A 288,358-nucleotide genomic window follows, 5' to 3' on the forward strand; every position below is an offset into this window, starting at 1 on the left:
TAAGACATGTTGGTAAGTTCATTCTTATTACAACTCTGCAGTGTGGCTATATATATTTTTAATTTGCAGATGAAGGAACTGAGACCTAGAGAAATCAATTAATTCTCTAAGAATACATACATGATCACAAATACGTAAGTAGCAGGGCCAGATGTAGCTTGGGATTCATACTTAGGTTTTCTTTGGCTTCAGACTGTGCCCTTCAAAGATAGTGCCAGGCCAGGCATAGTGGCTCACCCCTGTAATTCTAGCACTTTGGGAAGCCAAATTGGGAGGATTGCTTGAGGTCAGGAGTTTAAGATTAGCCTGGGCAACATAGCAAGACTCCATCTATTCTACAAAAAAATAGAAAAAGTAACTGGGCATGGTGGCCTCTGCCTGTAGTCCCAGCTACTCAGGAGGCTGAGGTGGGAGGATCACTTGAGCCTAGGAGTCTGAGGTTGTAGTGGAATATGATGATACCACTGAACTCTAGCCTGAGTAACAGAGCAAGACCTTGTCTCTAAATAAATAAATAAATGAAAGACAGTGCCAAATCTGACCTCGTCACTTCCTGTGTACTTACCTTCTATAGAATTATATTATCCATCCATTTGTATTTTTGTTCAACATTGTTATTTGGGGGCCTCAAAGTATGTTTCATGTGTATCTTCATAACTTTCCTAGATCTTAAGTTCCATTAAGAACAAACTCGTAAAAATGGGTAACTCCTTAAGTGCAGGAGGGCACTGGCAACCCGCTAGAAATAGAAAGAGGAACTTGTCTGTGGAGTAGGTGGGTAGGTGATGGGACGAAAGAGGGGAAATTTCTCTGTCATCGTTCAGCAAAGATATGCACTTACAGTAAATATTTTATAGATGATAATCATAAATCAGACATGTGACTATTCCTAGAAGCCCAAAATGATTGAGAAACAACCAAAGAGTGAGAAGGCTGAGTAACGTGTATCCTCATGTGATGAGGCCATGTTACATAAAATGAGTGCTTTCTCAAGAGGCAGACCATCACACACTAAAAAATCTCTTAGCAGCTGTAAGAGATTTTTGCTGATCAATATCTATCAAGATTGTAGGTTCAGTGGTCATAAAATGAACAAATTGTGGCCATGTGCATGTGTGTGTCTGTGTGTAGCTACCAATCCTACGACAGAGCGCCTCTTCTCCTTTTCCTGACAGTAAGCAACTCGGCTTCCTCCCTAAAGATAGCACTTCCTTTCTTGGGCTTAATATCCTGCTTTTCTTGCAGGTTGTCATATTCATTTTTTCCTATTTGAAGGCAGTCAAGAAATATACATCTTACAAAAAAGGCAAACAGTGCCACCTAGTGGCAAATGCCAAAATACAAAAGCTGTTAAATTCACGTTAGCCTCAGGAATAGAAGCGTTTTTATTTACTCTGTTGCAGATACCCAGCCAGGCTCTGTAGGTATTCAGTAACAATTGAGGAGTGTGTCTTACTCTCATCCTGGGAGAAGATTATGCAGCCATTTTATGGAGGTGAAGAAGGAAAGCTCACTTTCGGCAGAAAACTAATAAAGATAAGGGAATGATTAGGATACTAATCATTCATAATAATCACTGATAATAAAATGTCAGTAAAGGAAACTTTAAATTTTTTTCTTCTTTTCCAGAATGGAAATATCTATAATTGTTAACAGTGAATAATTTTAATGATACTAATTGAAATAAATAAATAAAAACTACATGAAGGCCAGGGGCAGTGGCTCACGCCTGTAATCCTAGCACTCTGGGAGGCCGAGATGGGCGGATTGCTGGAGGTCAGGAGTTCAAAACCAGCCTGAGCAAGAGCGAGACCCTATCTCTATTATAAATAGAAACAAATTAATTGGCCAACTAATATATATAGAAAAAATTAGCCAGGCATGGTGGCACATGCCTGTAGTCCCAGCTACTCAGGAGGCTGAGGCAGGAGGATTGCTTGAGCCCAGGAGTTTGAGGTTGCTGTGAGCTAGGCTGACGCCATGGCACTCACTCTAGCCTGGGCAACAAAGTGAGACTCTGTCTCAAAAAAAAAAACAAAAAAAAAACCTACATGAATAAAGTGTATAATGCCAATCATGTAAGTTTTCCTCCTACCAGCAGCCCCCAGAAATAACCACTGTTAACAGTTTGTTATACTGTATATCTTTCAACATTTTTCATATGTATGCTTACATATATATTTTTTAAATAAATGGGCTCAGACATACTTTGTCTTGTTGTAAATCAGCTTTTTGTTTTTAACTTAGAAGTTACCTAGTATTTCATCGAGTGGATAAAACAACTCATTTAACCAGTCTATTACTTGTAGTCATTCAGATGTTTCCAGTTTTTCACTATTATAGATAATAGATGCTGTGTTGGCAGTGACCAAGACCATCTTCAGGCTCCCTGATTTACTAGAAGGATTCTCAGAACTCAGAAGAACTGTTATACAAAGTTATGGTTCATTACCATGAAAGGACACTGATTACAATAAGCAAAGGGAAAAGGTACATGGGTGAAGTCCAAGAGAAAGCAGGTGCAAGCTTCCAGTTATGGCCTCCCAAAAGCGTTCACACAGAGATGTGCTTAATTCTCACAGCAATGATGTGTGGCAACACGTGTGAAGTATTGCCAAAAAGGAAGCTCACCCAAGCCTTGGTGTCCAGAGTTTTTATTGGAGGTCAGTTATAAGGACATGCATCACCTGCATGACTAACCTTAACTACTCATCTCTAGCCACCCAGCGGTAAAATTGATACAGTATGGCCCAGGGCCCCAGGCTTGCAAAAACAGGCCTTTACCATAAGTCACATTGTTAGCATAAACTATCTGGTCATACTGATACAGGTGGCTCAAGGAGCTGGTCAAGGGCCAGTCCTCCTGAGGACAGGCCTTTCTTTGGAGTGTGCAAAGCTTGAGCAACCACAGCCTGCAGAGTTAACCCTTTACTGCACAGAGCACTTTTATATTTACATCTGAACACTAACTAGGCCCTCAGCTGCCTGTTCCCAAGGGTCAGGTGGTACATATGTTCTCCACATAGAATATTCACATATCCTCCACTCTCTTCAAACTGGCTGTTCTTTTCAAACCCCTCAGCATATAAACCAGATTTTTCTTTCACCCAGAACACAGAAACCATCAGAGGAGAATGCCTTGAACTTCGCGTCTTCCAACCTCTGAGCCTCCCTGCATCCATGCCCGTTCTTTCCTCCTTTCCTCTGGTTACCATGGAAAAGGATAATCTTCCACCCAGGCTTGGATCATACTCCACACCCCTAATTCACTCAAGGACTACTTTTCTCCTGTATCTTTAAATTCTCTCTCTCTCTTCTGCTACTTCCCCAACCTTTAAAAAAAGCTTATCTTTTCCATAAAAAAAGAAAAGAAAAGAAAGAAACCTCTCCCTCTGTCAAATTTTCTTTTGGCTATAGTCTCCTTTTTTCTTCTTCTTCTTCTTCTTCTTCCTCTTCCTCTTCCTCTTCCTCTTCCTCTTCCTCTTCCTCTTCTTCTTCTTCTTCTTCTTCTTCTTCTTCTTCTTCTTCGACTAGTCCACACCCACGGCTTCCATTTTTCTGCTTCCCACTTCCTCCTTGTCCCCCCCCCCACCCCGTAAACTGGCTCCCTTTCCCCAACCCCACTTCCAACAACCTCACTGAAACTACTCTCACTGAGGATGCTAAGACTTTGCAATTGTTAAATACATTGGGAGCTTTCAGTCCTCACTTTACTTGACCTCTCTGGTATAACTCATCCTTGGCTTCTGAGATAACAGTATTTCTTGTAATCCCTGATTATCCCCTTTCCATTAAGATTAGAGGCCCCATGTGTTCCCTTAGTACCTTGCCCTTTCCTCTGTTATACACTAATTAAGCTATTACTTATCTTTTCCTACAGCTTTCCTCCAAGTTCCTTGAGAGCAAAGACTGTCTTACTCATTGTCATATCCTCAGCATCTACCGTTGTGCCAGGATTTTAAAGTAAGAAAGGTTGGGTTGATTCAACCAAGAGCTCAGAAGACTGTTAATGTGACTGAAACTGGAATTCTATAGTCTTTGAATAACAACTCCCCATTTCTCCCTACTGCAGCCCCTGGTAACCTACCATTCTACTTTTTGTTTCCATGATTTTGACTACTGTAGATATCTCAGATAAGTGGAATCATAGAATATTTGACCTTTTGTGACTGCCTTATTTCACACAGCAAAATGTCCTCAAAATTCCTCCATGTTGTAGAATGGAATAGGACTTCCCTCTTTTCCTAAGGCTAAATAATATTCCATGTATACCACATTTTTAAATCCATTAATCCATTGGTGGACATTTGGTTTGTTTCCACCTTTTGGCAATTGCGAATAATGCTGCAATGAACTTGCATGTGCAAATATCTCTTTTTTCTTTTCTTTCTTTCTTTCTTTCTTTCTTTCTTTCTTTCTTTCTTTCTTTCTTTCTTTCTTTCCTTTCTTTTCTTTCTTTCTTTTTTTTTTTTTGAGACAGTCTCACTCTGTTGCCTGGGCTAGAGTGGCATGGCATCAGCCTAGCTCACAGCAACCTCAAACTCCCAGGCTCAAGCGATCCTTCTGCCTCAGCCTCCCAAGTAATGTGGACTACAGGCATGCGCCACCATGTCTGGCTAATTTTTTCTATATATTTTTAGTTGTCCAATTAATTTGTTTCTATTTTTAGTAGAGATGGGGTCTCGCTCTTGCTCAGGCTGGTTTCAAACTCCTGACCTTGAGTGATCCGCCCGGCTTGGCCTCCCAGAGCAAATATCTCTTTTCAAGATCCCACTTTCAGTTCTTTTGGATATATACCTAGAAGTGGGATTGCTGGATCAGATGGTAATTCCATTTTTAGTTTTTTGAAGAACTTCCATACTATTTTTCATAGCAGCTGCAATATTGTACATTCCTACCAGCAATGCACAAGTGTTCCAATTTCTCTACATTCTCACCAACACTTATTATTTTCTATGCATTTCTTTTTATAGTAACCATCTTAATGGGTGTGAGATGATACCTCATTGTGGTTTTGATTTACATTTCTCTAATTATTAGTGATGTTGAGCATCTTTTCATATGCTTATTGGCCATTTATAAATTTTCTTTGGAAAAATGTCTGCTCAGGTCCTTTGCCCATTTAAAAAAATTAGTTTATTTGTTGTTCTTTGTTGAGTTGTAGGAGTTCTCTCTCTCTCGTCTGGATATTAACTCCTTATCAAATATATGCTTTCAAATTACTTTCTCCCATTCCATAGGTTGCCTTTCACTCTAATGTTTCCTTTCATGTATAGAAGTTTTAAATTTTGATGTAGTCCCATTCATCTATTTTTCCTTTTGTTGCCTGTGCTTTTGATATCATATCCAAGAAATCATTGCCAAATCCAATACCATGAAGCTGTATTTTCTTCTAGGAGTTTTGTATTTTTAGGTCTTTAATGAATTTTGAGTTATTTTTTGTATATGGTATAAGGTAAAGGTCCAACTTCATTCTTTTGTATGTGGATATCTAGTTTTCCCAGCACCATTTGTTGAGGAGACTGTTCTTTCCTCATTGTGTGGTCTTCGTACCCTTGCTGAAGACTATTTGACCATATATATGTGAGGGTTTGTTTTTGGGCTCTCTATTCTGTTCCATTGGTCTATGTAGCAGTCTTTATGCCAGTACTATAATTGCGACTTCTTGACCAATTACTGTTTTAGTATCTCTCTTGCCCACCCTCTCTATAGATAAGATTTACTGATACCCAATCATAGAATCACCCCCACTTCCTGGCAGCATCCAATCTAGAGCCAAGCACTGCTTCCTCAAACCCTTTTTCCAAAATCACTTAATAAAAGTCCAAATCCTATATTAGGATCTTCCTAATGACACAGGAAAGTGACTCCCAATTCTGGAATCACTTGAAGTCCAAATGGGTCCTTGGCTTTGTGCAAGAAAGAATTCAGGAGCAAGCTGACAGTATAAAACGAAAATGAGTTTTATTTATAAAGTATAGAAAATCCACTCCACAGACAGAGTAGCCCCCACAGACAGGTGGCCCCCAACCTTTTTGGCACCAGGGGCCGGTTTCGTGGAAGATGATTTTTCCACGGATGGAGGTGGGGGTAAGGAGGCAGAGCTCAGGCGGTGATGTGAGCTATGGGGAGTAGCTGTAAAGATGGATGAAACTCTCCTCACCCAACTGCTTGCCTCCTGCTTTGCACCCCCCTTCCTAAGTTTCATGGAAGACAATTTTTCCACAGATGGGGGGGGTGGGAGTGGGCAGGGGTGGAGTAGTGGAAGACAGGGCTCTGTGGCTTGGTTTCTAATAGGCCACAGACTGGTACTGGGGGTTGGGGACCACAGGAGTAAAGGCTAGTTCTTTCTGTGGAGGAGAACCCACCCCATGGTTCCTTTAGCCACTCTATTTAAGCAACAGGTTAATTATAGGCTAAACAACAGGGGGTATGTTCATGTTATTTCTTGGAAAGGGGCGGTAATTTCCTAGAATTAGGGTGATGTCCTCCTTCTGACTGAATATGATCAAACAGAAAGTGTCATGGCGTCAGGTACGTGATGGGAGTGGGAGATTTTCTTATAAACTTTTATAGTTATGAACTGTATAATGAAGCTGTAAGGTCAATAAGCGGTCAATTTCTCCACCATCTTGGTTCTAACCTGTTGGAACTTATCCTGTCTTTATCTACTTTTGATCAGGGTAGTTTGAAACTTTGTTTGGAGACTTCCTGACTCAGGCAAGGCCTGCAGCAATGCCTAAAGCAATGCTGGAAACAATGCCTAAAGCAATGCCAGAAGCAATCTCCAAAGTAGTGCCTGCCAGTTCCCTGTCTCCAACATTTTACTGTCAACCTATAGTTAAACATAGTTAAACAACCATGTTTAACTATAGGTGGGTTCCTCATGGTCTTTGGCTGGAGGGCATTAACATATGAAAACATGGGATTAATATCTTCAAAATATATAGACCAGTGTGAACTAACATAAAATTTTAAGGCTCACCGCCCGACTGCCTGACTAAAGGAACCTCCTCGTGGCAAAAGGAATATCCTAAAACTAAATTGCCTGCCAGAAGGAGGTCAGACATGCCTTATCATGCCTCCCTCCCTTCTTGGGGACATCCTGTGTAAACCATTAACAGGCCTAAGGGTATGCAAGACAAACCTGCAGGTCCTCAATTTGCACAACAAATGTATGCCTGAGGGCTTATCTCTGATAACAGCTCTCAGACAAAGCTTCATGCCTTTAACCAATTACAAACCAAAGAATCTTTTTTTTTTTTTTTTTTTGAGACAGAGTCTGACTTTGTTGCCCAGGCTAGAGTGAGTGCCATGGCATCAGCCTAGCTTACAACAACCTCCTGGGCTCAAGAGCTCCTATTGCCTCCGCCTCCTCAGTAGCTGGGACTCCAGGCATGCACCACCATGCTGGGCTAATTTTTTCTATATTTATTAGTTGGCCAATTAATTTCTTTCTATTTATAGTATAGACCCTCTCGCTCTTGCTCAGGCTGGTTTTGAACTCCTGACCTCGAGCAATCCACCCGCCTCTTCCTCCCAGAGTGCTAGGATTACAGGCGTGAGCCACCTTGCCCGGCCCAAAGAATCTTTAAACCCACCCATAACCTATAAACCCCTTCCCTCTTCGAAATGGCCCACCTTTTCCACCAAACCAATGTATGCCTCTCAAGTATTGATTTTTGATTTTACCTGTAACCCCTGTCTCCCTGAGATGTATAAAACCAAACTGTAACCCAGCCACAGCCAGTCCACTTGCTCAAGGCTTCTTGGGAGTGGCTCCTGGTCATAGTCCTCAAATTTGAATCAGACTAAATCTCTTTAAAATTATTTTACAGGGTTTGGCTTTTTTTCCCATTGACACCAGTAAACCTCAACAAGAAAAGGATTCATATCCCAATAAAAATTGGGCAAAACCAATAAGCAAAGAAATATAAATGGCTTTATGAGCACTGAAAAAATGTTTTACTTTGAATGGATGAAATGATGCTGTATCACTTGATGGGACCTTTATTTCAAATTCGAGTTCATTTGCTCCTGCTGCCCCTTTCCTGAAAGTCTCAATACTAAAAGTCTGAGAAACCCTGTATTTGGGGAAGTTTATCCTTTACCAGTAAGTTTGATGGGAGGGGGCGAAGAGAACGTGACTGGAAACGCCGCTGGGAATGGGACTTAGCTCTGCCGTCCCTAATAAGCCTGTACACCTGGTACCGCCGTGGTCCTCCCACGGAGGAGGCTTAGTAGCTGACTTGGGCGTGTCCCAGGGGAGGGAGGTTCTAGCCGCCGCCCTCTCGATGGTAGGGCTGGCCGCAGCCTAGTCTCTAGGCGCCGCCATGTTGGAGGCTCAGAACCCAAGTGGGGGCTGCGAGCGCCGGAGCCCGCGCGCTAGCGAGGTCGACTCCACCGTGCAGATGCTGCAAGTTATTCCGAGGCTGTACCTGGGTGGGGCGGCGGCCGTCGCGAAGCCAGACCAGCTGAGGGCGGCGGGCATCTCAGCGGTGCTGACGGTGGACTCGGAGGAGCCCAGCCCCAAGTTGGGGGCTGAGATCGAGGATCTATGGAGCCTCTTTGTGCCAGCGCTGGACAAACCCGAGACCGACCTGCTCAGCCATCTGGACCGCTGCGTGTCCTTCATCACACAGGCCCGCGACAACGACCGTGCGGTGTTGGTGCACTGGTGAGTGGTCGGATCAGTGGGGAGAAGTGCCTCGCCTCGCATTCGGTCTGCCCTCGTCACCCCTTTCATCCGAGGTCACCAGGGAAGTACGAGGCGGGCAGCCAAACCAGGAGAACCTCTTCCCATTCCCTCCTGCTGGAGGCGTGGGTCCGAGAGAGCGTAGGGGGTTGGAGGCGAGCCCTTGATGGCGCGTATGCTTTCATTCGTTCATATTTTGGTCGGTTTATTCTGCAGCAAGAGTTGTTTCTTGGGAGTGGGAAGGGGTGTCATCAGATAAATGACTAAATTCCGACACCCTAAGGAGTTTACAGCTCTCTGGGAGAAGCCAGACACTCACCCGATGATTGTAATACAGACTAGGATGCTAGGTGTTCACTAAGAGATTAACAAAGGTTTAAGGTTGTTTTGACTTAAGGGGAAGAGCATATTATTTTTAATGTTTTTGTTTGGCGTGAGGGTGTTGGTTGATGAAAGGGGAATTGGTTATAATCTAAAGGACACCTGGGCCATCCTTGCCTAGGGGAGAAATGGGGTAGGTTGCTGCCAAGACAAAAAGAAAATGTTGGTGGGTATTTGGGACTCCCTAAGTAGTCTTTGGTTGAATTAGAGGGTAATAACAATAATTTGAATTTATTGAGCACTTACTGGTGTGCCAACACTTGTTCTAAATTTTACACAAGAACAGAAGGTAGTGATAGAATCCAAAGACGTCTGAGACTAGATCTCCAGGTCCTTGAAAGCTAAGAGCAAAGGAGTTTGGATTAGTTCTGAAGTCCTTACAAAATTTTTAAAAACTACTGTAGGGCCGGCGGTGGCTCACGCCTGTAATCCTAGTACTCCTAGCACTCTGGGAGGCCGAGGTGGGCAGATTGCTCGAGGTCAGGAGTTCGAAACCAGCCTGAGCAAGAGCGAGACCGTCTCTACTATAAATAGAAAGAAATTAATTGGCCAACTAATATATATAGAAAAAATTAGCCAGGCATGGTGGCGCATGCCTGGAGTCCCAGCTACTTGGGAGGCTGAGGCAGAGGATTGCTTGAGTCCAGAAGTTTGAGGTTGTTGTGACCTAGGCTAATGCCATGGCACTCACTCTAGCCTGGGCAACAAGTGAGACTCTGCCTCAAAAAACAAAACAAAACAAAACAAAAACCTACTGTAATTGTTTTTTTTTTTTTTTTTGTTTTTTTTTTTTTTTTGAGACAGAGTCTTGCTTTGTTGTCCAGGCTAGAGTGAGTGCCGTGGCGTCAGCCTAGCTCACAGCAACCTCAAACTCCTGGGCTCAAGCAATCCTACTGCCTCAGCCTCCCGAGTAGCTGGGACTACAGGCATGTGCCACCATGCCCGGCTAATTTTATATATATATCAGTTGGCCAATTAATTTCTTTCTATTTATAGTAGAGACGGGGTCTTGCTCTTGCTCAGGCTGGTTTTTTTTTTTTTTTTTTTTTATTGTAAGAACATGTTCTGTAATAAAACGTCGAGAGTTCCCTGACCGGGAATCGAACCCGGGCCGAGGCGGTGAGATCACCGAATCCTAACCACTAGACCACCAGGGAGCGACTCTCAGGCTGGTTTTGAACTCCTGACCTTGAGCAATCCGCCCGCCTCAGCCTCCCGGAGAGCTAGGATTACAGGCGTGAGCCACCGCGCCCGGCTGTAATTGTTTTTGAATAGGTAATACATTCATAGGGTTCAAAATGCAAGAGGAACATGGAAATAAAGGAATCATTCTTTGTACATTGGTAGTATTTCAGAGGCAATGGGTTTATTTGAGTAGAAGTAGAAATGCAGTGAATCTGAATTTTACCATTAATAGGGGCTGGTTGGTTTTTTTTTTTTAATTGTTGATATTTGCCGTTTATCTTGAAGGTCTCTTTTTCAGTCATTCAGGACTTAGTCGAAGTGTTGCTGTTGTGACTGCTTTTTTGATGAAGACTGACCTCAGTACCTTTGAAGAAGCCTATGAATATCTCAAGACTATCAAACCAGAGGCTAAGTGAGTTCTTTGTTAAAGTAAAAATTCTGCTTTTGTGATGTGATTGTATTTAAAGAAAATTGAACTTTATATTTCTTTGTCATTACAGGATGAATGAGGGGTTTGAGTGGCAACTGAAATTATACCAGGCAATGGATACTGAAGTGGATACCTCTAGTGCAATTTATAAGCAATATCGTTTACAAAAGGTTACTGAGAAGTATCCAGGTAAGTAATAATTGATGGTGTTTACTGGGGTCTTTTTAGAAGACCCCAGTACTTTTTAGAAGTTCAGGGTCTCTAACACTGAACAGATTATCTCACTTCCAGCAATCTTGAAAAACTATTGTTTCCTTTTGAAACTGTAGTTTCCTTGGAAATAACTTATTCAAGGTCTAGTGGTTTGTAAATGGCAGGGCTGGGATTTGAACTCAGGTAATCTGTGCCAAGAATCCAAGGACTTAATCACTATGCTTGTTTCTGAAAGTTGGGCATTTGTCCCTGAGGCTATGAGCTTTTTTTTTTTTTTTTTTGAGATAGAGTCTCGCTTTGTTGTCCAGGCTAGAGTGAGTGCCATGGCGTCAGCCTAGCTCACAGCAACCTCACACTCCTGGGCTCTAGCGATCCTCCTGCCTCAGCCTCCCGAGTAGCTGGGACTACAGGCATGCGCCACCATGCCCGGCTAATTTTTTATATACATATCAGTTGGCCAATTAATTTCTTTCTATTTATAGTAGAGACAGGGTCTCGCTCTTGCTCAGGCTGGTTTTGAACTCCTGACCTTGAGCAATCCGCCCGCCTCAGCCTCCCAGAGAGCTAGGATTACAGGCGTGAGCCACCGCGCCCGGAGGCTATGAGATTTAAACAGGATGGTCCTGATTAATCCCATCTTGAGCCATCTCCTGTGGCACAAAGGACAAAGACCACTCTCCTGCCCCTTAGTGTAAGGAGATTTGGAAGAGAGAGATGTTTTTATCTGGCCATTTTCTCTGTTACATGCTCTTTTACATTATCCTAATTTCTCAACACTGGAATTTGATTTTTTTTTTTTTTTTTTTTTTTTTTTTTTAATTTCTAAGGGTAGCATTTGTTGCCTCAATTTGGCATTAACTAAGTTTTGACTGAAAGTGCAGAGTTGATTCTTTTTTTTTGAGACAGAGTCTCACTTTGTTGCCCAGGCTAGAGTGAGTGCCATGGCGTCAGCCTAGCTCACAGCAACCTCAAACTCCTGGGCTCAAGCCATCCTGCTGCCTCACCCTCCGGAGTAGCTGGGACTACAGGCACGCGCCACCATGCCCAGCTAATTTTTTCTATATATGTTAGTTGGCCAATTAATTTCTTTCTATTTATAGTAGAGACGGGGTCTCGCTCTTGCTCAGGCTGGTTTCGAACTCCTGACCTCGGGCGATCCGCCCGCCTCGGCCTCCCAGAGGGTTAGGATTACAGGCGAGAGCCACCACGCCCGGCCCAGAGTTGATTTTGACAAATAAATACATTTTAATTATCTTATACAGAATTGCAGAATTTACCACAAGAACTTTTTGCTGTTGACCCAACCACCATTTCACAAGGATTGACAGATCAGGTTCTCTACAGATGTAGAAAGTGCAGGTAAAATATTTTGTATCCTCTGGAGAATTTTATCTTGTCTTAGTAGCTGAAAAGTACTTAAATGTTTCATTTTCTTAAATCTCTGTGGGAAGGATTTAATTGAATTATATAGAAATTTCTAATTCAAATCTGTTTTTAAGAATAATAAATTCTTAAAGGTAAAAGTAATCAGATTGTAGGGGTTATTGCAAATGTTTGTTTGGGGGTTGCAGGCGATCCTTGTTTCGAAGATCTAGTGTTTTGGATCATAAAGTAGGAAATTGGATTTATGACTTTGTCCACAAGAGAAGGAAGCGGAATTCGGTGTATGAATTTTCATGTACCTCTTATTTCATTGAGCCTGTACAATGGATGGAATCCACTTTGTTGGGAGTGATGGATGGACAGGTGAGAACACATTTTATTTTCTATAATTTTATTTTATTATCTATATTTTATTACTTCTTGCATTTTAAACCATATCTTAACTAGTGTTTTAGTCCATTTATTAACTCCTTTTTTCTGAAGATTGTATCTTTCTAGTTTAGATAAGACTGTCAAAGTATTTTTAAAAAATTAGCTGATCCAACATAGTGAACTACTTTTGGTTGAGAGCCCTGGTCTAGGTTAATAAAGTCCTACTAAGTAAGGCTGTTGTTTATATTTTTTCAAATATAACACTAACATTTTAAAATTAATTAGCATATTTATTTAATAGAATTCGAATAATATTTAACAGAATTTGAACTTTGCAACAAGTAGGGTAAATCAAGGATTTAAAAATTAGAGTTAAAATTTCTTTCCTTTCTTTTTCTCTGTTAGCTTCATGTATCTCTCTCTTTTTTTCCTGAGCTTTTAATTTAGTATGTTTGCTATGAGATTCTTTTTCATTTTCTGTTAAAGAATGCACTCTTGCATAGTAGGACTATAGGCCTGTGCCACCACACTCAGCTAATTTTTCCATTTTTTCTGTAGAGCCTAGGTTTGTTGCCCAGGCTGTTCTCAAACTCCTGGGCTCAAGGGATACTCCCACCTAAGCCTCCCAAAGTGCTAGGATTATAGGTGTGAGCCACCAGGCCCAGCCTACTTCACATTCTTGACTGCATTATTTGTAACAGAGTTTTAAATTTTGATGAAATTCAGTTTACCTATTTTTCTCTTTTGTGGCTTGTGCTTTTGCTGCTTTTATGTAACCTGGAAAACATACCACATATACCCCAAGTTAAATACATTTTTTTGAAAGATGCTAAATCACATTTGTGCAATACTTCTTATATACATATTTGAATTTTTTATAGACTGTATACCTAGAAGAAGTGAAGTTTCTGGCTTGAAGAATGCATACGTTTTCAATAATAGTAATATTCTAACCTGACATTCAAAATGTCCATAATTTGCTTTTCACTAACTGAACACATGTACCCATTTCCTCATATCCTTAGCATGATAGATAGATACCATAGAGCTGGTAAAGTTTTGTCAGTCTGTAAATCTGTGGGTTGAAAAATGTTAATCCTAAAATGTTTAATTTGAATTTTCATGACTACTAGAGGACCAACATCTCTATGTATTTACCAGCTACTTATAGTTTATTTTTCTGTAAATTACTTTCACATCTTTAGCCCATTTTTCTATGGGTTCTGTCTTTTTCTTATTGATAGGTTGGAGCTCTTTATATATTCTAGATGTTCATGCTTTGTCTAATATATTGCAATTATTTTCTCTAGACTGTTGCTTATTTCAATTTTTCCATATATTTTGTCATATTAAAATATATTTATGTAATCAAATCTGTTCATTTTTTCACTTACGGTTTCTGAGTTTTATATCCAGACTTTCTGTAGCTCAAGATTAAAAATAAAAATCCCTACCTCATACTATGTACAAATTAAAGAGCTAACCATAAAAAATACTGCTATAACTATATTAGAAGAAAATATAATTGACTTATTAAGTATCTTTGGATTTATCTGTTTTACTGGAATATCTATTTGTTTTAAGTAGCCAGAAATCTGACTTATATGCTGTCAGTATCAGTCACAGAATATGAGAATCCTAACATGCTTTTCTGTCCTTTAGCCATGATGATTTTAGGTTGAAATCTTAAATTATAAACTGATTTAAAAGCCATTTGCATATGCCATATCCATTGAACCTTCCTTAATCTAATCTCAGACTTCACCTTTCTCCCCTTAACTGGAATTCATCTGTTCCTTCTCTAACTAAACTCCCTGAATAAAACATGCCTCTTATGTAATAATTATAGTGCACCATTCTATTACAGTAAATTTCCAATGTATTTTATCTCACTGATTAGATTATAAACTCCTCAAGGTGGGGGCCATGTCTTAGCTGTTTTCTGTATTCTGTATTGCCAAGGTAATTATTTGTTTTGTAGAAAAGTGAATGAAGTAACACATTTGCTTTATTTCAGCTTCTTTGTCCAAAATGCAGTGCCAAGTTGGGCTCCTTCAACTGGCATGGTGAAAAGTGCTCTTGTGGTAGATGGATAACGCCTGCTTTTCAAATACATAAGAGTAAAGTGGATGAAATGAAAATGCTGCCAGCTTTGGGGTCACAATCAGGAACAATATGAACTTGTGATATTTGATAGCCTGGGAAGAAACTTGCTGATATGTGCTACCCTTGCTTATTCATTCATGGCAGTTTTTAGGCCATCAACATTTCATATGAAAAGTGAGAAGATAAAATCATCTGATGTAACATGGATACTGCTTTCTTAGCTTATTATATGATATAAGTAGAATACTTTACATGGCAAACAAAGCCTTTTAATCATGTTCATTTTATTGGATATTAAAATCTGTTATAAACCTGATATGTTCTTTTTTATATATTTTTAAAAGTTCTGATGTTTGGAATGTTAGTTATGTGATCCTAAGGTCTGGATGGACAAAATTATTTATAAAAAGTATTTTTAGATACTATTATGTATTTATAATATTTATATAATCATAATATATTTTATATAATTATATAGTAATTATTATATATTATTATGTTTAGAAACTATTATGTTTAGATAGGTGTTCTTTTATTTCCAGGAATGTAAAGCAGATTTGTTTGGACATATTTTGGAATTTATTTCTTTTTTTTCTTTTTTTTTTTTTGTCACAGTCTCACTTTGTTGCCCAGGCTAGAGTGAGTGCCATGGCATCAGCCTAGCTCACAGCAACCTCAACCTCCTGGGCTCAAGCAATCTTTCTGCCTCAGCCTCCCGAGTAGCTGGGACTACAGGCATGCGCCACCATGCCCAGCTAGTTTTTGTGTATATATTTATTTTTTCTTTAGTTGGTCAATTAATTTCTATTTTTAGTAGAGGCGCGTTCTCACTCTTGCTCAGGCTGGTTTCAAACTCCTGACCTTGAGCAATCCTTCCGCCTCAGCCTCCTAAAGTGCTAGGATTACAAGCAAGAGCCACCACGCTCGGCGTATTTCATTTCTTTTCTTTTAAGGGGCATTAGTAAACCCATATATGTCTAGGTTTTTGTCTTGGAAATGTAAAGAAAAGGCCATTAGTAAAACACTGATTAAAATACAGTTTTCAGAGCCAGGCACTGTGACTCATGCCTGTCATCTCAGCTATGCTAGGGGGGAGGCTAAGGCAGGAGGATCACCTGAGGCCAGAAATTTGAGACCAGCTTTGGGCAACATAGCAAGACACCATCTCAAAAAAAAAAAAAAAAAAAATGTGGGTTTCACTATTATTGTTAAGGAATCCCAATTATCTACATTTTTAGAAAAGTTTGTTTAAGATGCCTGTTTAAGTTAGGTGTGTTTCTAATGAAGAAATCAAATGTGAAGTTCCTATATACCAGTTAATTTTTTAGCCCAATATGTCTGTTTATTGGAAAGGTTAATATGTCCAGATTAGCTTTTTAACCTGATGTCTAGAAACTAGAATTATTTATTATTAATAGTTATTATTGGACCTAATTAGGTATTTGAACATTTACAGGAAATCAAAATTAGCTAATAAAGTGATACAGTCCATGTCCTTAAAACATTTTGTATATTTACACATGTGTGTCTGTGTGTATAATAAACGCAAAAATGTGAGTAATTTCAAAATACAAAAGAAATGTGAATAATGATCCTCTGTAAAAAAGCCTAGCTTAATTTTTGACAATGTATGGGAGTGTTACGGATGATTTTTGAGAAAAATCTCAACATAGGACCCGGAACCTTTGGCAACTTCCATATAATTCCTTCATTTCTGTCTTGGCTTTCACAAAATCACTTTTTTGCTTCATGCTATTATCCTCTAGAAAGCTTTTTAAAAACCCTATGAAATTGCTCCTTTTGTAGTTTTACCTACAAAAGTAGGTAAAAGTAGTTGAATAGCTGTAGTATTATATGGCTCAAGTTTATGCCTTTCCATCATACACTGTAACAGCACAGAGAATTACATAGATTTTATTTGAATTTACAGTTGTCTGTAACTGGCTGAGACTGTCTCAGCCAGTATTTATTGAAAATGTATTATGTGCACAACTCTAGGCGATACAGTGAAGAAATCAGATAAAGCCCCTGCTTTCTTGCAATTTCTAGTTGGAAGAGATGGTACCTTTTTTGTAAGATAATTGGTATTTACCAGTGAGTAATTATGTGGGGAAACAACTTTTCCTTATGTAAATTTTGTGAAACATCCACTAAGCAACATTTTCAGATTTAAAGTCCTTCAATGCTTTATTTTTTGGGGGTAGATATAATAGAAAATCTTTGTTCTTTTTAAAAAAATAGATTTCCTTTTTTAAACATTTCATGTAGGAATAGCAATTTAGGACATTTGGATTTATACATTTGTTGAAAAAAGCAATACTAGCCTTACTTCAGTGGCAATGTGGGACAGTGAAAGCAGTACTAACATAAAGTATGCTCTAATCTGGCTCTGCTAATCATTATCTTTGTGAACGCGAGCAGGTCTTTTGAGAACTGTGGATCAGTTTTCTCCTTTACAAAGTGGGATTGATTAGAAAAGTGCTGCCCTCCCGACAGTCATTTTAAAGATCATTTACATTAGCCTTCATTCCTTCCTATATGAAATTGAGATCTGGGTTATTATGAAGATTTTTTGTGATCTGATGCAGGTAAAGAACTTAGTATGGTGCCTAGCTAGTATTCAACATTTTTCTATAAAACAGCTGCAATTTATTGAGCACATACCATATGCCAGTCACTATGCTAATCACTTAATGTGTATTATCTAATTAAAACTTTACAAAAACTCTGAGATAGATGCTATTCTCATTTTACAAGTGAAACTGAGGTTTGGAAAGATGAAGTCACTCCCTCAGAGTTACATTGCTAGCAGATGGTTAAGCCTAGATTAGAATTAAGACTGATTCCAAAACTCTGAGCTTTTAACATCTATATTCTAATTTTTGGGTTCACTGCTCAGGGTGATATATGCCTTAAAGATACAGTGAAAATGTTGATCAGATTGTAAAATTTAATAGTACTGATGAAATGCAATTTTAACTATATTGTACATTCACTAGTCAGCCTCCTCCCCATTTGCAGAGTTCTGACAAGAATACAAATTGAGGTCCACATGCTATTTGTCTTAACATTTAAAAGTTACAAGTCAAGCTTCCTAACTTAAACAAAATGTTTTATTCTCTTATCTTGACAAATAACAGCTTCGTAATGATTTGGAAGGCCATCTGATTTTATGAAATTCTGTGACAAAACATGGCAAGGCAGGGGAGAGGTGGCTCCTGACCTATAGGCTGCTTCCTTTTCCTACCCCTTGATTTGTTTTGTCTCATGAGAAGCCTGGTGTGTGTGTGTGTGTGTGTGTGTGTGTGTGTGTAGAGAGAGAGAGATTCCCTACTTAAATGTCTAAGCTCTGCCTTTTGTCTACACCCATCGTTTATACCATTGCCTCATTTCACCCTTAAAAGGTCAGAGGCTTGAGCAAGTCCTAGAACCAGAAGCAGGCTTGAATCCGTATGGGCTATTTGGGTGTTAGAATCATGACTGGAAGGGGGCATGTGTTCTAGTTGGGCATATCACCTTGGCCATCGTTTCTTTCTTTCTTTTTTTTTTTTTTTTTTGAGACAGTTTCACTCTGTTCCCAGGCTACAGTGCTGTAGTGTCAGCCTAGCTCACAGCAACCTCAAACTCCTGGGATCAAGGGATCCTACTGCCTCAGCCTCCCGAGTAGCTGGGACGACAGGCATGGGCCAGCATGCCTGGCTGATTTTTTCTATATATTTTTAGTTGTCCGATTAATTTCTTTCTATTAGTAGAGACGGGGTCTCACTCTTGCTCAGGCTGGTTTGGAACTCCTGACCTTGAGCAATCCACCAGCCTTGGCCTCCCAGAGTGCTAGGATTATAGGCGTGAGCCACCACGCCCGGCCAGCACCCTGGTTTCTTACCCTTGGGGAGAGAAGGTCAGAGTAAAGTCCTCTAGGGTTTAGATCCAGGATAGATGCTCCCCTTGCCTAAGTCAAAGAGTGGTATTGTCTCCACATGTGAAGTTCCCTCTCAAATTTTATTTCTATCCTGTGATCACATTTGGGGCCAAAAAAAATTATTTCTATTCCAGAGTTTAAGTTGAAAATGAATGAGGAATAGATTGAAGAAAAAGGATTCAATAACATTCAACACTTACGTTTTAAAAAAATAAAAGGCCGTGTTTGTTAGAGATACATATCGAAGTATTTACAGGTAAAATAATAGATGAGTGGGATTTGCTTTAAAATATTCCAGGAAAAAACAAAGCAAGCCTGTAATCCTAGCACTCTGGAAGGCTGAGGCTGGAGGATTGCTCGAGGTCAGGAGTTCCAAACCAGCCTGAGCAAGAGCGAGACCCCGTCTCTACTGTAAGTAGAAAGAAATTAATTGGCCAACTAATATATATAGAAAAAATTAGCTGGGCATGGTGGCACATGCCTGTCGTCCCAGCTACTTGGGAGGCTGAGGCAGTAGGATTGCTTGAGCCCAGGAGTTTGAGGTTGCTGTGAGCTAGGCTGCCGCCACAGCACTCACTCTAGCCTGGGCAACAAAGCGAGACTGTCTCATAAAAAGAAAAAAAAAAAAAAGAAAGAAAAAGGAAATATAGAAGTGTTTTTTGGGAAAAGGATAGATAAATGTCAAAGCTAGGTGCTAGGAACAAGGGGATTCATTATATTGTCTCTTGTGTTTGTTTGAAAGTTTCCATATTAAAAGTTTATTTATTTATTTATTTTGAGACAGAGTCTCACTTTGTTGCCCAGGCTAGATTGAGTGCCGTGGCATCAGCCTAGCTCACAGCAATCTCAAACTCCTGGGCTCAAGCAGTCCTCCTGCCTCAGCCTCCCGAGTAGCTGGGACTATAGGCATGCGCCGGTGATTTTTTTCTATATATATTAGTTGGCCAATTAATTTCTTTCTATTTATAGTAGAGATGGGGTCTTGCTCTTGCTCAGGCTGGTTTTGAACTCCTGACCTTGAGCAATCCGCCCGCCTTGGCCTCCCAGAGTGCTAGGATTACAGGTGTGAGCCACCCCGCCCGGCCTTAAAAGTTTATTTTTTAAAGATTGAAATGCTAAATAAATATACTTTAAGATGTTAGTGTTGGCATAAAATACATTTTTTAAGTGAAAAATCATAAAGAATTTGGAGATAAAATAAATTCAGCAGAGTTTTTTGATTTAAGATCAATAAGTGTTACCATACCCCACTGATAACTGATAGGGAAAAAAGGATACGAAAAACAAAATATAAAACTATGAAGATAGGGCGACTTCTGAGCCCTCCCTCTCTTGGGGTTCGAGAACCTCATCCAGGACTAAAAAATTATATGTATAAAAAAAACTATGAAGATGAAATAAAAAAGATAATCTTGACCTCAGGAAAGATTTCTACTTGTAAGATATAAATAGCAGAGATCATAAAAGATTGTTAAATTTCACTATATTGAAATTGAAATGTAGAGGAAAAAAAACCCCATAAACAGAGATAAGTATCAGCCTGGAAGAAGGTATTTACAACATATATACTGGGTAAATGAATACAGTGGGCTGTCTCAGGATGTATACATCATCAAGAGAAAGGAAACCCAACAGCAAATTTTATTATAGGTGAGAGTGTCAGCTGTTCACAGAAGGGGAAATAAGATTTCACAAATGGAAAGAAGGCACCACTTCTTTAATTGTCAGGGAAATGTAAATTGTAATCACACCTTTCACAGTTGTAAAACTTGTAAAAGTCTGATGATATCTAGCGTTGGTAAAAATGTGGAGCAAAAAACTAAACACTGCTAACGTTGATGTAAATTGGTATAATTTGGCAAGTGGTAATATTCCAACTCTATCCTACTTTATGACCCAGCATACATGTTGCATGTAGACATTCCTCATATATGCACAAGAAGACCCATGCAAGGATATATTTTATGTAACAGTAAACAATTGAAACAACCCAAATGTCTATCATTAGGGAAATGAAAAAAGAAATTGTGATATATGTATTCAAGAAAATACCATATAACTGTTGAAACATGGATAGATCCTCAAAAAGTAAATGTCAAATGAGAAAAGTGATTTGGAGAACATTAGAGTATGATAAGTTTATGTAAACCTAAAAATGACACTAAATATATCTCTAAACATTTAAACATGGTAAAAGTAAAAATAAAAATGGACTAGAATGATTCCCATAAAATTTGTTATGAAGTGGCCTATGCAAAAGGAGGGAATTGAAGCAGGAGAGAAAGAAGAGTTCAACATTATCTGAAATGTTTAATTTCTTACTAAAACAACCTGAGACAAAAATGGAAAATGTTAATATTTGTTAATTCTTGGTGATAGGAATACACTATTTGATAATTACCTGCACTTTTTGAATAAAAAATAAAATCTTTTGAAAATTAAAAAAAATGAAAATTGCTGCAGTTCAGTTGTGATTTTCTTCAGAGACTAAACTGGTATACAGAACAAAAGACTAACTGATTTTATTTTATCAATAGTTTTTATGTCAATTTTTGGATTTGCAGTTGGGTGAGAATAAATTTCTCCTTAAATGGAAACAATAGTTGTCTGGTAACAGAAGAAATCACATTTAATGTAAGGGGATTTCATGAATTTTTTATTGCCTTGGGTGGCAGAGAGATTTTGCATTATGCAATCTGTAGTAATATCCAGCCATGAGGAGTTTGGAGGGTTCCGGTAAGCATTTCTGTTTGTTTAGTAACCATGGGAAAGATTCCACTTGGTCCTAGAGGGATACGTGTTCTTATGGTAGTCACTGGTATATTCACTGGCCACTGAAATTTAAAAAGGATGAAAAAGAAATTCTATTAAGTAGTGTCCTTGAAACTTCTTAAAAAATCACACTCAGCCCATGTTTTCAGTGTGAGGTCGTGAAGTGTCTGAATTTCATTTAAATAAATCTGCATCTTAAGTTTTAGTAACAAAAAGATTGGGAATTTAGATTATTGTAGGTTTTAGGGTAGACTCGCTCGGACTTTTACTCAGTATTATGCTTTAAAAACTCGTCTTTGGGAGATAAGTTTGAGCATGGGGAGTTTATGTTTTATATTTGCTTTATTTAAAATTGTTTAAATAAAGGTAGGTTTCTAGAATTATGATTTATATAATTTATATCATACTGTGCCAGGAAAGCAGTTCTAGCGAATGCGGAAAAATAGTTGTGTTTTTATTTCATACACTTGTGTATATGAAGGATTTTTACACCGACAGAAGTATTCGTAGAAATTAAGCCAATTTACTCTATTAGTGTCTAATTTTGTTCTGAGATATCTAAACTGTGGTATTAAGAAGGATAATCAGGGAATAAGCCAGTATGTTCAGAAAAGAGTTTTACTTTTCATTTTCAGTATTATCGATAAATTTTGTTTAACCGAAGCGGTGTTTGTGTGTCTTTTCCCCTCATCCCCTTAAACAGCGGGACAGAAAGCGCTGGAAACTCCAAAAGGGAAATATTTACTCAGGGATCTATTTCAGTTAGCTCAGTCGCTGACGTTCTGTAGCTTGCATAGGTCCCTCGTGCAGTAGCAGTAGTTTGTCTTTATTCGGCCACCGTCTCGTCAGCGTTTCAAGGTGTTTTGTCCGCAAGCAGCCACCGTCCCTGGTATTATTCACCGAGTTCCAGGGCAGGGGAACTTGCGTTATGGGGGAGCCGGCTTGTATTGCCGGCACCATGGAGTCACCTTTTAGCCTTGGACTCTCTCACAAGCCGGATGAAGACTGGGGTGAGTGGGATTTGATAATGTATTGAGGTGGCTCGGCTTCGCGTCTAAGGGTTTCTTCCTACTTCCGCCCACTTTCGATGACAGGTGTGGACGAACGCTTCCTGGGGAATGAGGCTACTAGTCGCTCGCATCCGTCCTCCTGGAAGAGCCGCCGAACTGTTCGGCTTCTGTTCTGGCCTCAGCGAGAGGAAAATGTTGTCTAGTTGGAATTACTATCGTTTTTTGCCCCCCACTGTTCCCCTTGGTGATCTTTCAGTGGGGCGAAAAGTGGACGTCTTTAAGAGGCTTAGGGTAGGAGGGCTTTGACCACCAGAAAGGCTACAGGCTACCTTCTGAATGTGGGATATGGGCGGTGATCGCACTGGAGTGCCTTTAGGTGTGTGTGTTCGTTGTATATGAGAGAATGTGGATGTGTACAAAAAAATCCTCATCTCGCAGCTTCCACCTTAAACGGCTGATGTCCATTTTGGCAGAGAAGCAAAGAACCCAAGTACCTGACCTGCGGTCCATGATTACCTCGACCTTACTCTTACAAACATTTAATCCTGAGTGCTCTCCAGATGTAACTCTGAATTTTCCCGTTAAGGATATTTCGTTTGGTTGTTTTGGTGATCAGTAAGTGTGGAGTGGCATGTATTGGAATTGAGAGTGGAAAAGCTTTGTCATCTAAGTATTTAGAGGAAACTTTTATTTCCTCTTTGATTGCAGGATATAGTACTAACATTGTTCTTCAATTCAATGTATGAATTTGGGATTGTGTAGGTCCCCCAGTGGGTCCCCTAGTGAGCCTACACCATTCACCAGCTTTGAAATTTGGGGGGAAACCAGACTGATATTTACTTTTCTCTCTTGGACCAGCATTCTTAGTATTGTGAGTGGAATCTCAACTCCATTTATTGAATGAAGTACTCATTTAATTTTTAAAGGGCCGAAGTTCTCTAAAATTATATTCTATTGGAGATTTATTTCAATCCCTTAGGCAGGTTTTCTAAGAGTTGCTGGAAAGACTTTAGACTTTCCATTCGCAGTGTATTTTACCAAGCCAAATATATTAGTAACAGTTACCATTTATTTAGCACTTTGTATCAGGCATCCTGCTAAGCTCTTCACATGCATTATTTTATTTCATTCTCTCAACAGTCCAATATGTTACTGTTACTTTACAGACGAGGAAACTGAGGCTGAGAGAGAATTTGTATTCAGTCTTAGAGCTAGTAAGTGGCAGAAGTTGGATCAGAACCAGTTTTGTCTACTTGCAAAGCCTGTTCCCCCTAATCTCTGTTCTGTAATGTTTTCCTAAGTTATTTCTGTAGAATTGATTCTTCCTAAAATCCCTAGTTATGAACAAGTCTACTTCAGTGTATTGGGTAGTTATGATTTGTTTTCTCAACTAGTTAACTTTTTGTATTTTCATGATAGTTCTTAAACTATAACTGTGGAGCACTTCTTCATAGCATTATTATATTTTGTCTTCTGATGCCCAGGCTGCATTTTCCTGAATAATCTGATCATTTGATTCCTAGTCTTAATGTTCTTTAACAGAGCGTTCAGTTCTTTGCAGTCAGTTCACTGAATCACCTCTCTCAGGTATCCTGCCCTGTCAGTCACTTAAAGTGTTCATTTCCTATTGTTTTCCAGGTTTCCCTTTTCCAACTGTTAACAATCTTCTCTTAGTTGAACAACACTTTAATTTTGATTCCTTAGGTGTTCAGTAAATAGGATCAATTTTGTAGGCACTAGAGTGAAACACTACTTACCGTCTGCTAGTGTTTCTTTCTCTGGGAGTTGCTGTTGGGTGTTAAGGTACTTCACTGATTTACTTGGTTTTTTTTTGAGACAGAGTCTCACTTTGTGGCCCAGGCTAGAGTGAGTGCCATGGCGTCAGCCTAGCTCACAGCAACCTCAAACTCCTGGGCTCAAGCAATCCTACTGCCTCAGCCTCCTGAGTAGCTGGGACTACAGGCATGTGCCACCATGCCTGGCTAATTTTTTCTCTATATATTCTTTCTATTTATGGTAGAGACGGGGTCTCGCTCTTGCTCAGGCTGGTTTCGAACTCCTGACCTTGAGCACTCTGCCCACCTCAGCCTCCCAGAGTGCTAGGATTACAGGCATGAGCCATCGCGCCTGGCCGGTTTTTGGTTTTTAATATTAGAAGCTATCCAGTTAAATTTAAAAGATCAGATTATGTAATTAGTACTTATTGTGATTTAAACAACTTTTAATAATTTAAATACAGTAATCAGCTCAGAGAAGACTGAGGGATGTACTTTTCTTTTTCTTTTTAACTTGGGTAATGAAATTTAGAGTAGATGTCTGGAAACATTTTCTGTAAAGGTCCAGATAGTAAATATCTTAGGCTCTGTGATAACATGGTCTTTGTTATACCTACTCAAGTCTGCTCTTGAAGTACAAAAGCCACCATAAACAATATAAACAAGTAAGCATGGCTGTGTTCCAACAAAACTTTATGGACACTCAAATTTGAATTTCCCATAATTATTTTCAATACTTAATGGTCTTATTTTTTTTAGTTCAGTTTTAGATTTACACAGTGATTGAGCAAATAGTAAATAGAGAGTTCCATATACCAGCCACCTCCCCACCCCAGTTTCCCCTATTGGTAACACTTGCATTAGTGTGATACATTTGTTACAATCAATAAGCCAGTATTATTATACTGTTATTAACTAAAGTCCATAGCTTACATTAAGGCTCACTTTGTTGGGCATTTTGTGGGTTTTGACAAATGTATAATGACATGTATCCATCATTATAGTATCATACAGAATAGTTTTATTTTCCTAAAAATCCCCTATGTTCCACCTATTCATTCCTCCCTCCCACCTCCCAAGCCCCCAGGTAACTACTGATCTTTTCACTTTCTCTGTAGTTTTGCTTTTTCAGAATGTCATATATTTGGAATCATACATTTTATGGCCTTTTGAATTGGCTTCTTTCACTTAGCAATACACTTTTAAGGTCCCTCCATATCTTTTCATGTCTTGATAGCTCATTTCTTTTTAGCATTGAATAGTATTAAATTCTGTGGATGTTCCACATCCTCAGTGTATGAGTGGCTGCTATACATAGGCCAAACATAGGGGTCCATAAGAAAATACCATAGAGTTCAAGATCAGGATGCTAGCATGCTCAGATTCTGGTAAGTGCTCTCTTCCTGACTTGCGGTGTCTGCCTTCTTGCTGTGTCTTCTCATGGCATTGAGAGAGACAATCTTCTTATTAAGCCACAGATCTATTGGATTAGAGACCCACTCTTATGACCTCTTTTAACCTTAATTACCTCCTAAGGACCCTATCTCTGGATAGAGTCATATTGGGGGTCAGGACTTCAACATATGAATTTGAGGGGACACAATTTAGTACACAGCACAGTTTGCTTATCCATTTACCTAGTGAAAGATATCTTGGTTGCTTCCAAGTTTTGGCACTTATATATAAAGCTGCTATAGACATTTGGGTGCAGGTTTTTGTGTAGACATAAGTTTTCAGATCATTTGGATAAATATAAAGGAGCACAATTACTGGATTGTATGGTGAGATTATGTTTTATAAGAAACTGCCAGACTGTTTTCCAAAGTAGCTGTACTGTTTTGCACTCCCACCAGCAGTGAAGGAATATTCCTGTTGCTCCACATCTTTACTAGCTTTTGGTGTTGCCAGTACTTTGGATTTTAGCCATTCTAATAGGTGTATAGTGATAGCTTATTGTTGTTTTAATTTGTAATTCTCTGACGACATGATAATGTTGAGAATATTTTCATATACTTATTTGCCATTTGTATATTTTCCCCTTGTCTCTCCCTCGCTTTCTCTCTTTCCCTTTCTTGCTTGTGTTTGTGCAAAAGCTACCTTTTTTCCCTCCACATAAGATATATGTACCAAGACCAGAAGCTTTCATCTGTCACTGTGGTTTCTTTTATATCTTCATTCTCTTATGTGAAGGTTCTCGTCACCTTCTACCACTAAGCAAAACCTGGCACTCTCTAGGTGACACAACTTTCCCTAAAGCCCTGGTGAGTGGTGCCTATTTTTATTCCCAGAACCTTTTTACCACAGAGCCTCTGAAGGTGGAATAGGTGTTTTCCTTGTCTTTCACTGCTACTTCCAGATCATTCTCCCATTCTCCTCCCTAAAAATATCTAGATTTAAATCTCTCATTTTGTCACAATATGCCATCCTCCGTCTTTCCCTGTCTTAGTCATCTGCTGATTTTGGGTCACTCTCCCTCAATTTTTAAAATATTTTTAGCTACTAGCTTACTGTCACTTTCTCCAACACTACTTCCATCATGATTCTTGAATGATTTCAGTATCCTCAGAGAAGATCCTTCAGGAACTCTGACCTCTCATTTCTTGGACCTCTTCTCCACTAGTGATCTTGCCTTTCACTCTGTCTTGGCCATTTACTCCCCTGATCATAAGCCTAAGTCTTGTCATTACCAACAACACCTCACTTTGTAACATCTCATCTCCTGTCTTACCAGCTCACTCCTTTAGTATTCCACTTCCAGTAGTCCTTCAATCCTACTGAGATTTTGCCATTTTTCTACTGTTTCTCGTTCCCTTCATTTTGTCACTTCCCCCTTATCCAGTTTAAATACCATGGACAATCATGGTTACCATTCCCTTGCTTACACCCTTACTATCCCTGCCCATCTCTTGTAGGGCTCTCTTGGATAAATCACCACACTAGTTGAATCCAATTCTGTCCACTCTGGGCCTGCACTAGCTGAATGTGGCTGGAAAAAAAAATTCAATCATGCTGACTCATCTCACTTTAAGTATTGCCAAGGCAGTCATATTTCCCTGGTCCTTTCACTCTCCCATTCTGATGATTGTTTTATAGTTTCTTCTGTCTTCAAACCTCCAACATCTACTCTCCCATTTTTTGACTCAGAAGAGAACTTCTGCCTTCTCTCTTGTTGCCGAGAATGAATGGCCTCTTACTCATAGCTAGAGCCAGTCCTTCCATGTGTGCTTTAGATCCCTCCTTCTTTACTCAAAAATATTGCTCAACCTATTCTTCCTTCTGTTTCCTGCATTATCATTTTTCCCTCTCTACTAGATCATCGCTGTCAGTAAACAATCATGTAGTTACTTCTCTTAGAAGACTGTATCTATATCAAGATAATATTCTATCTAGAGTAAAAAAAAAAGAGAACAAGAAAAAACTCCCCAATCTCTCTTATGATGTTACTTCACCTCTCACTGCTACTGCACGTCTTTTCTTTATTTTACAGCAGAATTCTTTTTTTAAAAAGTCTGTGTTCACTGACTCTGCTTCCTCTTTGCTCGTCTCTTGAATCCACTCCACTGAAACTACTGTTTCCGAGGTCACCACTGATTTCCACATTGCTAAACCCAATAGACATTTCTCATCTTATTAAACTCATAAGGAGTAAATGAATAAATAAATGGGCAAGGTGGAGGTGAGGTGGGAAATTTTGCTGAACAAACTAAAAATAATAGCTGTTGTTGAGGGGAATCTAAATATTAATAGTGTGGAATTGATAAAAAAGATACAGGAGTAGGCAACAGTTTTAGAGATACTTTTGGGATAACTAGTGCTACTAGTTTCTTAATGGGTTCTTTCGGAGTATTCTATAAATATACAAGTATATTTTGATAATACCTTCATTTTTTTAATCACAGAAAAGTTGAGAGATTAGTACATCAATAATTCATATTTTCCTTAACTAGATTTACCAACTGTTAACATCCTGTCACACTCACTTTGTTTCTCAGTATTACCCATACTTCTCTCTTTTTTTACCATCTGAAAGTTGTCTGCAGATAATATGAAACTCCTAAACACTTCACCATGTGTTTCTTAAGAACAAGGAGATACTTATTTTTAAAAAGCATGAATTCATATTAATACCTGGATTTCAAAGCCAACATCACAGAGTTCTTTCTCACCTTGCATTATATTCTTGTATTTCTCTTCTCCCACTATGTGAATTTTGATTCCCAGTAACATCATTTGTTTTTATGGTCTCACTTTAGCTACTCTGTTGAAAATAGACTGAAAGGGGAGCAATGGCAGAAGCAGGGAGACTATTTAGAGTTTTCTGTAGCAATCCTCATGAGTTATAATGGTAGTAGTGGTGGTAATGAGAAGTGGTTGGATTATGGATGTACACACCCACCCCTACATGTACACACCCACCCCTACATATACACACATATAGTTTTTATCCCAGAAAAATTTAACAGGTTTATTTATCATTGTTATGAAGTTGAACTGCTGAAATTTGTTCACTGAAACATTTGACTTGCATTAATCCTTCACATCCCCACATTTATATTAAAAATTCACACACAAATGAAAATGGAAGTACCTGGAAAATGGAACCGCCAGTACCTGATTTCTGTCCCCTATTTTTCCACTTAAAATCATCTAGTTAGGTACCTTTTGACCCCATTGGGGAAAAAATATTTAATGTTCAGAACTACCAATAACAGGAAGAAGAGAATCTTTTTTTTGAGAATGAAATGTTTTCCCATCATAGTGGATTCTTAAGCATGTTCTCCACGTATGCGGTGTGCTTGCTGGCTGTCTTTTGGCATAATTGTTACATGTTTGGCATGGCTAGCACACAGATTGGTGTCTTCAAAAAGGCCAACCAGATAGGCCTCACTTGCCTCCTGCAAAGCACCAAGAGCTGTGCTCTGGAAGCGCAGATCTGAGCAGTTTCTCTCACCAGACACTGGAAAGGAAGTTTGCAAATCAGTTCAGTAGAAGTTCAGCGGACTTCTGATAACGTCTAATTTCATGGAGTGCCACTGTACCAGGCCTGTAGCGATGAGGTTTCTTCACCCCTCCAGTAGAGGGTGCATTCTTGCCAGCGGCTTTTGTAGCCAGTTGCTTCCTGGGTGCTTTACCACCGGTGGATTTGCCGGCAGTCTGCTTTGTAGGAGCCATGCTATAAAGACCTCCTTACTTACCCCCTTTCTCCTTTGGCTGGAGTCTCCTTACTTACCCCCTTTCTCCTTTGGCTGGAGTTTGGTGAGCAAGAGGCGGCACTGGTGGTTGAGGCATTGGTGTTTGAGAGTGACCCACACATATAGTTTCTATTTTGAAATAGTTTCAAACCTACAGAAAAGCTGTAAGACTAGTACAAAGGACTCTGGCATGTCCTTCACACAGACTCCTTAATTATTATATTTTACTGCATTTGCCCCATTTCTCTTTCTCTCTCTCTCTCTCTCTCTCTCTCTCACTCTCTCTCTCTCTCTCTCTCTTTCTTTCTTTCTTTCTTTCTTTAGAGAGACATGTGTTAACTCATCACCCTTAAATACCACAGTATATACTCTTACCCATCCTCCCCCAACAAGAGTACTTAGTACTTCCCTGTATTACTACCATAAACTCCTGCCAGTCAGGAAATAAACATTGATACAACACTACCATCCAATTCAAAGACACCATTCAAAGTTTTCCATCTGTCTTAGTAATGGCTCTTTCTCTTTTCTAGTCTAGGATCCTACCTGCAAACACACCTTGCTTTTACTTATAATGTCTCATCAGTGTCCTTCAATCTGGAACAGTTCCTTAGTCTTTTCCTATTTCTCATGTCCTTGACAGTCTTAAAGAATGTAAATCCTTTATTCTGTAAGATGATCCTATATCAGGGTCTGTCCACTGTTTCCTCATGACCAGACTCGGGCCATGCATCCAGGGCAGGGATGCCAGGGAAATGATGCTGTGCTCTTCCCCATGCATCACATTTTGGAGGCATACTATGTTGATCCATCTCAAGGTGATGTTCACCTTGATCACATGGTCAAGTTAATATCTTCCAAGTTTCTCCACTGTAAAGCCACTGTTTTCCCTTTTGTATTTTATTACTATTTTGGGGGAGATAATCTGATATGATACCAATGTCCTGTTCTTATTAAACCTCCAGTCACCAGCCCCTAGCCTCATTGATAACTCCTGCCTATATTAACTTTCACTGTCTGTACCTGTCATTCTGTCTACATTTATTAATTGACATTATACTGTAAGAAAGAGCCTTCTTTTTGTCTTTCTTTCTTTTTTTTTTTTTTTTAACAGACTTAATTTCACTTTATTTTTCTCATATAAAAATGCTATGTGGTAGCCACAGCTGGAGCCTGGGTCCTCTGCACAGAGACTCTGGTGTGGGTCTTGACAAGATGGTCGGTGAATTCCTGGTAGGGAGACTTGGTGAATACTGTCTCTTTCCAAAGGTCAGGAGTCAGATAGCTATAGGTCTTGGAGATGGCATCGAAGGTGGCCTTTGCGAAGTTGCCCAGGGTGGCAGTGCAGCCCCTGGCAGAAGTGTAGCAGTCATCGATACCAGCCATCATCAGCAGCTTCTTGGGCACAGGGGCTGAGACAATGCCAGTTCCTCTGGGGCAGGGATGAGACGCACCAGCACAGAGCCACAGCGGCCTGTCACCTTGCAAGGAACAGTGTGGGGCTTGCCGATCTTGTTCCCCCAGTAACCTCTCCGCACGGGGACTATGGAGAGCTTGGCCAGGATGATGGCCCCTCGGATGGCAGTGGCTACCTCCTTGGAGCACTTGACACCTAGACCAACGTGGCCATTGTAGTCCCCGATGGCAACAAACGCCTTGAACCTGGTCCGCTGGCCAGCGCGGGTCTGCTTTTGCACTGGCATGATCTTCAAAACCTCATCTTTGAGAGACGCTCCCAGGAAAAAATCAATGATCTCAGACTCCTTGATAGGCAAGGAGAACAGATAGATCTCCTCCAGGGATTTGATCTTCATGTCCTTAACCAGGCGGCCCAGCTTGGTCACGGGCATCCACTCCTTGTCCTCGGCCTTGCCTCCGCGAGCTCCGCGACCTCGGCCCCGGCCCCGACCACGGCCGCGACCACGGCCACGAATGCCGCTGCCGAAGCCTCCACGGAAGCCGCCGTGGCCTCCCATTCCAGGGCCCCCGGGGCCTCCGGGCCCTCCCGCTGCACCGGCGTCATCCGCCATTTGGTGTTTTCCCGGAGAAGAAGCTGTCTTTCTTTCATGATGGACTTCTTTCATGATTCATTTGATTCAGTGGGTTGTAATCTGATACTCTTATTTTATTTTGATGCTCAGAGTTTCCCAGATTTGACCACTGAGAGTCCATTCATATTGATACCTTTGTTCTTTTGATCTGTTCCTATCATTTGCTGAGAATTTCCTTCATTTTCTGGCAAGATTTTCCCAGCTTATTTTGCACTTTCCTGGCCTCAGCCCTGGAATCAATCATTTCTCTGATGAGCCCTGTTTAGTGGACTTCTGTTTAGTGAAGGTTGGTGTTATCCAAGATCTGGGCACCTAGCATTTTCATTGCTACAGGGATGTCATTGCTGATAGGACCTCTTAGCAGACAGAACTAGGAAGTATATGTATGTATATGTACACATCTGTACAAACATCTGTATAATACATAATATACAAACATCTATGACTGTTAATTTAGCTATATGTGTATGTGTATATATACACATATATTTATATTTTTAAAACGACTTCATTTACTAATACTTCTGATTCTAATCCAACATCTTAGGGTTCTTTTAGTTTTCTCCCTTTCTATGTTCTTAAATCCTTTCTCAGACAGTGAGAAATGTGACTCCAATTATTTTAGATATATTTAATTGTTTGCTAAATCAGTTAACATATTTGTTCAGTGTAATCACTCTCCTAATTACTTATGCTGCCTCTTCTACCTGCCACTCTGTTCCCCCTTCACATTTCATTGATGGCTAGGGCATGCCGCCACCTCTGCTTGGCAACACCCCCTCCTGCACCGTCCCATTTCTTTGGATATGAGACACATTGCTGTAGATGACTGTGTATAAAACCTCATCACCTTCATTGCTCTGCTTCCTTGAAAGCTGACATCTCCATGTTGGGAGGAAAAGAAGGGAAAGAGATGAGAATGTTAGGGACCGACCTTCCACAGCCCCACCGGACAGAAAAGCAGAGACATTGAGGATGCAATCACACAAGAGGAGGTTTATTTTCTGGCTAGCCAGGGTCCAAGCCCCAGAGCACCAACGCAGTGGCCACTTTTGCAGGCAAGGACCCCGACCTGAATTGCGGGGTGCCTTTTATCCCCCCCCCCAAAGGGCCCTAGCAACGCACAAACTAATCACGTGCTGGTCATGAGCTGACCTTTGAAGTGATTAATTTTCTTTGTATTCTGCGCGATCCCTGCGCATCCCACCTCCCGTTTGCCTTTCTTCACAACCCAAGAGATAACCGGAGGTATGAGTATAAACAGATGTGTGCTGTTTGCTAATTGCCTCACCCTACTTCACACGAAGGGGCGGGGGAACTCTTTTCTTGTTGTGCCACGGAGACGCCGCCGAGGCTCCATCAAGGCGCCCCCACAAGAAGAGAATGAAGAATGGGAGGAAAAGTAGGAAGCCAGATTACGGATATTTATTTTGAAGACATCTGACAGAATTTGCTGATATCGTGAATAAGAAGAGTGAGGAAGAGAAATAAACAATGATCCCAAGGTTTTTTTTGGTGTGAGCAACTGAGAAAATTGAAATGAGGACAAAGCAGTAGGAGGTTTGGTGGGGGGTGATCAGGAGCTCAGTTCTGGATGTGTTGAGATGCCTTTTAAACAACTGAGAGATGTCAGTACTCAGTATGTGCATGCATCTTGAAGTATGGGCTGAAGATATATATTTGGGAATCTTTGGCACATAGTTGCTATTTAAAGCCATGAACTCAGCTGAGCTTAGAAAGGGAGTAGAGGAGATAGGAAAGTTTATGCTGAGCCCAGGGACAATTTAATGTTAGGAGTTGAGGAGGAAATAGCAAGGTAGGGTCAACCAGTGAGGTGGGCGGAAAGCCAGGTAAGTGTGGTATTTTGGAAGTCAAGAAAATACTTCAATTAACATGAAGCAATCAACTGTGTTAAATGCTGTTGATAGGTCAAGTAAGATGAGGACTTAATATACCATTGAATTTAGCAATATGGAGGTCATTAGTGACATTAATAATTGTTGTATGTGTGGATAGGGGAGTTCAGTTGGAGCAGGTTCAAGAAAAAATGGGAGGAAAAAAATGAAAGAGCCAACATAGGGAACTCTTTCAGGGACTTTCAGCCTATATATAAGGTATCTAGCCACAGTTCATCTACTTACATGGTTTTTGGATCTCTAGCTGAGTTTAAGGTATCCTTTTCCGAGAGTCATCTGAGTAACCTTTCATTATTACTACATGTAAAGTTTTTTGCCCTGTACTACTTTGTCTTAAGGTTGTTGAAATGTTTCTGTCATTGACCAAGTTAAAGACTGGCAGTGTAGTTTCTAAACATGTGCAGTGAGGAAATAATCAGAGCAGTTTCAGTGATATGATAATAGATAGAGAGTACAAAGGAGGACCTAGATTTGGAAAACTCTTCAAGATGCTTGAAGTTTTGAAAGCGTTAGAGAAAATAGAAACTTTACAGATTTTACTGTAATCAGCCTTCATAGGCTTTGTCAGGTCTTTGACTTTGCTCTACAAAAAGTTTTCAGTCTAATTTATTAAAGAATGTTTTTCTGTGTCCATCTATTTCTTGGTTGGTAATGGCCTTCTTAGGAAGTTGGACTCTAGGTAGATTTGCTAAAATGAATTTGATGGTTTAGATGAGTGAGTCCTTTGTTGTCTAGACAGAAAATTGGTTGCACCCTTAACGGATGTATGGCATACATAGTACAAGTATACTGTCCATAGTGCTCTCCCATCATCATTGCTTATCAGCCACATTACTTTTTCATGCTGAGCTCAGATGTAGCATCAAATTCTTATTAGTAATGTTCTAGAAAGTCACTACCAATTAGTTCAACATGACATATGACATAAAACGTTTTTTGATCCCTGTGTAAGAATTCAGTTCAAAAGATAAAAATTATGTGGAAAACAACACAAAATAGCAATGAGCTTTGAATTGCTTGTCATTCATACTGCTAGAGTTTATTAATAATAGTAATGGCTAATAAGAAGCCCCAGTAGAGCTGTTATAGGTAGTCTTTTTGTCTTATCATTGAATTGACAGTTAATTTCTCTTCTTTCCTTTTGTCCAAAGATTCTACCCTGTTTGCTGAACTTGGTTATTTCACAGACACTGAGGAGCTGCAATTGGATGCAGCAAATGAAACTTATGTAAGTATTTACTAGAGGAGAAATATTGAAATGTGATATTTAATCTTTACCCTAATTATTGCAACAAAGTTTCAGGACAACAGGTTTAGGCTAGTAATTTAAATTCAAATAACTTTTAGCAGTAAGTATGATAGTTAGTAGCCATTTTGTAGTCAGTAAATGTAGGACAGTAGAAATTGCATTGGTCTTGGTGTGAGAAGACTTGTATTCTAAGCCCACCTTTGGCCCCAGGGGTGGGCGATTTTTTAAGAAAAGTCATTTAATTGCCTACTTTTTGGTTTTTACAGATACTTTGCTGAACAAGGGAAAGATATGATGTTAAGGGGTGTATATGAGTCATGGACCTAGTCAATTAGAACTTACCAACTTCTTTTTTATTTTTATTTATTTTGAGACAGAGTCTTGCTCTGTCACCCGTGCTAGAGCGCCTTGGTGTCATCCTAGCTCACAGTAACCTCAAACTCCTGGCACAGCCTTCTGAGTAGCTGATACTACAGGTGCATGCTACAACTGGCTAGTTTTTTCTATTTTTAGTAGAGACAGGGTCTTGCTTTTGCTCAGGCTGGTGTTGAACTCCTGACCTCAAGCAATCCTCCCACCTTGGACTCCCAGAGTGCTAGGATTTCAGGCATGCTCCACCACCATGTCCGGTCATTACTAACTTCCTTTCTAAACATTATGTATTCTAGTGTAGAAAGCTCTTAAAATAGGTATATTCTTACTTTTTGCCTTTAATTGGTTAGAGGTCTGTGTGAAAGTTATTATTATAACACTCAGTCCTCAGAAATATCTTAGATTTTCTTTTTTTTCTTTTCTTGATTAGTATATATGAAGCTGTTCGATCTTTGGACTGTTATTTTGCCTCATTCTTTAATGGATGAGGTGCTGTTTCACTTGTGAAGTAATTCAAGTGAGCAGAGTAGTTTGTCAATTAGAGTAATTTATCATTTAGATTTAATATTTATCACTTATTTTAAGCCCTTTTTTTTTTTTTTTTTTTTTTTGAGACAGAGTCTCGCTTTGTTGTCCAGGCTAGAGTGAGTGCCGTGGCGTCAGGCTAGCTCACAGCAACCTCAAACTCCTGGGCTCGAGCGATCCTTCTGCCTCAGCCTCCCGAGTAGCTGGGACTACAGGCATGTGCCACCATGCCCGGCTAATTTTTTATATACATATCAGTTGGCCAATTAATTTCTTTCTATTTATAGTAGAGACGGGGTCTCACTCTTGCTCAGGCTGGTTTTGAACTCCTGACCTTGAGCAATCCGGCCGCCTCGGCCTCCCAGAGAGCTAGGATTACAGGCGTGAGCCACCACGCCTGGCCTTATTTTAAGCCCTTTTTAACTAGAGCATAAAAATATGAAATGCTTCCTTAGGGAGTTTCAGGTCTTTCTCTAAAATGATTTAGCAGTTGTTTTACTATGAATCAATAGAAGAGAGTGATATCCATGATTTTTTTTTTAAATCAGTGCAGGCGATTTTAATGTTTTCATTTACTCTGTGAGATCCTTTAGAATGTAGCCTGTTGATTAAGCTGGCTTTTAATATTGACTCTTTGACTAAGCAACTGATATTCTTTCATAACCTCTAGTTCCTAAAATCGAGTTTGTTTTAAACTGTATCAAGAAACAGTGTGTTAAATTTGAAAGATTCAGGAGAATATGGTCCCCCTTAACTAACATTTTGTTATAATACTTTATGCAAGCCACTTAGTCTTTCATTTCCTTAGTTTTTCTAGTGTAACATGATCTCTGAGAGGCCTGGTGTCATCCTTCTACACTGAGGTAGAATTTTCCATGATAAATCATTGAAGAACCAGAGTATATAAGGATCAGTATGTTTTACTTTGCATAAAATGGGTCTGTTAGATTTCCAACCAGATTAAATTCTTATGCTGTAAAAGATATTTGGCTTTTTTGGCTGAAGATTGAGCCAGAAGCTCCCTGAAGTAGATCATGCCCATATTTATAAGCATTGCTAGAACTCAAGCAAGCAGCATTGGTAAATTTACTTAGAGTAAGAAAGTTTAAAGTGTTTTTTGGTTGCTGAAAGTACAGGCTGCTTAATTTTTCAATGTGTAGATTCAAATAAGAGAAAAAAGTGAAGGACATTGATTTTTTTAAAAAACAGCTCTTTCATGATTTAAGTGTTTTTTTTATGTGAACTTCCACACATTTTCTTTCTATACCTTGTAGTAGTATTTACTCAGTACGATAAGAAAACATCTTCCCTTCTCTACTTCTATTACATTCTAGATAAAAATAAACCACATAATAGTCATTTTGAAATGCTAATACTGTTCTAGAAATTATTAACAAATGGTTGTCAACACTTACTAGATAAATTTTTACTTTTTGCCAAAGCCTTTCCTTATTGTTGCTGTTTTAGCATTTGTGATACTAAGTTAACATTGACTGCCTTTTGACTTTGTTGTATTGTTTATGCATACTTTATTGCATTGTTTATGCAACTTCTGGTTCTTGTTTCTGTAATCCCAGACATTTAATTTAAAATTGTATTGTTTGATACTTTCTTGATCTTCAACTCACACGAGGGCTCTTAAATCATGTGATAGTTCTTTATTACCTAAATATTAATGAATAAATATTACATATTAATATATAACTAATATATTAATAGTATAAGGGGGTCATCCAGATGGTCCAGAATATGCTTATGTTTAAGTAAAAAAATTAAGAAGTTTTTAAGAGGTTTGTTGACTTTTGTTTGAGAAAGTTAGTTTTATCTTTTAGGATTAAAAAATATTATTTTTTGATAAAAATTTTAGAAATTTAAAAGGCACAGAACAGTAGAAAAAAGAAGAAAATTACCCTGTGAGAATTACTCTCTTTATAATTCCTGCATGTCTTTTGCATATATCTAAATTCTTTCTATTATACATAGAGATGATGTTGTGAATTGCCATTTGCTTTGATTTGTTTCCCTTAAAGGCAATGGGAAAGTTTATTTTTCGGGATTTTCTTTATGATAAAAGACACATTTTGTGACTTCTGTAATGGTCTCTTCTTCTGGAAAAGAATGAAGGCAACTGAATCTTTTAGATATTGAATTCATTATTACTTTCTTAGTTTTACTGCTGTACTTCAAATAACTGAATTATTTATCTCTACGCTATCCAAGATGTATTCTCAAATGAACCAATGGACTTAGAAAATTTTTTTTGCTAGGTTGGGTAATAGTACTTATGACAAATTGTGTCTGATAGTTTGATTTTAAGATGTATATATTTTTATTCTTTTAATATTGTTTTGCTGATTTGAAACCTATAGGAAAACAATTTTGATCATCTTGATTTCGATTTGGATTTGATGCCTTGGGAGTCAGACATTTGGGACATCAATAACCAATTCTGTACAGGTAATAATGTGATTCATTGGCAAAATCTTTACACAGATTCATTTTATTTTGTAGTCTGGTAATACTTAAAATTAGGTGAGGTTATTGGACTACATTGGTGGGTTAAAAGATTCTAGGACTATATATCCTTCTTCTGGTATGGCAGTGACACAATAAATTTCTTACCAAAAATGGATACAAATAATTTTATAGTTATGTTTCAGTAGTCTAATGAATGAATAAATAATTTCATATCAGAAATAGAAATATTGATTTTGAATTATGAGTAATATCTCTGTAAGAGATCAACTTATAGACAGGGCTTAGGGAATCCAAGGGAATAGGCTGGGGTTACCAGACCTGGGAACTTGGTGGAGGGTTCCTGTGCTTTTGATGCGCACATACTTCTGAGGAGGGGTACTGCCTGGCTGATGCTCATGTCCAGCACACCTGATGAGGTGGGGGATCGATAGACTGAAGGAATCTGGACCCTGGAGTGAAGTGTCACTGCTAGGGTAAAAATCATAGAGGAATGAAGAAAACCCCTTCTATCTTCCAGCATCCTTCTAGTATCTCCTACTGACAGGATCTAAAAATGAAACCAGCTGGGAATTCTATTAATAATTTGCATTATAGACTATAGAAGATGGACTTGGAGGTGAGAGATGATGGATAAATAACTAGTACATGCCCCTATCTAAATTCCTCCCTACCACTGCACTTATTTACCTTCCTTGATGCCTGTTTTCCTTCATTGACTATGGGATACACAAGGTCAGTGTTCTGGTTCCTATTGTATAACAGAGTATTCTAAATCTTTTTTTTTTTTTTTTTTTTTTTGAGGCAGAATCTCACTCTGTTGCCCTGGTTAGAGTGCTGTGGCATCAGCATAGCTCACAGCAACCTCAAACTCCTGGGCTCAAGCAATCCTTCTGCTTCAGCCTCCCGAGTAGCTGGGACTACAGGCATGCAACACCATGCCCAACTAATTTTTTCTATATATTTTTAGTTGGCCAATTAATTTCTTTCTATTTATAGTAGAGATGGGGTCTTGCTCTTGCTCAGGCTGGTTTCGAACTCCTGACTTTGAGTGATCCACCCGCCTCGGCCTCCCAGAGTGCTAGGATTACAGGTGTGAGCCACCATGCCTGACCCTATTCTAAATCTTAGTAGCTTAAAACAATAATTTTGTTAGATTCCTTTAATCTATGGGTCAGGAATTTGGACTGGATGGCTTGTCTCTGCTCCATGATGTCCAGACCTCAACTGGGGAGATTTGAAAGCTTGAGTAGCCTGACATTTGGGGGCTAGAATTATCTGGAAGTTTCATTGTTCACATGTCTGGTGCCTGGGCTGGGATGACTTGAAGACTAAGACTGCCACTGGAGTGCCTACCAGGGCCTCAAATCCTGGTGGTCTTAGGGTAGTCAGACTTGAAAGGCTCCAACTGGGAGTGTTCCAGCATACCAAGCAGAGGCTGCATGTCACCCTCAGAATTCACATAGCATTACTTCCATTCTCTGTTGACTGAAGGAGTTATAAGCCCACATAAATTCAAGAGAAAGGGAAATAGACTCTACTACTTGGTGGCGAAGTGAGAAGATCACATTATAGAAGAGCAGAAGGGATGGTAGATATTTTGTGGCCAACTTTGGAAAATAATTGGCCACCCCCACCCTGTTATATCTTTGACACCAAGGAAGACTGCCTGGACCATGATCACTCAATAACGTTTGTAGCATAAGTTCAAGGCCGGGCATGGTGGCTACACCTGTTATCCTAGCACTTTGGGAAGCAGAGGCAGGAGGATCTCTTGAGCTCAGGAGTTCAAGACCAGTCTGAGCAACATAGCAAGACCCTGTTTGTACAAAAAATAGAAACATTAGCTGGGCATGGTAGTGCACACCTGTAGTCCCAGCTTCTTGGGAGGCTGAGGCAGGAGGATTGTTTGAGCCTGGGAGTTTGAGATTGTAGTGAGCTATGATAGGCTACTGCACTTTAACCTGGGTGACAGAGTTAGACTCTGTCTCCAAAAAAAAAAAGTTCAAAAGATATGTATGTTTTTGTGAGTTTTAATTGTATTATTAAAAAATGCTTTCTAAAACAATTCTTTCCTGCTGCTTATTTTTTAAATTAATTTTGAAGAATCTGTAACTTTTTACATATGGTATAATATTCAAAGGGTTCAAAAGTATACATAGAAGAAAAATGTCTCTTTCTGCTCTTATTCCTCAGCTAACAACTTCTGCTCCCCAGAGACACTGTTACCAATTTCTTCTGTTTACCTTTCCAGAGAATTGTGCAGGTGCAAGTAGTTAGGTATACACACATGGAAACATACTAGATATACTGTTTTCTACATCTTGTATGTTCATTTAAGGTTATATTTTGCTGACCTTAGTTTCTATACCTGATTGAATTTTATGAGTAAGATTTTACCTTCTTTCTTGTTCATTTCATTCTGAGTTTATATTATCCAGGGGGGAAAACCTTTATTCAATGTTTTTCAGTTAAAGATATTAAGACAGAGCCTCAGCCACTTTCACCAGCCTCCTCAAGTTGTTCAGTCTCATCTCCTCGGTCAGTGGACTCGTATTCTTCAACTCAGCATGTTCCTGTAAGTAGCTAATCTTTTACAAAGATTTTGGTTATAATTCTATTTTGGAAATATGTATATGGGAGAAGCAGTTAACATTTATTTAGTGCTGCTATGAGCCTTATTATCTCATTACTGAGGAAAATTGATACTCAAGGAAGGGACTTGTAGTAGCTAGAAAGTTGTTAGTGTCTTTGGTTTTGCTTTCCTTCGCCAGTGTTCTTGCCTCCTTAATTTCATTGTTTCATTGCATTTTGTTTAATTGCGTTTTACCAGTATCCATTGTTATTTTGTTGTTGTTGTTAATTGGCTTACTGTCTTTTCTCTCTGCCTTTCTTCCTCCTCCTCATTAGAATATATATTCTTTGAGAACATGGAAGAATGTAAAATGGTCAGTTTTTTAACTCCTTAGCCATAGAACCTAGAATGGTCATTTTAGTTCAGGGATGTCTAGCACTACCTTTTGAATGGGCTGAGGTTTTTACAGAAGTCTGGTAGCTCCTTTAGAGCTCTTCTCCTGATCCAGACAAAAGCTCTGAGTCCAGGAAAAGGAAGTACCTGATTTAAGTACTTGGAATGGGGAGAATGAAAATATAAGAATAAAATTCAAACAATATTTTAGTATTTATATCTGCCATAAATTGAAGTATCTTTGTTCTGGCAGGGTCTACATTTAGTCAATTACTATATCCAGGTGATTCTAATCACCTAATGTCTCTAGGATTCATCTTTTCTGCCCCTGCCATTCCATCATCATCTCACCTGGATTAAGTCAATAGAATTTTAATTGGTTTTTCTGCTTCCCAACTCTGCAAAACCTTTCTTAGTAGAGGAATCTTCAAAGAGAAATCTTTCAAAATCACAAACTTGTCTGAGTCAGTCCTTTGGTTAAAACCTTTTAATAGCTCCCCATTCCCAGGATGCAACTTAAATTCCCAGAGTACTAGGCCCTCCATGGTCTGGCCCCTGCTTACTCTTCTAGTGTCATTTCTCACTATCCCCTCTTACCTTCACAGTCCCCTTAGCTTAAACCCTGTGAGAGTTCCTACGTGAGGGCATCTATGTACTCCACTCATTCAACAACCGTGTCAGGCACTGTTTCAAATGCTGGCAGTGAACAAGAGCAGTGAGATCCCTGCTCTTACAATTTTAGGTTTTTGCGCATCTTTCTTTTGCCTGGAATAGCCCCATTTTTTTTCTTGGAAAATTCCTCATTCTTTAAGTCCCAGTTCAAAAATTACTTCCTTCATGAAGCTTTTCTCTGATTGTTCCTATTGGAAAGTTCTCTGTGGTCTCACAATTTCTCCAAATCATTTAATTTAAAAATATTTATTTATTTATTTACTTATTTACTTACTTACTTATAGATAGGGTCTTGCTCTGTCGCCCAGGCTAGAGTGCAGTGACAGGATCATAGCTTACCTCAGTCTCAAACTCCAGGGCTCAAGTGATCCTGCTGCCTCAGCTTCCTGAGTAGTTGAGACTGGTACATACCACCACACCTACCTATTTTTTTCTTATTTTTTGTAAAGACAGGATCTCGCTATGTTGCCCAGGCTGCTTGTGAATTCTTGGTCTCAAGTGATCCTCCTGCCTTGGTCTCTCAAAGTGCTAGGATTACAAGGCACGAGGCACTGTGGCTGGCTAAAACTTTAATTTACTTTCAAAGTCAAAAGTATATAAAAAGGCCGGATCCGGTGGCTCATGCCTGTAATCTTAGCACTCTGGGAGGCCGAGGCGGGCGGATTGCTTGAGGTCAGGAGTTCGAAACCAGCCTGAGCAAGAGCGAGACCCCCGTCTCTACTATAAATAAAAAGGAATTAATTGGCCAACTAATATATAGAGAAAAAATTAGCCGGGCATGGTGGTGCATGCCTGTAGTCCCAGCTATTTGGGAGGCTGAGGCAGTAGAATTGCTTGAGCCCAGGAGTTTGAGGTTGCTGTGAGCTAGGCTCATGCCACGGCACTCACTTTAGCCTGGGCAACAAAGTGAGACTCTGTCTCAAAAAAAAAAAAAAAAAAAAAGTATATAAAAAGGTGTATTCAGAGAAACCTGGTTTCTGTCCTTGTCCTTCCCATCCTTTCTTGCACAAAAGGTACTGTTCTGCTAATTTTAGCATATATAATCTCCCTCATTCCTTTCTGTAGCTGTTTGGTGTTCCATTGTATGGCTATATGATATTTCATTCAATGATTTCCTTATTCAGGAACAACAATTTGTGTTATTTTCAGTCTTTTCCAGACTCAATAGTGCTGTAGTAATAACTTGGTATGTAAGTCACCTCATATTTTTGCCAGGATACCTTTGAGATATATTCCAAGAAATAGGATTGCTGACACCAGGGTAAATATATTGTAATTTTGCTAGATATTGCCCAGTTTCCCTCTATAGGTATAATATGATACAATTTTGCATTTTCAGCAGCAGTGTGTAAGAAAACCTGTTTTCCCATCATCACTCTATAATATGTTTTATTTTTTATTTCTTTTATTATAAGTATGGTGAATATCTATATCTGTTCATGTGTTTTATATGTTTATGGCCTACTTACATTTTTTAAATGAACTGTCAGTTAAAATTTTTTATTAATAATTGAATTGTGTTTGTCTTTTTCTCTTCATTTTTTTAAGCTGGGGTATTATATACTTGGGTTATTAGTCCTTAGTTTGTAAAATAAGCTGCAAATATTTCTTCCCCAATTTTTCATTTGTCTTTTAGCCTTATTTCTGGTGTATATTTTCCATATGTATACTTTTTTCTATAGCTAGGTTATTGATCTTTTCTTCTATTGCTTTTTTTTTGGTCACTCAGAGGAATGTTTTCACCACCAGAGGCTATAGAAGAATTCACTCATATTTGTTTTTCTTGTTTTCTTGCTTATATTAATTCTTTGTTTGGAACAATCTCAAATTTATAGATATGTTACAAGTACATTATAAAGAACTTATTTTTCCCTGAACCATTTGAGAGTAAGTTGCCAACCTAATATCCTATTATCCCCAAATACTTTAGTATCCACTTCCTTCAAGCAAGGATATTTCTTACATAGCTACGATACAAGCATCGAAATAAGGAAATAAACATTGATATCATTTAATCTTTAGCTACCACTTAGGTTGTGCCAGATGTCCCAGAGTGTCTTTTAGACCTACGGTCCCCAATCCCCAGTCCGTGTACCGGTTAGGGCATGTTAGGAACCAGGTCACAGAGCTCTGCTATATTTCCCCCACCCCAGGAAAAATTGTCTTCCATGAAAGTCAGGAAAGTGGAGGAGTACACTACAGGGGGTGAGTGGTGGGTGAGGAAGTGAAGTTTCATCTGTGTTTATAGCTGCTCCCCATCGCTTGCATCACCACCTGAGCTCTACCTATTACCCTCACTCCCCCCGTGGAAAAATTGTTTCCATGAAATTGGCCTTGGTGCCAAAAAGGTTGGGGACTGCTTCTTTAGACTATCAAAAGGATCCAGTTCAGAATCATGCATTGCATTTGATTGTCTTGTCTTTTTAATCTCCTTCAGTTTGAAAAAGTTCTTCATTTGTCCTTGACTTTCTTGACCTTGCCACATGTAGAGATTAGAGGGTAGTTATTTTGAAGAATATCCCTCACTTGGGTTTGTCTTATGTTTCCTTATGTTTAGATTTGGGTTTTTTTTTTTTTTTTTGAGACAGAGTTTTGCTTTGTTGCCCAGGCTAGAGTGAGTGCCGTGGCGTCAGCCTAGCTCACAGCAACCTCAAACTCCTGGGCTCAAGCAATCCTCCTGGCTCAGCCTCCCGAGTAGCTGGGACTACAGGCATGCGCCACCATGCCTGGCTAATTTTTTCTCTATATATTAGTTGGCCAATTAATTTCTTTCTATTTTATAGTAGAGACGGGGTCTCGCTCTTGCTCAGGCTGGTTTCGAACTCCTGACCTCGAGCAATCCGCCCACCTCGGCCTCCCAGAGAGCTAGGATTACAGGCGTGAGCCACCGCGTCCGGCCTAGATTTGGGTTTTATGTCCATGGCAGGAATGTCAGAGAAGTGCTATATCCATCTCATTTACGTGTTTTTTTTTTTTTTTTTTGGAGACTAAGTCTTGCTTTATGGCACAGGCTAGAGTGCCATGGCGTCAGCCTAGCTCACAGCAACTTCTAACTCCTGGGCTTAAGCGATCCTTCTGCCTCCACCTCCCTAGTAGCTGGGACTACAGGCATACGCCACCATGCCTGGTTCATTTTTTCTATATATTTTTAGTTGTACAGCTAATATTTTTACATTATAAAAATATAATTTCTTTGTATTCTCAATAGAGACAGGGTCTCACTCTTGCTTAGGCTGGTCTCAAACTCCTGACCTCGAACGATCCTGCTTCGGCCCCCCAGAGTGCTGGGATTACAGGCGTGAGCCACTGTGCCCGGCCCTCATTTTCTTTTGATGACACAATTTCAATCTGTCCTATTACTGATGATGTTCACTTTGATCATTTGATAGGTGGTGTGTGCCAGGCTATTCCACTGTGCAGTTGCTCTTTTTCCCTGTGCCGTAAATAAGTATTTTGTGAGGACATAACTATAAAACTATGTAAAAATATCCTGTTCCTTATCAAACTTGATATTTATTCACTTATTTGTTAATATCAGTATGGGTTCATTGTTTCTTACTTTATTCAACAGGTTATAAATTATTTATTCTGATGTTTATATTGTCCTGACTTTGGCCAGTGGGAGTCCCTTCTCACCACCTCTTATGTTTTTTTTAACATGTCTTTCTTGGGCTCTGGCATCCATACATAGGATATCCCCCATTTGGGTGGCCTCATCACGCTGCTCTGCCTCCTCATGCCAGCCTGCACCCTATGTGAATGCCCTCCTTCCCACCCTTGAACTCTGTCCACCGGGCTGCCTGTCTGTATGGATGGTTGTCTTTTTTAACCCCTCTGGTGGCTTAAGATCAAATTATTCAGGAAGGAATATTTTCTAAGTGACAATTAATACATATTTATCATAAGATTTGATTTTTAGTATTTAGATCTCTGGTCCACTTGAAATTATCCTGGTATATGATATGAGATACATATCCAATTTTATGTTTTTCCAACTGACTACCAAAAAGCATTATTGCAGTACCATTTATTAAAAAGTTCATCTTTTTTCACTGATTTCAATCGTGTACATGTATTTAAAATTTATATAAATGATATTATATTAGATCTCTTTCTATTATTTACTTTTAAAAATCAGCACAATGTTTTTAAGATCAATCTATTTCTCTACATCAAATCTGTTGTATCTAACTCTGTACAATATTTCAAATATTATATGATCGCTACATTTTACCTACACCACCATGAATATTGTAAAAAATGTTCCCTTGTGGTCCCATGTGAGAATTCCTTTGGGATGTATGTCCCAGAGTAGAATTGCTGAGTGGTAGCATGTACATATATTTAATTTGATAAGTGCTTCCATGTCACCTTCTAGAATTGCCATAGTGCTCTATAGGCCTTTCAGCAGTGCTTGAGGATTCCTGTAACTTGCTTCTTTGCTAGTACTTGGCAGTGTCTGGCTTTCTAATTTTTGCCTCATGGCATAACGTTTTTTTGTTGTCTGTTTTTGTTTTGTTTTAATTTGCATTTCTTTGGTTACTGATTGTTTGCAACATTTCTTTATATTCTTACTAGCATTTTGGACTATCTTTTTCTTTTATAAATTGTTTATTCCTGTTCTTTGTCAATATTTCTACTGAGTTGTTGTCTTTTTCTTGTTTATTTGCAGGACTTCCTTGCATATTTGTGATATTAAACTCCTGTTGTTGCCTTTATCTTTTCCCTTTCTGTTATCTGTCTGTTAACTTTGTAGTCTTTATAAATTCTTAATTTTGAATTACTCACACTTATCTCTTTTTCCTTTACTTTTATGGCTTATTTTTGAGGTTGTAAGAAGTCCTTCTTTGTGGCTTGCAGGCCACAAAGATATTCCCCCTGCCTTTTCTCCTGTTAGCTGTATGATTGACCTTTCACTTTCAGATTGGTTAATACCTTTAGAGTTTGGTTTAATAAGTGGTGTTAAGTAGGAATCTATTAGTAGTTTTAATTTTCCCTATATAAGTGAACTAATTTTTCCAATTATATTATCTTTTATAGTAATTCTATTAAAGAATATTGTATGTCTTTCTGTTTACTCAGATCTTCTTTTATGCCTCTCAATTAAGTTTTATAGTTTACTTCATGTAAGGCCTGTACATTTTTAGAAAATTCCCAGGTATTTCATAATTGTTATTGCTATTTTGAGTGAAATATTTATCTTTTATTATATTTTCTGAGTATTTATACAATATTTTCATAGTCAAATATTTTTTCATTTGATTCTTATGAGTGTTCCAAGTAGACAGGATATCACCTTGCAAAAAGGTGCCTCTTTCTCTTCTATTTTAATGTTTATTTCTTTAATTTCATTTTCTAGAAGAATTGCTAGAATTACAGAAAAAGCAGGTGTCTGTTTCTTATCCTGACTTTCATGGTAATGCATTTACTGTTTCACCATTAAGTATGATGTTGGCTGTGTAATTACCCATAGCTTTTTTTTTTTTTTTAAATGTTAAGAAAGTATCCTTCTCATTCATGTTTTCTGGGATTTTGTTCATGAATACTTGTCAAATTTTATAAAATACCTTTTAGGCATCTAAGGCCATGAAGATAATAGTTTTCTCCAGTGTTGTTGTCTTGTACTCTTTGGTTTCTTATAAATAGTCTACAAGGTTCAAGGTTCATATAGCTCAGGGTCTGGCTACATGCTGAGTTAAGGATGAATTAATGAAGCAATTCTCTCTCTCGCCAATGAGACTGAGAATGTACATTTCTCCCATATGTTCTGCAGGTCATTTCAATTTTTTCTTATGTTAAAAAGAAGTTTAAGTTTACCTTTGGCCACCATTTGTATTTCCTTTTCAGTGAAATGGCTGTTCTTGTCCTGTGCCCATTTCTGGCAAATATTTTCTCCCTATATATCTAGTTTTCATTGTTAAATATTTCAGTTATTATTTGTGCAAATCTGTTTCTTCTTCCTTTATGGCTTCTGGGTGACTTAAGAGGGCCTAATAAAATTCTGAGAGTAAATAAGTATTCTATTAAATTTTCTTTTAATAATCTTGTAGATTGTTTTGAAGATGATATGAAGTAGTGATTATGTATATTCCATTATCATGTATACTATCTTTTCTCTCTGAATTAAAATACTGCTTTTATCCTATGTTAAGTTTCTTTATTCTAATAAAATGAGACATATTCATTAAACATTAAATTACTTCTGGAAAATATTAATGTTATCTTTATATATCTGTTATTATCAATTCACCCATTAAAAATGAAAGAAAGTAGCCATGCTCCTTTCAGTGTTTGTCTTTCACAACATTTGGGACAAAGATAGTGTTAACAAATAGAAAAGGATAAAAATAGTTAGAATTATTTTGCTTTTGAGATTCTTTTAAGACTGAATCAAAGATTATGGGGAAAGGACATTGGAGTTTTAACTGTAGCCTTATAAAGATACTAAATGTTTGTATGTTTTTGAGGAAATTAATGCTAAAAAAAAAAAAAAATAAATAAATGTTTGTATGACCAGGAACCAAGAAATGTATAAAGTTTATGGGAAGAAATATAGAAGCAGATCAATGATTTATATTTTTAATGTAAGAGGATGCCATAGACTTACCCTGCATTTTGAATTATTGTGCCTTTGATATTGATGGATAGCGTTGATTTATCCATACTCATTTAGTACTTAATACATAGATATCGTTTCTAATATATCACACCTTTCCCTTGAAGTTGCCTTAAAATATTTTCGGATCTTGTTCCTCTTTCTTAGCAATTCGCTGCTCAAGGATTATACTCTTCTGCATTAATTTTTTATTTTAAATTTGCTACAGGAGGAGTTGGATTTGTCTTCTAGTTCCCAGATGTCTCCCCTTTCTTTATATGGTGAAAGCTGTAATAGTCCCTCTTCAGCAGAGCCTCTGAAGGAAGATAAGCCTGTCATTGGTCCTAGGAATAAAACTGGTATTACTCCATCTCCTAACTTCTGTTATTTCTATTTTGAAATAGCTTAGGTTTCATTTCTTAAAAGTAAATATTGGATTAGGCATATATTTATTAAGCTTTATTAAGGCATATATTATTAATGTTTTTAAGGCATTATTATTATTAAGGCATTATTATTTTAAGTCATTATATTATTAATGTTATTAAGGCATATTTATTAAGGTATATATTATTAATGTTTTCAAATTAGTGGACCTGTACTGTTTATTATGGGTGATTACTGTGGAGAGGAAAGGGAAGAAATAATCTTCAGTTGTCTCTGTCTTTATAGATGAAAAATCTTTTTTTTTTTTTTTTTCTTGTTTCTTGAAGTCTTTTTTTTTTTTTTGGCATATTATGGGGGTACAGATTTCAAGGTTTCAATAAATGCCCATTTCCCCCCCTCCCCCCAAAAGTCTGAGTCTCCATCATGACCATCCCCCAGATGGTGCACATCTCACTCGTTATGTTTGTATATACCCGCCCCCCATAGATGAAAAATCTTTTAAAATAATCTCAGACCCCATTATTATCAGGAGAGATTTCAAAGTTTCAGTTAAAGGTACTGAGTGTGAGGGGCATTCAACTATGACGTTTGTTACTCCATTAATCTCAGTGCTTATTCAGTGTTTTTAGCCATATGTCCTTTACCTGTTCATGTGTCCTCCTTCCCAAACTGCACCTTGATCAAAAAAGATCTCAGTTTAAGGACTTTACTTCATTCAGGTATATGCAGAATAGCTATGCTTAAACTACTCAGAAGTCAAGATAATGCGTAGAGAAAGGTATGTGATAGAATTTGCTTTTTAGGGTTTGTTTAATTGATTTGTGGTTTGTCTGTTTTTTCTAGAAAATGGACTGACTCCAAAGAAAAAAATTCAGGTGAATTCAAAACCTTCCATTCAGCCCAAGCCTTTACTGCTTCCAGCAGCACCCAAGACTCAAACAAACTCCAGCGTTTCAGCGAAAACCATCATTATTCAGACATTACCAACACTTATGCCATTGACAAAGCAGCAGCCAATTATTAGTATACAACCTGCACCCACTAAAGGTACCTGAGTGGAACTTGTATCATATAATTTTTAATTATATGTTATTAACTTACATAATTATTATGCTATCAAATTATTGTTTTAATTCAGATTATAATTTCTGAGCATACCTGTGTGTTAGGAATTGTCTTTGGTTCTGAAGACATTGCAGAGATGACTAATATGTGGTCCACTCCTAACTTGGGAGGACTTCTGTACATCAATTGCATCTGATACTTATTTTTTCTTACACTTTTAATTGTGAAAACACCTGTCTTTCAAGGCTTTTGGTTTCATATAACCACTAGTAATGAAGAAGAAAATCTAAGAAACTTTCTTGATGCCATTTTATTCTGAGATATTTGTGGCTATGAGCTTTTTGTTTTTAAGGAATGGTCAGTATTTAAAATAATTTGGCTCATGCCTGTAATCTTAGCACTCTGGGAGGCTGAGGCAGCGGATCGCTCAAGGTCAGGAGTTCTAAACCAGCCTGAGCAAGAGCGAGATCCTGTCTTTACTAAAAATAGAAATTAATTGGCCAACTAAAAATATATAGAAAAAATTATCCAGGCATGGTGGCACATGCCTGTAGTCCCAGCTACTTGGGAGGCTGAGGCAGAAGGATTGCTTGAGTCCAGGAGTTTGAGGTTGCTGTGAGCTAGTCTGATGCCACGGCACTCACTCTAGCCCGAGCAACAGAGTGAGACTCTGTCTCAAAATAATAATAATAATAATTTGGTTCATTTCTTGTCTAATAGGTGTGTTTTAGCAATAGAATCAGGCTTTTAATCTCTGAGGAGGCTGCATGGTTTAGTAAACAAGATATTGCACTGGGCATTTGGAGGAGACCTAAACTCTGCCTTCAGCTAGCTAAGAAGTTGTGTGTTTCTGTATTTTATCCACCAGATGGCCTCATATACTTGTGATTCTTCAAGAAGTTTAGGTCAGTATTGAAAGAAATTCAAGTTTGAGGATTAGGTACTATTCAGATATGGGAATCATTTTCACATGGAGATTTCTTAGGCGGGTTAGTCATCACTGTGCTCATATGTTTATACATTTAGTACAAGAAAACTTGTGCAGCATTCTTTTCTGTGGATTTAGGTTGTTGGCACCAAGTAGGAGTAAGTGTTTATGGGGTATGGATTGTAAATAAACACCATTATATTTGCTTTTATGGCTGTATTTCCAGTTGTGGATAGTTAGCTCATTTCTTGGGAGTATAGTTTTAATGAGGGCAAGGTCATAAATTTGATTTCCCAGGTACTCTGTTAGCTTTGTTCTCTATTACATGGTCATAGACAATATAACATTGATAAAAAGGGGGATGGTCATGCTGGAAAATCAGACTTGTGGGGGGAGGGGGGAAAGGGCATTTATTGAAACCTTAAAATTTGTACCCCCATAATATGCCAAAAAAAATTGATAAAAAGAACTAGATGAGGGAATGGAGGGATCAGTAAAAATCCATCAGTTAGTCCCTACCAAAAAAAAAAAAAAACCAGTTTGAAATACCAGCCCTCTCTGTACAGAATCATAACTACCTTTTTCATATGAAAAATAGCAATCCTGTAGAATAGGTATTCTTGTGATCTGTAAAAGGGGATTTAAGGGTTCATGAACTCTTTGAAATAAAATGCAAGATTTAGTGTATGCTCATTTGTGAATATTTCTAGGGATAGTACCCAAAGCTTTCATCAGAATCTCAAAAGGACCTGTGTGTTCCCAAAGGCTAAGAGTCTAAACTCTCAAAGAACCTCATTATAGTTCCCATAAGCCATAAAAATACATCTATAAAAAGTTAGAGTCTGACATTAATATGACTAGTATGTAAAGTAGGGGATGTTCCTAAGAATTTGCTATTACCAAACCATTGGCTATGTTTAAATGATAAAAGATCTTACCTATAGCAGGAAGACAAATTGTTCTTTTCTGAGCGGATTATCAGTTCCAGAAACATGAATCATACATTATTTGGAACTTTAGTTCTTTCCCATGGTCCAAAGACTATATACATTTTTTGTGAGCATGTGCTAATAATAGGCATGTAGTTTGTCTGTTTTTATATTATAATCTAGAGAGGTGGTATGATTATAACATACAGATTTAAGTGTATTTTATTTATTTGAGAATGGGGAAGGGGAACAATGGAAATATTGGCAAGACATTTTACAGTTAATTGATGTCAAGACTAGTAGTAAGTATCTTACCATTGAAAAAGAGGCAATAATTCCAAGAGGAATTAAGTTCAAATTTTTTAGCGTGGAATGCAAAACCCACATTCTAAGTGAGAAAATTTGAGCTTAACCTGTTTAGTTTTCTAACTTTACTTTATAGTATCACTCTTTTCTATAAATCTTCATTTTATCCCAACTAATTTGGCATTGCCCTTTGAATTCTCTTGTTTTTCCTAGTTTCTTGGCTCATACTTTTCTACCAGCCTGCAACAACTTCTGCCTATTTCTAAGTCCTATATGTCCTTTACGACTGTTTTGAGTAGTGTAGGTGAGAGATGATGAAAGCCTGGAATATCAGTGAAAACAAAGGAACCCAGGATGGAGAGTGGAGATTTTCAAAAGCATAGAATCATAGGGGTTGGTAATTGGATGGCATAGAAGGAGGATGAGGGATAGAGAGGAAGGTATCTAGGATGACGTCTGTATTTCTGTCTTGGAGTTTCTGGGTAGATGGTGGTGTGAATCATTGAAATGAGGGATAGAGGTAAAATAACTTGGCCCCAGGTTACTTTGCTGATAAGAAGTGAAGCTAGAACTTGAGCCTGGGTGGTCTGACTCAGAGTATATGTAAGTAATCACTGTACTATATTGCTTCTAAAAGAATAAGATATATTGTCCTTGTTCTCATAAATTCTACCCTTTAATTGGGGAGTTAAATTTATGTAAACACTTGAATAACAGTCACTGTGAGAACTAATGAATTAATAATTCATGTAGTACCCATATGGATACTATTATTATACAGAAAAGAAGATTAATAATAATAATAATAAATTACATTTAAGGTCTAACTATGTACCAGACATTCTTCTAAGTACTTAAGTGCACTATGTTATTTAATCCTTATGTCAAGTCTGAGGATAGGTGCTAATATCTCCATTATGTAGGTAAGAAAACTAGGCACAGAGACATTATTTACCCAAAGTTACATAGCTGTGCTATTTTAGACAAAATAGGCATTTGATAATGTTTGAAACATAGTTTGAAATCTTTTAGGAAAGTTGAAGAGAAAGAACTGACCATCAAAATCAGTGAGTCATACGTAGTCAAAAGTATCCAGCATTGAATCCAGCCGTGTGTCATTAAAGGGGATTTGCATGTAATGCCAAAGACTATTTTGAGCATGTTGAAATGGCTTAAACAGCCTTTTGTTATGTCCTTTTTAACTGTTTCCACACTACAAACAGTAGTAACTGTGTTCAGCTGCTGACTATTTAAGGCCCCAAACAGTCCTTTGCATTATAGTTTGTGGTCTGGTCAGCATTTAGCAAGTCACCATGAATTTGTTTTTTTACTTGAACACATTGTAATAGAAATTCAGTTGTTTCCCCCCATTCTGTCATGAACTTTAATGTGCCTAAAATATTTAGAAGATTCTTGATATATTTTTTATTTTTTTTTATTTTTTTTGAGACAGAGTCTCACTTTGTTGCCCAGGCTAGAGTGAGTGCCGTGGCGTCAGCCTGGCTCACAGCAACCTCAATCTCCTGGGCTCAGCGATCCTACTGCCTCAGCCTCCCGAGTAGCTGGGACTACAGGCATGCGCCACCATGCCCGGCTAATGTTTTGTATATATATATATTTTAGTTGGTCAATTAATTTCTTTCTATTTTTGGTAGAGACGGGGTCTCGCTCAGGCTGGTTTCGAACTCCTGACCTTGAGCGATCCGCCCGTCTCAGCCTCCCAAAGTGCTAGGATTACAGGCGTGAGCCACCGCGCCCGGCAAGATTCTTGATATAGATGCTGGTTAATTTGAAAATAGATGGGCACTTTGGGATGAAAAGCCTTGGTGTACAGTATGGGCAAAAAAGAAAGCAGCAATGGCTTGGTAGGACTGTAGCCACATTGGATACACAGGCCTTGCCTTGGTATTCCTCTATCTCCTCCTCTCTCTGTGATGTGGTTCTCTCAGCAAGGAGATGGTAATAACTATACACAGGATGGTACAGACTTGGATTATTTTTCTTAATTAGTTTAAGAAATATTACAAAGCCCTCTGCATGTGTTACCTGCCAGTGCTTTAAATCTTTAGAGCTAGAAGTAGGATTTTTTTTCTTAGAAGTGACTTAGTTCATTATATTTATCACTTTTTCTGTTCTTTGAAATAGTCCTAAAGTTAATTGAACAGTGTTTAATTCTTGGGGGTCTTTTTATTCTAATTTTTAAAATCATAGAATGTGGAACATTGCTTCTATAATGCTCTTCTCAAAGTACTGGTTTAAGTCAGTGATTCTCAACCTGTAGACAATCGACCCTGGGTGTAGGTAATGGGAGTAGTAGCCTTGTGGCAGTTCCCAAAGCATCTATAAATCCAAATTTGTAGTAAGCATTTTATGTAACCAAATAAATAATTTGTTTCATATATCTCTGTGCAGCTGCATTTCAAATTTTTGTAGCTCTACTTCTGATTAATAAATTACAAATTCATTTTAAATAATTACTAAATTCTTAGTAGCCTTTTCATCATGTATTTTCTCAATCCACAGAATCTGAAAGGACAATCATGATCATCTTTGGTGATCATGATATTTTTTGATATTCAAGAAGCTTTCTTATATTCAGCATTGGGAACCCTTGGTTTAAGTTTTTACATTATGATGAATATGTCTTTTCCTAGTGTCAGATTGACTGTAATTTCTTATTAAGTGTTACTGGAAACCTATTTAGTTATGTGCTGTTTACTTTATGTATTATTTTTATTTACATATTGGTGCTAATCATATTTATATCTTCTTAGGAGCCATTTCCCCATTTTATGTTTTTATTTCATAAAAGAAGTTAGTTCGGCCGGGCGAGGTGGCTCACGCCTGTAATCCTAGCACTCTGGGAGGCCGAGGCGGGCGGATTGCTCGAGGTCAGGAGTTCCAAACCAGCCTGAGCAAGAGCGAGACCCCGTCTCTACTATAAATAGAAATAAATTAATTGGCCAACTAATATATAGAGAAAAAATTAGCTGGGCATGGTGGCGCATGCCTGTAGTCCCAGCTACTTGGGAGGCTGAGGCAGAAGGATTGCTTGAGCCAGGAGTTTGAGGTTGCTGTGAGCTAGGCTGACGCCACGGCACTCACTCTAGCCTGGGCAACAAAGCGAGACTCTGTCTCAAAAAAAAAAAAAAAAAAAGAAGTTAGTCCAAGGGAAAATGAGAAGATAAAAATATTTAGTGATCATTTATGCCTAAGTAAATTGTACATATTCCAAATGTATGAAATTATTTTTAGATCTTTTTTATTACTAATTTACTAACTTACCTGGGATAAAATGCTATTAATTAAATTCTGCTACTTTTAGTGTGCTTTTTGAGGCCATCTGAAACAAAGACTTTGCTTTTATAAAAGTAATGTTTTTTAGCTAAGACAGATGTTCTTAAAAAGCAGGTGTTCTGAAGCATTATTTTGAGTTTTAGTTTTCCCTGATCCTTTAAAATACTGAGCTGAGTTTTACATAGGTCATATTAAATTGTCTGAAAGCATAAGGCTAATGCTTTTTTTCTTAAAGAATAGTTATAAATTTATATGGAATTTTAGTTGCCAGTTATTGTAGTGTCTTTATTTTCTTAGATAGGCTCAAACAGCTGTGGATATTAGGCAAGGCTTTCAATACCTTATAAACATCTGGCCAGATCTGAAAGGAAACACTTAGCAGGCAAGTAAAAATTTTAATAGATTAGTGTTATGAGTTGTATAAGTCTTCATTAGGTTAATGATACAAGTTTAGTATACCTTTTCTGAGATGCTTGGGACTAGACCAATTTTGGATTTCAGATTGTTTTTTGATTTTGGTATCTTGGCATGTACATAATGAGATAGCTTGGGGATGGAACCCAAGTCTAAACATAAAATTTATTTATGTTTCATATGCACCTTATACACATAGCCTGAAGGTAATTTCATGCAATACTTTTAATAATTTTGTACATAAAACAAAATTTGTGTATTTTGGACCATCAGAAAACAAAGGTGTCACTATCTCAACCATGCATGTTGACAGTCTGTGATTGTTTGGCATTACCATCATTCATTTATGTGCTACTGATAAGCAATCATTTTCTTATACTTATTTATGCATAAGTAATTAACAGTAAAAACTATGACATACAATTAATACAGTAAAAAAATAATATATTCAGGGTAACTAAGTAGCATAGCAGAATCACCAGAATACTTGTGTCAACTATTAGACAATAACAACAAACAATAGCAGGCTTTCAGTCTCTATCTGCAATACTGTGTTGATTAAAAGTTTACTGTACATTGTACTTTTTTAGGTGAGAAGAAACTCAGAAACAGTGGAGGTACCAAGAAGGAGGTCCTATAGGGATAAGGAGGCATGCTGGATGCCTTTTTAAAATGTTTCCTCCAGAGTCATCTGCTTCATTAACAATGTTTTTTGTCTTAGAAGTCTTTCTGTCTCTCCCTCTCTCTCTCTTTTTTTTTTTTTTTTGGAAACAGAGTCTCGCTCTGTGCCCTGCTAGATAGAGTGCAGTGTCATCATTATAGTTCACTGCAACCTCAAACTCCTGGGCTCAAGCGATCCCCCTGCCTCAGCCTCCCAGTAGCTAGGACTACAGGCACACACCACTATACCTGACTAATTTTTCTATTTTTTGTAGAGACAGAGTTTTGCTCTTGCTCAGGCTGGTCTCAAATTGCTGAGCTCAAGTGATCCTTGGCCTCCTAGAGTGTTAGGATTACAGGCGTGAGCCACCGTGCCTGGCCAGAAGTCTCTCCTTGATTTTATAAACTAGCATGATCTCTTAATTTTGTTATGAATGCATGCTACTCTAGTCTTTCAATGAGCCCGTCACACATTTTTACTATGTCAGCTGCAGGCACTTTTTCTGCAATGTTAATACTTTGTTTACAGTGTAACATCTTCATCGTCATTGTTACAGGTTGAACATCCGTCATCTGACATGCTTGGGATTAGAGGTGTGAGATTTTCCACTTGTGGTATCATGCTAGTGCTCAAAAAGTTTTGGGTTTTGGAGCATTTTGGATTTCAGATTAGGGATATTCAACCTGTGCTGATTTTTCTCAGATTAACGTAAATTTAAAATAATGATAAATGTGAAGACTCAGAAAAGATTTGAAGGCCATTATTTGAGGAGAGGATTGGTATTATCTACAGACTGTTTTTTGTTTGTTTTAGTATATATTATGACCTTTAATACAGATTATTTTAAATTACAGGTTTGTGTTTTTGTGCTTGTTGGTTAAAATTTCATCTCAAGTGCTTTTTAAGATGAAATCCCTCCTTCTTCCAGTATTGAATCTCTGTTCATATATATATTTTTGGTATTGTATATATATTTTAAATCCTATTAATTTAAAATATTTGGTTCTCCTTTGTCAGTATAAAATATTTTTATTTATATGACAAATCTTTTTAGCACTAATAAATTTCCGAGGTTAATTCTTAAGAAAATCTATGTATAATAGCAAACTTGATATGTGTATAGTTGAGAAAGATAAATATGGAAATATATTGTTAGTGCTATCTCAAAGAGAATGAATTTAGTTGGTTTCATTAGAAACATACAACAAAGTCACCATGAATATATGCTGCTATTTCTCATGTTTTAATTGCTGGTGAAAAATCCCTTGGTGTTAATCTTACCCATTATATCTGCAGAAGACACCTAAATATTAAACTGCCTCCCCTGCCACAATAGCACCCTCTGATTCCTTTTCCTTTTTTTCTAATGCAGGTCAGACTGTTTTGCTCTCTCAGCCTACTGTGGTACAACTTCAGGCACCTGGAGTTCTGCCCTCTGCTCAGCCAGTCCTTGCTGTAGCGGGGGGAGTCACACAGCTACCTAATCACGTGGTGAACGTGGTACCGGCTCCTGTGGCAAGTAGCCCAGTGAATGGAAAACTTTCCGTGACTAAGCCTGTGTTACAAAGTACCATGAGAAGTGTGGGTTCAGATGTAAGTTTTGAAATAGTGCTTTTATTACTGCCTGATTTTTAAAAAACCTAAAAAACACTTTTTGTTGCCTTGTTTTTATTTTTTGAAGTTTGTTATATCAAATAAAAGAGTGTGCTGAAATTGCACATCCAATCTTTGGTGCAAAATTAGGGTAAGGCTTACTTACTATGTTATTATAGAATCTAAGTGAAAATGTTTTTGAAAATTTGAAGTGGTTTGATGAAAAGTGAAGTCTGCATACCTCCCTCTTCTTTACTACTTCTTTAGAACACTCTCATTACATTCCTCAAGCTCCCACATCCCCAAGCCAATCACCCACTAATATTTTACAGATTCTTTCATGTTTCCTGATTGAAATGTTTTTAGCAACTTCCCAGATAATAGTCTGTAGACTACTTTTAAGGCAGGTTTTATACTTAGCTTCTCCCTTGACTTTTTAAAGGGTTTTCACCACTGCATAATGATGACTTGCTACTCTTAGGAATTCTGTCTCTTAATGATTTTTTGGTACTTTCCCATTTTTGTAAACCTTCACATTTTCTAGCATGTTGTAGGGATTTCTTATAATTTATAAATCACATAGTTTCCTAAGATCTGTCACTCCTTAAAGCCAGTTCCAGGACTTGCCAACTAATTCTTGCTTACTTTAAAAGTGATTTGAAATAGCTCATGTTATATATTAAATAGTAATTGAACATCATGGTCCTAAATTTTCATGAACATTAAAGTTAAAGAATTCTAACAGTGAATTCTCTAAAATTATAATGGGGAAGCAAAGCCTATATGTTTTCTTTAAAATAAAAATGAATATTACTAGTTGTTGATATTGCTACTCTTTATTTAGGTAGAGTACTTTTGCAAAGTATTTTTAAAATCCTATGAGTTATGCAAGGTTGTTTATCAGACTTCTGTCTGATCTGTCTACCAGAATTTATTAACCAGCATGTCAGTAACCCATTTAATTGTGAAATTGCTCCACTGTTGCATAAACAGTAATCTCAGCCAGCAATATTTTAAAAATCCGTAACAAAGGAATATTATCTAATGAAAGTAGAACATCCAATTTCTAGAGTCCTATAGTTTCCATAGGTATTGAAAACAGTGCATGCCAAGACATGGAATAGGAAAATTAGTGTTATATGAGCATAGAGAATAAATAATATAGGATTAAGTTTGGCTGTTATGTTAATTTATTTTGAGGAGTAGAAAAGGTAAGCACAGTGGTTATGGCATAATAGGCTTTAATATATAGTGTGTGTTTCAATTGAAGATGAAACAATATGATGCTGATATTTGCTTTAAAATACTCTGAGGAGGACAGAGAAAACATTATTGGCAAAATATTGATAATCATGGAAGCTGAGTGTTTAATTTTTCTCTCCTTTTGGTGCATAGAAAAATTTCTACAATAAGTAAAAGAATGACAGTAACAAAAATCCAAAAATATTCTGTGATATTTTCAATTAAAAAGTGCAACCAATAAGAAAAGATTATGCTTTTCATAGGAGACTAAGTGAGTTAAGAGTAATGAAAGAGGATTTTTAAAAATGATCCCTTAGAATTTCCTTTTAAAACTCTTTAAATTTTAAACTTGAATGTTTTTTGTGTAATACTCCCAAATGAAACTAGCAATGGAAAATATTCAAAGTTGCCTTTATGTAATATGTTAGGGCATATAAAATATTTTTCATGTGAAAAAATATAAAGACTAATTAGAACTTTAATAGTATACAGGTCAACTGTATGTCACTGTTGTTAAAAATATTAACATAAATCTAAGTCTACATTCAGACAGTCTCAATTATGGAAAAGTTCAGAAGAACATAGCTAGGATTGGGACAGTATCTAAAAACCATGTAATAGATAGAGGAGTTGCTTAAGGGTTGGAATAATTCAGTAAACTGAGGAAGAAAAGACTGAAAGTATACCTGGGAGCCATCTTCTAGGAAATGAAGATTGACATGTGAAAATAGGAGAATTGTTCTGAGTTATTCCAGAGGATTTATCTGGAACAAGTGTAGGTAGGTTATAGAAAGGTCTCTTCTTAATTGTAAGAATTTTTGATACAATAATTGCACATAAAAACCAGAGGAGGCTCTTTTCCCCATTTCTTAAGGCTTAACATCTGAATAATGAGCATATTAATGTTCGAAGTCATCGTATGCTACTGACCCATTTTGTAATCTCTAAACATTTTCAATTTATTATATGTTGGTCTATTAGCCAGACATCCTTTATTAGTTTTCTGGTGTGAAACACCAGATCTGTTCTGCTTTTATACTCTTAAGAGGGTTCTGTAAATTTGTTGAGTAATTTGCTGACAAAGCCTCAGTTAGCATCGAGGAACTGGGAGATATGTGAGGTAAGACAATATAAAACCAACAAATATTAGCTTTTGCTTTTAGCAGTATGTTTTGGCTAGTATCTTAAATTTAGAGTTGATAGTATTATAAAAGAAAGATTCAAGTACTGTGTGTTTAGTGCAAAGAGACCTAAAGATGATTAAAATAATTTTCTAGTCAACCTGTATTGTGGTTTTTGTGCTCATTTTTACTTGGCCAGCACATCAAGAAGTGAGCCAAGCCTTTTCACTATGAATTTTTGGATAGGGATTTTGACTGAATGTTTATTTCAAGTAAAGAAGCATTAGTTTGTCCTATCAGCTGGCCAAGCCGCTCAGGAACCCAAAGTAAATCTGTTCCAGAGGGGCTGCAGGAGAGAACTTTGATCAGCTTGTATAGTCTGTGTTAGTAACTTGGTTGACCTCAACAGTGCATGTGTTTTTTAAGACTCAAGTCCTGTTAAATTAGGATAAATCTGAATTAGTATAAATTCTTGATTCAAAATGGCCAAAAAGAAAATGTTTTTATTATGTACTTCTTGTGCTTTTAAATCAAAAGTATGGGGAAAAAGTTGTAATTCAGCAAAAAAAAATTATATCAGTCTTTTGTGGCTTTGTGATGCTGACATGGCTTCTTTTTCTACCTTTTTTAGTTCTTTTGTTTGGCTGGTTTCACTCTCTAGAGGCCTGCTACTGCCATAAGTAGCGTTTTTAGCATACCATATTCTGCAAACTGCATTAAATGCCACATTTTCTGTTATGAAACAGTTTGCCTGGTTCAAATTATAATCTTACTCTTCCTGCCTTTTGCTGGTAAATCTGTTTTGTTTAATTCTTGGAAACCTCACCTAAGTTTTCAAGAAATATGGTTTGTTTTTGGCTGTGATCCTGATGGAAAAAATGAACGTGGTCTCTCATTTTAGTGTAGAAATTCTCTGTACAGTTTCTTAATAAATGGCAACCTTGGAACTACAAAGTTGACTTTATAGGAGAGCATGCTTATCTTTCTTTAAAGGGCTGTTGAATGTTGCCAGACCTCAATCCAAGGGCGTGGAAACAAGCAGCCTGTTTAAATGTTCATTCTACCCACTACTTCTACGTACCCACCATAATCTCATAAAGTTCATGAAATATTACTGGTCTGGTTTTAAGGTTATCGGATTGTATTGTTTTGGTTATTGGGACAAAAGACCAGGGAAAAAAGTGATGAAATTATATTCTACATCTTCCACAGTGGGCCAAGTTGGAGCATAGATTCTTAATGGAAATCAGTAATTGGGAACAATGGAAAGAAAATGATCCAGAACTAATACAGGACTAGAAATAACCTCAGATGGGGGTTAAGGGGTACAGCCTCCTGTGCTGCTAGGAGGCTCCAGGTCTTCCTTTATTCCAGCCCATGTGTCCTCACTGCACACCTTCCAAACCTTTTGTCACCTTGCACACTCTTTCTAATCCTCCAGTTAGGGACTTGATCCCTTTCATCCCCAAAGAACTACCCTTTGAGACTCCCTGCCCTGGGTCCTAGACCCATCATGGGAGACTAGGTGCTGTGGGAATCCCTTTCCACTGGGTTGCAGGTATTAGAAATGGTGTAAAGGGGATTCTCCTGTCATACCAAATTGGAACTTTATATTTCTTTTTTCTAGAAATGATGTACAGTTAAGTTAGAGATTTGAGTTATTATTAATATTGTTAGTATGGGAGTGATGTGACACGGGTCCAGATGGATGCTCTGCACATAGTGTTCCTCTCCTTGCAGTAGAGGAATGTACACTTGGGAATCTACCGCGTTTACAGCAAGCAGGAAGCAAGCCGCCTCATTGTCCACAGGGAGATTTTACTTCATTCCAAGAGTACTCACTGGAAACTAAACCCTGAGAAAAGGCCTGGGTAAAGAGTGATCAGGGCTTTGCATTCTTAGCATACCTAGTAAGATGTATATGAGCAAAACTCACTAGAGACCCACTGAAGATGTGTCTCTCAAGAAAAATATGATTATATAATAATCAGAAAAACAGCAAAACTGCTATAGACACTTAAGCTGCTTGTTTTATCTGTTAACACCCCAGAATAGCTACCCTATTAGGTCAAAATGTGAGCCAGGTCTCCTTAAATCGTGTGGCTAGTTTAGATCTAAGAAGATATATAAGAGTAGATAGTTTTTAATAACTTTGAGCCATAAAGAAATTGAGAGAATGGTATTTCTTTAGGCTTCAAAGTAGAGAAATACATCAGAACAAATTCAATAGGAATGATTTGGAGATCTGAAAAGCTATCCAGATTTTAATAAAAAAATTGCTTCTGTGCTGACTACATTTTGGCTTTGCTAGTACCAGATACTCTGTAAATAAAAGAAAAACATGCTTTGCTAAAATATTTGCAGTTTCTCTTTAAATGGAGGTTTGGGGCTTCTAAAAATTTATCTTGAATACAAATTTTGGCAGTAAATTTCATTTGTGGTTACAGTAGCTTTGGAAAGGGAAGTGAGCAAAGTTTTGGTTCCCCCCCCCAATGTATTGTATTAGGATAGATTTATGTTGTGGCAATATTAGCATTCTTTATTCTGTATTTTTTTAGTTTGGCATCTGGATAAGTTTAGTAAATGAATATTTTTAAATGATGGTGATTTATATCTTAATAAACAATTAAATACTTCTCTCTCCTTTCTCTCCGATTTTCCTACATGCAACCTTCCCCTGAGGACTCCTTCTAGGGAGACAGTCCTTTCATGTCCCAGATGCTTTCTAACCAATCAGATCTGCTGCCCAGAAGTCACTCTTACTAGTTTTGTGTGCATTTTTCCTGAGACAGTTCATTAATATATAGTACTTAACGTTTTACCTATTGACCTATTTTACAGAAGTGCCAGCATACTATACATGCCGTCTTGCAACTTGCTTTTCTCACTTGATGTATCTTATAGATCTTTCTATATCAGTACATAAAAAGTTGTCTTATTCTTTTAATAGCTGCATAGGAGTCTATTTCATAGGAGTAACATGAGTATTTAAAATTTTTGGGATCATTTTCTTTATGAACATTCTTGCATTGACTAAAGTACTTATTTTTTTGTTCATATGCAAATATATCTGTAGGAGAAATACTTATAATTGGAATTATAGCATCAGAAAGTAGGTGCTTTTTCAATTCAGTTTTGATAGATTTTACCTACTTGGCCTTTCATTGGGGTAGTTCTAATAAATTAGAATGTTCATTATAGAGTGCCAGTCAAAAGGGCTTCTTAATGGAGTTCTTGGATAGGTTTCAGTGTTTCCATGAAAAAACTTCCTTTTTCTCACCTCACCCTGTTCCTCATATAATTGTTTGCAATACGTTGTGTGCATGTGCTTTTGTCTGGGGAAGGAGTCCATAGCTTCTGATGTTCTCTTTGTTTTAATAGCTTCATTGAGGTAAAATTCAAATACCGTAAGGTTTACCCTTTTGAAGTGTATAATTTAGTGGTTTTTCGTGTATTCACAGAGTTGTGCAACCATCATTGATATCTAATTCTAGAATATTTTTATTGTCCTAAAAATAACCCCCATACCCATTAGTAGTCATTTCTTATTCCTCCCCTTCTACAGCCCCCAGCAGCCACTTACCTGCTGTCTGTCTGTGTGAAATTATCTGTTCTGGACATTTCATATTTGCAGAATCATACACTATATATCCTTTTGTGTATGGCTTCTTTCACTTAGCATAATATTTTTTAAAGTTCAACCATGCTGAAACATACATTAGTATTTACTCCTTTTTATGGCTCAATAATATTTCATCATATGGAAAATACCACGTTTTGGATACTCTGCTTATCAGTTGATTATTATGTATAATACTGCTTTGCACATTCATGTATATTTTCATAGCATTTTAAAAACTGTTTTAGATATATAAAGAATATTTATAAATGAGTGAGAAAATGCAAGTTAATCCAACAACCTGTGGACAAAATTATGAATACATAATTCACAAAGAAGAATGGTAAATTTTTTTTTTTTTTTTTTGAGACAGTCTTGCTCTGTTGCCTGGGCTAGAGTGCTGTTGCATCAGCTTGGCTCACGGCAACCTCAAATTCCTGGGCTCAAGTGATGTTCCTGCCTCAGCCTCCTGAGTAGCTGGGACTATAGACACGTGTCACCATGCCTGGCTAGTTTCTTCTATTTTTGTTAGAGACGGGGTCTCACTCTTGCTCAGGCTGGTCTCAAACTCCTGACCTCAAATAATGCTCCTGCCTCAGCCTCGCAGAGTGCTAGGATTACAGGTGTGAGCTACTGCGCCTGACCCAGATGGTAAAATTTTTAAATGAAAGTATATTCTTAAAGGAGTATGCCCTCTAAAAGATTACTGTTTTACAACTATGTGAAAGAATATTAATTGTTAACAGAAGAGAACTTGTAACTGGTTATAGGAGGTCAAAGAATAATGGTTAAGGATTAAAACTCTTATGGTTAGCATTTTCTATGGCTCTTACCTCCCATGATTATAAGTTTAAAGGAAATTATCCTATGTCTTTCTATAATTCTTCAGTGTGATAAATAAATAAATATATATATATATACACACACACATACATACATTTACTGCAATTGTTGTGTGCATTTGTTAAACTTTGCATTTGGTTACAATTTCATTTTTTAATTTTTTTTAATTTTTAAAACATTCTTTTAAGGGACAGAGTCTCACTTTGTCATCTAGACTGGAATGCAGTGGCACAGTCATAGCTCACTGTAACCTCAAACCTGTGGTCTCACATGATCCTCCTGCCTCAGCCTCCTAAATAGCTAATACTACAGGCTAATGCCACCATGCCCGGCTAATTTTTTAATTTTTATTTTTATAGAGACAGGGTCTTGCTGTGTTGCCAAGGCTGGTCTTGAACTCCTGGCCCCAAGTAATCCTCCCACCTTGGCCTCTCAAAGTGCTGGGATTACAGGCTGAGTCACTGTGTCCAGTCATGGTTATAACTTCAAATTTTAAAAAAGTTGCAAAAACAAAAATTGTATAAAGAATACCCGTGTACTCTTTAGCTAGATTCACCTTTTAATGTTTTACCCCATTTGCTTGTTTACTTTCTATTTATCCATCCATTCATCCATTTACTACATATATAAACATAAATATTTTTTTCTTGAACTATTTTAGGGTAAATTATATACCTCCTAGTTCTTAACCCTTAAATATTTCAGTGTGTACTTTCTAAGAATAGGGATAGTCTCATATATAAATAACCAAAGTACAGTTATCAACTTCACCAATATACATTGATAAAATATTTCAGTCAGCTGTCAACATTACTGTTTTTTTCAGTTGACCTAATATTCTTCATTGAAATTTTTTCCCCCCTTCAATATAGAATCTGATGTAAGGTCAGATATTACATTTAATTGGCATATCTCTTTAGCCTCCTTTAATCTGAAACATTTCACAGCCTTTGTCTTTTTTATGTTGACCCTTTTGAGGAATTCAACTCTTTTCTAATATAGTTTAAATAAGAACTTCACATTTGTATTGGACTATAAGTCATTTATTTCCACATACTCCTATTTGATTTTCACAAAATCCTTATAAAGGAAGCATTATTTATTTCCATTTTACCATTGAAGGAATCAATTGGTTAAGTGTGCCAAGGCTGTGTTGCTAAGATGGCTAATATTGATTAAGTACGATGTGCCAGGCATTTTTCTAAGTGCCTAACTCGAAAAACTCTCTTTAAATCTCTTAACAGCACTTTGAGGTAAATGAGGACCCTGATGTATTCATACATAGTAAGGATCAGACTGAGAGATGTCAGAAGAGCATGAATTAGATTTTTATTTTTGGGTTCTTTTTCTACTTCTGCAGTGACTAAGATTTCATGACTTGGTCTTTTTTTTTTTTAAGTTTTTTAAGTTTAAAATCTGAAAATAAGAACTGGAATGGGGAAAGGTATTTTCAGTATTGCTTTGGTTGCACAGCTTATCAGAGAACCTGTGAGGCACATTGTTGATAGAATTAAGAATTTTTGCCTCATTCTGTTTATTCATAGTTGCAGGATATATATGTGTGTGTGTGTGTGTGTATTTTTTTTTTTTTTTTTTTTTTGAGACAGAGTCTCATTCTGTTGCCCGGGTGAGTGCCATGGCATTAGCCTGGCTCAAGCAATCCTCCTGCCTCTGCCTCCTGAGTAGCTGGGAGTACAGGCATGTACCACCACACCTGGCTAATTTTTTCTTTTTTTAGTAGAGACTGGGTCTCACTCTTGCTCAGGCTGGTCTCGAACTCCTGAGCTCAAGCTATCCTGCCTTGGCCTCCCCAGAGTGCTAGGATTACAGGTGTGAGCCACCACGCCTGGCCAATATATATAATTTTTAACTGAAACTTATATTTGTATGGTGCATTATGGTACAGAGAACCTTCATGTCTATTACCCGTTTGACCCTCACCTCAATCATTTGACCTGTTATAATTGAGTTAGGATTCAAGCCTGGGTCTTATCTCAGTCCAGTGCTGTTGTCATCACTTCTGTGCTCCACTAATGGGGCTTTACTTTCAAGGCAGCCCTGATACAGTTCAAACTTCAAATTACCCAAGTCTTGCTTCTTTTTTTCTTCCTTTATGAATGTATTTGCTTAGTTTATAAAAATTAAGGTAGTCTTAAGATTTAATTCTTAAAAATTAAGTTAGCAGATAGTTTTAAGTCATGAGTTTTATAAAGTCCTATATCAGTATTACTTTATTCAGGATATTGAAGCTCATTTCTTAGCAGCATCACAGAATCTGGCCCTTAATAGTCTATTTTGTTTCTAAAAAGGAGATTATAAGAATTTATACTATTAATCAATCAATAATGCTTTTAAAATTAAAAACACAATGTGAATAGACTTGGAACTTTGACTCTTAAATTGATCCAGCCTTCAGAAGGAAAACATTAAGTTTTCCTTTTACATATGTCTTTCTTGCAGTCTAATAAATGTTTGTTTTATAAACGAAACACCACATTTTATAGTACAGTGGCACTAAAGGGAGAATATTTTGCAGCTGTGGAGTTTTTTTCTTTTGTTCTTTTTTCTTTTTCCAAGGTACAATGCTTGGTGGGAGAGTTGTCTGGAGGCAGAATGATCAGAAGCAGGGACTGGCCAGCTGTTCATTCATTGAAGTCTGTGTTAAATCATCTGATATGCCTGTAGGGGAGATGTGTCAATTGATTAATGGGCCAGAGTATTGATTGTATGTTTTCAGATTGCTAACAGAGGAGATTAAGCTTCCAGATATAAGCAGTTCCACAAGTCTCTATTTTCAGACAGGCATGTATTTAACCACATAGTTCACTGAAGTTAACGTTCCATGCTGTGATTCAAGCCTCTCTGTTTGGTGTTTAAAAGCAGTTTGGAGCTATTGTATAAGTACCACTGGGCTTAGAGTCAACTGACCTAAATTCTAGCCCTTCTGCTCTCTAACAGTGGATTGAATGATGAGGCTTGTTTTAAAGAATGTTGAAAACTAGTACTTTCAACAAGAGGAGATTAATTAAATATATTATGAAATGTCAAGATAATTGAAATACTGTGCCATCATTCTCAGTGCATATCAAAGATGATTATGATACATTGTGCAAAAACAGTTTACCAAACAGAATTACAGTGTAATCCTTTCTTTTCTTTTTTTGAGACAGTCTTACTCTGTTGCCCCAGGCTAGAATGCCGTGGAGTCAGCCTGGCTCACAGCAACCTCAAACTCCTGGCCTCAAGTGATCCTTCTGTCTCAGCCTCCCGAGTAGCTGGGACTACAGGCACGCACCACCATGCCCGGCTAATTTTTTCTATATATTTTTAGTTGGCCAATTAATTTCTTTCTAATTTTTTAGTAGAGACAGGGTCTTGCTCTTGCTCAGGCTGGTTTCGAACTCCTGACCTTGAGCGATCCTCCCGCCTCAGCCTCCCAGAGTCCTTTTTTTCTTGTAAAGGAAGATATCCTCCCCTCAAAACACCAAATACCACATTGTGTGTGTGTGTGTGTGTGTGTGTGTGTGTTGCATTTAGTCTAAAAATTGTGTATTATTTTTGCCTACAGAATAATTTAATTATTATGTATCCACATACCTGAAGGCAGTTGCTCAGACATAAAGTTGGAATGCTGTATTTGGTGACTCCTATGGGTTTCATTTATTTTTACTGTTTTTACTGTCTGTATTTATTGGTAGTGTTGAGTATTTATTTTTAGAACTATTGTAATGTATCTTTTTCTATGGGAAGAAATGCATATTTGACCACAGGTGGTTTTCATTTTTTTAGTATGAAGCACATGAATTGACAGCCTTTGAAACTTTAATACTGTATAATATGCAGGTGCTTTCATTGTTTATAGAAATGCCTTATTCTTGTTTGAAATTCATAAAATACTGTGCCATCTGTAAGCCTCTCTGAATTCCATAGATTAATTAGCCTTTAAAGTAAGGTTGTCTTTTGTCTAACTTTTAGTATAAACTCTTCAATCTGGGTACCTTCTCGTTTATGTGCTTGTTCAGTGTTCTGTATACGTCAGCTCTCTAGTATTAATTATGGACACTGGCATTCTCAGTAACAATGACAATCATTAAAATTAAAAGTGGACTGGACAAAGTAGCATTGTCCAGAGGATAGTTTGAAATTAGTAAATAATCCGTTTTGGCTTTGTCACTGCTCTGTGTGTGTGTGTGTGTGTGTGTGTGTGTGTGTGTGTTTAAGCCTTACTGAAGAATGGGATAGTTACTCTGCAGGGAAATTTTTATAGATGATGGTTATATAAGATTAGCATTCTTGTAAAATTTCAGTTAAAGAAGAAAAAACATGCCTTTTTGATATCTCATGTAATATTTCTTTTCCTATGGATTCTGATTTGAAGGTTGTTGACAGTATTTGGTGTTGGGAGATCACTTGGTTGGCTTTGGTATATTTCTGTTTCTAGGAAATGTAGTGTCGGGGGGAATTCTGTTGTTTTTTGAAAGAGAAATCAGTATTAAATTATTTAACTTTATTTACTGGTTTCAGTAAGAGTTATTAAACAGCCCACAGTAGAATGCTTATTTTTAAAAGTCTATTAAAAATATATAGAAGTCAATAATTCAGGCATCTGCGTACTTCCACACACCAATTTAATATTATTATTTGGTACATTTTATGGACTTAATTTTGCAACCTTTCCTTTTTCCCCAAAGAAATTAGACTAGTGCTGTAACAGTGGGCTCCATAACTTAGTTTAGAAGATATATATAAAAATTTTTCTCAGTAAGCTTTTATTATGTTAGATATTGTGAATATTAAATGAAAAAGTAATATTAGACATGGTTTTGGCTTCCCAGGTATAAAATCTAGGTGGAGAGACAGTGGTAACATTCATGAAATGATTGAGACCATTAGAGTGTTACAGTGTATCTTCCAAATTATAAGGATATAAGATGTGCAAAGAAAATAAAAATCGTAGTGGGGGAGAATACTTGGAGTTTGGAGAGACTTTAGAATTAGGTTAGTGGAGGAGATGACATTCCAAATGGGAATAAACAGTATGAATAAAAGAACAAATTAGATATGTGGACAGTAAGGAGTAGCCTTCAATAATAAGATTGGTGGATGTGCCTTGAATATCTGTAGAGTTAAAGAAGAAGATATGGTTAGGTAGAGGGCGGTCATCTTATGGAAGACCTTAAAAGGTGGGTAACAAGGATGTTGTATGACTGGCTTGTTTTTGTAATGGAGCAATGTAATAAAAATGTTTCCTTGGGGAAGTTTGCAAGATAATTAAAATAGGAGTCTATTGCAGTAGTCTAGGGATGAGTTAATGAGTGCCTGTATTAGGAGAGTGGCAGAGGGAATAGAGAGAAAAGAATAACAGAGACACATTTTCTCCAGAAGAAACTTGGGCATTAGCATATACTCACATAGTGAATGAGGGATTGAAAGAAGGAGTGACTATAGAGAATAAAAGAAAAATAATAGTTTTTTTTTCTTCCTTTATATTCTTTGGTCATTTCTTCCTTTATATTCTTTGAGATATTTACTATAGATAGAAGATGGATAGATTTTCCAAAATCTAGGGAGGGAGATAAGGAGTTCATTTTGCACATACTGAATTTGAAGTGGTAATGACTCTGGAAGTAGAAGTGGCCGTCTAAGTAATTGGGTATATGGTTCTGGAGCATAATCAACCAGGGCCAGAAATGTAAAGATGTACATATACATATATACATACATACTTAAAGTTACTTTCTGAAGGAGTTTCTAAAGGGAAAATTGGATGATCAATAAATAAGCCTTAGTTAGAAAACACCAGAAGAAATGATTTAACATTCAGGTTTTAGAAAGCCTTATTTAATCATTTGATTTTAACTTATTTGGTTTGAGCAGTATTTTTTAAAACCTGTTTTGAAGCAACCAGTAATAACCTATGTTTTGAAAAATTGTTGTTTAAAAGTAATTGTAAAAATTACTGTATTCTGATCTATTTTGATCTGATTCTAAAATCAGAATATTCTAATTCATTGTAACTTTTCCCAGATTGCTGTGCTAAGGAGACAGCAACGTATGATAAAAAATCGAGAGTCTGCTTGTCAGTCCCGTAAGAAGAAGAAAGAATATATGCTAGGGTTAGAGGCAAGGTTAAAGGCTGCCCTTTCAGAGAATGAGCAACTGAAGAAAGAGAATGGGTCATTGAAGCGGCAACTAGATGAAGTTGTATCAGAGGTAAGTGGTAAAGCTGGGATTTTCTTTTTTTGGATAAATAAATTGAGAAACTTTCATATTTTAAATTCAATTGTGTAAAACAATAGTGCAAGGAAAAGGAGAGTACAATAAGTCCTAAAACATTTGCAGTAAATATAAAGCTTTTGAAAGAGGACCTTTTAAGTTATACCTCCTAATCTATATGTAAAAGTGATCCCCTTTTCCTGGGTTACTCCTCACTCACTGCCTTAGCAGCCTTTTTTCTGACTGAAAGAATCACATTAAAGCTCCAGGTCTTCCCTTAAAAAACAAAACAAAACAAAACAAAACAAAAAAAAAATATATATATATATACACACACACACACATATATATGTATATATACATATATATGTGTGTGTGTGTTTTATGTATGTATGTTTTTTATCTTTTTTACTTCATCTGACCACTGTTATGTTTTTTGCATTCTGTTGCTGGTCCCAAGAAGGTTAATCTTCTTTCCTCTGTTCTGTTAATGAAATCTACACTTCTAGAGTTTCCCACTGCAATGGTGTCTTGAACCACTCTGAACCACTTAGATGTCTACTGAGTGGGGCTTCTTACACTGTTCTTTCTGTTTTGCCCCTGAGATACAAATATGGGAATACTCCAATGTGTTACTGAAAACAATGATTTAAAAGACAGGGAGACTAACTACAGAAATGTATCAGAATTCTTTGGGGATCTATAAACATATAAAATTGTTGAATTCTTTCCTTTTGGGTGAAGAGGCAATTGCAGCAGAGTGACTGCTGTTTTTTTTTTTTTTTTTCTTCTGCTTCTCTCCTTTTTTCTCTCTGCTAGAAAAGGGAACTTAGAAGACTCTGCCCTTGTCTTTTGAAAAGTATTATTTTGTCACCTTTGAGGTTTTTTCTTTCTTTTTCTTGTTTTTTTTCTTTTAATATGAAAAGATTTAACTGGTGAAGATAAAAATTCTTAGGTGTTACTTTTCATGAGATTATTGTGTAGTTTAATTGTATTTAATGTGGTCATTTCCTTTAGAACCAGAGGCTTAAAGTCCCTAGTCCAAAGCGAAGAGCTATCTGTGTGATGATAGTACTGGCGTTTGTAATACTGAACTATGGACCCATGAGGTAAGTGTATAGATACTTGTTTTGGATACTAATGCTAAAGATTTAAATTTTCATTATTTGTTATTATTTACCTCTAGTGATAAGTTAGAGAAAATTTGAGTTGTTTTGAAAACAAACCAGCATCCTAGATATGTAAAGAGTAATTAGACCAGAACCATGCCTTTAGACATCTGATCCAGCTGGAAGGAAAGATGTGTAAAAGGATGACTTTGGTATAATGTGATAAATGTAATAAAGCAGTATGAACAAAGTATTAAAAGAATATAAATGACAGTATGAGTTCCTTGAGATGAATGTTCTTGTCATGTTGATAGGTGCTCAATGCATTTTTTTGTTGTTGAATGATGGAGTGATAAGTAAGGGAAATCCCTACAGAGGAAGCTGAACCTTGAGGTATGATACCAGTTTGCCCTGTGGAAAGTATGTGAAAGGCATGCTAAGCAGAGGGGTAACAGCATGTTTAAAGGCACAATTATGAAATGGCATGACATTTTCAGAAAAGTGAAAAGTTTAGTGTATCTCATATATGTGGAGAGTGTGCATAAGGCTAGATATATGGCTAGAGTATGTATAATAGAGCTAGATAATGAAGGGCCTAGAATGTTATTATATACAATAAGGCCTTCCTAGGTTTTTAGGTGGAGGAGACATAATCAGCTTTCCATACTGGGAAGATGACTTTTAGGGTTGTATTGAGAATGTACTGAACTGAGGAGAGACTAGTCTGGAGCAAGAATTAGGAGACTGTTGAGATATTTCAGGTAATAGATGAGAGTCTGAACTTAGACTGTGGTTAAAGAAAGGGTTTCTATAACCATTTTATTTCTGTATAGTTAGTTTCCAAAAAGTTCCCTATCTTTAGGTCTTAGAAGTATCCCAAAGAATTTTTGATTATGTGGCTTATCTACTGATATTTATTATATTAGAAACTAAAACATTTTAAAAAATAAATGAAGAATATTCAGACTCATATAGGTAGTTGGAAGAGGGACCAACTGACCCTTTGAAAGAGATTTGGGATCTCTCCACGGTTCTTTGGACTGCTTAAAACGCCAGTGTGTACTTGCAGAATAGCTGCTATCATTTACCCTGTGACTGGGCATTTAGGTATTTCCAGTTATTTGTTGATATGCATGTATGTATGTATATAAAATGTATTTTCATATCTGTGTGTGTGTGTTTGTGTGTGTGTGTGTGTGTGTGTGTGGTACATGGCAGAATCTACACTGGATTTAGAGGGTATGAATATCTGAAATTGTGGTAGATTCTGTCAAATTGCCTTCCAAAAGGACTGTATGAGTTTATACTCATGCCAGCAAGTGAAAGGAGTATCCATTTCTCCACACATTTCTTAACAGTGGATATTGCAATTTTTTAAAAAAATATTCCTCTATCTTCTGGATCAAAAATGTTATGGTTACTCCTGCCACACCAGCCTCTCTGCTCCTCCTCAAATACATTAAGCATGCTCCCACTTTGAGGTCATTTGTCATTTCCATGGCCTGCAGTGCTCTTCTTCTAGAGATTCTTCTGTCAGGTGTTAGCCCAGATGCCACCTCAGTGGGGCTTTTGTGGAATACCTTCTCTCAATGGCCACCCCTGGTCCTGCCACTGCACTCCTTATCCTCTTTCTTCCTGTACTTTTCTACATGGCACCTCTCACCCTCTGGTATACTAGGTATACTATGTAATTTGTTTTATTTTCTTTATTTCCTAGCATGAATTTTTATCTCTTTTGTTTTCCAGTGCTTAGAGCAGTGCCTGGCACATAGTAGTCACTCAGTAAATATCTGTGGTATGAATGAATGCATGTTCCCCCACTGATTAATGCTAAGGGTTTTTTTTTTTTTTTTATGTCTTTAGTTAGTTCTATTTCCCTTTTAAGAAAAATTACTTGTAGTTTCAACCAAAAAAATCCTTCTTTTTCATAGGAGTTGCTATAAACGCACTTACATGTATTAAACGTGTATCTAGTATTTATTGACAACTAACCTACTTGCCATACGCTGCATATATTTATTAATTCCTACTTTTGTACCTTTATGTATGTCATTTTAAACTGAAAGAACTTCCATCTCTCTTTCAACTTATCTTTTTAATTTTACTTATGATTTCAAGAAGTTCTCCACACTGACTTTCTTGGTATTGCTTTAGTCAACTGCTTTTCATCAGTTATACAATTTGGTGTAGACATTTTCTTCCTCTTACTGAAGTTTTGTTTTGTGCTATTATTAAATTTTTTCTCCTTTAGAGATAGTACTGTATTTATCCCAGAGCGTAATACATTTATATAAGTTCATTCACTAATTCTTAGAAACTGTGTGTGCTTTTAGATCCTCATTTCTTATCTGAGGCTATATGAAGTATTCATTTACTTATTCAGTCAGACATACAGCAAATATTTATAGAGTACCTAATGTTTGCCCAGGTACTGAGCAAGAAGTCAGGGATGCAAATATGAGTTAAAGTACAGTCTAATAGGAGGAGCAGATATATAAACAACTGTTGTATGAGGAAGAATTATGTAGATGTCATCATATAAAATATAGGGATTAAGAAAAGGAAAACCTTTTTCTTTACACAACACTTCTGACACCAAATGTATTGATTTTCCACACTGAGCTATTCTCCAATTCTCTGGAAATCAACTGGGTGTCCTACAATTTAACCCAATTCTGATACTAACCACCTGGAGTTAGCACAGCCTCCACAGGTTAAGGGCTCAGTCCCATAAGATTATCCCCCTCTTCAGTTGCAAGTCCTAGATTGTGACCTATAACTTCTGACAAACTGGCTATAAATTGGGAGTTCTCAAGACCCCCTCTTGAGGTTTGATATTTTTGCTAGGATAGCTCACAAAACTCAGGAAGCCATGGCAGTGGCTCAGGCCTGTGATCCTAGTGCTTTGAAAGGCCAAAGCAAGAGGGTAGCTTGAGTCTAGGAATTCAAGACTAGCCTGGGCAACATAGCAAGGACCAGTCTCTACCAAAAAGTAAATAAATAAATAAAACCCTCAGGAAAACACTCTACTTGATATTACTGGTTTATTATAAAGGATACATAAGTCGAACCAAATGGAAGAGATGCACAGGGTAGGGTATGAGGGAGGGGTGCAGATCTTTCATGCCTTCTCCAGGTGTACCACCCTCCCAGCACCTCCTTGTGTTTGCTAGCCTACAAGCTGTTCAAACCCCATTGTTTAGAGTTTTTATGGAGGCTTCATTATGTAGGCATGATTGAGTAAACCATTGGCCATTGGTGCTTGAACTCAATCTCTAGTCCTCCCCTCCCTAGAAGTTGGGGGATGGGGTTTTGTACAGTAGTATTCGATGAATGAATAAAGAGGATGGGGTTATGCTGCAGGAAGTGAATGTGGGGTTCGGGGAGACATTTTGTTGTGGACGCCCTCATGAGTCAATAAATATTTAGGGGGGGAAACTGGAACAAAAAATAAAAAAATTTTAAACAAATTAATGATCTTCACAGCAGCTAAAGTGAAGGGGGGTATGGGAATGGATGTCATTGCCATGGTAGATTGATCCATTATGAAAGAAGGAGATGATGGTCCCCATTTTATCAAGAAAAGGTTTGAGTTAAAAAAGGGATTAGATGGATAGTACAGGAGAAAATTTAAATATTTGAAAATCTTAGGATCAACCAACCAAGATCTGTATCTTTCTCTGGGTGAGGTTTTAGGGACAGAAAGCCAAGAAGTAGTGGAAATATTAGGAACTATTCAAATTAAAAAACATGTTAAAAGGCTTAAATTGAAGAAAACACAGAGAAGAGCTGGAACGAACGAAGAAATATAGAAGTATCTTAACAAATTGGACTATCTCCAGACACTAAGAAAGAAGTAAGAAACTGGCTGTGAAACTTATAGAAACCAAGACAAAATTTGGCATGAAAAATGAAATTTCAAAGCCCAGAGAATAATGATTTTAGACTGAAACTTGTCCCTGAACCAAATATTGGGACTTGAAATGTTCCATCATATATATTATTCAGAAGCACTTCTTGATTGGCCTCATCATTTCTAGGGTCTGGGAGTCTGCCCAAGGAGCAGGAACTTCCCAGGTGAACATTATTATTACCACCTGGAAGATACTGAACAACTTCCTTATCTATGATTTTGTGTATCTAGAAACCTCAAGCATGCATTACTATGTTTTAATTGATACAGAAACCTGAACATTATTATTACCACCTGGAAGATACTGAACAACTTCCTTATCTATGATTTTGTGTATCTAGAAACCTCAAGCATGCATTACTATGTTTTAATTGATACAGAAACTGCGTAGGCTTTTGAAAAACAGATTGTGAGCTCTATCTGAACTTTTCTCAGGTACCACAAAATTAAGTTTGTACAGAAAAATAGACATTTGAATCAGAGATTTCCAAAGTATTTTTAATGTAGAAATCTAAGCTTTTTAAGAATAGATCACTTTACCATAATGAAGTTATTAATGCCATTTGAGATGTTCAATATAAAATTGAACTTTTGTGCCTTATTGATATGGGCCCAAGTAAAAAAATATATATAAACACAATTTTGCCAAATATAGGTATGCCTTAAACATTTCCTGAAGGCATTTTGGTGATGAAATATAAATACATCTCACATCTAAAGTAAGAGGGTTTTGTCAAAGGTAATGTGCAGCAAAAATGACTAATTTGAAGAGTTTTGAGTTACTAAATAGTCATCACACCAAAAAAGAAAATAAACTAAACAGACTTAAAAGGGTTAATCTTTCTGACTTTATTGATGTTTTGTGGATGGTAAAGAAGGCATCTAGCTGTTTTTGGCAAAGGATTCAAGGAGCTGGCCCATTCTGGGTGGTCTATAAAAATAGTAACTCTAGGCAGCCGTGAATGGCTAAACAGAACAAATGTGAATTGGTAGGAAACCCTCTTCTTACTTACTACTCATTGGGGTTAATTCTGTGATTATTAGTCATGTTTTATAGTTGAAAAACCTGAAATTTAATCTATGTCTGTTTTAAAAGATTGTCTCATTACAAATTCTGCCTTTTCTACTAAACCATAAAGGTTTTTTTTTCCTATCATTATTTAAGAAACCTTAAGGACTTATGTTTTTGAAAGTATGGTGGGCTAAAGGTATAGAGAAACTCATTGCAGTTTAGCACACCAGAAAATGATGGATTAGAAAATAAATCAAAATTATTTTATTTCATGGCTCAACTGGAGACTAAATAAGGACTTCTCAGATGCCAGAAATATTAAGATAACATGACTCTAAATGGTAAGCTAGCATTAGAAGTGGTGCTTGTTCTGGATTTAGTTCCTTATCCTTGTGGCCTAGAGTCTGAGGATAGGAAAGAAATCCATGGACCCAAAATGAGGTGGGAAGTCATGACTGAGGACCCCTTTCCCCTTACTCAAATAAAGCCAGAATTTCCAAAGAATGACATTCTTGGTTGCTAAAAAGAGAAAAAAAAATATGTTGCCATACCACAGACATAGTGTTGGTGAGTACCTATCTTGGTTTTGGCTTTGAGTAGAGGGGAAATAAAAAAAAAGTATATCTTAATAATTCTTTATCCCAAGCCCTTAATTCATGTAGATTTGAGCCTGAATTCATACTACTGGTATAACACCACCACCACCCCCCAAAAAAAAACAAGCCAAAAATTTAGTTTAGGTGTCTCTGTGTTGGTGGTACCCCCAGGCACTTGGCAGAAGCAAATGCAAATTCTTCTCAGAGAAAGATACTTTAAACATTCATCCTAAAATAATTGCCACAGATAGAAATCCACTTCAACATGAGCACACATCATCCCCTTCTCCTCCCCCTATCATTAAACACACCAGGAAACAAGCCACCATGAACAAGAGTTAGAGGCAATAAACTACAGAATCAGACTCTGAGAGACTACTGCTACCTGAATTATCAGATAGAAAGTATAAAATAAATATGTTAAATAAAAGAAGAAATTAAAGTATGGCAAGGGAAAAAAGACTATCAGAATCAACCAGGATTATTTTTTTAAAAAGCTGGAAATTTACTAATTAATAAGTTAAAATTAGAAAAATAATGACTATGTTAAAACAACAAAATAGGCCCATTTAAAGAAAGAAATAATGAATGAAAAGATAGATTGGAAGAAATCATGCAGAATGTAACATAGGGAAACAAAGAGGTAGAAAACATGAGAGATGTTAATAGATGCAAAGTTACACCACCATAACCAAGTAATCATAGTAACGAGACATATTGACAGCTATACCTCCTGATGGGATGCACTGAAAAGAGTACAGTATCATTTCTATGCTAGTTTTGCCAAAGAATGCATCATCTGAATTTCATCATGAAGTAACACCAGGTAAACCTGAATGAAGAACATTCTAAAAAACAAAGAGTCTATAATTTTAAAAAATGAAAGTCAAGGAAAGGAAGGCTGAGGAACTTTCTGAGATTAGAGGAGACTAAGGAGACATAGGTAAGGAAATGTAATGTGTGATTCTGGACCAGTAATATGACATTGGTAGGACAATTGATGAAATATGAATAAGTTAATTATAATGATAAATAGTTAATTTAAATAAGATCTGTAGACCAAAGTTAATTTCCTATTTTTGATTATCGTGCCATTGTTCTTTAAAATGTTAACATTTGGGGAAGCTGGAACAAGCTTATATATAACCTCAGTGCTATTTTCACAACTCTTTTGCAAGTCTGAAATTGTTTCATAAAGAGAAGTTGAAATGTTTTTTAAACTAAAACAAATGAATTAAAAAAGAGAGACAGATAAGAGCATAAAATAGGAGACAAGGTCCAGCATACATCAAAATGAAATTCCAAAAGGAGATTATAATAGAGAAAATGAGAGAAGATAATATTTGAAGAGATAATAAACTGAGAATTTACTAGAATTGATGAAAGACAATCCTCAGATTTGACAGACTTGGGAAAAAGAAGTCTAGGAAAAATTGGTGTTTCTCTCAATTAGTATTTCTCAACCTTGGCTGTGTATCATAATCACTATGGAATCTTAAAAATATTGATAACTGAGCCCTACCTAAGACCTATAGAATCTGGTAGGATGGGTCAAAGGCATTTGTTTATAAATAAAACATTTTCCCCAGATGATTCTGAAGTATGGCCAGGGTTGAAAACTATTGTGTATGGTTTTGTATTTCTTTCTTCCTGTACACTAGCCTCTATGGAAATTATAAAAATATGTATTCATTAGATTAGAAGATAATGTATATATATGGGAAATTTTATTAAATCTCTAGACAGACACCTTTATAGGTTTGTTGTACATACTTAAGGAAATTTGTGGACCTCTGTTTTGGACAGAATAGGGGCCACAGCAATAACCCTGTGAGGGGAACTTCTTCCTGGCACATAGGACTGAAGTTTATAGATTTCTTTGTTATGTTTTCCCCTTTCTATTTTAAAGGTCACTATATATTTTTTCTGCAAATAATAAACTAACATCCCAAGGAGGTTTAAAATATGCTTTACATAGGTCTTAAAAAATTAACAAGTATTTGAATTTGACAGTGCTGTTCCCTCACTAAATCTGAAAACTTTATAATTTGAGACATCAGACTTGGATGAGGAAGGGTAAATCATACTACTAATGGGCCAGCTACTCTGTGGTTTTCTTATGAGACTGCTTGAAGGAAAAGATAACCACAGAGCATATGACATTGAGTTTGAGTCCTCTGGAACTGGTTAGAAATAAAATATTTCTATTTTAGCATTCTCTAAGTTTGTCAGCTTTTCATTATTTTACAGGAAGAATCTTAGCTTCTTATCCTAAGATGAGCCTGTCTGCAAATCTGGTTCCAATTTTTGTTTCTGTTCAATTGTTGAGCACATTTTGCTGTATGATATCACAATTGGCTGTAGGTTAAAAGTTACTGTGTAACTTAAATGTCAGAATTCAAACCACCAAGTATACATGGTTCTGTTCAGCCAGATTTTTAAATGGAATCTAATTTGAGTTCTTGGCTACAGGTACTTTCCACATTTATCAAAGTGACACATAAACTGAAGAAATACAGTACATCTAGGTACCAGGTGTTATTGAATTGGGATTGCAGAGGGGTAGCAGAGCCAAGGGTAGTCCTTTACCCAAATAATCTAATTTATTCATGTTTGTCAAAAAAGTGTCTGGATAAAGTAATGGGTTCTCTTTTCTTGTAGCCTCTGTAGATTTCATTCTTTGTTGAAAAAATGGCTTAGTGTCTATCAAATGCAGAGCTTGGTTTTGAGGACGCGGATTTTTCTATTGATGATTTTCTCTAGTTTTGGCTTTCATGTGATATAGGAAATTGTATATAGGAAGGCATATAAGGAGTATCCCAGTGGCTTTATCATCTCTCACTTGGCTACCTTCCCCCACTGACTTCCTTGTTATAGTGAAGGGAAGGGCAGTTGAAATAAAAAAACCTAAGTCCCTGGCTAATTTCTTTTTTTACTTTGAGTAAGTCACTGTATGTCACTGTTAAAGATAAAAGGAGATAATGTGGTAACTTCTGCTGCTTTCTATCTTTTAAGGGGGATTAGTGAGAAACTAGGCCAGATGAGAAAACTACTGTCACAGTTTAAGTTGAATACTTTGAGATTTTCTTCAGACCACACTTCTTAAGGGTGGTTTGTCTGATACAGCTTTCTCAATCACTGTTTTCAGTACTTAGTATATCCAGGTAGAATCATGCTATGTAAGGTCTGCAAAACATAAATAATAAAGGGAAAAACACTTTAACTTTGTAATAAGTAAAGCTCTAGCCTAATATTAAGGGAATACAGGATAACTTTGAAACTTTTGAATGTATGGAAGTACATATGTAGTTATTATACCTTGCTTGGGCCTCCAGACAGTTTGCCAGCAATGCTTTTTTTGTCTCCAGATTTGAGCTGTTTTGTCACTTCAGTAAACATTTGAAACATATACTTTAAGAGTCATTCTACAGATCTTTGTTAATTGATTTATGGCTAATATCAGCATGAACAATGGGTATGTGCTATGCATGTAGACTTTTTGGTGTTCTAAACATAAACTGGCATTAATATGTACATGGTCAATTTATCACAGTCCATGGCCTCTGAGGAGCTTTAGAATTAGGTGATGTACAGATAATTTGTATACCTTATATGACTTTTTTGTCTCAGCCCTTTTACCAGAATTCTTAATAAAACAGTATTACTTAACTTTCATTTTTCCTCCCCCACCTTTTTTTGGTAAATTAGAAAATGAAAGATTAATGGAAATAAGGCAGTAGGAAGAAAAGAAGATGAATAAAAAGGTGAAGATTATTATTTCTAGGATAATCTAGGTTAGTTGGATGTTGACAGCATCTGTACTTGGTTGGTAAAGGTGGCTAGTTTTCTCTTTTGTATTAAGCCATTATCAAACACTTATTATGCACTAAGTGCTAGTCTAAGCACTCTATATAAATTAATTCATTTATTACTCCCAGTGTCTTAAGGTAGGTATTATTATCCCCATTTTACAGATAAGGAAACGTAAGACACGGTTAATATGTGGCAGTGGTAGGATTCATAGTTTGCCTTTGGAGCCCTGTCTTAATCACTAACAGAGAAACAGCCACTCAGACAGAGAAAAAGAAGTTGTTACTTACAGATAGAGGAGTTAGGATTCTATGTAGCAACTCTGCCCATTCCCCTAAAGTTGAGGATTGGCTGTGAAAGGGGAAAGTATTTTATGGATTGACTGGATTGATGTAAGTATAAGAGAAAAGAAAGATTGCAATCAGATTTACAGCCATGTTTTTTGACATTTCGAATGATCAGAGGATACTTTTCTCAAGAAATAACCAAAGAGTTGTTCATACACAAATGTGTTATAGTAAACATTGACTCATTGACATCAACAATCTAGTAAGTGTGGTGTGTCAGTTATCTATTGCTGTGTAGAAACCACCCCAAAGCCTAAAGGTTTAAAACAACAGCAAGTGTTATTTTGCTAAAAATCTGCAAATTTGGCAGGGCTTAGAACAGGCAGCTCTTTTTTTACGTCCATGGAGTGTTAATTGGGGTGGCTTAGGTTGGAGGACCCATTTTCGAAATGGCTCATTCACATGGCCAGCAAATTGGTGCTGGTTTTCACCTGGGACCTGAGCCTAGGATATGGGTTAGGGTTCTTGGTTCTTCTTCATTTGAGGTTCTCCACAGCTGCTTGGGCTTCCTCACTGTATAGGGGCTGGGTTCCAAGAGTGAACATCACCTGTTACAACAGTGCTTGCTCTGGAATTGTTGATTGATTGAATGAATGAATCTCATGTTGTTTTCTTGCTCCTGCTGGCCCACTTAGCAAATAGCCACAGTAAAGTATATGTTTCTTCCCAAGGTGTGGTAATCCCTGTCTCTGAGAACTGCTATTTAAAGGATTCTTTTATCTTGACTTGATGATCTATTTCTTCATTTATCCACATTTCTGTTTCTAATAAATTGTCCCCAGTTACTGCTAGCCTACAAAAATCATCTGTGAACCATTCAGAAACCAGAGAGAAAAAAACCTTTTTAAAATTGGGGAATTCCCTTGAAAACTCCCTGTCTTTTCTTCCTTTAGCCTCAGTTGCAATGAAAATTAACATGATATCTTGTTCTTGGATGTGAAGATGGTGTAATAAATAATGAGTTCAACATCTGCCATTCTTGAGTTGTGGGTTAGTTTCTCTAAAATGAAGACCTAGGTTTTTCTTTTAATAAGAGGCAGAATGGTACATAAAGTTCATTTATTTGTTATTAAAAAAGAAAAGGAATACTTCCTACAACCCAGGAACTAAGAGCAAAATAGAGATCCCTGTACTGCTTTGCTTACATTGTAGTGAGAAGAAAGACAATAAATATCATAAGTAAAATGATAAAGTTGTAAATTCTTTGAACAAAAGGATAAAGTATAGTAGGCTAAATGATTTTACAAGTGTGTGTGTGTTGGGGGGTTGTTGGGACTGTAGTTTTAAATAGTGATCGTTGTAAGGTAGATGTTTGAGCTTTGAGATGAGAGAGTTAGCCACGTGGATATCTGGGGAAGAGCATTCCTAGCAGAGGAAACAGCCGTTGCAAGGGTCCTAGGGTGGAAATGTGCATTGTATATTCAAGGAAGAGCAAGGTGGTCAATATGGCTGGGCTGAAGCGAGCAAGGGGTGAGTGGCAGGAGATGATGTCAGAGAGGTAAGATGGAGGGGGGGTCAATTGAAGTAAGATCTTGGTCATTTTAAAGATTTGGGCTTTTACCATAATAGAAATGGGGTGCCATCAGAAGGTTTTGAGCAGAGAAGTGGTATAAAAATCTGAACTTTTAGAAGGATCACTTCAGTTACTATGTTGTGAATAACCTGAACCTGACAGGAAGACAAGGTGTGTCACTAACTGCTCTGTGCCATTTTTGGGCTTTATAAAGCATGTTCTCATCTATCATCTCATTTGAATCTCAAAAAAACTTTGTGAAATATTTGTTAGTTTTCACATTTTACATGTGTGGAATTGGAGGCTTAGAGAAGTTAACCATTTACCCCAGGGCTACTTCAAGCAGGGAGTCTCAGAGTTATGTCTTAAACTCAGATCTCCTGTCTCCAAATTTTGTGCTCATTCCACTATTCTACATTAAAACTTGAAGATCTCCATGCTCTTTTCAACTTAAAGTAATTTCGATTTTTCATATGTGGTTCTCTGAGCCACAGAGCCATAACATCATGTGGTTTCTTTTTGGGATGAAAAACAGTGTGATTCTTACCTGCTGAGATGGCCTTAATTTAAAATTGACCTACTTGTACCATAAGAAAGCAGGTTTACAAGGGTGTAGAAGAGACTTGGACAAGAGCCATTTTTTCTTCAGCTACTTGGTATGAACATTGGGTATCTGCAATCACATTTTAAGGATTAAGTGGCTTCATAAATAATCTGAAACAGTTGTTGGCTTTTAGAATTTCATAAATGAAAAAGTAAAGTAACAATTCTTGTAATAATTTTTCCAGACTTTTAAGGAAATTGAAATCATTTGTGTTTTATTAATCCATGCTTTTCAGGAGTAGTGGCCCATACTATAAGCAAGGTTTATTGGTGTAATGATTATTTTGTGGCTTAAAACTACTGTGACTCTTACAGAGTAGCCTATTTCTGATCATAAAGACATAGCATTTCCATTTTCTTAATATTTATTAGTTTTAAAAAATACTGAATAGAAACTGATTAAAGCTAATTATAAAAAGTTTGGTTAGATTGCTTTATAAATATTATGAACTAGAAATAGTTGTCAAATGCACAATTATACTAACCCTTACTATTGCTAAAAGTTCTTGGAAATTTAATTTTTCTAAAATTAACAAAAAGGGATATGTGAATGATACAAAAACACTCATGCCAAAAATCTAAAGGTTCTTACAACAATAATTTTCTCATACTCTTTTGTACATTTGACCATTGTAAGAACTGTCAAATTCCTCTCAATATTTATGGTGTCACAGTTGTACTATAACAATCTTGAATTTTGGCAGTGAAATGAACTTCTTACATGTCTTTCAAATATTAATAAAAATAAAGGAAATATAAATCTGAAGTTATTCAGATGGTTAAAATTAGTTTCTATGGGTCATTTCTTAGAGTTCAAGCATTTAATTTTTTTTGAGCTGAATTGAATTAGACAGCATATCTGTAATTTAAATTTCAAGACATAAGAAAATCTACAGGGAATGGTAGCCAAACAACAACCACCAAAAACAAGTGAAAAACTTTAAAAGATTCTTAACAAAATTTCTTAATGTATTACCTTTTCAAAATATATTTTAGGTCAATGGGTAGATAATAAAATTGAGAATCATGGACTACTTGCATCCTCATTTTTGTTCCATCACAATTCCCTTCTTCAAAATACTTTGTTGAATTGGTGTAATGTAAATGTTGTGCAGATCATTTTCGTGAAGTCTATTGAATGAGATCTAAGCTGTTTGGCTCAAAAAAGGGTAAAAGTTACTGAAGTAGCTGTGGTTAAGGGTGTATTGTTATTGCAGCGTGATAATCTTTACCAATGAGTACAGAGGGAAAAATAGTAACTACTTATGAGCCAAACCAATCAACATCAAAACTGATTCCCAGCAAATGTAGCTGGTTAGTGATTATAACATAGTCCAGTAACAGATGTAACGGACTAAACTGATAGTTAAACTCAAGCATTTGCTCCTAACAGCCATAAATTGTGAGTTCAATGCCAGTTTTCGCAGTAGTTGTAGAATCATTGATGGGTAATGATCAATAGAAGGGCTCTTTAAAAACTTTAAAGTATTAATTCTGAATTAATTTAATTTGTAAATCATCCAGAAACCATATAAATAGCCACTTTTGGTTTATCCTTTCATGTCCCTCCTGTTTAACTCCCCCATTCCCTCTCCTCAAACTGTCCACTTATTTTGGATCCATTGTAAAACCATGTACCTTTTAGAGAATTGATGTAGGAAAGATGTTGTGAAAAACAGGATTAATTTAGGATAATGGTTCTCAAACATTGGCCAAATCACATAGACAGCTTGTTAAAACACAGATTGTTCAGAGTTTCTAGTTCATAGTTTTGGAGTGGGGCCTGAGAATTTACATTTCTAACCAGTTGTCAGGAATGCTAATTGGAAGCCACTGTGCTAAAGGAAGGTGCTTTCTGATGTAGAGGAGCTCACAAAGTTTGGTAAGCTATTGCTAGAAGCCATAGCTGCCACTTTGATTTTGCAGTTAAAGCCTGAGAGTTATTGAGGGTGCCTCCCCTAGAGGCCTAAGACTCCATAGAAAATAGGAAAACAGAAGAACTGTTCTAATAATCTATTTTTTTTCTCCCAGTGATAATCAGCAAGTAGTCTAGATAAATAGGAGACAAACATAATACCAATTTTTTAAAAGAAAAAAACATAGGTTTTCCCATTAGTCTAGGAGATTTAACATTAATCATAGGGAGGATTCTGATATAGAAAGGAATATGATAATGGGAAACCAAAAATAAAACAAGAACAAAATATACCAGTTTTGTTTCTTTTATTGAATAAATTGCTAGACTTATTGATAGCATGACAGGCAAGGCAATCTGTAATCTAGCCTTGCATTATTGTCTCTTCTGCTTCCTCTCTTTCTGTGGGATGCTCACCTTCTCACTGTGTGCTTACCAATGCACATGTCCATCCGCACAGCCTCTCCTTCTTATAGTTCCTTAAAAAAAACATGCTCTCTTATGCCTGTGTGCTTTTTGATATACTATTCTATCTGCATGAAGTACATTGTCTCACTTCTGTTTTCTTTTCACTTATTTTCTGCTTATCATTTAAGATTACCTTATGATCCTCTCTGTAGAGATCAAGTGGCCTAGCTGTACTATTCCATAGCAATCTGCATTAACTCTTATTATGGTACCAGCCACTCTGCTATCTTTTGTTTCTCTCACTATTCTCCTTCACCCCCCCATACACTCTCCAGTAAGTCGACACTTAACATTATCCATAGGTTCTTGGAAACTTACTTTAAGTCAGATGATGTATAATGAAACCAGTTTTACCATAGGCTAATTGATATAAACAAGAGTTACATTCCTATAGCATATTTCTGCTCACAAAAACATCACTAAACTTCTAAATAAAGACCCCAAACACTTCTAATATTAAACATTGACATAAATGTGAGCTATACTTACATTTAAGAAAGATTAATAAAAAGAAGTAATAATTACCCAAATTTTGGTAAATTAGTGCACGATGGTGGTTGTAGTGATGGTGGGTTAAATTAAGTGTTTGCAAAGCAAAAATTATAAGGCGTACCTTCTCCCACCACACAGTTCAAAACCAATCACAAATATGTTGGGTTTGCTGAGGGCACATAGTTTATTGTCATACATTTGTATGATTATCAAATACTGTACAAATTTTTATTTTACAGTCATTTGTATTCATTCATTTATTCATTATCAACCCCCTTTTTCCAGTTTAGGGTTGTGGGTGGTGGGAGCCTATCCTAGCAGCTCAGGGGACAAGGCAAGGAGGACCAGTTCTGGCCAGGATACCACCCCATCACAGGGTGCACTTACATGCACCCTTACGCTCTCTCCAACCGGGATTATTTAGACACGCCAATTCACCAAATGTGCACATCTTTGGGATGTGAGAGGAAACTGGAATACCTGAAGAAAACCCACGCAATTGGCCAGGAATTGATTTTTTTTTTCAATCTTATAATGAAATGATGTTGAACAAAACAATGTTATTTGAGGACCTGCTGTAGTCTGACCTTTTATCTCTTTCATCTTTGAGTCATTAGCACCAGATATGGTTCTTGGAATATGATACGTATTTAGTACATGAATAAATGAATGAATGGATCAGTCATTCTGGGAAATGTGATCAACATTGGAACAGTGATGGAGTTGCAATCCTGAATCCAAATCCTGACTTCATTAGTTACTTAGAGCATGACCTTGGGCAAATTGTTTAAACTCTTTGAGCCTCAACTTTCTTTGAGCCTTCATTCCTTATTATGCAGTAAGTGCTTAAAAGTGATGTGTACTATTGTAATATACTATATTTGCATCTCAGAGGAGCATTTAAATCTCACAGTATCTTTATGGTCAAGTTGGGAAGTTTTGGAGTAGGTGGTATTACAATGAATTCATAAGTGGTTAAACCTGTATTTTTAGAAATTTGGAGGGAGCTTGATATTTTAATAACTGAGCTAAGAATATTGATGGCATGCTGATCCTTGCTTGGAAGAATTTCTTTTGCTAATTAGTGTCCTAAAAGTTCTGATTGATTAGTAGACAAAATGATATTTTAAAAGGAATTGGTGTAAATTATTCAGCTGGTTCCAAAAGCTCAATTACATAAATTCAGAATTGGAAGTGGGAGAGGAAGGAAAGGGAAGGGAATGATTCAAAATCAGTTTGTGAGAAAGGACTTGGGTTTTAATTAAACTGGGCTCAATATAAAGAAAATGTGCTATAACTGTCAAAAAAGCCTATGTGATATTAGACTGCGTCAGTAGAAGAACAGTATCTAGAACAAAGGAAGGAATATCCTGCTTCATCCTGTAATGTTCATACTACCTAGGCAGGACTGTGGCCAATTCTGGACATCACCTCTGAGAAGCATATTGGTAGCATAGTGACCTAGTATGCTAAAGGGACCTGAAATTGTGCTATAACCAGGAAATGTGTGAAAGACCAAGAAACTATAATCTTGAAAAAGAAAGCCTGGGGTAAGGGGGATTTTAGATGCCTTTGGACATTGGAAGAAGGCTTGCTTAGACTTGTTCTGAATAGCCATAGAGTCCAGAACTAGTACCAAAAAGCAGAAGTTTTATAAAGAAGTACCTTTCTAATTAAAACAGGGGAAAACTCTTAATAATCAGGATGGTAGAGTTCCTGCTTGTCGTTGGAGGGATCAGAGTATACTTCCACTCAACAGGAATGTTAGTGTATGCATATTTCACTTATATAAGGGAGGGGTCAGTAAAGGTTGAATAAATTGAGATTCTGTAAACCTAGGGGAAAGTTGTTAACTTTGTTTTTGTTGACAGCATACTTTCATACACACGGCATAATTTCATAGAATTTTTGGCACCACATTTGAAAGAATTAAAAAGTAAACACTTTTTTTTTTTTTAAAAAAGTAGGTTTCAAAAAGAAGAAATAGGCTGGGTGTGGTGGCTCATGCCTGTAATCCTAGCACTCTGGGAGGATGAGGCAGGAAGATCGTTTGAGCTCTGGAGATCAAGACCACTCTGAGCAAGAGTGAGACCCCTGTCTCTACTAAAAATAGAAAGAAATTAGCTGGACAACTAAATATATATATGTGTGTGTGTGTGTGTGTGTGTGTGTGTATAAATTAGCCAGACATGGTGGTGCATGCCTGTAGTCCCATCTACTTGGGAGGCTGAGATGATAGGGTTGCTTGAGCCCAGGAGTTTGACATTGCTGTGAGCTAGGGCGATGCCACGGCACTCTAGCCTGGGCAACAGAGTGAGACTCTGTCTCAAAAAAAAAAGAAGAAATAAAATTCCATAGTTATCATCACATTCTTCATTTGGCTTCCCTCCAAAATTGTTATTGTTTATTGCTTCTCTAGTGTTTTCTTAAATATTCATCAGGATAGGTTTTCCTAAGTTTAATTGCACATTCCACTATGCCTCTTACTTCATTTGCAGCAAGGTTTATACTGTTGTGTGATCACTCAGGTAAATATACAGTCTGAAAGATACAGTTGTTAACAAAATGTAGTCTCAGTTGTAGCAAAATTAAATTTAACACAATGGCCTTAATTTGGTGGTCCACCTGTTAAGAGTTTGCAGTGTGCCAAAGTGCCACAGCATACCATGTGAGAATCACTGGGTAGTAATGATTTCTAGGATAAAGAATTGAAGAGAATGGGAAATATAATAAGAGAGCAGAAAAAGATTCTAGAGAGATATATTTGCTTTGTGTTTTCCCTAACACTGCTTTCTCCAAATTTGGAGGCAAACTGCTATACCCCAGAGAACTCCTTTTCTTTTAGAACCACAGGGCCCTTAACTATCCTTTTTCTTCAACTTTATTTTCCTCTTCCACTTCATCCTTCTAAATAGAATCTTTTGTGCTTCCCTAGGGAGATTCCTTGTGTTTAATTTTAAGATTATGACTAGTGTAAATTATTAATATGTGAATGGCACACACAAAACCTTATTGATGAGTCAGGTTTCTAAGCATATGATTAATGACTTAAAAGTATAAAACAAGTATTGCAGTATTTGCCATAAACATATATATAGTTGTTTTCCCCAAATACTTATGCCTATCAAGAGGATATACATTGATGAATGAAGGTATTAGAGAGGGTGGGGAGAAAGAAGTAAACAGAAATTTTTACATGTAAATAAAAACAGAAGTATTTTAAAAATCAGTTTTTTGTTAGTTCTGATTACCTGCCTCCTGGAATTGTGAAAGGCTAATAATGAATTTGGCTGTTGCAAAAGAATAATTTCTGTCTCATTTGATGTATTCCCTCATTGAAAACATCAGTTTGTAGCATCCAGGAGGACTTCTTATTTCAGTTATTATCTGAATTTAAAATTTATTTTTATGTATGTTATATTTATTTCTACTTTATATACATGCATAATTTTAGGGTTTTTAAAGCTAATAGAACAATGCTTTTGCTTAAACACTTTATATATAAGATGCTTTTTGTACTTATAAAAATTATTTTGAAGATTGTTTCTGATATGGATAGGATGCCAGTCTAGGGATTTGAATATAGTACTGTGTTTTGACTTGCTTGTATGATAAGCATTTTTGCTATATGCATGGATCTACAAAAGAATTCTGGTTTATTTCAGAATCACATGTAGCAGGCATATGTGTGACATATTTTTATTTCAACTATTGCTTCACATTTTTTATTTTCAGCATACTGGAACAGGATGCCAGGAGAATGAATCCTAGTGTGAGCCCTGCAAATCAAAGGAGGCACCTTCTAGAATTTTCTGCGAAAGAGGTGCAAGCCACATCAGATGGTATCATCCAGAAAAACAGCTACAGGTTAGATGGCATGTACTTATTAGTCTGAGAGATTTATTGACACTGAGACAGAGAATTATCTAGTATAACTTTACATCTAAATTGTTCATACGCAGTTTTGACTAGTGGAGAAAATAAATTATTGAGGTCATTAATAAATTTTACTTTTAAGATTAATTCTAAGAATAAATTTACTTTGAAAGCTTTCCTAGTTTTGGAATTCTTATAGAGATTTGACAAAATCTCAGTTAAGATTTTATATATATTGTAACACATACACTATATATACATTATGTTGAAACACATAGAGTATGTACCTATGATATTGTATATAATGTCTTCAGCACATACATATTGATACACATATATACATATTATATTGTATATAGTGTTTTCAGTACAGTTATTTTATCTATCATGTGATTATAATATGTGCTTACACATACATCTGATATTTGTTACTGTATCATCTGTGGGTGGATATGATATGATGGAATGATCTGGTTGAACCTATTTGCAGTCATTGGGTAAAATCATTTATACTTATTTATTGTGATCTTTATTGAATCCCTTGCTTGTTACAATTTAATACTGAGTTGGTAAATTTCCATATTGCTTGTCAATAGCAAAAGGTTTATAATTGTATGAAAATACAATTTCTATATTTTGTTAACTAGAAGAAGGTATAGTGGACATTTTCATAGGTGTATACTTTTTGATAAACATTTCTGTCTGTTATTTGGGCCAAATAGAGCCATGACCTTGAATAATACGGCAAAGGGAGGTCACAGTATGGTTACCATTGCACAGTATAATGCTTGAATATCATTAAAGATTTATTTACTATTAATTCTCTAAGATTTTATAAGCTGAGAACCATGTGGGAATCATTCTTCCTGATTTTTACTCTGTTACATCCATACAATTGAATGAGATTATTACCATAGTCCTACAGGCTTATCTCCATTAAGCCTTCCTGAAAAAAAATGTTAGTATTTGTTTTTTTGTTTTGTTTTGTTTTGTTTTTTTAGGAATTTGCATCTAGCAGAGTACTATGCTAGGCACAGAGGAAGATCTAAAGGATTATATGGCAGTAGCTGTAATATAATATCACAATGATAGACACGATAATGTTGAAAATAATATATAATATTTCCTTCTTTTTTACATGCCCAAATTAGCCATACTTCTGAAATATTCATCTTTCTGATCATTTGCAATATCCCTAAATATTGATAGAGTTTAATAGTATCTCTAATTTTACTAAATAATTTGTCCAGGTTTGCCTTACATGTTCTATAATTTTGAGTTCTGTTGTTGTCCACATGAGATACATCAAAAATTACATTTTTAAATTTAATAGTCCTTGGATTTATGAGAGTTGAGATAGCTTGTTGCTAAAAAATAGAACAAGTTATTGATTGGATACTTGAACTTATAGTTCAGGTAACCTTTACAAGACTATTATCTAATTTGCACTAACTATAATAAATAGAAGCCTTTACTTATTTGTCCACATTGATGTAAGATGACATTGTGGATCCCGGAAGGCATAGTAGTCTGATCACACTAGTTCATCCTAACTGTCTGAATGACTTCCAAGCTGAAATTTATCAGCTTTCAAAGTAGTACATGAATGCAAGCTATCTCTCTGTTCCCTACCCTAAAGTCACCATTGACTGTGCATAATCTGGGTAATTGGTTTGTTTTGTTTGTTTGGGGTTTTTTGTTTGTTTGTTTATTTTTTGAGACAGTCTCACCCAGGCTAGAGTGCCATGGCGTCAGCATAGCTCATAGCAACCTCAAACTCCTGGGCTTAAGCAATCCTTCTGCCTCAGCCTCCCAAGTAGCTGGGACTATAGGCATGTGCCACCATGCCCGGCTCATTTTTTCTATGTATTTTTAGTTGTCCAGCTAATTTTCTGTTTTTAGTAGAGATGAGGTTTCGCTCTTGCTTAGGGTGGTCTCGAACTCCTGAGCTCAAACAATCTTCCTGCCTTGGTCTCCCAGAATGTTAGGATTACAGATGTGAGCCACCACACCTGGCCAGGGTAATTAGTCTTTATAAAAATAAAAACAAAAGATTATGTATTCTTGGCTACATGCAAGTCTCTTGAAATATCTAAGATTGTTATTGAGCAACTTGGGAGATTTAAATAAATGTCAGTCCATTAATTTGATGTTCTTTTATCAGTATAAATACTGAATAAAAGGTACCAAAAATATTTGTGAAACATTTGAAAGCACCAAATATGGATTTGTTCTTAACTGAATTTTAGATGATTTATTTATATAAACGCAGCCATGACACATATATATTATTATATATAATATATAAAATAAGCTACACATAATGTAGCTTATTTTATACTTCATTTTATAAGGAGAGTTAGGAGACTTGGTTCAAATAAAAAAGTAGATTTTAATCCCATAGTTTATAATATTGTATTTATATATCATTTAATTAACTGCATATATTTTTTCAGTCTTAGGAATATGTGGTATATAAATGATATAATCGCATAATTTGTCAATGAAACTGGGACACTTCTAAGAAGGAAAAGGCAGTGCTAGTAATAATGACATCAGGACATCAATCAGAACTGTCTTGTATAAACAGGAAAGGATAGTCACCCTATATATAAGGCATCAGCCAGAACCTGTCTTTATTCCAGTAATTGTCACAAATTCTAACCCCTTAGCACTGTCCTTTACTTTAGTGATTTATTTGCTGAAATTTCTTCTCTTGATATAAAATGGTGTGTAAGCAGCCTAGAACTCTGTCTCTGGGTTAATGTGGGTCTAATTGTCTCCAGATTGCATGTTGGCTAGAGTCTCCCTTTCCTTTCTCCTTTGACTCCACCCAATCCCTGGCCTGGTATTTCTTCTATCAGACTTTTTTTTTCTTTTCCAAAGAATATTTTTGGCTGATAGAACAAAGCCAGTCAGCACAGATGTGCAGAAATCATTACTAGAGTTTAGATCAGAAATATATTTTCAAAAGAAGTTTTGGACTTTTCTGATGGACTACAATGTTTGTACTTTTGTATGATTTTTAAAATAACACATGTGATAGGTCTTTGTTCTTGATGTTTTTAGTGTGTCAAGCAGCCTCTTCTTATAGACATTCAGAAGAGTATACATTTACAAAACACAGGATAGACTTTTTCTTTCTTCTCCCTCAACACTTAATTTTTGTGTGTGCATTTATAACCTGCATACCAATGTCTCTGTTTTATTACACACAATTTATTTATTTTATTTTATTTTTTTATTTTTTTTTTATTTTATTTTTTTTTTAAAAACAGAAAGTCTCCAAGTATTTATTTTTTTTTTGAGACAGAGTCTCGCTTTGTTGCCCAAGCTAGAGTGAGTGTCATGGCATCAGCCTAGCTCCAGCAACCTCAAACTCCTGGGCTCAAGCAATCCTACTGCCTTAGCCTCCCCAGTAGCTGGGATTACAGGCATGTGCCACCATGCCCGGCTAATTTTTTTCTATATATTTTTAGTTGGCCAGTTAATTTATTTCTATTTATTAGTAGAGACGGGGTCTCGCTCTTGCTCAGGCTGGTTTCAAACTCCTGACCTCGAGCAATCCGCCTGCCTCGGCCTCCCAGAGTGTATTACAAACAATTTAACCCTACCTAACCCCAACAGCCAAAAGGGAGGACATGGAGAATGTTCCTGTTGCAAGTTGCAGGAAAAAATGCTTCATATATCTTCAGCCGTTGTTTCTTTTCCCTTGTATATGGCGTAAATACACATCTCTAGCTTTTATCTTGAAGTTAGTTTTCCACTTTGCCAAAATTGTTTTTGTCAGGGATGCCAGTGATTTCAGTGTTGCCAAATTCAATGGAAACTTCTGTCATCTTATTTGGCCTTTCCTCAGCTGTTGGCCAAGTGGATTATTTGCCGCTTGAAAGACTTTCCTTTTGTGTTGCTACATTTTTTAGTTTCCCTCTTTTTTACTGGCTGCTACTTTGCACTCTTCTTTGTGGGCTCCTCTGCTATCCAAATCTCAAGCTTTAGAACTGTGAACTTTTTTGTTTTCCTTCTGCCTCGGTGACTCATCCATAATTTAGTATACAGTCTGTATACATCCTGCTGACTCTCAATTGTATGTTTTCTGTTCAACTTCCCTTCTGAGTCTCCAGTCTCACATATCCAGTAGTTTCCTTGGCATCTCTATTTTAACATTTCAAACTTAACATGTGCATAGTGAAATTTTGTTCCTCTTTTCTGTTTTGCTTCCAACCAGTTTTCTACAGGTCTTTTTTGTTTCTGTTGTTTAAGCCAGAGACCCTGACTTCTCTTTTTAACAAGTGTTCTTTCCAAAGATATTCTTTCCAAAAATTACCTTGAATTGTTCCACTCTTTTCCATCTCCACTGCCAGATGATAATCTATGCTATCATTGGTTCTTGCCTGGATTGCCATAGCTCTTTCATAACTGGTCTCTCAGTTTCCCCTCTTGCCTCCATTGAATCTACTTTTGGTACCTTTGCAAGACACAAGTATAAATTGAAATATATCACTTATTTACTTAAAACACCTTTGTGATTTCTAATTCCATTTAGTAATTCCTTATTATGATCTGGTTTCTGTCTTTCCAGCCTCATCTTGTGACCTCCCCTGCCCCTACCCAACTTGTACACAACTCTTCAGTTAATGGTCTTTTTAAAATTTCTTTCTTTTTTTCTTTGTTTTTTTGAGACAGAGTCTCACTCTGTTGCCCAGGCTACAGTGCCATGGTGTCAGCATAGCTCACAGCAACCTCAAACTCCTGAGCTCAAGCAATCCTACTGCCTCAGCCTCCCAAGTAGCTGGGACTACTGGCATGCGTCACCATGCCTGGCTAATTTTTTCTGTATATTTTTAGTTGGCCAATTAATTTGTTTCTATTTTTAGTAGAGACAGGGTCTTGCTCTTGTTCATGCCGGTTTCGAACTCCTGACTTTGAGCGATCTGCCTGCCTCAGCCTCCCAGAGTGCTAGAATTACAGGTGTGAGCCACTGCACCCAGCCTTTTTAAAATTTCTTGAGCCTACATTTTTCTCACCTGCCTCTACTTAGATTGCTCTTACCCCAGTTTCTATAGGACTGGCTTCTTCTCATCTTTAGGCCTTGATTTAAATACCATTTCCTTCTCGGACCATTTTATCTAAAGTGTAAATACTGCCATTGCTTTTCTATTTCAAGTATTTGTTTCTTTCTGTGTACTTACCAGAATTTGGATTTATTTTATGTGTTTGTTTTCTTGTATTTGTTGCCCCGTTAAGGTCTTTGAGGGTAGAGACTTTGTTTCTCTAGTTCCCTGTTGGATTCCCAGCACCTACCGTAGTACCTGGCACATAGTTGGTATTCAGCAAATATTTGTTGGATGAATAAATGAAAGGATACATCTTACCATGTTCACCTTTGTATTTATGTATTTTCTTTTTGGGTTTTTAACATATCTAGTTTCCTAAAACCAGAGCATCCTACATAAAGAAATTCAGGGCAGAGACAAGGTTTCTTAGAAAGGTTAAAATATCAGACTGAAGAGCATAAATAGCAATAATATCCCAAGCTCAAATTCTAATTTTTAGCTCAGGTTTTGGTTCCTACATCACACCCTGGATATGAATTCACATGATATAGATTAGTGTGGTGGCTAGAAAAGTGTATATATTTTAAGCTAATGGAGTAACTGGTTACTGTCACCCTGGTGTTTTATTAGTGATTTAGATTCCTCTAAGATTTCAAAATTTAAATTCAGCTTTTCAACTCTTTTTCACTTTTCTCCTGCCAAGTATTTTATATCTTACCCTACCTCTACCACATACATACCTGTTTTAGGGAGACTATTTAGTTTTGTCATCACAGAATTGTGAATGACCACAAATTTTTAGTCCTGGTCCACATCATACTGTCTTCCTTATCAACCAGTTGGTCTTTCCCCAAGTTACCTCATCACTGTCACCTCCTCTGTTCCAGCAGCACTGTGTATACCTTGAACTCATTGAAGACATGAACCATGTGTTGTTATATCCTTTAGTTATGGTGCACATAAATTGCTCAGTAAAGGGTTACTAGGTAAATGTGAACCACCGTGCTATCTCTGTAGAAAATCAGAAAATGACATTTGTGCTACATACTCTATAGTTTTCTCATTTTCTATTCTATCTTGCACTATATTCTATTTACCATATTTTTATTTCCATGAAAAGCTAACACTAGTTATGATTTTCTTATAGCAAACTTCTTGGGAATTTAAGATGCCAAATTTTGTGCATGTATGTTTCAGATACGATCATTCTGTTTCAAATGACAAAGCCCTGATGGTGCTAACTGAAGAACCACTGCTTTATATTCCTCCACCTCCTTGTCAACCCCTGATTAACACAACAGAGTCTCTCAGGTGAGTGTTGTAGATTATTGCAGCAATATCGCGGTTGATTCCCATGTTTGGCTTGGGAACAGTAATTGTTCAGAGTAACTAAGTGGCTGAGAGAATCTCTGAATTATTTGTTGGACAGACATATCAGTTGTCATCCAATATCTCCACCAACCTGGTGGAGATGGTGATGTGTCAGTTTTATGTGGTGCTTGCATACTTAAAATATGTCTTGTTTGAAAACCACAAAATGAAATTAATATTAAAATTTAGGGTGTTAGGCTTGCAGATGATAATGTTCATATCAGAAGGGGCCTTTTTCTTCAAATTAGAAAGAAAATAATTTGAGGATACATGATTCTGGAGATATTTTTCCATTAGTGCACCCTTCTTTATCAACTTTTCTCTTGCATTTTTTCTTGTGATTTTAGACCTTATCCTTAAACCTTAACAACTGCTGCAGGCTTTTTGTTATAAGTAGTAATCAACTACAGTCAAATAAGATAGTCTAACATCTTTATAATTGTTATTAAAGGTAAACAAGCCGGGCATGGTGGCTCATGCCTGTAGTCCCAGCTACTTGGGAGGCTGAGGCAGAAGGATTGCTTGAGCCCAGGAGTTTGAGGTTGCTGTGAGCTAGGCTGACGCCACGGCACTCACTCTAGCCTAGGCAACAAAGCGAGACTCTGTCTCAAAAAAAAAAAAAAAAAAAAAAGGTAAACAAAATAAAGGAAGTTATATTATGAACTAGGTTTTTATTTCCAGTGTTGAAAAATTTGAATTATTTTTTTTCCCCAGGCAATTGAGTTCATTTTTTTCCTTCTTCCCAAAAAGCATGATTTTCAAGGCCTTTATTTAATGCACCTATTTGTTGTTAGGGGTCTTATGACTCATTAAGTTCTTTCCAGTGTCTTAGATGTTTCTATGTACATAGCCCAAGAACAGAAACAGAAGATATGTTTTTTGTGGAAAAACCTTTGCATCCAATTATTTATATTTGGCAGGTATTTAGCTATGATTTTCTTTGAATTTTGAACTCATGATTGAGGAGGTTGCCATATAAAAATGCATGTCATTAAAAACAGCTTAACATTAAGTATCTCAGCTTTTTCAAATAAAAAGGCAATATTGAGTCATCAGGCACTTGGAGCACTCTTTGGAACATACAGAGTGATTAAAATCATTTCCAACCAAGGGGTGAGACATTTGTTTCTATGAAATATGTTTAATTAATTAAGTTATATTTTATAGGTTAAATCATGAACTTCGAGGGTGGGTTCATAGACATGAAGTAGAAAGGACCAAGTCAAGAAGAATGACAAATAATCAACAGAAAACCCGTATTCTTCAGGTTTGTTTCTGCTTGTCTTTGAACAATAGTTGGCATATTTGTTGGAAGAATTCCCCCTGGGTTGCTCTCTTTCCTGGAAAATTTGGGAAGCTTGAACTTCAGCCTTTTCTCACTGCCTCCTGCTGCTTCTGCTATAGCTGTCATTGCCACTGAAGCCCCCCTCCCAGGTTATATAGCACTAGTTTAGGTTTTATAGCATTAGTACTGGCTGCTCAGGCATGGTGCTATTTCCTGTTCTCACCTTCAATTTTGCTTTCAAGCCAGGAGTTCCTGTGCACAGATATCTGTAACAAATGTTTTTGGCACAATGGTATATAATAAATAATGCTGTTTATCTCCTTTCATCTTAGAGCTTTTCAAAAAGCGAGCGTTGAAACATGAGGCAATTTAGAAGTTAAGACACATCCATGCAGGGCATTTTTGAACTTAGACATGTACCACTATGGGTTAATGACAGCTCTTATTTTTTTTTTTTATTTCGGCATATTATGGGGGTACAGATTTTAAGGTTTCAATAAATGCCCTTTCCCCCCCTCCCCCCACAAGAATGACAGCTCTTAACTAGAACTGTTCAGTAGGACTTCCAACTCAATGTTGTTTGCTACAAAGCACCATTTATAGTCATTCTCCATCATTCATTAAATATTTATTACTATTTCTGAAGTGCTTAAACTGGCAACTGGCAAACTGCAATTTCCTCCTAACAAACATTACCTATGATATTAATAATGAGCCAGGACTGTTCTAGATCCTGGGAATAACAGTAGTGAGTATCATGACGTCCCTACCTTCATGGAGCTTGCATTCTAGTGGGAGAGCTAAATAACCAAGTAAATAAATACTCAAATACACTTAAAATTAGAAGTAGGTTCTCTAAAGAAAAATAAGACAGGTTAGGAGGTTAGAATTTGAATTGAGAAATCAATTACTATTTTAGAATGAGTAGTCAGAGAAGGCTTCTCTGAAGAAGTTCTACTTTAAGAAGATATTGTCGGAGTAATTAATGCTAGCTGTTATAACAGCCTCAAAATCTCAGTAGCTTAATAGAATAAAAGTTTGTTTTTTCATTCACACAAAATTTCACATAGTTCTCTAGGATGGCTTTCTTCCAAGCAGTTAGTAAGTGTTCTAGGCTCTTTCTATTGTGTAGCCCCAATAACTTGAACTCCTTTGTTTCTAGCTTGGGTGTTAGGGAAGAAAGTGTTTTGTGGATTATTATGCAAGATATTTAGGGATCAGGCCCAGGTTTTAGCCAGTGTTTAGTTGGCTATAACTGTCACTTTGCCTAACTACTGCAAGGGAGACTGGGAACATGTAGTCTTCCTGTGTGCTCAAGATGAAGAAACAGGTTTGGTAAAAACATTGCTTTTGCTGCAGGCAGAAAATGACAGAAGTAACAATGTAAAGATTTAGGGGAAAATCTGGAGAAAGAGCTTCAAGACAAAGGGAACAGCAAATATAAAGACCCTCAGGAGGGGACAGTTTGCATATTTGAGAAACATCAAGAAGGTTAGCATGGCTGGAATGCAGGGTCTGAGGGGAGAGTAGTAGATGGGACCAGAGAGGCAGTGGAGGTGAGATCATAGTGGACTTCATTGGCTGTGGCGAAAACTTTGGGTTTATTCCTAGTTAGGATAGAACACCGTTGAAAGGTTTGAGCAGGGGAGTGACTTGATATAATTTATATTTTTAAAAATCACTAGCTGCTACACAAAGTAGACCATGGCAGGGAGCACGACTGGAAGGAGGGATACCAGTTAAGAAGCCATTTCAGTAGTTTAGGTAAGAGATGGTTTGTGGCCCATTCTAGTGTGGTGGCTGTGAAGGTGAAGGAATGTATTTGGATGCCAAATATATTTTGAAAGTAGAGCTGCAAGAAATTGTTGATGTAAAATAAAAAGGAATCAATAATAATTCCTTTGCCTTAGGTACTAGATGAATGGCAATGCCGTTTACTGTGGCTAAGACTGGGGAAGGAGCAGTGGAGGCAGGAGTCAAGAGTTTTAGATATGTTAAGTTTGATGTGGCTGTTAGACATTCAAGTGGAGAAGTCAAGTGGACAGTCAAATCTCTAGGTCTGGAATTTAGGAGAGAGGTTGGGAATTGATGTTAATTTGGGGTGATATTAACTAGGGAGAAACTAAAGAGGAAAGAAGGGGGTGAGGAACTGAGCCCTGGGCCAATTCCAACATTAGAGGCTAAAAGAGAGGAATCGGCACTTGAAAAAGAAGAGGGATGGGTGACTAGTAAGATAAGAAAAGATAATAGGATAGTGGTGTCCCAAAACCCAAGCAAAGAAAGTTTGTTGTTCTTGGTTTTTTTTTTTGAGATGGGATCTTGCTCTGTCACCCAGATCACTATAATCTTGAAGTCCTGGGCTCAAGCAATCCTCTTTCCTCACCTCTTGAGTGGCTAGTATTACAGTCATGTGCCACCTTGCCCCAATAATTTTTTTTATTTTTTGTATATATGGGGTCTTGAAGTCTTGCTATATTGCCCAGGCTGTTCACAAACTCTTGACCTCAAGCCATCTTCCCACTTTGGCCTTCCAAAGTGCTGGGATGACAGACTTGAACAGTGGTTGCCTGGCCTAAAGAAAGTTTTTTAAGAAGAGGAATGTGATTAACTGGTATGGAGCTACGAGATACTGATTAAAATAAGGAATGACGAATACCTTTGGGATTGACAATTAGAACTTGTTAGAGATTTTGATGACAGTTGTTTCATTGGAGTGGCCATAACAAAAGCCAGTTGAAATGGATTCAGGGAGGTAATTATGGAGGAGAAAGTGAAGAAAATTATTTCAGGGTAATCCCCATAAATGGGAATAGAGAAATGGAATAGCTGTAAGAATCAAGAAAGAGGTTTTATTTTTGGATAGGAAATATTTCACCAGGTTTACATGCTAATGGAAACATCTTAACTATTTGATTATTTGTATACTAACTGGAAGCAGTATATAATATGTTCAAAAGTAGATTAAAATGATATCAAGAAACATGGGTTTTTATTCATTATGGACTGTTTTCATATATAAAATAATGAGAGTTAGTCTAGATGAGCTGAGCTCTGACATTGTGAGATTGTATGATTATCCAGTATGTGGTTCTCTAGACCTCTCTAACACCCTTTATTTATCTACTATGGTAAATTTATTGGTTGTCGCTACTTCTAGAGTATGCAGGCAGTCATTACCAATGTCATGGTTACCTCAAAATCCCAAAGCTGCTTATTGGCATTGGAACGTGGAATCCAGTACAGCAGTACAGCAGAAAATTCATGTCTGCCAAAGCCTGCGCATCACCATACCATGGCCAGAGGAAAAATGGCCTGTCTCTCTTTCACTTTCCAAATATGGAGCAAGTAAATCTTATTTGTACAGCCTAAATATATCCAGAACCCTGGTGGCAAAATAATTTGAGTAATATAGGCTTCAGGCTTCCATAGGGGCTAGCACAGGAGACAGCAATAGATCATTGCCACACAGCTGGTATAATGGGCTGTATGAAAAATAAGATTAAAATTCTTGGCCTAAATGTATTTTTTTACCTTATCTTTAGATATAATTTTTCATGTTATTCTTTCCTGTTCATTGGATAAATGAATAGAATGTTTACTATGGAAGGGGTGCTTAGTGTTCTTTAATCTTAAAAGAAATCTAATGCAAGGAAAATAATTTTATTTTAATTTCACAGTCTGTTGAGTTGGAGGAGATTTGTATAATACTTTAAAGTCTTATTTCTTTCCAAGCTATTTTGGATACATATCTTTCTGTAAGGAGCTTAAATAATGATCAGAAATGTGGAAATCTTAGCTATAATAGAAAAAGGAATGATGGGGATGAATCTGTATTTGTCAATGGTAAAAGAAGTTCTTGGTTAGTCAGAGGAAGGAAAAGGATTATTTTGCTAATGCTGTTGTCAATACTCAAAGCATATAAGAATTCTTCAATTCTCTTTCTTAGTGTAGAGAGCCTATAACTGCACTGCTTTTTCTTTTTTTCTCATTTCAACCTTCTTTTCCTTCTAGTTACTTCTTTCAGGTGCTAAACGTGCCTAAAAGTCCTATAAGGTATTCAGTAATTTTGGTGAACTGACATTTCTTTGAATATCTGTTGATTTAAGTATTATATCTTTGATTTGACCCAACCTATTTCATAATTATTCTGTCTTCCTAGACTGTGAGTAAAAGGTAAAGGGACAAATTAGTGAAAATGTCTTTAAAAATGAAGGTAAAATAAAGATATTTTCAGCTAGACAAAAACAGAGAATTTGTCTCTAGAAGACCTGTAGTATAAGCAATATTAAAAATGTTTTATAGACTGAGGTAAATGATACTAAGACCCCAGACTAGCTGGAAGGAAGAGCATCAGAATGGGCAAATATCTAGGTAAAAAGAGTAATCCTTTAAAAAAAAACACTATCTTTATATTATGTATGTATATTTAAATGTCTTTAAAAGGACTATTGTCTTTTTAGAGTAATAATAATAACAATTTGTTGTGGGATTTATAGCTTCTATAGAAGTAAAATATAAGATAATAAGGACACAAAGGGATGGGGCAAGTAAATGGAATTATATTCTTAATAAAGTTCATATATTGTTCAAATAACATTCCAAGGTAGACTGTGATAACTTAAAGATCAAAGTATAATCTCTAGAGCAACTGCTAAAAACAAATATAAAGAAGTACAACTATTATTAAAAAGATGATATAAGAAATAAAAATCAAATACTAAAAAGTATGCAGTTCAATGAAAAGTCAGGAAAAGAGAAATAAGGAACAAATATGATAAATAAAAAATACATCAAGATGGTAGACTAAAATCCAACCATATTAGTAATTAAATTCAGTGGACTAAAAGCATCAATTAAAAGGTAGAGATTGTCAGACTAGATATTTTTAAAGGCAAATTCTAACCATATGTTGTTTATAAGAAATAACATTTTAAATATAAAGACACAGACAAATGGAAAATAAAAGGGTGAAAAAATATCAGATAAAGCAGACTTCCAAACAAAGGATATTACAAGAGATAAAGAAGGACATTTCAGTTTTTTGAATAAACCTTCCACCCTGATCTCTCTCTCTCTACCTCCTCTTTAAAGCTAATAACTCTTAGATTTGCCCCTTTGAGTCTATTTTCTAGATCCTATAGGCATGCTTCATTCTTTTTTATTCTTTTTCCTCTTCTGTGTATTTTCAAATAGTCCATCTTCAGGCTCACTAATTCTTTCTTCTGTTTGATCAATTCTGCTGTTGGGAGACTGGTGCATTTTTCAGTTTGTCAGTTGAATTCTTAAGCTCCAGAATTTTTGCTTGATTTTTAAAAAATTATTCCAATCTCTTTGTTAGATTTCTGTGATAGGCTTCTGAATTCCTTCTGTGATGTCTTGAAGTTCATTGAACTTCCTCAGGACAGTTATTTTAAATTTTTTGTCTGAAAGGTTGTGTGTCTCCATCACTCCAGGATTGATCACTGATTCCTTGGTCCATTTGGTGAGGTCATGTTTTCCTGGGTGTTCTTGATGCTCGTGGATGCTCATCAATATCTGGGCATTGAAGAGTTCGGTTTTTATTTTATTTTATTTTTTGAGACAGAGTCTTACTCTGTTGCCCAGGCTAGAGTGCCATGGCATTAGCCTAGCTCATGGCCACCTCAAACTCCTGGGCTCAAGTGATCCTCTTGCCTCAGCCTCTCTAGTTGCTGGGACTGCAGGCATGTGCCACTACACTCCGTTTTTAGTTGCCCAGCTAATTTTTTTCCATTTTTAGTAGAGACAGGGTCTTGCTCTTGCTCAGGCTGGTCTAACTCCTGAGCTTAAGCGATCCTCCCACTTCGGCCTCCCAGAGTGCGAGGATTACAGGCATGAGCTATGACACCCAGCCTAAGAGTTGGGTATTTATTTTAATCTTTGCAGTCTGGGTTTGTTTGAACCCATCCTAAGGAAGGAAATTTCATAATGACAAAAGGAGCATTTCATCAAGAAGACAACAATTCTAAATGATAGGGTCCTAATAACAAAACTTCAAAATACACACAGGGAAAAGTGACAGAACTCAAGGGAAAAATAGATAATTCTCAACATAATTGGAGATTTTTAATTTCCTGTCATTTTGATTTAAGTGTCTCACATGCTAAACCAAAATAGCTAAAAATGTAAAAGGTTATGGCTAATTTTTCAGTGAGGTTCCTTTTTTTGTTTGTTTTTTCTTTTTCTTTTTTAAGAGATGAGCTCTCACTCTGTCACCCAGGTGGTGTACAGTGGCATGATCATAGCTCACTGTAACCTCAAACTCAAGGGCATGAGTGGTCATCCTGCCTTAGCCTCCCAAGTAGCTAAGACTACAGGCATGTGCCACCATGCCCAGCTAATATTTTTATTTTTTTGTAGAGATGAGGGCTTGCTATGTTGCCCAGGCTGGTTCTGAACTCCTAGCCTCAAGTGATCCTCCTGCCTTGGCTTCCCAAAGTGCTGGGATTACAGATGTAAGCCACTGCACCCAGCCAGAGGTTCCTTTGTTATTATAACTGGTGCAAACCTTAGATACATAAATGAAATATCCATTTTTTGCTTACCTGAGGTCTCTGTAACTCAGTTTTCCCTAACACCTACCCGTCCACTTCTGAGACTGGGGAAAGAAGTCTGACTTCTTTCAGACTTCTTTATTTCATATGTGTCAGAGTAGCAGAAATCATTTAAAATTCATAGCTATTTAAACCTTATATTTGTCAACTAGCTATAATTTAATTTTGGTTTTATTTACTGCTTGATAACCATGTCAATAAATATAGTATCTTATTAAGTATACTTGTTTCTCTTTTTTGTTTTCATTTTATTGGTACTTTTTTCATTTTTGTTTAACAAGCATTTATTGAACACCTACTACATATAAGACATACATTAGGTTTTTATAAAGTAAAATCCTTGACTTATTATAGAGCCAGAAGTTGGATGCCCCATATTGATCCCTGCATATTGGTTCTATCCATGAAACAAAATTATTTCCTCTTCTTTTCTCCCTTAACCTTTCATACATGTTTCTGTATTAGTATTTATCACATTGTATTGTTTTCATATATCTGGAAGCTTCTTAAAGGGAGAAGTCAAATGTTTAGTTTTGTTGCTGTGGTGCATGTAGGTGCTTTGATTGCTGAAAGATGGGTATATGGACACTATTGAACAAATGATTAAACAATTATTTAAGCCACTGCTTGACAGGGTGAGGTTACTTCCTAACATAATAGAAGTTGATAATATGACCTTGAACTCTTTTACTCTTCTGAAGATCAGCTTACAAAACTGCCAGGGAATATAAAAAAGCATAGCGCAGGCCGGGCGCTGTGGCTCACGCCTGTAATCCTAGCACTCTGGGAGGCCGAGACGGGCGGATTGCTCGAGGTCAGGAGTTCGAAACCAGCCTGAGCAAGAGCGAGACCCCATCTCTACTATAAATAGAAAGAAACTAATTGGTCAACTAATATATATAGAAAAATTAGCCGGGCATGGTGGCACATGCCTGTAGTCCCAGCTACTTGGGAGGCTGAGGCAGGAGGATCGCCTGAGCCCAGGAGATTGAGGTTGCTGTGAGCTAGGCTGAAGCCACGGCACTCACTCTAGCCTGGGCAACAAAGCAAGACTCTGTCTCAAAAAAAAAAAAAAAAAAAAAAAGCATAGCACAAAGCAGATGTTATGTGAGACAGCTTTCCAGTGTAGCATATGTGGGCCGCTAATGGTTCCATACTGAACTGTTCTCTTGCCAGAAGAGTCATCAGTGATATCTCTTTAATGGTGGCATATTCCATAGGTGTATTTAGGCCTAAGATCTTTGTGTTTAACTAAGTAAACAATAGGACCTTGTTTCATTATGAACTTTTCATAGGTCTTAGGAACTTGTCATTGACGATCTAATTATTAAAATAATGTCAGGCATAAGTTGTTAAATGTTTAGTACTACATGTACAGCTTAGTCATAAAACTTATGGTGTTTGGACTAAGCTTTTGGGCTCTTTCTTTAAACTTTATGAGAAGTGCCTTAAATGTCTTAATCTCCACAAGACACATCTTTAATCCAAGAATGTGACCTAAAGAGATTTAATTTCTGTTAGTGTTTAATTATTTAGACTTAATATGTCAGAATATGAATACTTTAATGAAAGTTTAGCAAATGTAAAGGTAGAATGAGTCAATATGGGAAGACCTTCATGTAATTTCATTATATGACATTAAACTTTTTTTCTCTACTTTTTTTTCTCAAGGGTGCTCTGGAACAGGGCTCAAATTCTCAGCTGATGGCGGTTCAGTACACAGAAACCACTAGTATCAGGTAAGAAAGTGTGGAAGCACTTGGCCAGGGAATTTAAAACAGCTAGCATTTTAGTAAAGTTGAAATTCACACTTCCTTTTCACCTTAAATTTGTTCTTATCTATGACTTTTATATTAGTCATGTCCTACTATGTATATAACATATATTACTTCTGAACAGTCGCACTAAAGCCAGATAATTTCAAAAGATCATCTCTCCCAGTCATAATTTTGATGAAAATCTTGAATATACATAGCTCTCCTGTTCTTGATTTGCATCTGTTTCATGAGCCTAGGGGAAGAGAATGTTATTTTTTGAATGCTCTGTGCCAGGTGTCCTGCTGAGTATGTTACGTGCATTTTTCTTTAAATCCATATAATAAGTTGAAGTATATTTTTTATATAGAAAATCTGGGCAAGTCATTTATTTTTTTCATAATTTTCAGAGTTTAGACCTTAGAATCAGAATTTAGACCTTAGCTGTTTGACTTACAGTGCACTTTTTACTACACAATATTTATTGAGATATTGAAAGATTCCAAAGGGAGTGCTGTATCTAGAGGTTTAAATGTCTTCACCAAGACATACTTAACTAAAAGGAAAGATAATGTCGGAGGCAACACAGTATCATGGTTAAGATGGTAGCTTTATCTGCCTGTTGGGCAGCGTTCAAATCATAACTGCCTCTTAGTTGCTCTGGGAGCTCAAACAGGTTAATGTAATTGAAGTTTCCTCATCTACAAAATTCTGGCCACACAGAGTTGATCTAATGGTTAAGTTAGATAATATATTTAGAGCGCTTAGCATGGTACTTGGCACATATTAAGTGCCTCCCAAACGTGGTAAATGGTGATGATGTGATGATATTGACATTATTGCTGAAGTGAAAGTTGAGAGTCTCAGCTTCTACCTGTAGCTCTGCAACAGACTTACAGTTCATTATTTACTTGATGTTAATTTAACATTTACTAGGAACCTGTTATATGCCAGGTAGTGTTCTAAGCTCTGAGAAAAAAATATATATAGTAAAAATGTAAGTTGAAAGCTTTTTTATTCATTATGTTATTAACTGAGACTGCCTATTAAATGACAATAAAGCAGCATATCAGCAGTCATGAATATTTAAAATCCTGAGATTGTATTATCTGGTTGAAATGGATAACTAAGATATATTTAAATAGTAACTAATAATTCTGTGTTAATCAGAATTTATCATTTAATTACTATACATTTATTTAAAAATATGTTGTTTGATGCATGATTATGATGGCATAATATTTCTTCATTAGATAAAAATACTTTTAATTAATTGACCAACTAAAAATACATATACAAAAAATTAGCCGGGCATGGTGGCAGATGCCTATAGTCCCAGCTACTTGGGAGGCTGAGGCAGGAGGATTGCTTGAGCCCAGGCATCTGAGGTTGCTGTGAGCTAGGCTGATGTCACGGCACTCACTTTAGCCTGGACAACAAAGTGAGACTCTGTCTCAAAAAAAAACCAAAAACAAATTTTAATTAATTACAATCAATCTTCATTATTCATAGATTCTGCATTTGCAAATTCACCTACTAAAATCTGCTAAAATTTATCTATATCCCCAAAATTAATACTTGCAGTGCTTTTTTTATCATTTGCAAATATGCATAGATGTTCCCAGGTGAGGTTGACCAAAGCAACATTCTGCTTTCTTCTTTCAGTTCTCATAGCATAAATAAAGTTTTTTTAATGGCCCATTTAGTGCCACATTTTTCATAATTTTGTGTTTTTTATTGCTGATTTTGCCGTTTAAAATGGCTCCCAGGCATATTGCTGAAATGCTGTCTAGTGTTCCCAAGCCCAAGCAGGCTGTGATGTGCCTTATAGAGAAAACACATGTGTTAGATAAATTTTGTTCAGGGCATGAGTTATAGTGCTGTTGGTTGTGAGTTCAAGTTAATGAATGAAAGATATATGTTAAAGAACGTATCTTTACACAGAAACACATAAAATAAGGTTACATATTGATTGGTTGACAAAAATATTGTAACCAGAGGCTCATAGGAACCTAACTCTGTATTTCCCCTAGGAGAATAGTTCAGGATTCACTAATTCAGTGTTCACAGTGACTTATTAGAACATAACTATCACAAATAAGAAAAACTGACTGTACATTCAAATAATCAGAAATGGCCTAGTGAGCAAATGTGATTATGTCGAAGGACCTTCTCATGACTCATTCATCATTTCCATTTAGGTCAATCTTTTTCTCCTCTTAAGTTAATGATGTATGATTAATACATTTAAGTTTTTTCTTTGGAGAAAAAACGAAGCATTGTAGTATCCCTTTGACTATTTTGGACATTGGCCCTAAACACTAAAAAACCCTGAAAACATTAAGAACTATATTAGTATCATTTGAGTGTAACTTTGGGGGCACAATGTGGTTCGAAGTATTATAATTTTAGATTTTAATTTTATCAAAGTATTTACATGATGCTTTTAATAGCAATAGCTAGCAACTGTTGAGTGATTCATGGAACGGGACCCGTACTTAGCACTTTACATATATATCATCCCCAATAACAATCCTGCAAAGTTTACATGGTTATCCTTATTTTATCGATGAGGAAACAGATTGCTCAGAAAGGTTGATTTCCCCAAGAATACCCAAGAATTCTGATTAACACAGAATTATTAGTTACTATTTAAATATATCTTAGTTATCCATTTCAACCGGATAATACAATCTCAGGATTTTAAACATTCATGACTGCTGATATGCTGCTTTATTGTCATTTAATAGGCAGTCTCAGTTAATAACATAATGAATACAAAAGCTTTTTTTTAGGAGTATTCTAAAGGAGTGGAGCAGGAATTCAAAGCCAGGTCTGTTTGTTTCCAAATCCTAATCTCTTTCTACCTTGTGCACAGCCTCATAGTCATGTACACCTTCACATATTTGACAGAGTGGTGAAAAATGACTTTTCCTCAGACTTAATTTTTATTACCAGAAATTGTAAAACCATGTATACTTATGTAGAAATCTGTTTTCTGATAGTTTTTATTATCTAGTACATTTTAGAGCCTTGATTTCGAAACAAGAATATTAGCTTTAGTGAATTGGATCTTATAAATATCCTGATCTTGGGCTTTTCAAAATATTATAAAAATTACTGCCAAAGTGCTACTAATATTTTGGTTGAGAGAGATTCTTATAATTTAGACAGCCTTAGAATGGGAAGTATTTTGGGAGAACATGGAACTTTTTACTTCAGTAATACTTTACATTTTTCTTACTTTAGTAGGAACTCAGGGAGTGAGCTACAAGTATATTATGCTTCACCCAGAAGTTATCAAGACTTTTTTGAAGCCATCCGCAGAAGGGGAGACACATTTTATGTTGTGTCATTTCGAAGGGTAAGTTCATCTTGAAAGAATAAAGCTAACATTTTTGAATGCCTGCTGTGTGTAAGATTTTGGGGCAAATATTTTGGAAGATACAAGTATGTGAGAGCTAAGAAGCAATATATAAAGTAAATTATGTGAGTGGGACAGTGTAAGTGCTGTAATACATGCTTAACTTTGAGTTTTTCAGCATTATAAATGTGAACATGAAATTGGTGTCAGTCTATGAGTTTATATTAAAAAAATAAAAACTACTTAATAATTTTTATTCTTTGTCATCCTGATAGCCATACTGTTTGTTTATAACCAAAGGAAAAGTAAAAAGATAAAATATTTTATTTAGGCTTTTCCTATTTAGGCTTTTTAAGCCAATTCCCATTTAGTTATTGAGAAAGAGACTTCTGAAATGTAGGTTTGAGATGAGTCATGGGCAGGTTAATATATTAATTGTGGAATGTTTGGATCTAGGTTCCTAAGATGTTCTGGTTTTCTTATCTCTCTTCTTGATCAAACATTTGGTTGGTGAAGAATGTGTTAATTATCAGCTAGCTTATGCAAAAGTAAATGTTTATACCAGCACTTTTGAATGTTATGAATGTTAGACTAAATGGAAAAAATGCATAGCTGTTTACATTTCATCTACTTTTCTTATAAAATGAAAATGCTGTATATTCTTCCTAGAGTTGCCATGTGAATATCTTTGTCAGAGCACTGTATGTTAACCCAGGAGAACATGAATGAGTTAGAATTTCTCAGTGGTTTGTAGCCCAAGCCTTTTTTTCTTCCTTTTTTTAATTTTAAGAGACGGGAGTCTCACTATGTTGTGCAGACTGAACTCAGACTCCTAGTCTCAAGCAACCCCGAGTTGCTGGGACTACAGGTGTGCACCTCCATGCCTGGCTTATTTTTTCTTTTTTTCTTAAGAATATAGGGGGGTGTGGTTAGAAATATGTACAGTTGACACTTAAACAATGAGTGTTTGAACACATTTACATGCAGATTTTTCTCAACTAAACGAGGATTGAAAATAAAATATTCCTAGGATGTAAAAACCCATGCATATGAAGGGCTGACTTTTCATATAGGAGCATTCCACAGGGCCTCCTACAAGACTTGAATATGCAGGGATTTGGGTATACAGGGCGGGCCTGGAATCAATCCTCCATGTATACTGAGGCACAACTGTATATACTAACAGTAGAATAAATAATTCATTCTGTGATTATTGTTATTGTTCACTGTCACTGAAATTCTCAGTTAGTTATTTTCTTAAGGTATAAATATCTAGAAGCTCAGATTTTCAGGACCAGAGAACTTTGACACTTGAAGGCTAGGGAGATCAAACATTCTATGTATTTTCAGGTATTAATCAAATATGCTAAGAAATTTGGAATACTTTAGCCATGGCATCTCAAGATCTCTGCCTTTTCACAAAATTCCCTGTGGTCACTTTACTCTCTTAGACATAATTGGTATATTTCTTTATTGTATCAACTTCAGAATTTCTTTTCAGCAGCATGGGGGCAGCTGAGAATGGAGATTCTGGCCTGGCTCCAACTGTATTGGCTGTTGAAAACAAAGTATTTGCTTTACTGTTGGCTTAATTATGTTAAAAGTAGTGGGGGGGGGAGTGAGAGGGGGGCAGGGAGTAAACTTTTAAGAATGGGATCCAGCACTATGAAGAAGAGACTTAAAATGATTGTGTTGAAATATGAGACTTAAATGATTGAGGCTTAAAATGATTGTGTTGAAATATATGTTAAGTTACTACAGAGATTTATTTAGTTTTTCTTAGGGTCAGGATGATTATTATTTGATCAAAATAACATAATGTATATTAGAAGTAGCAATTATCAAGCCATGGCTTGAAGCCATGGTTAGTAGTGCTTTTCTAAGGGAAGAGAATAAGAATTTTTATAGAGAGAATAACCCTAGCTTTAAAGGGACTACATTTTTATAAAAGAAGATGAATGGTGTTCTTTTGTAAAATGTATGCATTGCATTTTTTGCATTTATAAAAAGCTATTTCTCATTGGTTTACTGTAAAAGTACTATTGGAAAATCATTGAAACCCTCCCCTCCACCAACCCTTTAATGTTCAGAAAGACCGTTAGGATTCTCACTCTCATTCTGTGTGGATCTATCATTTTCTAATTACTGATTTATCACATTTTGGCATTTTATATGAAGGAAGAGTCAGGATAAACCTCAGCTTAATTAGGTAATAGTAGTTAGACAACATTCTGTTTCATTTTTCTCCTTCTGTTTTGTTTTAATAGTAAGAAAAAGGAAATTAATTTTATCTTAATGACTATAAACTATGTTATGGGATGGGAATTTGGTTCTTAAATACTTGGATTATTCCTTTTGTTCTTGCTAAAGTGAAAATAAAAGAAGTAATGAATTATCTCATGCTTCTTCTCTTCCATCTTTCAACATGAAATATTCTCCTAACAATTTCATCAAAAAGGCACATGGATCATTTCTTGTGAAGAAGGGTGTAGATTTTTTTTCTCCCACTTATGATCTTAATTTCATTAACAGAAATTATTGTAAATGATCTTGCATTGGAAATTCAGAAATACAGAGATTCTGAAACCTCAAGTTTTTGCTTAGCATGAACCAGATATTCATAACAGAGTCAATAAGCCAGCCATATTTTCTTTTATAATTGGACATATATTTAACAAAATATTTTAATATTGTAAAGCATAGAAGTAGCCACTGACCATTTAGTATCCCATTATTTAGTAAACCGACTCTCTTCCAAACTTACACTCCCTCACACCCTGCATTCCTGTACCCTTTAATCTCGTTATAGTTGAGCTGCTGAAATTATTTTCTCTAAAGTAGACACACTTTGGATGGCTTTTGAGTTCCCGTCAGCAAGAAAGAATGCTTGTGATCCCAGTAATGCTGACAGAGGCTCAAAACCTTTTCTGTTCTTTTGACTTTCCTTTAAGAATTTTCACCTCTAACATAGTAACCTATTCTACTTTTTTTGTTTAGTTCCAGATACTCATAACTTATTTTCCTATAAGTTCTTTCCCTGTTTCTCCTCTCTTTGACTTGTTTTAATATGATTTGGAGAGGGGAGTATAGGAAATAACTTATTCTCAGACTTCCAAATCACTTTGCCTATGGTATAACTCATATATTAATAAGAAAAATCCAACTAAATATAATGCTTATTTTGTAATGCTTTTATATGATAGTCTATTTAGGGAGGGGAGAGGTTGATTAAAAAATATAAAAAAAATGAATTCAAGAGCATGGTATAGAAACACACACTCAGGAAAGTTCAAGTTAGATAAGAAAGTGATTTTAAAGGGGCAGAAATGATAACATTGAGAAGATAGATAGGGAAATAATATTAATTTATCTATAATTTCAATAAATATTCAAATACCATCTTTAGATGCTGCCTTCTCATCCACTATTATATAGGGAAAGTATTTTTTTAAATCTTTCTGGGGCAGTTCTTCCTTAAGAACAGGTTCTTTTTGATTCAGATGGCTATGAATGTCACTTTGCCATATTATCTCCACTTAATTTGCATTTCTTTTTCAAATGAGATGGATGTCTGCTTTTAGAACACTTCTTTCTTTTATGTTTTGTTTTCAGTACCTGTCCCTCAAATCAAAAGTAAACACTTAAAAGTATCTTTTCATCTGTTTCAAATACATATACAATGTAACAGAAGAATCTGAGCTGTAGCTATGTACCTGCCTCAGTGCTGTTTCTCTCGCCCTTTCCACATATTTTATGTATTCCAGATATAGTGCCATATTTGGGTATTCACCCCTTCTTGGTCCCTTATAAAAAATATATTAACACTGTCATGTACAGATGGCATGGATTGTAGTAGGAACTTAAGTAATAGGGACTTACTGTTAGATAAATGGTAATTGAAGAAGCACAGGAAACTGACTCTGCATCCAAACAGTTCCTCTGTGCTTGTGCTTCACAGAATGGAAATGGACACTAGTAGAATAGTGGCTTGTTGTCATTGTTGCTTCAACAGCAAGCTCTAGTGATTCCCCTTTAGTCTTTTTTCACACATTGCTGATTGAAACTCCTCAAGCACAAAGACGATCTGATTGGGTAGTTTAGTCACTATTTCTTATGAAGAATTGCTCTGGCAGTCTTGGCTCATGATCAGGGTCCCTTCATTTATTTCATTAAATGTATTCTCTTGCTTTGTAAGCTAGCAGCTTTATGCAGAAGGAGAGCATAAGTCCACTTTTTTGAGAAAATGATTGTGGCAGGTCCTTGGGGCTTCATAAACTATTAGACCACACACCCTGCTTTTTTTTGTTGTTTTTAAATTCTTTCTTGTATTGATTCCTAATTGTTTGACCTAAAAGGCTCATCTTCTCATCCTTTTAAAAGCAGGAAATATCATATGTTTTTTTATCACCACCCTGCACTGAGGACAATGCCTGCGACTCAGTGCTTACTTAACAGAATAGTTTTAGGTTTGTTTCACTGAGGGATGTCACAGTGATGTAAGTTTGTTGTTTTTCATAATCATTTAAAAGGCATTTTTACATTGTTTTGCTTAAAGAAATTTGAATCTATTTTACTAATCCAAGAAGTAACATAAGCTATGCTGAATTCCAACAGAAAGTTTAGTTAGGGTTGATCTCTCTTTTGTCCATTTATGGTTATACTAACCAGTGATGCATCAGCTTTATTTCTTGTCCCTGAATATAAGCTTTAGAGCTAAAGAAACCACCTGCATGTAGTGTTTAACAGCTTTCTACACTAATAGGTAGAACTTTGAAGTTCTTGCATCCTCATTTGTTAATATTTGGTGGAAACATTTTGGAGTGGATTATTGTTAGACCTCACTATTTTCTTTTTTGGAGAAGAGATGGTGTCTCCTATTTGTATAGATTCAAGCAGCATGAGCCAGAAAAACTTTGGAAAAACCATAGAAAATGTCTTGAGTATTGCAAAAAGGTTGACTGGTGGTGATGTTATTCATTCAAAATGTTTGTCAAAGGTTTATTCTCGTGGATGGCCATAAAAAAGATTTTCAAAAAATAGCAATGATATTTCCTAAACTAATACCTAGATTAATAGTTAACACATGAACAATGCATATTTTCTTAATGTATATTATTTATCTCTTAGAAATTTATGTTTAGTTTGTATACATATAAACAATTATATGTATACAAACTAAACATATATGTATATAATCTTTATATGCTGGAGGAATTTCATTAGAAATCAAAGGAAATTAGTTTATAAAGTCTACTTCAAAAAGATACAGCTCCTTCTTTTGTTTCTGAGACTTTACAACTTGAGCATACACATGCATCTTGGAGTTTGGCCATTTTCTTATCTCCACTTTCATGGCCCTTCAGCCAAATTCTAGCTAGAAAAAAATGTGAATAAATAAATTTGGAAAGACTTACATGCATTAAATAAAGGTCTTATGTCAGAAGAGAGACTTTAAAAAACCCTTCTTATAGAAAGCTTTTCTAATTAGTTTTTAACTTTAAAATATACTCTCATTCAAGTATAAAGCACATTATAAAAAAACTAGAGCAGAGTTGTCTGAGTATCCACTTAACCTAGGTTTACTTAACCATTATATCAATAATACTTTTCTATAAATTTTCTATTTCATTTCACTATGTACAAATTTTAAAACTTTAATGTGTACAACCTTTATAGTTTACAAGCCTCTTTCATATACATAATGTCAGTAGTTCTTACATATTCTTAGTCTTATTTTTTGAATGAAAAAATTGAGGTAGAGGGAGGTTAAATAGCTTGTCTAAGGACATAAAAAATAGCATTAGAACTAGGGTAATAATGGAGGTATTCTAATTTAATACAATGTTTTGTTATTGTTTTTACATTCTGGTGCTTTTTTTCTTTACATCTGGTGCTTACAGAATATGTAAATAATAAATTAGTCTTCCCAAACTAGAATGTTTCATTGCCACTTCTGCTGGACAATTTTGGCAGGGTTATTACATAGCTTCAAAAATTTTCTGTTTGTTAAGGACCTGATTGTAGATCAAGCACTTTATTAGGTTGCACTTTCATAACACTAAAGAATAACTTAATGGTTTGAAAGATTGTAATATAGCTTCAGATTTCAAACCAGGGAATAGGATAAATGGGCCTTGAAAGTTTCTGGTTTCTTTTCAAAACATTACCTAAAATTTCTAACATGTTGGAAAAGAAATGTCTTTGCTTTGTCTTAAAAAGGAAGTAGTTTAGCCAAAATAGAAGTTGTCTTAATTATTGTTACCTTAGAGTTTCTCATTGAAAAAAGTGAGTTTTTTGGTATATAAATACATTTTGTTATGGATTCTGTATATGGCATGCTAGATCCGTGAGATCAGAAGCTTTTTTTTTTTTTTTTTGAGACACAGTCTCACTTTGTTGCCCAGGCTAGAGTGAGTGCCATGGCATCAGCCTAGCTCACAGCAACCTCAATCTCCTGGGCTCAAGCGATCCTTCTGCCTCAGCCTCCTGAGTAGCTGGGATTACAGACATGCACCACTATGCCCGGCTAATTTTTTCTGTATGTATATATTAGTTGGCCAATTAATTTCTTTCTATTTATAGTAGAGATGGGGTCTCGCTCTTGCTCAGGCTGGTTTCGAACTCCTGACCTCGAGCAATCTGCCCGCCTCGGCCTCGCAGAGTGCTAGGATTACAGGCGTGAGCCACCGCGCCCGGCCGATCAGAAGCTTTTGATCTCAAACTCCTTATTAAATAGGGGTTACTGTTGGGTGGTTTTAAAGGATTTAGTCATTGTTCTTTGGCTCTATAACAGATTGCTAGCTAACCAAAAATTTGTAATTTGGACTTTTCAATTGCAAACTCTAAAACAACTTGCTTTATTTTTGAAAAATGATTGTTCAGTAGTCTATATAACTAGACTTGTATATAGTCATTTATATAGAGAACTTATAACTCATGAATAATTTGAAGTCTTCAATATTCTCAGAATGGTGGGCAGATTCATCTGAGTCAGGATAGTTTTCTAATTGTTCATTATTTGTGTGCTCTGTTTAGTAGTCTTATTTTATAATGTATATTTGTAAGCATTTGTTTTATCTCCTCTTTTTAAGTTGCATGCTTTTCTGGGCAGGGATAAAGTCTGTTCAATCTGTTTTGTCTTTTACTGCAGTCCCCAACCCCCAGGCCACAGACCAGTACCAGTTAGTGGCCTGTTAGGGATGAGGCCATAGAGCTCTGCCACCCCTCCTACCTCCTAACCCCCCACCCCCAACCATGGAAAAATTGTCTTCCATGAAACCTGTTGCTGGTGCCAAAAAGGTTGGGAACTGCTGTTTTATAAGATCTGTTGTAATGCATTGCAGACTGTGCAGAGCAGGTCCTAGATAAATATTGACCTCTCAGACCATTAACTATTTATTTATGCCCTTTAACTTTATATTTTATGTCTTACTGTTCAAAAGATTCCTAGTGCTGAGGTTTGCAGAAACAAAGGAGGACATTTTTCTCAACAAATATTTAAAATTACTTTTGTAATTTGGATAACAAAAGTTTTAAAATATGTAGTCTACTTTGATGTGGATGGACTTTTAGATGTGGAATAGAATCATTCCTGAAAGACTTCTAAAGTTACACTGAAAAAGGTGGTATTTAATTAATTGATAAAGTTCTCATCAAATTTCAGATTTTTAAAATGAGATTAAAAAAAATACTTCCCCAAAATGGAACTGTGTTCTCTAAAGAATATTTCTTCACATCATGAATATGTGAGGAAAAAATGTACTTTAAACAACTTGTATGTGCAGACCTTAGGCACCTGCATTCTAGCCCCAATTTTGCCACTCACTGACATTTGCTGTGTAACTTTGGACAAATCACTTAGCCCCTCTTATCTTTAGTTTTCTTATTTGTACAATGATGAAATGAATGTAGATTTGCATTTTCCTTCTAGTTCTAGAAATCTATAATTTTCTTCTTACTCTGTGTGTGTATGTGTGTGTACTGTCCTCTTATGAAGTTGTAGTTATTGCTTTAAACTTTTAAAAGTTACTGAAGTGATTCAGTCTAGCGGAATTAGTACAGTTTAAGGGTTTTGAGAAGCAACTATAACAAAAACAATAAAATGTCAACTTACAAGGTAGGCTAATAAAATAAATAATGAGTTTGATTTTTTTAATAGCTGGCAATTTTGTAATTTATTTAATAGTCACATACAAAAACACAATATAACAACTCTAATCCTTATAATATTTCTACAATATAGGTACAGTTATTATCTTCATTTTATAGATGGAGAACCTGAGGCACACAGAAATTAATTTTTCCATTGTGACATAATTTGGAAATGGCAGAGCCAGAATTTTACCTAGAAAGTATGACTCCAGAGTCTGTGTTCTTGATCATTTCCCTATATTGCCTTTCTAAAATTTTTGTATCCAAATATCATATGTTTAAAAATAGTCACCTTGGAGTTTAATTCTTTGATCTCTCTTTTCAAAACATAATTTTGAGTAGTTCAGGTTCATTTTCCAAAGAGATCAAGACAAAGCCCTGTGGAAAACCAAACCACATGCTACTTAAAGTAATGATGTGAATGGAACAAGAGCCAGCAGGGAAACAGAGAAGAAATTATTAGAAATATCAGAAGAGAATTGGAAGAGTATAGTAGAGATAAAGGAAAAAACATTTGACTTGTTTATTTTATTTTAAAACATGGAGATCAAGGAAGATAAGTTCAAAAGGGAGGTGATCAGCAGTTTCAGATGTTAAAAAGCTTCTTGAGAATGAGAAATGAAAATAGCCAATTGTCTTGTTAAACATAGAAATCTTTGGTGATTTGAGATTATATTTATTGTAGAGTAATCAGAGCAGAATCCAGACTAGAGATAGGAGAGAAGGGGAAAGAAATTAAATGATGAGTTTTGTAAATATGACATTGGAAGGAAGATATAGCCTGAATATATTAATAGTCAGAGGGAAGAGAACTAAGGGAGTGTATGTGTGTGTGTGTGTGTGTGTGTGTGTGTGTGCGTGCGTATGTGTGTGTTTAGGATAGAAGAGATATAAAGCTAGAGTGTAAGGTAACTAGAGACTATTGTGGTCAGTTCATAAATGTAACAATAGAGCTTACGTTTTATGCTTGACAGATGTGCTAAAGGAAAATAAGCAAGTCAATGTTCCACATCTGTATTAATGTTTTTCTTTTTAAAACAAAGCATGGAGAAAGGTGAAGAACAATTTTTTGTTTGCTTATTTGTAATAGGACTACAAAAAGAAAATAAAAGTGTATAGAATTAAAACCAGATTTAAAAAAAATTAAATCATATTTAAATTATTCCTTGAGAAATCAAAAGTCTTTTAAATCTTAAATAAGGAACTAGTTTTTAATAATGTCTAAAGAGTTTTAAAATTGTAAAAGTTGATAGAACTATTTCTAATTTAATTTATATGGAGATGATTTTAGGGTTTTTTTCTCATATAAAAAATTAGAAAACTAGCAAAGTAGACTGTTAAATCATTTTATTTCTACACAAAATTTGGTATAATCTTTTAGATGATGTCACAAAACTTAATTATAGAGGAAACTAATTATTATAGTTAGGAAAAGTTGATGATTTATGATCTGACTCAGGATTAAGGTCTCATGACTCATGTCATTTCCTACCCTCCCCCATATGTAGTGATTCGTTCATTTTGGCCTCTGATTTGTTTAGCTTTTGACACCATCAGCAAATCTGGACACTGACACTTAGTTGGTTTTTCCTGAAAAATCTTAGGACTAATCATTGCATGATATTTATTTCAACACATTGCTGCTAATCTTCTTTAAAGATCCTATTATGGGTATGCTTTGAGGAGTTGTCCAGTTCATAATGTGGGCATCATGCTGGAAGCCACCAGGATGGATAATTAGCTGAAACTAGGAGTATAGTGTCTAACTAAATAATTATGTGATTGCTTAATGTCTATTTCCCCTGCCAGGTGACAAGCACCCTGAGGGCAAGAATCTTCTCTTAGTAATTACTCTATTCCCAATACACAGGATAGTGCCAAGTATGTAGCAGGTATTCAGTAAATACTGAATGAATAAACAAATAAATGAGCTGATACCGAATCAGTTTGATGCCATATTCTGAATTAGTTTATATAATCACCATAATCTAATAGGGAAGTTGTGATAGACCAGTTTATTGAGTATTTTTATCAGGCCATCTGTTTCTCATGATAAATCTAGAAATAAGTCTTTTGAAAATGCATTGAATTCAAATGCATTTTTAAAAGGCGAAGTACTGTTTTGCATGAGGGAAAACTATACATCCAATAGAATATTGGATGTATAGTTTTCTCTGTGTTTCAAAGTTGAAACACTGGTCTTGGTATTACATGGACAGAGAAGATTATTTTTCAATGCTAAATAGATTGTGCTATCATTTTAACCTCCAGAATAAGCCCCAGACTAAGTTTCATATCTTTAGAGGCCTGTCTATAATGTGTTTGTGATATCCTAGAAGGATGAGACTATGTTAGCATTTTATTCCCTGCACAGTGCTTATTTCATATATGGAAGGTATTTAAGAAAAGCTTGTCAACTCAAATTGTTGAATCTTTTCATAGACTATCTTTTGAGTAATTTATTTAGTCATCTATGTCTGATTATAATATGCTTTAAAATCTTAAAATATTAAACTAAAATATATCTTACTGAATAAAAAGATCTCTGTTATTCAGTTTATATTTTATAGCTGGATTTTTTTCTGATTCCATTTTTTATTGAATAGAAATGTGGTAATTTTTATTCTGTTGAGGGGTACTGTCACATATTTACTTTGAAGTTCCTTAAAGAGGTTGATTAAATTCTCCCTCAAAAATGTACTTTGAATTAGCAGTTTTTAAATATCTATTCTAGTACAAGTAGTGTAAACTAAAAAGAAAGCTACTAGGTTGGTACAAAAGTAATTGCAGTTTGGGACTGTGAATTTTAAATCATTATAAGAAGGCTCAGACACATCTTAATTAATCAAAATAGGAACCATTACAATGAACACACTTTTGCCAGCGAGAAATAAGTTTGTTTATTCCTGTAGCATAAAAATCCATACTTCAGGATTAGACAAACTCTTGGAAAGCATTTTCTGCATCCTGCTGGTTGTGGAAGCATTTTCCCTGCAAAAGATTGTCGAGATACTTGAAGAAATGGTAGTTGGTTGGCAAGAGGTCAGGTGAATATGGTAGACGAGGCAAAACTTTGTAGCCCAATTCGTTCAACTTTCGAAGTGTTGCTTGTGTGTACCTGCGGTTGGGCTTTGTCGTGGAGAAGAATTAGGCCCTTTTTGTTGACCAATGCCAGCTGCAGGTATTGCAGTTTTTGGTGCATTTCATTGATTCGCTTAGCATACTTCTCAGATATAATGGTTTCACCAGGATTCAGGAAATTGTAGTGGATCAGACTGGCAGCAGATGACCAGAGACCATGACCTTTTTTGGTGCAAGTTTGGCTTTGGGAAGTGCTTTGGAACCTCTTGGTCCAGCCACTGAGCTGGTAGTTGCCAGTTGTTGTATACAATTCACTTTTTGTCCCAAGTCACAATCCAATCATTGCAAGAAGCGAAGATGACATTTCAAAAGGACAGTTTTTTTTTTTCCGGTCAACTCATGAGGCACCCACTTATAGAGCTTTTTCACCTTTCCAATTTGCTTCAAATGCTGAATGAGTTCTTCAGCAACTTCTTGAATGAGTTCTTCAGCAACTTCTCATGTAGTTGTAAGAAGGTCAGCTTCTATGATTGCTCTCAATTGGTCTTGTCAACTTCCAATGGCTGGCCACTGTGTTCCTCATCTTCAAGGCTTTCATCTCCTTTGCAAAACTTCTTGAACCACCACTGCACTGTATCTTCATTAGCAGTTCCTGGGCCAAACGCGTTGTTGATGTTGCCCATTGTCTCCGCTGCTTTACAAGCCATTTTGAACTCAAGTAAGAAAACCACTCGAATTTGCTTTTTGTTTAACATCATTTCTATTGTCTAAAATCAATATAAAATAAATAGCAAGTAATAAGTCTTTAGCAAAATAACATAAAGGGAGAAATGCACATTAAAATGATGTATAACATAACCACATTTAGTTAAGAATGTATCCCAATATCAAATGGCAAATTTCATCAGTGCTAAAACCACAGTTACTTTTGCACCAGCCTAATATATAGTAAAAATAATTTTTCTTTTACTTTGTAATAAAGAAGCTCCAACTCAGAGCTATGTAAGCAGACATTTATCTGATGGATGTATGTATATCCATATATCTACTTGTCTTGTGTATGTTTGGCTCTAACCTTTCAGGCTCCTATTTTGCCATCAAGTCCAAGACTCAACTGAATGATAAAAGAGTGGAGACCATTTTTTTTTTCTTTACTTGAGTCTTTAGCTGCATTTAGACTGTCCCCCTCCCTTTTTTTTTTTGAGACAGGGTCTCATTCTGTTGCTTGGGCTAGAGTGCAGTGGCTTCATCATAGCTCACTGCAATCTCAAACTCCTAGGCTCAAGCAATCCTCCTTCCTCAGCCTCTCGAGTACCTGGGACTACAGGTGTGTGCTACCATTCCTGGCTAAAATTTTTTGTAGAGATGGGGACTCGCAGTACTGCTTAGGCTGGTTTCAAACTCCTAGCCTCAAGCAATCCTCCCACCTCAGCCTCCCTAAGTGCCTGGCGTGAGATCCTTAGATTAATGTGGTAATTCTTATATCAGTCGTTCTCAAACTTTTTGGTTTCCAAAGTCCTTTATATTTTCTAAAAAACAAAGAGACATTGATGAGAAGAGCGGCATGGTTTTTACCTGTTTTAAAAATCTCTTTAATAACTGGCTTAATAGAAGCTACCTAGGTTCTTATATCTGCTTCTGTGTTAATGTTCTTTTTGGTTGAAATATATGAAGAAAATCTAGCCTCATACAAAGTAATAGTTGGACAAGGAAGGAATATTTTAAAAGCCTTTCAGATAATTGTGGATATTCTTTGATGCTACACCAAATGCAAGATGGTAGTTTCTTAAAGGTTAATTGCAATGTGGAAGCCAAATCTATGAACTTTTAGTACTCTGAGACGTTAAAATTCATTGGTTTATCTTGCACTTTGAATGGATCTTTTTCCCATGCGATATTTTGTAACATCACACATTGGTCATTTGAAGATAGTGGTTCACTGACTTATGCAGATCTTCCAAATGTTGACACATTTTATTATACATTAAGAAATCACATTCTTTAATACCATCACAGATCTTATCAGAAAAGTCTTTTAAGTATGGTGAAGCTGTTAAGCTCATGGTAGCAGACATAAGTTTCCCAAAATTTTAATTTTTGTTTGAAGGCTCGAATTTGATCATTGTCAAAAATAAGTCAGTTTTTTTAAGTGATAGGTTCACTTCATTAATTTTCAAGAAAATATATATCAGCTATTCAAGGACAAACAACTATAGTTTGTCAGTCAGTCTTTCAAGTAAAAATGGTGTTCCATGATCTTCTGTAACACTTTGAGATGCTACAGGGGGAAAGTGCCATTCCTTCTTCCTTCTCTCTCTCCTTTTCCCTCATACCTTTCTTCACTTCCAGCTGTTGGAAGGTAGAAAATTTATAAGAATTTGTAGATGCAACTTAATAATATCATTTTTTATTTGGTACGTTCTTTATCATTTTCAAAATAAATAACTTTAATATTTATTTTAATCAAGAATACTGGAACATTTAGAGTTTATCTTGGATTTCTGCCCTATTGTCTTCGAAGGAGATAGCTGTTATAGCAGTCAGGGAACTATACCACTTGGAAGCCTCTGATTCTCTTTACATAAAGATAAAATCCTATGACTGGTTTGAATTTAATTCTCTGCTATATAAAGCAATGATTTATTATTTAGTATACTTTGTAAATAAAATCAATAGTGAAATTATATATGCCATGCAATGCCATGTGTGTTCTTTTAAGGTGAAGATTAGTTTGGGTTTTTTTTTAACAGCTTTATTGAGATATAATTGACCTATAATAAACTGTACATATTTAACTGCAAACTTTATTAGTTTGACTTTTGTCTATATCTGTGAAATCACCCCATAATCAAAATAATCAGCATGCCTATCATTCTCATAAGTTTTATTTCCTCATGCCTCTTTGTAATTTCTTCCTGCCCACTCTGTCCTCTGTCACCAAGCAACTGATCTCCTGGCACTATAAATTAGTTTATTTTTTAGGAATTTTATATAAGGGAATCATACATTATATATATTTTTCTTCCAGCAGAATTATTTTGAGATTAATCCCCCCATGTTGTTTCTTGTATCAGTAGTTCTTTCCTTTATTGCTGAGTAGTATTCTAGTATAGGGATATAGTAAAATTTGCTTATTCATTTACCATCCTTTTTTTTTTTTTTTGAAACAGAGTCTCGCTTTGTTGCCCAGGCTAGAGTGAGTGCCGTGCCATCAGCCTAGCTCACAGCAACCTCAAACTGCTGGGCTCAGGCAATCCTCCTGCCTCAGCCTCCCGAGTAGCTGGGACTACAGGCGTGCAACACCATGCCCGGCTAATTTTTTTTCTATATATATTAGTTGGCCAATTAATTTCTTTCTATTTATATAATAGAGACGGAGTTTCGCTCTTGCTCAGGCTGGTTTCCAACTCCTGACCTCGAGCAATCCTCCCGCCTCGACCTCCCAGAGTGCTAGGATTACAGGCGTGAGCCACCACGCCCGGCCTCATTTACCTTTTTTTATTGGCTACTATAATTGAGGCTACTGTGAATATTTGTTAACAAGTCTTTGTATGGACATATGCTCTCATTTTTCTTGTGTAAATACCTAGAAATGAAATGGCTATATAGTAGCTGTATGTTTAGCTTTTAAGAAGCTGCCAAACTGTTTCCCAAAGTGGTTGTACCATTTTACATTCTCACCAGCAGTATATGAGAGTTCCAGTGTCTCCATATCCTTGTCAACATTTGCTATAGCCAGTCTTTTACATTTTAGCCATTCTAATAAAGGTGTGTAGTGGCATCTCATTGTGGTTTTAATTTGCATTTCTCTAATGACTAATAATTTTGAGCATCTTTTTATGTGCTTATTTACTATTCATAAATCTTCTTTGGTGAAGTAGCTATTCAAATCTTTGTCCATATTTTTACTGGGTTGTTTTCTTATAATTGAGAGTTCTTTTTTTGAGGGTTTGTTTTGTTTTGTTTCATTTAGCAGCTTTTACTGTCTCACAGTTTTTGTGGGTCAGGAGTCCAGGTGTAGCTTTCTTGGGTCCTCTGCTTCAAGATCTCATCTGAAAGCTAACAGTAACATTCTTGGCCAGGGCTGCAGACTCATCTTAAGGTTTGACTGGGGAAGGATCCTCTCCAGTGGCAACTTACTTTCTCAAAGCTGGCAAGGAAGAGTTTGTGTTTATGAGTTTATTGTATTTACAGAGGATACACATGAACAGCCAGATTGAAGAGATGGATAGCAGCAAGGCATGTAGGAAGGGGATCAGAGCTTCCATGCCCTCTCCAAGCATGCCACCTTCTAGGAACCTCGATGAGGTTAGCAATCAGCAGCTTTGCGAGTTCTTTATATATTCTAGATACAAGTCCTTTCTTAAATATATGATTTAAAAAATATTTTCTCCTAGTCTGTTGCTTGTCTATTAATCTCCTTATAAGTGTTTTTTAAAAGTCAGAAATTCTTAATTTGATGAAGTCTAATTTATCAGCTTTTTCTTTTATGGATTGTGCTTTTGCTGTTCTAAGAAACATAGGGTCATGCCTATAATCCCAGCACTTGGGAGTCAAGGCAGGAGGATCACTTGAGGCCAGGAGTTTAAGACCAGCCTGGGCAACATAGTGAGACTCTGTCTCTACCAAAAACCAAAAACAGAAATATTTGCCTAACTCAGGATCACAAAGATTTTCTCACAATGTTTTTTTCTAAAAGTTTTATAGTTTTAGGTTCTACATTTATTTAGGTCTGTGATCCACTTTGAGTTAATTTTTATATATGGTGAAAGGTATACATCAAAGTTAATTTTATACAAATGGATATGCAGTATTATATGATATTCAATGCTGTGTTTTCATCCAAAAGCTTTTAAAGGAAGAAGCAAAGCAAAGTTAAAAAGGTTATACCAGGCTTTCAGTTTGCTTTGTGTTATCCTTGACTTTGTTAGGTTGTACATTTTGCTGGAACTTCTTAAAACAGTATCCTGTGATTGAACTTCTTCAACCTCAAATTTCCAGTCTTTTTACTTACCCAATGAAATGTTATTTATATTCTCTTTGGAAACATAACATATACTGTAGATAATTATAGCAAAAGTGTAATGGGTAGCAGAAGATATTGCCAAACCAAAATTCTGGAGACTAGACAAGATAAACATATAATATGTGCCTGTATAGACCACAGTACTAGGAAATACACAGAGAAATAAGTGAAAGAAAGCTAAAGTTCTTGTAAGAACTGTCTGATACTTATCTAATTTATTAGTGGTTTGTTTTCCTTAATTTAATTTAAAAATAGCTTCAGAATTAGACCCTAGAATGAATCTTTTAAATATATGTATTATGTATACACATTCATATATACACATATCCTATGCATTGCATAAAGAACAGAAAATTTGCACAGGGTATAATTTATCCTGTAGCATTGTGTTTATTCAGAAATAAGAAAACAAGTTTTTCCATTTAGCTGTGAGTCATTACTTTTCAGTTTAATGGAGAAAATAACTTTTGGGACCTGATGCAGCATTTTTTTTTAATAGACAATCTTGTAACATGGGCTTTGGAGTCAGATAAATCTGGGATTTAACTATCATTTTCAACTGCTTAGAAACTTAAAGACTAGGGAAATGTTTCTCAGAGCCTCAGTGTCCTTATCTCTGTGTAGTAATATTAATAGTTGTCTCTTCTTGGGTTGTTGAGATATTTAAGTGAAATACTAAATCAAGTACTGGCACAATATTTAACACATAGTAGGTATTCATATTATGTTTATTTCTCGATCATCAGGGGATTGACTTTGGAAGCATATGGCTACAGTATGAAAAACCCATAAATGGAGGGAATAAAAGGGGAAAGTGTTTGTTTTCATTAGATTTAGCACAATCATTTATGATCCTTCCCCTCCCCCAACTCCCCAGAAAGATTCATTTTAATGCTATTATTTTCCTTATCATCGATCAACAGACAAAAAATTAGCATGTTTAGGAAGAGTATTAAAACTGCAGAATTTTACAACAGTAGCATTCATTACATTACTATCCGTTATCCAACTAGGTTTATGAAAGCCTGATTTAGATAATTTAGACCTATGCTTTTTCCGTTTGTGGGGAAGAGAATCAGAACTTTGAAAGGAAGGGCTCTTCCAAACAGAAAGATAGCTAGAATCTCCTTCAATACTATTTGATCTCTTCTAATAGTCTAAAAGTGATTTTGGAGTTCTTTTAAGTATTTCTTGTATTGATGCTAATTCAGTGTTCATTTCACATGATATCTACAGAAACTAGAGACTTAGATTATAATCAGAAAACTGAGTAACAGGAGGCACTAAGGTTTTTCGCTATTTTTAGGGTTTATTCTGATTGACCACATCACATTCATCTGCATGGAGTTAGTGACATCAGCTGATAATTGGAAAGAAATCAGTCTTTAATCTCACCATTTCATATTGATATTAGATAGGAGCCACATGGCTGATATGTCATAAGTTCATTCAGAAAATATAATAAACATTATTTTTACTGGTAGTGTGAAGCCAGCCTTTATTGTTTTTCTTATAAGTATTAAAACATACACATAATCATATATAGTTTTTAAAAAATTACATCATCATAGGTTTCATAATTGTTAATAGATGTAATTGCACAAGGTTGTAATTCATTGTTTCTCATTTTCAGATGAAGCCTGTTATCTGACATTTTTCTTTTCTTTCTTTTCATTTTTTTGAGACAGAGTCTCACTTTGTTGCCCAGGCTAGAGTGAGTGCCGTGGCATCAGCCTAGCTCACAGACTATAGGCATGCACCACCATGCCCGGCTAAATTTTTATTTTTTTGTATATATATTTTTAGTTGGTCAGTTAATTTCTTTCTATTTTTAGTAGAGATGGGGTCTCGCTCAGGCTGGTTTTGAACTCTTGACCTCAAGCTATCCGCCCGCCTCGGCCTCCCAGAGTGCTAGGATTATAGGCCTATCACGCCACCACATCTGGCCCATTTTTCTATATAGTAGGAGTCCACAGGTTATTAAGAAGATAAAAACTTAATAATTTGAATAGTCGAATTCTATTCTGATGAAGCAACTTCACTTAGGCCTAAAGCTTTTGGGTTACCTTTTTAAATTGTTTTTTTGCAGACCAGGTCTCACTCTGTACCCTGGGTAGAGTACAGTGGCATCATCATAAATAGCTCACTGCAACCCCAAACTCCTGGGCTCAAGCAATCCTCCTGCCTCAGCCTCCCGAGTAGGATTATAGGCATGAGCCACCATGCCCAGCTTGGGGTAGCCATTTTAGTTATAAGTTTACATTGCTTATTTTTTAGTAAAATATGTGAGTATATATAATACCCTATCATAAAGAAAGAAATGATCAATTTCTGTGCATATATGGTTGCTGGTTATTTGTAAGCTATTCTCCTCCTAGGATCATTTTTACCAATTTTGTATTCAGCTTAGATTAGGGAGAATATAGTGTATCCTTAGGTTAAATACTTATTACAACCAAAAAGTTCAGACTAAATTTTTTTTTTAATTTTGGTTTTATCTTACTGTATTTTTTGCAGTTGATTTGATTTTTTTTTTTTTTTTTTTTTTTTTGAGACAGAGTCTCACTTTGTTGCCCAGGCTAGAGTGAGTGCCGTGGCGTCAGCCTGGCTCACAGCAACCTCAATCTCCTGGGCTCAGCGATCCTACTGCCTCAGCCTCCCAAGTAGCTGGGACTACAGGCATGCGCCACCATGCCCGGCTAATTTTTTGTATATATATATATTTTAGTTGGTCAATTAATTTCTTTCTATTTTTGGTAGAGACGGGGTCTCGCTCAGGCTGGTTTCGAACTCCTGACCTTGAGCGATCCGCCCGCCTCGGCCTCCCAAAGTGCTAGGATTACAGGCGTGAGCCACCGCGCCCGGCCTGATTTTAAAATATAAAACTAGGAGGGTATATTTTCCACCTACCAAAATGTGGATTTTAATTTCATTTTGAAACAAACACCTCTATTTTAAGAAGGTGAATGGTAGTGATAAATAACAAAACCCCAAATTCTTTTAAACTAGTAGTGCTTTTTTTGTTGTTCTTTATCAGAAAAAAAAATATGAGATCTCTTTGGAGCAAAAAAGGTTTCTTTCCTCAGACCTTTTAAGAATTGACTTTAATGAGTTTATTTGTATTTTTTTAAACTCAGAATATTATGGAGGTACAAACATTTTGGTTACATATAATGTGTTTGCCTCACCCAAGTCAGGGTTACAAGAGTGTCCTTCCCCCCACAGTGCACTCCGCTTCCATTAGTTGTGGGTTTACCCTCCCACCCCCCATAAAAATTGATTTTATTATCCAAAAAATTTATTCACACTAAGTTGTGATTGTCTATTTGAATAATTGCCTTACTTTTATAATTTTTTTTTTTTTGGAAAAGCTCTTCCAACTGTGCAGTTGTCCTCCAAGAATTATTATTTAAGCAATAAATTTAATCAATTTCACTGTCATTCATTTATGACAAATATCCTGTATATTTTGCCATTATGTGCCTGGCTGTTTTCACTACAAAGAATCCTGCAATGAACAAAATAAGTCCTTGCTTTTCTAGAGCTTACATCCTAGAGACAGATGCTAAACAAGCATACAAATAAATATGTAATAGAATATCAATGTGTGATAAGTGTTGAGAAGGAAAATCAGAGTAAGAGGGCAGAGTGTAATTTTAAATGAACATTGAGAAATTATATTTTTTCAGTTTGAAGCATATAAATGCTTTAGCTTGTCCCTGCTGGTAAAAACTATTTAAATAAATTAGGAACTCATTGTAAATATTTTGTACACTAATCTAAAAATCTAACTCCACCTAGTGAACTTAGCATTTATAAATAGAGGTGTCTATAGAAGAATAAAATCTTCAGTTAACCACTACTTTACTTTCAGTAAAGTACTTTCAGTCAACCACTACTTTACTGCAGTAAAGTCTGCAGCTCATGAAATTTGTAATTCTGGAGTGGTTTCAGCTTGCACCAGCCCCTGGGGAGCCTGTTGATATAGCACTGAGTTACAGATTATTATTCAGCTGTAGAAGTTTTTATGCTTAGGCATTTTCTTACATCTTCCTCTCTCAGTCAGTTGAAATCTTGTATTTTTGCCAAATAAAACAAATCCCATACTAATAAGAAGCTATAAATAAACAGTAGGAGTATGAGTCAGAGCCAGCATCACCCTTATTCCATGTGTGTACCCTCTCTAGTACTCCGCAATATATTCCTTTTGCACAAACATGTAGTACTGCACAACTACTGTTCTACAGATGAACTCCTTATTTAATTGAGGACTATTTTTTAGAACTAAGTAATACTGTGACTAGTAGGATTCTGGCATATTACCAGTGTCAAAAGCAGAATGTGAAACTGTTTGCTGTTGATGGAAGAAAAAAGAAATGTATTTTCCACCTTTCTTGTAGAAAGCCCTAAAGACTTTAGCCTAGAAGACTGCTTCAGACAGAGTCCCACTCTGTTGCCCAGGCTAGAGTGCCGTTACATCAGCCTAGCTCATAGCAACCTCAAACTCTTGGGCTCAAGTGATCCTCCTGCCTCAGCCTCCTGAGTACCTGGGACTACTGGTGCCCACCACCATGCCTGGCTTATTTTTTCTATTGTTAGTAGAGATTGGGTCTTACTCTGTCTGACTTAGGTTGGTCTTGAACTCCTGACCTCAAGCAATCCTCCCATCTTGATCTCCCAGAGTGCTAGGATTACAGGTGTGAGCCACCATGCCTGGCCCAGAATGGACTTTTATATGATGTAGCATAACTCAGCAATTTTGGGGGAAAAAGGAAAAAGACAAGCTGCTTGAAAGTCCTATCTCTTTTGCTAATCAGATTCTATTTGATAAAATTGTATCCTGTTTGGCTTCATTATTTATTTATTCATTCAGTAAATGCTCATTGAACATTTACTCTTACCAGGTACTATGCTACTGTAGAATATATAAAAATAAATATGCTAAAATCCTTGTTCTCAGGGAATTTATTATGGTGGAGAAAAGTGACTTGTAAATCCAAAATTACACACTGTGATAGGAACTATTAATATATCAATATAAAAGAGACATCATGCAGAATACTCTGAGATTGCAAATAAAACTACTGCTATGTATGAAGCATTTACTGTCCTAGGTATTTTATAGAAGTTATTTCATTTAATCCTTTCAACAGCTTTATGAGGTAGATATTATTACACTAGTTTACTTGTGCCAGGAGCACTAATTTCATTGAGGAAGGAAGAGGTGGTATCTGGGGTTTTTCAGAAAACAGTCCTTGAGTTGATTATAGAAGGATGAGTAGGGTAGAGAGTGGGAGGATGAGGAGGCAGTGTGCCATTTCACACAGAGAGAGGTGAATATGTAAGCCCAGAGGAGGAGGGGGAGAAGCATTGTGGAATGCAGAGTAGGTTCTGGGAAATAAAAGATGGCAGGATCCAGATCATGAAGGAACTTGTGGGCCATGCTTAAGGAGTTTGTTTCTTGACCTGTAGAAGACAGAAATGGGATCAGACTTGCATTTCAGGAAGATAACTCTGTAATTGTTTGTACAAGGCATTTAGAAGAGGGTTTTTACTTTTAAAGGAAGAAACTCTCCTCCAACATTGGCTTATGTTTATTAAATACATAAAACTAAATTGTACCACTCCCACTTCTTCACTTGACCAGCCTTCAAAAAAAAAAAAGATAATAAAACTAAATTGTGGAAATATCTTACATAGTATCACTTAACGATGGGGATGCATATGTTTTGAGAAATGCATTGTTAGGCAATTCATCATTGTGTAAATGTCATAGAATTTACTTAAACAAACCTAGATGGCATTAATTTTTTATTTCTATATATACTTTCATATGGAAAATAAAATTTCCCAGCAATATTTCTGAATAGCAGTCATTTCCCCACTTGGTCTGCAATGCCAATATCAAGTGCCATATATCAGGTTTCTGTATATGCTCTATTATAATCTTATGGGACTACTGTCATATATACAGTCCATCATTGATAGAAATGTCATCATGCAATGCATGATTGTACTTCTAGTTTTACAACTACAAAATGAAGCACAGAGAGGTTTCATAATATAGCCAGTGTCACACAGATAGTAGGCAGCAAAGCCAGGATTTGAACATGGTATAGTAAACTAACTTCATAGTCTTAACCACACTGCTATATTGCCACTCCTCTTCATTTTTAGGCATGCATGTACACATTAGATTTGGAAACTGATTTCTGGAGACATTGAATTGGCAATGTCTACAGTTGACAGGGACACTGTAACAAGTAGTTCTGCATTGTTTGTTTCTGTACCCTTATTGTAGCAGTCTAGGAAAGAATCAAGGAAGGGGAATTGATATATTTGTCAACCCTAGAAATTGGCTCTGGTAGGGTTCTTAATAACTACATTATAATAGTTATTATGTAGCATTTTATGATACTCATTAGAGGTCATTTATAAGAAGTAAATGAAGCCATGTTGGGCTAGATAACTTATAACCCATTGCAACCCAAAGATGAAGAATTTTATAAAGGGGATTAATATTCCCACCCATCAGAGTCTTACGTTATCTAGATTTAGTCCCATTGATTATATTTCTCCTAACATTTATAGACAAATCAGTGAGAAAAAATGTATTTTGAAGGATTAAATCCCAATCCATTATCTTAAGGTTATATTTATATCCAATAGTTTACACAACAGTTGCTTAGAATAGTTCTAAGTGGAATTCAGACATAGGACCACAGAATCCCTTCTTCACAGAGCATAGTTTTAGAGTTGGAGGATATATGAAGGATAAATCAATCCATAAACCTGTAGGTATTCCTAAAAGAAGAATGGTGTGTCAGTTATTGGCATGAGTACATCATGAACCCTGCTGGGCTGTGGAGGAAGGAGAAACTGACCTGAACAAGACCACACTCTCCACAGCTGTCCCTAGCATTCCTCCCCCTGTTAGCATTCAGAATTAATTTCATGGGTCAAATCAAGGCATGCAAGTACATTAAGTAATTTAAGAGAAAAAGAAAACAACTGCTGATTGCTGATGGCTGATGAGAGAAGAGAAAAGTTAGGAGCTGTTATTTTCCTATCAACCATTACTCTTGTTAACAAGAACAGGAAACATTATGAATAAATAAAACTCTTACATCATACCAGAAAAAAGAACAGCTGAATCCCCTAAAGGATTTTATATTCTATCATCAGACAACTAAAGAAAATAATTCCTTATAAATGGCTGCATTAATCAGTGTCATAATGTAAGTAGAAACTTCCTCACTTCTTTAAAAGAGCAACTAGAAATATTTACTTTTTGAAAATAGAGTAACCATTTTTTAAACCATATATACCACCAGATGTCTTGGCTGTAAAAGGGAATTTCCATAATAATTCCATTGTAATTTTTTATAGCCAAAGTTATGAAGAAAGTCAAGATTTAGGAAAAAATTATGGTCATGTTTTAAAAATTGATTTTCCTTTTCTGTTTGATAGCCTTATCTAAATTCCCCTAGCTTGAATGTAAATAGAATGTATAAAAATGTATGTATTTCTAATTCACCTCTTGGGGGAGGTTTAATGTAAGTATAAATAGAAATTCTTTCCCTAAGCAAAAAACAGAACAAAACAAAAAAACCTATAGTGTTGAATTATGCCATTTCTCATCTGTCCACATCCAGAACTATCACCAAGTCATGTTAATTTTGCTTTCTAAGCTCTATTGATGCTTCTCTTCAACCTCATCACCATTGTCTTAAAAAAGGCATACTTTTTCTCTTTTGCATTATGGCAACAGTCTCTCTTCCTTAAAGTCTCTTCTTCAAATCTACCTCCACCCTTTATATCATCCATCATGTATTTTCCCCTGCCTAAATGCTTTGATTGATTTTTATTAAATCCAAGTTCCTTAAGTGTGGTAAACAGGGGCCTACCTCCATGAGCTGGTCCTTGCTTACTTCTGCCTCATTTCCTGACACTTTCCCTTATACCCTGAGATCCAACTTACCAGTCGTAGTTCCCTATACCACCCCCACATATATAACCACATAGATACACACCCATATAATCATCTCCTCTGCATCCTTCTTTATCATACTCCTATAAGACTGGAAGCAATCTGTACACAGAAACCATTTTTGAATTTCCAACTCCTAAATGGGACTGAACATGCTTGACTTGAACACATACTGCTACTTTGTTAGTGTAAGTATCTTAATGTGACACATTTGTAGTCCAAGCTATGATGCATTCCCCAAATTCTCCATCAGGACTAAAGGATTATATCCCAACAGCTGGAAGTCCTGCTGCCATACAGCCATCTTCAGATATTGCCTTGTCCCCAAATCAAATCAACTTTAAAAGGCCTTTCCCAGTTTCCCATGGGGTCAGCTGAGGCTTTGAGATTACATGAAAGTTAAGCTTCTCTCTCTGCTCTCTCTTCCCTTCTACAGGTCTTTTTCTCAAAAGCACTCCCTTAATAAACTTCCTGTAAGCAATCTCTGAGTCTGCTTGCTGGGGAACCAAACCTATAACAAGTTTGTCTCGTTTACACTTTTCCCTTAGTTTCTAGATCATGTGAAGTTATGGTTACCTAAAATTTTACTAATTCAAGATTATTGCATCAGACATATATTAAAAACCTGCTTCATGCCAGGTTTTGTGCCAGATGCAATAGAAACAAATTAAGACTTAGCCTCTGCTCTGAAGGAGTTTACAGTCTGAGGTGACAGTTACATATGAAACTAACTGTACATCTTTAAAATAATCTTTTTGAAGTAAACTTCAATAATATTAGTATAAAAGTTAAAGGCATGGGCTTTACTCTGTGGTGTTACAAAGAACAAAAGGAAAATATTTCAGTTGGATAACGAATTATAAATATGTTGGCTGAAAGTTTAGATTTCAGAATTTGTCTTTATAATGCCAGAAACCTTTAGGGGAAGGGTAGTTCTTTCACGTTTTATTTTGAAATAATTTTAAACTTACAGAAAAGTTAAAAGAATAGTACTGAACTCCTATATACCTTTTATGCAGATTCATCAATTTTTAATATTTTCCTCATTCTCTTTCTTCACACACACATACAATTTTTTGGAACTATCTGAGAATAAGTTAAATACCATATCATGTCATGTTATTCCTTTGTAGTGTCTATTTCCTAAAAACAAGAGTATTCACGTCTGTAATCACAATATAGCTAGCAAATTCAGGAAACTTGACTTTGATTTTTAATCTAGAGTCTAGATTCAGATTTTTTCTAATTGTCCCAAAAAAGGTGAGTTTAGGAAGAGTCATATAGCAACATTTGTAATTTAAACTAAAACTTGTATTAAGTAAGCCATAGAAGATCTCAGAAGTTTGCTGACTTGATTAAAATACCACAGTGAAGTGAACCACTTCTGATTCTCTAAGGGAAATGCATAGATAGGCCCCAGGCTACCCAAAAAGGTATGATTTACTGCTTCCCAGAATTGAGTCTTGCTCAGGAAAGTCCATTTGGTGAGGTTTCTTTCGAAAGAGATAGTGTATATTTGATCCAGGGATTATAGACTTCGTTGAGTGCCCACGCAAAGCATAACCGACTTGTCACTGCCAGGTCTTCACAATGCTTATGTTAAACGACGTTCTTTGGAACTGTTGGTCCGGTAGGTAGGAGAGGGGCTGCTCTGGGAACTACGTCTGACCGCGTCTCCTTAAACTCGCGGCCCCCAGACGCCCGGCTGCCTGCACCAGGCGTCTTCAGCAGGGTGTGGTCGGCCGCAGGCTTCCTGGCTTCCTTTCCCGCCGCTGCGCGCGGGCTGCTGGGACCCCCGACGCCATTTCCGGAGCGGTCTGTTGGGAGTTGGTGGCGACCGTGGGGCCCAAGCACAGCCTGCCAAGGAGAGAGAAATCCAGGCCCTGTCCGCCCCAACGTTCACCGGCCCTGGAGACCATGGCTTCCCCACTGAAGCTAGAACAGGACGTGCAGGGGAAAGTAGACTCGTTTCGGGCCCGCATCGCGCAGGAGGCCGAGGATCTGGTGTCCACCTTCTTCCCTCAGAAGCTGTCGGAGCTGGACAGCCGAGTGCAGGAGCTCCGCCTGCAGGACCTGTCCAGAATCCGTTCGGTGCCCGCCCCGGACCCCCCTACCGCCCCAGACACCGTGGGGGATGGGCCTAACCGGGACCCGCCGCCTCTGCAGACCCAGTCCGCGGTCAAGGTGCCAGCACTGCCGGGGGGCGAGGGACAGCTTCTGCGGAGCAACCATCACCTGGTGGAGCTGATTGAGCGGGTAAAACCTGAGATAGAGCTACTGAGAGAGAAATGCAACACAGTGCGGATGTGGGTGCAGCTGCTCATCCCGAAGGTGGAGGATGGCAACAACTTTGGAGTGTCTATCCAGGAAGACACCGTGGACCAGCTCTGGACCGTGGAGAGCACAGCGGCCTCCTATCTACGTCGCTTCTCCACCTACTACAACACCAGGGCCAAGCTGGTATCCAAGATAGTGAAGTACCCCCAAGTGGAAGATTATCGCCGCACTGTAGCAGAGGTCGACGAAAACGAGTACCTGAGTGTGCGCCAGATCCTGCTGCACGTACGGAACCAGTATGCCACCTTGCATGACGTAATCCTCAAAAACATCGAGAAGATTAAGACCCCTCGGAGCGCCAACACTGACAACTTATACTGAAAACCTTCCTCCGCCCCACTTTCCATCAGGAGTTGGCCGGGCTCTTTAGGCAGCTAGAAGGTTGATTATTAATGACTATACAGGTGATGAAACGACTGGACATGTGCCTTACCATTTAATTAGAATTTCATACAGCCGGTCTTCATACTGAATCCTCCTTTGGTGTAATTTTTACTTGATTTTCCTTTCGTGGGGAGAATGGGGACAAACCATCTGGTAGCGTATGTTAAGGTTGGCCAAGGAGAAAGGACTGCCATTTTTAATAGCAGCTTTGTAGATGAATGTTGGCTAAGGTTTCTTCATTATGGTATTGGTGACATTGAATGGTTTCAGGGGTTACTTAAAAACTAAAGTTGAAAAGAAAAAGTTAAATGAAGCTTTTCCTAAGGTTCTGCTATGTGTTACTTTGTTCACACCTCAAAAATGCTCCTTTTACACCATCTGTTTTTTTGTTTTTTGGGTTTTTTTTTTTTGCAAGGGAGTTTAAAGGCATGTGTTGAGGTCATTGTATGCCTCCGATTTAGCAGATCAAAATAAAACTTGGTTATAACATTTTATGATGGCCTAAGTGTGCTTCTCTGAACTTTACTTTTTGGATGTGTAGGGTTTTCCTCCTTCTCTTCCTCAGTTGGACTCATATCCTTGATATTTTTCAACTCTGATGTGTAACAAAAATGAGCATATGAGTAAAAGATTTTAATTCTTCTAAAGAAATGGATTTCACTTCCATTAGAATGAATAGGAATCTGTGAAAATGACTTCCTTTATAACTTTCTACCATCTTCGTATCATCCAGTTTCCTTTTATACATAGTTTAGAATTTCTTCTGTGTATCCATTTATCTCATAAGTTCCTGCTATATCCATCAAGCTTTAGATCACATTTACTTTTTTCCCAATTAGTTGATTTTCATCTCCCTTTTCCTTTTGTCTCTTATTTTTTATAGGCACTCATTTGAATTTTCCTCTCACATATGAGTCATTTTTTAAAGATGCTAAAATGTGTCTTTAGGTTCTTTTCCTCCCTCACTGAGGGGAAACCATTGTCTTCTCAACAGTGAACTGTACTGTTGGTATTTTCAAAGTTCAGCTTTACCAGAATTCTGCAGGTAAGGTAAATTATTTTACTGTGATGAGTCTAGTCTAACCTGTGTAGATTAAAAAAAATGTGTAAACTCATTTAGTGGACACTTTATTTTCAAAATAAACTCCTGAAAAATAACAAGGTAAAGCAAGTTTATTCTTTCGTTGAACTTCTGAAAAGCCTAAGTCTTTCAAATCCACCCTTTTAAAGCCCTGTAATCCCAGCACTTTGGAAGGCTGAGGCAGGAGGATTGCTTGAGGCTAGGAGTTCAAGTCCAGCCTAGGCAACATAGTACGAACCCATCTCTACAAAAATTTCTAAAAATATTACCTGGGCGTGATGGTGCACATCTGTAGTTACAGCTGCTTGAGAGGCTGAGGATAGAGGATTAGTTAGAGCCTAGGAAATCAAGGTTACAGTGAGCTGTGATCGTGCCACTGCACTCAAAATGATGTCAACAATAAAATGTATTGTCTAATAGACGTTCCTCCCACCAACAGGAATTCTCTTTATTTCCTTTGTGTAAGGTGTTTTATCTGACTCAGAAAAATGCCAGGAACCCTATGTCAGTTCATACCATTTGACAGGCATTTAATTGCATGCAACCATAATGGACTATGTAAGGGAAGAACAAATGTTGCTTAATTTTTTGACCAATGTTAATTATCGAAGGTTTAAAACATCTGTTCCATGTACATAATATAATCATCATCGTCTTGTTCCTTTTACTCTTAAGCTGGCAAACCCTATGCCAGATTGAAGTAAATCTGTAATCCCAGGCATTCCTTTTATTAAGAAAATATGCATGTCCTTTGTAGTTAAAGATTTCTGGTATTTGTATTTTTCTCAATTTTCTAACACTTTATCAAGCTAAATTGGTGCTGGAATACTTTTATAAAGTCCCCACTTCTCAAAAATTAATCCCTGTGTGATTTTTTCCCTTTCTTGAAAATGGTTGGAAAAACTTTTATAATAATGAACTCACTTTAGGAACTGGTGTTAAAACATGTTATCCAATATGAGTCATTTGCTTATTATTAGTACTAGGGACTTAAAGCCCCTTTTTTGTTTCTCTTAAAAAGCTAAATTGAGAGTGTGTTTGTGTTTTGTTTTTAAGAAATGGTTTTTAAAACTTATTTTGGAGCCAGGCATGGTGACTCGTGCCTGTAAGCTTAGCACTCCTGGGAGGCTGAGATGGGAGAATAGCTTGAGGCCAGTAGTTCAAGACCAGCCTGAGCAAAAGTGAAACCCTATCTCTACAAAAAATAGAAAAAATTAGACAGGTACGGTAGTACACTCTTGTAGTCCCAGCTACTTGGGTGGCTGAAACAAGGAGAATTGTTTGAGCCTGGGAGTTTGAGATTGCAGTGAGCTATCATGATGCCGCTGCACTGCAATCTAGCCTGAGTAACAGAGGTAGACTGTCTCAGACAGGAGAGAAAAAAAACTTATTTTGGAATTAAATAATTTTAGTTTGAAATCTTTTTGTAATTCATAAAAGCTACTAAAAAGTAATTAATTGGAAACTGAAATTAGTAGATCAGGTTTTCAGAACTGAGTGAAATGCCTTTCTTAAACCATATAAATGATGGAGAAGAGTCTTAATTTTAAAGTGCTTCTTAGACTTTAAGCTTCTTAAATTTTATATTTAGAGCTTTTTAAAATTACTGAATTGTTTATAAATTCTTTTTCAGTTGTTGGAGGCAACAATTATTTTGTTGTCTTTATGAGGTTTATACATTTGTATAGAATTCTTACAAATGGTGTTACCCATTAAAAATTAACTATGTAATCAATTTAAAATGCTTTTTATTTCAAAAGGACTGCCTCAATGCTCAGAAATTTAATTTGAAAAATAAGTGAGAAATGACTCATAGATTACTAGCCCAACAAATTATTGAAATTTATGTGTTTCACTTATTTTAAAGAATGCATATATGTTTTTAAATCATTGCAAGATAGGATATGCATACTTTTGTAGAGTATAAGCATTTATGCTTAAATCTTATCTAATATCTAATTTCATTTGACTGATATCCCCAGAATCAGATAGTAATAGGCAAACTCCCATTCATTCTGTCTTACAAGGATTTATAAGACTCAGTTCCCTAATTGTGATAATGATACTTATCTGAGGCAGGAATTTTGATTAGAGTGTGGAAAACAGAGATCAAGTAGCCAGGAGGACATGTGCCTAGATTAGGATTTTACTCTATTTTTAAGTTGGGGCTTTGTAATGGCTTTAGCAATGTATCTGTGGTCATTTTATTATTGAGTGCTTATCCCCCCTGAAACATTTAATTACCTCTATAAAATATGTACAAGAAAGCAGTCATGTTGTCTTATTATGAGTAGATGAATTGTTCCTGCTTACATGATTTGGTATGAGTAGGAGGAAATCCTACTTCCTCTGTCAACATTTAAACATTTCTGAAAAATGCTATTGTGCATTGACATCAGGACATTTAAAAAAAACTTTACTGATCTTTTTGAAAAAACAAAGGACCCAGTCAGTTACAGAAACAGGTGCTGGACCACCCCTCTTCTTTGCTTTAGAAAACTATACTTGTAACACAGCTCTATATTAGATGATTATACATTTGTGTATTTTTTTTTTCTTTGCTTGGTTTATTTTGATGAGTCTTCACATTCCTTAAGGTCAACAGCAGAATTTTGTTGACCTCCTCAGTGAAGCTTAGTGATCCCAGTCACTCAAATTTAAAATGTTTCACTAGTAAACTGAACTTAATGAATTCTCTCACATAGAGAACATGAAGTGTTTATTTTTAGTTACTGATAAAAAGCTAGGATGAATAGATGAAAAAGAATAGAACGTATAATAAGTAGAATTAGATTCCTTTCACAATTTGGCCATTTATTTTAGCTTTATTATTTAATCTCATTTTTACAAAGTTTTACAACAGTACATTGGAAATAATATTTGCTTCAAATAATATTGCTTTTAAAGTGTAGAACATTTTGAAATTCTTGAATATATAGTTTCCACTTCAGATTTTTGAGATATAGAGGTATCCATTCACCCCCTTAGTTTATAAATGAAGAAATTTAGACCTAGGGAGTTATATAGCATCACACAACTCATTTGTGACAAAACAAGGTCTAGAAGTCAAATCATCTTCCATTTCAGGCTAGTACCTTTTTTATTGTAGTTTACTACTTATTAGTAAATGAAATTACACTAGAAGGGAGTTCTTTCAGAAGTATTCAACCCAGTAGTATTCAATAGATTAACATAACATCTCCTCCAAGTAGTGTGTTATTTTATTTTGCAAAAAAATAAGAGAAGTTGTAGTGTTTCCAAATCAGAATAGAGTGTAATATTTTTACCTAAAGATTATGTAAAGAAACAAAAAATATAATCTCTAAATTTATATGTTAAATATATTAATAACTTGATTCTGTTCATTTAAAAATGCCCCTTATTAAACGCAGCCCAGGAGTGTCAGTACTTCCAGTTCCATATCCATCTGGGTAGAAGTTATTCTGTACTATCGGCAAGGCCATCTGTGTTGGAAATTGGGCTATTAGAGCATTTGGAGATAGGTGAAGTGTAGTCTGTTTGTTTCACTTTTTTTTTTTTGTTTTTTTGTTTTTTTGTTTTTTTGTTTTTTTGTTTTTTTTTGAGACAGAGTCTCGCTTTGTTGTCCAGGCTAGAGTGAGTGCCGTGGCGTCAGCCTAGCTCACAGCAACCTCAAACTCCTGGCTCAAGCAATCCTCCTGCCTCAGCCTCCCAAGTAGCTGGGACTACAGGCATTCGCCACCATGCCCGGCTAATTTTTTATATATATTAGTTGGCCAATTAATTTCTTTCTATTTATAGTAGAGACGGGGTCTCACTCTTGCTCAGGCTGGTTTGGAACTCCTGACCTCGAGCAATCCGCCCGCCTCGGCCTCCCAGAGTGCTAGGATTACAGGCGTGAGCCACCGCGCCCGGCCGTGTTTCACTTTTAATATATGGCTTTAAAATATCTTACTGACCAACTCCCCCACCTTCCAACCTTCACCTCCAAAGAACTGCTAAGTGGATTTGTCATGGCTGCTCCTCCTAACTAGTCTGTAGAATAAGAAGAGGAAAAGAGAGGAGCTATAGTTTTCTGTTAGGGAGGAAATCTGAAAGGGTCATTTTCCAAAATGAATTTATCTTCTAGGGCTGCACTGTTCAGTATAGTAGCCATTAGTCTTGAAATGGTCCTGATTGAGATGCACTATAAGTGTAAAATACACACTAGATTTTAAAGACTTAGTATGAAGAAAAACAGAAAAATATTTCAATAATTTTTGTGTTGATTACTTATTGAATGATAATACTTTGGATATATTGCATTAACTAGATTATTTAAAAATTAATCTCACTTGTTTCTTTTTACTTTTTTGCTATATGTACTAGAAATTTTAAAGTTACAGTTACATGTGTGGCTTGCATATATGATTCACAGTATCTTTCTATTAAACAGCACTGCTCTAGAGCTAAGATTGAGCCACAACCTCCTCTAGTGGTATATTATGGAGATATAGTATTCCATTAAGTATAGGCTTTGACTCCTAGTAGATTTTTTTATTGATTTGTCATCTGATTCATAATGTACAATTCACCAAAAGCCATTCAGAGAGAGGCAAAATTTTGTGAGCCAAGCTTTCTCAGAGTCCAGCTTGATCTTGGAACTTAGAATGAATGCTTAAAGGAGTGGATAGCTAGCATGCCTCTCAAGCATGCCTTCTAAATATCATATCCAGGCTTTCCGTGAGAGCCTAGAATACGAGTATTCTGTATTGCTAATTCAGGGCTGTTCCATGTGCTTTAGAAAGCAAATAGAGAGTAGGTTTGACATCATATTATGAAAATGGAGACATTTCCTTAGTGTTTTTATCTGGATGGAAGAATAATGTAATGTACCTGTGGTGCCTGAGAGTGCCTACAGGCAGGTAGGCTCTTCCTCAAGAATTAGTGTTTGAACACTCAATGAAATCCCCATGATACTGATGTGTAGTACTTATAGTATTCTTTGTATTGTTTTTATGTATACCTCACTAAATTTGTTTCTTGAGAAGAGTAAGGGGTTTTTATTCACCCTTTTATTTTAATCCCTTATGGTGTTTTGTATATGATTTATAGTGTTTCAAATTAAATTGAACTAATCCAAATTGGATAAAACTAGAGAAAATTGTCTCTCATTTTTCTTATAAAACGTGTGATAATTGAGGCACTTTGTTCCAACTGAGCATATATGTGGATAAGTGTACCCAGAAATATGTAACAAAGTTGAGAGACATCTAAAAATCTGATTCAGAATTAAACAAAGGCCAGCTAAGTTTTTATACCATTTTCTGGCTTCTAATTAAACATTTTTTCATATCACAATAATATAAATATTTTAAAGTACTCCAGGCAGTTCTCCCTCAATATTCTCCTTCAATATTCCCAGTGATGTCATGAAGCCTATTCACCCTGCAACAGCTGCAAGTTATTCCTGACATCTGTACTGAGTCCTCATGTTGCACAAGCCCATTTGAAATCACCTCTTTCACCCCGTTAACAGCTTCAGTAATTCTCTATTACTTTTATAACCAAGAGTCAGGGAGAAATAAGTCTAATTTATCCAAGAGTGAAGAATCCTGAAAATTGCTTTTCAAAGTGGATTCTCTATGATCACAAACATAATGATTTGTTTACTCTTCCAGATTTCTGTGTTTAAAAAGTTAGTTTGTTAAATACTTAAAAAGAAATTCCTTTAAGTTTATTAAGTCTTATTTGGTATTAAATACAAAGCCAAAACATTCTAGGTAAAAATTATTTATTATTTTTATGGAGATTACAAATATTTCCTTTGTATAGAGACTACAAAGGAAAAATGTTATAAAATTTTGTAATGAATATGTAAATAAAGGTACATTTAGCTACAATTTCCCATTTTCCCTATGTGTGGCAACTTTTGGTACACTTTATAATGAATTCAACACTCTACTACCTTATTCCTCTGCATCTTGCAAATTGGTGAAAATTTTTCTCTGCTACTTTTCTCCATTTTATGCTGTGGGACAAGCACTGAATTATTGGACCCATTTCCTATATATTCCACATCACAGTTTGGTGATGTTTTTGTGACCAGAAATATGCTATAGGAACTTAACTCTTACTTATATCAATTAGCCTATATAGTAAAACTAATTTTGTTACACGTCATTTTGCTTAAAGAACCTATTGAGGACATGAGGAGTAGTACTCAACTTTTGCTTATAAGTTATTTAACAGATGACATGAAAAGAGACCTCCTCAAAAGCCATTTTTATGAGCCTGTTGAGCTGGGGGTTAATATTCTCAGTTAGAAGCTAATAAGAAGCCAGTAATTATAGTTTATTAAAAGTATCTTCTTAATGTAATAGTATGTGCTAATTGTTTGCTTTGGATGTACACACACAGTGACATAAACTTTTGCATTAGCTGAGACATGCTTATTCTGTAAATGTTTTGAGCAAAACTAATGATCTTCAGCTACACAAGAACATTTTACAATTTGACATTTGAAATTGAAAATTAAAGAATAAGATATGAAACTGAAAAATAAAAACTTTGGTAAAAGAGGTTATGGGAATTATAGTCAGAAAGAAACATACTATTACTTTTTTTTTTTTTTAGTCTTCCATTCTACCTCAGAAATCATTTAAATTTATTCAAAAAGGTCAAATTTAAAAGTTCTGCCTAGAAAATAAATTTGAGATTCTTCAGTAATGCTATGTTTGATCTCTTAATTTGAGCATTTTAAACATGTGTTTATACAAAAGACCTATCGGTGTTCCTTTTTGTGAATAAATGCCAGAATATAGTTTCTTTGAAACTTCACTAATTTCTAGATTAACTATAATTTGCTCTGAAATTAGTTCTGAAATTTTTAGCTATACTGTCAGATTAATGGCTGATGTGATTTACTTTTCTAGATACGATGTTGATCTCAATAATATCAAGAAGCAGTATTATTTCATTATACTGTCAAATTGTACTGGTCCATTGATTTATTGATCTGTTATTTCATTGAAGTGTATATGAAGCACTTTCTCTACATGCTTGTGGGCTCACAATTAGTATGTGCTAACCTATGTTTGAGAATACTTTTGGTGTGTAGTGTTAGTAACATTACTATGATGTTTAATACAAAATTATAGGAGACAGCCCACTGCCACCCATACTCATATGGTTTTCTGTCTTGTTAACAAACAATTATTCTTACCTATTATGAAACATGTTTTCCTGTTTATCATCCATATGAAATATTTGTACATACTTATGTGAAGCAATTTTTACAAATAGTCTTGAACAGAGGAAAGTAAAAGTCATTGGAATTCAAGCAGAGGGGAGGGGGAAGAAGGAAAGGGCAAACAGCTGCCTTATGGGTATAATGAACACTATTTGGGGTTAGGCACATTTATAGCCCTGACTCAAGCCTTGTATCAGAAACATCTGTACTCCCTTAATATTTTGAAATTTAAAATATTGTAAAGTAAAAAAAAAATTTGCCAGGCGCGGTGGCTCATGCCTGTAATCCTAGAACTCTGGGAGGCCAAGGCGGGCGGATTGCTCGAGGCCGGGAGTTTGAAACCAGCCTGAGCGAGACCCCGTCTCTACTAAAAAGAAAATAGAAAGAAATTAATTGACCAACTAAAAATATATTTACAAAAAATTAGCCAGGCATGGTGGTACATGCCTATAGTCCCAGCTACTTGGGAGGCTGAGGCAGGAGGATCGCTTGAGCCCAGGAGTTTGAGGTTGCTGTGAGCTAGGCTGACACCACGGCACTCACTCTACCCTGGGCAACAAAGTGAGTCTCTGTCTCAAAAAAAAAAAAAAAAAATTTATAAAGGCAGTCTTGAATGACCAGGATATATTCTTTATTTCAATATTTTTATCCCCAGCATACTTAAATATGTCATAGTTGAGCCATAAATTGGGTTTATATTCATAGTTTTGGCAATACTAATGTGTGTAGCAAACAGCATCTGTTGTTTTCAGATTTGAATTTTTAGATTATTTATAAATAGCAAAGACACATACTCACTCGAGGTTTGGTAGTTTAAAACCACAGTAATTTTAAGTTACTATTTTATATTGGAGTAATTTTTATTCTCTATAAAAGTTTTATACTCTGAGAGTTGTTAATAGACCATACTTTGGTGATTCTTTGATCTTCTGCTCACAGTAGAATCGTATATTTATTTTATCCTTGTTAAGAGAGAAAACCATTTTAACAATTCTTTTCATAAAACAAGATGTATCCTGGGAGCCATGAAATAATTGATTCAAAGATTTATAAGATAATTTCCACTACTCCTGACTTGAAACATATAAGAATAATTATTATATAAGATTATCTATCTATTGCCTATACCTGTTTTGATTTTAACATGTGACTCCACTAGAATTGTTGATGAAAATGCATTTACGGTCTGATCGATAATGAAATAATTATTTATATTGACATAAAATTAAAATTACCTTAACTCTCCTTCATTTACAATTATCCTAGATCTTACTTTTTTTTATAATTACCTGTATGTCACTCATATAAAAGCTATGAAGATTATCTCTGAATATAATTTTCTCAGTATATTTAGCATCCTGATCTTATATGATTTAGAGTGATATTAAGGATTATGTATACTTCCTAATCACACACCAGAGAAAGAACAGAAATACACAAGGAAGAGAGTGGAAATTTTGTGTTATGAACAAATATGACTTGATAGATAATTATGTTTGTTAAGTTGTTCTATGCTGATTTCCTTTTATTTAGAAACATCCCTGAAACCTACCCAGGTAGTGGGCAGGGTCCAGCACTATTAGCAGTTTGATCAACTGCCTTTCATGAGTGAATTTTGTTTTTCACTGTGAAGGTCTTGATGTCATTTTTCTTGGCAACTTTAGAAACATTTATTTTGAGTTGCAGGTTGTTGGTATATTGGAATAAAATTATTGTTGGTAGAGCCAAATCTAAATCCTAACTGGGCCTGACTTTTTTTTTTTTTTTTTGAATGGAGGTAAGGAGATGATCATAAAGCCTTCAAAGGTAAAGAATGCATGAGCTAGAGTCACATAAGGTGAAAAGGTAATCCCAGCCAAAACAAAGGCATTCCAGACACAGGTAACCTCACTGCAAAGTTAAGTAAAAGAAAGGATGAAAGAAGGAATAAAGGAAATCACTTGATTTTATTAGAATTCAGAGAGTATTGTACAACATAAGGTTGAAGAAGTTGGGACCAGATTTTTAGTTCATTGACTATCAACTCTTAGTTCTACATATATTCTATATTTATATTGTGTTTTTAATGTCACAGATATAGCAAGAGTTGGGAAATAGAAAAACTTCAGGATATTTTTACACTGATTTGGATATTTTTTTTTTTTTTTTTTTTTTTTTTTTTTTTGAGACAGTCTCACTCTCTTGCCTGGGCTAGAGTGCTATGGCATCAGCCTAGCTCACAGCAACCTCAAACTCCTGGGTTCAAACAATCCTTCTGCCTCAGCCTCCTGAGTAGCTGGGACTACAGGCATGCGCCACCATGCCCATGCCCAGCTAATTTTTTCTATTTTTAGGTGTTTGGCTAATTTCTTTCTATTGACACCGTCTTGCTGTTGCTCAGGTTGGTCTCGAACTCCTGAGCTCAAGCAATCCTTCCGCCTCGGCCTCCCAGAGTGCTAGGATTACAGGCATGAGCCACTGTGCCCGGCCTGAATAATTTTTTTTTTAACATTTTAGAAAGCAGCAGTTTGGAATCTTTGCTTAATAATTATGGGTATGTTGAAACAAAGGAAAGGTTAGGATTAGTCAATTGAATATCTTAACCACCCTTTATTGTCTAGGATTCACTTCCTAGACAATTTCCTTTGTGGATTTTTTTGAATAGTACCTATTTGTTTTCCTATTTGACAGGCTTTTGTTCTTTTTAGTCTATCACTGCACTTTATAATTAGCCTAATACTCCAGTCAGCTATTTCAGATTGCCATTTATTTCTGATCAAAAAAACAAACTATTCTCTCTACTCACAATTACTCAGCACAACACTTCACCTCTAGTCACCACAATGTGCGTGTGTGGATTTTTCCCCACATACCAACCAAGTAATTGGCTAGCAGATACTGACTGGGTGGGTGTCCTGTGATTTAGTTAAATTCTGACACAATCTACCTAGAGTTAGTGTCAGATCCCACAGGTTGAGGGCTCAATCCCACAAGACTGTCCCCAACTTGAGATACCAATCATAAGCCCCAGGTTATATAACCTGTGCTTCTGACAGGCTATAAATTGCGGGTTCCCACTACCCCCTCATCAGGTTCAATTAATTGGCTAGAGCAGCTTACAGAACTCATAGGAGTATTTACTTACATTTACCCATTTATTAGAAAGGACATTACAGAGGATACAAATGAACAGCCAGATGAAAGACAAGACATGTAGAAAGGGGCATGGAACTTTCATGCCTTCTCTGGGAGTACTATTGTCTAGGCACCTTCACATGCCTTCAGCTCTCTGGAAGTTCTCTGAACCCCATAGTACAAGGATTTTTATGTAGGCCTCATTACATAGGCATGATCAGTTATTGACTCCATTTGTAGCCCTTCTTCCCTCTCCAGAGAATGTGAGGTGGGACTGAAAGCTCCAAGCTCATAAAGATGGTTTGGTATTTCTGGTGATCAGCTCCCATCCAGGAGTCCACTAAGATATGCTCCTAGCACCCAGGAAATTCCAAGAGATTTAGGAGCTCTGTGTCAGATGCTCCCATAGCTCAGGAAATTACAAGGGTTTTAGGAACTCTGGGGCAGAGATACAGATATATATATATATATATATATATACATATATATATATATGTATATATATATATACACACATATATATATACATATACATATATATATATCTTATTATCTCACATCATTCTACACTTTTTTTAAATTAATAGTTGTGTTGGTAGGTGATTTTTTCATGATCTTCTGTGAATGTCAGAACTCACAACTAGTTGATAAGTCTAAGAACATACCTATAGCCATATTTCCCAATAAAAGATTTAGGTTGTTATACGAGCAAATATCAACAATTTAGAGAAACTTCCCTCCACCCCCCATAAAAACCTTCTAGAATAAGGAGCATTACCTTTGTATAATATCTTGCTAAGAGCCTCTCATCCATTCAGAATCTTTGTTTATACAGAACACACTTTTATATGACTTGGCATTCCAGTGCAATACTGAGTCCTGCACCATTAATCAGTTACTCATATCATCACTTGTATAACTATCATATTGGAGAGTGATCTCCAGCTTAAATTCTTTGCCCATTGTTTTGGAAGTTTTCATAGGTAAGTATTTGGCAGTATCTTAAAGTGATGGCTTATATTTCTTAGAGGCACCAGCTTAACTATCTGGACTCTGATGAGGAAAGTAAAAAATTTTCAGTTAGTATGATTGCCACCATTTGTACTCCTTATGTTACTGTTTCTGATGAGGAGTGTATTTCTAAACTTTCTCCTTTTAGACTATCTTATGCATGTGTTGTGTTATGTTGTGTTGTTGCCATCTTTTCAGCTAAGGAAGTTTATAAAAAATGAATTTGCCTAGACATAATAACTTAAGTATCTTGAAATGAGTGTACTTCATGTTTTTTTGCCTTAAGGTCTCCTTTAACAATAAGAAGAGAGATTCACTCATTCATTTATTCATTTAAAAAAAGTTTCAATGGGCTGTTATTTACCCACTATATTTTAGGGCTATGGATACAAAAATTTCAATCTTGTTATCTTTTGGAAGTCATCTTTGTAGATCAGCCCTAAATTTCTTTTGTTTCTGGTGTATCTCATCATAATATGAATAGAGATTGGTAATAGCATTTGTTTTGGTAGAATTTGAGATGTGTTGGAAAAAGAGTGAACTTAATTGTGGACAAGACTATAAAGATTAGAAAAGAGTTTTTCCAAAGGATGTGAGTGAGTAATAACCATTATGATAGAGTGAGCCACAAACTGACCAGAGCAGCTGTTAGTCATTTCTATTCAGTCATGTCTGAATGTTAAAAAACAACAATCTGAAATGAAATGGTTGTTAATTGGGAGAATCAACTGCTCCTTATCAAATGCTTTGCTAAAGATTTCTCATTGTTTTACTATAAATAAAATTTAGCCATTCAAGGACATTATGGCTATAAGTGAATCCTTCTGCTTAAAAGAAATAAAGTTTTTGTTATAGCATAAAAGTCATTTGTCTGTAAGATATAAAACAATTTTAATAAGATAATATTTTTCAATAAAAGAGTCATTTGTATTAAAATATTAATTGAGTATCTTCAGTCCAAGATACTGGAAATTGAAAGATAGAGTTTTCCCTTTAAAACAATGATCTTTTATCCATTCTTGATCATGGACTCCTCCCTCTCCCAAGAAAAATGAATATACGTATTTTAACAGAATGTTTCATACAATTTCAGTAGGCCCATGGATCCCACCATTGTGAATCTTACCCTGAAGAAATGCAACCCAGTAGAAACAGGGATATAAACATCAACTATTATTTGTTAATTGACTTAATAGTGATGGGCATAAGAAATTGTGGGAACATAAATGAAGGTCAGTTCATTTTGCCTAAGCCTAGGGGATAGAGAGTAGAAATGGAAAGAAGAGATACTGATGGATGGAAATTGGTCCCAAAAGTTGAGGATGGACCTTTTAAAGTTGATACTTTAACTACATCTTAATAATTAACTAAAAATAAGCAATATTGGCAAAACCAAATGCTGGCAAGGATGCAGAGAAATTGGATCACTCATATATTGCTAGTAGGAATGAAAGATGGTATAGCCATCCTGGAAAAGTTAATAAAACTAAACATATATTAGATATGATACCAAAAGCACAAGTAAGAAAATTTTAAAAACAGATAAATTGGACTTCTTCAAAAGTAAAACCTTTTGTGTTTCTGAGGTCACCACTAAGAAAGAGAAAAGACAGTCCACAGAATGGAAAAAACTATTTGCAAATCATATATCTGATAAGGATTTGTAGCCAGAATAGGTAAAGAAATCTTACAACTCAACAATAAAAAAAGCAAATAACCAAGTTAAAAATGGGCAAGGGATTTAAGTAGATATTGCTCCAAAGAAGATTCGCAAATGGCCAAAGCAAAGAAAAAGATACTTAGTATCATTAGTCACTAGCAGAAGTTAAAACTAAGATGTGTTTAAAATATTTAATGTTTTGGCTGGACACGGTGGCTCATGCTTGTCATCCTAGCACTCTGGGAGGCTGAGGCAGGAGGAGCCCTGAGCTCAGGAGTTCAAGACCAGCCTAAGCAAGAACTAGACCCCATCTCTACTAAAAATAGAAAAAATTAGCCAGGCGTGGTGGCATGAGCCCATACTGCCAGCTACTTAGGAGGCTGAGGCAGGAAGATCGCTTGAGACCAGGAGTTTGAGGTTGCTGTGAGCTAGGCTGATGCCATGGCACTCTAGCCCAGGTGACAGAGTAAGACTCTGTCTCCAAAAAATATATATATGTATTTTTATATATATATAATGTTTTATTTGAAAATAATCATAAACCAATTAAAATTTTAAGTAACATTTTAATGAAAAATAATTATATCCTCCAAAGCAAAAAAAAATTTTTTTTAGTGAGAACCATGACATTGTTTTACAGTTTTGCAAATTGTTAATATCTAATTTAATAGAAGATAACATTCTTATGTATGTATCTGTTCAGTCTGTTGCAATATATCGTTTTAGTTGAAATATTTAAAGAAAATCTACCTTCATACAGATAAGTTAGTTGGAAAAGGGAGAGGCATTTTAATAGCCTTCTCACATAATTATAGGTTATTCTTTTTTGGTACTACATGCAAACTCAGCAAACAATAGTTTCTTAAAAGATTAGTTTGCACTATGGAATCTGAAGCCCTATCAATGCATGACACTTATACTCTGTAACCTTAAAATCCATTAATCTGTCTTTCACTTTGAATGGAACTTGTACCCATGCATGATTTTGTAACATGCGCTGCTCATTTGGAAGATATTGCTTACTAAGTCATACATATCTTCCAAATATTAACATATTTCATCATAAAATATCGAAAAATCACAATCATTAATATCTCATCAATCATATCAAGAAAGTCATACTCATGGTAGTAGATACAAAGTTTCCAAAATTCTGATTTTCACTGGAAATCTCAAATTTCATCATTTGCAATCATACTGTCAAGTTTTCATTCACTTTCAAAAAATACTTGATGGGTATTCATGCCTAAATAACATTAGTCATTATTTCAAGTAAAAGTGGTATTTCATGAAAAAATTGATAGCTCACCTTACAACTGAGTCACATCAATGATTTTTTTTGAGACAGCCATTATGCTTCAGTGGACAGTAGAACTGTTTTTTATGTACTTGCCATTTCACCACATAGAATATTAATAATTTTTACTGCTTCAGCAAGGTTATCCTTAATTGAAATTGGTGTTAAATTTTTTTATTTGTTTATTCATTGATTGATTCATTGTTTCTGTATGTGCAGTGGAGAATATGATGATTGCTAATATAGTTTGATGCTAAGGCCTAGCAGTTTTGCCTTACTTTTTCACCAGCACGGCAAATACGGGGGTCTATTGATTTATAGCTCAATCTATTATATTTCCCTAAAATAGTACCATGATTAATCTAATTGAAATTAATGTGTTTGGAAGTTGTCAGGTCAGACATTAACCAACAATGTCAAATATGTGGGAAATAAAATTCTAGTACTGTGCCAGTCATGCGTGGTTCTTGGTTGTAAACAATGGAAACCTACCTTAACTTTAGTTAAAGCAGAAACTTAACTGCTTGTGTTATGCAGAAAAGGAATTTATTGGAAGGCTATTTGTTCACAGACTTCATAGAAGTCTGTATATTTAGACTCAGAACACTGGTGGGAACCAAAGGAGGCTACGTAGGAAAGAACAGCCGTTGTCTCACTCAGAAAGTTGGGTTAGGATAACACACCCCTGGACACCGCACAGCTGCTAGCAAGCACTGCTGTCAGTGGCACTTCCCCATCACTGCTATGAATAATCTAGATCTCTCTGAGTCTTTATTCACTAAAGTACAAATCTTTGAATTTTAAGAGACTATCTGCTTGGCTAAGCTTAGGTCACTCTAGTTGCCAGAAAACTGGGGGAGAAATTATGGCTTTCCCTTCAGCTTCTATAGTTGGAGATATTTCCCCCATAAAAACCCACTCAATGACAATACCTACAAGTATATAAGATGTTCGAATGTTGGATAGCCAAAACCAACAGCAAGTACTATCAAATCTTAAAGATTTGGGGAAACTTATTTGAAAGTCACATAACCAAAATGAAAATTATTTAATAAATTCAGAAATATAATCCAAGACTTGCCTTGATATTATTAAATATCAAGAGGATCAGATTAAAAACTTGGCTTTGATCTCTCCTTCTTCATACCTTTTATTATAGGCTTTTAAATACCCTCCTCTCACCTCAAATCTCCTCTGGGCCTCTGAAACCCACATTAAGATCCACGATGGCAACCTGGTCAAACCACAGGAGCTCATTTCTAGGGATGAGATCTGTCTCTCAGCTAGAGCTGGATAGATATTAGGAGCAGCCAAGACCGTTCAGCAAAGCAAAGGGAAGTACCACAGGCAGGAGAGCAGGCTGGGCTGAGGCTAGGGGAAGTGCTACAGGCCACAGCAGAAGCTGAGTGGCTGGTACAGGCGAGGGATTAGGAGGGAAGGGAGATATGGCAATGGACGGGAGGGTAGAGAAAGGCACACGTTGTACAGTTAATGGCTGCCCAAAGTCTTCAAATAACTAGGCCTATGAAAACTTTGTTTTTTAGTACTGGGGTTTAACTTTTAAAGGTGCTTCTCTGCCAGAAGACCATTATGAAATCCCCACAGAGGAAAGATAAGGGGAAAAGACCCCTTATCTGTGTAATACAAATAAAATTGAACTTTTTTCTTGCCCTCTTTTAGGCTGATTTTGGCATGGTGACACATCAAAAGAAATAGAAATACAAATCCAGCACCTCAAAAACTTGATAAGTAACGTAGGCCTTTAATGAAGTCTCTTAAAGCAATTCCAAAGTGAATATTAAATCAAACCATGGACAAGAAAATGTCCTAAGATTTTCATCTCTCCCAGTACCCCCTCTCTATCATAGAGTCACTGTCCCAGTCTGCCTTCTTTCACACAAAAGGCCACAGCTCAGGCTGACCCTCTTTACCCATCTCTTTCCATCCTCCTGACTTTCAGTTCTGTTTTCTGGGCTAATAACTCATACCATTAAAATTTAAACCAATTTTAACAAAAGAAAAAAACACACTTAAAAGAGGTATAGGGATAGGGTGGAGTACTTAATGCTTCAATCATTTTTCCTCTGTGATCTTTTTAAATGAAAGGAAATGAAATATGAGAGTGTCTTCTTTTCTTGGTTGAATTTGTGGAAAATATCCGTGACAGTTGGTGCTAGCGTTTATGAAAAGGAATAAACACTAGTGAGATCATGAGAGAAAGAGACCAAAACAGTAGGGACTAAATTGTAAAGAGGTTCCATTTCTAGGCTAAAGAGATTGAATCAGACTGCCTGTCACCCTTTGTTTTATTCAGCAGTGGAACAGTGGCTCTCAATTATGAGGTTGAGGGGAATAAAACCTAGACAACAAATGTAGATTTCCCGTATCAGTGTCCATGCTGGTATTACCTATTACATTTCCTCAAGGACTTCCCTTACCTCAAACTTTGTAGTACTTTAAAAAACAATTATTGAATATTTATATAATAGTCCTTTTTACATGCCAGTCACTGTTCCAAGTGTTTTAAAATATTAACTTGTTTAATCTTCATAAACAATCCATGCAGTAGGTATTGTTACTATCCCTGTTTTACTGATAAGAAAATGAGGGCTCAGAGAGATTAGGGAACTTGGCTAGAAATTAGGTGGTAGACTATGGCATAATTCAAATCCAGACAGTCTCATTCCAGAGTCCATGTTCTTTTTTTTTTTAGACAGAGTCTTGTTTGTTGCCCTGGGTAGAGTGCAGTGGCATCATCATTGCTCACTGTAACCTGGGCTCAAGCAATCCTCCTACCTCAGCCTCCTGGGTAGCCGGGACTACAGGCACCCACCACCATGCCCAGCTAATTTTTCTATTTTTAGTAGAGACAGGGTCTTGCGCTCACTCAGGCTGTTCTCAGAACTCCTGAGCCCAAGTGATATTCCCACCTCGGCCTCCTACAGTGCTAGGATTATAGGGGTGAGCCACCACTCCTGGCCCCGACTCCATGTTCTTAATCTCTGTGCCATGCTGGCCAGTGTTTGTAAAAGCTAAGTCATGGAACTGTCTGAATCAGAATCACCAGGGATGCTTGTTAAAAGTGCAAAATTGTAGCCCACTTCAGACTTACTGTATCAAAATTTTTTTCAAGAGGTGGGAAATGTGGGTATTTAGAGTATAAAATCTGATAGGTGATTCTGATAATTATCTTTTGTTAAGAACTTATATTTTAGAAGGATCTTCTACTGTCACCATGTTTACTTCTGATCCCAGCTTCTTTTGACTATAAATGCTTTCTGAAAGATACATAATTAGTACAGAATTTAAAATGAATGCTATTATAGTTCCGTTTTTCCCTTTAAGCCATTACCATCTGAAATTTAGATGAAAGCATTATCTTGTCTAGATTTCTAGAATATTTGACCAATTAAAAATTTAATTTCCTACAAATGCTTTATATCTCACAAATGCCACTTAAAACTGAAGTGAAATTGAGAACTTACTGTTCTATTTGATGAGAATGAAGAAAACTATAGTAGGTTCTGGAAAGTACACTATATATATGATGAAGACAGAATTCTTCCTTGTTATGGAACAGGTCTGTATAGTATCATATTTCCATCCTTAACCAGGATTGCAGCTGGCAATAAAGCTCAGCTTCCAATGTGAGTAAGTATTCACTTTGGTTATTTTGCTAACCCAAGATCCTGAGAGAAAATCTGTCTTCCAGGTAAATCAGATTATCACAAATTATGGTTAAAATTTTAAGACCATTAAAAGAAATTTAAGGGGCATACATTTTTTTTCACTTTGTAGTTTGCCTTGTCAACAAGACCAATCTTTCTAAAAAATGTATTTTAGGGACATCTTATAGTCTTCCCTATTTTTGTGTGTGAAAGCAAGATCAGAATTGCTTTGGAAAGAATAGAATCAATATCTGTAGGGAAAGCTAGGGGAAAATCCAGATTCTGAGGATCATGCAAGGAGGGATAACTTTAGAAATATAAATTAAGTGGGACCTCTTATTTTCTCCTCTTCCAGAAATTTATAGAATCATTGATAGAGTCAGCTAGAATATCTTCCTGTGTTCCCTTTCCACCTTGCTGTGCTACTCCCCACACACATGTACACACACACACACACATACAGAGCTTTTGAGACTCTGCTAGAATTTTAAAAATTGTTTTTTGTATCAACCCAACATTTTCCCCTTCTTTCTAACAAAAAATAAAATAATTTCTAACAAAAAATAAAATACTAAATAAAATATTTGTATTTAATTTTTTTCATTGAAGAGTAGTTTTCTAATATCTCTTTTCTCAGGAAAATTATTGACTCAGTTTGCTGTAGGTGCAGACCCTCCTTCCTGCCCCCTTGTGGTTTCCTTTGGTAGCATATCTGAAGGTACAGTTTAATCCTCAGGAAATTCACTTCCTATCCGTAGTAGTCCTGAGTAAAGTGAATTTTCTAAAATGAAAGCTTTCGAAAACACTTTATCTGACAAACTTTCAAATGGTTAAATTTTTTATGCATTTAGTATTTGATCTTTTTCTTTAATAAGACACTTTTTTGGATTGCCACACAGTTGACACTCATCAAATGATAATTAATAACAAGTTTCAGAGGTCTTCACTTATTTTCCTATATCACACACTGCCCTGTCTTTGAAAAAGCTATTATAGCTGACAACATTGTGAACTTTGATTAACTTTAGTTATTGAATATAATATGAAGTACAGGGTCAAAGACTTGCTGGTCCTATACCTGTCCAAAGCATGTAATGAATATTTTGTCTAAGAGCTTTCTCTAGGGAAAACAATCCTGACCTTGTTGAGAAATACTTGCCCTGAAACTCTCATAAAAAAAAAAAGAATGATTTGTAAACTACTGCCTTATCCTTGGGAAAGTATTTACAACAGACCATTTTGACCAAGAAACTCAAAATGTATTCTGGTTTTTAAAGACAGGCATAAATCTTAGGTTTAACCTTGTGAAATTGCTGATATTTGACCTACAAAAATGCGAGTTTTGTGTGGCCTAACCTGATTTTTTTGTGTGAATAAAAGAGGAGGCCATGGTCAGTTGGGGCATCTTGCAGAGTTTGATATGAAAACCGTATCTTAAAGCAAAACTTGAGTTTGTACTTACTAGGATTTGAAGTTCATTTTCCCCCTGGTGACCTTGTCTGCATTATCAGGTTTGTATAAAGTGTCAAAATTATCCTCTTGTCAAAGTGAAAACTTTGACTCATTCTTGGGCCATCTGTTGTACACTAATAGTTTTGATTTATTCTTCCTCTGGCTGACATGCATACTAATGGTGCAGATGCAAGCTTTACATTTCCTTTTATTGGTCTGTAGTTTTATTGCATACATTAGTGGCACAAATACTACATTCATATTAGCTATTTATATTAACTATTTGAGATGAGTAATATAATTTGCTTATGTTTTTACTATGATGGGAAGCCCTGCATCATAGACATTTTAATAGACTTTAAATGATTACATTTTACTTAATTAATTTTACTGCCTCTAACTTTTTTACAATTTTTATTTTCAGGATATGTCACTATGTGTCTGTATTTTAATGATTTCAGATTTCCTAATTACCATCGCATTAGTGAATGAACAGATTTGGTTTCTGATCAACAATTAGTATAACTACTAGAAAACAACATTAGTTCAAAATATTATGAATATAGATAAGTAACTTTGAAAAGCATACTTCTAATTGCTGCTTTGGCCCTCTTATTTTTGAGGCTTGACATGCCCTTCAATTTGTTGGACAGCTTAAAAGATGGTTAGTAAGGTAAATGAGGTAGAGTGATAGAAGAAAACAAAAGCTCTCTGTGACAAGAACATGAGGTAGAGAAAATTTAATACAAAGCTGTTTTTGAAATAAAGATAGACACTATTTTCACTTTTGATCTGGTTTTAACAGTCTCTGTATTGGAAAACCAACCCCATGTCTGGAATCTGGTGGATATGGGCCAAATATAAAATGTTAAGAGGTCGTTGTTAATATTGGCCTGCTATGCAAAACTTTTTGCCTGATAGACATCCGTGTTGATCTGTGTGAAAGCTGCTCAGTGTCACAAGCACAGTCTATTGCAGACTGAGTTTTCTTCATTCCATGGGCAACATCGTGATAAAAATACATTCCTTTCTATCCAAGATAATGGGCTCTAGCCTCAAGCCAGAGTTTCCTAATACAGTAGAAGCCATTTTATCTAGTGTAATGGGGATAGGAGATGGTCTGTTAATTAACAAGACTGATTGAAGCAGGAAATCATTTTTTAAAAAGATATATGTAAATCTTTATTTCATATAATTATTTAAATGTGCATTCATTTGCCAGGTTTTTTTGTAGGGCCAATAATGCCTTTTCTTTGAGTCCAGTCCACTATTTAGAGTTTCATGTTGCCTTTCTTGCTTAACCTGCACTTAATTTCCAGTATTGGTTACAGTTACTTTAAATTAGAGTAAGAACTTAAATATACTTGTTAAGCAATCTGAGTGCAGACTATTATGATTTGTATGGTGGTTTTGCAATGAGAGAAATTTTTTTAACTTACTCGCTTTTACCAAGTCTTTCTATCTTTTCACACTATATTTTATCAGTTTATGTAATATTTCATTAAATTATACTGACAAATACAATTGGTAAAAGTAGTCTTTAAAAAAAAACAACTAGTTGTAAATACACAGTGTGCTACAGGCACCAGTCAGTGAATTTTACAAGGGGTTGCGAAGGGCCATTTAATCTAGTAAATCAGGTTCTACTATGGATTTGTGGAATCAAACTTTGATAACTCAGTTGGACCTTAATTTTATGGTTAATTACTATATTTCTCTCTATGGCAGCTTCCCTTCCCTTCTCCCTTCCGTTTTCCCTTCCCTTTTATGATGAAGTCTCACTATGTTACCCAGGCTGGACTCACACTCCTGGGTTCAAGTGATCCTCCTGCCTTAGCCTCCCAAGTAGCTGGGACTATAGGCCTGCCAACACTTGGCTAATTTTTTCTATTTTTAGTAGAGATGGGGTCTCACTCTTCCTGAGGTTGGTCTGGAACTCTTGGCCTCAAGTGATCCTTCTGCCTCAGCCTCTCAGAGTGCTGGGGTTACAGGCATGAGCCATCACGCCTGGCCAGTAAATATTTCTTGATTGATTAACTAAAATACCTTTGTTTCTGAAAATATGGCTAATGGGATTAATGATCTAAGAAAGCATAAGATGAACATAGAGAGAAAAAACTATCAAGATTCATTGTTGTGAGGCTCAAGGAACATTTATTTTTGAGGAAGTGAAGGAAAATGTTAAATGAAGTAACTATACTATCCCAGATATATGAATATATATATAAAAATTATTTTTTAACCTAAGATAAACACATTAAAGTTTGTAATATACCAGATTTGGTTCCCTGCAGTCTGATCTTTGGGCTTCTTCGTAAACAAGCACTTTAAATTATAGGCTGTTCCTGCACTTTGCAAACCTTTAATAATTAGAGACAAGGCAAGTCAACTGTAATAAGTTGTATGCATGCAAGATATGATTCTTCTTTTTCATACCTAATAATGTGGTTTTTGGCTTTCTGCTGGAAAAGTAACTACTTCGTTTGAAATTTATTGAAGAGAAAAAGTAGTAGACATGATGATGTTCAGAAAATCATGTTTCAAAACAACAATTAGTATGGCATCTAGATCTTAGCAGGAAACTCAGAATTAAGTCTGAGCCTGACCTTAACCCATGACCAAGGGAATCTAAGTGTGTTTATTTTTACAATAGCCTTAATTTGGGACTTGCAAGTTTTTTGGTTTGTTTTCACATTCAATTTAGAGACCCTGAAACGGTATTTTAATTATAGGAATTAAGCTATTTATAATTTCCATGGCATGAAGATCAGCAAACTGTGTTTTCTCTTGGTTATAATGTTGTCTTACCCTCGGAATTGTGTGATCTTTGTGTTCTAACAATGTACTTAAAAAAAAAACCCAAAAAACAAAACAACTCCCATGCTACAATACTGGAATTCTAACAGAACTTTATATATCTTCCCTCCCCTCCCTGATTTTTAAAAACATGTTCTCATGGAAATGTTTCCTTGAATTACACAGAGCATAAGTAGTTACTGGGATTGTTTTCTACACAGTTCTATTCATATATATCAGTTTCAATTTGTTTGCACATTTTAGATTTTTTTTTTTTTTTGGCTTTGCTGATAACTGCATTTCTTAATCATGTTGACTTTCAACTAAGTTGTATCAAATTTTTATCACTTTTAGCTATATCAAATCCTGCTTTTTGTTGGGTCGTTTCATATTGCAAGTTTGTCGAATGAATGATGAAACAACGTAGGAACAAGAAAAGAAAGAAAAATGGGTTAAACTTAGGTTCAGTTTTATCTCCAGTTTAAATGGAAATGCTAATGTACATCTTTTTTTCCTTTTTTCTGTGACAATTCCTATGTTTTTTCTAGGAAGAAAAGGCGTTATTGAAAATAATAGTTAATATCAAAGTCATGAGTCATTTATAATCAGTTTTAGAATACCTACAGATATATATACATTTTTCAAAACACTTATACTTCCCCTTTTCTGAAGCCAGACTCCTCTTGGCTCAATCTTACTTTTAGTAATGGTGTGGCTTAAAACCAGAAACTTCAGGTAACCTGGGTCACTTACAGATCATCAAAAGTTGGCTATATTATATTTAGGACTATACAGTTGTGCTAGACACACATTTATAATATTAGCTTTTGTACTGAACTATATACGCTTTTTCAGGGCAAGAATGGTACATCTTCTTTTGTATGTACCTATTGGTTACAAATAAATGTCTAAGTCTGTGGCCACTTCAGAGGCAGAAGAGGATAAGAGGCTAAGCAGGCAAGGCTCTAGGCCCTGGCAATTAGCATCTCTCTTTTATATATCAATTAGCATCTCTCTTTTATATATCAGTAGTTTGGGATAAGAATTATGTTGAGAAAAAAAAATTCTTCTCCTTAAAAAAAAATTTGAAAATGACTGTTTAGTAGATAGATAATTTCAATATTTTTTGACATTATCTAATCTAGCTGTCGTCATTTTACAGGACTAGAAACCGAGACCCAGAAAAGTTATGTAGCCTTTTCCAGAGCATGCAGCTAGTCACAGAACTAAAACCCCTTGTTTTAAACCTCCTTGATCAGTGTTCTATATACTGCAGCATATATGTTATCCCAACCAAGGAGTTTTCCAAAATGAGTACACAATGCCTGGTATTAGTAGACAGTAAATGTGTATTACATTAATGAATGCATGCATGATTACAAGATGATTTGTAGTTAATTACCTCTAAGACAAGTTCAAGTAAAAACTGTCATTCGTCATGATCCCAGTGAAGTGTTCCTCTTAGAAACCCTGAATTTGGCCTGCTCAGGACTAAAACAATTGTTATATATAACAGATTGTTATTTGTCAATTTTAGGATCACCTGCTGTTACCAGCTACCACCCATAACAAGACCACAAGACCAAAAATGTCAATTGTATTACCAGCAATAAACATAAATGGTAAGTTGAAACTTTGGTTTATGAACATGAGATTCCTTTGTTTAACCATGATTTTCTGAATTAGTTAAAAGGCATTTAAAATGTTCAATTGGGCAAGTATATATCCATGCATTATTTCTGAAACATTTTCCCAAAAATATTATTTTGAACTTCCATATATATTTTTTAAAATTGCTATTAAATATATTTTTAAAAGAAAAAATAGATCTCTTTTATTTGAAAAATTGGAAAAGGTAGCATCTGAACTGCTCTACAGACTTCCTGTCTGGGGCCCTTGTACTCATAAATGTAGTATAGGAAATCCTTTCTGTGTTCTAACAGTGAATTTGTAAATTAGAGTTTGGGAACTTAAAGCAGTTTCGTTTGTTACCTAAATGTTAATATGATCCTAGACCAAGCCACAGAAACCTAATAATGTTTAATCTATAATACCGATGCTTTTGTTATTGATAGTATTATCATTGCATTTTGTTCTACTACTCATACTGGCTGTTAAACAAAATATATGTAGTACTATAATCCAAAGATGTTAAGGCATAGTATACTTGCTTATAGTCTAGAGGGAAAAATAAAACAAGCACAGAAATAACTGTACTCCAAAGAGATAGTCCCATAAGTAATATACAAAGTACTAAAGAAATTTAGTGAAGGAGAGATTACTTACAGCTCGGTTCTTCATGGAGAAGAGAAAGAACTCCCAATATGAGCTGTGCATTATAAATTAGCACAATGTATATTATTGACTAATTGCTTTCTTTGGCACATCATATTACCTTACTGAAAATAGGAGAGTAGGCCATCTTTCCCAAGTCCATTTATCTGGCATACTGGAACTACCAGGAAATTTTCTGTCTAGTGTTAAAAATCTCATAGTATATAAGGAAGATAAAACTGAAAAGCCCTTTGAATTAACCTGCAGCAGTACCAGTCCAGATTCTGATTGATGATCATAATTAAGTCATCAAATACAGTTACAAAACAAACAGTTGATTTTTAGGGGGATTATAGATAAATTCAATAAAATTTAGTCTTTAGGGAACAAATATTATTCATCGTACATTTTAAGACCATGGAGGACTATAGAATTTCATGAGCTGTATACAGACAGCTTATTAGAAATGCTCAGGAAGGCAACTTTAGAGACATATAACATAAAGGGCTTTTTTTGTTAAAGCATAAGCAAATTATAATGTTTATTTAGTCTTACAAAGATGTTCAGAACAAATTTAAGAAAAGAAACTATAACATTGAGAAGAACATCTTTTTCTTCAGTAAAGGCATAACTCTAAAGTTACTCATGGAATAATCATACTACCAGCATAAGGATAATATATTCAAAAATATATTTTATTATACTTAAAAAAATATATTTAGGAAATCTCATTTATTCTCATCCTATAAGTACCTACATTCCTCTGCTTGAACTGTGACAGATTTAACTTTGGTCACTTTATACTCAGAAAGTCTGTTTTCTCAGCTTCATCAAGGCAAAATTCACTTAATTTTGTTCTTCTGATTTTGAGTTCTTATGCAAGAGAATGCCTGGTTTTATTTTATAACAGTGAGCTATCCATTGACATTAAGCCAAAAACAATAAGATGCTGTTCAACTATGTTTATCTTGGCTAGGTGACTAATTTTTGAAGATGAGCCTTTCATGGATTTGGAAAATACAATCATTAGAACATCATTGTATTTTCATCCTGTTTCAGATTCTTTGTAAATAGTCTTTAAATTTTTTTCATTTTTAGGATATAGTAAACTATTATAAAAATTAAGATTCAAATAAAAAATTATTTATTGAATATATACTGTGTGTCAAGTACTGTGCTACATCCTAGCCTCTTCTCTGAACAATCCCTTCACTTTCTTGCTCTGAGGGTGCTTCTCAAATTAGAGCCTACTTTTTCTTCCCCACCTCATGTACCTCACAGCCTGCGAGGGGCTGGGTGGTATCCTTGCTCCCCACTACAACTTACAAATTATCTCTCCTTCTTTTTCTTTCAGTCCCCCTCACATCTTTCAAGTATATCACATCAGACTTTACTCCTCTTACCCTTCTTTGTTACTGTCATCTGCCCCATCTTCACTAATGACTCTCCACCACTGCCTCTGTTATCTCTCCACATAACTTCCACATCCACATAGAGGAATCAGCCAGCACCCTAGCCTTTTCTCATCCAGTCACTTCAGCCTTCCATCCACATCATGTGGTTGTAATCTCCCCTTACCATCATCAGTAATGGCATTCCTTTTGAAATCTCCTTTTCACACTTCCTACTCTGACTGTTACTTATTCTCTTTAATATTCACACTCCAACTACTCTCTTACCTCACAGGTCTCCAGTCCTACCACTTTTTTCTGTATCTGTCATATCCTTTATGGCCATACATTCCTCCTTACCTAGCCTGGAATCCATGGCTATATTGTCAGCACTCTTTCGTGAACACCCCTTACTCCCTGGTTTCTTTATTCTTAGGTCCCCCTTGCCTGGATAAAACTCACCGTAGTTAAACCCAGTTCTCCCTTTTATGCCTTCTCTGAAACAGCTGATACTTGCTAGAAAATATTGTCTAGTCAGGACAAGTAGATTCACTTGAAATTTATAGCCATGAATTTCAAAGGGGTATTCAGTACCACCAGTCATTGCTAGTAAATTCACTTTCCCTCTCTTCTGAAACAAGAATTTCTCACCTTGTCTTTTCAAAACTCCAACATCCCCTCTCCCCACCCCCTCCGCTGATGAACTCACCAAATGCTGCATTGAGAAAATAGATGTAATCATACGAGAGCTACCTCATGTTTCCGCTACCACCAGCCCAGCTGCATCTACACCCACAAACTCTGCCTCCCCTCTTGTTGCACTGAAAGAAAAGTCTCTTCCATTGGGTTCTAAATCCCAGCTTTGCCTCTTACTATTAATAGATATGTATCCTTGGGCATATTAATCATATTTTCTGTACATCAGCTTCCTCACCTGTAAAAGGAGATATTAGTAATAATACCTTCCTCTTAGGGTTGGTGTGAGAATTAAATGAGTAAAAGTGCTTTAAATAGTGCCTGCCTATTTTCTGGTTAGCTGCTGTGTTACTGCAATTGTCATTTTTGTCATTTTCCTTGTTGTTATCATCAACTTCATCTAAGGTGATTCCTTCCTTTTCAGACCTAAATCCTAGCATCTCTCACAGTCCTCAAAGACATTACTGCTGCATTTATACGCTTTCTCTTCTATATGATCAATTCCTTTTTCTCTATTAGATCATTCCCATCAGCATACAAAATATCTTAATTCTACCTTTGGTATAGGGAGGCTACCTTGACTCTATATCGTATGTCTCTGTTGCCCTTCATAGCAAAATTCTTGAAAGAGTTACTTGTACTCACTGCCTCAACTTTCTTACCTCTCATTCTCTCCTTTGTCCACTCTTACCAAGCTTTTGCCCCTTCACTAAACTGAAATGCTCTTGCAAAAGGGTCATCGATGACCAGTGTCTTGCCAGAATCAAAGATCATGTCTCCATTCTCATCTTACCTGACCTCTCAATAGTTTTTGACACAGCTAATTATTTCCTCTTTTTTTTAGTTCCCTAATTCTTATTTTTAAAAATTTCAAATATATAAAGTTGAAAAATGAGTACAGTGAATATGTGGAGACCCTTTACCTACCCTTTACCTAGATTTCACCAATTGTTAATATTTTTTTACATTTGTTTTATATCTGTCAATCTTCACTCACATGGATTAGCTTTTTCTTTTTTAGCCATTTGAGAGTAAACTGCAGACATCCTGACACTTTATTTAAAAATACATCTCCTATGAAAAGGACATTCTCTTAAATAACCACAATAAAATGGTCACACTAATAAAAAGGTTTAACATTGATATAATACAGTTTAATATTCATATTAAACTGCATATTCAAATTTCCTGATTTGCCCCCAAATCAGTGGTGTCATCATACCTCACTGCAACCTCAAACTTCTGGGCTCAAATGATCCTCGTGCCTCAGCCTCCAGAGTAGCTGGACTACAAGCATGCACCACCACGCCTGGCTCATTTTTTCTACTTTTGGTAGAGATGGCATCTTGTTCTTACTTAGGCTGGTCTCGAACTCCCGACTGAGGTGTCCAAAATATTCTTTATAGCTTTTACTTTTTTGGATTCAGGATCCAAAGATCTTACATTACATCCACATGTCATACTTCTTGACTTTCCTTTAATCTAGAACAGCACCTCTGTCCTTTTTATTGTCTTAAATGACATTTATACTATTTAAAATTAGGCTTATTGAAGTATTTATAATGTACATAAAATAAAATTTACTAATTTTATTTGTACATTTAATGAGTTTTGACAAATGTAAACCATTGTAAAACCACTATTTCAATCATGATGTAAATGTTTTCATTGCTTCAAAAAGTTCCCTCATGCCCCTTTCCAATCAGTCCCCCTCTGTACATTTTTGACATTCCCTCTTTCTTGTAATACTTTATTTCTAGACTTTTGGGGTACCATGACTTGTCTCGTTTTCCTCTTATGTCTCTTCAGTCAGCTTAGCTGACTTCTCTTCTGTGAGGACAGGAATCTTGTTTGCTATGTTCACCACTTACACCATATTCCCAGCACCCAGAACAGCACATGACATAGGAACATTGCAAGAAACAAAAGGCACTTTCATTTATATTAACTCATGTTATGCTCAGCTGCCAGCTAAGTACAAGTTGACTATCTTTTATCTAAAATGCTTGAGACCAGTATTGTTTCACATTTTAGATTTTTCAGATTTTGGAATATTTGTATAAACATAAGGAGATATCTTGGGAATGAGACCCAAGTCTAAATATGAAATTCATCATTTATTTTTCATATATACCTTATATTCATAGCCTGACGGTCATTTTATACAATATTTTAAATAATTTTGTGCATGAAACAAATTTTGTATGCATTGAACCGTCAGAAAGCAAAGATGACAGGTGTGGAATTTTCCACTTGTGGCACCATGTTGGTGCTCAAAAAATGTCAGATTTTGGAGCATTTCAGATTTTTGGATTAGTGATGCTCAATGTATATTCTCTTTATTTTATAGATGAAGACAGTAAGGCTCAGGAAAGTAACTCATACATTTATACAACCACTATGGAGCAGAGCCAGGATTTAAATACATTGGATAAAATATCTTCTGATTAATTATCATCTTGCTATGTCAGTATTAAAGACAGATACACAAGGATTGAAAATATTTGGGATTCCAAAATATAAAAAAGATTTTTATACCACTCTATTCCTATAGTATAAGGGATGTACATTCACTGAGAACAGTATAATATAATGTAATACAATATTTTGAATGTGATAGGCACATGTTTGCCGAATGAAAGAATAAGTAAGGTAAATGTTATTTGGTAATTTGCAGTCACTTGAAAAGATTGTATTATTTTAATTCTCTATATGGTTAATAACAGTAGGCAAACACAGTGTAGTTTAATCTTTTCAAATGTAAAATAATTAAAATGTATACTAGGTTACTTTTCTACCACATTAATTGAAATGTGCAGTTCACAATGAAGAGTGAATTGAAATTTTTAACCTACTTTTCAATAATTGTACTATAAATGAAAACATGCAGAAAGTTGACCTATGGGAAATTATACAGGACTCTTCAAGACCCAGAGATAGATACCTTTGGCTTTTTAGACATATTAATTTGACAGACTGTATTATAATTATATAATTTATAATCTAAACAGTATAAGTTATATAGGCACAAAACGTTTGAGTACCAATTTATTGAAAGAGCAGAGAAGATATCCCTAATATTAGAGATTTTAATTCTGAGCAATATAAGAGCTTGAGAAAGTTGAATAAAATATATTTTCTGTCGTTTCTGAGTTTAAAAGTTGCATGTAATTTGGAAAGAAAAACAAGTTGTGAGGAATTCCTCTGTCTGATTTAAATAGAGCCTGTAAAATTTTGGAGATGGTGGTAAAGAAAAAGTGGAGACAGAAAGTCATATTTTATTGAGCAACTGGTTTAGGTAGTATACAGGATGGGGATATTGGGAAGAAGAATTTGATTTTCCAGTTTGAGTAAAGAAAATTACATTTACAGGTCAATGTCTGGTCTCAAAGTATAACGTATAACGATTGTACTTTGTGGTTTGGACCTAGTGGAAAAAAGTTAAAATAAAAAATAGCTAAAGTGAGGAGGATATGGGTGTGAAGTTAATGCCATTTAGAAGTTACCAGTTCCATCATTCTGTGTTCTTCATTGCCAATTTTATTTTTGTAACTTATTCTTTATCTTGCATTTTCTTTATTATTTAAAATTTTTGTTTCATAAGAGAATGAAAACAGATTAGCAAAGCTGCAAGAAAGACTTTTTTGTCTGAGGAACTCTTCATACCAAGGATTATAGAAATAAAGTAAAATGCTAAGTATGCTTGAAAAGCCTTTTTAAAAAATGATCACATGGTTGGCAGAGCAGTGGGTGACGAATTAAAAACTATTGCTATTTTTAAAAAAAGGATTTTGGAAGTTCTGCTAGTAGTTACTGTAAGTCAACATTATTTTCATTTATGTTGTTGTAAAACTGCTCATTGAATCCTTTCTTTCACTATTGATAAATAATTCAACAAGCTATAACATAAAAGAAGTTTTTTGTGTTTTTCTTTTTAAATGGTAGCTACTTTTGTAGACATCTTTAATGAGGGAATGAATCGCCAGCGGCAGATACATTTCATAATTTGACCAACACTGTCATTGATTTGCTTTTACTGTTTTCCTTCCCCTCTGTATGCCATGTACCTGTTAGTGTGGTACATGAGTAATAAAAATAAACAATACTGTTACTCTGATTCTACCACATTGTTATTAAGGGCCCAAGTATTAATAGATGAACAAATGACTACCAGGCTAAACTGTCCTTATATTTAATCTCAAAATAACTTTCATGTAAAGAAAATCTAGAAAAACTTAATAGCATTGGTATGCAAATGCCAGTGCCAGCACTTGAAACACATTTTTAGCTGGAGTAGGTAAAACAGAAGGGCAGGCAGCAATCCAAACAAATAAATGTGTTGGTTTTAATAATAAAAGAGTGTTGATATAACTGCTTTTGATGATCACAGTTTTTAGAAGTGGTTATCCCAAAGCAAATATACTCGGAAACTGACTTATTTGTTCTGCTCCAGCAGGCTGGTTGGTTGCCTAAGCAGGCTAAGAGTTGTGCCTTTTACTCTTATAAATTCATTTCTCCTTAAAGGCCTGCAGGTTATCTATTTTTTAAAATATGTATTTAGCAACTTTGCATTTTTATTGCAATTCATTCCATTTTAATTTTAGGTAATTGCATATAGACAGTTGAGTGAATGGAATCTTCTCTTAAAGCTATGTTTTAATTTATTTTAACTACATAATCATGGTTCTCTGGGGTTTTTTTGTTTTTGTTTTTTTTTAAGAAATGAGGTTTTACTATGTTACCCAGGGTAGGCTTGAACTCATAGACTCAAGCAATCCTCCTACCTCAGCCTCCTGAGTAGCTGGGGCTACAGATGTGTGCCACCACACCTGGCTTTAGTTCTTTGACTTTTGACTCATTACTAAAACTGATAATAAAATTCCCACACTGAGAATTTCTACTGAGGAAAGTAGAAAAATCACATTATTCACCTGAAAAAAGAATTTTTTTTTTCTCTCGAAATCTATATACAGAGCCACTAATGATGTATAACAGGCAAGTAAGAGATGAGAGTTAACATTTGCTATACTAACTACAATAAGTAATGCCTTTGTAAAAACCTAAGTTTACATTTGGGTCCCTGGAGTGATATGGCAGCTTTCTACTGAGAAGACAGTCACTTAATGGAAGCAGAAGATGACTCCAATTATCTTTAGAATTTTGATGAAATTTGGCTCAATTTCTCTGATCCCTTTTTAGCTCACTGCCCCCATATTGATGCTAAGATACCAGCTAGGCATCGACCAACAGTGATGATTGAGATCACTTTTAAACCAGAAACAATATGCTGATTAATTCTTTTAAAGAAAGATCAGTTAAATACCAGGTAGTATAAATTCCCAGTGTCTATGGTGTAGAATCAAAAATTAGAAGAACATGATAGATAATAGAATCTGGATCACTACCATCAGTTGGATCCTTGGGAACTGGACTGTCAAGGAAACTTAGAATATGAGTAAAAGGATAAGGAGAGCATGAGATATTTATGTAAGGTTTGCATCTAGCTACAAGTAACAAAAACCTAACTAAGCTTTGGCTTAAATAAATTGGCATTTTTTTCTGTTTTAGTATATTGAGAAATCCACAGCAAAGAACTACAGTGAATGAGTTCAGTTGTTGGGTTTGATTTAATAACATAAGAGTGCTAAAGCCAAGATTGCTGAAATTCTCTTGGCTTTTCTCAGATGATCAGAAAGTGGCTGCTGCAGCTCAAGCCATCGTATCTGTATCCAGGCAGAAAAAAGGAGTAAGGCATGATGCTATCAGGAGAGCAAACATTTTCTAGAAATTTATAGCAGACTTTTACATATGTCTTAAAAAAACATAAGCTGAATCTCTCAAATGTTTAGGCCAACTTTTAAGAAAGCTCAGCAATGTAATATTAATATTTTAACTAGGTACTCAGTGATCTGAAAAAAAAATAGAGTTCTTTTAGTAAGGAAAAGTGGCTATCAGGTGAACAAATTAGTGGCAGCTGTTTATTGCAGCACTCCATCATTTGCTAATTTGGTATTGATTGAGCAAGGTCTGGGAGGAGACAATAAAGAAAGAATTCATGTTGAAAAGAAAAGAGAAATACATGTTTATTGCATGGGATGCAGCCAGATGATTTCGGTTTAATGAGTTAAAGAAGTAGTTGTAAACTATCAAACAAAGCAATGAAGACTCTTATAAGAGTCTGGTTAAGGACTCTTATAAGAATCTGGTTAAGGACTATCAATAGAAAAAAGAGAAGAGAGAAGATGAGCTAGGAGACTTGCAACAGTCTTAGGATGAGTTAATTAAAGGCCTGCAGTGGGGAGAGATTTAAAATTTCCAAAGAAATTTCCAAGGAAAAATCTATAGCACTTGGCAACTGATAGTTTATGAAGGAGAGAGAAGTAAAAGCTAATTGCGTGATTTTGAGACCAGAACACTGAGAGACTAGCCTACCATTCAAAGAAATAGATACAATGGGAAGGACGGTGTTAAATTTAAGCATCTTGAATTGGAAATGGGGTTGGTGGGCATTTTGTGTGACACTTGTAACCCATAATACCACTAAGTAATTCTTGACTGATAAATTTGGTGTCCTCTTTACTTTCTGGTAAATACCACCAGCCCCATCATAAGTTAATGTCCTTTTCTCTTTCTTGTATTGTCTCGGACTCATTCTCATTCACCACCTCGATGCTTTTACAAGATATAAAGTTTATGGGGATGAGTGTGGGGCAGCAAGAAAAATAAAGTGGGGATCTGAAGAGAAAAGGAAGAAAGCTGAGCTCTGTCTCTTTGCTTGTTTTCCTGTTTGTGCATTTTTTTTCCCCTTTGTTTCACCTTGGGCATGATTGGAGTTAGTGAGATTAACCTCTTGTTGATATTGTTATAGTAGTATCCTAGCTAGTCTCCCTAATTTATGATTTTTCCATCTTAATTCCTACAATTCACTCTGCATATTGTTACCAAGATGAGTCATCCTTACATACTTCTTTTGTTATATCATTATCCTTCTTAAGAACCAGTGGTGGATTTTCATTGTCTGTGTAATGAAATCCAAATGCCTTAACATTAACAATAACCTGACATTAAAGGCCCAGGACGGTCTGTATCCAAACTACCTTCTCAACTCAGATCTAGCCAGACTGCTCTACTCATGGTTTCTTGAATCTGTATTCATTAGATCATTTAAAAATATAATACTTATTCACTGAGAACCTTCTATGCCAAATACTGGGGTATCAACATTGAATAAGGTATACGTGGTTCATACTTTACAGGAGCTTTTAAGTGGAATAGCAGAAGAAAACAAACAAACAAATATTAACAACCCAAAGAAAATAATTACAGCTTGTGACAATTTAGGGGAAAGAAATAAACATGGTGCCTTGATGAAATATAATGGTGGTATGAGGGGTAGATAAGACCCCCTTTGATTGGATGGTGAGGAGATAACAGTTAAGCCAAGACCTGGAAGAGGAAAAGAACCAACTGTGAAAGCCAAGGGGCAGTAGATTGCAAGCAGAGTGAGCTGCAAGAAAGCAGAGGCATTGAGGCAGGAAAGAATATATTAGTTTTAGGTACTGTCAGAAGACCAGTGAGGCCAGAGTAGAAGCAGGGTAGGGAGAGGTAAGAATGATATAAGATGAAGTTGGGAAGGGGCCAGATCAGACAAGGAATAGGCTATGGTGAAGAGTTTAGATTTATAGTGAGAAGGTGCTGAAGTGCTGCGGAATTTGAGATTGTGAAGTGGCTTGATCTGATTTCATTTAAAGAGTATTTAAAGAGGTGACTCTGGCTACCTTCGTATCTATGGTATCTACACCCTGGATTGCCTGCCCCCTTCCCTCCATGCTGCCTATCTCCTGCTCATCCTTCAAGATGCAGCTGAAATATTACTACCTCTATAAAACTTTCTTTTTACTTCTGTGGGCCACTAGAATACTTCTGTAGGTCTTAGGATAATCTTTCCTTCATTAAATACACTTACTATAGCTTACAACTTTATCTTATACTACTCAAAGATAATCACCTTGAGGGTAGGGATTCTGTGTTACATTTTTTATATTTATCTCTTCCTCCTCCTCTCCATACCATACCTAAAGAAATGCTATGATAGTTAACTATCAATATATACTTAGTATGGGGAAGTTTTTGCCTTCTTTGTGATCTACATGAAATAGTTGTACTATAGCTGTGCCTTGCCTCCTTCATTTCCTCTGATTGGCCTTATTTCCCTCTTGTTTCTTAAAGTCATAAGTATATCCATTTTTAACTCTTCCCAAACCAATAGGTTTTCCCCACTTATCATGGCCTCTTCTGAACCCTTTTCTATAAAGTAAACCTGGAAATAGATTTTTAAATGGAAAAAAGGGTTAACTGTAGAGTTGCCTTTATGTAATTGGCAATATGTAACTTTACCAAGAATGATTATTGCTTTGATGATTTATTGGCAGTTATATAGGTCATTTTTTGTATGAATAGTTTTGGGGAACCTGCAGCTTCAAGGCCACGTGTGGCCCTCCAGATCCCCAAGTGCGGCCCCTTGACCAAATTCAAACTTCCCTTTATTAAAAGGATCTGTTCTGTAAAATTTGGATTCAGTCAAAAGGCCTCACTCAAGGATCCAGAAGGCCACAAGTGGCCCCAAAGGCCGCAGGTTTCCTGGATAGAGCTTGAGCCCATCCTCTGAAGTGAGGTATCACAGGAATGGAAGAATAGGCACCACATGTACTTGCCATCAAATTGGCACTAACTGATCAACACTAAGGTGCTCACATGGTAGTAATATTCTTTAGGGATTGAGGCTTTGGGGAGGGTAAACTCACAACTAATGGATGCGGTGAGTGTTGTAAGGGGAAAGGGCATGCCTCAAATCATGGTTTGGGTTTGGCAAAGTCATAACATGTAGCCAAAATGTTTATACCCCCATAATATTCTGAAATTTTTTTAAAAAGTAAATAATATACCTCACCTTTATCCTTATTACAATAAAAATACAATTTATTCCATTTTATAAAAGGCCACAGGTTTCCCACCTCTGCTAGAGGTTTAGATTAGATAAGCTTGCATTGCATCTTCGAGGATATTAATACTTCCTTGACCCAAAAGAGCCAGTTGCTGAGCCCACTCTACCTAAGTGACCTTCAGAGTCCCATTAACTTTCAATGAGATCACTTTCACTCTTTATCCCTTGTGGCAAAAATCTGTTTTTACTCAAACAGATGGTTTAGCTTTCAACAAATAAAAACTAGAGATCAGCATCTATTTAAGCCAAAAAAGTTGGTTTGAGCCTCCCACTAACTCTTCAAAATCTGGATTATTTCTTTATTTTTCAATATTAAGCCTCTCAGAATGGATTTATCTTTGTACCAGAAAATCAAGAACCTTATACTTTGTCAGAAGATTAGCCATTTCACAGAATTGCAAATTTCCATTTTTCGGAACTGTATAATAAGCATAGTTCAACTCCTTTGTGTGTTCTCTTTTGCAATGATACAAATTGGAAAAACTAGGGGTTATAGCTTTCTGTGGAGTGTTACATAGATCTTTTAGCGCTTGCATGATAATTTCTTTTTTATTTAAGATATCTGCAAGCTGAGGATGGGGTGATAGGCCAGTGTCATTTCACAGATGTGCACGTCAAAGGCATTATAATTTTTGTTCACATTGGGAAATACGCCTTCTCTCGAGCTCTTACAAATTAAGGTTGGCAAGTCTTAAGGAATATGTGTGTGGGTATATGTATGTATGTTTTTAAATGTAGAATCTTGAAATTGAGCATATAGATACAGATAGTTAATTACATGTTCTTGTATTGAGAGGGAAATTTTGCTTTGGGGATTTTGAATACCTTAGACAAAAATTGCCTTTGGACTCAACCAAATGTCCATAGAGATATTTTCATCCATGTGTGTTATAGATTTTATAGAAACAAATATATGCCTTAAATATAAAATTCAGATAAATAATGAGAAAAATATGACCTGTAAAATAGTTTAGGAAGTGAGTTGTTAGGAAGGCCATATAAGTAGCCTCTTTAAAGATATCTAAAGCCTATCTTCTTATTTTACTCTATCTACTATATAGGGTAGACCTTGTGGGAAATATGATCTAGTAGGCATCATTACAGTATAGATTAGGCCAAAGAAAGATTCATTAATATTCATGTATTCAAGCCATAAAATATCAGGGTTCAAAAGGCTTTAGTACAAAGTTATCTGTGTTAACTAACTCCCTTCCAGAGATTGGATTCCCTTCTGCAACATTTTGCTCAGTGGCCAGCCAGTTTAAATATACTCACCTCCAGGGATAGAGACTGCCTGCTTTATTTTATTTTATTCTTTTTTTGAGATAGAGTCTTGCTTTGTTGCCCAGGATAGAGTGAGTGCCATGGCGTCAGCCTAGCTCATAGTAACCTCAATCTCCTGGGCTCAAGCAATCCTCCTGCCTCAGCCTCCCGAGTAGCTGGGACTACAGGCATGCGCCACCATGCCTGGCTAATTTTTTCTCTATATATTAGTTGGCCAATTAATTTCTTTCTATTTATAGTAGAGATGAGGTCTCACTCTTGCTCAGGCTGGTTTCGAACTCCTCACCTCGAGCAATCCTCCTGCCTCGGCCTCCCAGAGTGCTAGGATTACAGGTGTGAGCCGCAGCGCCCAGCTGAGACTGCCTGCTTTAAATAGCTCTGGCAATTTATAAATTGTTCCTTTTCTGTCTCTTCCTTACTTTACCCATAAATCCACAACATTATATGTAAATATCTTTCTTCCACATGACAAACCTTCAGCTGTACATATTACGTACACTGTGTCTCCACATATCAAGACCTTCCAGTTTTTGGAAGCTCTTCTTTTTGTGATCTGGGTTCATGGTGCCTCAGTTCTGGTCATTGACTCCTGAATGCCCTCTGGTTTTTCCACATCTCTTAAAGAGGACTGATGATTGCTGAGAATGAGGGAGTATCTCCACATTCTGTATGGTGTGTTTCTACTGGTGAAGTCAAAGTGTTTTACGCAGTTACATCCTACCTTTCGCTTTCCTGTCAAAGTTAGTGTATAACTTTTTCATGTATATTACTAATTAGCCATATCTCCATTTTGTTTGCTGATTTGGATTTTTGGCCTGAAGTTTAATGCTGTGTTCTTACCCTGTTTAGATAGAGTTTTTCATGAAATCTATTATTCAATAAACATTCACAGAAGGCTTCCCTAAGTCCATAGAATAGGTCAGGTCCCCTCCCCCACATTATGTGCCCAGAATGCTCTGATCTCTTATTTTTGTAGCATTCATCTCACTTGTAATCAGTTTGTCTAATTTTCTTGCTAAATTGGAAGTTCCTTAAGCTTAGAGACCTTTTTAATTTTCTTTGTTATTTCTACTGCCTGTCAAAAATAAGTGCCTAATGCATAGTAAGTGTTCAAAGATAATTGTAGAATTGAATTAAATATATAAGCATCTATGTAAGCCAGGCACTGTCCTTTGTATCCAAGGAAAAAAATGTAATTAATTAAATAAACACACATGGTGAAATTTGAACTGAATCTTGAAGATTGGCCAAGAGAATGAGGCATTCTAGGCATAGGAACAGTATAAATAGGGATATCAGAGAAAGAAAGTACTTAGCTCATTTGGGGGATTAAAGTAGGATTCAAGTACATAAGTATTGAGGTACAGATGAAGCTGTAGAGGCAAGCAGAAGCTAGTTCTTCAAGGCATCATGTGACATAGTATGAAGTTTGATTTTATCCTGTGAGTAATAGGGAGCTACTAAAAGTTTTTGAGCCAGGGAGAGGCACAAACAGAAATATGTTTCAGAAGATTTCCCTGGCAGTAACACAAAGGATAGATTAGAAGGGACAGTACTTGTTTACTGGGACAAGTTAGAAAGTTATAATCATCTAGGCAAGAAATGATGGGTATATCATATTAAAAAAGGATTCTTTATGTATATTAGTTATCTATTACCTGTGTAACAAGTTACCCCAAACCCTTGCAGCAAAAAAAAAAAAAAAAAAACCAAAAAAGAAAACCAAACATTATCTCACATAGTTTCTGAGGGTCAGGAATCTAGATGCAGCTCAGCAGGGTGGTTCTGCCTCCAGGTCTCTCTGGAGGTTTCAGTCAAGCTGTCGGCTGGGGCTGAAGACTTGACTTGATCTAAAGCATGTGCTTCCAGGTTCACTCATGTGGCTGTTGGCCTCTTCCTGGGGCTACTCACGACACGGCTTCTCCATAGCAACTGCTCTATGAAGAGCAAGAAAGTGAGAGTAAGAGTGCTCCTAAGATGGAATCTGCAGTCTTTTCACCTTAATCTTAGAAGTCACATAACATCACTTCTGCTGCATGCTGTCATTTACGTAGACCAACTCTGCTACATTGTAGAAGGGGACTGTACAAGGGTATGAATACCAGGAGGTAGGGATCATTTGGAGGCATCTTAGAGGCTGCCTACCACGTTGACTTGTCACAGTATGTGAAGAGTAAGTCTACAAGTCTGGAATATTTTGATGGTTTATGGAAATTTACGTAGAAACTATCTCATTAGTCATTCCTCCCAGCTTCCAGTTACCTAGAGCAGGTAGTTAAAACATTTGCTTGACTGAAAGTTAAGATATTTAAGACCCCATTATAAATGTTAAGTAATGGTTACTTTGTAATCATTGCTTAGTTTCATACTATAAGTTTTTGTAGTATAATATAATTGCAGTTCAGCTTTACATTTAATGCATAGCACTATATATTAAGTAATGTATGGGTTCAAAAGAAGACTAAGATGTGATTCATAGAGTTAATAGTCTTACCAAAACACAGGGCATACATAGACCATAGAGAATCGTAGACCCAGTAGAAAAGAGGCAATCTAGAACAACAGCCTCATGATACAGATAAGAGAACAAGTGGAGGGAAGTGAATGGCTGATCGAACCCAGTTACTAATAGAGCTGAGACCAGAACTAGGACCTTTTAGATTCCCCAGGCAGAGCACTTTTTTTGAAATGTGAAAGGTAATTTGTTTCCACCACCAAGAACATTCTTTGAGAACATAAACCATTTTTATATTTGAAAGCAAAATGACTTAGTATTTGATGTGAAGAAAGGTAAGACATAAATGTGTTAGAAGACATTTCTGTCTTCTGATGAAAAACCAACTTACTCTGTCACTGATTACTATGTGATGTAGAGCTAAATTGTAATACATTAGGACATACAGGAGAAAATAATGAGCAGTGCCACATCCCTTGCGGTTTCTTAGATCAAGGACCACTCTAATTTACAGTGAGATATTGATATAAATGTTCCCATTTTAAAGTAATAATATCCAGGGTTCAATGAAGTAAGATTTATGGAGTAAATTATGAGTAGAAATAATGTAAGTATGAACTACACTGTTGGAATAATGAGAAAGTAGAAATCCATTTACAAAGTTTATTCTATGTCATAGTTTAAAATATTTTGGAGTTTCGTTTCCTTTTTTCAAAACAAAATGCTTTTTAGCCACTTATTGCCTATATTACTAGATAGTTACAAGTTGCAAATTCAGGTGCCCTTTTTTGAGTACCCACAATGTATATTAAGTATATTATGGGTTCTTTAGCATATATAATTGCATTTGGTCTTCACAAAGCCTCTGTGAGATACGTATTTTCCTTATTTTACAGCTGAAGTGGTGAGAAATTAAAAGGACCATAACCAGACTTTCTGCATGGTCCTTTGCAGCCAGTGTTCTGTAGAGTAAGTGCTAGCTTTTAATAATGTCTTCATCCTTTCCCTTAAGTACAGTGTGTGACTAAGTGAAGACAGTAGAACTAAATACCAGTTTATATTACCATAATTTTCAGAGTAATATCTACTGTGTTATGTTCTGGTCATCTGTAAATATTTAATATTAAGTATGTCATTTGACATGATGGCAACAAAAGGTTATATTTATCCTAGAGTTTCCACAATAAACCAGGAAGGCTTTTTTCCTCACTATATTAAAATATGAAGAAATAAATTAGAAGACTGTAAGCTACAGCTTTTGTGTCATCTTAAGTTTACCTAATTAAAGTACTTTTTAATAAATTCATTCTGTCCAAATTTAGTATACATTGATTTCAAAGTTTGCTTACTTTTTCCATGGCATCAAAACATATAGAAGCCTTTTTTTTGTTTTTTCCACAAATAAATGTCAGTCACTTCCTTAAACTAGCGTGTCCTAGAACAATAGACTAGTCTTACATTCAAAATAAAATAAACAGTCCATCTTCTCATTAATGAATTTGCTGTCTGCATTTCTATAGATGTGGCTATATGTTTTCCCAGGAAAACTGGCTTGCGCTCAGACTAAAATAGCTACTAGGATCCATTAGACAAATTGGGTTATGAAACACGAAAACTCCACTGCCCCCTATTCTGCGTTTGGTTAATTTTGCTGTTCTTACACATTCTAGCAGATGTACTATTCTGTTCTCCCTTTTATTCGAGGGAGCCTCATTTGGCATACAGTTAATAAGTACCTTTGTAAAAAGCCAGTTCAATTCCATATTTATTGAGAACCTGATAAGTGCTAGACATTGTCTTAAGAACTGAGAGATACAAATATGAAAACTATATACAGTCTTGCCCTAGGTAAACTCACAGTATAGAAGAGCATTTGTTAGCTACATTTTATCCGCTTGTATCAATCAGTTTTCTTAGTTTCAAGTGACAGAAATTAACTTTGGGAAACTTAAGCAGAATTTCTACGAAGGTCAGAGAATCTCACTTGGAGGTCCCTTAAACAAAAGCGAAACCCCAAATCACACCACTAATAGCACTGATCCTGAACTGTACTTCCAGAACCAGAGCCACCTCTGGTTCTTAAAACTAGAAACCACTGCTTCTAGAGCCACCACCCTTTCAAGAAGGGCCTTCTTTGCAGTCTGGAGCTGGTATACCTAATTGACAGACTCTAGGACATATGCCTACACCTTAGTTACAAGGAAGTCTGGGAAACAAAGCATCTGGTACTTTACATTTACATAGTGGGAGGTAACCTCTGTCTCACAAGATAGGAGATTCTCTAAACCTAGGAAGGTAGTCAGATGCTAAATGACCAAATATTTCTATAAACAGCATTTGGAATAAGTAGAGAAGGTTAAGCACAGGAGGTGAGAAGCAGGAAACAATAAACAAAAAAGAAATAGTGCGTTTGGCCTTAATGTCACACAAAGAAGGAGAAACAATCTGTTTTCCTAAACCATTTGACAAAAATACAGTTGTGAAAGACTAGGTGATGTGATAGCTTATATTCTTAGAAGTTAATAAGGTCCTAAAGAAGGTGACCTCAACTCAAAGCCCATTTGCTCTGTACAGGTACAGGAACTATCATCTCTCTCTAGAAAGGGTTAGTCTCAGCATAATGTCCAGGAAAACAACCCACACTTGGAATCCAAGCCCTTAGTTCTCTCCCTGCCCAGCCCTTAACCAGAGATGCGACCTGCAAGCAAGTAGTTCAATTAGTGTCCTCATCTATAAAATGAGAAGGTTGAGGTAGGTGATCTTTAAAGTCACCCTTTGGCTCTAAAATTCTATACCTTGTATACGATAGGCTACTGACAGTTAATGTTTTTACACAAGTTGATTGTTATAGAAGGCAAATAAATCATGAGCTTAGTTTTTGATGACAGTAGATTTCCATGAACCCAAAATAATTAAATCTTCACCTCCCACTTAGATTTTTTTTTGTTTTTGTTTTTAAACAATTTTATCTTCCCACACAGTAAGTTTAGGCATTCAAGTTGCAGCAGGGGAAATATTCATTGAATTTGTCATCATTATTTTTGGCTATATCTTCATGAGAGCCTATTTAGTTTCCTAGTTTCAATAATCTCTATTTTAGATTTTTAAGCCCCAGCATACCTTTTTTTTGACATTTGAGGATTAAATTGCATTTGTGATAATGAATTAGAATGTTATCCTATTTCTTTCAAAAATTGTTTTATCTCAGTATGAAATACAAGATTCTTCACATTTGTTACAAAGTGGGAAAATTTTGAGACATACTATATCCATTGGTCAGCTATTTTCCTGTTTTGATTAAGTGATTTAATAATGGAAAATGATAGCAAATTGTACATTTTAAATGAACAGAAACAATAACTTTATGTGGAGATAAACATTGAAGGAACAATTTGGAGACAAGAATTTTGTCCCATTGCCTTCAAAAATGTCTATACTTAAACCAGGCCAGAAAAAATTAAAATTACACCATATTTATTTTAATGAAACCATCTTTAAGGCATCTCTAGACCCAACACAAGAAAATTTATTTCTGGAATTACCTGTAGGACTTTATTATAAAAACTGTTCCATCTAAAACATGTTCCTGTAACACAGACTCCAAGAATAGATTCTAAGAAATTCTAATTTTGCTCTGTTTGTAAGAAGAAAAATTATTGAACCACTCACCTCTAAACTACAGTCCTTAATTAATAAACACTACTGTTAAAGTTCTTATTGCTAACATAATCTGATATTGTTACTAAAACCTTAGAGGAGACAGAGAAAACCTAGCTAATATCACTTATGACTGTATGTCTTTATATATTAAGTACCAGTATTGAGTTGCCTTCCCCACGGCCTTATTTAGACTAGATAATTTATATTTAAACTTTTTAAGACTTATTCTTTTTATACTTTTTGATATAATAGTTTTATAGAGATATAATTCAGATATCATACATTTCACTCATTTAAAATATATAACCAGTGGTTTTTAGTACAGTCAAATTTAGGATATCTCATCACCCCAAAAGAAACCCATTCCCATCAGCAGTCACTTTCCAGGCTGTGTTAACCACTAATCTACTTTCTGTTTCTATGGATTTGCCTATTCTGAACATTTCCTGTGAATAGAATCATAACCATATGTGGCGTTTTACCCCTGCCTTCATGCACTTAGCACAATATTTCTAAGGTTCATTCATGTTGTAGCATATATCAGTATTTTATTCCTTTTTTAGGCCGAATAACATTCTGTTATATTACAGGGTCACATGATAATTTTATGTTTAACTTTTTGTGGAAATGACAAACCATTTTCCATAGAAGCTGCACTATTTTATGTTCCCACCAGTTGTGTGTGAGAGTTCCGATTTCTTCACATCCTTGACAACACTTGTCATTGTCTGTCTTTTTTATTATAATCAACCTAGTGAGTGTGAGGTAGTATCTCATTGTGGTTTTGGCTTGCTTTTTACCAATGGCCAATAATATTGAGCATCTTTTAATGTGTTTTATTGGCCATTGTATTAATAATATATCTTCTTTGGAAAACTAGAACATTTGCTCAAGTTTTAATTGGAGAATTTATCTTTTTATTATTGAATTATAAGAGTTTTTCATATATTCTAGATATAAGTCCCTTATCAGATATATGACTTGCAGATATTTTCACTCATTCTGTGTGTTTATCTTTTTATTTTCTTCACTTGATCTTAGCCAAAAGGCTGAAAAGCAGTTCTTTTTACTTTCTTGAGCAAGCCTTATTCTTAACTCTGGCTAAATTTTGGTTTCCTGAACCTTCTGCTAAATTTTCTACATGTCTCCAGTTGTGAAGTAATCTGAAATGAATACTTTGTTCTTTGAAAGTGGAATGAGACTCTAATTTAAGACTATAATAGAAAATAGTAATTACCATAGGAACCAACCATTTTTGGTTGTTTGCCATGTGTCAAGCATTTTGCTGAGTACTTTAGAACCCTGAAATATAGGTGTTTTTATTATCCTGTTATATAGATGAAGAAACAGAGGCTTAGAGAAGTTGAGTTACACAAAATCAAAAAGTACTAGTAAGTGGTGGAATTGAAATGCCAATACAGGTTATTTTCTTGACCAGCATTCACATTTTATTTTGGTTCTTTATATTCTAGTATTGTGCTTTTAAAAACAACATTATTTTAAAGCCTCATTTTCTACCTACTATAATCCCTAGATTTTTCTCACATATATTGAAACCTAATCATTCACTCTGCCTCTTTAAAACTAGAATTTCTAAGTTTCTGACCAAATCTTTTCATTTATCTAACATTTTGATTTTTTTTTTTTACTATCTCCAAATTGGCCCTTTCAAACTAATTCTAATATTAGTTAAAGCTAAAAACTATTATAAAGGTGAACTTGCTGCTAAAATGATTAAATGTATATTTCAGACTTATTTATATATGTATGTATGTATGTATGAATGAATGAGACAGAGTCGCGCTCTGTCACGCTGGCTAGAGTGTAGTGTGGTGTGATTATAACTCACTGTAACCTCCAACTCCTGGGTTCAAGCGATCCTCCCGCCTCAGCCTCCCGAGTAGCTGGGACTACAGGCGCATGCTGCCACACCAAGCTAATTTTTTCTATTGTTACTAGAGATGGGAATGTTACAGAAAGGAATATTATGTAATGCTGATCTTGAACTCCAGAGTCCAAGTGATCCTCCTGCGTTGGCCTCCCAGAGTGCTAGGATGACAGGCGTGAGCCACCACTCCTGGCCTTGCTTCAGACCATTTTAAATGTCTTTTGGATTAGCCACTGTTAAGAATCTACTGCATTAAATTGTTTTAGTAGCTCAAAGTATTAATTATATATTGCTGTGTAACAAATTACCCCCAAACTTAATGACTTAAAACAGCATTTATTATTTCACAGTTTCTTTGGTTTAGGAATCAGAGTATAGCTTAGTAGGGTGGTTCTGGGTCCAGATCTTCTATGAAGTTGAGGTCAAGCTGTCAGATGGCATTGCGTTCTCAGTCTTGTGGAGAATCCATGTGTAAGTTCACTCATTTGGTTGCTGGAAGGATTTAATTCATTGTGAGCTTTTGGATTGAGAGCTGCAATTCTTCACTAACTATTGGCCAGAGGCCTCCCCTAGTTTCTTGCCACATGTGCCTCTCTGTAGGACAGCACATAACATGGCATCTGGTTTTTCAGAGCAGCAGACAAGAAAGTATCCAAGATGGAAGCCATAGTCTCTTTGTAACCTAATCTCAGAGCTGATATCCCATCACTTTTACTATATTCTACTTGTTAGAAGCAAATCGTTAAGTCTAGCCCACACTAAATAGAAGGGAAATACCAAGGGTATGGGAACCAGGATGTAGAGTCTACTAAGGGTCATTTTAGAGACTGCCTATCACACTCAGTGAATCTGTTGTTTAATCCTGGAGAACCCAAAAGTCATGCTGTTCTAAGACAGGACACTTATATACATAATGCATCATGCAAACAGGTGATAATTTTAGCATCTGAAAATACATATTATAAGCAAGTCTGTCCATGCTAAAATATAAATGTATGTGCCTATGTGTTATTTTTTAAAGCATCATTTTGAATATTCATTCACTTATTAATCTATTTTATCAAAAGACAGTACTAAAGTTTGAAGACACAATTAAAACACAAAATTTTATGTGTAACTTCATTTTTTTCCCCTTGACTTTGATTGCTGTTGAATTTTAGTAGTGGAAAATGTTGGCCAATGTAAATATGATTTTAATTTAAGCATATGCAACATGCAAAAGAATATTTTTCTTCTTCTTAAATCATACTTTAAACTCTAGTCCTAATTTAACAAAATAAGTGCCCTAAATAATCCATTTGTCAGCAGTACTTATTGAATTACTCTCTTAAGTAATCATGAGTTACACTCATAATAAAGTCCACACTCCTAACCTTGGCCTCCCATAGCTCAACTGATCACTATTGTTCCAATTTCATTTTCTGTCACCATACACCGTAATCACTTCACTCCAGCACGTACTCTTTCTTGCTCTTCCTCATCATGACTGCTTATTTATGCTTCAGGGCTTTTCTATCTTCCTGGAAACCTCTTACCCCAGATAATTACATGGCTCACTTCTTCACTTCATGTATTTCTCTGCTCCAGCATCACTGGCATAAAGAGGATTCCTTCACCACTCTTCACAATATAGCAGGGACCATCAAATATAAGGGATACAAGAGTGACATGTGAGAAAGATCAGTCAGCCAACAGTATACAAAATGACTTGTGTGTAGACAGGCTGGATTAGACATGAGTGAGTGGAGGCTACAGTTAGGAACATTCATATTCATCCAGGTGTGAATTGATAATGATCTAACTTGAGAAGAAGGTTAGGACTGTACTGTTAAGCAGAACACAAGACATTACAGAAGATGGCAAGTAATATGCCAAAACCACATTACTTCTTTTAACCATTGAGGAGACCTCATTTTTAAAGGACCCTATTTAACTCTTTATATGCAATTAGCTCTTTATATACAATTTTGTCCATTTTATTGTCTTTCCCTTGGAGACTTGTTCATGAGAAGTACTTATCATGAACACAACACAAATTTTATATTGGTGAAGGACAAAGGGGTTTTTATGGTTTCTCTGTGGTCATCTTTGTTTACCACGGGGAGGTATTTCTCTATGAGCTTAAATGGAAAACACCTAGCCTTTCTGTTTACCTAACTATTATAAGGAATGTACTGGGTCATCCTTCCCTGAACTGGCAATTCAGTTTTCTTTGTATTTTCGGTAAGATCACACACCATTTGTTCTGCTTCCACCTTTGGGTAAAGAAGTCTCGTGGATTTTTCAGAGCTCATATTGGCATTCAGTGCTACTATGTATGATTTCGGCTAGCCTATCTGCCTATCTCTATAGCCTACCAAAGCCTAGGCATTCTTTTACAGTCATTTTTGTTGCAGTCATTCTGGTTTTTGTAGTTTCTGGAATGCATATGAGGTTTTCTTCATACATATTTTTTCTTTATCCATCTGTGCTGAAGACATTTCAGAGATCAAAGAGATGTTATTGTAGGCAAATATGCCAGCCTGGTAAAGAATCTTCCAGTCCTCTAAACTAATGAATTTGGCAGTCTCAAATTTAATTCATTTGATCCTATTATGAAAATAAGTATCAGACTATTAAGTTATGAATGCCATTACAAAAAGGGAAGTTAGTGAAAATCTGATTAGGGGTGGCTTTTATGCTGAACTTGACAGGTCCACAATGATCTGTTTAATACCTATAAGACTGTGATGTCAACTATTATCATCACATGGAGAAGTAAAGGTTCAATTTTTAATACAGGCCAGTATATTAAGGAGTAGCATGGATGCTAATACAAAACCTATAATGGTAGAAGAGTCACCTGAAAACTATGTGAAACAATGTGTAGAGTGATGGAAACTAAGCACAGATCAAGCCAGTGCATAAGTGCTGGTGACTAGTTAATCTTTAGCTATTGTGGGGATAACATATGTTGCACTATGAAGAAAAATTTTAATTAGGACACAATGGTTGAAGCCATATACATGTCCTTTTAATGTGTGCCCTTACACAAAGCAAAAGCTCCACCCAAGCAGGTGCTTCTGTTTCACACAAGGTCTTCTTGGAATATGAGTGAACTCTGGTGAGCTACCCAGCAGTAAGACACCTTGGGTGGTATGAGTAAAACCACACAAATGTTCCATCAAAACTAGATCTTTCTTCTAATTTGTAATGTCAATAAATTATTGGTGCATCCTTCCATTCTCTTCCAACAAAACTACTTCACAACCCAAAACTTAATCAATTTTGAAAAAAGTAGCAAGCGCCAAAGAAGTAGCAGGAAATTTTTTATCAGGAATAAACACCACTGATCCAGTAGGGACTCTGCTAGAGGAAGGAGTGGGTACTTCAGAGTGACAACGTCTGTGTGCTCTTGCTCCCAAGACTCCTTCTGTTTATAGAGGTTTCCTAGTGGTGTTGGCAGAGCTTCTGTTGGCTGTACCACATACTTTCCCAAAATTCTTATAAAGAATGTATGGCCAACACCCTCTAGGTAAAGTCCCATCACTCTCAGGAATGTGAGTTCAACTGTAAGTTTCTTCCATAGTAGTTAATGATTTGGGTGTTTCTGCTGCTTCTAAGCTCCATTCTAACTGCTTTTCCCCTTCCTTATTCTTAAGCTCAGGGATTTATTTTTTCTCTGTATTTTTCACATGCTTGTGGAAAGAACAAATATGTTTTCATGACACTTAGTATGTTGTAAATGCATTGTTTTCCAAGGAGTAAGATCATTCTACCACTGAGAGCATTAAATCTGTGTTCCTAAGATAACCTATGTTTTCCAAGGGGCCAGGGAAGAGTCACGACCAGCTTTCACATTCTCTGCTTTTTCTTGGGGTATCACCAATTGTGCTAACTACTCCCAGGAAGTTTCTTCCCCCAAATAACATTACTTCTCTCCCTACTCTTAATTCAAGTAAACTTCCATTATAGATAGAATCTGATTTTATAGAGAAATCTGATAGATACTGCACTCACTTGTAAAGAAAGATGGATGCAAATGGTTTTAGTAATTGCTACAAAATTGTCACAAAGCTCTTTAAATGAATAGGTACTTATAAACTAGGCAAAATACTTTTTACTCTCTGTTAGCTATAAGAATGTCCTGACTTTCTGTACAGACTTAAAAATATCTGGAGAGAGACATGCATATAAGCATGGACTTTTGAGATAGACAAACACAGATGTTCCTATAGACAGAATGTTTGTGTCCCCTAAAATTCATGTGTGAAAATCCTAAACCGCAATGAGATAGTATTAGGACATTAGGCCTTCAGGCAGTGATTAGATCATGAGGGCGGAGCTCTCATACATGGGAGTACTGCCCTTATAAATAGGCCCCGGGCCAGGCGTGGTTGCTCACGCCTGCCTGTAATCCTAGCACTCTGGGGGGCCGAGGCGGAGGATCGCTCAAGGTCAGGAGTTTGAGACCAGCCTGAGCAAGAGGGAGACCCCTTCTCTACTAAAAATAGAAACAAATTAATTGGCCAACTAAACATATACAGAAAAAATTAGCCGGGCATGGTGGCACATGCCTGTAGTCCCAGCTACTCAGGAGGCTGAGGCAGAAGAATCACTTGAGCCTAGAAGTTTGAGTGAGCTAGGCTGACTCTGTCTCAAAAAAATAAAATAAAATAAAATAGGCCCCAGGCAGGTCCCTTGCCCTTCTGTCACGTGAAGACACAATGAGAAGATGACTATCTATGAACCAAGAAGCAGACCCTCAGTAGACACCCAATCTGCCAGTGCTTTGATCTAGGACTTCCCAGCCTCTAGAACTATAAGAAATAAATTTCTGATTTTTATAAGCCACCCAGCCTATATTGTTTGTTATACCAGTTTGAATACACTGAGACCAGTATAATCTCATCTCTTCCTTTGCTATGTTATTTGCTCACTTTTCTCTGAGTTGTAATTTCCTTATATGAGGTTGTAGGAAAGAAAGATTTAATATATAGAGTACCTAATAATATGCCCAGCATATGAAAGTGTTCATAATAGGTTCGTAGTAAATTGTAGCATGCTCAAACATTTCTAATGAAAGGGAACTGATTATATCTAGGGACAATCTGTTCTGTTTTCAGACAGCTATAAAGGTTAGAAATTTCTTTCTGTTATTGCTCTAGAATCCACACTGTTCAATTATTTGTTCTAATTCAGTATTCTTAGGCCTCAGAGAAAAAGTCTAATCCCTTTCCTACATGGTAGGCTTCTAGGTCTTTGAAGATGGCTATTTTGTACCCCATATCTTCTCCCTGTCGGCTCATAGGAATACAGTTCCTTCCTATGTTCCCTGTGGCCTGGGTTCAAACCAACCCAGAATAGAACACAGCATTGCAGGTGTGTTTCAATCAGCAAATGGAGAATGGAACTATCACCTTTTTTGTTGTGTTCTTAGTACAAAAGTTGGCATGAATTTTGGTAGCAGTTATATTTTACCTTTGACTTGTCAAACTTATACTTGATTAAAACCTATAGACCTTTTCCAAACATGTCTCTATTCTACCCTATCTCCCTCATCATATATTTGTATGAGATTTTACATTTTGACCTACTAAATTTCATCTTGTTAGAGTTTGCTCATTTTTTTTCTTGCGTATCAAGTTGTTTGGGGACCTTGACTGTGACAGTAAGTGACTTGGCTATGTACATCAGTGCGTGTTCAGTATCCACATTTAAATCATTGTTAAAAGTATTTAACAGGAAAGGAAATTTATAATTCTAAACCCAACCTAACCCTTGAACTCCGGATTTATATATCCAACTGCCTATTTGATATCTTCCCTTAGATGATTCCTAATCAGTTTGCACTTAACCAAACTGCTGATTTCCATCCGCAACCTTCTCTTGTAGTCTTCTCATCTCAGTTCATGGTATATCCATCCTTCACCTTGCACATCCTTCACCTTGGAGTCATCCTTGACTTCCTTTCTTCTTTCCCTGCATCTAACCCCTCAGCAGATTCTACAGCTCTACTTCAAAATATATCCTGAATCTTTACCTTTTACTTCTTACCTCCTGCATTACCACTTTGTACTAAACAGTAAAGGGCCTTTTCCTTTACTGTTCCCTCTGCCTGGAGTGCACTCTCCTTATCCTGTTCACTGTCTGTGAATCTTTCCTGTGAAACCTTCAGCTCTCATTTTTGTTCAAGGTATTATATGAAACTCTATGGTATTAATAGAAATTATGAGGCTCTTTTGGCAGATGACAATTATACATTTGGCTTCTGGATTCATATAACTGAATGAATATGTTAGAATTACATCTAAAGAAATAATTGCCTATTTATGTGTGGGATAGTGTGTGTTGAATAAACAGATTCCTCCCCCATCTCCTTTCCTATTAAATTTTAGTGATTTTCACAGTACCTAAGATATCCCTTTGAATCTAAAAGAACTATAGGAGCATAAAGATTTTTAGGGAAATGGTCATATTTCTTAAATGAGAAAAGTTCACCAAAATTTATACTCACTGATGCCAAAAATATATGGTAGAAGAAAAAGTTAGTGGAAGAGAGTTATCATGTTATCAACTTTCTTAATATTAAAAAAAACACTTTTCTTCTTAAAAAATAAAGGTTTTGTTTTTTTTTAAATTGTAGGCATTGATTTCTAAGTGAATCCCATAAAACACTGCTATTTCCATTTGTAGCGTAGCAGTAGTATATGTGATATTAAGAAGACCTTACAGGTCTCAAGTCAACAGCTTATTATGAGGTACGCTGCCATTTCTATAAGAAGGTGAGTTTGGATTATCTTAATGAATTACTCCTTTATTAAGAAATTAAGAACTTCATATTATATTTCAGAGCTCTTGCTTTTTCGTAAAACTTAACAATGGTTTCATTAATAATAGTGCTCACTTTTAAAATATCTTCCCTAATTCTTAGTTTCTCCTCCAGTTACCACCACCCCATTTTTCTGTTACCCTCTTTAGCAGAACTCGTTGGAAGACTCATCTATCCTCACTATTTCCTTCTCTCCTCCTATTCTCTCTTTAACCTACTCCAAAATAGGCTTTCATCTCATCATTTCACTGAAACTACTTGTCAAAGATTCTATCACCTTCATATTCTTCTATGCCCTCCTCTTACTCTCAGCAACATTCAGTACCATCTTGGAATACTTTATTTACTTGATTTCCAGTATAACTTCCTGTTTTGTTTTGTTTTTCATCTTACTTCATTAGTTACTTCTCATCAGTCTCATTTATTGACTCTCTTCTTTCAAACTCTATACATTGAAATATCCCAGGACTTAGACCCTAGCCCTCTGGTCTTTTGCCTAGGTGATCTCATTCAATCCCATGATATATAAGTTATAATACATTTTAGGCTTCTGTGACGAAGACTCCAGAATACAGGTGCTTAAACAAGATGAAAGTTGACTTCCCTTCCCTGTAAAGATGTGAAAGGTGGTCTAGGACTGATATGTTAGCTTGGTAGTGTTGAAAACTCAGGCTCTTTCTTTCCTGTTGCTCTGCTGTTCTCAACATGCTGCTTCCATCTACTAGTCCCAGATGGCTGCTCCAGACCCTCCACCATGTCAATATTCTAACCAGTAGGAAGAAGAAAATAAGAAGTTAAGGACGTATTCATTCCCTTTAGGACACAGTTTGAAGTTAAACACATTTTGTCTGCTCTTGTCCCATTGGCTAGACCTGAGTCAGATGGTAAGAACTTGCTGAAGGGAATTTATGAAATGTAGTCTTTAGACAGGTAGCTATGGATCCAGCTAAAATTTGGCAATTCTTTTACTAGAGGGGGAAAAGAAGAATAATGGATTTTGGAGGATAGGCAGCAATTTCTGCCACATATAGCTTTAATTTTTTTTATTTTTATTTATTTTTTTTTTTTTTGAGACAGAGTCTCACTCTTTGCCTGGGCTAGAGTGCTGTGGCGTCAGCCTAGGTCACAGCAACCTCAAACTCCTGAGCTCAAGCGATCCTTCTGCCTCAGCCTCCCAAGTAGCTGGACTACAGGCATGCACCACCATGCCTGGCTAATTTTTTTCTATATATTTTTAGTTGGCCAATTAATTTCTTTCTATTTATAGTAGAGACGGGGCCTTGCTCTTGCTCAGGCTGGTTTCGAACTCCTGACCTTGAGCAGTCCTTCTGCCTCAGCCTCCCAGAGTGCTAGGATTACAGGCGTGAGCCACCGCGCCCAGCCACACACATGGCTTTAAATATTATCTATGGGCTAATGTTTTCCAGTTTTGTATCTCTAGCCTTGGTCTATTTTTTTAATTCAAGACCTCTATACCAGGCTGCCTCTCTAATATCTCTGAATACCTACATGTCCAAAAGTGAACATGGGTTTCACAGGGTTCATGTTTCTCCCTAAAACCCTTCTCATCTTAAGTCTCCCAGGTGCTCATGCTGGAAATTTAGTATAACCTTGATTCCTCTTTCTCTCTCAACCAACTCTAATGCATCCACAAGTAATATGAACTTTACTTTCAAAATAGTCCACAAGTGCTATCACTTCTCACCATCTACTACCCAATCCGCCCCCCATCATTCTAATCTAAGCTACCATTTATCTCTCATCGGGAAGACTGTAATATCTTCCTAACTAGTGGTCTCTTGTTCTGCTCTTCACATAGCAATCAGGGTGGTATTTTTTAATTAAATCAAGTCACATTCCTCTTCTGCTCAAAATGCTATAATCGCTTCCTGTCACACTTAGAAGAAACACCAAGTCTCTTACCCTGGATTATGAATTCCTACATGATTTGCTCCCTGATGTTGTTTTTGGCTTTATTTCTACACAACGTAGAGAGGGACAGGATTTTGTTTGTGCTCATAGTCACCTAAAAACATTGGACCCAACCAATCTTGGGTTTGGAAATCAAATCTAAAAGATCCCGAGAGATTCTGTTTTTATATAAATCTTCTTTTCTGTGGTAAGATTGGGCATCAATTAGCCATCCCTTTCCTTTCTTTAAAAAAGAAAGAAATGGTAAGGGGTAGAAGAAAAGTAAGAGAAAGAAAACGCAAACTGTGAATGGAGACACTTCTCAAATATGAGGCATTTTAATCAACCTAAAAGGTTTTCATGAGTACTAAATAAAGTGCATGTTGATTGGTGTTGATAATGTTTGAATTGCTACTTCTTGAGAGGTCACATAGCTTGCTGTCATAGAAAAACACCCAGACTTTGAGATCAGACCTGAGTTCAAATCTGATTCTGATTTAATTTACACATATTGCCCCAAAGCACTTCACATACTGTGTACTTTGGGACAATATATGTAAATCTCTGAGACTCAGCTCTCTCATGTGTTAATATGGGGGTATCTCCTAGGACTATCCTAAGTATTAAATGAAACAGTATAGGCCAGGTGCCTTGTTACTGTTCCCTTCCTGTTCCATAACCTTTTTCACTCCCCATTACTCTAAACTACTTTACTTTTTCCTAATAAAAGTATTGTTACTACTGTCGTATGGTTTGTGTTAATTTCTGAACAGCCATAGCCACAGAAGTGGCTTGGTACATATTTCTGTTCTTTAATAATGTAACCAAAGTTATTTTAGTTAAATAGGAAGCAATGTAGGAGTTGGAAGCAATGTAGGAAATGTAGCGAATTCTTTAATAATCCCTTAATAATCCTCTGTTTCTGTGGATCCTCTTTGAGTGGCCTTTGCCTGAAAATTCTACTTAAGGAGATGCTGCAGTAGATCGTGCCACTTTGTTACCCAAAAAGTGGTGATGAGAGGGGTGTCACTGTGGGCCTAATAGCCACATTGTGCTTGTTGAGAGTCCCTTCTTGCATTGGGCTTTGTGTATCAGAGACAAACCCACCCTGATGACAGTGTCACTCATGCATCAAGTGAGAAATGCTTTAGAATGCAGTGCACATGTTAAAAATCATTTTTCTATGCTTTTATCTTAACTGATGGATATAAGACAAAACTTACAGACATCTTAGTTCCCAAGGAAAAAAGTCAGGATATATAAAATTTAAGATCGACTCATCCATTTGTTGTCTCCATCTTCCTGCAGCTCTATCTTCTACATTACCACCAGTGACCTTTTACAGTAACGTACATATCCCATCCTGTTTCTCACTTCCTTAAAATGCTTCAGTGGCTCCAGATTGCCACTGGGATAAATTCTAAGCTCCATGAGAACAATCCCTTCTCATCTTCCCAGCCTCACTTTTCCCACTTTCCACCTCACACTTTGTACTTCAACACTGCTTTACACAGCATGCTGCCTCATGACTTGATGTATTTGCTAATGCTTATCCCTCTCCAGAATTTCCCCCACCTCAAACCTGGCTGAAGAATCCTTTAGAGTTCAACTCAAGTGTCACCTCCTTCAGAAAGCCTTCTTTGTCACCTCCCACCCCACCCCCAGGCTGGGGTAGGTTCCCCTCCTCTTTGTTCTCATTGCACCATATGCATACATGCGTGGTTATATCAGTTTACATAGCTGCCTCTTTTACTAGATGGCAAACACCTTGATCAGGGGCCAGGTCCCACTCACTCATCTCTCCTTCCCCAGCATCCAGCACAGTGCTGACATATCACAGCTGCTAAGTAAATATTTATGTAATTGAATCATATTGATCATAGGAACCAGCTCCCACTGGGGGAACATCAGCCCTGCTTTATATGTCTGACAAAAGCTCTATTAATTGAATCTGTTGTGTTATATATTAAATTGGGCATTTTAATCTCTGTTTAAAAAATAAAAGTTAAGTTGAGAATATTCATAGCTCTGTTAGGATTACATAATGCCTGTCAGTGCAAAAACATGTGTGGTGACTGCACTTTACAGTTGTTTGGGGTTACCCAGCTGCAGTCTGGAGTAACTGTGTATTTGGTGGTATTTTGACTAGATGAACTAGTAGTATAAAAGTAACAAGTCACTGATAGTCTGTGGAAGAAACTGGGTAGGCTTAGATTTGCCTTCTCTGTCTTAAAGTCATACTTTTTAAAAAACCCAAGAAAGGTAGGTTCTTTTAAGAAAGTTTATAGCCTGCATCTTCTAAGTTATAAACCAACTCAGATTTTAGCTGTTAGCCTGGCTCCCATAGAGACTAATGATCACCCATATAAACTATGTGGCAGTTCCAATTGTTTTCACTCAGGAAGGGCCCCAGAATTTTCACTGAAGAAGCCCAGAAAGAAGAGATGTCAAGAATTCTGGTGAAAAATATTAAGTTATAAGGAGCTGATTAGGATAAATTGGCTTAAAAATTAAAGAGATATAGGAAACTTGCCATATTTTCGAGTGCTTTCTTAGCACTAAATGAGGACTTAAAGAAAATTTTAATCCTTGCCAAATTTTCCTTTCTGAAACTATTTCCACTGTGTGATAGATTTGCTCCTACAACCCTGTCATCATCATTTTCTCTGTCTTTTTCGTGGTCACTGCCACCACCACCGGCACTTCCTTCCTCTCCTTCCTCTTCTTTCTATTCTTCTTCCTCCTCCTCTTCCTCTTTTTCTTCTTTTTTTGTATACTAAATCATAGAACTCAAAGGACTCTGGGCAATGCTTTCAAGATAAACAGATAAATCCCACATTGTTTCCAATGCAGCAGCTTCCTCTGGATTCTTTCACTGTCTGCGTAATGTAAGTCTTAGTCACCCTGCATTAAGAATAGAAACACTCTTCAGCATCTCATTTTATACAGTAGTGCTACAAGCATTATCTCTTTAACCCTTACATCACTACAGGAAACCAGCAGTCATCATACCCCTATCCATTGGAGAGATGGAGAAAACAAACAAACTATGGAGAATGAAATTGATTTCCTCTCTGCACCATGAGGAAGTGGAAGGCCAGGGCTAGACCCCACTATTGCCAATTCCTAGGGCTCTTCCCTGTACTCCAGGATACATTGACACCTTTCGGTTCTTGCTGTATGGAAAGGTGTGTGTTGCATGCTGTAATAGGTACAGTACTTGGCATAATTATGTTTAATTCTTATAACCATATACTGCAGGTTAGGTATTAATATCCTTTGTTACAGTTGAAGTTACAAAACTTGCTAGCTAGCCTTCAGATCCATGTCTGATTCCAAAGCCTGATGTCTCTCTACTGTTCTATACTGACTCCACATAATAATCACTCACACACAGTTTATATCACTTGACATCTTGAAAGCCCTCCACAAACATCATCATATTTAATCCTTAAGAACTTCGGAAATATGAGTGGTTATCATGCCCTTTGAAATAAATAAACAAGCTGCTAGGCACAGTGATCTTACTAAAACATAAGTCAGTTCATGACGCTGCTGTTCAAACTCTTTGTTTGCTTCCCATCTAACTAGAGTAAAGGGCATATCCGTGGGACCTGTAAGGATTCTGGTCCCTTGGTTCTCTCCCTCGCCTCATCTCTCCTACTCTCCCCTTTATTCTGTCTGCCCCAGTCGCACTGGTCTCCCTATTGTTTCCCAAATGCTCAGGCCATGCTCCTGCCTCAGGGCCTTTATACTGGCTGTTCCCTCTGCCTGTAATACCCTTTCCCCACATACCTGCATGATGAGCTCTCAGTTCTGTCAGGTCTTGACCAAAAAGTCATCTTTTCACAAAAAATCCATCTTGCTGGTCAGGCCTTCCCAGACTACTCTTTCCAAAGTTCCACCTAGCACCTAACATTTCACATGCTTTCCATGTGAAATGTTAGGTGCTAGTTTTTATCCTTCCATGCTTTAGTTTTATCCTTAGTCTTTATCATTTTTAAACATACTATATATTTACTTCTCTTGTTTACCATCTGCCCTCTCCTCCCCACCAGAATGTAAGTGCTGTGAGGCTAGGGCTTTTGTCTGTTTTGTTCAGTTCTCAATGGTAGGCATTCAGTAAATGTTTTATGAGTGAAAATAGATAAGAAAATAGAAAATCAAAGAGGCTAAGTGATTTTCCCCAGAATGATGTGACCCAGCAGTATCAGAGCTAAAATTGACACTTGCCTTTTTATCCACATTCCATGACACTTTAGCTTGGAGCCTACCTAGTCCAAACCCAGGAAAAGTTGTAAGTATTGTTATAAAATAAAATCCAGTTAATTGTGAATACTTTTTATGTAATTTTCACTTTGAAAACAATTATTTCATCAATTACTATATCATAGGGGATGTAGACCAATCCCCCTTTTGGACTGTCTCCAAGCAGCAGGAATAATGACAGTAAATTACAGAACTTAATATAAACCTAGGCATTTCTGGGCCTCAGATTCCTAACATCTAAAATGAGGGGCTATGTCATTTCAAAGCCCCACACAGCCTTAACTTAATCTGAATCCATCACAAAAATATATGAAATGTTCAGTTTTCTTTTTTCATTTTGAGATGGAGTCTCGCTCTGTCGCCCCAGTTAGAGTGCAGTGGCATCATCATAGCTCACTGCAACCTCAAACTCCTGGGCTTAAGCGATCCTTCTGCCTCAGCCTCCCTAGTAGCTGGGACTACAGGCAAGGGCCATGACACCTGGCTAATCTTTCTGTATAGTAGAGACAGGGTCTCGCTGTTACTCAGGCTGGTCTCAAACTCCTGAGCTCAAGTGAACCTCAGTCTCCCAGAGAGCTAGGATTACAGGCATGAGCCACCAGGTCCAGACCCAGTTTTCTTTTTAAGTTGTTCAACTCTATGCATACAGGTATGCAGTTTATTCTGTAGGTGAACTATGCATTGATATTCCTATAACTCCCCTTTTATCAGAATACCATGTTTGATTCTTTCCCTTACATTTGTGCAAAATGTAGGCTTTTTGTTTCACTGTGTTACATTGCAGAGTCAGCAAACATGCAAAGGAGCTCACACAGCCCCTGCTGCAAGGAGGCTCTAACTGCTGCTTCCTCAGAGTTAGCCAAGTGGCAGAGAAGCCAGAAGGCAAGACCACTTAAGGACAGGGACTAAATCAATAATAGCAATGTCTGAGTCAGGAAAGGAAATATGTCTACAATGTGGCTTTGCACTCTTTGCCACTGTGAATTAAGGATATGCACATGGTTGTCAGACCTAAAAAGTAGTGCACCAATAAGTTAGGCTGTTGGTTGTCTAACTCTTTACAAGTTTTAGCAAAGAAGGTTAAATGAAGTGTTTGGCATTGTATATCAGCATGGTTCATTTCTTTGGTAAAATTTCCCTCTATAGAGAATAAAATTAGTTATTATGAGGTGGTGTACATATCTGTAAGAACAGGAGGCAGCTTTCCAACTCCTTTACAAACATTAGTTGTTAAATGCACAACTTGAATAAGGTTTATAATTCTCACTCCTGCTATGTGCTGCACACTGGCAAAGTGAGCCTACAAACCATGGCAAAATAGAACAAGTTTAACAAAGTAAGAATGGCAAGTTAATTACTAAAGTTGGGATTTGATCAGTAATTTAAAGCAAAACTTTCATTTGAAAACAAAGTAAAACAAAACAGCAGCACCCTCAGTTGCCTTTCTCTTACTTCATTCTCATTTGCTCCAGAAGGAATTAATCTCTACTTTCTCTTTATCCTTGAGTACTTTCATATATCTGTACTTGGGTTAAAGGCAGTTCTCTTCAATTCTTTGTTTTGATAGAAGTTTCCTTAATTTATTATAACCATTATCTGTCACTATATCAGATAATGTGTTTGGACTTCACAAATAAGTCTTGGAGTTTCCCCAAAGCCATCTCATCTTTACTGTATTTATTGGATAACCTTTCAATGTGAGACACTATAATTATCCTTTACAACAGAACTACAGGTAGGATCCTAATAGCAAGTTTACTGTTAATTTCTATTAGATATAGCCATACTGTCATATTGTCTTATAATTTTTCATATCCTGTCTTGTGAATTGCTATTAGTGTTTTTTCCCATATGTATTTTACCTATCAACTTGATTGTAAGCTGCTTAAAGATAGAAACTGTGTTATATAAGTGTTTGGAGTGCAATATACATGCTGGTTTTATGCATGATCACAAATAACCAGGATTTGGGTTAGAAATCTCATCTGAGAACAGTCCCTGCCCTGATACTACCCTGGGACCTTGAGCTCTCAGCTACCTGCTTTTATGATCCTGTGTCTCCTACCTAAGTATTTACACAAGAAGCTACAGGGTGCCAACTTCAGACCAGCAGAGTCTTTAACAAATGGGAATGAGTGTTAAGAGGAGCCTGGGGAAGAATCCTCATTCATTTTAACCCTGATGTTAACACTCCTGTGAGACAACTATGAATCCTCCAGAAAGAATATGTTTTTGCTGTATCAGTGCCACCTATTAGGAGGTCTTCCATAACTGAGCATGAGAAACTCTCTTAGAGTTCAAAAAATCAAAATGACATCCTTGCTAAAAAATCTCCTCATGGTTTGAGTCCCATAGTTACAACCAGAAATCTCTGGGAATTTGGTCTCCAGGCTATTCTCATAGCAGTGTTGCATACATTCCACAAGAGCCTTGGGGGATGGAGCAGGCCTAGTTTGGGTTTTTCAGCAGTGTTTGTCATTTTTACAGCTAAGTGGAACACTGGAATGTGATAGTTACTCAGTTATGCCCACTTTTCATTCAGTATTTGTAATTTTCAATGTGGCAGGTCTTATCCCAAAAAACAAATGAAAAAAACCTTTTCATTTTATGAATTTAGTTTGTAAAATGAAAAAGCAATAGACTTCCCTACCCCTTGGACTTTATTCCTGGTTGTTATCCTTCACTCTATGTTCTTATGTATCCTCAACAAGTCAGATATGACATTTATTGATGTAGTTTTGTAGTTTATTGACTTTTGAGTTTGATGACATTTTGTAGTTTATGCACTTTTTAATTTTTTAAAATGCCATTTGGGTTCTTGCCAAGAAAGCTTATAGTCCCAGGGTTCACTTGGTAGATTTGTAAATACACCTGGTTTCATTTTCTGAAAGAAATAGAAGTAGGATTGAGAGCACTGTTCTCCTTGTGTTCTCCTTGTGTTAAATAAAAAAATTATACATGACCCTTGCTGAAGATACTAAGGAAGACTTTATTCAAGTGAGGCCAGAACAACAGTAGATATAGGGACCACTGCAACGGAGTCTTGCAGTGAGGGAGAAAGATTGGCCTCAAGTCTGGCTCCAACAAGGGCAAGTGGGGATTTATAACCAAGGAGCAGATGGGGGTCAGTAGATGGAAAATTATACTAAGTGGAAACATCAGGGGTAAGGGAGATTCTTGCTAGACTGACGCAACAGAATTCTTGCTGAGGTCGGGCCAGGGTGATTAGATATCGAGGGTGGTCAGAGACCAAGGGTGGAGAATTTTCATTAAACTCACTTAGCAAAATTCTTGCTGAAGATGGATTCTACAAGGACAGAGAGAGAAGCCCAAGGTCAGACCCAGTTAAGCAAAGGGCTAAGAGGAGGCTGATTAAAGTTAGGTTAAGGAGAGAGTCCTTGCCACCTGATAAAAAGAGAAATTATGTTTTATGGCTCAGAATAATAGGATCACCATAGCAAGAGAAGTCTTTTCTATATCCCATTTTATAATAATTCAAAAATGATGGTAATTTTTTGAATAAGAGTCATAAGTGATACTATTGATAAACTTATGTAGTAGTGTATCAGAATTCATAGAATGGTAAAACTACTTAATGTGCAGAATGGTACATTCTAAATTATTTTGTATTATAGAAATCAAAAATATTTCATAGTCCTTAAGCCATTTTTTTAAGACACTGAGAAAAGGGTAACAACCAGTGCATTCCTGATTTTTTTGGTTTGGAATTCCAGATCACAGCAAAGCAGTGCCTTAATTATACTTGATAGTGACCCCCACTATTCAATTTTATATCCTCCAGCACTTCTTATCTGAATAATATAGAAATCTCTTCCTTAGTTCTTTGTTAGGCAACTTTTCTAGATTGGTTTCTAATAGTAACAAGAGGGAAAATCCTTTCTTCCATCTTTTCTAGAATAAATATTTTCTGATTACTTCATCTGCAATAGTAAAGTGAATATTGAATATGCCAAAGTGAACTTCAGCCATTTATAAGAATTATCTAAAGAAGGCAGTCATCAGTTATTTTTTTCCCATGATTGTATTGCCTCAGAGCAGTATCTGCATTAGTCTCTTAGATTTTTATATCCAAATGATAAAATCAATTATTTTAATTTTTAAAAAATAAAATCTTAAATGACTCAACGTTTGATTAGATTTCATCTAAGGATGAGATTAAATTAGCAATCTCATATTCTCAACATATATTTGGCCTTACCTATTGTTAATGAAACTTGCCTACAAGAAAGGCTACATGTTGCAAAGCTTGTATGGAGCAGTAAAACTATTTATAAATCCAGACACCTTTACAAAGACCATTTCCTTGGTCTCACTTATGTAAGCCTGCAAAACCATCGGTTGTAAGGAACTGAGGGAAGTAAACACATGAATGTACTCCAACTTCTAGGCTTTTCTGAACATTTTGTGATTGAGAAGCAGCCAAGTTTAATGCAGACTGAGAATTGCTGACATTTCAATGGAGAGAATGAGTCTCATAATGGCAAATAATGTTCCAGACATTGACCTGTGAGCCTGGTCTCCACCCCACTATTAATCCCACTCTTGTCCTTTTTCTGAGGGGGAAGGAATTATCTAGTTAAAAACTGAATCTGTAGGACAACCTGTCTCTCTTGAGGCAGCTGCCTTACTCTAATTCTTACTTAGCTCAATTTCCCAAATTTAGCAGAGAAGAGCACTTCCAACTTCTACCCTCTTTAAGTCAGCATCCTGTGGGGCCATTTCTATACAACCAAGGCCTCATTCATTCATTTATACAAAAATATATATATTTATTGTGTGCCAAGCACTGGGGATTCAGCAGTGAAAAAAAAACTGATAAAAATGCCTGCCCTTAGGGAACTGATGTTCCAGTGTGATTACTTCTAGGAATGTGTCTGAGTGGAATTGCATTTCAGGAGTGGATGTGTCTGAGAAGCCTCAGGAGTTTGGGAGGTGGGGAGGGGGAGGCTAATCTGTTTCTGTGCTCTCCAACAGGCTTTATTACCTGAGCAGGTGTGGTCGGGGAGTGTCTTAGTCTGTTTTTGTGTTGCTCTAAAAGAATACCTGAGGCTGGGTGATGTATTTAAAAAAAAAAGAGGCTTATTTAGCTCACGGTCTGTAGGCTATACAAAAAGCATGGTGTCGGCAGCTGCATCTGGTGATGGCCTCAGGCTGTTTCCACTTATGGTGGGAGGCAAAGGGGAATTGCTGTGTGCAGAGATCACACGGCAAGAGGGAAGCTGGGGAAGTAGAGGGGAGGTGCCAGACTCCTTTTAACAACCAGCTCTTGAGGGCACTAATAAATTGAGAACTCACTCACCCCTGAGGGAGGGCATTAATCTATATATGTTGGATCTGCCTCTATGACCTCTACACCTCCCAGCAGGCTCCACCTCCAACACTGGGGATCAATTCCCAAAGTGAGATTTGGGGGGAACAAATATACAAACCATAGCAGGGAGAGAAGTTCCGTCCCATTAAAAAAAAAACAAAAAAACATACAGCAGTTGACTTCAGGGTTATACAAACTATATATATATATATATATGTACATATACATAGTCTGAATATAAACTGAATTCAGTTTATTGCACTTCATTCAATTTATTGTGTATTTCAGTTCAATGCCATGTCAGATCTCATTAATTGTAACCTGTTGACAATTGTTCTAGCCTTTGAATAACTTTTTCTGAATATATGTGGTATCGTGTGACAACCATCCAAAATAGGATTCCATTTTATAAGTAAAAAGTATACTAGGCTTTTTAATACATGGAGAATAATTTGGTGGTATCAGTCCTCAGTCCTCTTATCCTTTAAGGTTCCTTCATGCTCTAGAATTTTTTTTTTTTTTGCTAATATCATTTATTTTCCACAAAAGACAACAGCATCAATTACATATTGGGAAAGAGGAACTTCTAATTTTAAAGGTAAAATCCTAGGTGTCTCCCAGACAGCATACTCGCAAAATGCAGCAAAATTAAATGCAGTACTTCAAATAAGGTCTGACCAACCAGAAAAAAAAACAGGAGAAATTCAGGGCCTCTGATTTATTCTTGTTTTATGTTTTATCTTATCTCTTTAAATTTAGTATTCCAGCCTGTCGAACACATTTACAAATTTGATCTCACCCATTAAAAGGGCACCTTTTAATTTTTCAGTCCGCCCACAGATGCAGGTATTATGCAGGAAAGAGCTACGGCTAGACTTGTTCCTAGAGTGTCATCTTCAGCCAGCACTAACGGCCGAGGTCCTGCCCCAGCCCCTCTGCCTGGAGGGTCTGCAGGTGCAGATTATCCACTAATTGCCTGACCTTACAAGCAGGGTTAATTAATAGGACTGGACACTGCTTTTCTCCTAAATGTGAAAACTAATTATTTAACTTCATGTTGTTGCTCATAGCAAAATAATAATACTTCTATACAATTAAATCTTTTTTTTTCAGAGTATTACAAGGGTACAAACGTTTTGGTTAGATGTATTGCTTTTGTATAGTTTGAGTAAATGTTCTAAGTGTGCCCATCGCCCAGATAATCTGCATTGTACCCGTTAGGTATGAATTTACCCAACCTCTCCTCCCACCTCTTACCTGCTTGATTTCCATTGTGTTTTACTTCCACATGGGCATGTAAGTGTTGATCTGTTAGTTCCAATTTAATAGGGAGTACATATGGTGTTTGTTTTTCCATTCTTGTGATATACTTCACTTAGAAGAATTGTCTCCAGTTCAATTCAGGTTGTTACATAAGGTATTAGTTCCCCATTTTTTTTTATGGCTGAGTAGGACTCCCATGGTATACATATACCATATTTTATTAATCCAGTCATAAATTGATGGGTACTTGGGTTTATCCCACATCTCTGCGATTGTGAATTGTTCTGCAGTAAACATTCGAGTGCAAGTGTCTTTTTTATAAAGTGACTTTTTTCCCCTTTGGGTAAATGCCCAATAGTGGGATTGCTGGATCAAATAGTAGGTCTACTTTTAGTTCTTTGAAGTATCTCCATACTGCTTTCCATAGAGGTTGTACTAGTTTGTGGTCCCACCAACAGTGTATAAATTTTCCTTTCTGTCCACATCTATGCCAGCATCTGTTGTTTTGGGAATTTTTGATAAAAGCCATTCTCACTGGAGTTAGGTGATGTCATTGTGGTTTTGATTTGCATTTCCCTGATGATTAGAGACATGGAGCATTTTTCGTGTGTTTATTGGCCATTAGTCTTTCTTCTTTTGAAAAGCTTCTGTTCATGTCTTTTGCCCACTTTTTAAGGGGGTTGTTTGATTTTTTCTTGCTGTTTCACTTGAGTTCTTTATAGATTCTAGTTATTAGCCTTTTATCACAGGAGTCCCCAACCTATAGTGAGTTATATAATTATTTAATTATATATTACAATGTAATAATAATAGAAATAAAGTTCACAATAAATATAATGCACCCAAATCATCCCCACCCCCTGCCCCAGTCAGTGGAAAAATCGTCTTCCATGAAAATGGTCCCTGATGCCAAAAAGGTTGGGGACCACTGCAATAGGGTGTATCATGGTCTAGACTTCCGCTTCAGTGATTTTTAGATTAGGAGCTGAGCCTGCCCAACACAATGGGCAGGAATATTGCAGAGAAAACCATTTTGACGCTGTGAGAAGAATGTATAATTCCTATGCGTTGATTTTAAATGCAGTTAAAGAGAAGAAAGAGTGCTCTGTAGCCCAGTAGTAGTAATTGCAGAGGCTTGGTCCTTAATCTGCCTTCAGAATGGCTATTTCATAGGTCCTGGATGTTATAGGGAAGTGCTTCTGAACATCGGTTCAGTTGTTAGGGGTCTCACATTTCAGATTGTGACATAAAACAGTTTTCTACTACTTGGTGTCAGTGATTAAATTATAAGAAGCAGAAAAGTAACTGGCCATTCCTGGTGTGTTGCCCATGACCCCAGACTCAAACTCCAAACTGTGTTTTAGGACAAGGAATCAGGTTCCAGATCTAGTTCACTCGGCTTTCAGAATGAATTGTAATCCCAACCCAGTCTTCTCATGGGCCCCTTTGTTGCTACACACACTTTAAGTTCACTTGTTTTCTGTTTTTGAGGCACTAAGTATAATTACAGAATCAGATGTTAACTTGGTAGTCCAGAAACTCAATTTGAAGAAAATGAGTAATAATTTTTTTATTCATTTTCTTTTTAATGATGTTTCAGGAGCTATTTGAGATCAATGAAATGTTACTCTTTTCTGTGATCTAATGAAGAAACCTCCCACGGTTGTGGGCAGCATTCTCAGGGAAAGAATAGCCAGGTCCAGAGAAAGGCAAATCTAAAACCATTAGTCTTTAAACAGCTGTGGAATTAGCCAGATTTCCTGAAATAGCCCTAGCTGGGAGACTGTCAGAAGCCCTAGGGGAGCTAAACTGAAGAGAAAGTAGGAACTTGACTTAATATATAGCTTAGACCTAGGTGGTATGGGCTACTAAATTTCCCAAGGGATAAATTTCATCTGGTTACCTTTAAAAGAGCCATTATTATGGTTATGAATTCAAAAGATAAACTTGAGGTTGAAAAGAAATGACTTTGGCTGTGTTTCAGATACAAGGTCTTAACAGGGTATTGCCTAAAATTGTATTTGAGGGTATTAGAAATTCTTTGCTGCTACCACCACTTCTGGAACTATTCTGGGATGGCACAACCAGCAAGTACCAGAAGACAGCCTTCTTAGCGCTGAAGGCTGTGTTCTCTATTTCTCATTGTCTCCTGAGTGCCAGGCACCGTGCTAGCTCTGGGTATATAGTGGTGAACAAAACAGTGTCCCTATCTTTATGGAGTCAGTCATCTAGTGAAAGAGACACACATGATTAAACAAGCAAATAAACCAATGTTTAATTATGCATCATAACAGGAGCTCTGAGGGAAAGGCACTGACATGACGTCGGGGTGAGTTTTGGTTATAAGAGAAGGCCTCTCTGAGGAAATGTGTTTGTTTGATGTTTTACTGGTGTTTTAAATATAATTCTGCTTTTGCAGCACTCGGGTATGCTGGGTAAGGGAAGAAACCTCATCTTCTATAATTCCTCACGGTTTCTTAAGACATTCAGTGAATGTTGACTGGCAATTTTGTGGATCCATCATATGGTGTCCATCTTCCTTTAGACAACCCTCTCCCTGTCTGGGTTTGGGTACAGAAACTAAATGTTTGTAAAGATCTGTAACAGTATGTGCCCATTACAGAGTTTGTAATCAGGGCTCACATAATTGTTGAATGAATGAATGAAGTTTACAAACTGAGTTTGGTTTCTGAGTTAAAAATGGTCTCCTGGGGATCTGATGGAACCACAAACCAAACTTCTTTTTCCATCATGCCTATCCTTTTTTTTTTTGGAGACAGAGTCTCGCTCTGTTGCCGGGTCTAGAGTGCCCTGGCGTCAGCCTAGCTCACAGCAACCTCAAACTCCTGGGCTCAAGCAATCCTTCTGCCTCAGCCTCCTGAGAGGTTGGGACTACACGCATGTGCCACCACACCCTGCTAATTTTTTCTATATATTTTTAGTTGGCCAATTAATTTGTTTCTATTTTTAGTAGAGACGGGGTCTTGCTCAGGCTGGTTTGGAACTCCTGACCTTAAGCGATCTGCCCACCTCGGCCTCCCAGAGTGCTAGGATTACAGGAGTGAGCCACCGTGCCTGGCCTCTATCCTTCTTAATACAGGTTTCCCCAACATTCTCTCCCAAAGAGTGATATTGTGTGGTCACAAGGTTCCATCTGTCTTTTGTCTGAAGATAACTCTCAGATCAGGTTCTGGCCCTGTTTTCTCCTGCTGAGTGTCAGTCCTCACCCCTATTTTCTACTGCTTGCCAGTCCTCTCCACTGCAGTGTCCTCCTGGATCCCTGCATCTAAAACTGCAATCTGCTCTCTGACCCCAGCCCACACACTCACTCTTGGACCACCTTCCCTGCTTTATTTTTCTCCATAGCACTTATTCAACATTCTGTATACTTATTTAATTAATTTATTTATTTTTCTCTACCCTTTCAGTCTCTCCTTTTATAACAATTAAACTTGTTAGGTGCAATGCTCATGCCTGTTGTTGAAACTACTCAGGAGGCTGAGGCAGGAGGATCACTTGAGCCCAGGAGTTCAGGACCAGCCTGGCTATTGAGCGAGACCTCCCACCACCATCTCTGAAAAAATAAGAATAATTTTTTAAAAAAGAATTAAACTCTGTGAGGACAGGGATTTTTTTTTTTTTTTCAGTTTTATTCATTACTGTATTCCCAGTGCCTGGCACATGGTAGGAATTCATTAAATGTTTGATGAACTACTTAATATATAATATTCAGACATATTGTATATATTACACATCGTAATGCTTCTGTTGCATTAGAAGACCCAGTGAACAAGTCAGGTGCTTGTGCTGACATACACTGTCACTGTGAGTGCAACAAATACAGACTGATCCAAGTGTGTCCTGGTGGTGACTCAGATACCAAGAGTGTCTTTGCAATAGGGGATGTGACTTTCTGAAATGAAAAGTAATTATTGGTTGAGATCAGAAAAGGATAATACTCCCAGCATAGCAAATGGTTATAAGGATGGATTCTGAACCCATACTACCTAGGTTTGAATCTCCTGCTCTTTCATTTGCCATCTGAGTAGCTAGTCACATGATGCCTACATGTTTCATTTCCTCATCTATAAAATGGAAATATTAGTCACAATAATTCCTTAGGTTGTTACAAGAATTGGATAAACATCCTTTAGCACATGGAAGCACTTAGTGTTTATTAAATAAATAAGTTATTATTCAGTAGTTTCATTCCTGGAAATTTAGTATATTAAACTCATATAAAAGTACTTTATATTTAAATGTAAAACAGTGAAGTTCTAGACTAATAAAGTAATAATCAAGTTTTCTTTTAACCTACCGAATTATATGAGATACAGGACAGTTGTTGTATGGGACTGTCCCTGTGCATTATAGAATGACCAGCATTCCTTGCCCTGCTCACTAAATTCTAGTAATACCCTTCAATCATCATGGCCACTAAAAGTGCCCCGTGAGGGTTGGTAGATTTTATATATACCTGTTCTAGGTCCACACACTTGTTTTGTGACATCATTATAGATCATTTAACTAGGTAAGCTCTCTTTCTCATCTAAATCCCCATTGCTCAGTGTTCATTGCACCCTTATAATAGTTAATAAATTCTGAGTTGTGTTACAGTTGAGTGTGTGTTTCTGCCCCGCTTCCTTCCCTCCCTGCCTTTGGACACTCTATCCTAGATCTCTTCTGTCAGAGAAACTCTATTTTTAATTGCTCTCCACAAAAGGCATACATGGCCGTTGCTAGGAGCTCTTTCTCCCTGCATGTGTTCTCCCTTATGCCTCCAGAAAGATTCTTCAAATTGGAAGCACTTACTGTGTTTCCATCTACAGTGTGACTGTTATTCACTCAGTGTTCTTCCCAGCTGATGAGTGAGAGGTTTTAGTTTTTATCACCTTCCACCACCTGCTTCAGTTTCACCCTACCCCAATTTTTGCCAGGCATTTTCTAAGGAGCCTCTTTTCTATAAGTATTAACACTATTCATTTAAATGGAACATTTTTAAATTGGTTATAAGGAAAAAGATCAACATTGTAGTTCTCATGGAAGGTTTCTTAGACAGTTGGCCTTAAAAGATAAATAGAATTGAACTGGGTAGGAAAGAGCAGAAAAGTTGTTGTTTGCTAAGCGGAAGAAAAAATACTAGCAGAGATGCAATGCATGGCATGTTGGCATGGTCAAATTCAAAACCAGGACTCAGGTTGAAAACTGGAGATAAGATTGGCATAGTTAGCTTATAGAAGTTCTTAGAAGCCAGAGTAGAAATGAGGTATTTTACCACTGCCTTGTTCTTTGTATTCCCATTTCCCTTGTTTTTCTTTTCTTTTCTTTTCTTTTCTTTTCTTTTCTTTTCTTTTCTTTTCTTTTCTTTTCTTTTCTTTTCTTTTCTTTTCTTTTCTTTTCTTTTCTTTTCTTTCTTTTCTTTTCTTTTCTTTTTTTTTTTTTTACCAAAGATCAGTGAATCTATCTGCACATCCCTTGTTTTTCTGTTTGTTTTGGTTGAAGATGTCTCTTGTGGTCCCTTAATGGATGATGTTTATCTACCTTCCACACCCCCACATGCACATACCCCACACCCCACTGGGTTCAGGCACAGATAGAACAGCACTGCCTGTCACCAGCCTAGCTTACACAGAGCAAGCTACGTCTTGTTAGGATTAGTGTCTAATTCTGAATAGAAATCTGTTTTATTATATATACTTCTTTGCAAAGCACTGGTGAAGTCCTGTCACTTTTTAAAATGAGCCGTATGTAAAATTTTTGGATATTTAATTCTGTTTATGGTCAATGTTCTGGTTTGTGTGTTAGTCATCTCCCAGCTAACAGTCTCTTGGCAGGCCATGCTTAATTCAGTTGTTGTGTGTTTATTGGCTATACAGAATTCCACGTTGCTTAGAGTTTTTCCACCTCCAATGTCCAGACACTTTTTCTGGCTTTCCCAACCCTTCTGACCGTTCAAAATCACATTTTAGTGCAGATGTTTGAAGCCATTTCTTTTTTTCTTTTTCTTTTTATTTGCCTGATGAATTTTGAATTTGAAATAATCATATTTTATACCTTTTTCCTGACCCAGATCAGTGTTTAATCTCATTAACTTCAGAAGGCCCAGAACATAAGATTTTTTTTTTTTTTTTTTTTTTTTTTTTGAGACAGAGTCTCGGTTTGTTGTCCAGGCTAGAGTGAGTGCCGTGGCGTCAGCCTAGCTCACAGCAACCTCAAACTCCTGGACTCGAGCGATCCTTCTGCCTCAGCCTCCCGAGTAGCTGGGACTACAGGCATGCGCCACCATGCCCGGCTAATTTTTTTTATATATATATCAGTTGGCCAATTAATTTCTTTCTATTTATAGTAGAGACGGGGTCTCGCTCTTGCTCAGGCTGGTTTTGAACTCCTGACCTTGAGCAATCCGCCCGCCTCGGCCTCCCAAGAGCTAGGATTACAGGCGTGAGCCACCGCGCCCGGCCTAGAACATAAGATTTATAACAATTTGTGCAGTACCCAAATGGATGCTGATAGAAAGAATGAACTTTTAACATTTTCACTCCAATATTGTTCCTTTTTATTTTTATTTTTTTTTTGAGACAGAGTCTCACTCTGTTGCCCAGATTAGAGTGCAGTGGCGTCAGCCTAGCTCACAGCAACCTCAAACTCCTGGGCTCAAGCAATTCTTCTGCCTCAGCCTCCTGAGGAGCTGAGACTACAGGCATGCACCACCATGCCCGGCTAATTTTTTCTACATATTTTTAGTTGTTTGGCTAATTTCTTTCTATTTTTAGTAGAGACAGGGTCTTGCTCTTGCTCAGGCTGGTTGTGAACTCCTGACCTTGAGCGGTCCTCCCACCTTAGCCTCCCAGAGTGCTAGGATTACAGGCGTGAGCCACCACGCCCGGCCCAATACTGTTCCTTTTGGTTCTATTTTTCCCAAATAGTCATGGAATTTTTTTCATTAAGTACACATTTACAAAAATGGTTTAGCACTCTTTCTACATACCTCAGCTCTCACAACACCCTAATCTAATGTTGGCCATGTTCCCTCTTGTCAGAAACCCATGACTTTACTGCTTTCTCTTCACTAGAGCCCTGCACATTGACCTGGTCCTTAATAAACTTGTGCAGTCCATCCTCGGCCTCTCACATCCCGTGTTTTCCTTCAGAGGCCCTTCCTCTCCTTTGCATCTAAGCCACCAGAGTCTTCAGGTTCTCTCTCTCCAATTAGAACCTGCTCTTTATTCACACTGAGGGACAAATTGGAGGCAACAATTGAAAGCGTGGTCCTTCCCAGGGGTGGTCACTTTTTAACAGAACTCAAAGCCTTAATGTAAAGGATAACAAGCTTCATCTGCTGCTATTAAGAGGAGTTTTAGAGCTTCTCTGCTGCTCTTGGGCACGTACTGTGTATACAGATGCCCAGCAGCCCAGGAGAGGGGCCTGCAAAGATGAGTTATCATGAGCTATTTCCCAATTTGTCCTCCTTTAATTAAAATAATTAGAACCTCATCAGTAAGGGTGAAAGCGCTTCACTAACTGCCCATGGGGAGTCAGTACTGAAACACTCAAAGAACCCTTTTATAAAGTCCTGCAGAGAGGACTAAAGAATGTGGCTTTAATTATTCTTTAGAGGTGGTGGATTTGTTGGGACTCCTAATGGAATGTCACTCCAAATGCTAAAGTATCCGGCCTGTCATTCAGGAGGGGCTTCCTAAATTTAGCTTCAGGCATTCATATCCTATTTGATAGTCTTCTGGAAATGTTGATAGTTTCCTGGGCCTAGAAGTTAATACCTTCAGAAGTAGGGAGTGAAGAACAAAACTCATTTTAAAGCCACCTAGACCAAATCTTGCCTCTCTTTTGGGTTGGGCTTCAGATGACAATGCCTTTTCAGCCATGGCTCAGAACTCTGAGGTTTTGGAATCAGTCACAGCTTTAGCTTTCCCTCAAAGAACCTGAGTTTACATTCCTAAGTTTTCCATCTCTTCTTGATATTTAAGGTACTAAAGTACTCCAGATATCAGTTTAATCCATAGCAGACACATGGGCTATAATGACTTCTGCAGGTGGTTTGAACTATATTAGAGAACCCAGTCTTCATCTTAAACTGTCATCTGGATTCTGAGTTAATCCAGGAAACCAGTTAAAATTAGTAATGTGTATTGCATGTCTCTGATACATGTGTTTTCCATTATTTGGTCTTCTATGCCACAGTGCATGCGCACACATATGCACACACACATACACACACAAAAAAAATCCTTCAGTTTTTCTAAAATGAGGAGAGAGGGACTACAGTTCCAAAAGGAAATGACTGGTATGGCACCTTGAGATTTGAACTTAGTCACGTGTTCTGAATGAAATGACTGCAAACATATTAACAGGATTTTTTTCTTCCATCTCCAACTTTTTGGAAAACACTTTAAGAAGATACTTTAGCTAACTTATAGTCATTCAAATTTAATTCTCTAAAGATACACAAATGATTTGCTACCATTTCAATGCAGCAGGACTTGTAAAATTGGAGTTAAGCTTCCATAACAATAGTCTTAAAGAATAGGTAGGGTTCGTTAATACACATCAGCAACCAGCTGTTCTTCGTCTCTGGTAAGACTGGGAAAGAAGGAAATTGGCTCCAACTGTAATAGAAGAGATTTACGAGACTTGTAATGGGAAATTTGTCATCAATGGAGACTATTTTAAACATTGGAACAGATAGGTTACCAATAGAAGTGGTTGAATGATGTTTTCCATTGGATTTAAAATAGAATATATCATCTACTCAGAGCACTTAAAACTGATATATTAGATCTGTCTAGTAATTTTTAAGTTTTGGGGGGTCACGGACCTCATTGAGAATGTGATGGACCCTCTCTCCAAAAAAACACACACACAAATAAAACTTCACATACAATTTCTAGGAACTTACAAACTCCCTAAAGTCTATTAGTTTGAGCCTAATTTAGGACACTGTGGACTATATGGTCTCTGAAAATCTTTTCTAGCTTCCCAAGTGACAAGTTCCACAGCTCAGTTTTCCCAAACATAACAATGGAATCTGATGATCAAATGTCACACTTTGGATTTTGTTCCTCCAGATTTATGCTTGGCATTCACAGCATCAAAGTAAAAATAAAGGATAATAGAATAGAAAGAATTCTACTTTTGAATTCAATTTTTTGTCCTAGAGAAGCCACATGTCTAATTTTTAAAAAATCGCTGGTTGGCTTTGTGTCATCATCATCATAGAAAGGCAGTACAGAACTATGTCACCAGCAATCTGTTCCCCACCCCACACCCAGCTCCAGATTCGCAGATGTCAGTGCAACCTAAGACGCCGTGTTAACTACCCAGCATTCTTCCAAGTTCACATACCTAGCTGTATTGCTGTGATTGTTCCGCTGGGCTTGAAAACTATTATCTATTTATAATCTCTCATCCGTTTTATGCCCAAGTTTCATTGACTACAAGTTGGAACAGGACCACCCAGGATTACAAATCAGGGAATAATTTGGTCCTCTCCCTAAAATAAAGAGCTTTCATATTGTTAAGAAGAAAGAATGAAGTATAGTATACATCTGTGTATTTTAAACTCAGTACAGTGAGTTACCCCATATGTGATAAAGCATGCTTCTACGTGGTTTTCCTGTTCCCTTCTAAATACCCTCTAGTTTACCTGCAGGTTCTATAGCACTCTCTTTATTTCTATATTGGAATTGTACTTGTCTCTTTTTACCTGGAATCAGGAACTCTGGAAATAAAGATTGTCTCAATATGAAGGGGAAATGCTAGTGATCTCTGGGAAATAGCATAATTGTCAGATGTCTATAATTGGTTGTCCGTCTTCACTGTGTTACAGCAGGTGGTTCTGAGGACAAACTGAACGGCACACAGAGAGTCAGAGAATCAAGGTTTATTCGCTGGCAGGGGTCTTGCCACCAAATTCTGAGCCCCGTCTCCCTATTTTTTTTCACTTTTATTAGGTTGGGGTGGTCCAAGGGTTGGGGTCTCAGGTGGCTGATGCAATTACAGAAACCAGGTAATAGATTAGTATTAGGTTGATGAGGGTCTTCCGAGGGTGGGGTCTCAGGTGGCTGATGCAATCAGTAAGCATGATTGCAGAAGCCAGGTAATAGTTGGGGGTCTTCCTTATCATTCCCCCATTTGATGTCCTCATATGTCTAGTATGGGGCATCATTTCCTAGGGGTGATAGTCTCGTAAGGCCATTATGTGAGCTGTTGCTCTCTGGGTTATAGTTGTCTCTATGAATTTACTAACCACACTTAGTATGTAGGGGTCTATAGTGACAAGGAGGAGAATGGTTATTAGTGGCCCAGCCAAAGGTAGTAGTCATAAAGTCTAGTGTTCTAAGTCGAAACCCCAGATTTGTTCTAATTTCTTGTTTCTTTTCTGGATTTTTTTTTTTTTTCAGTTCCCTGACTTTTGTGGTTATTACTCCTGTCTGGTTTATATAGTAGTAGTACTTTTCCCCTAGGAATACACAGGTGCCCCCCTTTTCAGTAGTGAGTAGGTCTAAGGCCCATCTATTTTGTAAGGTTACTGTTGTTAGTGAGTTTAGTTGACTCTAGAGGGATAGTAAGGAATCTGTTACTCGTTTTATGTCTTTATTTAGTTTTGGGGATAACTTGTGGTGGATGTTCAGGGATGTTTTTAGGCCATCTACTCCTGCTCCTATCCCAGCAGCAAGTCCTCCCCCTACAAGGATTGATGTTAGTAAGGCCCATCTTTTCCAAGTGTTTGGGTGGGGGCTTAGTGTAGCTTTCAGTTGCCAGGTTTTAAAGATAGAAACATCTGGGGTTAGGAAGACCTGGGTGTAGGTCTCAGTCCAGTTTTCTGGGAGGCAGAGGTAGGCAGTGTCTCCACAAAGAAAGACTATGCATCCTAGGAGCAGGAGGCAGTGGCATTATTGGGTAAGGTTTGGTTATTTGTGTAGAGTTTACCCAGTATGAATCCCAATATTTTATTCTTTCCTGCATTAGTAATGTGATATTCAGGTGGGAAGTTACGGCTAAGTGGACATTGTATGCTACTGGGCCCACCAGGAATGTTTTGTTTAGGCCTGGAATTAAGATGCTGGAGTTCTTGCCCAGAGGCACAGAGATCCCAATATAGACTCATTTCTGTAGGGGTAAATAGACCCAACAGGAAGTATGGTTGGATAGGGTCTCGAGGGTCATATTGAGGAACCAGCTTATCAGGGGAGAGGTTTCCAGGGGTTTAGTGATCTTTCGTATGCCAGTAAGATCTGGCCTCTTATAAGTTGACTCTGTTACTGAGGCTATCTTAATAAGCTGAGCCTTTGTGTCTTTAAGTTGTTGGATTTTGGCCTGGTCTTGGTCTCCTCCTCCATTAGACATCCCCCAGTGGATGTAGTAAGTCCAACAAGCTGGTTTGTCTCTTGGGACTATACAGGTTCGACCATCACCTGTAATGGTGCCAGTCCAGTATTTCTTTCCCCTGCGGTGGCACGCCTGAGCTTGACTATAACATGTGTTTGGCATGTAGGTGCAGACTGTGAAACTTTCCGTGGACTAGAACCCTCGAGTAATCCTGTTAGTGGAGGGAATGTAGGTCCTAGCAGAGCAAGTCTCAGGACAGGCATTCTCTGTTGGAGTTGTTAGGGCAAGTGTCCCAACCAGGAGGAGGGTAAGGACTGAGCCAGCAGTAGACATTCTATAATGAGCCAAAACATCACAGTTAGGGATGCTGTCTGTGGGCCAGTCTAATCTCCCAGAGCTACCGAGAAGAGGCCAATCCCCAGTAAGGTCGCTATAACCCCAATGAGGGCCAGGGCCAGCGGTCCCATTTAGTCCTGTTCAATCCTGGATGTGGCTGTCCTCATTGGGAGATGGTTAAGCTGGATCTTTAGTGGGTTCTGCTGATCCTGACGTGAAGTCCTGAGATCAGTTTCATTGTCTGGTTTAGCTCTTTTTACCTGGGAGTGATGGATCCACAGAGTGATACCTGCAATTTTAACAGCAGTGGGGGTAACTAGTATCACAGTATGGGGACCCTTCCAGATGGGCTCTAGGGGTGTCCTTTTCCAGTCCTTTACCCAAACTGGATCCCCAGGTTGGTGGGGTGGACAGGGAGACCCAGGGCAATAGAGGTTTTTTCTAGGACGGTGTGGTGGATGTGGCACATAGTCTTGGCTAAGGCTTGGAGGTGTGTGTTTATATTCAATTCCCCTGGTTATCTAATGTCTCACCTTAATCGCTTGATAAATGGGGGAGGTCTACCAAACAGGATTTCAAAAGGTGAATATCCTGTGGGCCCTGGTGTGCACCTGACCCTGAACAGGGCTAGGCTTAGCATGTCTACCCAGGGTAATTGTGTTTCCTGGCATAGCTTCACTAGAGTGGTCTTGAGGGTCCAGTTCACACGCTCTACTTTCCCTGAGCTCTGTGGCCTGTAGGCTGTATGTAGTTTCCATTTGATTCCTAGTGCCTTGTTGAGGGTTTGTATGACCTCTGCAGTGAAGCTTGGTCTGTTGTCACTGCCAGAGAAGAGTGGTAGACCGTACCTGGGGATGATTTCTCTCAGTAGAACCGTTGCCACTTCCCTAGCCTTTTCGGTTGGGGTAGGGACTTCCTTGACCCAGCCTGAGAAGGTGTATATTACTACCAGCAGGTATTTATAGTCCTGACATTGTTTTACTTCTGTGAAATCAATTTCCACATCCTTGAACAGAGAGGTTCTGGCGTACTGAATTCTGGGGTGGGTCTCAGTCTGACTGCTACATGGTTTTTTAGCACAGGTCTGGCAGCGGGCACTGACGGCTGCAGCTATGGATGGAAGTTTGGCGATGTAGTAGTACTGGACGAGTAGCTGCATGAGGGCTGTTTTTCCCTAAGTGAGTCAGTGTGTGATGTCAGGAGACAATGGAGTATGCTAGTTTGTTGGAAATAAAGATATCATGGTTCTGTAGGTGCCACCACCTGTCTGTGTCCTTCTTGGCCTTCTGCTCTGCCAACTGGTTCTCTTCTGGGGTATATTTTGGTTCTTCGGGCCACTCGGGTGCTAACAAGATTTGGCACTGTGTTGGAGTGTTATCCTCTGAACATCCTTGGCTGGCTGCATTTTTGGCTGCTTGGTCTGCCACAAAGCTGCCCGTGGCGATTGGATCTGTGCCCTTTTGGTGCCCTCGACAGTGGATGGCCACAATTTCTTTTGACTCCCACACTGCCTCTAGCAATTGGAGGATTTCATCCCTATTTTTGATCTCCTTTCCACCTGCAGTCAGCAGTCCCCTCTGCCTGTATATTGCCCCGTGGACATGTATTGTGTGGCAAATGCATACTTAGAGTCTGTGTATATGTTTGCCTTTTTACCCCGGGCATGTCTGAGGGCTGGGATGAGGGTCCATAGCTCCGCCTTTTGTGCCATAGAACCGCAGGTGAGGACCCACTCAGGTTCCGTAGCCGTAGCCGTGGATCCACAGTCACTCTTCACTCACTCCTCACTCACTCATTCAGACAGGCAGAGGTTACACATTCCCACTCTGAGAATTCCTTGCACTCAGGAGGTGACCAAGCTCCTCTTCTGTCCTCTGACGGGCCTGACTCAGACAGGTCACAGGACCTTCCCTGGTCCGATGCCTCCAGACTTGATTTGACTTGTCCTTCCCTCCAGCGTGTCCGATGAGTTTGGGACCCCGTGGCTGGCGGAGCCCCTGAGGAATGAAGATATTCCACAAAATGGTGGCTGGCGCCTGTTTGCTTCTGTCGCCAAGGTCCCACTGACTGCCATGCCTATCCCCGAACCGGTGGCATCAAGGGTCCAGTGCAGTCGGTTTCCATGTCAGGGAACCAAAATGTTACAGCAAGTGTTATAGCAGGTGGTTCCAAGGACAAACCGAGTGGTGTATGGAGAGTCAGAGAATCAAGGTTTATTCACCGGCGGGCTCAGAGGGGTCTTGCCACCAAATTCGGAGCCTCATCTACCTGGTTTTTTTCATTTTTGTTAGGTTGGGGTGGGATCTCAGGTGGCTGATGAAATTGCAGAAGCCAGGTAATAGGTTAGTGTTAGGTTGATGAGGGTCTTCCGAGAGGTGGGGTCTCAGATGGCTGATGCAACAGGTAAACATAATTGCAGAAGCCAGGTAATAGATGGGGGTCTTCCTTATCAATTGTATCTTAAGCTCCTGAGACAAATTCTTAATTTCACAGCTGGGAGTATCTTAATGAAATTAGAAATATTACTGATGAATAGGAGCTAAGCAGACTTGGCAAGGTCTCCTTACCATCCTCCTGGTATGTTAGTCCTTTTGACAATTGTTTCTTCCTATTTATTCTTCCCTGTGCTCCCCACAAAAAAGCCCTTCTGTTCCAGTTGCCTCAGTCATCGTCATACACTGCATGGAAAGCATGGAAGACATGCAGCGTCTATGGACAGATACTCTGTAGTGTTACCTCTGGCTGTTGCTGGAGCCCTTATTAGTCAATGAAGGCCGTTTGGTAACTAGAACTGGGGAGAGGACAGGCCATCCTAGCACCCAGCCATGCTGTAGCTCTGCTTAGTGACTGATAAAGTCCCTCCCTCGGCACCCTTGAAAGTTCACTGACAGTTCACACCATTAAAGCACACTTACGTCTTTCTGGGGCTGAAGTTTGAGGCAGAGATGCACATTCTGTTGAATATTTATCCTTTGTGTGTATTCCTCTTTGCAGAGAATGTGATCAATGGGCAGGATTACGAAGTGATGATGCAGATTGACTGTCAGGTGATGGACACCAGGATCCTCCACATCAAAAGCTCATCGGTTCCTCCCTACCTCCGAGATCAGCAGAGGAATCAAACCAACACCTTCTTTGGCTCCCCTCCAGCAGCCACGGAGGCAACCCACGTTGTCAGCACCATCCCGGAGTCATTACAATAGTACCTGCGGCTACGTTGGAAAACTAAGAGCGGTACCCTGCCAAATTGAAGAGCAGGTGACAGAAGTGCTGCTTTTTCTGCCTTCTTTATGACAGGTAGAGAGCTACCCTATGCTAAAATTCAAGGGGGAAAGAGAGAAAAAAAGCTGCTGCTCCATTTTTCACCATCTACCCACCTACTTGGAAAGCACTGCGATTTAGACACGAGAGAACAGCATTTCTTCAGTGGCAAATGTAACCCTGCATCCTCCAGTGTTACCTACGGTGGCATTTTTTCCTGTACCTTTCTAAACTGCTATACCCTTTGTATTTCTTTTGTGTTTAAATGGTAATCTTCTTCCAAATGAGATCCACCTCCCCTTTTTGCCACTTTACTTATTGGTGCAGTAAAGTGAATTTTATTTAAAGCTATACAGTGCACAGATGTTTAGATGGTTTCCACTGATTGGATTTTTCATTCATTTAATGCAAACCCATTCTGGATATTGTGCTTATTTGAGAAGACAGATTTCAAAACTGTAAAAGCCAAAAACACTCTAAAAAGAGACGAAACAATTTGGAGCCTTAGGTAAAAGGGAAAACCCTCCAGTTGGTGAAGTTTATCTTTTTGGATTTGTGGTTCACACCTGAACGAATAACTGTGTTGAGGGTTGGGGTGGGTAGCAAATTTATGAGAATGAAATGGAAGGGAAGAGTCAGTAGTGGAGTTTTAAGAGAATAGATAACTACGTTAATACATGTGTTTAAAAGATTGAAAATTTGATGCAATTATAGTTTAACTCCACAGTTACCACTTGAGGACTCTAGACCACAAAGTATTAGCACACATACTTAAGTCTTCTCTTTACCAATCTGGTGCAGGGCCTCATGGACCACAGGACAGATCCTTCATTTCCACTGTGAATCCCCACCCCACCACACATCTTCTATTAATATGATAGCAAATTCAGCTGAGGACCGTGGACTTCAGACTGAAGCAAGGCAAAAGCTTTTCCTTTTGAGAATTAGTGAGTATTTATTCCTTAAGGCAGTACAGACAGGCAAGCTTGGATTCCTGCTGAGGGAGTGAATACCATAATATGGCAATAATTTTCACTTTCTTCAGTAAAAAGACAAGGAAGGAATTAACTCTTCTGTCCTCCTATGGTAAAAACAAAACGAAAAACCATATGCTTACATTTTACTGTACTTTGCCTACTTTCTCCACCACACTAGACAAATTATGTCTCATTTGATGATTTCACAGAAGTGGTTCTCAGGTAGCAATGTCCTCTGTGATGTTTTCCCTTCAGTTTCTAAAGTGAGTCTTCCTCCCTCTCTTTCTACAAAGCTTTTCATTTGCTCAATGGAACTCATTCTACAAACACTGCTTCTTATCCCAACAGACTTGCCTTTGTCAGATCTCTCCCCTTTCCTTTCCACACTATATCAATCAATTCCTCTTCCTTCTGGCAAGAAAGGGAAAGGGAAATCATATCAACCCACAAGGGTTACATGCAGCCAGTTAGTTTCCTGCCCATGAAATTAGGCCTGGCTCCTGAATAAATTTAAAGAATCACCAACATTTCTAACTCTCTGGACAGGTGCCTCTCTGCCCAAGCCAGTTAGGAAATCAGTTTAACTTTTGTAAAGGGAGGCTCTATTGTTCTATTGCCGGTGAATCTGGAGTTTGAAAAGTGCTAGTTAACCTTCCTCTTTATCCACATTACAAGCCATTTAAGGTTCAGTGCAGTACTCCCCTCTGATTGGCTAACATAGGTCATTTCCAGACCAGAACATTTTCCCTGGGGACCATTTTTCTAATGGGTGCCAAGGAATCAAAACCAAAATGCCTAGAAGACCTTAAGGGGACTGGGCAGTCTTCTCATGGAGCATCTTCTCCTGGGCCTGCTGCTCCCATTCTGTAATGTGAATTAGCCCAACAAGAAGCCCAACATCATCCCCCAGCTGCTGATATTCTGTTAGAACTCTGTGCTTATCACAGTAGATAGAAATACAGTATGTGTGTGGTGATTATGAAGGGAACTCCCCTCCTCTCCTTTGCACTGACTCATACAAGAAGGAACCATCACGTGGACTTCTTGTTCTTAGCGCTTTGCTTTTAAGAAGGATTAACACCAATCATACTTAAACTATTACAAAAAATCAAGAAGGAAGGGATACTCCCAAACTCATTCTATGAGGCCTTTATCATCTTATACCAAAACCAGACAAAGACACAACAAAAAAAATAAACTATAGGCCAATATCTCTGATGAACATAGATGCAAAAATCCTCAACGAAATACTAGCAAATCTAATTCAACAACATGTTGAAAAGATTAATCATGATCAAGTGGGATTCATCCCAGGGATGCAAGGATGGTTCAACATATGCAAATAAATCAATGTGAATACATCATATCAACAGAACAAAGGACAAAAACCTTCACATGATCATTTCAATTGATGCTGAAAAGCACTTTGCTTTTACTTCATCCCTCTATTCCCAGCTTTTCCTGTGCTCGTTTTACCAGCTCCTCAGACTGAAGACTTCTATCGTGTCTTGTTTGCCAGCATTAATGCCTGTCTTAAAGGTGATGCTTAGGAGGGAGTCACGGCCAAAGAGCAGGCAGATGTTGGAAGGGCTGGCAGCCCCAGCTGGGGAGCTAAGAGTACCGGAGAAGTGACGTGCCCAAGCAATCGGGAGCCTTGCTCTCTTTTCACTCACTGGCCCTTCAGCTCCTCGTCACTACCTGCTCTTGAATTGATCTTTTTGAGATGAGAGAACAGGATTCTTCTCAGGGTAGAGTTTCAAGAAATGAGTGAAAGGCAACCGAGAAGTGCAAAGAAGTATTCTACTTCTTAAATTGCTGGCAACGCTATTGTTAATCCCTAGGGACAATAGTTGTTTCTATTTTAATGTTTGTGTGCTAGCACAAGGGCCTCTAGGAAATGGAAAGTTGCTATGCCCGATTAATAAATTAAGCAGGCATTTGGGCTTAATTGTTTTTGGTGGGATTTACTTTTGGGGGTTACAGCAAGAAATTGTGGGGGAGGTGTATATATATATATTAATATTTAATTTATTAAGTTTTGAAATGGGACTTTGCAAGCTTGTGAGAAAATCAGATAAACTCATGGAGGAGTCAAGTCTTCCTGTTATTAGATGATTTTTGTATTCTTTGCGCCAATACTACTACAATCCTGGGTAGTGACGGTGGAGACTGATGGGAACAGTCTTTCTGCCTGGTTGTAATTCCCAAAGTTTTATGCTTCATGGAAGTAAGTGAATGTTTCCTCATGTTAACTACTGAGTCAGAAGTTAGGAGCTTCTTCCCCTTGGGGTTAACTCATACCCCACAGTACAGGCACACAGGTTCGTTAGAGTCTTAGTGTAAACTAACTCCAAAGTTAGGAGTTAATGTGAAAGGATCAATCTTAAGACAAAATTGTTTGCCATGCATGTAGTATAGAAACTTTAGATTATTGGGTAGGGTGTGTGTTTACACAAGTAAAAAATCCCCCATAATTATAAAAGCTGAGAACATCTTCTAATTTTTTTTTTTAAATGACTGTAAGTTCCAGCACAAAACTGGCATTTCTTTGCCTTTTCTTGCTAGCAAGAAGTAGAGATGGAGGTATTCAAAAGCAATAATGTTCTATGAGTCATTCTTGACTGTTCCAAATAAATTTAGGAACAGACAAGGAACTTGGGATTCAAACTGATTTTTCTATCATTTGTAAAGAGACACTGTCCTGATTTAATCCTCTTGGCCTGAGTCTTGCTCCTGGGCACGTATTCCCCAGTAGTCCCAACAGTGGGACTCTGAGAAGACCCTGCCACTCTGGCATTTAGAGTGATTAAAACCAGAGAACTCTCAAGCTCTTTGCCACTTTCATACTAGTTTTTGATTCTTACCAGTTTACTAAGCTCAGGTTGTGAAACTTGACAGGAATGTATCACAGGAAAAAAACTTGTATTTCACTAACACATTGAAAAGTTTCAAAGCAACTTCCAATTTCAACAATGTATTGAAGTACCCACTTCTGCTTTCACAACCTAAAGAGCCAGAGTCTGATCTGATGCCCCTTTCAGTCTGACCTCATGGAAACTTTCCACCCGTGAAAGCCCTCTTTCCCCTGCGTACTGAGGGGCTGACTCAGCTGCCTTCAGTGGACTGAGGCCTTTTCATGCTGTCGCTGTTTCATACAAATTAACCACTCAAATAAGATTGCTTATGGCCAAAATTAATAGACACTTATTACCACCTATGGACCCCATATGCCTTACCAAAATGTTATTTTCATCAGTCCTGATTCATTTTAATTTGTAGAAATTAGGATGTTTACTGCTAATATGAATACCAGTTATATATAACTTTTACCTTAAAAACAAGAATAAAGCCTAAAAGAAAGAGAATGAAATGTAAGAAATTTTCATTTCTACCCCTAATAATATTTGAAGAGGAAATTCCTGTTTTCCCCCCTCACAGGGATCATGATCAATTTTTAATCATCGAGGGTACAGAATATTGGACTACCTAAAAAAATGTTGCCAGAGTCCAAAAAGAACTATGCACATAAAAGAAATGCATTTTTTTTCTACTTGAAAAAAGAATATATTCTGTTAACTTATATTTTTAATGAGTAAGCTTAAAACTGAGTTTATTTTGGATAAGACTAGAACTTTCAGCAGTTTATGCTACTATCTGTTATTGTGAGATACAATAGAATTTATGAAAAGAATGAAGATATCTGATTAGGAGGTTTGATCTTATGTATGAATCATGTCATGGTTAGCCACTGTCACATAGTGGATATCATTCTCAACATACTGGTTTGCTAACTTTAAACATTAAGGATTTATTACACTAGAAGACTTATATTAAGCTTGAGAACCAAGGAGTAAATAAGTCATAGCTTATCATTTGCCAAGGTCAACAAACACCACACTTACTGCCCCCTGTGAAATTGGTGATCATTAGTTAAATAAACCAGGAGGCTTGGTATATCCCCCAGTTTGCTAGTCCCAGCTGCAGATTAGCAGGTTGACTTTCACAGCAAATGAATATTAAATCATTTTAACTCATACTCGGCCCTAATTTCCAGGTCAGTCACCAGGATGGAGCAGATGATGAGGACACAGAGCTTTAGATGAAAACTACTATGTACTATTAGCTTTAGAGATATTAGTTTCCTATTTTCATCATGTTGGCAAGTATGGTGGAGGTAAGACCAATAATAGTGCTTCATTTATGGAACCATTAGAACCTGAGGAAAGAGAGTCAAAGGTGCCATTTCACCAGGATTTTCTGTCTAAGGTTGTTTCCATGCTAATTTAAGAACATGTTAAAGGTGAGGAAACATGTACCATTCCTTCCCTTGATAATTATGTTGGTTTACAGCACCTAAAGAAATAATGACAACAGACTATTTCATACTTCCAAGCAAGTCTTTATAATGCAATATGTGTTCTTTCTCTAAAATTCAAATAAAGAATTTTTAAACTTGGCAGCCTTGTTTTATTCTGTATATAGAAAGAAAAAAGCCCCCAAATGAATCTTCAATGTTAGCTGGTTAGTAATGGGAAAGGAAGCCTAAAAAAGATTTTGTGGTTTGTGTTACTATTTAGATGAAACTGTTGAACTCTTTTCCACTGTTCTCCCAAGCCTGGTTAAGTAAAAATTTCCTTTATTTAAGTGTCCAGATATGTGAACTACAGTCTTATCAAGGGAAAAACATTATCTAAAAACCCATATTTCATCCTTCTATGTCATCAGGAAACTGGATTACTCAGTCACACATCCAATCCTTACTAAAGGCCTGTTCCCAGCTTGGAGTGGCAAATGCCACCATGCATGAAGCTAGTCACTGCAAACTGACAGTGAAGGTTCTGTCCAGGAGTAATTAATGCAGCGTCCAGTGAATGCCTAAGACACTGCTTTAAGTTTATTAACTGTATTATCTTACTTCAGTCTTCTCTACAACCCATTTCCTAAGATGGTGACATAATTAAGTAGTTGAGCCAATATTTGGGCCCAAGAAATTTAGTTCCAACACATGGATTATTGAGCACTATATTTATTGTTCTACCTCCCGAGGCATAGATCTGGCGCAGGCTCCAGAGCTAAAAGGGCCCACAGTCAGCCCATGGAGGCAGACACAAAAATACACACCGTGACAGTAACATCAGGGTTCTCTTGGAGGCAAAAGTGCATCTGTTTCAGAAGATCTTAATAGACTTATTTAAAAAGTGAGACCCCCTCATCTAGAAGAAGACTGACCTCAAATCACCTCTTCTGAAGAGGAAGTTTGCAGAGATTGGAGGTAAAACAGAAAAGAGAAACTGGGACTAAGCAGCAGTCTGGAGCCTGGAGCCTCCAGAGCAGAGTCTTAAGACTCCCTGGTGGCAGGAGAGCCAGGGACTTTCACAAACCGTGATGCTAAAATGTCAGTCCTCTTCATTGCCCCAACTCTTCAGTAAAAGCTGATATGCAGCTTTTTATCAGTGTTGTCTTGGGGAGTGAGAGGATGGAATGGGGTTCAGTGTGGTGTAACTAGTGAAGAGGAAAGCAGGCAGGTAGTACAGCAAGATAACGCACACAGTGAAGTGCCAGTGGAAGTGACAGGCGAATAAGGGAATGTCACCTCCCTGTACCCTCCGCGCCCACCACCAAATCCTTAGGGGATTGTCCCCTGAGACTTCTCACTGTATGTGGGATAAGGTTCAAGCCAGTTTTTGATTCTCCAAGGATAAGGGTTACACAATACACGATGTGATAGAGGGCACTTCTTGCATTATACCCTGCAATTTATCTAACTGTTCCTCTTTGGGGAAAAATTTAAACCACTTCCACTGTTTTGCCTGCCTTCTACTTACTGTTTTGCTTACCCTTACCGCTGTTTCTATAGCGTATTCCACTCCATGTTCGTTTGGTGTGATCTGTACGAATGCCTGAAGAGAATCCTTCCCTGACTTCAGTTAATGGAAATAGCTGCTGCTTATTGAAGACTTAACCTTCTGCCAGACACCATGCTAATAACCCTTAGCTCTCTTAAGCTTTACAGAAAGCCTTAATCATTGACACAGGTATCACTATCTACGTTACAGATGAAGAAATAGGCACAAGAGATTAGGCAAGTGTCCCAAGATCTTACAACTAGTACACAGCACAGTTGAGATTTGAAATTGTCTATCATGGCTTTAAAGGCACATTCTTTCTGCTAGAATGCGTTGCTAGATGCATTGCTATTCATCCACTGGGGCCATAAAGGATGACAACAGGGGACAAAGGAGAGAGGAAGAAACCAAGCCACACAACACAGGTAACCAGGGTGTGGGGCAGGTTCAGGAAAGAGGGGCGGTAAGAGGCAAGGCCCAACAGTTCAGAGGTTTCTGTCACTGCCTCAGAAGGTATATACTTGATGCAGTCCCAGGCTCTGCTGGCACTTCCACTCTGCTCACATCCAAGAGCCCAAGTGTGACAACCCCATCCCAGGATGCAGACACTGCTTACTCTTATGATCGCAAGTTCTAGAAAGTTTTCACTACAGAACAAACTCCTAGTGTGGATGCTGGACTATGAAATAGAGATGTTTATGTAGGAGATCACTGATCTCTAGATCCAAAATTGAAATGGTTTGGTCCAGAGGGAAGGACATACCTTAAATAGGACATACCATATTAATAAACTGATCATTTTGTAAGATTGACTATTTGCAACACCGTCACTCCTAAAAACTGTGCTCATTTGGGGGGGGGAGGCTAACAAAAAATGAGGCTAACAAAAAAAAAGTACTGCTTCCAGTTATTTATAGTCATAGCCCATATTTTTGCAAACATCAACTGGGTGCAAAGGAAGAACTGAGAGCCTTAAAAGCTACCTTAGATTTTCATTCCCTAGGTGTCCTGCTTGACTTTGGAAAGTTCCATGGTTATCCTCATTGCCTGAGGCCCCGATGGAGCTTGGATTCTTGCGCTGAATTTCTTCATAGACAGCTAGAAGCAATGAATGGCCCTGGAATTTAAACCTTTACCCCACATTCCAAGTGTTATATACCAAGCTCAGCTGTGGGAACTGTACAAATGAACTAGACAATGTCCTCGTCCTCAAAGACATGTGATTGTCTCTTCCATGTATCTATGTGGTCACCCTTCTGTCCCCACAGAGAGTAAAGATAATTTCCAGAAGAGGGTAAGATTTCTTATGGTCAGCCTGAAAAATAAAGTTTGGTTAGACACAAGCCGCTCTCAGGAGAGCTCTGGGATGGAAGAATCATGGCCAGCATTTCTGTCAAGGCCACAGACAAGCTCACCATTCACTCGGCAGCTGGTCCCAGGACATCAGATGATGCATTTCACCATATTGTCTCTGTTTTTCCTTGAGTTGCTGGAATTCTCCTCTGCTAGGCAACTTGTTCACATCAGACCGACGCATTGCCCCCTCTAGCCTGGCAGCCTCTAAGAAGACAGAATTCCAGCAGCCCTCACACAACCTGCCAGGCTCTTCCCATCAAACCACCAGCTTGGGGGAACTGGACATTCATCTTCATTTAAACAGTATGAGCAGGAAAGATGCTGAAACATTTAATCTCTTCTTTTAAATGGCTCTACGGGTCACCACCCAGGTCAGCACATCTTGAAGCACATTGCAACTAGCAGCACAGTTGGGGCTAATTCCACCTCCCCAAGATTTATAATCTGGTACAAGTCAGCAGGGCCTAAACATTCTAGGAAGGAAAAGTCGATTCATAGAAAGTTAGATTCCCTCCCCTCACCCACCTTACAGCATCTTGTACTTCTCCCTTCCTAACTCTGATCACCTCTGCAATTACTTGTTAAATATGTGTTATCCCTGTAGGACAGTAACTTCAGAAAGATAGGAACCCTATCTGTGTCTAATTCACTTTTTTTTTTTTTTTTTGAGACAGAGTCTCGCTTTGTTGCCCAGGCTTGAGTGAGTGCCGTGGTGTCAGTCTAGCTCACAGCAACCTCAAACTCCTGGGCTCAAGCAATCCTCCTGCCTCAGCCTCCTCAGTAGCTGGGACTACAGGCATGCGCCACCATGCCCGGCTAATTTTTTCTATATATATTAGTTGGCCAATTAATTTCTTTCTATTTATAGTAGAGACGGGGTCTCACTCTTGCTCAGGCTGGTTTTGAACTCCTGACCTTGAGCAATCCACCCGCCTCGGCCTCCCAGAGTGCTAGGATTACAGGTGTGAGCCACTGCGCCCAGTCTCTAATTCACTTTTTTATCCCCAGTAATGCATGGATGTTGTATGCTCAGGACATGGTGCTTTGGGCATTTTAGGCTAAATCCATATTTTGTTGAAGTATTCAGCATTTAGAAAGCCACAAGTATACATTGTCTTTCCAGGAGAGCTCACGATAGACTGGCATTTGTCACACGTGTTGGCGTGTACCGGCTACCTTACCATGTGCAAATACAGAGCAGCACATTGCAGGACGCACGGGCCCCATGCTGAGGCAGGACCGCAAGGGAATCTGGAGAGCCCTGTCTTCCTTCAACAGATAGGGCATCATTAGCTTTCTCCTCCCCTTTTCATTTCTTCCCGTTGCTTTTTCCCTCTGTGGCGCATTAGAAGTGGACCTGGAAAGAGGATATGAACCAGTGGGTCTGCAAGTGAGGCCCCTGGACTGCAGCAGCACCTCAGAACTTGCTAGAAAGGCAAGTAGCCTGGCCATGACCCAGATTTACTGAGTCAGACTCTGAGGCTGGGCCCAGCAATCTGTGTTTCAGCAAGCCCCCCAGAGGATTCTGATGTGAGTTTGAGAACCATCAGAGTGCAAACCTGGAAGATGGGAATACCCAGACTTCTGCCAGAGCTGAGCCTCTGCGCGGCCACCATCACTAGGGTTTCAGGGAAACACCAGGAAAGAATTGTGTGTGTGTGTGTGTGTGTGTGTGTGTGTGTGTGTGTGTGTGTGATGGACGTTTTGAAAGTCCACAGGGGTTACTTCTTGAGTAGCCACAGCCTCCAGTGCTTGCTGTGTCAGCAGGTCTCCTGCTGCCCTGGGTGGCTGCACTCCTAGCAGAGGGGCAGGAATCAGGGCTGTGCCCAGCCAAGCCAGCAACCACCCAGCGCCAGGGGCTGCATCCAAGAAGGAGAGACAGAACCAGCTCCTTGCTCCCACATGTCCGAGGCTTTCCTAGGCCCTGAGCTTCCAAGAGGCCCCACTTTGAACAAGCACCCCCTGCTATGGAAGGGGGCCGGCAGCCTCCCTGGAGCAGGCAGGGCACACCAGAGACAATGCTGCCCGCCCCTCCTTCATGGCTCCGAAGGCACAGTCGGTGCCCCAGGCTCCATGGGCACAGTTGGCTACGGGCTCTAACCCCCTTCAATACAGCCCTCTGTAGGTGGATCCCAAACTCTGCTGTACATTGGAACCCCCTGGGAAGCTTTAAAAACTCGCGGTGCCTGGCTCCCACCCCTAGAGGTTCTGACTTAATTGGTATAGGGTGTGACCCGGGCATAGGAGTGTTAAAATTTCCCCAGGTGATTTTAGTGTGTGCAGAAAAGTTTGGGGACCAATGAACTTTTGAGGCCTAGTTCTAATGTTTGCGGAGCAACACAATCCTCGAGGTCAAGAGTGGAGCAGAGTCCCAGGAACAAGAACAAAAGGTGTTTGAATAACTAGTCAGAGTCAAGACCTAGCAAATAGCTGGTGAAGAAGAAGGGCAGAGAGGTGGAGGTGGGGGCTGGCGAGTGTTGGATCCACTTGTGGAGATGATGTCAGACATTCCTCTGTGATGGTAGAATGGGGGAAATGCATGAAAATAACCATGGCTGTGAAAATGGAACTTTCTGTGAAATGGCATATTCTTGGAAGGAGAGGGAGCAGGGAGCAGAGGGGGAGGGGGAGCAGGGAGCAGAGGGGGAGGGGGAGCAGGGAGCAGAGGGGGAGGGGGAGAGGCCCCAGCTGGAAGGAACAGAGAACAGGGACCTGCTCCCAGGCCTCTGGAGAACTGGAAACGAAACTAAACAAACAAAGATGAGAAAATGTGAAAAGTGCAAAGGAGAGGAGAAGAGGTTGGGTTGGCTTGAGGAACGGGGGAAAGAGGACGGCTGCAGACCTAGAAGAAGCTCAAAGCAACAGAAGAAACACAAGCCAGGAGGGAGAGGAGGAATCTCCTGCTGAGAAAACCACAGCACAGGAGGCAGCCAGAGGCTCCCAGCCTTGGGCGCTCAGGCAGGTGGGAGGGTTTCCCAGGGGAAGGCCAAGTGCACCCCTCTCACCACAACAGCCCCTGGGGACAAGGAGCAGACGCAAAGTCTGCCAGCATGCTGTTCCCTCCTTTCTCCTCCTGCTCTGCAGTTCCTCTCCCCTCCAGGCTTTGCAGAGCCCTGGAGGAATGCGCTCCAGGGCCCTGCGTGGCAGGTGAGCCGGCACAGCCTTCCGGCTCCCCTGTGCGCGGGAGGGAGGCGCGCAGCTCCTATCCTAGGGCTGGCACCAGCCGGATTCTTAGATCTCGCTCGTGGCTCCTCTCAGGGAGAGCTATCCAAACATTGAGTCACAGGCAGGAAAACGCCTCGAAGACAAAACTAAGAAAAATCACACAGGCTCTTAAATTCCTGGAGCAAAGATCTGACGCGGACTTTGTGCAAAGTCAGGGGATGCCTCATGCCTGGGTGTGATTATAACCCCAACCGGGAGGACAAGCCATCTGAGAAGTAAAAGTACCCACCGTGTCACATGAAGGGGCCCCCTGTCTGAGTCTCGGCACACTGGAGTGGGCAGGCCGGTCCCATCTTCACTGGGGAGGTGCACGGGGTGGAGCAGGCACGAAGACCCCTCGCACCCCGGGCTTAGCCCTCCCCCACCCGACCCGTTTCCTGGAGTCGGGACAGGTGCTGCTCAAGCTCAAGGAGCCCAGTGGGGCTGTTCAAAGCTGATGTCACAGCAAGTGCTTCACGATGCTGCATGTACCCACCAACCAGTTCGCTCCTCCCTGGCACAGCAGGCCCCTCGGTGCCACACGCACAGGCCGTTCCCTCCCCCAGACTGCCTTGCCAGTGAGGTTTGAGGGGCTCTGGGGTTGCAATGCACCACAACGCTTGGAGCCCCACAGCTGGGAGCTGCCTCCGAGGCCTCAGCATTTCCAGGCAGATGTTTCCTGTGGGAGAGCCGCCGGCCCCTTGGTGCCCAGCTCCTGGCTGTGGCCTCCCTTCCCTGCCCTGCCCCTCGTCCGTCCTGACCACTGGCCTGGCCTCGCAGAGGAACAGAGAGTGGACTGGCCTCTTCACAGTTAGAAAGGCAGCAAAGCCCGGGGGCCGTAGCCAGCCACTGGCCCTTATTTGTCAGGCAGAGGAGAGAAGTGAGGGGTGGGGAGAACCCTGCACCCCGGGGTCGGGGGGCCTGGCTCCTGCAGAGCAGCAGTTGGCAGGACAGGAATGCTGCAAGCCCAAGGGCGTCCCTGTGAAGGCCCTTTCTGTTCTGAAAATGTGCCACTGGGGGTGGGGGTGGGGGGATGGCCCATCCCTCACAGAAGTGGCCATTGTGAGGTGAAGGAGTCAGCGTGGGGCTGAGGTCTTCGGAGGGCCGAGGGGGATTCCATCGCTGGCGGAGAGGGCAAGCAGGGCAGGGTCCCTTCAGGGCCACTGGGGCCGGGTGGGTTCCCAGGGCTGTCAGGAGGCTAGAAGTCCTTCCGTGTGTCCAGAACTAGAGCTCTCTGGTGGCAGCCCACGTCAGCCCATCAGCCCGTTTATTCTCCTGGCCAAGCTGTGACAGGGACACAGAGATACCTTCCAGCAGCAGCCAGGCTAGGGAGGAAAACACACAGGCATGAGTACCTCTGAGGTGGCCAGATGAGGCGAGTGCCAAGGCAGGGGTGAGGAAGCCCAAGGGGGAAGAAGGGGAGGAGAGGATGGGAGGGTCTTTCTGTGGGAGGTGGGCTTTGGTAAGGCCTTACGGGAAGGGGAGAATTCAGTCAGGTTGAGACAGGGAAAGGACACCTGTGAGAACCTTTCAGGGTGGGAACAGCTGGAGCAAGGGCAGGAAAGGCGCACTCAGGGCCCCGTGCAGCCTTGTGTGGCAAAGGCCTGTTGGGGGGAGTAAAGCCGTCTGGGAGATAACTTCCTGCTGCTTAAAGTACCACTTCACTGCTGACATTGGTTTTGAATAACCCCAAAGGGTTCAGACGGCTCCTTGAACTTGGATAGCTCTGTCTCAAGAGAGTCACGCTCTGAGGCGTTCCCCAGGCACAGCCGGGGTGTCACCCTGCAGATGTGAGTCTGTGTCTTTGGAAGTCACAAGGCACTGCTGTTCTCCAGCAACCAAAACCACCTCATGTCCTCAGAGTCACTGAGCCCAGTGGCCCTGGGGTGCAGAATTCCTCCCACAGCTCCTGACAGGAGCCCACCTGGACCCCAAAGCTCTCTACAGTCCTCTCAGTGGCCCTTCGACTAAGAGGACAAGCCGGCGTTGACATTCCCCAACGGGGTCGGCATGTACCGAGCCCTCCTGTGAGCCCAGGGGGCTACATGGCCGATTCCTCCCAGCCATGGCTGGCTGGACGAGGGGTGGACACGTGAACTGAGCCGGTCAGGGAGTCTGAGGGGGAGACGCGGCGACAGTGAGCTGTGGGGGCCCAAGCTCAGAGCCCGCTGAGCCTCCTCCTGCTGCCGCCATGTCGGGCCACATGTGCGATGAGTGAGCAGGGGGGAACGGCGGCAAGAGAGCTCTCGGAGGGGCCCGGAGGGACGGAGAGGATTGACACAGTCCCTGAGTGTCTGTGGGACTGCCTGTTGTGTCCTCACAACCAGCTGTCTTCTACTGGAGCCAGGCTGAGTGGGTTTCTGCTCTCTACAACCAAGACAGCCTTGGTGGGCAGGCCAGCCCGGGCCTCCCTCAGCCGCTGGGGTTGGGCGGGAGAATCCGGCTTATCACAGAGGTTAGAGGGTGGAGCTGGAGTTCTTCTAAGGGCAGTGGGCAGACCTTCCGTCCTTCTCTCCAGCCCCAGCCTTGCCTCTCCAAACCTTCACTGGAGTTGCTATGTGACTCTGGGAAGCTCACCAGAGTTTTCCAGCCCTTTCCTGGCACCTGCTGCTATTGGCTGCACTTTAACTCCCTCAGGCACTGCCAGAGTTTCCTTGGTGTTCTGGGGCCAGGCAGTCTCCTCCAGAGAGCTCAGCTGAGGTCACAGGGAAAATAACCCCCACCCCCAGCATGGCCCAGCCCCAAGCTGCTTGAGCCAGCTACCCTTTGTTCTAGTTCATTCTCACTCTCTTTCTCATTAACTTGGCCTGTCTTACTGTAGGTCAAATTGCATTCCCTTAAACACAGAACTATGCAGTAACAGTTTGATACAACTTGTTTGCATCTAATGACTCTGGGAAAGCTTTACAAGTAGAGAGCTGCAGGGAAACCGGCCACGATGCCTTGTCACCGTCAGTTCCCCGGCCACAAGCCCTTCTAATGGGAGATGGGAAAACTCACAGTACAGACAGACCTCGCTTTACACCCTAGCGCATTCCTGAAGAGTCACTGGTAAGCTGCTCATTTATATTCTGCCTTATTCCAGAAAAAAAAAAAAATCACAGCATACACCAAGACAGCAAATTAGAGAGAAAGAAAAAGGAACATAAAAAACATAAAATAGAGCCAGGAGAGAGGCAAAGGCAACGTGGACAACCATAAAAATCCTACAGGCTTCTATGGGCCCTAAGCTTTCCAGCAGCTTGCATGAAAAGAGAAATCGACTGGAGTCAGGCATAAACGGAGCTTTGGAAAATCAAATCACATTTAAAATATATTAGTGGAAACGTTTGTAGTGGACATCTGGTTTTGTTTCTTGGTTTTTGTTTGTCTTTGTCTGCTCAGCAGCCCTTCTTGGGGGGAACTGGCCCTTCCTGACGTGGTTGATGCGGGTGCAGCTGTCAATCACAGACCCCCACTCTGGTTACCAGGTAGGCGTTGGACCCCTGCTCACTAATTAGACCCTTTCCTGGAAACTTGCATCTTGAATGGAGACACCTGAGGGCTATAGGTGGCTAAAACAGAGGCTCCCAGGTGGGTATCTCTAAAAGACAACGTTTCGCTACCCAGAGCTGGCCTGGTTCTGTCTTTTCTATGGCCTGATTTTCCAAGTGTTCCTTTGAGTCTGTGAACTTCCCAATATCCTTCCAATAAATTCCTCTTTGCTTAAGCTAGCAAAAGACTGTTTCTGTTGCTTATAACCAAGGACTCCTAAAGATATGCTGATAAGTTCATGTGGAATATGAGAATGCTCTCAGAAAACAAACATTCATTCTGTATTGCCTTCTTAGAAAGTTACAGTCCAAGACCTTTTGCTGGTGTCCCATGAGAGCGGGGGTAGATTGAGGAAGTCAAGCGGTCAATGGAGGAGGTGGGGAGGATGTCCCAGGTGCTGTGGGTGTGCACGGGCGGCCACGGGAAGTCCCACAGTCAGGAGAGCTAAGGTCACCCACTCACCCACCCAGGATCAAGGCTTCAGAAACTGAATATTGCTCGTTTGTACTCAATTAAATCCCTAAGCGACCATATTTCCTGTCCATTGTATAGCTGGTTGAGAAACTGGGCATAATTCTGTGTCTCTTGATTTCCAGTAAGGAAAGCAGCCCATTGTCCTCACTGAGGCCATGACGATGTGAGGTGCACAGGACATGTCCTGGGCTCAGGGATGACCACTGCTGGAGACTGGTGACCCTTTTGGGGATCCTCTCTTAGAATGTCCAGGAGCCTGCCCTCCTGAAGCCTCAACTTCCCTAAGTTTCAGCAACCACATTACAGCCCACCTGGTCTGGTAGGTGTTGTACTGAGAGTCTGTGGGCAGGATAACTTTGAGAATAGCTCAAATATGTACTGTAGGAAGGCCTGTGACTTTGGCCAGATTCTAGTCTGTGAAGTTGCTGATTTTTGTGTGGCCAAAATGAATTCTTCATTCATTCATTTATTCACCCATTCATTTATTCACCCATTTATTAGATTCCCTAAAGGATAGGCATTTTGATTCAGCCTCTCTGCTAAGTGCTGCAGGGAGTCCCAGATGAATAAGGAACAGCCTCTTCTTTCCAGGAGAGAGAAACTTCATGGCGATTAGACCTGTTCACCAATAAATGCAATAAAGACAAATACAATCGGTACCATGCATGGATGGTATGAGGGCTATCGTTATGGCTGGGGAATTGGACAAGACTTCACTTGAGCGAGACCTGAAGACAGTCTAAGGCAGGCATCCTCAAAGTACGGCCCGCGGGCCACATGTGGGCCACCTAGCATATTTATCTGGCCCTCCGGTGTTTTTTGCCGCCGCTGCCTGTCCTGCTTAGCAGCCGACTCGTCCCGGGCCCACAGTGCGCACTCTCCAACGGTCTGAGGGACAGTGAACTGGCCCCCTGGTCTAAGGTATCAAGAAGAGCAGGCAGGCAGTGGCTGGGAGGCATCTGGGAGGAGGGAGCTGCGGAAGTATCCCAGGACGGAAGAGTGGGAGTTTCAGCCACGGCCCCAGGAGACACTGGATCTCACTTTCCAAAGGATGGGCCAGACCACGTGCAACATCCACCAAGGAGGTGTCCGGAAACTGGTTGGAGACTTTAAAAATGTTCACCCACATTAACAGTGTAAAAGAATTGAGAGTTGGAAAAGTTATTTTCAGAAGCTGTTTGAAGTTCCCCTTGGGGAGAGCTTTGCAGGGTCCGGCCCCCCTCCCTGGGGCAGGGCGTGCCTGCCCTTCACGGCAAGGCTGAGGGGAAGAGCGCTTGAAGTGGACCTCTTGGGATACTTAAGCCCTGTTCTTTGTAGTTTGGGGGTTACAGTGGACCAGTGACTGTCCCATCTGGGAGACCCAAGGAGGGGAGATGGGCTGAGTAGCTACGTCTCAGCAAAGATCACTTGGTTGGGGACCAACCTGCATTCCCAGACTCTGTGAGAACACATAATTTTCTGTGGATGGGATGTGGCCATACATGGGCCATTGTAGGTCCCATCCAAGAGGACCATTTAGGGGGACGGAGAATGCAGCTGGAGGAGTCACTGGATGTCTAGGGGCTGGGGGCGGGGAGGACAACCCGCCAAAACAGAGACGCTTTCGTCCATGTGAAGAGAAAACAGCAAGAGTAGAGGGAGTTCTTCAAAGAACCCACAGAAATGCTCAGGGGAATATGTTAAGCCCCTCTCAGGAGCGCCAGACCACCGTGACTTTGCCAGTCGAGTCTTGCTTTAGCCCCTTTGTTTTCCTCTCTCTCCTATTCAACTCCAGAAGGGCAGGCAGCCAGGTTAGCCCTCTGGGGGAGTGGCGACCCCTCCCCAGCAGCAGGGTTTCGTTGATGATTAAAATTGGCCATTTTAATTACGCAACTGAATCTGTGTGGTGGTGGTTGTAATTGAAGGGGACGCTAGGACTTTTTTATTACCTGAGAGTTGCCGGAGAAGTCAAGGGGCCTGTCACAGGAGCAGGAAAAGAACTGGGCTCACCAAATCAATGTATGGGGATGTTGACAGAAAAGAGCAAAGCTGCTGGCTGAGCAGAAGCCGGGAGGCACTCTTGTTCAACCTGACAGTAGTTCCAGGGACGTGACCAATGCAAGATTCATCTGCCAGGACAGGCACTACAGATTTGTGGGGGCGGGAGAGGATGCCAGAGGCAGGTGGAACCGCTGTGGGGGGGTTGCAATGTGCCATCCTGGGGTGGTGAAGCTGACAAAGGGCAGTGGGAATAGTAGGGCAAATATGGAAAGTAGGAAGTGCCAAGTTCGCAGTGTCACCATGAGGTCTTCTGCAAAAATGTCTAACCTGAATCTAATCAAGCCTTTAGATCTAACTTCCACCTTAAAGGAAAAACTAGAGAGAGGATGTCTTAGGCCCTTCAGGCTGCTATAACCAAAATACCTTAGACAGGGTAATTTATAAACAACAGAGACTTACTGGGCACAGTTCTGGAGGCTGGGAAGTCTAAGATCAGAGTGCCAGTAGATTCAGTGCAGATTCAGTGGGGACTATGTTTCAACATAAGAATCGGGGTGGGGAGGGGGTGCAGGACACAAACATTCAGACTATGCAGAGGAATAAGTTAAATGACACCTGAAGGAAGTAATCAGATAAATCCAGAAGGTGACACACCACAGGAAAACCAGCATAGTTTCTTCAGCCAATCAGTGGCATGAAAGAAAGGGGCAGGAGGGCAGGGGAAATTATTCTAGACAAATAGAGACTTAACTGGAGCTAATAAACCAATATTGGTGCTCTTACCATTATTATATGAGATGTTGCTATTAGGGGAATCTGGGTGGAGGGTATATGGGAGCTCTCTGTACTAACTCGGCAACTTTTCTGCAAATCTCAAATTATTCCAAAATAAAGAGTTTATAGGAAGGGATGGGAGGGCAGGGGAAACTTAAGATACAAAACAAATTCAATGTGTGGACACTGCTAGAACCTGGTTCAAAGACCTGACTGTATAAGACATTTCTGAGACCACTGAGGAAATTAAATGTGGGCTGGGCTTTAAGGAATTGCTGGCTTTAAAGAATCACTGTTAATCTTGTTAGGCTAAGGTTATGTAGAAAAATGTCCTTCTTTTAGGAGATGTTTACTGAAGTTTTTGGGTAAATACGCTGTCCTTATTTAATAAAAATAACTATGTAGGCCAAAATGTTTTTAAAAGCAGATGAAACAAATTTAACAATTTGCTATATCTTGAGGATAGGAATATGGGTTTATTATATTTTCCTCTGTACTTTTTTGTTAATTGAAAGTCTTCATAATAAAAAAAATGTATGATTATTTTATGTGTCAATTAAAAACACACAAAAACTAAATAATGGAGTGCCTGTTATTTGCCATGTGCTTTTAGATGGTGTTGCATTAGGTCCCCAAATGCCCCTGCAAGACAGGTCCATTACCCACATTTTAAAGAGGGGGAAAGTGAAATTCAGAGAAGTTTGGTGTCTTGTCTAAGGTCACACAGCCAGAATGGGGCAGAGCTGGGATTTGTCCAAGATGCGCAGTGCCTCTGCGGGAGGAAAGTATCTGAGGGTCTTGGTCATTAAGCTGTTGTGGAGACACAGGGAGGGGGACTAAGAAGAGGGCCCTTAAGTTTATACCCCGGGGGACCAGGAACCGTCAGGGAAGTCCAAAGGAGGGGCTGGGCTGGGAGTCACGGTAAGCAATTTCATTTTAGACGGTGACAATGGCCAGTATTTTTCACTTACCATTGCTTGCTTTGCCATACTCAGATCTTCCATGAATCTACCTTCCTCGTAGGCAGAGTGTGGTCCTTTTCACAGATGACAGCCAGTTCAGGGAGGTTAAGTGTCTTATCCAAGGTCACACACATGCCAGGTGAGGGAGCCAGGACTAAGTCCCCGCCCTGGTGATGGTCTTCTCCATCCACATCCCGTGGGGCTGGTGGGCGGGGCCCTCGCAGGTGGGAAGGAGACCTGCTTGAGGCCCCAGCTGGGCTCGGCTGTGTTGCAACACGAGCAACAGCAGAATGAACCTGCTCCGTGCATTGGAGGCAGGTGCTCCCACAGCCTCACCAGGTGGAACCTCAAACAGGTGGGCTCTTGCTGTCCTCTGCCCGCCTGCCATCAGCCTCCAGGTCCCAGGCCTGGCCCGCTGTCTGCTGTTCCTGCACACACATCCTGTCATCAGACAGGCTTTCTCTGATCGGCCTATGCAAACAGCGCCTCCTTCCCTTTCCGTCTTTTCTCTGTGTCCTTTCCCTGCTTTATTTCATTGCCACCTGTCACAGCACATGTAATTTTTTTTTCTCCTCTTCTAGAATATAAGCCAGGTGTCCTCAAACTACGGCCCGCGGGCCACATGCCACCCGCCGAGGACATTTATCCGGCCCTCCGGTGTTTTTGCCGCCGATGCCTGTCCTGCTTAGCAGCTGACTCATCCTGGGCCCATAGTGCGCACTCTTCAATGGTCTGAGGGACAGTGAACTGGCCCCCTGTTTAAAAAGTTTGAAGGCCGGGTGCGGTGGCTGACGCCTGTAATCCTAGCACTCTGGGAGGCCGAGGCGGGAGGATCGCTCGAGGTCAGGAGTTTGAAACCAGCCTGAGCAAGAGCGAGACCCCGTCTCTACTATAAATAGAAAGAAATTAATTGCCCAACTAATATATATAGAAAAAAAAAATTAGCTGGGCATGGTGGCGCATGCCTGTAGTCCCAGCTATTTGGGAGGCTGAGGTAGGAGGATTGCTTGAGCCCAGGAGTTTGAGGTTGCTGTGAGCTAGGCTGACATCATGGCACTCACTCTAGCCTGGGCAACAAAGTGAGATTCTGTCTCAAAAAAAATAAAATAAAATAAAAAGTTTGAGGACCCCCGATATAAGCTCTGTGAGAAGAGGGACTTGGTGTTATTTACTCAGTAAACACAGTCGAGTCGCCAGGAATTTGTTGAATGAATAAATATATATAAATAAACAAATATAAAAAGAATGGAAAGACAAATTATTAGAAATATTTTTCTCTACTTTTGTTTTTTTTAGAAACAGGGTCCTGCTATGTTGCCCAGGCTGGAATCAAACTCCTGAACTCAAGCAATCCTCTCGTCTTGGCCCCCGGAGTAGCTGGGGCTATAGGTTTGCACCGCCACGTCTAGCTTTTCCCTCTACTTCTGAAATTATACTGGTGGCTAGTACTTTAAAAAAAAAAAAAAGTAAATATATTTTCTGATCAATATCAAGCAATTAAAATGTCCCGAGTTTGGCGAGGGGTTACAAAGTTGGAGAAGGCTCAGCAAATCTGAGAGCTGGAAAATACCCATCATTTAACAGGTGAGGAAAGAGGCTGAGCAAAGTCGGGCCGGGCGCCTCAGGCCTTGTGGCAACAGGTGGAGTGTGACCAGGCCATTGTTCCACTCTTCACCCTCCTGAGAAACTCATTCTGTAAGTCTTGATGTTTCTAAAGTTTAATCCCACGATGAGAAAGCTGTTTGAAGAAGTCCCGGATGTCGTAGTGCTCCGGGAAAACGTTTCCGACCGCCCAGCTTCAGGCTGTGGTCACTCTGCAGGCCCAGCCACCCCTTCCTCTGCTCCCCGCTTCCGGCCTGTGGGCGGCACCTGAGAGGTGTTCCTCACCGGGCAGGGCGGGCACTTTGACCCTAAAGCAATCAATCCACCCAACAGGCTGCGCCGGCCTCCCCAGAGGCCTGTTGCTCACGGCCCCCTTGGTCTCCAAGCAGCAGGCGCTCCCTGATGGCCGCTCTAGCTGGAGGGCAGGAGGTGAGGAGACCGCAGAGGGGCCGGGGGAGGCTGGGAGGAGCTGCAACAGGAAAACGGCCACAGGGGTTTCAGGTTGGCACCTGATCACAGTCTCTAAGGGGGTGGGGAGCTGCCGTCCTGGCCTGCTGCTGGCCAGCATATCCTGGCCTGGACAGTCAGCCACGCTGCCCGCTTCAGTTTGGGCTACGTGACTGCCTGGCCCCTTCCCTGCCCTGTCCCTGAGGCTTCTCGGCCCACGCCTGGCCTCCCAGGGGAGGCCCATGCCCGGGGACCCTACTGCACACCTTGCCATCAGGGTCTCCCGGAACTGATTATTCTGTATAGTAGCTGGGGCCTGACTAAGCCCCGACCCCTTCTTCCTGGGCCTCCCTGCTCCCGAGGCCCATCCTCACAGGCCACCCCGCCTGAGGACTCCCAGGCACTTTCTGGACACTGCAGACCAGCCCAGCTTTGAGGAGGGTTAATGCAGAGGCCTGAAGAATGGGTGGATCCGGAGCCCCTGGCAGCGTATGAGCAGCAGTGAATAGCCCAAGCTGGGGGACAGGCACAGGTCATAAAGGGGTGATCGTGCTGTGCTGGCCTCTGCACACCTGGCAATGATTGCCCCAGGAGGAGCTGGTGGTAGAACAAGTCCTGGTTGGGGGGCTGGCCATTGCAAATATAACCTGTTAGATAGGCGGGTGGTAGGAAGATAACATCTCCACGAGAAGTCATTTATTTTCCCCACCAGTGCCTCTCCTGGGGCTCACTCCACCCCCTCAAGCAGCACTCAGGCTGTGTCTCTGCTACAATTCCCAAGCCAGGTCCTGACACAAGGGCCAAGCTTTCCAGGAGGGAACACTGGCTCCCTTATCTGGCCAGGCAAGGCCTCTGGGCGTTGGGCTGGACTGCTGCCATCATCGACAGATCACTTTTTGAACCCCGGATATATAGTTTCCCTCCCTCTGACCCTTCTGCTGCTACCAAACCAAACTGGTGGTTGCATTTGCTCAGGAAAATTCCACCCAAACAGCCCCAAGACAAAGTGAAGTCATTGGGATATTTGTTATTTGAAAGGAAGTACAGAAAGCTGATAGGGGAGTGGGGGGGGGGCGCCCACCACATGGGGGAGATGCAAGTAGGTAGGGGCTGCCTGGGGCATGGCAGGGGTGTCTGTGGTCTGCAGGACTCACAGACATAAGCTGATCCCTAAACGAGGGGCTAGGGGGGAACAGTGTGGCAACCCTGGGTTCTGCCCTCCTCCAACAAGCTCAGGAGACGCCTGCAGAGGCTATTTTGGATGTTCTGTCTCCTGTTTTGTGTGCCATGGAGGAAGCAGCACACTCGTGCCCGGCAGGCACTGCACCGGGCTCAGCCCTGCGCTGGGAGGGCTGCAGGTCCTCCCTGTCCCTCAAGCGCCTCCCCCAAGGACCTTGTTTCGGAACCAGACCCATTTCTCCTGGAAGGGAAGTTGGGGACGGAAAGCCTGGCTGAATGGGAAGGTTCAGGATGAGGCAGGGGATGGGACGGTGGGGAGGAGGAGAGAGGTGGATTGACTGAACACTTCTTAAGGAAGTGTGGGGACAGGGTCACACTCATCAGCTTTGTATTTTCAGCAGTGCCGGACACCAGGCCACATGAAGCAGGACGGAAGAATGAAGAGGTTCTCATGTGTTGGGTAAAATGACCAGAAAAATAGCAGAACAAAGCGAGGAAGCTGGTGGGACAGAGAGATGGAGGGGATCGATGCCACAGAATTAAAGACAGCACAGAGGCGAGCTCATTCCAACCCCCCGAGAGGCAGCCCCACCAAGAGAACACTCCCCAGGAACACAGACCTCGGCTCCTTCCCGCAGAGAGTCCGACGCTTGGCCACACACGTAGGTGCTAAACAAAAACTTACTGGACTGATTTTAAATTTCTTCTTTATTAAAAAAGGAAAAAGCATTTTTCTGGTTTTTTTTTTTTTTAAACTTCTCCAATACATAAAACTTTTTTTTCCCCCGACTCTTAGCACTTCCTTCTTGCCTCCTTCATTCTGCTCCTGGCGCTGTCTGCCTGCAGGACGCAGATGAAGAAACTTTGGCCGATGGTGGAGATCTGGGAGCCAGAGGGGCTGGAGGCTTGAAGGAAGGTGGTCACTGGTCAAAAGGAGAAGTTCATTTGCACAAAAATATAAACCAGGGAGGATGAGACCAGCACATACACGTATGGATTGATCTACAATCCACATAAAAAAAAAATAGACCCAAATTGTCATTTTACATTTGTAATATTATACAAAATAATATATATTTTTAAACAGCACATACCCATCTACACACACGTGCACGCACACGCACACACACACACACATACACAAGGTGCTAGTGGCCCCTCTGTGCTTCTGCTTGCAGGGACAAGGGTGTCAGTAGGCAAAGATGACATGGTAGGTGACCTGGTGGCCGTTGTCCCAGGCATAGAGCAGGCGGTCCTTGGGGTTGTAGTCTATCTGGGTGGTGTAGGAGTACTCGTTCTCGAACAGCAGCCTGGGGACGATCTGTGTGTTGGTGTGCGTGTCGAAGGCGTAGGAGATGTTGGCGTTGCGCTGGTTGTAGCTGTCCACGGCGTACAGCACCCCGCAGATGACAAAGCAGTTGCCGTAGAAGTTGCGCCGCAGCCCCGTGCGCCACGTGGTCTCCTTCTGCGTGCTCAGGTCAGCGGCGTTGAGCTTGCTCAGGACGATCACCTCCTGGCTGAAGCCCTCGTCATCCAGGGCCGGGTAGATGAGCCACAGGCCATTCTCGTCCACAGCAAAGTCCACGTCCGAGTGGCCCTGCCACCGCCAGGGCGTGGCCTCCTCGTAGGCCACATCGTGGAGCATGGCCCAGGCGGCCACGTAGCGCTGCTTCAGGTCGTACTTGATGATGTTGCGGGTGAAGGCCCGGTTGTAGTAGAAGGCGCCGTTGTACACCACGTGGCCCGTGCCGATCCAGCTGTACGGGAGCTTGTAGGAATTGCTCCAGCGACCTGCGGGCAGCGAGAAGGCAGGAGGCTTCAGGGCGGGCTTGCAGAGTGACAGGAGGGGCTGTCAACCGGGGCTCTGCACACCTGGCTTGGAATCGGGGCTCTGCCGCTTCCTAGTGCCCGACAGTAGCTTAACCTCTCTGCGCCTCCCCACCCCCGTCTGCAATGTGGAAGTGACAGTCCCTGCTTGCCTCCCTGAGCTGTCTCAAGGATCCAGGGTGCTACCGTATGTGAGCGTGGTCCGTAAACTGCCAAGGGCTATGGGAAAGGGAGGTTGCTTTGCCATTGACTTCTGGACTGGGCTCGAGGTTGTCCCCTGTCCCGGGAGCTGGGATGGAGGGGCAGAGCCAAGAGGCAGAGAACCTGGGGGAATGTGGAAGGGTGACCACCCTCCCAGGAGGGTCCTTTCTCCATCAGAGGAAAGCGTCACCTTCTTGTCTACCGTCACCACCCAGAGAGGCCTGGCCATGATTGAAACAGAAAGGACAGTGGGGAAAGGAAGAAGCCACCTTAGTTGGACCCCATAGCACGTACCTTGTTTGAAGTTCTCCAGGTTCCGGAACTCGACCAAAGTGTTGCCGTAGTAATAGTTGGTGACGTAAATCCGCTCATCCTTGGCCAGGGGGTCCTTCATCCAGGCCCCTTCGTTCCGCCCGTATGTGTTCTGGGTGGTTGGCCCCGTGATCGTGGAGAGGGTGTCCTTGCACCTTCCTGGAGGAGAAGAGGTGGGTGGAGGATTTGGGACGATGTAATGATGCCCTGAAACCTTTGCCCGCTCCTCCTCCCAGAGTCTGAACTCCTTGGCAGGCAGCCTGTATAACCTGACCCCAAACATTTTTCCAGCATCCTCTCCTGCCACTCTTATCCACCCTAACCTTGACGCCTATAAAGCCACCCACTGTCCCCATCCCGGGCCACCGTCATGCCACCATGCCTCGTTCCTATTCTCTTGACTTCTCAATCCTAACCCTCAAGAACCTAAGATGCAAAGTCCTTCTCTGCCCCCATACCCGCCTCTGGAGACCACTCGACTCTTCTGTCCCATTCTGCTCTCACAGGACCATGCGTGCGCCTCTCGTACAGGACATGGCATCTCGCATCCACAATGCTTGTGCTTCTCTCTCCGCACGCCCACCCCCAGCCAGGGCATCAGCGCCAAGGGCGGAGGGGCTGTGGCTTTTCCTCGGTTGTGTTCTTGGTATTCAGAACACAGCGTCTGCCATGCTGCAGGCACCCAGCAGATGGTCTGATACTTGGGTGACTACACGGCATGAGCCGTGTGATCAGAGGAGAGGACTCTGTAGGGTGCAGTCAGGAACACCGAGCTCCACCAGCTGCTGGGCTGCCCAGGCTGTCTGGGGCCGGGTGACCAGCGGGACCAGCCCTGACTAAGCAGTGGATATTCATGCCCTGGAGGCCCACTTGCCGTCCTGGAGAGCTGTCCTCAAGCCCATGTCCCATCACTACAGGGAAGAAGGATGCCAGGGCCCCCTGCTGGGGAACTGGAGGGGCGGGATGCCAAGTTCCCAAATAAGGAGCTTACTCTGGTTGTAGGAGCTCCTTCAAAGATCAAGTCTGCCTTAATGGGACAGGAACTCAGTAATATCCTTCTGAGTGGCCTTTGGAGTGACCCACTACCCAGGAGAAGCCCTAAGAGGCCACTAAAACCACAGTGGGTTCTAGACCAAATTGAAAGCCTGTAGCATATGCAGTGTTATTATTAAACGTGGCCTTGAATGATATTGAAGTGACACGTGACTACCGAGGGTACATGTTGCTTCTGTCCCACACTAGGAGTGGCGGAGATGGGAAGAGGGCAGGGAGGGGCAGTGAGACAGCCAGGAGAATCCTGCCCACAGCTTCCTCCACCCCCTGCTGGCAGCTGGGAGCAGCCGAGCCCCCACCCCACCTGCCCTCACCACTGACAGCCCACAGGGGCAACTCGATGAGAATAATTAGTCCTTGACACTCGCCTTGGGACAGAAGTAACAAAGGCCTACAGTTCAGATTCAGGGGTTCTCTAAATTCTAGGCCATCTCCATTTCAAAGTTGTTGCAATTGTTCCATCTGTCCTTCTCCGCAAGAAGGGTCTGGGGAAGGAGCCCGAGCCCTGCGGCTGGCAGCACAGGGACAGGCAGCTGTGCCCTTGGCCCCGAGTCCGGGGCAGCTGGGGGTGGAAGTGGGATGAACATTGTTTTCCAGGCAGGCGTCACAGTTGGTGCAGTTGGCAGGGTTTAGGCAGCTCAGTGTGGGGTTTATTAGGTCCTGATCTGACAGAGTGGGGAGAGATTCAGTCTCCATCAGACAAAGAACAGAACCTACACCCCAATGTCTCATTCCCCCGTAACTGAGCTCATCTGTTCGAGGCAATAAAATAGAAGTCTCTGGCTGAGCCCTGGCAGTAGAGGTCCGATGGAAAATATCTCATTCCTGGTGCCAAGCGGACTGGCCCTGACTGCCAGGGGAGAAGCCACTCTCCCTCTGCACTGAGATGAACCCTAGCATGCCCTCACAAGGCGATCCCCTGTCCCCAGCAAAGCCCAGCAAGGACACCAGCTCCTTGTCCAGAGGCACCCCCAGACAACACCCCCAAACCCCACAAATGGCCATGAGGCAAGGTGCTTTCTGTTGGGTTGGCACGGCCATGCCGCCTCTCTCACAAAACATGCACATTGCAGACAAACTCCTGAACGCCAGGACTCAACTGAGCTGCCCCAGGCAGTCCCAGAAACCCCTGCAGGGTCCTGACTCAGCACTGAGGCTCTGCAATGACAGGGCCCTGATGTGGGGCTACACATGTGCCCCAGGCTGGCTTTGGTCTTGGCCCTGCCACTGTCTCCAAAGTCTGTGTTGCCTCTATAATGTCACAAAGCTTTAATTTCTTTAGCAGTAAAGCAGGTACAATACACGCCCTGCCTACTTCACAAGAGAGCTCAGAGAATCCACTCTGACGACGGTGTGGTTGGCTGAGTAATGGCCCCTAAAGATATACAGGTCCTAATCCCTGGAACCTGTGAATGTGACAAAGGGAAACAAAGGGACTTTGCAGATGTGATTAAATCAAGAATCTTGAAATGAGGGGAATATCCTGGACTATCTGGGTGGGTCCTAAATGCAGTCACAAGTATCCTAGTAACAGCGAGGCAAAGAGAGATCTGACTATACAAGAAGAGGAAACAACGTGGTGACAGAAGCGAAGAATTGGAATGACGTGGCCACGAGCCAAGGAATGCTGGCAGCCACCAGAACCTGGAAAAGGCAAGGAATGGATTCTCCCCTCAAGCCTCTGGAAGGAACCAGCCCTTCTGATATGTTGATATTAGCCCTGTAAGACCCATTTTGGATTCCTAGCCTCCAGAACTGGTAGAGAATAAATTTCTGTTGTTTTTAGCCACTCAGCTTGTGGTAGTTTAGAGGCATAGGAAACTGACACAGATGGAGTCAGCTCCTCGGGTTAGGGCAGGCATCTTTATTTCTGTAGGGAATCCCTGCGTGCAGCCCCGTAGTCCTAATACCCAAGACCTCTGGACATATGTCCATGCGCTGTCAGACAGAGCAAACACTGGCCAGCGTGCGGGGTGGCCAAGCCCAGGCAGGAACGGCAGCAGGGCGCGAGTGGCTTCAGAGCATTCGGAGACAGGAGCAAGGGAAGGGGTCGGTAAGCCAAGAGGCCCAGACACGTGGCCACGCTCTGAGGATCTGGGGCAGTGCGGCTGCTCGCACCCGTGGCAGCACGCTGTCAGCCTTGGAGAGAAGACGCTGCATGCTGACTCCTCTTCAAGGGCATGACAGAAAGGCGGGCGACAGCTCGAACGAAGTGCAGAGAAGCAAGTGCAATCTGCAACTCATCTTAGGTTTCCCCAGAGCAGGGCTGCCAGCGACGCCGGTGACGTTCACTAAGAGCTTTCTAAGTGTCCGCCCACTTCGTCACCCATGGTCCTGGGAGGCAGCTGGCCTTGTTTCAAAGATTACCAGGGTCTGAGAACATATAAACTTGCTCGAGTCTCAGCATTCCTAAAAAAACAAATCTGCAATCAAGAGGCTCCTCTGCCCTCCCCCAGCTCTCAGTTCTGGTGCTCACTCGACGGGCCTCCCGCAGGGCCCTCGGAGCGTGTGGTCCCCTCTGCGTGTCATCTCGCACACTCCTCGGCCCCTCGGCCCGATCGCTGCCCACCAGGGCGCTCCCCAGTGCTCCCATTCCGGGCAAGCCTCTCTTTGGGTCAGAACCCGTGGGCCAGCCCCGGCGCCCGTCCCCACGCCCTCACTCAGCGTCCACACGCTGCTCTCTCCTGGTCCCCGCACACCTCCCCGGTCGTGCCTGCTCCAGCTCTTTGGCTGGTGTCTCCCCCTCAGCCCACTTTCAAACGTCACCCTTTAGGGCTCCACTTCCAGCCTCCTCCCGTCTCATCCTCCTGCATTCCCTGGGCAGCCTGGGCTCTTACTGACAGCCCCAGCCCAGGGCTTGTTTCCGAGCATCGTGCATCCACCTGCCCACTAGATGCTTTCTCCTGGTGTCCGCCTGCTGCCTCCAACGTAACGGACTGAAAATGGAATTCCTTTGCTTCGGTTCACAGCCTGCTCCTCCTGCATTTCCCATCTTAGAGAAAGCCACGGCGCACCACCCATTCACCAAGCCAGGGACCCAGGTCACCCCTCACGTCCCCTCCCCCTGCCCGCTCTCCAGCCAGGCACTGGGTGGCATCCATTCTGCTTCTGCCTCTGCGGCTTAGTTCAGACCTCACTGCCTCTTGCCTGGATCGCTCCAGTTGCACCAGCTGGTCTTTCTGGTTCATCTCTGTCCACTTGTAGCCTATTCCTCCCAGTTGTCCCTGGGCTGCTTTTCTGCTCATCTGCTTAAACCTTAGTAACCCACCATATCCAACCTCACGTGCAGCCCAGTCCCCATCCTAGCACATCAGCCCTCCTGCAGCACCACTCTTCCTTCTTGCTAGCTGCTTTCATTCAGAGGTCTCAACCTCAAATGCCAGCAGGGGCCAGGCAGGAACTGAAATGAGTGCATCAGGCTGAGTGTGAGACAACACGCAGCAGCAGAGATCGTGGTGAATTGGAAGAGCAGCACTCGGATTCAAGAATGCATTCAAATGCAAGAATCTCACGACACATTTTGAGATGAATTTGGCCCTCAATTTGCCAGTTTGAGATCTCTTGCCTATACCTAGCTGCTTGCATTCCCCACGCATGCCCAACCCAGGGCTGGCTTTATGGGTGTGTGACCTGTACAATCACAGAAGGCCCTTGCTCAGAAGGGCCCGCCCTTGGTTTGATGCTCTGCTGTCGCCATCTTGAACTTCTTTATAATTTTACACTTGAACTTGTGTTTTATAAGTGAAGTCTAAAAGGACAATGGAGCATGTGTGTGAGCAGAGAAGAATGGGTGATATGCATGGTTGTCTTCCTTGTTTCTCACTTGTATGTAGGGTTTGCTATGCCCAGTGAACACAGGATTCCAGGTGCACTCAAGCGAGACTCAAAGTGAGTACGAGGTAATCGTGTTGTTCTAGAGGCAACATTTTCCATGTGACCCGGAACATGCTTCAAAAGCAGAAAGAGGCAATGGTGTTCAAAGAAACATGAATGGCCAAGAAGCCCTCTTCTTTCTTACTTGTGTAACTTTTCTGTATTAGAAAACAGCTTATGCTAAAAACGATATATAAGAAGAGGGAAAGACAGGGCAACTCACAGTCCCTTTTCTTTTTAGTGCTTCTTAACCCTGGAAGCTGCAGGTAGGGAGTGTTGGTAAAATGTTTGTGTATCAAGTGAAACAAAAACAGATGAGTAGTCGGGCGCGGTGGCTCACGCCTGTAATCCTAGCACTCTGGGAGGCTGAGGCGGGCGGATTGCTCGAGGTCAGGAGTTCGAAACCAGCCTGAGCAAGAGCAAGACCCCGTCTCTACTATAAATAGAAAGAAATTAATTGGCCAACTAATGTATATATAAAATTAGCCGGGCATGGTGGCGCATGCCTGTAGTCCCAGCTACTCGGGAGGCTGAGGCAGAAGGATTGCTTGAGCCCAGGAGTTTGAGGTTGCTGTGAGCTAGGCTGACGCCACGGCACTCACTCTAGCCTGGGCAACAAGCGAGACTCTGTCTCAAAAAAAAAAAAAAAACAAAAAAAAACAGATGAGTTAGTTCTGTGCAACTTCCACTATTCTGGCTAGAACTAGATACATATGTATACAGGAGCTACTAAATGCAAATAGTGTCATTTTGGTGGATTCTGCACATGAGTTGAAAGATCTTATATCAGCACTTAAAACTGCACAATGTCAACATAATGGTATAATTCATGCTAGCAACTGAAATTTTTAATACAGACATACCTCAGATATATTGTGAGTTTGGTTCCAGGTCACTGTAATAAAGTGAATATCGTAATAAAGCAAATATCATGATAAAGTGAGTTATGCAAATTTTTTGGTTTCTCACTGCATAAAACAGGTATGTTTACACTATACTGTATGTAGTCTATTAAATGTGCAATAGCGTTATGTCTAAAAAATATCCTTACCTTAATTCAAAAATTACTGTTAAAAAATGCTAACAATCACCTGAGCCTTCAGTGAGTCATAGTTGCTGGTGGAGGCTACTGTCTTGCCTCTATGTTGATGGCTACTGACTGATCAGGGTGGTGTTGCTGAAGGCTGGGGTGGCTGTGGCTTTATCAACTAAGTTTATGTAATATTCTAAATTTTTTGTTGTCATTTCAACAAGGTTCAGAGCATCTTCACCAGGAGAGAGATTCCATATCAAAAAAACTACTTTCTTGTAACTTTGCACAAGAAGCAACTCTTCATTTGTTCAAGTTTGATCACGAGATTGCAGCAATTCACTCACATCTTCAGGCTCCGCTTCTAATTCTAGTTCCCTTGCTATTTCCACCACATCTGCAAGTTACTTCCTCCTCTGAAGTCTTGAACCCCTCAAAGTCATCCATGAGAGCTGGAATCAGCTTCTTCCAAACTTCTGCTAACGTTGATATTTTGGCCCCCCTCCCATGGAGGCCATCTAGAATGGTGAATCCTTTCCGGAAGGTTTTCAGTTTACTTTTCCCAGATCCAACAGAGAAATCACTATCTATGGCAGCTGTAGACATACAAAGTATATTTCTTAAATAGTAAGGCTTGAAAGTTGAAATTACTCCTTAATCCATGGGCTGGAGAATAAATGCTGTGTTAGCAGGCATGAAAACAACATTAATCTCCTCATGTATCTCCATCAGCACTCTTGGGTAACCAAGTGCATTGTCAGTGAGCAGTAATAGTTCAAAAGGAATCTTTTCCCCCCTGAGCTGTAGGTCTCAACAGAGGACTTAAAATATTCAGTAAACCATGCTGTGAAGAGGTGTGCTGTAATCCAGGCTTTGCTGTTCCATTTATAGAGCACAGGCAGAGTAGATTTAGCATAATTCTTAAGGGCCTTAGGACTTTTGGAATGGTAAATGAGGACTGGCTTCAACTTAAAGTCATCAGCTGTATTAGTCCCTAACAAGAGAGTCAGAGCCCTTGCTTTGAAGTCAGATATTGACTTCTCCTCTCCACCTAGGAAAGTCCTAGATGGCATTTTTTCCTAATAGAAGGCTGTTTTGTCTACCTTGAAAATCCTTTCTGTGTAGCCACCTTCATTGGCGATCTTAGCTAGATCTTCTGCATAACTTGCTGCTTCACCTTGCACTTTTACGTTACGAAGATGGCTTCTTTCCTTAAACCTCACGAACCAACCTCTGCTAGCTTCCAAATTTTCTTCTGCAGCTTCCTCACCGCTCTCAGCCTTCATAGAGTTGAAGAGAGTTAGGGCCTTACTCTGGATTAGGTTTTGGCTTAAGGGAGGGTTGTGGCTGGTTTGATCTTCTATCCAGACCACTGAAACTGTCTCCATATCATCAATAAGGCTGTTTCACTTTCTTGTTCTCGGTGTGCACTGGAATAGCACTTCTAATTTCCTTCAAGAACTTTTCCTTTGCATCCACAACTTGGCTAACTGTTTGGTACAAGAGGCCTAGCCTTCACCCCATCTTGGCTTTTGACATGCCTTCCTTACTAAGCCTAATCATTTCTAGCTTCTGACTTAAAAGGAGAGACATATGCCTCTTCCTTTTACTTATACAGGTCACTGTGGGGTTATTAACGGGCCTAATTTCAATGTTGTTGAGTCTCAGGGAATGGGGAAGCCCAAGGAGGGGGAGACACAGGGAGGTGGAGCAGTCAGAACACACACAGCATTTATTAAGTATGATGTCTTATATGGGCGTGGTTCGTGGCTCCCCAAAACAATTACAATAGTAACATCAAAGATCACTGATTATGGATCATCATAACAAGATAGAATAAAAATGAAAAAATTTGAAATATGAGAATTAACAAAATGTGACACATTAATACACTGTTGGAAAAATGGCACCGACAGGCTTGTTTGACACAAGATTGTCACAAACCTTTGTGACAGTGTGTTAGTTTGTAAAAAATAACATAGTATCTGTGAAATGCAATACAGCAAAGCCCAATAAAATGGGTGTGCCTGAAATAGCTAATATAGAACACCATAAAAAGAGAGAGACACACACAATGGAAGAGAGAAGAAAAGCTTCCTATTTACCACGTTCAGTGGTATTTTGGCCCCACATTTTCAGTTTGCACTTGGCCCTGCCTGCTGTTTCGCTTCTGCTCTTGTTGGCGCTGGTCCTTCTCACTGTGATGCCACCCTCCTTCTTTGCCCGGCTAATTTTCCCTCATCCTTGGAGACAGCCAGGTCAGCATCTCTTTCCAAAAAAGGGTCCTAGCTGCCTCAAACTCCCCCTGTGACCCACTGCAGCCTGTACCCCCCAGTGCTCACCACGCGGGGGCGCGGGCATGTTTCTGCGTCAGTCTCACATACAAGCTGTGAGTGACTCCAGGGCGGGGCCCCTGCCATGTCTATCTTTGCATCCCCGAACCCATGGCACTCCCCCGTCATCTGGTACCGTAACTGACTAACTCCGAGTATTGCTCCCGTGCTTGGAGCCCTCTCCATCACTTTTAGAATCAAGTCCCAACTTCTCGCTCCCTTCACCATCAGCCCCCTGGGTCCCCACCTGGAAGTCCTTCACTCTCCCTTGGGTGTCCCCGCGTGTGCCAGTGCATCCGGGGTGCCTTCCATCCCCTGCCCGCCCTGGCTCACGCCCTGGGCTCTGCCTGGAGGCTTCCTCTCCGCCCTTGGGGCCTGGTGAGCTCCTGACCTCCCTTGGAGATGGAGCCCCAGGGCAGAACGGACATGGCACCACGGGACCACGTGTGCCCATTGCTGGCCACGCTTCCCACGTGCTCAGCCACCTCAGTCACCTGTTAGCCCTTTTGTGGAAGTGACCACAGCTCCCTCCACTTGGGAGCTTCACAACCTGGCACAGTGATTTATGAGTGGACTCTTTATCCTTGTTGAGAGGCTTAGACTTCCATCTTTCATCCACTTACAAGGATATGTTTTATCCACTTCATATTCTTATTTCTAGGGCCAGAGCCCGTGTGTTGCACAGTGGCTGGAGTCCCCAGTGGTTTGGGGGCTGGGCCAGGTGCACCAGCAAAGACACCGAGACAGGAGTGTCCCTGTGGACTTGGGGGCAGGGGAGCTGCCTGTCCAGCCATGGGGCAGCTGCCAGGAAGGATTCCTGGGGCAGAGTCTCGGTGCTGCACAGGCTCTGGGGGCACCGCCCCGGCCCACGTCAGCATCACCTTCCCCGGGCTGCAGCAGACCGGCCTCCCCGACACGAGACAGGCAGGGCTGGCCTTCCCACCACGGCCAGCACGGCCAGCCAAGCCTCAGGGGTGGTTACGGCCCTGTATGCTCTGTGGGGGAGACATTCTTCATAGTTCATGATATTTCCTAGCTTCAGATGTGAGCCAGCCTCTCTCTCTCTGGTATTGTCATAAACTGACTGTCCTCTTTGTCTGCTCCTCCCTGCCCCTGCCCCCGCCCCCGCCCCCGGCCAGCCTCTTCTAAAAGACACATCAGAACTGCAGTCACTGAAGTCTGGGAATCTGCAGGGCCTCGGCCACGCGGCACACTGTTCTGTTTCTCTGCTGTGGCCCGAGCTACTCCCCGGGCCCAGCTGCCCGGAGCAGAAGCACGTCTCGCGTGCGATCGTCCTTCCCCAAGCCCAGCTCTGGTCACTGACGGCGTCTCCCCTCTCGCCGGCCCAGAGCTACATACGGTCCGGCCAGATGCTCGTTGCACAACCCCAAATAAATTCTAATTTACTTGTTTTTGGAGTTTTTCTGTTTTTTTTTTTTCTGAAAATTTTATAACTCCCCTGAGGATAATGGCAGACACTTAAGGACATCACAAAATCAGGTTTGGAAACCCCGGGAAAAGATGTTCCTTTTAAAAGGAGCCCCTTTTACAACCACATCTTAAATAGCTCGAAAAATCGACATTGCCAGACTCATCAGATATCACACAGCCTCTCCCGGGCGGCCAGGGAGTGTGTGCTTCGGCCACAGGATTTGTATATAGCTGAGGACTGGGCAATGTCAGGGCATCACGGTGCTCCCCAGCCCGGCCGGGGCCAGTCAGAGTCCGAGGAGAAGGTGAGGGGATGAAAATCCCACCCACACCAGCCGCAGCCAGAGGAGGCACTTGCCGGCCATAAACGATCAGAAATGGTTCCCAAACACGAACGTGTCAGAATGCCACGCTGCCCGCACAGCCAGGCCTTTCTGTGCCTCCCCCTCCTCCCACCCCTGGTTTGAAGAACACACTACATCTGCGTCCATGACACAGAGGCAAGAACCCCAGCTCTTCCAGAAAAACATCCTCGGCATGACAGTGTCATTCCAGTTGAATAAAATATTGAACGATGGGAGACAATGTGCCCCCTCCCCTATCTCGCGCTAGCAGGTAAATGGCTGATGGGACACAGGGTTCCTCAGGGCATCGGCATCTCAGTCGGCCCCCAGTGGAGCAGGGAAGGCACCTATGGGAGTTACACCAGGTCACCCTGCTGCTGGCCAAACCCAGGGGAGGCAGGCCGCAGGGCGTTCTGCAGAAATTCAGCAGGAGCCCCCGCTCCAGAAACCTGCTTCTTCATGCAGCGAGGAACTGGCCTTCTCTACTCCATGGCTGGTTTGCTCCCATCATGGAAGGAAAAGAAAGACACTCCTGTTCCCATCCCAACCTCTGAGGCCCAAGAACTGCCTTCTTGCTTAGCTTCCTCCAGGCCAGAGCTTTTGCTCGGGGGTCTGTTTTTACCGGGCTGTATCTCCCTGCTCCCACTCTGCTCTTATCTGCAATTTTCACTCAGTAGGGATTCCTTGCTAAGTCACGGCCTTGCAAACTTCTTGCAGAAAAACATAGACCATAGTGGAGCAAATGGTCTTTAGCAAATTTCTAGTTTCAACTGAGACCCAGAGAGAGGCAGGGGTTTGGCCAAAGCTGCACAGTGACCCAGCTGGCAATGCACAGACCAGGCGCTGGGCTCCCGGCAGGTGCTCCTCCCACCACCTTGTCTCTGGCAGTGGGTGGCACCTCATTCTGATGGAGGGACTGGGATCGAGGCTGCCAAGGGAGTGGGAGATGGGGAGAAGGGAAACAGACGTACAAGGCAAACCATAACCGCTGTCAAATTAAGTGTATGTTTCAACAAGCATTTTGCTTAAATCATTTATTCAATAGTGTCATTTTTCAGTCACTATCAGTGGTGACTTAACGACCGTTTGGTTTAGTTCTTTTTGGAAGAGACATTTGTAACTAGCTCCTGCTTTCGTTTTGTCTTTCCCTGCACTCTCCTCTTTCACTATGTCAGGTCATCTTGTGGCCACAGAGCTCCAAGGCAAAGAGTAGAACTACATTCTCCATCCTTCTGGAACACATCTTGCTTTTTCAGACCTGTCTAGAAAACTCCTATTCACCCTTCAAGACCCAGCACAAAGGAAACCTCCTTAGAAAAGCTTCCCAAGCCTTCCTGGCAGCCAGGTTAAGCCAGTGCTCCTCCTTTCTTTTTCTGTTCTCCATTCCTCTGTTACAGCATTTGCCACATGACATGATGATATTTCCATGCTCTCCAGGGCTGGGGCTCTGAGATTTTACACTGGGGCCCACGGCACTGGTTATTTCCTGCTCCTGCTCTGCTATGACTCTGGGCAGCTTTTCCCCCAGTAAGAACCCCTTGTTATTTTCCAGCCTGGCAAACTAACTGGAGAAAACTGAACTTAGTCATCACCGGGCACCCCAATACTCATCACAAAGCCTAGTAGTACACAGAAAGCACTCAACACATGTTTACAAAACTGACTAATAAAGGTGAGATCTTGGCTCCATTAATTTATATATATATTTTAAAAGGAGATTCCCAAACCTAGTCACCAGCACGTTTGGAATACATAAACCCTAGATGCTAACGCTAGTCATTGGTCAAAGGCGGAACTCCACTTGCCTTTCTTTAGGAAGAACTTGACCGTCTGGCCCCACCCTCTCCTTGCAACCGATTTCCAGGCTTTTTACCTGAGCTGACCAGGAGGCCAAGGCCAGGTAGAAGGAACTCACCTATGACATTCCGGATGTCGTCTTCTTCTTCAGGGCCCAGGGTGGGGCTGGCAGGGGTTGTCCCCTGCCCTGCAGTAGCATCTTTCCCCAGCAGGTGGGTCCCGACTGTGGTGGGAGGCACCGGGGCCGAGCGTGCATCTGCAGGCACCGTTGCTGGCGCAGCTGGGGCCGGAGGTGGCTGCGTGGCCGTGAGGGCCACGGTGGTGGCCGGTACCTGGGGAGAAGCTTGAAGGACCACCTCCCCCGTGGGATCCGGAAATGCCGAGGCGGTCGGGAGCGTGGCTGAGCGTGGCCTAACGGAGGCAGAGACAGCAGGGTCGGCGACGCTGGGAGCCGGGGTCGGGGCCTGTGGCTGTGCTGAGGACAGGGGTGCGGTCTGGGCGTTCAGGTCACTTGTCACAGCAGTGTCGGGTCCGGGACGGGTGGCTGCTGGCCTTCGGGTGGCTCTGGTCAGCAGGTCGTTGTGTCGCAGGAGCTGATCCTCAACCAGCAAATCCACTCCATTGTCGCCACTGAAAAGCTCGTCTTCTGTGAAACGAGTACAAGGTTCACTTGTGGGACAGGAGTGGAACGACGTGCAGATGGCCAAGAGCACGTGGCAATTGGCAGGTTAACAGCCTTTCCTCAACACGACAGCCTGATTTAGGGATGGGGCTAGCAGGGATTTCAGAAGAAGGTAGAAAGGAGCACAGCTGGAAGCGCGTTGTATTTCCCGGAGGCTTCCTCTGAGAGGACTGTGGGTGTCCTCCACCCAGGACGCAGGGCACTGGGAGGCTGCACAGTCACGGGCTGTGAGCCCTGGTGGCTGGGAGGAAGTTAGTCATCCAAGCCACCCTTTGAACAAGTGTCTATGGGGCACCGACCACAACAGTGAGCAGAACAAAGATCCTTGATCTTACAGAGCTTCTGTTTAGTGGTGGAGACACAACGCAACAGGGAGATGGGTTGTACGCTTGAGGGTGTTATGGGGGGAAAAAGTAGAGTAGGATAAGGAGGGTCACGAAAGCCGGGAGGGAAGGGGAACTTGCAGTCATGGTCACAGCGGTCGGGATGGGATTCACTGCGATGGAGAGGTGAGCAGAGGCCTGGAGAAGGCGAAGGAGTGAGGCAAGCAGCTATGGGGGCTGGGGGGAAGGATTCGGGGGAAATGCAGCAGTGCAAAGGCCCTGAGGCAGACACATGCATGCTGTGGGTGTGGCAGCGAGGTGGCCAGTGTGGACGGAGCAGGGGGCGAGAGGGGAGAGTAGCAGGAGGCGAGGTCAGAGAGAGAGCAGGAGCTGCCATGTGTGGCTTGGACGTGGTGCAGGGACTTTGGTTTTCATTCTGCGTAAAACAGGGAAGGCTGCGGGGTTTTAAGCAGAGATGGAACGTGGGGAGGCAAAGATTTTGTAGAGAAGACACCAAGAGCTCTAACCACAAAAGAAATGATTAATAAAGCGAACTTCATGTGTTCACGGAAAATGCCAATAAGGGTTCCGGCTACGTGCCGTGCATCTGATCCCAAAGGACGTGTGTCCAGAATATTTTTTAAAACTCCCACAAATCAATAACAACAAAAAGGCCAAAAACACAGTTAAAAATGGGCAAAATGATGATTCTTGCTACTGGGTTGAGGATGCACTGGACGGAGGCGAAGGCAGCGGCAGAGACCGTCGGGAGGCTGCTGGCCACACTGGCAGGGAGCGACTGGCTCAGGCACAGCGGGACAGGGAGGGACGGGGACCCTCTGGGGGTTCTGCGCAAGGAAAAGAAAGCAGACAAGGGGAGGAGGTGGGCCGCAAGGAGGAACGCCGGAGAGGAAGTATTAAGCAAACAAGATACGATGATGGGGAAAGGGATTTTCTATCTTCTGTGAAGAGCAAGGAGGATGGGGTCAAAGGGAGGAGACTCAGGGAGGACGCTCAGGGCCGCTGGGGGGAGGGACAGGCGGGAAAAGCCCAGAGTGTGGCCTTGAGCGAGCCATTCCCTCCAAACCTCAGTTTCCTCATCTGCGAATGGAGAGGACTGGACTGGGGGGCCCTGAAGTCCCTTCCATCCCAGCCACCCTCTGCCGTGTGGTCTTCTGGGAGCCCAGAGAAGTTAAGTGACTTGCCCAGGGCCACAAGTCGTGAGGAAATGCAGCGAGAACTCTGGGTAATGGTAGCTCTGCAGGGCGGGGCCCCAGCAGTCAGCAGACCGAAGAAGGGGTGAATGGCTCCCAGCAAGTCCATCTCCCCAGGGTGCAAATGGAGACCCCCCACCTCCCTGCCCTGCCTCTGGGGCAGCTGGGCTGACCCCAACTCACGCTGCTCTTCGATGTCATTCTCTTCCTCAGGGACCTTGGCTTTATAGTAGGTGATGCCCCGGATGACAGTGGGCTGGGAGGCCGGGCGGCCCCTCAGGTGGACCTGCCTCTGCAGGGGCCGCTGCGGCTTCACCACCTCGGGTGGATCCAGGGGTCGAGTCTGCAGGAGCTCGATGGAGTTGATCTGCTGGGACACGGTTTCTTCCTGCAGAAACCGCTCTTCATACTGCTCCTCAGAGGGGACAGAAGGGAAGTCAGGTCACTGGTCAGAGGCAGCGGGCAGCTAGGGGCAGGGCTGGGTACCAACGACAGCTATGCTAACAACAGCAGCCCTTCCGAAGAGCCAGGTGCTGTTCTGCATGCCCTACGTATGTCTACGTATGTTGACTAACCTTTCCATCAGCCCTGTGGGGTAGCACCTATTTTTATCATGCTCATTTACAGACTAAGAAACTGAGGCACAGAGAGGTTATATCAATTGCCCAAGGTCCCACTACAGGTAAGTGGGAAGGCACGATTGAACCCAGGCAGTCCGGCTAATCTTGATGCTATACTGGTCGGAGAATGCAGTTCTCCTCTCAGCTCTGGCCCAGGGTGCTGGGTGTTGACTTAGATCTGGTATAAGTTGTTTCCAGCAAGATCCATGTGAGGGGAAGAATGTCTGGGCTGGGCATGAAGTCTGAGGACTCGCATGCTCATTCCCTCAGCACAAAGCCTGACCGTTTACAGCTATCAGAATGGGCTTCCTGAAACACACGTCACTCCCAGAACCAAGCTCAGCATCTTCTTGTTCCACCCCCCACCCCCCCCCACCACAAACAACCTAAGTACTCCAGCCACCGGGCCAAGTGCTGAACCTCCTGGCTCCCCTGAGCCACTGGGTCTGTGTCCAGACTCTCTTCCCCCTACATGGCTACTTATTGAAATCTGCCCATTTCTTCAGCTCAGCCAAAATCTCAGGTCCCTAGAGAAATACCCCCAGACCTTGGCATTCAGAATTAATCCTTCTTCCCCAATCCTCACTTTGCGCTTTGTGGCAGAGACTTCTAACTGACCACCCAAATCCCCTGCCCCCTTGCTCCTTACTAATGGAGACTTGGTTTTATGGGAGTGGCTGTGCGACTGAATTTTGGCCAGCAAAGTATAGGTAGAACTTGGTGGGAGAAACATTTGGAAAAGTTTCTCAAAAGGGGGGCTGACTCTGCTGGGAAGTATCTTTTGCTCTCTTCCTTATTTCTCTGTCCTGAAATTTGGACACGATGGCTGGAGCTAAGCCACCATCTTGTGACCATGAGGAGATGTTGAGGATAAAAGTCACTGATTACATCTTGGAGCTAATCATTTTAGCCTTGGACCACCTGCCTCCAGTGCTTTTTTACCTGAAAGGACAATAAACCTTTTTATGGTCCATGACACTGTATTCGAGTCTCTTACTCAAAGCTGAGCTCAACTCCTAATGGAAACAAGTCTGTGCTTCTATTATAGCACCTCTCCCTGCCCACCTTCCACAGGCATTATTTAAGGATGCTGTTAACTCTGCAGACTGTGAGAATCTGAAAGAGTAGAAACCGCCTCTTGTTCATGTTTGATTCTCCTGGGTGGATGCTCTTTAATATTTGTGAAATTGAGTTTCTGAATCATAACACATCCCAGGGAACTGTATATATTTGTGACTGGCATTTGATTTTGTCAAATCAAACGAGACTTTAAAGCAGGCAGCACAGAATCTGGTGTCTAGGCCTCTTGGTGGCACTGTGGCAATGCCACTGGGACAGTTTCAGGCAGGGAAGACTGCCATGTCCTCCGCAGGGCTGCGGCCCAGGGCCTGGCCTCCTGCGTCCATGGTATGTCAGGTCCCGTGTGGGCCTGTCCAGTTGTACTCCCTGCCCAGGATTACAATCGCCCACCTTTGAAAGCAAAAGACCTGGGGCGCAGGGGCTGTGAGCTGGCTGTGCTCAAAGTCAGGGCCACCCCACGGGTTGGTCCAGCTCCCGAGGGACAGTGGCTCCATCAGAGAAGTATGGGAACCTGAGAGGCCCGGCCCTGCTCTCATGGGGACTTCAACAGCTGCATGATGAAGAGGTGGCTGCAGGGAACCATGAGCTCCCCCTCTTCAACCAGGAGGCAGTGGGCGTGCCCCCATAGACCCTGAGACTCTAAGCCTTGGTGACTCTAGGCCATCTAGAGAGCAGAGCCCGTGCGGGTATAAAACCTCTGTCCTCAGATGCCCGGTGCCCTGCAGCCGAGCGGGGCCTTCAGCCACTCCACGTTGGCTGCAGGGACCCAGTCACCATGGCCAACTCCCTCACTTTGCACAGGACACGCACACCAGGCTCTTGTTTTGGATCTTTACCATTTGGCCTGGAGAAAACCTGAAGGCCTCATTCCCAGCCACACCCCCAAGTGAGCCTGTTTTCCCGAAACAAGAGGGTTATCCAGATGGCGGCACTGCTACGGCACTTCCTAAACACGCGTTTCGCCCCAGCACACAGTGGAGACTGGAAGGCAGGGGACACCTTTCTGCCAACCTCCCCCAGCAGGGGCCAGAGAGCTCCCCAGAAGAAACAGGCCGATACACCCCGCTGTGCCCGGGCAGCCCCACTCCCTCCATCCCCCGTTCTTGCTGGTGAGGTGAACTCAGCTCGGGTGCGGGGGATTCCTGGTTGGGGGCGGGGATGATGTTTTAGTGAAAGCCTATTATGGCCATGTCCCTTTATATTATTTTTAACCCTTACAACAATGGGCCAAGGTAGACATTATTACCTACATTTTACAGATGGGGAAACAGAGGCTTGGGGTCATTGGGCAATTTGGTTGAAAGTCAATCAAGAGGCTGAGAAGGGCACTTATTAAGCCACTGGATCAAGTAGGTCCTGGGCTGCTCGCCTTCCGAGCCTGGCTCTTCCTTACGTTAGGCCACACTGCCCACAGCTGTGACCACAGGACCAACTCGTTTATCATCCAAAAACTCGCCTACATCCCGAAGTCCTCAGGGCCGTGGTCTGGCTACTGCCCAGCAGACTTGGGAGATCCCTCATTTCCCCCTGGAAGGGGCTGCTGGGAGGCTGTCGAGCAGCCCCGGCCGCAGCCTTGACTCAGACGCTGAGGGGCATCTAATTGCCGGACCCTGGTTTCCCTCCGCATTGCAAAAGCAGGTTGTCATTTCTTCGTGGCAAACCCCAGGAACTGTCTTTAATTCCAGGCTCTCCGGGAAGGGTGGGAACTGCAGTTCTTTCTACTAGCCAAAGGAGATGGAGCAAGACCATGGGCAGCCCTTGCCAGAGAACATATAATTTCCTTGGATTCACTGGCGACAGGCTGCGCTGGGCGGCAGCAGCCCCCACCGAGCTCTGATTTCCTCTCTCTGTTAGTCCAAGAGTCTGTTGTATGACTTCAACTCCTGGCATCAAACATTCCCACTCCCACCCTGCCCAAGCCCTCAGACCCCCCTACCAGCCCCTCAGACAAGGACTATCTTGGAGAGAGGCCTCCAGCAAATCACCACTCACCATTCCAAGAAACCCCTGGCATCAGCTACGAGAACCTGCAAATAAACAATCAAACCCAATACGCCGCTCACCCCCTTTTCAGTATGGGGTTCACTAAAGAGAGGGACGAAGAGGGAGAGGAGATGCTACATTTGGACCTCCTTCCCCACACCCCCTCTGGGCCCCGCCACCCTGGTTTGGGTGGATTGTGCTAAATTCAGCAGTGTGATGAATGGGGATTGGGGGTGGGGGGGAACTTTGCTGAGCAAGGAGAAAAAGAGTTTGGTGTGTTTGATTTGGTTTGCTGTTTGCCCTCAGGAAATCTGAGCTGGGTTCCTGAACACACCACATAACGTGTCATCAAGACGACAGACGCATTCTTCAGCTTAGCCGGCTGGGAAACTAGAAGCGGGGGAGGGCAAGGGACACCTGGCTCCACTGGGCAGCCAGGCCAGCTGAGGGTGCCAGATGGGCTGAGATAAGAGACCCTGGGCCCCAGGTGTGGCGAGCGGGTGGCTTCCAGTTCCCTTCCAGCCCAAATGTCCTCTGGCTCTTTGGTTCATGAGCTCAGACTCAGGGACGACCCACCATGCCTACTAAAGACATGCTCAGTAGCCAGCATGTCAGAGACACCCAAAAATGAGAATAAAAATAATTTTTGAAGGAATATGATACTTCACAAAAAGCATCAAAGTAGTCATCATGGGCAAAGCCAGAAAATTATTGGCCTTCCTTATAACTCATTTTATGGTTTGTAATTGTTTTTATTTCGAGTTACGTATTGGGGAGGGTGCAGGCGCCATAGTCTTTTCAGGGCTTTTTGTTGCCTCAAACGCCCTAACCTGCCTGCTTTGCTAGCCTCCGGGACACATGTGCCCGAGACTCCCAAACCCGCAGCTGTTGCCACCGGCACCATGCTGATGCACTTCCCTCCCCAAGAGTCCCAAGCCCACGTGCTCAGCCTTCTTTCCTCTCCTACCCCGGTTCTTGCTGACCCAAATAACAGAATTCTGCCTGGCAACGCTTCCCAACTTTTTTCACGTCCCAGCACACAGAGAAACCAGCTCAGAGGCTCTGGCTATCCCAGACCCCGCTCAATCCACACCCAGAACTCCCTGAGGCTAATGGATTCCTCAATGGCCCACCTGGATCCCAGTCCCCAGACACCAGGGAGCCACAGCTCTGCCGTCCACTGCCAACCCTGGGTAACCAGTTAACGTAAGCGAGGCTTCTCCTAAATGCTGGCTGTCCAGGGACCCCTTTTAGAACACTTCGTCCGGACCTGCCTTGCTAATAGGACTCTCCGAGTTCCGCCACCCAAATTTACCTTTTTCCTCTTCCACTCTTTTGGGTTATCTCCCAAATTCATGACTGTTTCTTGGACATCAGTTCAGTAAACAATCCAGTACAATAAATGGTAACGTGTTTAACCATTACCGCATAAACACAACATAGTAGTAACTGGAGCCAAAAGAAACAGGCACCAAAGGTCCAAGAATTTTCAAGCAAGTAGGTCTCTTGGCATCATTCAAATCACATTAAACAGCGTCCTATTTCATGCATGGGTGACTTTGTGCTAGGGACACAACTAGGTGGGAAGAGACAGGGGTTTAAGACCCTCTGCCACCACGCTGACTGAGCCAGGGAGACCACGTGCATTGCTGGATCTGTTTCCTCATCTGTAAAAGGATATTGATCTCTCTGCCCTGCCTGCTTTCCAAAGGTCTGGTGAAGATCTCATGATACAGTGATGAAAGCATGTAGTAAATTACAAATTCCTTTATAAATAGGGGGTTATATAATTTATCGCTTCCAAACTGGGACTTTAATCATCATGGCAGGACAGCAAGAGTGAACCATCATGGTCCCAGACAAGCCAGGACCACAACAGGACGTGTGTCCTCCTAACTTATAAATGCAGGGGATGCTCGCAAAGGTGGGATGGGATAGCATGGAAAGAATGGAGGTTGGGACTCAGGGGGACCCAGATTAGAGTCCTGCTTTCAACCCTCTGAACCTTTCTGGGTTTCAGCGGTAGGTAAAATGGGGCCAGCCCCTGCCCATCAAACCTACAGAACGAATGTGTGGTTGAAATGAGACCACGACTGTGAAAAGGACTGGATCCTGACAGGTTCTATGCAAATGAGAGATGCCGGTACCCGATTCCCAGGGCTGTGTTCAGAGGCCCCTGGGGCTGGGGCTGGGGCTGGGGCTGTACCTCTGGGTGGGCGTAGGCCGCGGCCGCGTCCCTCTGCAGGGCCGAGCGGATGTCTGGCATGCTATCTAGAACATTATCGGAGCAGTTCTCTTTGCCTCGTTTGTGCATCTCAGTTCGAATTTCTTCCATGTCCTCTTTGATTTGCTCATTTTCTTTGGTGAGGTTTTTAGAAACTTCCTGAGAAGAGAAAACATTTAAAAAGAGGATCCATTAAGGTGATTTGAAGACAAGCAGGAGGTAGCTAGCAGCCGCTTGCTGCTCAGAGCGTGGAGACACAACAGGCTGAGAAATCGTCCAGCAAGTGGCCTGGGCTCGAGAGCACGCCCAGCCCGTGCTGAGGACTGGTGCCAGGGCCCCAGGTGGCACTGCCAGGCCAACCCAGCTCCAGTGTGTCCAACTGCTGGACATCCTGCCCAAACTACCATAGCTTTTCTAATAACACTGCCATGTCCCTGGGCCACCAGGACACCTGGTTCTTTTTCTGTCATGGGTGTATATTCCAGACTTACCCAATGATGAAGAAAATTACAAAAAACTTTATTCCCTCGCACCCCATATGTGTGAGCTGGTCACTCAATTAACGAAAGAAGGGCTTTCTAAGCAACTTTAGAAGTGGTGGCCAAAAAATCTAATCAGTCTGCTTTTCTAATGGGCACAAACTATTCCAGAGAATTTTAAAAGCATCATTTACATAGAAAATTGATAGGCTTGCCTCACACTTTCCTATTTACCCTTAAAAACAGTTACCCTAAATGCCCCCACGTGGCAAAATACCCATGGTCCAGACCTGGCTCATACCAGAAAGGGTCGAGGCTACATTTCAGTCAACCTACACCGCTAAGTGCCTCCTGAGTGTCTCCGTGCAGCATGGCAGAAAGAACGGCTCCAAATACCTTTGGAGTCTTATCCTGGGGGCGAGAGGGGGAGGGGAGATGGCAACTGTAAGTGGGGAGAGACCAACCACACCAGATTCTCTAAGTGCCAAACGTGAGGTTCCATGCGTTCAGAGCAGGAGAGTGGCAGAGGTCACTTCCTGGAGAAGATGGATGCCGAGTGCGATTTGCATCATGGGAAACTTGTTAACCACCCTAGAGATGCCCTTTCTCCTCTAGTTATTTTTAGAGGGGCTTGACTACATGGGGATCCAACTTTGGCCCTCATACTGCAGTTTCCATGAGCATCTACATTTTTTATTGTGATGTTCTCCTCTGGGCCCCGTTTATGAGGTTGGTAGAGGAAGTAAAATAGAGGACGTGTTTGCTTTCCATCTCTCTTTAACACACAGACATGAGAAGTGTAAAACCTCAGATGTTGCCAGGCACAGCCTCGCAGCCTGGTAAGATGCTCCTAATGTCCTAAAGGGAAGTCACCACGGCATAGAGCCAGGGCATGTGTGCATACCCAGGCAGACCATGATACCCAGACACCGTGGCTCCAGTGGCTCATCCAGGGGCTGCCCCGAGAAGCCCCGTAGGTGTTTGTTAAACTAACCAGGCTCCAAGCCCACCAGCCATGCCATTCTTAGACATTTCATTGCATGCTAGACCTTCAGCCCTGGAAGTGCTCAATGTATTCTGTGGGGCTTAGGCCAAGCCAGCCTCTCTAAATTGCGCAGAATTAACAATGAGAGCTAAAGACCATGAGAAAGAAGCTTTGTTTCAAGAATTCCCAGAATGAGTGGTCTTACTGGGTGTGCAGTTATTCCTGACAGGGGTTCCCAGGGTAGTCAAGTGCGATGGTTAAGAGCATGGATTCTGGAGGAATCTGGTTCACACCTCAGTGCTACTATTGCTAGGTTTTTTATCTCAGGCAAATGATTTAAACTCCCTCTGCTTCAGTTTCCCATCTGTAAAATGGGAATAAAACTAGCACTTTCCCTATGGGTTATAGTGAGGATTAGATGAGTACATGGATATGCATGGAACATACTGTACTAAGTGGTTGCTATTTTTCATGTGACAGTTGGAATGGACCCCAGAACGCAAGCCTAATCTTTCATTTCACAGAGAGGAAACTGAGGCCCTGGGCAAGGATCAGATCTGCCCAAGATCATTAAACAAAGTGTCATAGCTGAATCAGAACCCAGCCTCCTGACCCTCGCTTCTTTCGCTCACCTGCTGGATCACAAAGAACACCAGGAGAGGGTCGTCCTGGCACTCAGCCGGCTCTCAGCAGCACCAAGCATGTCAAAGAGGCCAAGGATACTTGCAGTTTGGTTTCAGGATACATGAAAGGGCATGCATATGCTGAGAAATATAGAAATGCTGGACTCCCATAAATCCTCACTACGTAAAATGTGGTCCAGAGACCAGCAGCATGGCTTGTTAGAAATGCAGATTCTCAGGCTGGGTGCGGTGGCTCATGCCTCTAATCCTAGCACTTTGGGAGGCTGAGGAGGGAGGATTGCTTGAGGCCAGGAGTTCGAGACCAGCCTGAGCAAGAGCAAGACCCCAACTCTACAAAAAATAGAAAAATTAGCCAGGGGTAGGGGCATGCACCTGTAGTCCCAGCTACTCGGGAAACTGAGGCAGGAGGATCGCTTGAGCCCAGGAGTTTGAGTTTGCAATGAGCTGTGATGACACCACTGCACTCTAGCCTGGGTGACACAGTGAGACCTTGTCTCAAAAAGAAAAGAACAAGAAATGCAGGTTCTCAGGCCCACCCAGACCTGCTGAATTGGAATTTATATTTTAACAAGATCCCCAGGTCCTCTGCGTACACATTAAAGTGTGAAAAGAGCTGCCTTGAATGGAGGAAGCTTGGAGTGTAGCTGCTTGAAAAGGGGACAGAAATGTGTGAGAGGCTGTTTCATAGGAGCCAAGTTCTTTCTGGGGCCTGTAGGAAAAGTTCCTAGTCCCTTAGTGGGGTTCAAGCTTTGCTGCAATCCATGAGCACCTGCTGCGAGCACCTGTGCACGCCCCTCCTGTAGCTCTCACGTCTAACACAGGGAGTGCAGCCCCAGCAGTTTCGGGGACTCGATGTGCTACTTCTTTGTTAAGGCATTCCTGTGTGCAGTGCTGGCCGAGGGGTCAAGCGTGAGCAAGACCGATAAGGATCCTTCCCTGGTGAAGATCACCCCTGCCACAAGGGGAAGTAGGCAAGCGGCAAATACACAAACAAGAGAACATCAGCCAGCGAAGAGGACTGTGAAGAAACTCAGCCGGGGGGGACACGAGAGACGCAGGTCCATACGCTTCTCTGAGGAGGGGGCTGAGCTGTGTCCACACCTTCTGCCCAGCAAGGGCCCCAGGGCTCCACTAGATACGCTGGTGACTCTGGGTGGACAGGAAGGCCTCACTCCTGATTCCTGAGCCCCTCGAAGCAGCAGGCGTGAGGCATGGAGGCAGCCCTAGAGATGTAGATCCTGCCCCCCAGATCTTGGGGTTTCTAGGCCCCTGGAGAGCCTCCCCTTCTCATTGATTTATAACCTCCAATCCCCTTCCTGGTTTCAGGAGCTGTCATTCTGGGTTTCCACAGAGGAGGGTTTGAGGCAAGCCTGGCCCTGAGAACCCAGAGGAGCAATATGGTTTATTCCCCTCACGGGAACGGCAAAGCCCGCCAGCCGCCTGAATAAACACCAGGCGGGTGGTGGCATCACCCCGTCAGCCTGCGGGGCCGAGCCAGCTGGCGTTCCCCACGGCAGCAGCAGCAGCTGCCCCTCCGTGGCCACCCCCACCCCGCCACCTCCAACCCGGGGGTGCTGGCCTTACGGAGCTCCCCACTCCTTCCTGGGGCTCCGCATTCCTCAAACCAAGGCTCTTTTGTGGGGCAGTCAGGAGACGCAGGGCATGCCGCCCATGCAGGGTGCTCTCGATCCTAGCCTGGCAGACGATGAACCCCATGACCTCATGCCTCAGGCTCTTCCCCCCTGGGACAGCTGCAACAGTGACATTTATGGCGTGTGCAGCTTGGCTCTCGAGCAGGGCTGGCAGTGTGGTGGAGAGGTGGGAGCGTGGCTACCTGGCAGGAGGGAGTGCCCCACATGGCCCCTGACAGGGCTCCTAGTGCTACGAAGAGGAGTGAAGGGAAGGGGGAGGGAGGACCGGCAGACAGAGGGCTGGGGCAGAGGGCTGGACACAGCCAGCTGTGGCAATGCAAGATCTGGGAACTCTGTCATGAGTCCCTGGGTCAGGCAGAGTCAGGGATGGCGAGGGGTTCACAGAACGATGCCACACACTAGAGGGGCATGCGGCTGGGTACTTGCTGAGAGCAAGCCCACGCTGCACTGCCAGACGGGGACATGTGTCCAGTGCTGACTACAGCCAGATGCACAGACATAAGGGGGAGGAAGGGTATAAACCGGGCAGGGTACCTGGGCAAGGGGGGCCAGGATGTAGGTGGCGTTCGGGGTACAGCTGGCAGTCGCACAGCTGGTCTTAAAGGAGCCATGAAGGGCCGAGACAACCAGGTGTGCAGACTGGTGGGACGGGCACGCGGGGTACAGGCTGTATCCGGACCTTGTCCAGCTCTTGGACAAGTATGTGTGTGCCTGGTGAGACTGTGAAGTGGCGTAAGCCAAAACCACTGGGGACGGGGGAAAGGTGACCGTGGTGCAGAGCTCTGGCAGTTCTCTGAGGCCCTGCTTTCCCAGCCAGAACCGTGAACAGGGGTGCGTATGGGGGAGGTGCTGGCTCTGGAGACCAGGGGTGAAACGCACACCCAGCCACGGCCTGGTTACATAACCACGCAAGGCAAAGGATGAAACCTCTCCGGGCCCAGGTGGAAAAAGAAGGAGTGATGACACCTGCCTCACCCAGGCTTGTGTGGACAATGAATGAGGGGCTGCACATGGGCGCAGTGCCCAGCACAAATCTGGGCTTGAAGCATGCAGGTGAGGCTGAAGTGGGAGGGACCCCGCGGATCGCAGTAGCAGAGACACAAGTGGAAAATGAAGGGGGAGCTAAGGTTTGGCGTGGCTGGGGCAGGGAGGAAGAAAAGAACCCCAGACGGGTGTGTTACAGAGAGACACACCGGACACCCGTGGGAGGAGATGAAGCTAGACCCAGCATCCTCAAACTACAGCCTGCGGGCCACATGTGGGCCACCTAGCACATTTATCCAGCCCCCTGGGTGTTTTTTCCGCCGCTGCCTGTCCTGCTTAGCAGCTGACTCGTCCCGGGCCCACATTGCGCACTCTCCAACGGTCTGAGGGACAGTGAACTGGCCCCCTGTTTAAAAAGTTTGAGGACCCTTGAGCTAGACTGTAGGTGGGCCAGACCTTGGCCCCACGTCACGCAGCAGGCACATGCTGCCACACCTGAGCAGGCTGCGTGGGGGCCCTGGGGGTGTCGGGATAGACAGCGGGGTGCGCACAGGCCTGGGGCAGAGGGGGTGTGGTTCCTCGTGACAGCAAAGGGAGCAAGTGTGGGAGTAACTGGACCCAGGGTGGGAAGGCTTGCAGTTTCCATCAGCTCGGCCTGCTCTTCTCCCTCTGTGCCCACCAGGACACAACTAGGACCAGATGGCCTGGGACAGTCAGCGCAGCCGACAGCTGTCCCCCAGCCTCTGGTCAGAGAGCTGGGGGTAGAGCAGCTGGAAACAGCCGGTGCTCCTGATGCAGGACAGGCAGGCCTCAGCCCAATCCCTCTGGCCACAGCTGATGGGACAGGCGGGCAGACCTGGATTCAGGCAGCCACCAGCTGCCCATTCAATCACTCGCCCAACCAAACAGCTGTGGAGTGGCTAGCCCGCGACAGGTGCTGGCTAGGACCTGGGAGACAAAGCCGACTTAGACCCAGCTTGCCCTTGAGAAGCCAGAGCCCGGAAGGAGAGTCAGAGCAAGTCAAGAGCAGAGAGTCCCAGGCTCTGATGCTGACTTTCTATATGAGGGGTAACCGCACCCCTTAAAGCAGAGCCAGCAGAGCCACACACTCCCCCAAACCTGGCAGCTACACACTGTTCCTAGGCTGGCTGACTCGTACGCCGTAAGCCCTTTTAGCAAGAAGAAATTTTACATTCCACAGTGGCAAATTAGATTTGAAGTATATATAACCCCAGGAGAGGCCATATATTGGCTTGAACTCATATAGAGATGTAAATTGAATTAAACAGCATTAGGGCTGAAATGTATCTTGGAAACATTAACTTCGACCCTCTGCCTTTTCACAGTTGAGGACACTGTAGTCAGACTAGCCAGCGATGCTCCTCTCCAAGGCTGCCCTTGAGTAAGGAGAAGAGGCAATGACTTACAGCAAACCCTTCTGAGAAAGCAGATTTGATCAGGAGAGGGGGTGAGCCCTTGGGGTGTCTCGATGGGAGAGGAAGGTGGGAGGAAAGGGGAAAGTTGGAAAGGGACAGCTCCCCTAACTCATTGCCAAGCCTGCACAGATGAAAATTACATTTTCCTATTAGTTGGTGAAAACATATATCCCCAAGGGTCAGGCACGCTCCTTTGATCTTGCCTTCCAGACTAGAAACACAAAAGCCACCAAATCTCTAGGTTTGGGGGAGAAGCCCTCAGCAATGCCTGTGCCAGCACAGTTTGGGGAGCAGGCCAGTTCTGGGTCTGGTAAACCCATCGTAGACTTTAAATCTGCCTAAGAGGCAACCTTATCAGGAGAAAAGGCTTCAGCTGACACACAAGGTCCCCTGGTGCCCATCTGTGCTCACAGACGGGGTCTGCAAACTCCAGCAGGTAGGTGCAAATGGAAGGGAAGAGTCACAGGCACTAGAAGGAGCAGCAATGTGGCGACAGGAATCACACCGCAGAATGCTTGCAGGCATGCAGCTATTTTAAGAGCGAGGGATATGCACCCGCACATATACAAAGGCATGTGTGTACACAGTCATAAGCATATCAAGCACTTATAAACGTTTACAGGTGTCCTGCAGCTTAGTGGGGCTGGGGCACTTCTTCACAAAATTTGCAATTTTTATGGGAATGACTTAATCCAACTAAAACCGTGATACTAGAAGAGATTATTTTAATGATCTGCCTCTATGTTTGTCTTTTTCTTCACTTTAGTAATAAATCTGCTCCTGGAAGCAAGCAGCATGTGGTACCAAGTGTTGTACCCCATGCCTCTAGCCCTGCCACCGTCACAAGCCGTTTTTAGCACTCAGAGCTGGGGTGAAAGTCTCTAAGCTGAATCAGTGCTACCACTAGGTGTATATGCCATGAGCAGGCTTGCTTTTGCCTTTGGAAGCTACAGGTTTTGTTTCTGGACTTCCAGTTCCCTTCTCATTCCTAAGCTGTGTGCCCACTCACCCCCCAACTCCAATACACACCCACACTTCTTGTTCCCTTCCCCTTCCCAGCCACTCACAGGAGAGGGGCAGCCAGAGTCTACCCTTGGGCTGTTGACCACCTCACGCGTTTCCTCTTCCTGGAGCAGTTCTAAAACTGGTCCATGGGGTTTCAGACCTCCCCCTGGGTAAATAGGAAAATGTTTTGGAAGTTAAGATTTTGGAACACAGGGAAATGGCCCTACTAAGATACACCCTCCAAACTGACAAAAATTAGAAAGTCTGACAATACTAAGCATGGAACTTGCATACCCTGCTGGAAGGAGTGTAAAGTTATACCACCACTTGGGAAAACAGTTTGGAAATATCTCCTAAAGTTGAAGATAAGTATAACTAGTGACCTACTAATTCTATTCCTACTTATACACCATACAGAAATACAGACATATGTGCACCAGGGTACATGCACAGGAATGTTCATGGGATTATTATGAATTATGAAACTTCAAACAACCCACATATCCATCATCAGTAGAACAGATAAATTGAGGCATAGTCATACAATAGAATACTACATAGCAATAAAAATAATGAACCACAAGACACAAAAACAACATGAGTAAATATTAAAAATATAAAGTTGAGTGAAAAAAGTCCAACACGTACACACACATACACATAAATTCTGTAGGATTCTTTGTATTTAAAGTTCAAAACAGGCAAAACCATTATATTTTGGTATGCAGCCATAGATGATGAAAACTATAAAGAAAAGCAAAGCAAATGATTAACATAAAATTCTAGATAGAGGTTCCCTTCAGGGACAGGGCTTGAATGAGAGAGGGCATGCGAGGGGATTTTGTGGTGTTAACATTGTTCTATTTCTCAAGCTAAGGGGTGGTTACATGGGTATTTGCTTTATAATAATGTGTTAAACTGTACATTCATTGTTTATGCACTTTTCTATGCATGCAATATTTTTCGTGATTTAAAACAAAAGTTTAACCAAAATCATTCCACTAAGCAGGGCTGCTCCCAGAACTGATTTTACCAAGAGGAGAGACTTAGAGCAGTTCAGATTCCATTTCTCTCTCCTTCCTTCCTCTTTCATCTGCAAATGAAGTTTCCATTCCTGCATCCTCCTCTATACCCAAGGTGGAACTGTGGCTGTATCCCAGACACATGTGCCCGCCTACACTGCCAAGCACTCATCTCACTCTGGGCAAAATGCCTCTCCAATCTGACCCCTTTTGTCTTGTCTGACCTCCAAAGAACTCCCTTTGGGGTTCAGGAATATTCAAGGACCAGAAGCAGAATTTCACTTCCATTCCTCCTGCAGAGCCAGGCAGGAGAAGGAGTGTTTTTCCCATTTATCCAACATTCTGCCTTTTCGATTACTGCATACTCCAGACAGTCAGCTGGCATGAGCCTTGGGACAAACTCAAGCCAAAATACAGTGCGCCACTCCTTGGGCCCAGGGGCTTGGGCACATCCAAAGACTCCACTGTCACACCACGGCACTCTACTGCCTTGAACCGACTGGTTTTGGGAAAACCTTCCACTGGGTGGAACCTTCCTTAACTCAACTTTAACCCTATTTAATAGGACTATGGGATATGGTCACAGTTCTGCCTAGAAATTCCCTAGGAAGAGGTATCATTTAAAGTTCCTATTAGGAAAAACTGATGCTTGCCAGGCAGACAGCAATGATTCGAAAAAACTTACAGGGTTGATTAGAAAGAGCTCTGGACCAAAAACCAGAACGCCCTACACTTCCTAGCACCATAATCCTAGGCAAGTCATCTAATTCACTTAGGTCTCACCCTGCCTAGCTCACAGGAACAAATGGGCTAAATGTATATGAAATGCCATACAAATATAAGGGGTTACTAATATTATTATTATTATTATTAAAGGTCCAATTTTTGCTACTTTTACTAAACATACCACAATTTTGAAAAAGAGATACATATTCTCATTGATGTAACTAAGATTGCTTTTGGCCAAAACCCAGCTATTGTGTGAGTACACAGAAGATGCCACCTTATTGGGGTAATGGCATCGTACCAAATTCACCCACACTCTTTTCCTTGGCCAGCAGGGAGAGCTCAGCTGCTGGGCAAAGCTGGAAACAGATTTTGGCCTTTGCACAGAGCCCAGCCCACGGGCCTCACAGGCTGAGCCCCTGACCTTGGCCTCCCGAGCACTGTACTCCCCCATTGGAGCTATCTTTCCCAAGCTGTATTCACCAGACAGAATGAAAACTATGTGGCTGCCAAGGTCAGGTGAAAGCAGAAGAGGTGGCTGTCACCCACGTTCCTATAGAAATGCAATCCTTTTCTTAAAGGGGCATTGTACATTTGGATGGTTCTGGGGGCCTAGGGAAACAGAGGCCCTTTCCAGCAATGGGCTTGGTTTAATTCCTTTTGAATGCATCTGAAAGAATCAGGAAGTGGTTTTGGATAGGAGGAGGAGCCCCACGCCTGCACGAAGCCCATTGGTGGCAGGATTGTGCTGACCAACCCCATTCTCATCATTCTGGCTGTCAACGTTGGGGAAGGAGAGACCTGAGATGCCTGGTGGCCTAGTCCTTAGAGCGAAGCCCTTGAAGAGCCTTGGCAGAGAGTGAGGAGGGGGCTGATGTCCTGTTGGTCACCTTGACCTGTCTGCAAAGCTCACGCTCCAAAGCCCTGACCCCTTTCGTCAGACCTCGTAACTGATGTGCTCCGACCCTTCCAGAGCACATGATCATCTTCAGAAAATTCCTCATCGCAGCACTGGAGGAGCCAAGCCTAAGGGTGGGTGGGGAAGGAACTGGTGTTCACCTTCTGTGATCACTTTCAGGGGTGGAAGGAGGGTGCTGGAACCCACGCTGGTAACTGCCATGTTTCCTCACCTCTATGCCAGCTCTCTTGGCACAGCAATGTGGGAATGTTTGCCCCCAGCCTCTCCTTAGTCAGCCCCAAGTGCCTTGTTTAGCCATTTCAAAGTATGTTCATAATGACAATGATCCTTTGATCCGCTCAGCAATCACACAGGGTAGGGAGGGTGCCAGTCCCACTTCTACAGATGGAGAGGTGGGACTGGCACCCTCCCTACCCTGTGTGATTGCTGAGGGGTCAAAGGAGCACTGTCATTATGAACATACTGGGCACTTGGCAGTAGCACACAAAGAGTCATTCGTTCATTCTGTCCTGACCCTTAGTCTGGTGCCCCCTTCTGCCACAAACTACTTTTCACATCCTCCACCTACTAATCACCCATCACGGAACCTCAGCTCCTCCACAGTAGACCCCCTAAGGCCCACTTTTTTTTACAAGGAACATTGATAAGTTTACAGTACACACTAACAGGATGACTGTTATTACATTTACCACTTTAGAGTAACACTCTAAAAATTAAAGAAACAGATTTCTACTTGAAGTAGCAGCTCTTTGAGTCACTGTTTTAAGTATCAATCCAAGAACTGGAGGCTAGTCAACGAAACACACCCATAAAGCTGCTTACTGATAAAGCTGAATGATGGTCATTACTTTTTGCATGACTAAATGATTTCTCATCCGTATCTTAAAGCATTGCAGCCACAAAACACGGTCAGCATCGTTGTCGTATCTCTAACAACTGCCAGCTGCCATCACATCACACACCACTAGAGAAAAACGACACACTGGCTCAGCTGTACATCCAGAACCCAGTCGGAATAATGTGGTGTCTTTGTCTATGAAAATGGCATTATTGGTCCCTTCATCCTGGGTGTGACCAGCCTGAATGCCCAGCAGAGAATATTAATTATTTGTTGCCATTTTTATGTCTTCTTTCTCTAAAATGGATGTGAGATGGGTTCACACACACACATACACAGAGGCATGCACCAGAACAGTTAAAGAAATTAGCAACCATAGACCAGAGTGGGAGAAGACTCCACCTTAAAACTAGAAATAAGATGCTTATAGTGCTTTTACATTTCATTTAGCTTTGAGTTACCCAGAAGTCAAGGTAAAAATAGAAATATATGGTTCTTACAGATAAAAAAAAAAAAGAAAAGAAGGTACAGTATTTACATTTCTATTTCACTGACTCTCTTTGTCACCAACAATTTGGCATGATTTCGGATGAATGTTTTAAGTATATCTTTTCTTTTCAAAGAATAGAATGGGCTTGTGCTTTCTGAAAAACATATTGTGGGGAGTTTGGTATACTTTGGGGCTTGATCAAGAGACAGACACGGAAACCAAAATCTTTCTTACCTCCTCCAGTCTATCCACTCGCCCCACCAGTTTGGTGGTAACTGAATGCAGCTTCAGGAGATCCAGACTGTAGAATGCTCCTTCCAGCATGTCTATGATTGTGGAGAGCTATGAAGCAAGGGCAAGCAGTTAGTCCAGGGCTGGGACAGACAGACCACAGGGGGACAAGTTTCCTTTCAGATCTCCATGATGGAGGCTAGACAGGGCAACCACTAGCCAGGAATTGAGAGGTGGCCCTTGGAAACGTGTTTTTGCAGGGGGGAACATAGGCAAGCATAATGGTGTATTATATATTTTGCCTTCCGGAATATTTGGATAAGAAAATGGGAGAATCCTACAAGAACAAGTAAACCCAAGGTTTAGACATCTTCACAAACTGTTTATGCCCCTTTTATGAAATCTGTCAGTTGCATGCACATCTTTCTTTCCTACTGGACTGTGAGCCTTTGAAAATAGTGGCTGTCTTCTTCATCTCTGATTTCCCAAGATACCTAGCATAGCACCTGGCTTATACAGGTACTGTTCCTCCATAAATACTCAACAAACAAAGTGGCTATAAACATCAATGTCTTGAGGATATGCTTCTGAGACACGCAACTTCATTGTCCAGGAAAGGCCCCGAAAGGCACCGACACAAAAAGCTCAACTGGCCCTGGGGCAAAAGAGCCCCAGTGGGCCCATCTTTGAGGTGGCAAGTGGCCGTGGAACTCCCTGACTTCTCAGTTTTTATCAAGACTATCCCTCCTGCCAGTACACAAATGCTGGGAGGAAGGTGGCCAAGACTCTGGTGGCCTGCAGGGCATGCAGCGTGCAGGCAGAGGGGCAGATGAGAGATGCTTTAACAGAGCCTCCCTGCCAAGCACCAGTCCCTGGAAGAGTTTGCTGGGTCACACTTTTGCAACCTCTGCTCCCCGTTCCTATCCTTCATCTGGGAGCAAGCTCCTTCCTCCCCACCGGAGGAAGACAGCTCAGTCCTGGAGAGGAGCCACAGAAGGGAAGCTGGCAGTATGTACTGCGGTGATTTTCTGATCCCTAACAGAAATGTTGCTTGATGTTGTTCCAGAAGTCCCCAGAGTCTACTCCTATAACTGGGTGACTGTGGCACTTGGTTCGGAAAGTAGTTTCATGGCAGGGCTGCAGCACTGAGCAATGTGGCTGGATCCTGAAACCCTCCTTGTCCTGGTAAACACAACTCTGCTTAAAGAGATATCAATGCCTGCCAGTCACTGAGCAGGTGCCAGGCAGAGCAGCAGCACTTCACACGGCCATTCGCCCATTTATCTACTTAATTGAGTGTCGGGCATTGTGCCAAGTACTCAACAGTTGTCATCTCACCGATGTTCACAGCCCCAAGATGGTTAACATTCCCACATTTTATTCAAGGAGCCTGAGATTAGACAAGTTAAATAACTTAAGCAGGATCACACAGCAATGACTTGGACCCAAGTCCATGTGACTTCGGAACCAAGCTCACTCCGCCCACACCACACTGCACGCAAAGAGGAAGTGGGAGATCAGATGAAGCAGGCAGCTGACCCATGGGGCTGCCCAGGTAGGGCAGAGCTTCCCCATGCCATGGAGTACAATCGCAGGATCATGGTCAAATGACCTAGTCTAGAGCAGGCCCGAGGCCGCTCCTTCCCTGGGCCACCCCAGCCCTTGAGCTGAGGACCAAAAGGCTAGCTCCTTCTGAGTGTCTTTTGCCTCTTCAGGGTGTGTGCGGGGCTGACAGCACGTTGTGGCAGCAATTTTCCTGGAGAACGCCGAGTTCCTTTGGCCAGCTGGGCCTGGCGGCTGCTCCCAGGCCCGGCCTCCCTGGCCCCGTGGGGAGGAGCAGGCACACTCCGCTCTTAGCACCTCCCGCAGACACCAGGGCTGAAAAGGACCAGTCTGCAGAACGCCAGCCTTGGATCCACACGCAGGCTCCGGGGACCAGGGCCTGACCTCCTCCCAAGGCCTTACCTCCGCCACCAGTGGCCCTGCGGGACTCAGGGGCCCCTAAAGTACCCTCACAGGGCATCCACGGCCTTGCCCCACACCAGCTCCTACCTTCAAGTCCTGGCTGTCTGCCTCCCGCAGCTTCCGGAGCCTGAAGTCTCCCTCACAGGGATTGAGGGCGGACGGGGGCGCGACACAGGCGCACTTGCAGGCCGAGCCTGAGGTGATGGTCTCCACTGTGTAGAAGTCTTCCTTCCTGGACGCCCCTGCGTCGATCCTCTGGCAGGCGTCTCGGCCCAGGGGTCTCACCACGCACTTGCACTGACAGTCGGAGCCCTCGGACACGGCCTTCACTTTGTCGTAGTCCCCCAGCAGCTAGACATACACACACACACACACACACAGAGCGGGTTGGAGACATTCAAACACAGGCGTCAGCCGGGCTCCTGAAGGCGGCTCTCCTGCTTTGTCAAGTGTCCTGAGCTAGCCAGAGACCTCAGACAACTCTGCACCACGGAGCGGACAGGTCATCCAGCTGCAATTTGCTGACTCTGGCGTTTCCTTGAAGGCACTGAGGTCAGCCTTCTTCGTGTGTCTTGGAAAGCTGTATGTTCTCAGGGGGACTCAAGCCTTTCATGGTTTAAAGGAAAAAACACATGAGCCCCATCACTCTCCCAATAGCCCTTGCCTTCAGCTCGAAGCCACACTTAGATGAGAAAAGGAAAAGAAGGGGTTGAAGGAGTGAGCGGAAGTTTGCACACTACTGGCTTGTCTGCTCATTCATTCATTCAGCGTGTGTGGAGTGCCTATCAGGACGTGAGAGGTTAAGAGAGGGGTGGGAGATCCTGCACTCAAGGACCGTACAGCGCAGGAGCCGTGCAAGCGGCAGTCACACACAGCAGAGAGTTATGTGCCTCTGAAGAGGCAGAGACAAAATGCACCGGGAGCTAAGAGTGGCTCCAACTGGGAACCAGGGAAGACCTGTTGGAGGAAGAGGTATTTGATCTGGGCCTTGAAGGGTGGGTAAGATTTAGAGAAAAGGGACTTGAGGGTAGAGAGACAGATCCAGAGGTCAGTAAGGTTTTTTCAGCATAAGGGTTCATTTGGCTCCTATAACAGCTTCTGAATCCCAACTCCAGGCCAAACCCAGGAGAGCAAACTGGCAGCACCTGTTGCTTCCATAATGCTAAACATTTCCTGCTGAACGCTCGCCCCTGCCAGCCTCCCCAGGCAGGAAAACACGCACTAGCAGGCTAGCTGGAGCACTAACCCTGGGCACTTGCTCCCCCCAGGTCCCCTCCAACAGGCCTACATCCCCAAAGCCAGGGCTCTTGTCCTAGGCAGGCAGAAGGGTTCCCTTCACCTGACTGATGATCCTGACAGGCAGGCACTGCAGGCACTGAGCTGGCTTGAGTGGAAATGTTCCTTGGGATGCTGTCTGGGGGGAAGAAGGCTTGTAATGTTTTCCCTGCAAAGGTTGGGTTTCTTCTAACACTAATATTTGCTTTAGGGCCGTTGTCAAATACAGAATGGATCCGTGGAAGAAGGAGGTGTAGTTCAGGGTGACTTAAGCGGCTGCTCTTTACAGGGTAACAGTAAATCGTGGCTGTCTACTCTCTGAAACTCTGCCTAGATTCCTACATGGCCCTGCTCTGAGGACCCTGGGTGGATTCTTTCCTTTCAGGAGGCTCAAGTTTCAGGAAAGCTTTTGTTGATGGCGTTCCAGAGCCCCAATGTGACAGATTTTTATGTCTTTTGATTTAGGGGTCAGTGTGAGGTTATGGGTGGGTATAGGGCATATATTAGCATTATTATTACAGGAAGACTGAGCAGACTAGTGTTTCATAAATCCCAAAGTGGAGCTGATCATTCTCCCTACAGGAAGGAGACAGGACCCAGTCCTAGGGCTTAGTGGAGGTGCAGGCTGCGCGGGAGGGATCCTTGGTCGGACATCCCTCATCCTGAGGGTTATGGCGACACCCACGGCACATCATCCTGCCGGCTCTGGAGAGCACAAAACAAACACTGCAGAGAAAAACGTCCCTCACTGTCCCGAGAGGTGGGCTGAGGACTGTCAGAGGCCTGGCTCTGCCCACGTCTAGTGCTCTTCAGCCTACGGCCCCTATCTGTACAATGGGGATCAGGGTGTTTTGAAAATTGAGTCACATAAAATGAGTTTAAGTACTTCAGAAACAGACGCATGACAAAGCCTGTCCCTGTCATCTGTCACACAGCCTGTTGACAGTGTGCCAAAGCTGCCCAGACCTGAATCCACTGGGTCTTGTCATCGCCCCTCTATTTGGGGGTCACCTTGCACTCATCACACATGTTGCTGTTTTGTCCACACCCCATGCTTCTGCCTGGGTGTCTCACCCTCTGCCATGAAATATCTCCCCATGGGTTGCACCATCTGCCTCCCGCCCAACATACCCGCCTGCTTTCACATTCCAACTCTGACAAACAGCCCCACAGACAAGAGATACTTTTCACAACCCTGAAACCAAAAAAAATTTTTTTTTCCTTTTTCTTCTCAAGCAGTCGTTTGGAGTCTTCCCTTCCATCTCCTCTCCTTTCTCCTGATTTGGTAACCTTGAAAGACCCCATGGTTTTGAGAGGAGGACCATGTCCTTGCTTTAAGATAATATTCTGGCAGATGAAAAGCGAATGCCCTTCCCCATGGGTAATGGAAGGAAAAACAGCTAAACGCATCAGCACGGACCACCTCCGGCTCTTGCCAGCATCCGGGACAAGAGGGGTGGTCATGGGACTGGCATCCTACCTGAGATAAAACGTTCTCCTGGTTGTCCGCCTCGTTTTGCAGGGTCTCGTCCTCGGTGGGCGCCACCGTCTGCACATCTGGGGGCTCGCTCGTCCCCGCAGGGGAAGCGCTGGACGCCCAGCCTGGAGTCACAGCCAGAGCGAAGCAGAGAACCAGCAGCAGAGGCTTGGCCATGAGGGACGCGACAAGAGGGTCCTCGGCCCCTTCAGAGAATGGCTGGGGTCGGGGTCTTGGCAAGGATTGAGGCGAAAGGGTGTCTGGGCTGGAGCCCGAGAGTGGCCGCTCAGAGCGCCCTCTAAAGCTGGGTGCGGCTAAACGGGGCAAGAGGACGCGTGCCAGAGACCCTTTGCATCTCCTCCCGACGCGAGCAGCCTCGAACTGGCAGCCCCAGCGGAGGCCGGGGCTCTGGGAAGACGGGGCGATGGGGGAGGTGGGGGCGGCACCGGCCAGCTGCGCGCGTCGCCCGCTGGAGAGGGCTCAGGTGGAAGGAGGGCGTCCCGGCAGACACCGGCGTGCGCGGCGGCGCGGGCAGCGGGGAGCAGCGGGGCGCAGCGGGGCGCCTCGGGGCGCACGGGGACCAGGCACCGGGCGCGGGCAGGCGGCGGCGGCGCGGGCGGCTGGGCGAGGGCGCCGCGGAGAGCTGGCGCGGAGGGAGGGCGGAGCCTCTATTGTGCCGGGCCGCGGGGATGCAGCCAGTGACGGCGCGGAGGAGGAGGACCGGGAAGCACAGGCGCTCGGGCGGAGGGCGCCCGGCCGACCCCGCCCCGCTCCCGCGCGGCCGCCGCGCCCGGCCAGCGGAGACGCCGGAAGGGCGCTCCGTGCCTTTCGTCTGACCCCAAATGATGAGAGGGGGAGTAGTTACCCCGAGCGGGCTCCCTAGAGTTTCGGGGTCCCTTATGCCCATTCTCGCCCAGAAGAGCGGGTTCCACCGAGCGCTCGCCCCAGGCCAGAGCCAGGAGGGATCCTGGCATCCTCTCTTCATCGCACCTGGGGCAGGAGACAGGCGCGTTGGCTTTTCTTGGGCGTTTCTTTTCTCTGACTTAACTTTGGGTGAGAGCTCTGGCAGCTTTGAACTTAGCGCCATTGGTAGATCGCCTGCCTGCCGCAGCTTTAGAACCTAGTAATGACTCCACCCAGAGGATAACTTCTGAACTCCCGGCTGCAGTGGGTCCTGAGCACTGTAAATGTTAAAAGCAAGGAGAGTGCAATTCTCTGACGCTCAGCGTGTCCAGGTGGAGAAAGCTACTGCCTGAGAACCAGATGGTTGCCAGAGGGAACAGCTTTTCCTACCTTTGTGGTTTGGGACAAGTCTCCGGTCTCTGTTACCAGATTTTCTCTAAGAGGGCATCCATTTTTAATTGTGTGAAATGATGTTACTATGTCCCTTAATTAATGTCCCTTTTATCAACCTACTATGAAGATTAACAACGTGTGACTTTAAGGAAGGGGCACCATGCCTTGTGGGACGTTGTTACCCTGCAATAGCCAGTCCCCCCCCCCAAAGACGTGAAAGTTATTATGCATCCTTGGGAAATTCAAGCACCTTGCTCCTAATCCTAAGAAACAAGGTTTGTAATAATCTAAGTAACAAACTAAAGAGACTTCAGCTCATATAAATGATAGTGGACAGAAATACAATAACTTATTGATGTATTTTAATCTTTTCAAGTAAAACTCAGGATGGACAAAAAAGCCAAGGTTCTGGTGACTGGGTTTGTGGGGATGTCGCACACACACCCCTCTTTGTAAGCTAGCAAATCTTTTCTGAAACTCGATGGAGGTAAACATCTATCAAATGTAGTTTTAAGATTTAATGAAAATAAGAATCGAATGTTGAGTACGTGCAAGGCAACAAGCTGGGTTGCTAGACATCTAGTGGGAAGATGAGATGGCCTATGTCTTGGGGAAGGAGTGGGGTGGGAGGGAGGAGGTCAGCCGGAAGAGCAATCCAAGGCAGAGTAAGAGCGTGTTGGATGGGGCTTAAAGAAGGAATAGGTCACTCCCAGTGCAAAGGTCAGTACAGATTTCCTGAAAGAGTGATACTGAAGATGATGACTGGGATGATCGGGGAAGTTTCAACAAGGCAGTAGATAAGGCAACAAGGTATAGGTGAGAGAGAGGCCATTCTGGGCAGAGACATCAGTCTGAATGTGCTTATTCAGATTTCAAGACTTCAGATTGGCACTCACTTCTCAGAGAAACACCTCCCCTGACTCCACCCCCAGGGTGATTTCTCTATTACATGATCCCATGTATGTCTTCTTCACATAATTATGGGAGTTAGCTATTTATCCTCCTTTGAGGGTTGTTGCTTGTCTTTCCCACTCACCTGTAAACTCCATGAGGACAGGGACTTTGTAACAGAAAATCCTACTAGCAGTGGTTTAATCAAATACACGTTTATTATTCCACTCCGTGAACGCAAAGTTGGCTGTTTGAAATGTGATTCAGCGGCTCAGTGATGTCATCAAGAACCCAAGCTCTTTCCATTTTCCACTCTGTGACTCTTAGGGTATTGGCTTTTTGACCTAGTCAGAATTGATTAGCAAGTCCCACCTACCCCTTTGCCAGACATTCAATTTCACAGTCTCCTTTAGGGCTAGGGGTAGCCATATGATTCAGTCTGGCCAATAGAATAAAAGAAGTCTGCAGGGAGTTTCTGGAAGAGATATATTTTGCTTCCTGTTGAAATAAATAGGAGAGAGGAGCTTTCTAGTGCCAACCTTCACCCACTGCTTGTCTTTGATTGTGGTCAAAGACACACGAAGTGCCCGGAGCTGTGGCAGCCATCTAATGACCATAAGTCTTTTCTCCTATTGAACTTTTAAAGTCCACTTTTAAGGTCTTCTCTTAACAGTCCGTCTTATGGTCCTGCACAGAAAATGTCTAAGACCTTTCCCACAAGAGAGCTTTGCTTTTCTTTCACTTAAAGATAGAAAGTACCTTCTAAATCTATCTCCCCTTTCTCAACCTAACTATGCATCTTTTATCTCCATTTCATTCACCTGTTTCTCAGACCACATGGCCTTCCAGACCCTCCATTAATTATGCTGGTTATTTTCTCTCTAGAAAGACTGCAGTTCGAGTAGATGTTAGAACATATTGAAACCATTTCTTCTTTTTTTTCTGGGCACTGTTCTTCTATTAATGCAGCCCAAGATTGCCTTAACTTTTTTGGCAGCCACATTGCACCAATGATTCACACTGATTTATTTTTTTAAATGTAGTTTTTCCTTATTTTTAAATGAATTTTATGCTGGTTTCCTCTATCCTGTGCTTTCCAGCTATGTTTTTTTTTTTTTTTTAAACCCAAGTACAGGCTTTTACATTTTTACTGTAATAGTATGATGGTTTTGGCCCATTTTTTCATCCTGTTGAAATCTTGCTGTTTTTGCTCTTGTCTCAGTTTTGGGCAATTTCCAAATTCAATAAGCACAGTTTCCGTCTTACTTCAAATCATTAATTTTAAAAAGCCGTGTTCATTCAGATAGGGCCAGATTCTAGAGCCCTATAGCCACAATAGGAAAAGTCTCTCCTTATTGATATTAACCCTTTTGTTGTGTCCCTGTTCAGGCAGTCAGAGGTGTTAGTGCCCGGAACACATGTCTTCATCATGTCATCAAGACAATGCTTGTCTTCATCAAGCATTTCTCAAGAGACTTTGGTCACCTACCTTTCAGAAATCAAGACACACTGCCCATGGCATTCCTTCCACCTGCCAGTCTGGCAGCCTTATCTGAAGATCCTGAGATGAGCTTGGTTGGCTTTTGAACATCCAAGTTGACATACTGGACATTCTCTGCATCCTTTGCTAAGGGTGAAAGGTCTACAGATTCCACTTCACTAGATACTTAGCATAAGTACTGCTCTCCCCATGTACATGAAGCACATGAAGTGATTGAGGTACCGAGATGGTAATATGTATGATGACTACTCTGTACAGAGAGCTTACCATGTGCCAGGCACCATTTGATGTTCAAAAAAAAAACCCTGAGTAGATGACATCATTCCCTCTTACAAATGAGGAAACGAGTATCTTCAGAGAGGGACATACCTGTGGAAATGTTCAAAGACCCGAGTCTCAGAAAGCCCTAAGTGTGCCACTTCGGCTACCTGAGTCCCAGGACCTCACTGGTTGTGGTGGGCCAGCAGGTTGCTGGACTCTGGGGCTCGCTCAGCTACCACGTCCACCATCCCTCCCCAGCCAAGTTTGCTTCTGGCAAGAGTATCTGTCTTCCAGTTTACCTGGGAGCCTCCTGGTTTTGCTCTGAAATGTCTGTCTGTTGAAAATGTAGGCTTCACTTGCCAGGTGGGGCTAGCGTGGCTAGAAATGACCTGCCACCTGAGTGTGTAATTTAGAAAATGCACCTGCTCCGCAGCAGCAGAACCAAAGCACAGGGCAAAGTCCCACGAGCAACATCATTCTGCCATCTCCCTTGCCTGGCTGGCTATGGGACGGGAATCGTGCCAGGGAACGGCCATAAAATGTAGGAAAGGGATGATGGAAAGCACAGCCGAAAATGAGGTCTTTTTTTCCCTGTTCACTCTGCTTTGCTGCTTTCTCAGCTTCGTATTTTGCCTTTGATCTTCCACGTTCCCTCCCTCCTTTACTTCAGTTGAACTCATTTATTGAATGTATACCACGAGCCAGGCACTCTGTGACCTGCTGAACACACAAAGGTAAAGGTGACAAGACCTCTGCATTTAGGAGCTTGTGTTATAAAGATTATAAATGCGTGATCCTAGGAAAGGGTACAAAAGAGCATTTTTCCTCTCAAGATATTTTGGTAAAGAAAAAGAATTTTTCTCCTCTGTATTTTCCTAGTTTTAAGGACATTTACATTTCTTAATATGCCAACCATGGTCATTTATTTTTTTTTTGAAACAGAGTCTCACTCTGTTGCCCAAGGCTATAGTGTTGTGGTGTCAGCCTAGCTCACAGCAACCTCAAACTCCTGGGCTGAGATCCTCCTGCCTCAGCCTCCTAAGTAGCTGGGACTACAGGCATGCACCACCATGCTCAGCTAATTTTTTCTATATATATTTTAATTGTCCAGCTAATTTCTTTCTATTTTTTTTAGTAGAGATGGGGTCTCACTCTTGCTCAGGCTGGTCTTGAACTCCTGACCTCAAATCATCCTGGGAGCCTTGGCCTCCCAGAGGATAATTTCTTTTTATTAAACCAAACTTTACCTAATAAAATTTAGATTTTAAGCTAATTAAAGCAAAATCAATATGTGTTTATCAAGAACATATATTTCAATGAAGACATGTCATTTAGGTCTCTAGATTCTGAGTAAAAAATATATTGCTTCCATTTCTACTTCCTTATATTTTCTATATACAGTATTTCACAAAAGATCATTATTTCTGCCACTCTCCTGAGATGGCTTCAACATATCCAGAAATGTACCATCTCTAACATCCTTTCTCTCATCACTGGAGCTGGAGCTTGCTTGGTCCCGATGTCTTCCCACTCCTGTGTGTGGCTCTTTCCAGGAGAGAGACAGCCAGCCAGCTTCTGCTCTGTTCTTGGGGTGCTCATGCCAGAGCCCTGCCTCTTGAAACATCTCTGCACAGATGCTTTGTCTTGGACAAGGCAGGTGGGCTGCAAACGTTACCCCCAACCCCACCCCGCTGACCTCTTCACCTTCCCCAGACCCTGAGAGGCAGGTGCTGCAGCTGGCCCATGTCGGGGCAGAACTTGTCTCCACTGGGATCTGGGGGCCAGGTTGTAGGCAGTAAGGAAGTCACCTTGCTGCCTGTGGACAAAGAAGAAAGGGAATGAGGAGGAGAGGCAATCAAGACCTAGTGGGCTTCAATCCTTTCTGGAACAAGGAGGTAATAATGCGTAACAGGTGTGAGCATGGACTCTAGTATCAGACTGCTTCTGTTTGGTTCCTGGTTCCACTGCAGACAAGCCCAATTAACCTGGGCAAATGGTTTCATGTCTCTGAGTCTTAAAATTGGAATAATAGTAGTACCTATCTCAGAAGTTGTTGTGAGGATTAAATAAGATGTCTAAAGACTCTCTCATTGACCTGACACATAGTAGATGCTCCATAAATGATAGCTATGTATATTTATTTTTATTGCTATTTAGGCAATGTGTACATAAGTAGAATTTGAAGATACTGTTTGCATTGAGACAGGCATTAGAAACATTTGACATCACAGCCTATTCACATCGATTAATCATTCATTCATTTATTCAGCAAGTATTGGTATAATATCTATGTGCCAGGTACTGAGTTAGGTACTATTGGGAAACATAAATGAATAAGATGTTAACTAATAACTAATAATTCAATATAATAATTAATTCAAGGAACTCGCAGTCTCCTGAGAAAGACACATAAACAGACAAGTACAAACAGCTTGGGGGCACATTCACAGGATCCTCAAGGTAATGGCCACCCAGCCCAGCTGTTTATGGGAGCACAGTGGTGTCAGGGGATTCTGGGGGGCCTCCCAGGAGGAAGGGACATCTAATCTGAGCCTTACAGGAGGAACAGGAGTTGACCAGGTAAAGGACACTGGTGCCAGAGAGGGAGGAGGAGCAGGGAGGTGGGGTCAGGGGAAGAAGGTGTGGGGGAGGCGAGAAGGGCATGCCAAACCAAGGGACTGCAGAGCTGGGGTTGCAAGACATGAGCACTGTGATGTAGACAGAGGCTGGAGTGTAAAATGCAAGGCAAGGAGTGATAGGAAGTGAGACTGGCAAGCAGAGGCCAGATCACGGAGGCCCTCATATGCTACGCCAGAGAGCTGGGAGTATGTCTCATTGGCAATGAGGAGACATTGAATGATTTGGAGCAGGAGAATGCCACCCTCAGATTGGCAGGTTCTGTGGATTACTCAGGTGGTGAAGAGTAGGCTGCAGAGGGAAGGGCAAAGCAGTGACTGGACTTCTCTGCTTGTAGACCACTTACCCTCTTGGGACAACCCACCTGAGCCCCAGTCCACTGCTCTGACTCCAGGAAACTCCTGTGTCCTCTGTAACTTGTGGCCAGAAGAGAGCTAGGGAGGCAGAGGCCCTTTGCCTTCCTGGGGAATTTTCCAGGAGACGCCAGACAACTCCAGGAGACACCATTCACATTGCACGCATCATAGTCCGTGGGAGTGGAGCCCCCAAGATCACGCAGGGCATGTCTGGCAACCACTGACCGCTGTCCAGAGTCAGGGCGGGCACATTGCACACAGCCTGCTGCTTCCTACACACCAGGATCTCTCTGTCTGCCTCCCTCCTTATTCTAAGAGACTGTCGCGCTCAGGGCAGCTCCGACACGTTGTGTGCTTTCCACGTGGCGCACTTTTTCAGGGCACTCACATGCCTCCCCTTCCTTCTCCCACGTGCCGGGCAGCCCTTTAATAGTGTCGATAAGTTCTGACAGGTTCTGCCTTCAGTGATGGTCTTTACGTGCAAATACTCCTGGAAGAAGTAACTCATTGCCTTAGATCTCCACCAGGGAATAAATGACTGATCCCTTCCCAAGAGCAGGTTTTGCTAGGGAAGTAGCAGTGGAAGACACTGGAAAGGCAAAAGGACATGTTTATAGGCCGGCTCCAGAGAGGGGTCGAAGTGGAGGAAGGGAAGGCCTGGCCCATGCTTTACTCCCTCTTAGACTAGAACTGAAGTCTAAGGGCCCATGTTTGTTCCTGATCATTAGGGAGGAACAGAAGCTGGCTGAGTAAAGGCTGGAGGGGAGAGTGCCAGGTAAAGCCGGACACTAGGAAGCTGTAATGGGTTGCTGGGAAACGCAAGCAAAGGTGGAGCACAGGGGTCGCAGTGAGCGGTTAGCCTGGAGGGCCAGGCACACGAGGCCCGTGTAGCGTGCAGGGGAGTTCTGGAGTTAAAGCCAAAAGGTAGGAGGAGGGAGACAGCACCACTGTGGGAAACCAGGGAGTGAGATAATCAAACCCGAGCTCCAGTAGACAGCCCTGGCAGCAGCACAGAGTGGACTGGAGGGTAAGGCTGGACCAGGGAAACCTGTCTGGAGGCTGCTGTAGACATCCAGGCACAAGACGGGAAGGTTTGAGGAAGGCAGAGGCAGGGAGGTGAAGGGGACAGGGTATGCACGAGGTACACCAAAGAGGAAGAGTTAGCAGGACTTGGTGCCTCTCTGGATATGGGAGTGAGAGGAAGGGAAGGATGTTAGTTAGAATTCCTGCTTGTAAGCAACAAGCAACTTTATATAGATTAAGGGGCTGGAGAGAAAAGGAAACTTTATTTTAAGGGTATAGGAGTGTCTCACAGGAGCCAAGCACCCTAGTGTCGCTGGGGCCATCAGGAATGATCTGAGCCAGTGACCTCTCTGATATACACAGTAGACTGAAGGTCCTGGCTCCCAGCTACTTGAGTGTCCAGTGAGGCTTTCTCATTCTCAGGCCCAATTCCAAATGCCCCAGGAAGGGACTCTGGTCTAATACGGGTCAGATGCCCAATCCTGAACTACTCACCTAAGGGGTGTGTGTGTGTGTGTGTGTGTGTGTGTGTGTGTGTGTGTGTGTTGGAGGGTCAGGTCACTTTGTAGAAACAAATTGGGAAGAGGGGTCACTTCCAGGGAGGGGCTGCCAGACCAGACACAGCAATGGACGTCCACTCCATTCTGTCCCACGGCTGGCTTTGCTCTCTGTCTCCCTCTACTTCCAAAGATGTACTTTCCTAACATAAATCCATCATCTTATGGAAAAGAACTATCTCCCCATAAGAGACAACCTCAATTCATATCTAGGGATGTCAAAAGCAATTCTTCTGTGTGTCTGTATCTCCAGGTGGTATCTTTTCCACCTTCATCTTGGCTTGAATCGAGTCCAGATGTGATGTCTCACCGTCAGACAGCCAACAGGCCAGCTGACAAACTTAACCTGCTGTGCACACATGCAGCTCTCGGCCTGGGGTAGATATTTCACTTGGTAGATTAGCCACTGAAGATATTTAACTCATACATTTGCTCATCCATACATTTGGATATAAAATCATGTACTCCATTCTATGGGGTATATGAATGTAATTTAATTTTAGCCTTGTCAGGCAGCCTGGAGCCAGGGGGAGCCTGGGCTTTGGGGTTAGACAGTCAGATGAACTGGCTATGGAATCCTGGCTTCACTATGCTTTCTGTTGACCTTGAAGGCAGTTTACTTCTGTGAGTCTCTGTTTCTTCATCCTAACATGGAGATCGTATGAACACCCTACTCTGCTTTCTATGTGCTCACAACATCTCCCTTTCTTTACCTTTTCAGGAAATAACCCTCAAACCCCAATTGTAAGGCTGAAAATAGTGAGGACTATAAAGATCACAGAAGGCTTAATAAAGGGTAAGTCTTAGATTTAGCATCAGGAGGAAACCCAGACACCGATACAAATGTGAAGATTTACTTGGGAGCAAGAGGGGTGATTCTAGTCTCACCTTTATGGGGTGAACCCACAGACCTGGGTTCAAATCTTAATTCCGCCCCACAGATGGTGGGGGATCTTGGACAAGTTATTCTTTCCTAAGCCTTAGTTTTCTATTACCAGGTTGTCGTGGAGATTAGAGATATATGTAAAAATGTCTGACCTGTTGCTTGCCACATTCATAAGTATTTATTGAGTGAATGATAAAATAGTAATCACTCATCAAATGGGGACCATTTGAATTACTCTTGTTTCTGACTCACCATATGAACTTAGTAGGAACTCTTTCTCTCTGCCTCAGTGTCCTTATCTGAAAAAGGAAACTATCACTTTTTACTCTCTGTCCTTCCTTCCATCTGGTGATGGTGATTTAGGTAGATGAGTTTTTCTCTCTCTCTTTTTTTCCCCCCTGGTTTGCTTTGTTCCAGGGACTAAACTTTAAGCAGATAACTTTCTGAAAGTTCGAGTAATTCCTGAGGTGTTCCCAGAGACTGGGCTGTGGAGCCAGCTGCCAGCCCCTGCTTTTGTTGGCAGGGCAGCTGGGCACATCCAGTGGCTGCCTGGAACCCCAGAGAGTGGGTGGGGACTTCCCTGGGAGGACAGACAGCACCGCCCGAAGCGAGGCAGCTAGCAAAGCGAGGATGGCACGGGCGTCCCTGGCCCGATGCTGAGTCCTGAGTGAAAACCCAAGAGACGCCTGGCTCCAGACAGGAGGAAACCCAGCTATGGGCACTGAGAGCCAATGCTCCATCCACAGAGACACCTAAAATAGCAGCAGCACCATCGAGACAGGGTGGC

General features: G+C 40.0%; 3 protein-coding genes, 1 non-coding gene and 3 pseudogenes across 5 annotated transcripts; 3 read left to right on the forward strand and 4 right to left on the reverse strand.

Moving 5' to 3' along the window:
• Window positions 1-8,288: 8,288 nt before the first annotated feature.
• DUSP12 (dual specificity phosphatase 12) lies at window positions 8,289-15,078 on the forward strand. The gene is made up of 6 exons (XM_020285427.2): window positions 8,289-8,677; window positions 10,560-10,673; window positions 10,762-10,880; window positions 12,167-12,263; window positions 12,476-12,650; window positions 14,677-15,078. Exons 1-6 carry the CDS (start codon window positions 8,334-8,336, stop codon window positions 14,836-14,838), a joined length of 1,011 nt encoding a protein of 336 aa, XP_020141016.2. The 5' UTR covers window positions 8,289-8,333; the 3' UTR covers window positions 14,839-15,078.
• TRNAE-CUC (transfer RNA glutamic acid (anticodon CUC)) lies at window positions 10,162-10,233 on the reverse strand. Its single transcript has one exon. It is a non-coding gene; the product is annotated as a tRNA-Glu (tRNA).
• Window positions 15,079-22,309: 7,231 nt separating the features above from the next.
• ATF6 (activating transcription factor 6) lies at window positions 22,310-222,806 on the forward strand. Its single transcript, XM_012768611.2, has 16 exons — window positions 22,310-22,466; window positions 34,552-34,628; window positions 37,916-38,003; window positions 40,493-40,599; window positions 48,486-48,615; window positions 49,487-49,690; window positions 57,616-57,836; window positions 70,689-70,874; window positions 71,895-71,986; window positions 90,391-90,522; window positions 96,786-96,899; window positions 98,127-98,226; window positions 106,488-106,555; window positions 109,820-109,934; window positions 161,730-161,814; window positions 217,107-222,806. The coding sequence occupies exons 1-16, from the start codon at window positions 22,385-22,387 to the stop codon at window positions 217,313-217,315; spliced, it is 2,010 nt and encodes a 669-aa protein (XP_012624065.1). The 5' UTR covers window positions 22,310-22,384; the 3' UTR covers window positions 217,316-222,806.
• Window positions 28,939-29,413, reverse strand: LOC142869590 (histone H3.3A-like; annotated as a pseudogene).
• On the reverse strand, window positions 30,546-31,486 carry LOC105882347 (small ribosomal subunit protein uS5 pseudogene; annotated as a pseudogene).
• On the forward strand, window positions 129,066-141,510 carry LOC142869589 (proteasome activator complex subunit 3 pseudogene; annotated as a pseudogene).
• Window positions 222,807-240,413: 17,607 nt separating the features above from the next.
• Window positions 240,414-278,827, reverse strand: OLFML2B (olfactomedin like 2B). 2 transcript variants are annotated; one of them, XM_012768612.3, is made up of 8 exons: window positions 278,167-278,827; window positions 275,499-275,762; window positions 273,450-273,557; window positions 262,018-262,194; window positions 256,312-256,543; window positions 254,028-254,555; window positions 242,031-242,207; window positions 240,414-241,499 (listed from the first exon to the last, which is right to left on the reverse strand). In XM_012768612.3, exons 1-8 carry the CDS (start codon window positions 278,338-278,340, stop codon window positions 240,898-240,900), a joined length of 2,262 nt encoding a protein of 753 aa, XP_012624066.2. In that variant the 5' UTR covers window positions 278,341-278,827; the 3' UTR covers window positions 240,414-240,897. The 2 variants fall into 2 exon arrangements, with proteins under 2 accessions (XP_012624066.2, XP_012624068.2); XM_012768614.3 differs by having other exon boundaries at window positions 256,312-256,537; window positions 278,167-278,826.
• Between the last annotated feature and the right edge of the window lie 9,531 nt (window positions 278,828-288,358).

The sequence above is a fragment of the Microcebus murinus genome, chromosome 2 (assembly GCF_040939455.1).
Source record: "Microcebus murinus isolate Inina chromosome 2, M.murinus_Inina_mat1.0, whole genome shotgun sequence".
NCBI classification, from domain to species: Eukaryota; Metazoa; Chordata; class Mammalia; order Primates; family Cheirogaleidae; genus Microcebus; species Microcebus murinus.

Coding starts and splice junctions, on each gene's coding strand:
- DUSP12 (XM_020285427.2), top strand. CDS start 8,334: ATGTTGGAGGCTCAGAACCCAAGTGGGGGCTGCGAGCGCCGGAGCCCG. Junction 10,674..10,761: donor ACTATCAAACCAGAGGCTAA/GTGAGTTCTTTG, acceptor TTGTCATTACAG/GATGAATGAGGGGTTTGAGT. Junction 12,651..14,676: donor TGGGAGTGATGGATGGACAG/GTGAGAACACAT, acceptor GCTTTATTTCAG/CTTCTTTGTCCAAAATGCAG.
- ATF6 (XM_012768611.2), top strand. CDS start 22,385: ATGGGGGAGCCGGCTTGTATTGCCGGCACCATGGAGTCACCTTTTAGC. Junction 40,600..48,485: donor CTTCAACTCAGCATGTTCCT/GTAAGTAGCTAA, acceptor AATTTGCTACAG/GAGGAGTTGGATTTGTCTTC. Junction 106,556..109,819: donor ACAGAAACCACTAGTATCAG/GTAAGAAAGTGT, acceptor TTCTTACTTTAG/TAGGAACTCAGGGAGTGAGC.
- OLFML2B (XM_012768612.3), bottom strand. CDS start 278,340: ATGGCCAAGCCTCTGCTGCTGGTTCTCTGCTTCGCTCTGGCTGTGACT. Junction 275,763..278,166: donor AGGAGAACGTTTTATCTCAG/GTAGGATGCCAG, acceptor GTGTATGTCTAG/CTGCTGGGGGACTACGACAA. Junction 241,500..242,030: donor CCTGGAGAACTTCAAACAAG/GTACGTGCTATG, acceptor CGCTGCCCGCAG/GTCGCTGGAGCAATTCCTAC.